At 38.8% G+C, this 251400-nt stretch overlaps 1 protein-coding gene across 5 annotated transcripts; it reads left to right on the top strand.

The window, feature by feature from the left end:
- The first annotated feature begins 8154 nt into the window (after window positions 1-8154).
- tub (TUB bipartite transcription factor) lies at window positions 8155-244239 on the top strand. 5 transcript variants are annotated; one of them, XM_039748506.1, is made up of 12 exons: window positions 8159-8688; window positions 140017-140068; window positions 144326-144488; window positions 178500-178634; window positions 202125-202292; window positions 219672-219793; window positions 225366-225557; window positions 228211-228323; window positions 230293-230407; window positions 235216-235314; window positions 235434-235605; window positions 241353-244239. In XM_039748506.1, exons 1-12 carry the CDS (start codon window positions 8630-8632, stop codon window positions 241484-241486), a joined length of 1524 nt encoding a protein of 507 aa, XP_039604440.1. In that variant the 5' UTR covers window positions 8159-8629; the 3' UTR covers window positions 241487-244239. The 5 variants fall into 5 exon arrangements, with proteins under 5 accessions (XP_039604459.1, XP_039604440.1, XP_039604465.1 ...); XM_039748496.1 differs by having other exon boundaries at window positions 8162-8688; window positions 178497-178634; XM_039748516.1 differs by lacking the exon at window positions 8159-8688 and adding an exon at window positions 115222-115447 and having other exon boundaries at window positions 178497-178634.
- Window positions 244240-251400: the final 7161 nt, after the last annotated feature.

Below are 251400 nucleotides of genomic sequence, written 5' to 3'. Positions count from 1 at the left end.
TTGTTAAGCTTACTGGCCTATAGTTGCTTGGATCTGCCCTGTCACCCTTTTTATATAATGGGATGATATTTGCCATTTTCCAGTCCTTTGGAATCTCTCCAGTGCACAGTGACTTCCTAAAAATATGTGTCAAGGGTTTATATATGTACTCACTAGCCTCCTTAAGAACACGAGGATAAATATTATCTGGGCCTGGTGATTTGTTTGATTTCATCTTATTTAATCTGAGCAGCACTTCTCCCTCTACAATTTCCAAATCCCTCAGTACCTCCTTAGTAGTTGTGTTTACCTCTGGCAGGTTATCCACTTGCTCACTTGTAAACACCTCAGAAAAATGTAAGTTTAGGGCATCTGCTATTTCATTGTCTGTATCTTTTAATTCCCTTTACTATTCCTGATGAACTTGACCTCCTCCTTAACTGTTCTTTTACTACTAAAATACTGAAAGAATCTCTTGGGGTCTTCTTTCGCCTTATCTGCTATATTCCTCTCCAACTGTCTTTTAGCCTCTCTGATATCCTTCTTAATGGTTGCCCTCATGTTCTCATACGCTACGGTTCTCTTTGCAGTCATTAGTCTTATATGCCTTATACAGCAGTTTTTCCTTTGCAACTTCTTTTTAAATCTTTATTAATCCATCGTGGAGATTTTTTAGTTTCCTATTACTTCCAAATTTAGGTATGTATCTGTCCTGCATTACATGTAAAACATTTTAAACCTGTTCCACTGCTCCTCGACTGTCTCCACATTTAAAAGCTTATCCCAGTCTATCCTACTTAGACTTTGTCGCATCTGCTCAAAATTAGCCCTACTAAAGTTCAACTTAACAATTTTAGTCTTTGCATCTGTACTCTTACAAAATACTGAGAATTGTATTACATTATGGTCACTTGACCCTAGTGGTTCAATCACCTCTACACCCTCAATTCTATCCTGATTATTACAGAATACTAAATCCAGATAGGCTTCACCCCTTGTTGGTGCTTTAACATGCTGTGTTAAAAACAGTCGCTGATTACTTCTAAAAACTCCTGCTCTTGTGCTCCTCCATCTGTAAGGTTATCCCAGTTAATATTTGGATAATTAAAGTCCCCCATGACTATAATATCCCCTGTAAACTTGCCTTTTGATATTACTAAAAGATGTGTGTTGAAATTACTGTCTGAATTGGGTGGTCTATAACACACTCCTAAAATGAGACCTTTTCCCTAATATTTTCCAGGCGAAGCCACATGTCCTCACTAAGATGGGGCTCATCATCCAACTGAAGATGACTTACATTTAATTCCTGTTTGGCATAAACAGCAACCCCGCCTCCTTTTCTGTTCTGTCTATCCTTCCTAAAAAATGTGTATCCCTCTATGTTACACTCATCCCCATCTTTGTTATTTAGCCAGGTTTCCGTTATTGCTATAATATCATAATTGTGCTCTGCTACATACAACTCCAACTCACTTACCTTATTTTTGATACTTCTAGCATTAAGGCAAGCTATTTTTAATGTGTTAATCCTTCTATCTTTACGTGTTTGCTTAAAATTTACATTACTATGCATTTTTATTTCTACACCATTGTTTGTTCTTCCATGTATAGATCTAAATCTGGCCTGTCCTAAACTCCCTGCCCCCATTCCCTAGTTTAAACAATCCTCGACTAGCCTACACATACGCCTCCCCAATACATTGGTGCCCCTCCGGTTCAGATGTAACCCGTCACGGCGAACAGGTCCCATCTGTTCCAAAAGGAGTCCCAATGCCCCATAAACCTATACCCTTCTACCCTGCACCAAGATTTGAGCCACGCGTTAAGCCTTCTAATCTCCTCAATCTTACCTGGACTGGCGCGTGGCACAGGCAGAACTTCGGAGAAGACTACCTTGTCAGTTCTGCTCCTCAGCTTGGTACCTAACTCTTTGAATTTGGATCGCAGAACTGACAGACTACCCTTATGTATGTCATTTGTTCCAACGTGGACAATGACAACTGGATCCACCCCGCTCTGGCCAAGAGCCTATCCACCCTTCCAGGAGGTCTCCCACCTGTGCTCCCGGAAGGCAACACACCGTCGAGACTCTCTCTCTCTGGAGCACACCTGCGCTTCAATCCCCTAATGATTGAGTCCCCAACTATCACTACCTCTCTTTTTGGGAACTGGTTTTGAGGTGGCCCGTTGGGGCTCCTCAACCCTGCCTACCACCTCAGAATTATCAGAGTCACCGTCCAGCTCCGCCAGGACATGATAACGGTTAGACACTTCTAATTCTGGGGTTGATGCCCCGACAGTGTGCACCCTTTTCCTTATGCCTTGCAGCCGTGCCCCACCTATTCCTACCTGTCTGGTCTGGAATCTCCTCCCGCGCCACCTTAGGGGTGCACACTATCTCTAAAGGACACCTGGGCCAAGTCCGCCAATTCTCTATTACAACGCAGGTCAGCCAACTCCTCCTCCAGTTCAGCGACCCTGAGCTCGAGGTGCTGGATCAGCTGGCATCTCTTGCAGATGTAGCCCTCATAGACAACTGGCTCTTCCAAACCATCATCTAAAAAGTCCAACATCCAACAGGACTTGCATTGCACTGGCCTCATTATTAAAATTTGATTTGGGATTACTAAGCTGCCTTAACTATATATTTTTTTTTTCTTAAAATTAAATTTCTTCTTCTTTCAGCTGCTCCTTAACTTAAATGGTAACACTAAGATCTGCTACAGATATTTTACACCTTTTCCCCTTAAGCTCCTGTACTGTTCTCCCTCTCAGCTGCCTGCTGTTTGCCTTTCTATGAGGTTAACTTTACTTTTCTCTGTCTCTTCTAGCTTTGCGCTCTTCTTACTTATAAGCTCTTCACTCGCACTGTTTGTATTCCCCCGTATTAATGAACCAATACGCTGTCGCCCACTTAACTGTTCTGCCTCTGGACGCTAAGGACTGTTTAATCTAAAATAAACAAATAAATAAAACTTTACTACCTTATTTGCTCCTACTGCTCCTTGTGCCTGATCGGTGTCTTAACGCAGGCCGCTTACCTGCGTACTACTGAGTTTCCACCTTTTACTGCTTTGAAGTCAGCCGCGGCCTTTTTCTTTTCCTTTAAACTAAGGAATCGCTGTTACGACGACGCGGTTATTTATTTACAAATGCCGATATCAGTTACTGCTGCTTTCTACCCTGCCGCCTCGATGCTAATTCAAATACAGATAACAAGAAAAGAACAAGTACAAATAACTTTTCCAAGCGCACTTCCAAACACCCAGCTACTTTTGCTCTTGTGCGGGCGAAAAAAGCAAAAAACCCTTCTAAAGGGAAAAAGCTTTAAAAATTCCCACACGGTTCCTTAGAGGCAACCAAAACCCAAGTTTTAAGAGCAAAATGTATTTTTTAATGTAAATCTCACACCACAGAACAAACCAACACTCTCAACAGACTCTAGCGTTTGCAAAGCACACGTCAGCACAAAGCACACGTGACTCTCAGCTCTGAGCACCCTCGAGGTGGTCTCACATTTAGCTCACGCCTTCACATTTAGCTCCAGTAATGCAAGTCCCAGGCCATGAAAGAAAAGAGAAAGATGATGCCCTGTACTGCTAGGCTGGCTGCACAAGACAAGATGAAAGGAGAGATCTGATTTATTTCAAACCAGTTACTTTATTATTTTTAATTTGTTCCTGCTCTTACTGACACAGCAGCAGACTAAATCAAGAACAGTGTGGCATCTAGATTGCATCTCTGCATCAAAATATCTGTATTTAGATGTTTTGAGAAACTGATTTTTTTAAGTTGAACAATATAGAATATAGTAAGTCACATCTTATTATCTTTTGCTCAGAAATGCCCTAAAATCAATTCATGTGTTGCACACATGAGTATTCTGTCTAAACATCCCATCATAATTGGACTGGAGAGTGTGCCGATAAACCAAACACACTTGAGTGCCACTTAAAGACAATGACACTGGCCTGGCTTCTTGTTTCAACAGTTGTTTTGCCCCAACCTGATTGGCTCAGTTACTCAAAGAAATTAAAAATTAAGTAGTTATATGATATTGGTGGGGGCAGGACAAATAATATTGGGAGCACTGACTTTAGCACAGCACTACCATTGTGCCTCCATATCCTTTGTTAAGAGGCATTTAGTGCTTTGTGTAATGTTTTTACTTTATTAAATTGGAATTCTTACTTTTCTTTTGGGATTTTTGTTCTTGTCTTGTCTGGACCCCTTGCTTATGGACCTTACTGCTTATGTTACATTCTTAATTTCTAATTACAGCTCATATACTATATATATATATATATATATATATATATATATATATATATATATATATATATATATATCAATCCATCCATTATCCAACCCACTATATCCTAACACAGGGTCACGGGGGTTTATAGTGTATATAGGGTGGTCCGGATCTAATTATGCAATTTTCATTAGGCTATAACTTATTAAGTTTATTACATAGGAAATCAACCAAAAAATCCCAGACCATCGAGAAGTGTGTGAACTGACTACATGAAGAATCGTCTTCACACTGCTTACCTTTTCACCATTTTAGCTCATTCATTGCATTTCAGCTGATTAAATATGAAGAAAAACTGTAAAAACTGAGGTGTTCTAAAACATTTGAATGGTAGTGTATATATTATGGCTTTCTTTGTTGATTTTTCTTTGCAATGTTCACTGTACCAAGGTCAGAGTACTGTAACAAGTTTACTTGTACAATACAACTTGCACAGTGTAGAACTACAGAAACACACTGCAAAAAAGAGCAATTTCTGATTAATTAAAATGAATAGCTCTTAACAGTACATGTCCAATAATATTCTTGAAATATGGCCAGTTGACAATGGAGCGGAGAAAAATAAAAACTTTAGTCAGCAACATCCCTGGAGAAAAGAAAGTATCTGAAGGACACAAAATTGCTTTTAATGCCAAGCAAAAAAACAGTCAAAGTTCTGGAAGCCCACCCCTTTCTAGGCATTCTACAGTAACAAATAGGTTTGTGCTGGGCACACTCCCAAAGTGAAGGCTCTCAAGCATCACAGTTGTATCCCCCATGAGCAGGGGAACAGCTTGCCAGTAAAGCAGTAACGCCACAGCAGGGTACCAAGAAGAGAAACAGAATAGAGAAGTGTAAGTGACTATTCAAAATTATTGCTTTTATTTAATTTTTTATACAAATAATTAAGAAAGAGAAATGCAGAAAGCACAGCAAATCCACTGCTCTAATCAGGGTGTGCTAGACTAAAATAGTCAGTCTTCAGACTGAATTTGAAAGATGAGCCCAAAATGGTATCTTTTGTTCAAGCAGACAGGTCACTTCACAGCTATGGGACCCTGTAAGTATAAGCTTTACCTCTTATTGTTGTTTCATTAATCCTTGAAACCTTTAGTAAGCTGGCTTCTTGAGCTTGAGGTCGTAATAGGCACACCTCTCTGCATGTAATGAAAAATCTAAACCAGCAAGTAGTGTCTAGCCTTGAGGTGGCCATCTGCCACCACATTGATAGATAGATAGATAGATAGATAGATAGATAGATACTTTATTAATCCCAAGGGGAAATTCACATAATCCAGCAGCAGTATAATGATACAAAGAAACAATATTAAATTAAATAGTAATAAAAATGAAAAAAAATGAAAAAAAAATTAAAATAAAATTAATGTTAGCATTTACTCCCCCGGGTGGAATTGAAGAGTCGCATAGTGTGGGGGAGGAACGATCTCTTTAGTCTGTCAGTGGAGCAGGACGGTGACAAAAGTCTGTCACTGAAGCTACTCCTCTGTCTGGAGATGACACTGTTAAGTGGATGCAGTGGATTATTCATGATTGACAGGAGTTTGCATTGAAAGCCTTCTCTAGTATCCCCCGGTGTCACTCCACTTTTGAACCTCCAGCCCTGAGCCATCTTAAATATGTCAGGCCTGTTTTGCAGATTCTGAGACTGATGCCCTCTAAATGCTCTCCTCTTGCTGATGGCTCATGGAAGAAACCTAACTCAACTGCGCATAAATGAATCAAGTAATTCAAACTCAGTTCATTGTCGTTAACTTCACACTGGCCAGATTAGCTACTCTAAACACAGTGGAAGGAATTAAGTTAATGTATTTTGTTTGAGTTACTCAAATTTATTTTAATTGATTAAAATAAAAATAAATTGTTTTGTTACACCAAATTATTGATTTTAAACTTAACAAAATTGCACACTCTCACGTTATGTGATAATTTCCTATGAATTAAATAAACAGAAAACACAAATATTTGTTTTTACAATTTTTTACACATTTTATTTGGCAATTCATGTGATCATTTGTTAGCCAGCCACAATCATATAATTATGAAGTAACATTGAAATGTAACAAGTTATACTGCACAGAACTTTAAGTGCCAAAGATCTATGAGATTATGAAGGTAGTTTTGGGTGCCTTAGTCTTTGATAATCTGGTAAATCTACTGCACATTCTACTTCCCATGAGCAAGCTTTTCTGCTTGTGACAACAGGAGGCGATGTACTATGCTACTTACTGTGTTGTAACTGGCTACTTGGTAATATCATTTAATAATGACTAACAATGCAACATATCTAAGTTGGGTTGAAATCTAATTAATCAACGTAGACCTCAGCGTTGCAGTGCACCATCTATTGAAATGTATCCATGTTATCTGACATTTGGTATGGGATCTGTTAAAGCTGTTTTAATGTTTGTTATGAGCCATCCTTTGGAATGACACATGAAATGCATTTTATTACTACAAATCTTTATGATGCACCATATGTTGGAATGACAAATACAGTGCACATGTCTCTGTTATATGACATTCGGTATTGGATTCAAAAAAGTAGTTTTAATGATTGTGATGCATGCGCAATTCAAGTTATTACTATAAATGTTTGTGGTGCACCATCTGTTGGAATGACAGAGACATAGTAAGTGGACAGACACATAGATACACTTATATCTTTATTAAGGTGGATGTGGTTGTGGTTTATGATCAGACAATTTGCCAGTTTAATTAAAATGTAAAAATAAAATTTCTGTAAACAAAGATTTGACTTTTGGATTATATTTAATTGATAGGTAATTTTCATGTAATTCCAGAGTGTGCAGTCATCATATTTACATTTTGCTAACATTCAGTGATTTGTTTAACAGAGCTGTTCTGTGTTTACAGCCATCCGTCTAAATAAGTCTGAGTAATTCAAATAAATTATGTTGACCCAATTTCTACCTAAATTGAACTACTCTGTACATTGATGTGGAATGTGTACATTTAATTGAATTTAAATCCCTCCAACAAATCATTTTTTTTAGTGGTATGGTGTTTGCCACTATTTCTCTGCATCCTCATCATGCATTCTCTTGGAAAAAAAAATAACAAAAAAGTGAAAAAATCTTGAGTCCATCATACAATGGCAGAGCCTCATGCCCCTAGAAATGCCAAAGGCATACAGATAAACTCAATATATTCCACAGTGGATTGTTAAATATACATTCAGTTCTTAACAGGGTCCTCACCTCTCCCAGCTAGATCCCCTGACACCACACAAGCATTGAATGAATAAAAACTTATGGTGGCAACAGAAATAGGAGCTGCTGTCTCGCAGCCCCAGCTAGCAGAACAGTTTCTAACGTGTACGGATTTTCATCTTCTCCGTGTGGATTTTCTCCAGGTGGGCTGGTTTCTTTCTACATGCATTGGTGGCTCCAAATCTGCTTATTGAGTATGGGTGTGGGGGTCTGTGTGAGAGTGTCTGTGGTCCTATAAAGCGTAAATCAGGTTAAACAAACTGACAACCCTCTCCATAGGTAACATGCATAGCCCATTTAACTGTTGAATCTCCACTATATTGGAAAATTGAGCTCAAGTCTTGTTTTTCTTTTGAACCTTTCTGTGATACAGCTAGGAGACAAATTTCATATCAAAATAAATAAATGGTCTGAGTCTGATTTCAAGGCTACAGATTCAGATATGTATCTCAGATTTAAAGAAGACAAAACTTCTTAAGACAAGATATTAGTTAGTAACTAACAACAACAGGTCCTTACAGCCACAACTCAGTTAATAGAAAAAGCCCCCAATAACACGCGTGGAAGTGTCAGATGGAGAGGGTACGAAGCCGCCGTGTCTTCACACTGGTGCAATGAGAGTGTCAAGGAAAAGAGGAGGTTTGGATGCTGATTAGATGCTGAGGTTAGGAAGAGGGGTGTTGTCGTAACTATGGAAACGAGAATAAATAATAATAAAAAGCCCGGCAGTGCGCAGCAGCAGGAAGGAGGCTGCTCGGTCCTTCTCCCTCGTCTCTCCTCTCCGTTACCACAGAGCGGAGACACGCCGAAATTTGGAAGTGGACTCCTAGCAACTAAGAGCTTTTCGCGTGCTTAAGGCTGTCATGATCTATCTGAAGGATCATTTTTTCCATCCTTATAAAATACAAGAAGACGTCTCGGCACAACCTGTTTCCTTTCTGCTGGCCGCCGACTTCGCTTAGACTGAAAAAGAGGAGGTGGGGGATTTGTGTAGCTGACTGGGCGACGGATGTGCACCTGAGGATACTGCAGACCCGAGACACAAATCGACGGCGTTTATTTTTCGTTTCTAGGAGGAGACTTGAGCGCCTTTTTTCTCGGGATGGACGGGGTGAGCAGCAACAGGACGATGTCTTACAGCAGATGGAGTTATTACGACAGGTAGGCGACCGCTCGTGTATGTCGCATTAGCCGCCGGTCAGCCGACGAGCTGCCCTTTGTAAGGAGGCTGCGCGGCTGCAGCGCAGCTTAGCCGTTCGGATATGAATGAGACGGAAGCCATCCAAGGATCCGCCGAGACCGCAGCTGCGAACTGGGGGTTATTTTACAATCCATCACAAATAAAATTAAACAAAATGTAAAATAAGGACAGAACAGGTGCTCAACCCTGCTACGCGTCCTGATGCACCGTCATACCAAAATAGCGTAAAATCTGAAAGGAACATACCAGAGGAGCTTTACTGATTTAAATGACTAATTCAACCCAATTCCCAAAACTCATTACAATTCTTTGAGGCAATTGCATTTTTAATTGTTTTAGCGATGTGTGTGAGCCCCTTGTTCAATGTAGCTATTTATATTGTAAGACAGCCTTTTCACACAAATGAAATTGAGATTTGGAATTGCTGCAAGAGGATGTCATCTGAAGTGCCGTCGGCAGCGCAGGACCCCTAACTACATCCCGCCCCGTGTAGCTTCTTTGTGGGATTTGCATGTTCTTCCCTGATTTCAGTCGTTACATCCATTTAGGCGCATGGGCAAGTCTTACCGTAGCCTACTGTCTAGCAATTATTAAGCGTTTAAACTGGTGGTGTTAAGGTGTTAAATGGTTAATACTAACAAATCTGCCGTTTATGGCACAGACTAAACGACTACGGTAATGGACGGATGAATGTATTAATGCAAAAAGATGTAAAGGTAAACTTTCCCGGGAATAAACAATTAATCAACTATAATTCGTATTATCAGTTCCTCTTTTTGGGTATGTAAGGCATTTCTTACAATTAACATTGCTATCAGTTGACTTAAATTGTTTTTTTTTTTTTGTTGTTGTTGTTAAGATCATTAATTATGGTATTAAAAACGTGCACATTGAAAGCGCGTCACGCGTGTCCGGTGCCTGTCCTACAAATGCGTACTTGAGGAGTTCAGCCTGTGAAGTACAGTAGCCTACGTACACCAAACGAAATCCTGCAGAGCAGCCGAAGTGTTTGACGTTACACTATAAGTGTCGTTTTGAGCATCAGACAATAAATGAGGGCTGGGTGAAATGAGTTACAAAAACTACCACTGTCCAACAAGGCAGTGGTTCCCAAACTGTGGGGCGGGCCCCCTAGGGGGGCGCAAAGTAACAAAAAGGGGAGCGGGAAGATGTGAAAAAAAGAAAAAAAATATGAAAAATACATCTATTGAAACCAAAACAACATTCTGATACTAGAAAAATAAATACAGAGTTAGATAAATGTCGATAAAAGTTAAGTAGGTATAATAAAATATGCATCTATGATATATTATTACTTAAAAAAGATCAAATTGGTATTAGTGGGCTCCTTAAAAAAAAATCAGGGGGGCGCGATTAAAACTGTTATGAAAACTCGGGTCGCAAATACTTAAAAGGTTGAGAAATGCTGCACCAAGAGTAAGAAAGGAAATCAATCAACAGAAAGAGGCATAGGTCATCCTAAGACCTTATGTGTGTCATAGTAACACAACATTGAGCATGTTCTTCAAACAGAATGTCATCCCATTGACCCACCTATGCTGCATCATCAGTATTTGACTAAAAAAATGTCAGTAAACTTTAGTGAAAACAGACAGAAAGCGGATGGTGCAACCTTACAGGAACAAAATGTATGAAACTGGACATTTTGGTGTTATTCTTACTGTTGTGGACTTGGCCTGGACACAGACAGGCAGACATGCTGTTTCAACCACCACATGTTTTATTTACAATATTTACAATAAATAAACTGGTCACACAGACCCAAACAGTGCACACCTTCACCCCAATACACAGTCCTGGCCACAAATGCCTCTCTTCGGGCCGCCTCCACACCTCCTCTGTGCTTCGTCTTGCCTCCTCCCGACTCCAGCCTTGAATGAATGGAGACGGCCTCTTTTATCCTGTCCCCGGATGAGCACCAGGTGTTCCCGGCATTCCTCGCTTGGCCACGCCCGGCAGCTCTCTGGGTGCCGTCCTAAATCTTCCCCCCAGCACTTCAGCCACACCAGGAAGCAAGGAAACAAGTCCCCAAGGCACTGGGGCGCCGCCTCCTGGCCGTGACCACGGGCCCCTATAGGGTGGGGCTTCCATGCCCTGTACCCGTGGCCCCCAAAGCAACCAGGAAGGCAGTCCCCACGTGGTCCCAGATGGGCGCACGCCCACTTACGGTCTTCCAAGGCATCCCGGCCGGGTCATCGCCCCTGGCATCCACGACACTGTATACCGAACTCCCCAAAGATGTGCTAAACTGCTGAGCATTGACTTGGTGTTGTAAATAACCTGATAGGTTTATTAACAATCTATCATTCATTAATCTTATTGGAAAGGCCAGCAAATACCTACTGAATGGTTTTTAATCAGCAGTTTAATGAGTGATAGCAATTTTCATGCATACTCATAATAAGAACCTTCATTGCCACGTTGTGGACACACAGATCTATTGAACATGCTTCTGTAGACTTGAGATTCTTTTACAAAGAATATGGTAATTAAAATCGCTATGCTTTCAAAGGTTTTTGTTTTTTGTTTTTTTTGGTGCCTGGCAAGGAGTTGTGATATTGTATGAGGAAGTCAAGAGTGGCAGTGAAGTACATAAGAGTAGTGCAAGATATGTATGAGGGAAGTGTGACAGTGGTGAGTCTGCTGTAAGGAGTGATAGATACACTCAAGGTGGAGGTGGGATTACATCAGGGATCAGCTCTGAGCCCTTTCTTGTTTGCAGTGGTGATGGACAGGTTGACAGATGAGATTAGACAGGAGTCCCCGTGGACTATGATGTTTGCGGATGACATTGTGATCTGTAGTGAGAGTAGGGAGCAGGTTGAGGAGACACTGAAGAGGAGAAGATATGCTCTGGAGAGGAGAGGAATGAAGGTCAGTAGGAACAAGACAGAAAACGTGTGTAAATGAGAGGGAGGTCAGTGGAATGTTGAGGATGCAGGGAGTAGAGCTGGCGAAGGTGGATGAGTTTAAATACTTGGGATCAACAGTACAGAGTAATGGGGAGTGTAGAAGAGAGGTGAAAAAGAGAGTGCAGACAGGTAGGAATGGGTGGAGAAGAGTGTCGGGGTAATTTGTGACAGACGGGTATCAGCAAGAGTGAAAAGGAAGGTCAATTTGCATTAAGCGTGACAAGGCTGGACAGGATTAAAAATGAGTACATTAGAGGGTCAGCTCAGGTAGGACAGTTTGAGACAAAGTCCAAGAGGTGAGATTGTGTTGGTTTGGACATGTGCAGAGGAGAGATGCTGGGTATATTGGGAAAAGAATGCTAAGGATAGAGCTGCCAGGGAAGAGGAAAAGTGGAAGGCTTAAGAGAAGGTTTATGGATGTGGTGAGAGTAGACATGGAGGTGGTGGGTGTGAGAGAGCAAGAAGTAGAGGACAGGAAGAGATAAAAAAAGGTGATCCACTGTGGCAACACCTAATGGGAGCAGCTGAAAGAAGAAAAGACTGTAGAAAGTGGCTGGAATGGCTGAAGTCTAGACTAAGCCTTGGTTAGTCTATAAAGTTATAATGTGCAGAAGCTATCAAAAAGGCAAATAAAATGTTAGATTATATCAGAAAAGCTATTGAATATAAATCAAGGGACATTATGCTCTTACTATGTAATACAATAATAAGACTGCATCTGAAGTATTGTGTGCTGTGTTGGTCATCAAACTACAAAAAAGACATAGCAGTACTTGAAGCTGTGCAGATGAGATCAACCAGGTGCATCCCAGGACTTAATGACATGTCGTACTGCGACAGACTCAGAGAATTAATCCTGTTTAGAAACTGTGTGAGGACCTAATCCAGGTCTTCAAAATCGTTCAAAGCATTGATAAAGTAGACCCAAGAGAATTCTTTTATCTTAACGGTGAATCATGTACTCGAGGACAACAGTTGAAATTAAGAAGAAGTACATTTAAGACTGAAGTCAGGAAACACTTCTTTACACAAAGAGTGGTGGGACTCTGGAACTACCAAGACATGGAACTGAAGCAGAAACCTAAACAACCTTCAAAAAGGATCTGGATGAGCTATTGGGACAGCTTAGCTGTCAGCTAAACACATGGACTGAATGGTCTCCTCTCGTTTGTGAGATTTCTTATCTTGTTATGTATAATGTTTGTGTAGCTAACTGTAAAATTTCAGATATTTCAAACAACTCACCTCTCAAGAGATAAAATTCAGTTCAGTTCAATTCAGTTTATTTTTTATTCTGCTGTTCACTGAGTGCTGTTACAAGGACTTAAGTAAGATGCAATTACAAACTTTACTGTTTACATAATGGGTTCATAAAGATACAAAGTAGTTTGAAACTGATTAACATAAATGGAGCCCATGCAACACTATCTGCCCATTAGTTAATTGTTGACAATTGACATCAGAGGAGATGAAAACACAAACTTCAGTAAGTGACATCTGTAGAGAAAATAAACTAAAAGCAAGAAGCTTTTCAAGTCTAACGGTTGGCAAGTTCAGCATGAGGTCTTAGTAACTTTCTCCTCTTTCCCACTTGTGATAGATGTTCATGGCTGCCCACACCTGATTCAGCTTGAAACATTGTTGTGGCCCAGAATTGCAGGTTTCATAAGAACATACGAAATTTAACAAACGACAGGAAGCCATTTAGTCCATCAAGCCTTTTTGTTTAGCTAATAGCTACGCTGTCCCAATATCTCATCCAGATGCTTCTTAAAGGTTGTCAAGGTTTTTGCTTCAACTGCCTGTCTCAGTTTCAGATGAATTGGAAGATGAATATGGAACATCCATTTCTTTGAAATCTGAACAATCCCTCTTATCCAAGGACTATAGCTCCCCATAAGAAAAGCAATAAAATGTTGTATTGTTCTCCTCACGGTGGTTCTGAGGTCTCATCTGTTGCATGGCTGCACTCGGGTTCCAATGATGGTGGGTGAGGCAACATACTCTAATCTGCGCAAGCTCCCAATCTCCTCCTCCTTCTCCTCACAGGAGTCATCATAAAAGGATTTAGTCAGCTGCCCGAGAAGAACATTAATTCCATGACATTCTTCTTCTCACCTAAGGTCAACCATTGATCCCACTGCTGAACAAGTAAGCCTCACTACTAAAGGAACATAACTTTCATTTGAGTGATTGCTAATGGTTATTGCTATTTCAGAATCAAGACAGCATATATTTTACCACATCTTCTCATTCGAAGCCATTGTATTTAGTAAAGGACAAAGGTCTGGGGAGCCTACTCCAAAGTTCTTGAAAGAGATTTGAACCTAAGATGGCTTATCCAAAGGAGCTAAGGAAAACTTTGTTCTTTAAGTGTTTTTACAGGTAGCATTTTATCACAGACTGAAAAAATAGAATTAAAATGGTAATGCAGCGATTTATACTTGATACATTTTAAATTTAAAAATAAGAAGACAAGCTTGTTCTGTGGCTGCTTCCAAATGTATAGTAGCTGGCATTAAATGCCTTGAAAGGAATGTGAACTTCTGCTGTAGTGCCATTCATCTGATAGATGAGGGGTTAGGAAGGCTATCCAGATGTGCTAAAGGAATCCATGAGGTTACTAATACTTACATTTCATGACCCTGAAATAACCAAAATGAATCTTTCAGTACTATCATTTATGTTAGTGTGCATGAGCTTTGGCATACTGTAAATCATGAAGCTAGTTAAAATAATGCCCCAAAACAGGGCCAGCAGCTGCCTGAACTGGGGGGAATGAAGGGTTCCCCTCAGCTGTTGTAATATCAAAAAGCGCGTGGTGTGTTTCTCTGTCTTTGTTCCCATGCCATGGAGACTCACTCTTGGCATTTGCCTATGATGCCTATGCCATGGGCTGGCTGTTTCCTAAACCTTCTATTAGTTTTCAGGTTCCAGTAGTTACTCGTCCAGTCAGGTAACAGTTATGCTGTAAGATGAGTCTCAGCTGGGCTGGTGCAACTGAAATAAGCGCTTTATCTAATTTAAACAAATGAAATAATACATAAGTAATTAATTTTCCCTCACACCAGTGATTCTTTCATTTTTCTTTTTCCATCTGCTGAATCTCTCAAAAATAGGTTGCTAACCGACTGACATTTTGAAGACTTACTACACCTGTGGTGTTGACACAGGAGGGGAATAAAACTGTACAGTGCTGACAGCAAAGTGGCAGGGTGGCATTAGGCATGGCAGGACAGCCTGAGGGTAGCGGAAAAAGCGTGGCAGGAGGCAGTGGCAAAGTTTTAACACCTACAGGGTCCTGATTATCCACTGCTAGTCCATAATCTGCAAGAAAAGATGTCTGAGAGAGCTAGTGGGAAAAAAGAAAACCCATTGGAGTAATAGGGACCTATAAAGTCAAGACGTCGACATTTTTAAATGGGGATGTCTCCATGTGAGTTAGAGGTTTGATGATTGCACTGACCTAGCAGAATTTATTTTTACCTGCGCTGTCAGATTCATGATAAACATATGTGAGACAGTACGTTCATGGCAGGTTTGTAAAATCTGAAGTGCCCTCCAGTTTATGATATGTGTGTTTAAAGTGTATAGGGAATAGTGGAGTGGCGTCCCATCCAGGCTTGGTTCCCAACTCGTGCCCAGTGTTGCTGGGAAGCCCTGAAGAGGATTTGGTGGATTCAGAAAATGGACACTGAGATGGTCAGATCTGCATTTTTAAAATAGGATTTAATTTATACAGAAAAAGTGAGTTGAAAAAAAAAAGAGAAATCTTATCTGCTATAAAAAGTTGGTAAACGTGGGTTGAAGTCAAAAGCCACATAAAAAAATTATTCCTGTATTATAAGCTCTATTAAAAAAATAAAACAATCTTAGTCATAATTTCTTATCAAGGTATATGACAATGATCTCTGTTTGTGTATCAGAATGAAATGAAAATAAAAACAGCTTATGAGATTGCACGATTTTGAATCATCATCGATTGAAACAGACAGCATCAATTATACTGCTTTATGTTTCTTTGTGCTATGTTGAGGTACTGGCACAGCAGTAGTGACAATAACAATAAACAAAAGTAAACTTGGGTGGCACAGTCCTGCGGTTGGTATCACTTCTGCCCCACTTATCAGTGTGCTGGCTCTGAATCCTATTGTCTGTGTGACACATTTTCCTCGTGTCCGTGCGCGTTTTCCTTCAGGTTTCACTTGCACATCTCCAATGTGTGGTTATGTGTGTAAGTGGGGCCTGTGATAGGCTGGTGTCCCATCCACAGTTGTTTAGGTGGATAGATAGCTTTATGTAGTGCTTTTCTAGACACACTAAGAACCACTTCACATCCCATCAATTTGCAATCCGCCTAAATAATGAAATAGCAGACATTTTGCACCAGTCCTCTCACCACACATCAACTATTATGTGGTGAAGAGGTGAGAGGCCAAAGAGGGACAGGAGATGAATAGGAGGTCAGGATGGAGGAGACCATAATTGGCAATTTAGCCAGGACATCAATTGTTCAACAAACTCTTTTCGAAGGATGCCCAGGGATCTTTTATGTCAACAGAGAGTCAAGACTTTGGTTTTATGTTTCATCTGAAGGAGGGCACCATTGTCACACCTCAGTGTCCCTGTCACTGCATTGCAGGCATTGGGATTAACCCCTCTTCCAACAGCAACCCAAGCTTTTCCTAGATGGTCCCCAAAATGATTAGCTTTAATTGGATTACCTGTTCTGAAGGGCAGGTGGTACAGCTGTTGGTTTCCTGCCTTGCAACCAGTGCTACGGGGAAAGGCTGTGCAAAGAATTAAGTGGGTATATTATGTTAAAGTAAAGTGCAGGGGGTATACAAAATAGGTAGAAGCTTTCTTTCTTTTAGCTTTCCAGTCACATACAGTCGGTGTCTTCAGCCTGCCCTTCTCTAACTGGGCTGTGGGTCAAGATTTAATGCCAGCATTCACATTCTTATAGTAGCAGAGGCATTTAGCTGTATTATAGCCCACTGTCACTCAACAGACTAATGCATCTCAGCTTTAGTGCCAACTGACATTGCTGCCCTGAGAGTTAATGTATGCCAACTAGTTTACAACATGTGTGCTTAGTAATGATTGTCTGGTAATTTTGGTTTAACTTGATCAGATATTGCAGAATTAGAGACATTTTAGTCACACCTTGTATTAAAATGGTGTAGTAAAAGTAAAATCATTTTACATCCACAACAAACATTGATCAGCAGAAAAAGACTCTTCATTGTCAAAGTTAAAACAGATCTTTGCAATTCTTAATTGGACTCTGACTCAGCCACTCCAGGATGTTAAACCATTTCTGTGTAACGTTGGCTTTATGCTTGGTGTCATCGTGCTGGAAAACTAATCTTCCGCCAAGGTATCTTGCAGACTGCATCAGGTTTTCTCCAGGATTTCTCCTGCATTTGTCTGCATTCATTTTACCCTCTACTCTCACACGCCTTTCAGGGCCTGCAGCAGAGAAGCAAACCCAAAGCTGCCACCACCAAGTGTTTTGATGATGTGCAATATTTGGCTTATGCCAAACATAGTGTTTAGATATCCAAAAAGTTCAATAAAACCTTAAACCCTTCTTCCAGCTGACTTGAGAGTCCTTTCTTACAAGCTGAGATGTCATGCACATGTTTGCTCTTTGCCACTCGGGCACTGTAGCTTGTAACTCCTTCAGAGTTATCCTAGCATCTTGGTGGCCTATCTCACTAGTCTTCTTTTTGCTTGACTGCTCAGTTTCTGTGTTTCTCTGGGCAGTTTTCCATATGTGCCATACTCTCCTTTTCTTAATGACTAATTTAGTTGGACTACAAGAGATATTCAGGGACTTAGATATTTTCTTGTCTCCATCCCTTGACTTGTCAATCACCTTTTCACAGAGTTTCTTTGAATTTCCTTTTGTCTTCATTGTGTAGGTTAAGCCACCTTATTGACTCCAGACACATGTTGGCCTTAGACTACAAGCAATTGAAACCCCTTTACTACTAACATGTGACCTCCATTTAACCAATTATGGGACTTCTAAAACCAACTGGCTGCAGCAGAGATGATTTAGGTGTGCTATGGTAATACTTATTAGATAATTTTTTTGTGTTTTATAATTGTAACTAGGGCGTTCGCCCCATGCTTGCTTTGTTCGCCAACCCCCCGGCCTGCGTTACGCAGCAGCCACTTTGCATCTCTACCGCTCGCGTTGTTAAGAGGGGGGCTGAACGCACCCCAAGGAGATGTGGTTGCTCCTCCGAAACCCCCTCTTAAACAGTGATACAATGGGGAAAAAATACAGTTGTTTTTTTACCTCCTCTTTACTCGGTCAGCTGCTGGCTTGCTGCTGCTGCCGTGCTGTGCCATGTGATCTGCATCTCATGCGGCACTTTGAACGTTTAAAAGCCTGTAGAGCAGCTGTCTTTGTCATCTACTCATCTAATCTGTCTTTTATTTACGGCCCCAGGCGTGGTTAAATGTCTTGGCACAAAGTCTCATCTCGCGGGACGTGAGTTCTTGATATTTTTTAGTTTATAATTTAAAAACGGAATAAGAATCTGAAAATCTAACAACATCACATTAAAGTTTCTTAAAGAATGATACCAAACATATATATGCAGGTTTTAAAATAAGCCCGATTTAAAGCGTTACATAAAAGTCACATAAAACTGTTGCCTTTTAGGCTTAGGATTTTATAAATAGAGAGTAGATTAATTTAGACCGCTTTGCAGAGAACTATATTTTCTTTGAAATTAAAAGATCTTTTTCTGTATATTAGTATGATCAGTATTAAATAAGCCAAATTAAATCCACTCCGATTCAATGTTGTACCACAATAAAATGTAAAAAGCTTTTATAGGCCCAGTGTTCATAACAGACTACATATTAGAAATGTATTAAGGTGTACAAGATACAACCATTGATATACTTGTGAAGACTGACATCCTTTATAAGCAACCAACTTCTTCTTCCAAGCTTTTAATTCTTGATCTTAAATAGCTTTGATTGACGTGTTTAGCAAACTATACATAAACACAGTGTCCTGGGAGGCAATTACATGAATGGGTATTTATTGATTTCTGTCAAAGCAGAAATTCATATTAGGAAATTTGAAATGCAGAATGAGAATATTGATCTTAAACAGTATGAATAGAAATAATGCTTTGAACTCAAATGTCCCATTGATTCTTGAGGGTACATTTCCATTTATTTCCTTCTCTTCAAGATACTGTATTCCCATATAAATATCTAAAACAATTTACCTCTAGTGGCATTTTAAAATTGTTTCTTTAGCTAAATATTAATTATGTACTGCATTATTTTGTCTAGGCTTAGGTATTTTTTGATACACAGTCAGGTCCATAAGTGTTTGGGCAGTGACTCATTCATAATGTTGGCTCTGTATGCCACCACAATGTATATGAAACAAAGCAATCAAGATATGATTGAAGTGTAGACTTTCAGCTTTAATTGAAGGGGTTTAACAAAAATATTGTATAAGCTGTTTAGAAAAGACAGACATTTTTATACATGGGCTCTCTATTCTCAGGATCTCAAAAGTATTTGGACAGACTAACAATCATAAATATGATCATTTTCAATATTTCATTGAAAGTCCTTTACAGTCAAAGATGGTCTGAAGTCTGGAACCCATGACCTTCTCCAAGTGATGAATTTTCACTTTAGTAATGCTTGGCCAGGCCTTTACTGCAGCTGTCTTCAGTTTCTGCTTGTTTGTAGGTCTTCAGGAAGTGAAATGCATGTCCATTTGGGTTGAGGTCAATTGATTGACTTGGCCTTTGAAGAACGTTTCACTGCTTTGCACTGAAAAACACTTCACTTGCTTTCACAGTATGTTTTGGCTCATTGTCCACCTATACTGTGAAGCATTGTCCTGTCAGTTTTCCAGCATTTGGTTGAATCTGAGCAGACAGTATAGACCTGTACACTTGAGAATTCATTCTTTTACTTTTGCCAGTAGTCATATCATCAATAAATACTAGTGACCTTCTTCCATCGGTAGTCAGGCATACTCATGCCATAACACTGCCTCTACTATATTTCAGATGATGTCGATATTCTTCTGATCATGAGCCATTTTTTCTCTTATCCATACTCTTCTCTTTCCAACATTTGACACATATTGAACTTAATTTCCTTTGTCCAAAGAAAATCGTTCCAGAACTGGACAGGCTGTTAAAAAATGTTTTCTGACAAAGTTTGATCTGCCCTTCCTATTCTTGAGGTTCACCAGTGATTTGCACCTTGTGGTAAACTCTCTGTCTTTACTTTCACGAGTCTTCTCTTGATAGTAGACTTTGGGAATAATAGGCCTACCTCCTGGAGAGTGTTCTTGGTTTGGCTAAATGTTGTGAAGGGGTTCTTCTTCACCAAGGACAGAATTCTGCAATCATCCAGCACGGATGTCTTCTGTGGACTTCCAGACCTTCTGCTGTTGCTGAGTTCACCAGTGTGTTCCTTCTTTTTGTTGTGACCACTCCTGGTGTTTCTGCTGTCTTTCTAAAGGGTTTATTTTGTTTTATCAGCCTAATGAGCACTTGTTTTTACTTGCATGGACAGCTCTTTGGACCTCATTTTGAGAGTTCACAGTGACAGCTTACAAATGCCAATTCCACAATTGGAATCAATTCCAGATATTGTACTGGTTTAATAGTAAATGAAATAATGAGGCAACTGCTCCATCCTGGCAATGGAACAGCTTGTCAGTCAAATGTCCAAATACTTTTGAACCCCAGGAAATGGGGGGCTATGCAGAAAAATGGCTGTCATTCCTAAAAGGCTCATAAAATATTTTTGGTAAATACCTTAAATTAAAGCTGAAAGTCTACAATTCAGTAACACAAAGATTGTTTTTATTTCAAATCCATTGTGATGGTTTACAGAGCCAGAAATATAAATATTGTGTCATATCCAAATGCTTATGGACCTGACAGTATTTTATTTTAGTAATTGTTAGATATGCTTATTAAGAGCATAGTAAATGCTGAAGATTTTTACACACACACAAGAAGAGACAAAAGTAAAACACAATTCGCTGGTAGCAGGCTTTATAGTTTGTATTTGTAACACGTTCATTCACATACTAGAAACGGATATAAACTCTCAACTTAAATAACAAGCATCACAAATCTTAAAGGGTTGCCTAAGTGCTTATATGACAGACCCAGAATCCTCGGTTCCAGTCTCCGCCTGGCCTCTGTGCTTTCTCTCTCTCGGTACCTCGATTTCCTCTCACTTTCTAATAACATGCAGGTAGTTTGATTTGCAACTGCAAATTGCTGTGAAGTGTGACAGTGTAGCTTGTGGAAAGAAATCTTAACACATTTTGGAAGTACATACTTTAATGGTTCTATAATGCTTACCAGAGGGCACAGGGAAAAAGTGGAAAAGCAGAATGATGACTGTCTTTAATAACAATGCCAGCCTTTCTAAGATGGTGTGCTTTAATAACACGTTTGATACAGAAAGCTGTGTACCAATAACAGACTTGGCTGACTTAATCGGTCTGATTTTGAAGCCACGTTGTGATACCTTTTATTATTACCACATTTTCAAAAGTAAGCCAGAGTTGGGACAAACCACCTTTTCTTTTCAACTGTCTGAAGTCATAAAGCTTCATCTGAGCCTTCTTCGAGGCTTCAATTACATGAGTGGCCCACATTATTAGCATTTTCTAAATGTTTCCACAGTTGCCATTGCAAATTGAGATGTGTCCTCCAGCCCACTTCCTAAGGTCAATAAGCAACCCCTTTGATTTGTTGGCATTGAGATAGACATTGTTAATTAAATAAGCACCACTTCAGCCCTTACCCTTTATGCCACTTCATCATCGTTTGTTATTAGGTAGTCATGCCATCCATAAACGGTGCCCATAGATAGAGATGGAGGTGTCCCTGGCAAATCAAAATAACAAGACACAAGACTGAGGTCCCCTGATAATGAAAATGTCAACACATGGAAACAGTAGTCACCAATGTCAATGAACAGAAATGTTAGACTCCTTAATTCACACACAGATCCTGTAGCTCAGTGACAAGACTAGGTGGCACTCAGTAGGGATACTTTGATTGTGTGAAACACAATGGAATCATAGCTACCATCTCAACTGATAAGAATTATCCTGTACCTAATGTGAGGCGGTTGCCATTAATCACTATTTACCCTCCTTCCTAGGGCACTTTCTTCCATGCTTCCCTTCTCTCACTGAGACAGCCTTAAGGTCCTTTCCATCACAGCTTATATGGTAACCCCCTTCATTGTTGTTTCATCAATTAGCCCTTGACATCTCAGATGGGGTTTGACAGTTGAAACAGCATCTTATGTCTGCCCCATCAGTTTCTCTGCTCTAGTTACCACTCATTTCTGTCCACCTCTCTTCCAAATTCTGCCATTGCTCATTCCTCTTAAGCCAAAACCACCAGATGACATCACCCCCTGCTGGCTGAAATTAGCAACCTGCAACCTGGACCACTAAACCTTACTCCAAAGTAATTTCCCTGAGAATCTCCTACAGCCCACTTCCACTGAGATGTTCCAGACACTCTATCCCTTCTGCTTGCACTCCCATATTTTACAAGCTTACACTTATGTGTTTCCTCAATCCTCTCCTTCCATGGCACTGTAAATTCCAGAAGGACCACCTGTGTCTTAGTGTTGGACCACAGAACTGTTTCATAGGATAATGCACTTATTATGGTTGCTGTACTAAAATATTTGGTTAAAGTAACAGTCACTTAAGCAAGTTCAAGTAACTTATCCATTTATTTCTGAACCCTGTCTTTCTAATAAAGAGCTACAGTTGCAGTAGACTATCCCATGGCAATCTGACCCTAAAGGATGCCAGACCATTACAGGACACATTCATGTAGTCATATTTTGTATTTGCAGTGGCATTACATTGCATTCTTTTTATTACAGTATTCTTACACATTGATTACTAAGTAACTAACTGTAGTGTAACTCAGCCCTGTTACTGTGTACCTAATGTGTCATCCAAGTAATGGTACAGGTAAATACACATTCAGGAATAAATAAGAATAAAAAAATATACTGTACAATACTGGCACAAGAAATATAATATATTCATACACAATATATACAATGTTCATCTACGTTTTAGTTAATTTTGTATTTACTCAGTGCTTATGACTAAATATGTCACACTTTTATAATATAATTCTCAGTTTAATTCAGTTGAGTAAAGGGTTGCTGGGGAAGGACGTCTATCTCCAAAGCATTAAGACATAAGAACATAAGACATCTGACAAACAAGACGAGAACTTTCAGCCTGTCCAACTCACCTGGTTAGCTAATAGCTCGGATGTCCTAATTTTTCTTTTTATAAAACACTAAGGCTTTTCCACATCGAATGCATAACTGAAGGCTTTGTTTCCGATTCCTGCAGTCCATTGTATGAAGACATCTTAAACGCACTTATGCTTAATTCCTCATGAAATCCTTGATTATTGATGACTGAAGAGCCCTTTGTAGGCCCTCACACACACACACACACTCACTGATGTCATGCAAATGTGGAGTTACCAATTAAATACGTCCACAACTTTATTTATTAATTTACTACATCAGCTTCTTCCAATTCAGAGTTTGCATCATTTGGCACAATTCAGGAACCAACACTGTATCAGGATGCCAGTCCATCACTGGGTACCTTCACCGACATGGCCACATTCATTAATAGAAAGCTAGTGTATCATTCTCGTTCAGTGAAACATGTCTCTGGGAGAACATGGGCAGAAGATGACAACTGGGATGGAGGTTCAAGGCAGCAGCATTAACTGGTAACGCACAATTAAAGTGATTTTATTCTTCTAATGCACTTCTTCCATTTTATTGACTCAAAACTCTGTACATTTTTACAAATTTGTTTGCAGTAAACTATGTGTGGTATTCAGAAAGAAATATATAGAAATGTGCAATATATGTGTATTTAATCTTACAGTTTTGGAGGTTCTTGCATTCTGGTGGCAATGTAAGCAAAAATAAAGCAGAATGCTCCAAGGTAAGTTTGCCTAACTCCATTGGCATTGTTAATTCAAATGAAAAAAGTAAAAATATGAAGAATGCATTTTAAAAAAAGTTGGAATTCAAATGCAGTTTACATCTCCATATCATAACAGACCCTGTCCCTTAGCAGTGGTGAGTACTGCTAGTTTTTCAAACAGCTCATCATTGATTTTTATTTTCCAATACAGAGGATTCATAAACACACACTGCAACTAATAAACCTTTTATTCTGTAGGTAATCGTGGAGATGGAATTACATGTTCAGTATTGTGTCTTTAAAATGAAGTGTTTACTACGGTAGAATACTAGGCCCCAGTAAGAAGCAGTTTTATTTGAATTGAAGGGGATTCAAAAGGAGCAATAGTAACATTTAATAGCAGCTTTCATTAATACATCATTAGCAAGAATCCATCATCATCAGGTCCTTCCATGAAAACCCTAAATCCAAAGAGGACTGTTTCATTTATGTTAGGTAGATTGCCCAGAGGGGACTGGGCAGTCTAATGGTCTGGAATCCCTACAGATTTAATTTTTTTCTCCAGCTTTTGGAGTTTTTTTTTTTTTTTTTCTGTCCACCCTGGCCATCAGACCTTACTTATTCTACGTTAATTAATGTTGACTTATGTTTATTTTTTATTGTGTCTTCTATTTTTGTATTCATTTTGTAAAGCACTTTGAGCTACATTTTTTTGTATGAATATGTGCTATATAAATAAATGTTGATTGATTGATTGATTGATTGAAAGCTAATTATTTAATATAGTAGATACAAATATAACAGTTTATTTTAACTTTCAGTAATACGTCCTCACATCTTTACAAATCCTTTATTCATTAGTTGTAGATATTTTTGCAGTAGCTAATTTAAATTTGAAAATATTCATCTATTGTAAAAGTGTGTAATGTGTATTAATGTAAGCATCCATCCATCCATCCATTATCCAACCCGCTATATTCATACTACAGGATTACGAGGGTCTGCTGGAGCCAATCACAGCCAACACAGGGCGCAAGGCAGGAAACAAACCCCGGGCAGGGCGCCAGCCCACCGCAGCTAATGTAAGCAATGGAAATTATTATAGTGTTACTAGGACAGTTTATTATCAGACAGTTTTGTCTATACACGAGAAATCATTTTATAGTATGTATGTGGATGCCAGAGATCCCAAAATAACTGCTCATGCACCATTTCATGTTGCTGTAAAAATATACTAAAATGTCACTACATCAAGAGTAATCATGTTTACTGTAAATACTGTTTTTCTACGAGTATTAGAGCACATTTGCTGTGTTGAGTTGGCTGCCCGATGAAATTGTAGGCATTTGGTGCATTCTTAAATACATACGAGGTGTCTTGTTGCCAGGCAACAGCCCACAGATGTAATAGCAACAACTATCACCCATCATTTAAAACAGGCTGCTCTTTATTTCGCTTTCCCCTTGAAACCCCGTAGCCTGCTAAAACACTGTCTGTGCTCTGCTGATGATGCTGGGGATTTTAGCACTCTGCTGTTGAGGCTTTATTTTCAATTTCCAACATTCACTTCCATATCAGTGTTATATGTTTACACTTCCATGTTGAATCTTGTTACAGCACAGTATACCGTATGGAATATTAGTAAAAGGAAATATTTAATAATCAAGAAAAATGCAGGATTATTGGAGCTTACTGATGAAAAGCAGTGCAGTTTAAAAAAGTAAAGTGGGGTTTTATATTGAGACTAATGGATGCAAAAGCAATTTCTTTGTGATGATGATGCTGTGTCACTTCTGTAAGTCAACAGCCTTCCATTTTATGAACCTGCTTGATGATAAAGTATGGTCACTGGAAGTTAATCTTGGCCTCAGGCACAAGACTAATCTTCATAGCATTTAATTATATTTTTATTTATTTTGCTTTGGCACCTTATAATGTATATAAAACGTCTACAGACCTCTGCCAAAATCAGAGATTTTGTGTAATTAAAAAAATGAAACTAAGATAAATCCTGTCAGAGTTTATTTCAGTTTTATTGCAAAATTGCAATCTATTCAAAGTTTAGTGAAAAAATAAGAAAGAAATCATAAAAAAAATCTTTACATTAGTGTGCATCTTTTAATAATCACGGATGTGGCTGTGTTCAGAATCAACCAAATCACAATAAGTCTCCAATAGTAGTTAGTATACATCTGGCATCACATAAAGTGACTCTGATTGAGCTCGGATGAAGTTTGGCTCTTGCTGTAGGATTATTCAGATGTCCTCTCGATTTCAACACACTCCAAAAGCCATGGTCCACAAAGAGCTTACAAAACATGAATGAGATCTCATCACTGAAAGGTATCAATCAGGCTAGGAGTACAAAAAATTATCCAAAGCATTAAATAGCCCATGGAGCCTAGTGAATACAGCCGACAACAGTGACTCTGTCAAAATCAGGACATCCATCCAAGATTGATGAGAAGACAAGGAGAAAACTGGTCAGAGACCTACAGCAACATTAGAGGAGGTGCAGTATTTCATACCATGTAATGATTGTCCCCTACATGTCACAACAATCAGTCATATTCTACATATGTCTGGGTTTTTGGGTAGGGTAGCAAGATGAAAGCCTATTCTCACAAAGAAAAACATCCAAGCCAAGCTAAACTTTGCCAAAAATTATACCTGGTCTCCCACAACTATGTGGACAAATGTATGGACCAAGATTGAACTGTTTTGCTGTAATTCCAAAAGGTATACTTTCGGACGTATGGAATTGTATCCATTATTGGCTGTAGAATTTCTAATATGTCCGATCGTTTAACTCTTTCGATTCTATGTTGCATCGCTTCTCTGTGATCATAAATATAAACCTGACCGAACTGTGGTTTCTTTGAAATTAAACTTGTAGTAGCTCTGTCATATCACCTGTGTCAATATATTCGGTCTCTTTTCGCTGTTCTGTTATTTCACCGAGTAATAATTTCCGTTTGTCAGTGTTAATGGGATTATTACTATCAGTTTTTTGAGACTTTCAAATTTTAGTACTTTCATAATCTCTAACCTGCTGTGCATGTGTATCGTGCCAGCGTTTTTTAACCTCTTTATGATGTCCTACTTTGTCTTCTACTCTTTGTCTTTTCTTCTTTTACTGTCTGTCTTTTATTTCTGTTCCCCTGCTTGGACCTGTTAGGTTTTCAATTCATCTCTTTGCACAAATTCTCTTCTTGCTGGATGTGAAATCTCTCTAAAAATGTCTTGTCTCGTCTCTCTAAGATTTTTTTTTATACAATAGAGAGACAACAGGGATGTACTGTACTAATTGCTTTCATAATTTTAAACATTTCAGTCATGTCCCCTTTAATCTCCATTTTTCTAATCTGAAAAGGTTCAACTCCTTTAGTCTCTCCTGATAGCTTATACCAATCAACCTCGTCGCTTCCCTCTTGACTTTCTCTAATGCTGTTATGTCATTTTTTCGGTAACAGAGTTTAAACCATAAAGGGGAATAGTTTATCAGGGGGTCCAGTTTTAAACAACCAGCTAATTAATCAGCGTGTCCCCTTAATTTCTAATTCATGTCTTGTGAATATGGGAGGAAAACTGGAGGACCTTGAGGAAATGCCATGGGGACATGGGTCATAATATCTAAACTGTACCTAGACAGTGAACGGGCTAAGGATTTGAACCCAGTTACTCACAAGGATTCCCTTGTTAAATATTCTGCCCTTTTACACGTGGTTTAGGCTGGGCATGAATTAGTATTAACTTGTACAACTGTGACATTTTGTTATTTAGATTATTCCACATACTGTATCCACTCCAGGAGAATTTGGAGCTTCCAGTTAACCTAATATGCAGAATTTGTAGTTGTATACACTTAAAATGAATGTGCCAAAGTGGATCTCCAGAATGATGCCATAGAAGAACCATTTTGGATTCTTAAAAGAACTATTTATATGAGGGTTCCAAAAAGAACCTTATTTATTTAGATCTGTCACAGGCTCGATAAGTAAACATGACTACAGTAGATGGTAACAGATTTATGAAATATCAATGGGTTCCTAATTTTAAAAGACACTTGCTATAGGTTTCCATGATCTGTCAGTATCCTGATAGGGCAGCTACTATACATTAAAGATTTCTTTTTGTTCACATATTAGGAACCTTTTCACAGCTCAGAGACCCAGTTTCATATGAAGAGAATCTTTCCCAGTCCAGAAGTTGACTTTATTATAATAAATATGTGCACAAAGTACCCTCCACTCCACAATACTCATAAACAATAATAATAAATCAATAATCACAATCCTCCACACTGAGATGCATTGTCACCTTGCCATCCGACTCAGCTCGCCCGTCTGGGATCTCCCTCAGTCTTTTATAGTCCTCGACCCAGGAGTGTTTCTCTCTCTCTGTCCATGTGACTGGCAACACTTTCGTGTTAGATAAAAACTCCTTTTCTTCAACCCAGATGTACGTCATTTCTTCTGTCCACGTGACTGGGACGTCCTTCCAGGCTGTAGGAAAAATAATCCTTGTTCCTCCCTGCAGCGTCCTCTAGTGGCCCCCATGGTATCCAGCAGGGCTGTGGATACAAACTCCATTGTCCAGGACTCCCTGCTGGCATTTGGGGCACCTCCATGCTGCAGGGAGGGCTTGCTTCATCTGGCGGCCTTGGGGGTATTTATTTTGTCAAACAGTGGTTCTGTGAGGATCCACACATCCCAGGAGAGTGCCAATAAACAAACTGTTATTTTTAATAGTGTAAAATTAAAGTGTAATACCTGGAAAATACTGCTGAAGGTACAGGGAGTATGTTCAGACTCCACATGCTGTCTTTTTACATGGCAAATGCTTATTTGCCTCACCATTCTGCCTTGATCCTTACTGTATTCATTTCAGTAGAAAAAATAAAAACTGAAAGTAAATGACATTCTGCTGTTTGTTCTCTTTTAAAGAGGAGTGGAGATCAGTCTCACTACAGACAGACACCAGAATACACAAGTTCCAAAGCACATGTTTTATTTTCTCTCCTCCAGCCTTTTCACAACACAGTGCACACTCACCTCCTTTAGATTCAGTCCCGTCTGTCTTTCTCTTTTTCCTTCTCCTGCCAAAGCCACTCCTCTCCCTCAAGTTCTGTCCTCTGCCTCCCAACTTCGACTCCTCGAATGGAGTGAGGCAGCCACTTTTATAATGCACCCGGATGGGTTCTCTTCCGGCAGCACTTCTTGGTGTGGCGGAAGTGCTGCAGTCCAAGGCCTTGGGATTGTTCCAGCACCCCCTGGCGGTGGCCATGGTCCGCAGAAGGACTGAGCTTCCTAGCTCCAATCCCATGGCCCTCATCAAAACCAGGGGGGCTGCCTTCTCGTGTCTCAGGGAAGGTATTTCCTCTCTCCTGGTCCTTCCAATCTCCAGGCGCCCTGGTGGGGCAAGGTCCCTGGTCATCTGCCACAAGAGTAAACCCATAATTCTCTGTTACCACAATTATCTTAGTAGCAATATTGTGTCATTGGTAGATAATGGTTATGCCAGGTAAAATATTATAAAAATCTGTTCTACAAGTAATGATATATTTTTTATAGCACAAGTCCTGGGTTTTCTACATTTAAAAATTAAACTATCAGTTCTATATTCAACAGGTCTAATTAGCACATGAGAACATTAACACAGTCTAGATGAGCACAGGAAATTCAGTCCAACAAAACTTACCAGTTCTGTCCAGTTAATTCTTTTAAAATAACATTATGTCAAGTTTTGAAGGTCACTAAAGTTATATTGTCTGCCACACTACTTGGGAGCTTATTTCATGGGTCTATGGCATTCTGTGTCAAAATGAAGTTATAAAAATAATAAAATATTCTCTAACCCACTTAATCCAGTTTAGGTCTCTGGGAGGCTAAAGACTCTTCCAGCTGCACTGAATGCAAGGTAGGGAATATCCATATACAGGTATAAGACCCTTGTGGGGTCCACTTATACTAACCCACACACACACCCCTACACATACTGTATGAGGACCAATCTCAGATTAACCAAACACTCATGTTTTTGTGGCTGTAGGAGAAACCCAGAACACCCTCCTTAAAAAAATCTGAGGTAGCCACAGGAAGAATGTGCAAACTCCACTCAGATAACATTCAAACACGGCTTTTGAATGCAGTATGCTGAATCCGACTCAGCGCACCACAATGACACCCAACCTGGATGCAGATTTCGGAAACTCTTTTATTCCGTGATCTACTAGGGTGTTGTAACGTTAGCCATTATGGATGTAGTGAGACGTTAAGCAGAATGATGCATTTTATTGGCTAACTAGAAAGATTACAATATGCAAGCTTTCGAGGCAACTCAGGCCCAGAGCTAGAAACGTGTTGAATTCTGTTTCTTGAAGGGATGCTGCTAAATGCTAAATTGTGTATTATTATGTTGTGTTCAGTTAGAGGTAATTATTAATCTTTGTACTAATCTTGATTGTTTGTATTTATGATAGCACTAGTTGTCAATTGTGTATTGTTCTTTTTTTGTATTTTTGTAACGATGTCTGATATATTTGGATTAACCTTTTGCAAACAAATTTCCCTGTGGGATAGTAAAGTCTCCCTGCCCATCTACCTGGAAACATGATCTGGAAAACACATAGTTATGTTTTGAAACAGGAAATTCTATATTATTAAATCATTATGTGTTTTCTTAAAACCTACAAATGTTCTACTGTACATTTTGTTGAAACATAATCACAATGAGCAGGTTTGTTTTTTGAAATACATCTTCTGTTTGTACGTCTTGTATTTGCTGTTACATTTAGCTTGTTGTATATTTTTGTTATTTGGATGTTCAACAAGAAATCCCCATTGGCTCAATTAGTAAAGCTAATCTTGCGTCTGAACTCAGGGTATTGTCATATGCCCTGGGGCATGGAATTGTGACGAACGGGGCACATCCGCGGCTTGCATTTAGGAGGGAAATGCTAACAGGGATACACTTTACCTCAAAGAAGTTAACGTGTCACAAGATGGGTGTTAGCCCTGAGCGGTTAGTTTAATTTCCTAGTTGTAAGGGTTTGTCTGTATGCCCTGGGTCAGTCAATAAGGGTTTCCACCAAATATATATAGGCATGCTTTTTGCTGTTGTAATGGGAATGAAGGACCAGCATGCATTGTAGAATGGGCTGCTGGCTTCCTCTCTGGGTTGCCAGGATACCCTTTGGTCTCCCATGAATTTGAGCCGGAATAAACAAATGTGTAATATGAATGAATGAATAAATAAATGATAGTTTAATAGGTGACTCTGAATTTGCCTGAAAATCAAATCTTTGTCTGCCATGAACAGAAAACAGGCTGGATGGAAAGGACCTTTTAAAAAATATGATCAATTAGCCTAAATGCAGGTGATTTGTAAGGCTGTGTGGGTATCTGCTGATATTAATTGTGTCTGGAAGCAGTCAGAGATAAGGGATTCAATAGGGCCAGGTAAAATGAATCATTATTAAGAATTAAGTGTGACAAATTAAGCATCGCACATATATATATATTTTTTTTAAGTTGATCACAATTTTTAATGTTTACAGTCTACTCCCCCTCATAAGGATTTTTTTTTCAAATAGTTAATACATATTGTGATGCATGTGGTGGAGAAAGCTGTGCTTTTGCTTTCTAGGAATGTGTTACTTACAAAGAAAACACATCTTCTTACAAACCTAAATTAGAAACATGCAGTATCAGCTGAAAGACATCTGCCTTAGGATACAAATCGTGTGTGTGTATCTTCTTATCTAATACGCTACCGTGGCTGTCCATTTGTCTGTTCAAGATTTTAAATCACCTGTAGCTTCGCAAACCGTTTCACCTATTGACCTGAAATTTGGTACACATATACTACGCGACCTCTACTGTCTGCTTTTGGGGAGATGATTTTTGTTACTATTTTTATTTTTATTTTATTTTATTTTATTGTAGGATCAATTCTCGGCAGCACACAACAGGGCTGTCGTGTGGTGCATGCGTACGGGCATCGTTCTCATCCCTACCACCATCGCCATCACTTCCCCTACCTGTTTATATCTTAAATCATTCGTGAGGCAGATTGAAGACTTAAGTGCCAGCTTAAGTGAAAAATTAAAGAAAATGGGTACTTTTCTATTGTCGATAGAAAAGTACCAAAACTTACTAAATAATTGCAATACAAAAACTGACTTAATCAGTTTTAACGCAAAAAGATGCCGATGGAAGAAGAGAAGAACCGGGCCGCTAGAGTGGAGAAAACAAGAGCTGCTCAGGAAGCAGCAAGCTCATCAACCTCTGAGCAAATGAATGCTAAACATACAGAGAAAGAGAATGAAAACTATAAGTCAAGTGTATTCACTGTACGTTATCGTGCAGTACGCCGTTACTGGTAACATTATAATAAAACTCTTTGTGCTTGTATCCCTAATCTAAGTTGCCTTTTCCCGTCTAAGGTAAAGGGAAACCATGTGTTCAGTGCAGATGGTGGTACGTTAAAAGAAACCTCTTGTTATATCTCTTGTTATACCTCTTGGTACGTTATGCTACTACCTCTTGTTATATCTTGTTGTAATATACTGCCCTAAAATGACTCTTGATGTTTGCTCTTTTCAAGACTCTTTGATGAATGGATATGGATTTGTACAACAAAAAGATCATACTGTGTGTGGGTTATGCTGTGAAAGTGTTGTGTGTTGTATGCCAAGTGTACAAAGACGTTTAGAAACAAACTACTTATTTTATTCAAATAATTAGAACCAAAAATAAAGCCACCGAATGTAGTGCAAAAAAAGGCGCTATATGGGCTCCTGACCCAACACAGATTCACACAAGAGGCACGTTAAAACAAATAGTTTTATTTTTCTTCACCTGTGGGGCACATCTTCCCTGTAATCCTCACATATACAACACAGTCCCAAGTATAAATAAAGCACCCACAACAAAGCAAAGCACGTTCTTAATCTTCCTCCACCACTCCTCTCAGGCAACCTCGTCTTCCTCCTCCTGACTCTGGCCATTGAGTGGTGGCTGCTGGCCCCTCTTATAGTTTATCTGGAAGTGCTCCAGGTGCTTGATTGCTTAGTTCCGGCCATACTTCCGGTTGTGGTGAAAACGCTGCCCATAAGGGCTCAGGAGTTCCAGCTGCAGCACTCCCTGGCTGTGCCTTCGGGACCCAACAGAGCTGCACCCAACTCCAATTCCCATGGAGCTCTGTGGGAAACCGAGGCACCGCTCCAACCCAGGGGGGCGGCCATCTAGCGTCCAGGGGGAGATATTGCATAGTCCATAGCTGCTCCCCTGAGCATGGACCCTGGCCGTCTGCCACAGTAGTTATAAAAAAATTTGACAAAACATTCTTTTCACATAAGATGCTATGTATTTTTTTTTAAATACTGAATGACCAATAATATAAGATCCAGTTATTATATGCTTCAAAAGTATATTTATAGCCCATTATAACCAGACCAATTTTGATACTATATATATATATATATATATATATATATATATATATATATATATATATATATATATATATATATATATAACAAAATTGGCAGAATTGCGTATGTCGGCACATAGAATGACATTGTAAGATAGGGTCAGCACAATACCGATGAAGGGTTGCCGACCCTTGGTGTATATATATATTGTAAAGAAAGGAGAAGACAATCATAAAGGTTTGGGGTTTCTGGCCCCGTATACTGTACAATAATCAAAAAAACAACCCAGTTCGTTGCCACGGTCAAGTACATCAAAAACTTTTCGTATCTGACCGCCCAAAGATGGCGGCTGAGGAGTATTTATGTAGGAGGGGCCGGAAGTAGAGGTATGCTGGGAAGGAACTGAAATGGATGATGGGATTGATGATGTCATAGATGGAGGAACAGAGGAAGGACGGAAGTAGCGTACTGCAGTCATTGGTGAATGTAGGCTCATGGCGGCGGTGCGTCTTTTTTTCTGTAGGAAACAAAGAAAGAAAGGTTAGTCCCCGCCACTCCCTGCTGGCATATGACTTTCTGATCTTATTTAGGTCTCTCCATGCCCCTACTCGCGTGCGTGACAATATATATATATATATATATATATATATATATATATATATATATATATATATATATATATATATATATATATATTGTGGCAGTAGGGGGAGCTAGTGCTCCCTTGAACCCTCAGGTACCACGTCAGACACCAGGTAAAAGTCCCAGACTCTTTATTTTTCTGTAGCACAGTGCACCAAGCACCTTCCTCTCTACTCATAAAATACACAACACAATTCTCGCCTCCTCGCCCCTCTACCTCCCAGCTCAGCTCGGTGTCTGGACTGGCCCATAGTCCTTTTATACACCCTGACCCGGAGGTGTACCTGCCCAATCAGACCACAGTTCCTTATTCCTTCCGGGTCAGGGTAAACAGTCCTTTTCTTCACCCCGGGAGCATGTCGTTCGTTCCTGTCACGTGACTGTCACGTACTCCTGGGTTATAGGGCACACAAGAGCCCACGAGCCCCCTACAGTGACTCCTGGTGGCCCCCAAGGTATCCAGCAGGGCTGTGTATAAATACTACATAGTCCATGAGGCCCTGCTGGAACTCGGGGCACGATCCTGCTGTCGGGAGAGCTCCTCCTGGCCCTGGGGTGAGGGCGGAGCACGGCCGGCAAGCCTCCACAATATATATATATATATATATATATACATATATATATATATATATATATATATATACATTATATATGTAAAAAGCCAAATTAACCCCCCTGGGGACTATCTATCAAGAGCAAAGTACCTAACGGTTGCAATATTAGATGCATGAATCCATTAGGTTAGCACTAGCGAGCACTGGTGTTGCACTATAATATCATTATACAAATATATTAATGCATTTCATCATGAACATGATATAATATATAAAACCTTGGTATTTCAAATGTTCAAAAAATTGTCAGGTCATGATTTTAATATGCCCTGTTTGTTGTCCGTTGTGACTGCAGGTGGCACAAGATGTAGGGGGTTTAAGAAACACTCGGTGATTAATGAATGGCTCTGGTAGAACATAGATTACAAAGGATTTAACGTGCTACTGTACTTATGATGAATTTTGGGGAACCTTCATAAATTAAGGACAATTGATCATAATCTCAAGTTTATAACATGCTTTCTAGTGTTATGATGCTTTCAGGAAATTCACTCTTGATCCATCGAAGCTGCATGAAGTACACAATCTACATGGTGTAAGGGCCCAAGAGGAAGGACAGGCAACCCAGCAGGATAGCAGGATGATTTCTTGCCTTGGCAGGAAGCTGCAGTTGAAAGACAGCGGGAGCTGAGACTTGACCTGGCCAGAACACCTTACATTCTTCATCCTGGTATGGAGAGAAGGGTGATAATAGTGGACTGGGTGAACGTGGCTGCTTCATTCCTACACATGGCAGGTGGCAGTGTTCCTCCAGACTAAACACAATTGAGACACCCACAGTCTGGCATGAGACATGAAGTCTAGGGGAGGGCTACCCTCGTTTCCATCTGTCCCGGACATCTTCTGGGTGACCAATCCAGGGATAATGGAAGCACTCCTGGGTTCAGTTTAAAAGGTGCTCGGGAGGCAGCGGGTGACGCTCAACTGGAGGTGGAATGAGGGGAAATCTGTTCATTGTGAAGTATTTTGCCATTATGCTTGTGTGGAAAAGTGTTGGTGCAAACCTTGTATTTGATCGTATAGTCATGTTGGGTAATAAGGTGTCTGTGGTTTTGGCTCTTCACAGTGGATAACAAGGTCAAACAACTAAATACCATGATAAGAGGTCATGCATGCAGTGTAAACTAATTTAATTAATTTTGTGATCTTGTTTTCATGATAAGCATTACTACAAAACAATACAAAAAAGTAAGAATAAACTATATCTGCCACTGTAAGCATGATGATAATGTGCAGCTCTGGTTAATAACTGCCACGCCACAGTGTACATAATGCAGAATTTACAACTATACCTGTTGAGAGCTCCACACCACAGACACAGTAAAGCACCACACGTTGATAGAATAAAATAAAGGATTTTTTATTCCTTTTCAAAGCACACCTCCAACTCTCCTTCCAATTACAAGCCACAAATACAATTGTAAACACGGTAAGCCAATGAGTCATTCCTTCGTCCATCCTTCAAGCTGAATGCTGCCTACTTCCTCCCAACTCTGACACTCGGAGCTATGCACGCAAAGTACTTCTGGTGACATTACATTGCCACTTGGAAGCACTTCTGGGTACAAGAAAGCCAGGGAGATCCTTCCCAGGCAGCGCCCTCTACCATCCCCCAGGGAACCCTACAGGACTGCACTTCTGGACTCCAACTCCCATGCTGCCCTGCGGGTATCCAGACTGGGACACTACATGAAGGATACTGCCACCTAGAATAGTGGGGGGTGAATTGCTCCCCTGCTGGTTCCTGACGTCTTTGCACATTGGAATCATAAGGCATCCCAGCCTGGTATTGCTCCCACTTATTCCATCCTTCTGTTATGGCATCCCAGCTGGGTAAGGAATTTGCCTCTATCCTGAGCAGGATGCCCACTCATCCTCTGGGACATCTATAGTACATAAAAACTGTGAGCCTAATGCCAAAGTGCAACTCCAAACCCAAACAAATCCACTACGTAGGAAGGCCACACACACAGGTATGACAAAAACATAAGTCTTACCTTTAAATTGCAAAAAATATAATAGAAGACCACTTTTCTCTGTGTACAAACTGCTCTCTGTCAGAAAGATGCAATACCTCAAATGCTTCTTTAGACTCATGCATATTTACTAGTATTGACTCCAGGCATGTATTATGGTCTGCTGCATAATCCTTACAGGTATACACAACCGGCTACACTGACACTGCATCTAAAAGTGACTCAATTCTGACTTTTACTTCATATCCAATTTTTTTGTTTGAGTTTTCAAATTTATTTTGCAGGCTATCATAATCCAATATGAGTTTGTACAGACATCTGAACTCTCAATGTGAATCACAAAAGAAATTTGCCAGACAGATGCAGCTTAATAGACCATATGGACACCAACTGCTTGCTGGCTGCTGCACTACTTGTGTTGTTTTTAGCGTTCTTCCATGTATTCATCAGCTCACGATGGCAAGGAAGAGAATTTATAAAGGAAAGATTATAGGTGCTGCCATGAGCACAATTATCATATGTCTGTCACTGCACTTTTTTTCCCTTAGCATGCTGAACTAACATTCTCATCTGTCTTGATTTTCACCTTAGAAATGGGATAGAACAAACAGTGGAGTCACATTAATTGGAGAAGGTACATCTTTTACAGTTCATTCCTGTTTGAGTGATCAAACGCAGGTCACATTCCAGATACATACTGTATGACTGTATCAGATTTAGTACAACACAAGAAAGGGGTGTACAGTACATCTGATCTGCAAAATTGACTTCTACGTGGTTTGTGCTGTTCAAACTTAAAGATTAGTTTTGTGTCACATACAGTATAAACTCCATGGACAGTGCTTCTTTATTGCTGTTCTTTCCTAAGATGTTCTCATTTAATTCAGTTGAGAAATGCTGTATATTGTCACACATAGACTATGCTAAACAAAGACCATTGAGGACATACTGTACATTTTCTCACCATATGATAACCGTTTTCTGTTCATCTCACAAAGAAATAGTTTGACTATAACTGCACTTGAAGATATTTGGCATGGATAAAGATGAGGGAAAAAGACTAACTCATTAAGACAAAGTTATGTAATTTAAAGAGATTCAGAGCCTCTTCTTCTTTCTTTACCTTGCTCTTAAGTACTTTTGTAGAGTCGAACTGCAGACTGTCACAGCTCTGCTCTGTTGACAAGATAATCAAATTACTTTCCATTAAATGTTTGTTGTGTTACAGCCAGGGTTTGTTTACTGGCTTGTATTTATTTGTTTTTTTTTTTTTTTGTAATTTTTTATTTTTTTATTTTTAATTTATTTTTTAAAATTTTATTTGAAGAAAATTCCATTCCATTCAATCAAGTCGAACAAAACAGAATGTGTGCTGTTTCTTTAAATGTACACACATTTCCTTTGTTCTGTGGGTGGGATGACACCACTCCTGAGACCTCTCTCTGGCTATTTAAGTCCAGCAGAAGAAGATCTCAAGCAGCGCTTCAGTGAAGTTGTTCAACGGAGTCTTTTGTAAGTATTATTTTATTTCTTTTGTAGTTACTGTTTGTTTAACTGTTTTCTGGTTTATATTTTCTTGGTTTATGTATTGGGACTTGGTTACCTGGGATTGCCTTTATAAGGCAACTCATTTTTGCTCATTTTGTTTTTTAATTTTCTGTTAATAAATTCTTCTTTGATAAAGACTCTTCGTTTTGAATTATCTTCTCAAGCTGGAGCTTTAATGGTTTTTCCCTCTTGTGAGGCATTTTGGATATTTTGGTCAGGTTGAGCCTGTGGGTAGTGTGGGCAAACTGGTCGAGGGGTGAGCCACTTCTGAGCCAGTGAAAGTTGTCATCTGCTTTAGCGTAATTTTTAAAGGCCTCAACACTCATTTGTCGTGTTTGTGACTTCAGTTCACACCAGCATCAATCATTTTACACACAGAGGTGGGTAGTAATGAGTTACATTTACTCCGTTACATTTACTTGAGTAACTTTTTTAAAAAATTGTACTTCTAAGAGTAGTTTTACTGCACCATACTTTTTACTTTTACTTGAGTACATTTGTGAAGAAGAAACGCTACTCTTACTCAGCTACATTGGGCAACACTCGACACGTTACTTTTTTCCATTTACACATTACACTATATTTTTGCCAGAGACAAGTCTCCAGTGGATCTACTGCATGACTGTTTCACCAATCAGACGTAGCAACAATAATCACATGACTACGTTTCACCAAGCGGACTTAGCAACAATAATCACACGACTCCATTTCACCAATCAGACATAGCCATGCAGCCACATGACTACACACAAACTTCCTGCATCTGCAGCCTGTGAGAGACTTTTTAGTCATGCAGGGCTCCTGTTCACTGCTAAACGGTCACAGCTTCACTGCAAGAACCTTGAGAGCCAATTCCTGCTGAAGCTTAACCATCACTTCACTGAGTGAAGAACAAGCACGTTTTAACCAAACATATACAGACAATCAAGGTAAAGTGAGACTTCTTGTACGTGCACAAGCTGCCTTGTGTTCTAATGTTATTTTCTATCAGCTGTGCTATTAGGAGGATAAGTGTGTGATGATGACGGTCCCCTACAGACTCCCTCTTCCCACATTGGAATCTGCTGAACCCACACCATTGATAGTTATGACCGAGATGAGCTGACATATGAGGATAATTCACTGATGAGGCTAGAGGATGGTGGAAAAAAGTGCTTTAATTAAAAACCAGTCAAAACAAAAGTAAAATAAACAAAGGTGTCAATGGTGCCGTGTTCTAAAAAACAGTACATATATAAATCCATAAAAATCATTGTGAAAAGTAAGGATAAAAAAATCAATAAATAAATCCGTTAAAAATCCAAGATTAAAATGCAGACTAACTCCTCCTGATCTCAGCCCACCTCCTTCTCATTCTCCTGGCTCACCCATTGCTTGCGCAGCCGGTGTAGACTCAGTAGCCACGAGCTCCTTTTGGCCGACCTCCATCTTGCCTGCCTCCAGGCATCACGGCCAGACCGTCCAAGGTCGGCTCTCCTCCCTCCTTCTTTCGCGTTAACGTTGTTGCACCTTGGAAGCCTAGGGAGGGCACCTGCCTTGCTCGCCACACTGCACCCGAATGTTCAGTGGTCAGACCTAGCCCCAAGAGCACCACAGCTAACACTATTTTAATGGGACCCTAGCTCGCACTTCTTCCTATGTACAGCTGGCCAGATCGTCGTCCCCAAGCCTGCCTTTCTTGTCTTTTAACCTCATGTCTTTTCTCCTTTTCTTTGATTCCCCCTTCTTTTTTTTTGTGCTGACCCGTATATATACACTCCCATCTCCATGGGCCTTAATCACATGCCGCAGGAAGCCAATGAAGCAATTGAGAAGGATCGCAGCCACACATGCAGGTGCGACTAGCTCCAACTGCCTCATTAACTCCCCGTAGTCATGAAATTGCGCCGACAGAGAGTGACACGGCTTTATGGATCTGAAACTGGCCCCGCTACACCACAAAGTGAATATGCAGTATTATACTGTCAGTGTTAAGTATATCTTGTCACTGTAAGTAGTTTGCACTGTTCAAACATACATGTTACCTACTGTAGCTATTGGCTTCAAAAGCTTTGTTGTGAAAGACTGAGATTTGGAACTTTGTGTTATTTGTGCATCTTTATTTTGTAAAGATGTTATTTATTTTTACTCATTTTTTTATTTTATTATTTGGAAATAGCAGATTTTGCACATTATTTTATATTTTTGTCTGTCTTATTACAACATTTGTAAAAAAATAAATTATTTATTATGATCAAACAGTTACTCAGTACTTGAGTAGTCTTTTCACCAAATACTTTTTTACTCTTACTTGAGTAATTTTTTTTGATGACTACTTTTTACTTCTACTTGAGTAATATTATTTTGAAGTAACGCTACTCTTATTTGAGTACAATTTTTGGCTTCTCTACCCACCTCTGGTTACACGACAGACCTAGTCAGCTTTTTTTAACATGCCAATGTTAAGACATATTGTACCTAATGCATTGTTCTCATTAACATCCTTATAATAAGGGTAATGGAAGGATTGTGGGATGGTTATCTTACTCAGGAATACTGATGACTGTTGAATACGAGGTGTGACAATTTAATTCCCGGAATGGCCACATAGTGTCACCCATGATGTAATTGTATTGAAATCACAAAAGTATTCATGTTTGAACATGTTTGAACTAATACATGCATAAATTGCAAGCTGACGGAGCCAGTTGTTATTTCGCTATTAGGAAGGTAATAGATATCTGCGTGTACACTTTGGCGTAAAAATTTGTGATTGAATTTTAGAGCAACATCCATCCATCCATCCATTTTCTAACCCGCTGAATCCGAATACAGGGTCACGGGGGTCTGCTGGAGCCAATCCCAGCCAACACAGGGCACAAGGCAGGAACCAATCCTTGGCAGGGTGCCAACCCACCGCAGTTAGAGCAACATATTAATATTAAATTTTGTTTGAAAATCAGCAAAAGCACTGCTGAAAGATTACAACTGTTGCAAGTGGAATAAGGCGAAGATGCTATGAAAAAGTCAAGTGTTTTTGAATGGCATAAGCGGTTCAAAGATGGGCAAGAAGATGTGACAGAGCATGCAATGGAAATCCCCGCGTTCACCGCACCCTAAAAAGAATGCATGTTGCGCTCACAGTTTAAGAGCGAGAATTTATTGAACAGGGACAAACAATCAACCAACAGTGCTATTTAGAGGTACTGAAGAGATTACGAGATTCTGTTCAAAGAAAAAGACCCAAATTGTGACCTGACAAGTGGATCATTCGTCATGACAATGCGCCAAGTCACACTGAGCTCACTGTAAGAGACTTTCTGGCCAAAAAAGTGATTACCCAATTAGATCATCCTGCCTATTCACCTGACTTAGCTCCCTGTAATTTCTGGCTATTTCCAAAAATTAAAAGCTGCACTGAAAAGATGAAGATTTTCTAATAATACTGATATCCAACAGAAAGTGAGACAGCTGCTCAATAGTATTCTGGAAAATGAGTTCCTGACCTGCTTCCAGAAATTGGAATGCCATTTAAGTCGGTGTATAGATGCACAAAGGGAAAAAGTTTGAAGGCGACAGCAGCCACTAGTGTACACTTCCACTTGTATATTTTTAAAGGTGCATTCCAGGAATTAAATTGTCACACCTCGTAGTTATGTCATGTAGTAGGTGTTGTAATACAGGGTCCAAAACATAGTGAAAAGGTTGTGTGAGGCCTCCTAAAAGTCCAGAAAACAGGGTGTTCACCAGCCTGCCTGCCTGCCCAGATATGGCCTCTGATCTGTACCCAGTTACCACCTATAGGCTTCTGCCTAAACAAATTCCAACAATGGGGAGGAAGCTGTAAAAGTTCAAAATACCAGATAGTCCCAATAAATATTAAAATGCCTTAATGGGGGTAGAGAGAAACCTATGCACCTCTGGCTTGTAGAGACAAGTCTCAGAAAGAACCTTTATATGCTGCTCAAAAAAATTAAAGGATCTAGTCAGTTAAGTAGCAGAGGGGGTTGTTAATCAGTTTCAGCTACTTTGGTGTTAATGAAATTAACAACAGGTGCACTAGAGGGGCAACAATGAGACAACCCCCAAAACAGGAATGGTTTAACAGGTGGAGGCCACTGACATTTTTCCCTTCTCATTTTTTCTGAATGTTTTTTTACTAGTTCTGCATTTGGCTATAGTCTGTGTCAATACTGATAGCATGAGGCGATACCCGGACCCTACAGAGGTTGCACAGGTAGTCCAACTTCTCTAGGATGGCACATCAATACGTGCCATTGCCAGAAGGTTTGCTGTGTCTCCCAACACAGTCTCAAGGCATGGAGGAGTTCATTCCAGGAGACAGGCAGTTACTCTAGGAGAGCTGGATAGGGCTGTAGAAGGTCCTTAACCCATCAGCATGACTGGTTTCTGCTCCTTTGGGCAAGGAGGAACAGGATGAGCACTGCCAGAGCCCTACAAAATGACTTATAGCAGGCCACCAAACAATCAGAAACAGACTTCGTATAGTGGGCCCAGTGCTCACTGCCCAGGACCATGGAGCTCGATTGGCATTTTCCATAGAATACCAGAATTGGCAGGTCCACCACTGGCACCCTGTGCTTTTCACAGATGAGAGCAGGTTCACGCTGAGCACATGTGACGGACGTGAAAGGGTCTGGAGAACATTATGCTGCATGTAACATTGTTCAGCATGACCGGTTTAGTGGTGGGTCAGTGATGGTCTGGGGAGGCATATCCATGGAGGGATGCACAGACATCTACAGGCTAGACAACAGCACCTTGACTGCCATTTGGTATCTGAATGAAATCCTTGGACCCACTGTCAGACCCTATGCTGGTGCAGTAGGTCCTGGGGTACTCCTGGCGCACGACAATGCCCGGCCTTATGTGGAGAGTGTATGCAGGCAGATCCAAGAGAATGAAGGAATTGATACCATTGACTGGCCCCCAGGCTCACCTGGCCTAAATCCATTAGAACACCTCTGGGTGTGACATTATGTTTCGGTCCATCTGATGCCACCAGGTTGCACCTCAGAGCTCAGTGATGTCCTGGTCCAGATCTGGGAGGAGATCCCCTAGGACACCAACCGTCGTCTCATTAGGAGCATGCCCCAACGTTGTCATGCATGCATACAAGCACGTGGGGGCCATACAAACTACTGAGTCCGATTTTGAGTTGCTTCAATGAAATTTTGGCAAAATGGACTAACCTGCCTCTTCATTTTTTCACATTGATTTTCGGGGTCTCTTTGAATTTAGACATCTATAGGTTGATAATTTTCATTTCCATCAAAGGATGTGGCATCCTTTTGTTCCTAACACATTACCCAGTCCATATCAGTATAGATATCCAGCATGATTTCTTTCCCATTGAGATCTGATATGTATTTCAAAGTGTTCCTTTAATTTTTTGAGCAGTTTATAATGAATATACATAGCAAAAGAAAACAGCACACTGAAAAATAACAAAAAGGCAAAAATAAAGCAAAAGAATTTGCCTTAAAAGGCCAACTAGAGTCAATCCACAATCAAAAAGCAAAACCCAAAGACAGAAACAAAATAATCAGAATCAGAAAATCAAAAACAACATTTACAGAAAATCCGCTCAAGGAACTCAGTGATCCCCTACTGGAACGTGGTTTCTGACTGTAATTTATAGGCAGAGAGACGATCCAGCAGCAGTGATGTCAGGGTGGCCCCACCTCCTGGGGCTCCACCCACAAAGTACTTTAGAGAAACTTTACATAATTAACAAGTAATAAACAAAACTAAGAGAAACAATAATAATTTAAACATAACAAAGATAACTATGAAACAGCAAATAAGTATAACCCAGGGAAAAAAAACCCTGGTGGTAACACAACAGTAGGAATGTTGCATAGGGCTGTAGGCTGCAGCCAGACCCTTCATGGAGTTTTCATTGTGTAAATCACATGACAGTGGTCTGTGATTTGATCTGTGGTCTGCTGATTGGCTTATCAGCAGGACTCCTGAATCGCAGTGTCCTGGCCAATCTGTCCCTGCTTTCAACCCTAAAATTACATTAAGCAGATTTAATAAATGGATAAATGGAGGCAAGTTGTGTTGTTGTCTTAGCTTTTGGTATACTTGAATGTACTCAATTTGTATTTTTTAAATTTACTTTAGTGTATGAGAACACTTCTTTTTAGAGCAAGTCAGAAAAAGGAGACACAGGCTTCTTCAATAGAAATAGCTACTTTACAGTCATTTGCACTTATGTGCTAATCATCCGAAGGCTGCTTTAAAAATATTAATATATCAAGCCACATTTCTTTTTAGACAGTCTAGTCATGTACTGTAAACACAAATTATTTTTAGAAAAAAAAGGTCATACAGCTCAGCTTGAGCATTTCTGAATCAATAAAGTCAATGTGTAATGTGCAAGCAAAAATGTACTAAATTAAAATAGGCATTCAGTAAAGAAAGAAATAAGCTGTAACTGGATTTAATCAAGACCAGTAGCCACAAAGAACTTCAAGACTAAGGGACATAGAAATTTATCAATTTAAATAATTACCAATATATGCTTTGAGCTTTAAACGGGTACAGCGAGCACACATTTAAATGTCTGTTTTTCTTACACTTCTATTATCTTCTCCTTCTTGGTGACCTTGGATGGCATTTATTATCACTGTTAGTTTGGCCATTTCACTTTTCCCAGACTTGGGACAGGACCTTAGAATTTCTAGACACAGTGTTTTCACTGGTGAGAGACCCACTGTCACGGTCAGCCAAATATAACACTGAGGGCTGGGTGGCCAATTGACGAGAATTTGGTTTGCCATTTAATTTATCAAAACCATTTATATTACAAGTTCAGACATCTAAGAATAAGTTCACGCTGTACAACATCTGCATGATCAGACCTTATCTGTCAGAGTATGCAGCACAACTTCTGGTCCAGGCTCTGGTCTTATTACATCTGGACTACTGCAACTCACTTCTGGCAGGAGTACCTGCATGTGCTATCAAGCTGCTGCAGATGATCTAGAATGCAGTGGCCCATCTATATTTAATCAACCGAGATGGACACATGTCACTTCTCTCTTCAGGACCCTACATTGACTCCCTGTAGCAGCACACATTGAGTTCAAATCTCTGATGCTTGCCTACAAAACAGTCAGAGGGTCAGCACCTGAGTATATGAAGAAACTGGTGAAGCGCTATACTCCTTCTCATTTCAATACATTTCAAAATGTATTTTGAGATATCTTGAAATGCACACAGTTATCTTGGGATATTTCAAAATATCTTTGAAATCTCTTGAAGTGTGGTTGAACATTGAATTTTATTGGCTTTTAAACTGGGACGATGGACACAAGTGATAGGAAGTCTTCTGTGATTTATTGTATGTGATCAGCAAACAGGCAAACAGAAGTAATCCTGGTGCTGGAGCATGTAATAGACACTGAAGAAATGGTCAGAATCTGTGATGTGTGGCAGAACATTGTGTGCAGTGTCCATAAATGTAGCCTGAAGTCTGCACAATGATTTCTTCACAGAAAGGTAAACATCTGTTCTTTTTTTCCCGCTTGATGCTGATACCTATTAATGACACAAATAAAGCCAGTGTCACACAGGGCAGCTTTATCTACGGCAAAAACCTTGAAGAGTCAGGGGATTCCTAAAATAGGTGGTAATAAGCTGTGATTAGTGTCAGAATTATTTGACTCTTTTTACTGTGTCTACATATACCATATATGGGGTGATAGGCGGCATGGTGGCACAATGGGTATCACAGCTGCCTTGCAAATAGAAGACCCGGGTTCGCTTCCCGGGCCCTCCCTGCATGGAGTGTGCATGTTCTCCCCATGCCTGTGTGGGTTTCCTCCCACAGTCCAAAGACATGCAGGTTAGGTGCATTGGTGATTCAAAATTTCCCTAGTGTGTGCTTGGTATGTGGGTGTGTGTGTGTGTGTGCCTTGTGGTGGGCTGGCGCCCTGCCTAGGGTTTGTTTCCTGCCTTGCACCCTGTGTTGGCTGGGATTGGCTCCAGCAAACCCCCCATGACCGTGTAGTTAGGATATAGCGGGTTGGATGATGGATGGATGGATGGATATATGGGGTGTGTATGTCTATGTGTGTATATATATATATATATATATATATCCATCCATTCATCCATCCATCCTCTTCCGCTTATCTGAGATCAGGTCGCGGGGGAAACAGCTTAAGCAGACATACCCAGACTTCCCTCTGCCATATCGAGGATCGGACCGCCAAGGTCCCCGCCTTCGGCCACCACCCAACTCACACTGCACCCGACCTCCTTGGCCCCTTCCATTGGTGGTGAGCCCATGGGAAGGGATATATATACTGTATATATATATTGTAAAAGGCACTATATAGCGCCCGACCCGGCACAGACTCACGCAGAGGCACGTGTAAAACAAATAGAGTTTTTATTTTTCTCTTCAGCTGTGGGGCACGTCTTCCCCGTGTCCCACAGGCCCAACACAGTCCCACAAGCACAAAACACAAACTCCAAACAACCCTTTCTGCCACCACCACTCTTCCCAGGCAACCTCGTCCTCTTCCTCCCGACTCTGGCCAAGAATGAAGGGAGGTTGGCCTGCTTTATAGCCCACCCGGAAGTGCTCCAGGTGCCTGACCAGCTGGTCTTAATTGCACCTCCGGGTGGGGCTGGTAAATCGTCCCTTGTGGCGGCTGGCTCTCCGCAGCACCCCCTAGCAGCCACCCCATCTCCCAACCGGGCTGTGGTGGACTCCATGTCCCATGGAGCCACGGGGGAGACTGAGGAAGGACCCACGGCCAGGGAGACTGCCCCCAGGCGCCCCGGGGAAGGTATTGCACTGTCCATGGTGGCTCCCCCGGGACGTATGCAGCAGAGGCGTTCCAGCCGGGCATGGGACCCGGCTGTCCGTCACAATAAATATATATACTGTATATGTTGTGATAAAAGGGGCTATATTGTGCCTGACCCAGTACAGACTGACCCAGAGGCACATTTAAAAGCACACAGACTTTATTTTTCTACAGCTGGAGATAATGGAAAAGGTGAAGAAACACGGCTAAAGCTTTAAGTCAATAATTGTGAAATGGAAAAAGTTTCTAACCACCAGGATTCTTCCTAGAGTTGGCTGTATGACCAAACTTAGTAACCAGGCAAAAAGAGACTTGGTCATAGAGGTGACCAAGAACCCAATGGTTAGTCTAACAGAGCTTCAGAAGTCCTCCGCTGAGATGGGAGAAACTGTCAGAAGAACAACCGTCTTAGCAGCCCTCCGTCAATTAGATGTTTATGGTAGAGTGTCTATATGGAAACCACTCTTGACTAAAAGGCATATGACAGCATTTAAAGGTCTCTGGGTATGTGAGAAAAAAGATTCTCTTGTCTGATGAGACATAAATTGAACTCTTTGGGCCAAACTTTAAGCACTATGTCTGGCAAAGACCACATGCTGTTTATCATCTGCCTGATATCAGCCCTGTGGTGAAGCATGGTGGTGGCAACATCATGCTTTGGGGGTGCTTCTCAGTGGCTGGGACAGGAAGGATGAATGCAGCCAAATGTAGAAAGGCAAGAAGAAAACCTTTATCAGGGTTCACGCGACCTCAGACTAGTGCAAAGGTGACCTGAAGCATACAGCAAAGACAATGCTGCAATGGCTTTGAGATAAGTCCTTGAGTGACCCAGCCAAAGGCCATACATGAACCTCATAAAACATCTGTGAAGAGACCTGAAGATGGCAATTTACAGAGGCTTCCCATCCAGTGTAACGTAACTTGAAGGGATCTGCCAGAAAGAATGGGATAAAAATGCCCAGATACAGGTCTGCAACGCTTGTAGAGCCTTACCTAAGAAGAATTAATGCTTTTATTGTAGTACCGAATTAAGGGTCTGAATACTTACATGCATGATATGTTTCAGTCCTTGGTTTAATTAAATTTGCAAATCTTTCTGAAAACAGGTTTTCATTTTTATATTATAGATTAATGAGTGTAGATTGATGGGCAAAAATGTCAACTTTATCCATTTAAAATTAAAGGTCCAACACATAAAAGTGTGTGGAATGTGAAGGGATCTGAATACTTTATAAATCCACTATATTTTACAGCTAAACACTCAGCTTTATGAAAAGAAAGTCATGTCAGGTTTGTGTAATGTGGTTAAGCTAAACATGCAGGGTCAACTTGGTACCATTCAACTTTTAATGGTCCAGTGGAAGGATCAGTACGGACCATTAAGGAACGATTGCAGAAGAAAAGTGTTGTCTGAACTAGGTTGTATCATTGTACTGAAAGATTTTTTTTTTAACCATTCATTTCCTGAAACACAACAATTTCAAAACAGGATTACGAAGTCGATGCCCACAGCTCTGGGTGAAGGGCAGGGTTCAAGCCTAGCAGAATATCAGTCTACAATCAAACTTGCATTAAGGGCTGTGTTCGCTCATACAGAGCTAGTTTTGCTTTGCCTATACACCTAGCCCACCTTTGGGATGTTGGAGGAAATCAGAGTGTCTTGTGTCATACGATTCACCTCATCCCAGTCTTAAACCATCATAGAGTACTTGAAGGCTCCACACACACACACACACACACACAGTAACCGGGCTGAGGTTTAAAGTGAGTGCTCTGGAGCTCGGAGGCTGAATTACTAAGCACTCCAGCATATATTTAAAAAGTAACCTTACAAGTCTTGTTTATTGTGGAAAGCACAATAGGTATGAAAAATGTTTACTATATGGCCCTGTCTCTGATATTTTATCCTAAATAAAGGTAATTGAGGGAAATGTTTTCTTTGGAACAATAAACAAAGGAAAGAATGTCTACATCCTTGGCACTTCCTCTTAAACACAGAAGTTTAGAGTGAAAGGGCAAGCATACTTATGACCAAATACTACACATGAAATGAATTTTTATATGATTTTCAATCAGTGAAGTGAATCAGTGATTTTCTTTTAGGGTGTTTTAGTCAAACTGTGTTACATGATTCCGTGCTTTAGTCTTTAGTCAAATTACATGGAAAGTACAAGCTGGATGACATCAATTTACACGCTTTCCTTTCTATCCTTTAACTTCACAATTATTTTTTGATTTTTCTAGTGTAATATAATATGGTCACATCTGAACTTCATTTATCATATTATGAAATAAGTGGAACCGAAGAGGTTGGTGTTCCAAAGGGAATATCCAAGTTTTAATAGCTTCATTTTAGTTTAATTCTGATATTCTGTATATGCATTTAGATATCATTATCATTCATGGTGGTTTGGAAATCCATACTAACCCCTACTTTCTCTGCTGTTCTTTTTCCGTATCACCTGATCGAAGAACTGTGATGTCCCTACATTGATGGATTAAAGGTCAGAAGTCCACATGACCATCATCATCAAGTTCTTCCATGTGAAGCCTGAATACAATGAGGACTGATTGAGGTCATTTATGTTAGGTAGAATGCCTAGATGGGGCTGGGTGGTCTCATGGCCTTGGAACCCCTGCAGGTTTTTTTTTTCAAGTTTTTTTTTTGTTTGTTTTTTCTGGCCAGCCTGACCATCGGACCTTACTTTTATTCTATGTTAATTAGTATTTCCTAATTTTATGTTTAGATTTTGTCTTTTATCTCTTTCTTCATCATGTAAGGCACTTTGAGCTACATCATTTGTATGAAAATGTGCTATATAAATAAATGTTGCTGTTGTTGTAGGTATAAAAACTGATGCATGCAACAACACACCATGAGTGACGAATACAACACTGAATAGAGCAGTGATCTTCAAGGTGGTCTCCTGAGCCTACAAGGGTGCGCCTGCAGTCTTCCGGTGATCCTGTGGTTATGCGTGAGAGTGGAGGGTTGGGTAGAGTCAGACAGAAGTTAGTGATCTTCCTTCAGGTCAATAAGGTTGTAGACAAAGACATAGCTTCCCTTGTTTCCTCCGACATCCCTTCTTGTGAAGGAATCACATCCTTAGCCCCTGTAGGCACAACTAAATGAATATATGGGTGACTTCGTAAGAGTAAATTTCGCACAAACATTAGGATGGTTTTCTGCACAAAGGGAACCACAGACACTTGGAATGTGTTACCAAGTAGTGTGGTAGATAGTAGGACTTTGTGGACTTTCACAATTAAAGACTTGATGTTACATTAGAAGAATTAAGTGGATAGGACTGGCGAGCTTTGTTGGTCTGAAAGGCCTGTTCTTGTCTAGATTATTCGAATGCTCTAATGTACATAAATATATTCCTGTGTAACTTAACAAGTGACATATAATTGGTAACTACTACTGCTTTAATAATATCAGTGAGCAAAATTTCTGAAAATCATAAGGCTGTAAGTAATAACAATGAATGGCATATTCTACAGGCCAATTTAAAAGAAAATGATCAGCAGGAGCAGATACATGCAGCGGCATGGCACAATCTAACAGGCTGACATAGCGAGGCTGTGACCTGTTAATATGGTGCCAACTTCTGCAGCAAAAGATGAGTGCTAAGAGATGGCGACAGACTCTTTGGAGAGCTATTAAAAGGATCTTTAATGTGACAAGTTATATCATAGGCTTCAATGTGTTTCTTGTAGTTGGTGCTCTGTGACATGTTTGCCATTTCATTGATGCCATCTGGTGGACATACGATTTAATGTGTGATGCATTAGTCACAAAATCTGAAATATGTGAATTATTCAGTACAACATTGTATACTTGTAGGAAGAAAAGATGCCTCCACAATGTAAAAATTTATTTAACTAGTCCAAATATATAGCAATAAATAAGAAGGTGACTTTTCCATTTTATTATTCTTTGGCTTTTGACGGAGTTTTTTTTTTTTTTAAGTAGTCAATCATTCTGAATGGCCTGAGTGTTACAGATGCTGATGTTTAACATTGAAATGCAAGGCAATATTTATAGCAATCATTTTTAAAAATCTTTTTAGTGTAGTGGTTTGAGAAAGTATTCAGATTGCTTCATTGTGCACATGTTATAGTAGGTTTACAACCCCAAATCAGAAAAAGTTGTGACTATGGAAAGTGCAAAAAAAAAACAAAAAACAATGCAGTGATTCTTAAATTTACTTAGATTTTTATTTCATTGCAGATAAGGGCTTGTTTATACTTCACAGTCAGAACGCATATGCACCCGCATCATGGCTGCCACGCGTTGCCAGCGTTCATTTGACGCATCCTCTGAGCAGGTCCTCAGAAATTAACGCGACGTGTGCTCGAGTTGCAGTACCAGCAAAAAGTCAGGGGGCGCAGTGTGCTAAAAGTTGGAAATTGACGTCAGAGTTTCTGGTTACTATCTACATGTGACACAAAACTGCTTTGAGGATCCTACAAGATCGGTGTACATGCTTTGATGTTTGATGAATGGTTCGAAGTGGTGAAACAAAATGCCGACATACAGATGCATTCGTGGTGCTTTTATATTCAAGCGTCGCATATTCTCGATCGTAATGACACGATTCATTTTAAAAGTCTCGTATACCATCTTTTGTGCCGTCTTTTTTTCCTGACCTGACGGTAGCGGCAAACAGCAATAGATCACCACACTGAGCACATTAAATGTATGATAACTCTCTGCACATTTAGAATCCTTAGATTTATACTTGATATCACTTTCATGATGAAATGCATTAAAGTATGTATGATGCATTTTACAGATAAATCCGTAATTTCGTTTAAATAATGAATACTTTTAATAATCACACACATGGGAGTGACATGGAGGCGGAGCATTTAGGCCCGTCGCGACAAGGCAGGCAAACCAAGCAATTGCTTGGGGCCCCGAGCTGGCCTGGGGCCCCAAGACAACGACTGGTTAAGAATAAAATGCAGCGACAAACTGTGTGAGCGCCCCATTGATAGTGAATGCAGTAAAGTGCAGTGACACTGTTATCGGGATCCCCCTCAAGGGGGCCCCCCTCGCTGACAGCAGCCAGCCAACCACGCGATCTCTGCTGCCGGCAAAATACAAAACGTCCTCGGCAGTCATGAAGCGGAATTATGCTTCAGGAAGCCAAAAAAGAAAGAAGAGAAAGGAAGAGGAGGATAAGAAAAAACAAGACAGTTGTAAGTGATAAATTACACACATAAAATAGCTCTACTTGTCTTGTACAAATGGTGCAATTTTGCAGCAGGTAGGCTAGCAGAAATATGTATGGCTATGCTGTGGTTCCTTTGCGTGCGTGCGTGCGGGGTGCCTCCATGTCCATTTTGCTTGGGGCCCCCAAATTCCTTCAAACGGCCCTGGGAGCGTTAGTGCTGCTGTCTTGCAGGGATTCACGTCGCTGGTATTCTCTGCCTGGAATTCTCATGTTTTCTTGCTAGGTTTCCACAGTGTGCTCCGATTTCCTTCCAAATATATGCAGATTTGGTGCCACGAAAATGACTCCAGTGTATGTGAGTACTTGTATTCACCTTGCGATGAGCTAATGCCCCGTCCAGGGATTGCTTCTGCCTCGTGCCCAATGCTTGCTGTAATAGACACATTCCTGGATTGATGGATTTAATCATTAAATATCTTTTTCAGAGCTATTGCAGTAAGGTGTCATCGGAATTTAATGGGCGTTCGAGGCAATTCACAACACAGCGAAGCCAAACCTGTTCTCACCGTGATGAATATCTCGCACTGCCACCTGCTGGATTCCTACAGTTTTCCGTAAAGTACGCGCGTAAGTTTAAACAGCACAACGCTTGCGTAGCAGGAGCGTCTGCTGGAGCATGTGTCGCATTGCGTGAAGTATAAAACCGGCCTAAGATATTTCATGTTTTGTCTGGTCATCCTCATTTCATTTGTTAATTTACAATGATTCCTGCGTTTCAGGCCTGCTACACATTCTAAAATAAGGGATGGCACAAATTTGGACCATTAGTGAGGTAAAATAATGAAAGGATGATGTGATTTCCAACAAGTGACTCTAGTCATGATTTGGCACAAAAGGCTGAGTCTTTAAGGAGCAAAGACGGGTAGAGGATCTCCATTATGTCAACATACAGCCGAGACAATCTAATGGAGCCTGAGAGGATCTGCCAGAAAGAAAGGATAAAATGCCAGGTGTGCAAAGCTTTTAGAGTACTGAATTAAGGGTCTGAATACTTATATGGATAAGAGGTTTCAGTTTATAGAATATGTGCAGTCCTTTCTTGAAAACATTTTTTCACTTTGTCATGGTTTATTGAATGTAGATTGATGGGTATAAATGGCACATTTATTTATCCATCCATCCATCCATTATCCAGCCTGCTATATCCTAACTACAGGGTCACGGGGGTGTGCTGGAGCAAATCCCAGCCAACATTGGGCACAAGGCAGGAAACAAACCCCGGGCAGGGCACCAGCCTACCGTAGGACACACACACACACAGACCAAGCACAAACTTGGGACAATTTAGGATACCCAATGCACCTAACCTGCATGTCTTTGGCCTGTGGGAGGAATCCGGAGAACCTGGAGGAAACACATTTATTCATTTAAAATGAGATCTATCACACAATAAAGTGTGCAGACAGTGAAGGAGTCTGAATACTTTTTATATATTAGCTGTAGAAATTTTCTGCAATGGGCTGCTGCTGTGTTCAGAATCGGTTTCTTTGTTGCGCTCAGTGTTTACAGAGTAGAGTCTTGTCAGTCAGTTACTTTGAATTAGATTAAGCAAGTTAAATGTGCTAGGTTATTTTGCACCCTAGGCCAGGCTTATTAGTGTGCCAACCGACTGTTCAGTAGCTGACTTGTGTGGCCGGGTTTTTCCCCCCTTATGATCTGTGCCCTAGGAAAATACCTAATTCCCCTTAATGGTGGCACCGGCCCTGGTTATGCCATGTTATTTTGTGTTGTCTTGTGTAGCTATCCTGCTGGAACCTCATGGCTAGCAGCATGTGAGGTGCAAATTCATATTACATTACAAGCTGTCACTATTGTCACTTTTCAATATACCACACAAACTTTAAAAGGCAGGTGATAATAATATTGTGAGTAATCTGCACAACAGAGTCTAAAAATTATTTCAGTAAATTGTCATATCAGTTGTATGGTTTCATATAGTAAATCAAACGTCCATTGTAGTGATCACATAAAATTCGGGTTACAGAACTAATTTCACAAACTTGTCATTGAAGATGATAAAATAAAATATCAGCAAAGCACATGACAGGTGGAAATGTATTCCATATCAACTGATTTACCCTATTAGGTTCATCAATAATGCAGAAAAATCAAATCTCCCACCAGTTACTAAAAATGAACACAACCAGCGGTTCTCTGTCAGGAAGTTATCATGAATTCAAGAACTTTCTAAAAAACTCAGTGATCCGTTCCAGCAGTGAATTTCACAAGTCAGGGCATTCATTTCTAGAAGCAGCTGCATCTGATTTCTTCCCTACAATCTGCTTTTGTTCAGCTTTACCATGTTTTCTTTGTGTAACTCCTTGTTTTTAAAATAAAAAGCTTATCTTGCCTGTATCAATGAAAAACAGAGGTATGGTTCTTTTTGAACTCACCTCTTTTTTCTTTTTTCATTCCTTTCCATTTTTAGTTCTGAACAGGGATTGATGATACTGCTTGAGTTTTAACAGTTTAAAGGGAATCAGCAGTGCCTTTTGTATTGTGCTTTTGACAAAATTCCACCTGGTTTCCTCATGTGCTCTGTAACTTCACCATGAAACTCATTGATCTGTTCATGATTATTTCATTATTAGATGTTAGTATCCCTGGCAGCCAGGTGGTGTAGTGGTTAACACTACTGCCTCACACCTACAAAATGCTCAGATCAAGTCCCAACTTCCTCCTGTGTCTGGCAACTTTGACATTCCTCCCATATCCCAAACACATGTATGTCATGTCAGAACATTAGAACAATCTAGACGAGAATAGGCCATTCAGCCCAGCACAGCTCGCCAGTCCTATCCACTTAATTCTTCTACAAAAACACCAGGTCTAGTTTTGAAAGTCCCTAAAGTCTTACTTTCTACCACACTACTTGGTAGCTTATTCCAAGTTTCTATCGTTCTTTGTATAAAGAAAAACTTCCTAATGTTTGCGTCAAATTTAACGTTAGCAAGTTTCCAACTGTGTCCCTGTGTTCTTAATGAACTAATTTTAAAATAACAGTCTTGATCCACTGTACTAATTCCCTTCATAATTTTAAACACTTCAATCATGTCACTTCTTAATCTTCTTTTGCTTAAACTGTATAGACTCCGCTCTTTTAATCTTTCTTCATAAATTATCCCCTGTAGCCCTGGAATCAGCCTAGTCACTCTTCTTTGGACCTTTTCTAGCGCTGCTATGTCCTTTTTGTAGCCTGGAGACCAAAACTGCACACAGTACTCAAGATGAGGCCTCACCAGTGCATTATAAAGGTTGAGCATAACCTCCTTGGACTTGTACTCCACAGATCGTGCTATATAACCTCACATTCTGTTTGCCTTCTTAATGGCTTCTGAACACTGTCTGGAAGTTGATAGCTTAGAGTCCACTATGACTCCTAAATCCTTCTCATAAGATGTACTTTTGATTTTCAGACCTCTCATTGTGTATTCAAACCTAACATTTTTACTTCCTATGTGTAGTACTTTACATTTACTGACATTAAATTTCATCTGCCACAAATCTGCCCAAGCCTGTATGTTATCCAAGTCCTTCTGTAATGATATAATGGATTCCAAATTATCTGCTAATCCACCTGTCTTGATATCATCTGCAAACTTAACCAGCTTGTTACTTATATTCCTATCTAAATCATTTATATATATTAAAAATAGCAGCAGCCCCCTCACTGACCCCTGTGGAACACCACTCTTAACATCGGCCAGTTCTGATGAGGTTCCTCGCACCATCACCCTCTGCTTCCTGTGTCTGAGCTAATTGTGCACCCATCTAAAAACAACACCCTGAACTCCCACTTCTTTTAACTTGATGCCCAACCTCTCATGTGGCACCTTACCAAATGCTTTCTGAAAGTCAAGATAAATAATATCATAAGCTCCACTTTGATTGTATCCTTTTGTTGCTTCCTCATAGAATTCCATCATTTTAGTAAAACACGACCTCCCTCTTCTGAACCCATGCTGACTGTTCAGTAAAACTGTAGCATTGCCACATAAATTTATTTGCTAGTTTGTCTGTTGTCTCTCTATGTGAATCCTGTCTCAGTCTGAGCACCTCTACAGTATTATGTAAGATGGGACGGTTGGATATATGTAAATAGGGAGGACTTTTGTGAGGTACGGGTCTTTTGCCGCAATTTCCGGGAGGGTACCATGGAAACAGATGCAGAAATACTGTTAAAAGGCAGAAAGAGAAGAAGAAAAACAGCACTAGCTTTATGGTGGAGGGAAAAGGCGTGACCTATCTGAAGCCAGGAAAATGATTGTTTCTTGTGAAGCACCAAAATCCTATACAGTTAGGTGGTGACCACCTTGAAGAAATCCTGATACACTGAAGGAAGTGGACTGGACAGTTGAAAGGATCAAGATCAGAGTAAGCAATTAATAATCTTTTATTCTGGGATAGCCTGACTGAATAATTGAAACTTTAGGAGATATTTTTTTTTATAAAGACACTAAACTGAGTGGACATTGTAGGATATATTGGGTCCATGATTTTTATGTTATTTGTATACTGTAGGTGTTGGAAGAGGGGGCGTGGGTAGTTTCAGAATCGGCACATTTGTGGGGAGTTTGTCATTAATTACATTTTTCACTGCACCGTTTCTCTGGGTCATTTTTGGATAATACAATTTTATTAGTTGATGTAATCTTTCAGCGCTGCTGGAAGGGGTCCGAAGGCAGTTTGGGGTTGACGTGCAATCAGTAATTAACATATCACTATAAACGTGGTGAATCATAGTGGTTACGACCGCTACAAAACTCCTGTACTTGCCATGTGCTGCTCAATCTTATCATTAATAATTCCTTCCATTAATGTATCAGTGATAGATGTTAAGCTTACTGGCCTATAGTTGCTTGGATCTGCCCAATCACCCTTTTTATACAACAGGATAACATTTGCCATTTTCCAGTCCTTCAGAATCTCCGACGTACTTAGTGACTTCTTAAAAATATGTGCCAAGGGTTTAAATCTGTACTCGTTAACCTCCTTAAGAATTCAAGGGTAAATACTATCTGGTCCTGGTGATTTATTTGATTTCATCTTATTTAACCTGAGCAGTACTTCTCCTACAATTTCTAAATCCTTCAGTACCTTCTTAGTAGTCCCATTTACCGCTGGAAGGTTATCCACTTCCTCACTTGTGAAGACCTCAGAAAAGGTTTAGAGCATCCACTATTTCACTATCTGTATTAGTGTCTGCTGAAAGTTATAGGAGTCTTTCTGCTTTTGAAAATGGAAGAGGAGGAGCGGCCACCTGGATTGGGATCCAAATGCAGTGGATTACACCTCAACACTGGAACAGAGTTCCTGCCACCAACCCCGAGTTTTCCCTGTACGTTGGTGAACCATTAATGACCTCTTGGGCACGGCCATCAGCAGTGTGTCATTTTGCAGAGAGAGTGTCGACCTTGTCGAGAGTTTTACTTACCTTGGCAGTGACATTCATGTCTCTGGTGACTCTCCCTATGAAGTCAGTAGACAGATTGGGAGAGCATGACGGGTCATGAGATCACTGTAAAGGGGTGTGTGGCTTTCCCGATATCTATGCAAAAGGACGAAGGTCCAAGTCTTTAGAGTCCTGGTGCTTCCAGTCTTGCTATATGGTCATAGACATGGATGTTATCCAGTGACCTGAGATGAAGACTGGATTCCTTCAGTATTGTGTCTCTCTGTAAAATCCTTGGGTACCGCTGGTTTGACTTTGTGTTTAATGAGCGGATCCTCATTGTTGGGGACCTGAGTGGCTGGATCAGGCCAAGGGGTCGCCCGTGTAACACCTGGCTGCGAAAGACTGAAGGTCATTTCTAGAGGTTGGGACTGGACTGCATGTTTGCCTGGTGGGTTGCCAACTGGGATCCTGAGCTGTTTCGTTATGTGGTATGTGCAGCAACATGCTGTACCAGTGCATGCTCCCCAACTTGACTTGACTTGACAAAGACTTTCAACATTTTTGACTCAAAGACCTCCACATTCTAAAAAACTTTAAAAGCATGAGCAGATCAGGTAACTTGTTTTTAGCTTCATGGTGTTAAATATCAAACTGACCAAAATGTGCGCAGCCATAGTATCCACTATAAAAAAATTGTATGCTTGAATTCAAGGTTGATGCATTTTAGGAATCATTTTAATTTTTGTAGAGCGATCCACATTGAGTGCAGGCACTGAGCACTCTGACTACATCTCTGGTAAAATGCAAATTTGCTTTTTCACAAACTATTAAAGTACAGAATTTGTACAAATAGAGACACAAATTTGTTTAAATACACAAGAAGACAAAGTACAGTAAAACCCCAAATAACTGAGGCAAACGTGAGTGTAAAACACTGCTTTTCTTGTTATTATAAAAGCTTTGCCGTGAATACTGAACTGAGCACTTTATACTATACTTTCAAGTAAGCAGTCATGGAGCTGGTGATTGTGGGAATGTGGATGTGACTCACTCACCCGTACCAAACTGCACCACTCGGCTGTAGTCAGTGTGTCACCACAGTTGACTGTGTACACATGCTCTACTTTTTTATTTACTTAGTCAGTCAGTTAGTCAGTCCCCCACCCACTATATCCTAAAACAGGGTCACGGGGGTCTGCTGGAGCCAATCCCAGCCAGCACTGGGCGCAAAGCAGGAACAAATCCCAGGCAAGGTGCCAGCCCACCGCAGGGCACACACACACCAAGCACAATTTAGGATCGCCAACGCACCTAACCTGCTTGTCTTTGGACTGTGGGAGGAAACCTACGCAGGCATGGGGAGAACATCCAAACTCCATGCAGGGAGGACCCGGGAAGCAAACCCGGGTCTCCTAACTGTGAGGCTGGAGCACTACCCATTGCGCCACCTTGCCGCCTTTTTACTTATTTTTACAAAGAGGACTACACAGAATACCCATGCAAGGTTTTTCATACAGACAGTCGTTTGGCATTTTTGTATATTGAAGACACTACATGTTTCAACATTTAGATGCTGAAGTGACTACGATAAACATTGTGGCAAAGAAGCAAGGAACATTACATTTACTAAGGTATGAAAGAGGCTTAAAATTAATACTGTGATGAGGACTCACTTGACCAGGACTCCAACTTGAGGCGCAGACTAGGGCTGCTCCATTTGTGACAGGGTGTCGGTAAAAACACAAAGATATTTCAGGAAGGCTTGCTTTGTACTTGTGACAAGAGGAGTGAAGATAAGACATGTCATCTTCAGAATTCTTTATTAAAGGCTTGTGCTGTGTTCAGTTATAACAAATTCAAAAATAAACAACTCGGCATCTTGCCATCTTATGCATTTAGTTACAAGAGTAAACAAGCAGTATTTGTAGCTCAGACAAAAAGAAATTAATGCCACTATACTTTCAGTCTTTTAATATAACTATGAATTACAAAATAAAACATTAACTTGTATTGTTTATACCGCATGTATCTCGACCTTAGTGTACTGATCCACACCATCCCACCTGCTGCACATCAGCCCACCAGAGCTGCTTCTGCAAATTTGATTAGCTCTTTCTTTCTTACAGATAAAAATTGGCCAACTTTTATCCAAGATAGCATCAATCCACATTTATCTTGGATAGCCGTGGTTCTACTGCACTTTGAAACTGAGCTTCTTTTAAAAAGAAAGCTGAGTAGAGTACAAAAGGCAAAATAGAATTGTCTGTAACACAAAGGAAACCAAAACAAACAAATCCCAATACAGATATTTAGAGGGGAAGTCAAAAAACACAGCAAATTAGTGAAAATCCAGAAAATTCACACAAAAAAAAAATAATAAAAGAAATACAGCAAAAGACACAAGTACTCACCAGCTACAGAGTGCATTCAAAATGAATTGCAAGAAACTGTGAGAGACCCTCTGGATCAATCAAAAAATAGAAACAAATGGGGTCAAAAACCAGAAAAGTCCAAAAAGTACTTATATTAATAAAATCCACTAAATACAACAAGACTTTTTCACAGTGCTGAAGAGCTGAATGGCAGTGCTGGGTTCCTTATAATGGCACTGTAGTAGGGGGCCCTGCCCCATAGGCTCAAACCTTAAGAAGCACTGGGTACTGTCAGCCACATGAGATTGGGCAGCATTTCATGGGTTTTGAGAACAACAAGATTATGGGGAAGACTCAGAGTGTTACACAACCGTTAATACGTCTTCTGCTTGCTTCCTTAGAGTGCAGGCGATACCTACAGAGAACAGCTGACAATGTCAATTTATCCTTGGGATTAATAAAGTATCTATCTATCTATCTATCTATCTATCTATCTATCTATCTATCTATCTATCTATCTATCTATCTATAATGTCAGTAGCCCTGGTCCTCCATATTTGTTCAGTCAGATAAACATTTGCACAGCCAGAAGTTGGCATTTAGATTTAGACCAACTTAAAACCAGGATGGAATGCCTCTAGTCTTTTGCTGTTTTGCAATGCCTTTATTCTTTTTTGCATGACAATAATAAAATAAAATTTTACAATAAAATCACTAAACAAAAAGGAAAAGGCATCTGAGACAGCGCCGAAACCCTGGCTATACCATAATAGTTATTAACATTTATTGAAACATTGTAAGAGCATTTTTAATATTAATCAGGAGATGTAGGCAGGAAAAGGAGCAAAACTAGTAATGGATCAAAAAAATAAGAAGGTTACTAAGACTTAAGAGAAAATAAAATCAATGACTAAACAGCAACACAAACCAGGAATCAAAGTAAACAAAAAGGAAAAAAAAAAGCTGAAATTCTAACAATATTTTGAGGATTTTTTCTCCTAATCATCACTAACGCAAAGTTGTATCCAACACTAGGAAACCTGCTGTAACTCGAGAGCACACACCATCACATGACTATTACATCATGTGACCAGCCAGTGGCTTAGCAACAGTAAACAACATGGCTGCAGCTTTACAAAAACATCATAACGTTACGGGGATCGTAGCAGAACACATTCCACCATACTTCTGATCTAATGTCACTTACAAAATGAAAGACAGTGGTGCAAAACATGTACAAATTACATAGTGTGAAATCATTTCCAGACTTCCAAAACACAGAATTGTTACAGTAAATGCAAAAAGGAAAAAGAAGGAAATACTTCATGTTTTATTTGGTTATTCTAGTTTTTACTCTGATTTTTTTTTTTATTTTATTAATTTTTCCCTTTTATTTTGCCACTTTAGTTTAGAAATCTTTTCTACTTTTTAGTCCTGAAAAAAAAAAATATATAGTTTACTGTAATGTAGTGCATAGGTTGCTTAAGGTATCTCGGTTACGAATTAGCAGTCACTACTTTTGTCTGTTCTTTGGTCTTCTAGATTGTGACAACTGACAGCCTGGCACAATGCCATAGGAACAGTTTATTCACAAGGTGCTGACTTATGGTCACAGTTACTTAAATAGTAGAGTATATTCTGTCTTATCCTTTGCTTTACCTTTCTAGAATAATTCGAATCATCTTTTGAGAAGTTAAAGCATCTTTTGCCGACATCATTTTGGTGCTACTTTTTTTTCCACATGTTGTGAACAGGTTTGTCTCCAATCCAAAGATGGCCACTGTCAGTTCTCAACCCTCACTAGTGCCAGTCAAGAATATGCCAGAGCCCTGTAAACCTCTGTAGAATATCATACAATATTGGTACAGAAAGCTTTCCAGTAAATCTTTCACCCAAGAGAGTGCACATGTGCGCCTAAGTTAAAAGGGCAGGATGTCGCTCTTAATTGCAGATATTTTTCTTTCCCCCAAAGTGAAACTATCTGACCTGATGCATTGTCCATCATCAGCACAGGGAGCAGCCATTTACTTGGTAATTGTAGACACTTTTGAGGCTAAATGTTTAATCTGATTAAAAAAAATGTCTTAAAGAACCTTACTGACCTAAGGCAGGGAGTTTGGAAGGATTATATGCTTTTCAGTTTCATACTCAATTATTACGCACTTTAATGCATTAAGCAGACATTTTAGCAAAAATGAGCTGTCACTTAAATCAGCATTTACAGAAATCTGGAGAAAGCACCATTAGTTGGTGACAGGTGTATAAATAATCCTAATGACACAAATCATGGTCTGTCTATCGATTATGATCGCACATCATTTGTGTTCAGTGGCACAGCGGTGCCATGGCCGGCTGCACTTCCTCACTGATCCAGCAAGATTACATTCTAGCCTGGTCTTTGTCTATGTAGAGTGGACATTATATTATTATAAGGTGATTACAATATCATGTTATAATTATTACTTTCAATATTATTATCAATAATATAATACTGATTATAATTAGTGATTATAATGTGATTACTATTAATAATTATAAAATGACTTGTATTAATGGTTGTGTGTGTCTGTGTGTGTGGCTTTGCCTTTTGGTAGTTTGATGCCCTGTTTGGGTCTTGCCTGGTGATCAACATTGTTGTGTTTGGCAGTGCTAGTCTGGGCTAGTGGAGCTGGTGTGAAGCAAAATCCTAAAAATCCTACGCAGTTGGGAGATATGTTTAAATGTTACATATTAATTGATTTGAGTTTTTCAGAAAAACATTTTATAAAGAGGAAGAATAGTTATTGTTAATTGTATTTTATGACTTATTGGCAAGTACATAAAAAAGCAATTACACGTTTAACGTCCAGTATCGCCTTGCTGATTCTTCTAAGAACACTGAAAACCAACTGTTACTTTAAAATAAGATCTGCTTCCAAAACAACGGGGCACAGATGGAAGTTGGTTAAGGCAAACATTTGCACAAATGTAACAATGTTTTTCTTCATGTGGAGAATCATAGATATAGTGCCCTCTGTAATGTTTGGGACAAAGACACAAGCAAATCCCCTTAAATGAAAGTCTGCAACTTTAATCACGTCTCAATTGTTTCATTTATAATTTTAAACTATGGAGCAGAGAGTTAAATCAAGGAAAAATGTGTCCTTTTTGCAAACATTATGCAGGTCACTGTATGTGAAATAAGGAATGAGGCAGTGTGCAAATGCTACAGAATTAACAATTTACTGTATGTTGTTGTTAAATGGCGTGTTTTTATCAAAATTATCATAAGTTGTTAATAAGATTCATAAAGACTAACATTCATGGCTAGGTTCTTCAGATTCATTTGTCACATTACTTTAAAAACTCCCTCATCTTGAATCCTACATACAAATGCTAGAAAAAACAAGTAACTGAGGCACTTCACCCTTTACCTCTCTTAAAAATGGAGCTGTAAGGTCCTTCCTTTCAGACTGCACATGTGTGGTTAGAGCTGAGAGATATGGATATAAACTGATGTTGTCATTATTTTGACTCAAAATGCAATATTCTGTATTTCTCATTATGTTCTCCAAATCCCTTATAGATCGGCGCTGATTAACACTGAGAACCAGCAGCAATATGTCTGCACAGTGTCTCACTGGGACTGGGACTGACGAGTCAGAAGTTTTCTTTCCTTTTAATTTTCTTCCTTTTTAATCATTCTGGTGATTTTTCAGGCCATTGTGTGTAATATGTATCTATTTGTTTAAAGAGCTTCTGTAGAAAGCCAACTTTCCTCCTGTGGACAAATAAAATTTCCTCATACTATATAATTCTAACTGACAATTATGTGCAATTCAAAGAACTTTACAATTAGTAAATACCTACACTTTGTTAATTTACTTATAGTTTTTGTTATATGTGAATTTGCACATTTTGAACATGCTGGAGTTTATGATAATTTATTTTATATGTATATTTGTGCCTTTTTTGTTTACTGCTCCAACCTTTCAATTTCCTTCAGGATTAGATAGTTTCTATCTATCTATCTATCTATCTATCTATCTATCTATCTATCTATCTATCTATCTATCTATCTATCTATCTATCTATCTATCTATCTATCTATCTGTCTGTTTGTCTGTCTGTCTGTCTGTCTGTCTGTCTAATTTTACCAGCTTTTTTAATGATAACAATTTGATGTATAGCTGTACCTCAAAGAAACAGCTCAAAATAAAAATTTTTTCCAAGCATTTTTGCTTTATACCTCCTCAGCTTATATTTGAGTTACCATTATATTTATTGCATCAGTGTCTGCTAGTCAGTAAACAAATATTTGATTCATTAACACACTAATCACTGATCATAGTATATGTGCACGTGTACTGTATATTATGCATGTACTGTTTTATGATTAACATTATAGAGATGTGAAGATTTGGGGGAAGTGGTTTAATGACAGCCTCATAGGTAGCACGAGAGTCAATGCTGTGGTGGGACAGGTAGAAGACTGGATGCAAAGAGTGGAAAATAGTGGCCTACCAGGGAAATACAAAGCTTGGTGTTACCAGAATGGTGTCTTGCCAAGGCTTCTATGGCACCTGCTTGTGTATAACACCCCCAATACGATAGTGGAGATGATGGAAAGAAGCATCAGTAGCCATTTGTGAAGTTGGCTTGGCATACCAAAAAGCTTCAGCTGTATTAATATCTACAGGTAAAAGACCACACTCCAGTTTCCAATGAGAGGTCTAGTTAAAGAGTTCCAGATAATTAAGGTGAGACAAGTGTTGATGTTCCTTGACTGTAAACACAACAACGTCAAGACACCAGGAACAGAGGTCCACAGGGGGTGGAAGTGGTCAGCTACAGCAGCAGTGAGTGAGAACATACTTGTTAATCTGGTCTAGGACTGTGAAGATGCTGGAGATGACAATACCATCGATAGAAAGCATGGAGAAGGCCTACGAGAGGAAAGTGTGCAAATGCCAGCCACTGGTAGATGACTGCAGTGATAAGGAGTGGAGTGGAAAGTGCCTGCTGTTGGAGGCTGGCGCAAGAGGTTTCCTAGGAGCACTGCAGTTGGCCTAGAGGAGGTGGAAGCTTTACAATGGCTGTGGCTAAGGAGAAAAGAGCAATGGTCAAGCCATCTGGCTCAAGGTGAGCATAATCAACCAAGCCAGTATACCCTTCAGAGGATGTTGTGACAAGCACCAGTGACAAAGGGAGTCACCTGGGGCCTCATGCATAATGGCATACATAGAATTCACATTATAACATGACGTAAGCACAAAAGCGGAAATGTGCTAACGCACAAAAAAATCCAGATGCATAAATCTGTGCGAATGCCAACTTCCACATTGTTCTGCTACATAAATCTCGATCAGCATGAAAAGTAACGCATGTGCACACGCGTGCTGTCCCGCCTCGTCTCCTTCTAGAATTACGCCGCTTTGAAGATGCAAATCAATATAAATAGCCCTTAAGCTCAGCGTTCTGTGAAAATATAATGTCAAAAGCACGGGGGGAAATAGAAGAAGTTCAGCGAATACCAAGTGAAGGGAAAGGAAAATGTACTATTTGTTGGTTTAAACAGTGGTATAATCAACAAAAGGAAGTTGATCGAGTGACATAGAATGTTGGAGAAACTTGAAAGCTCAAGTTCACAAAGTTGCACAGTGCCGGAAATAAAAAAGAAGTCACATATCAAAGTCACTGTGAAAAGGCGAGTCTCAGACCGTAGCCCACCGTCTGAGTGTCATATGAAAGCTTAATAGGGTACAGAGAAAAAAAAATAGGCACACAGTGGGGAAAAAAAGCACAAAATGTCAACTTTAATCTTGAAATTTCCACTTTAATCATGTAGTTTATTTTGTCATTAAAGTAGAACATCATAAATTTCATCTTTAAATCATTTAATTTACTAGTTTCTCAAATCCCATCTGAACTAAAGTAGCATGTTTAATGCATTGTTTTGTATTTGATCTTCTATGTACAGTAAACCCTCGTTTATCGCGGTTAATCCGTTCTTGACCCTACTGTGATAAATGAATTTCCGTGAAGTAGGATTCTTTATTTATAAATCTAATATTTTCGCAGTTAGAGCATAGAAAACCTGTTTTCCAGGCAGAGGAGTAGCTTCAGTGACAGACTTTTGTCACTGTCTTGCTCCACTGACAGACTGAGGAGATCGTTCCTCCCCAACACTATGCGACTCTTCAATTCCACCCGGGGGAGGGAGTAAATGCTAACATAATTTTTTTTTTTTTTTTCATTTTTCATTTTTATTACTATTTAATTTAATATTGTTTCTTTGTATCAGTATACTGCTGCTGGATTATGTGAATTTCCCCTTGGGATTAATAAAGTATCTATCTATCTATCTATTGTGGAGCCAACCCGGACACAGACAGGCGGACATGTTGTTAAAATACCACCACACGTTTATTCACAAACAATATTTACAATAATTGGTCACTCAGACCCAGTCCAATGGTCACTAAGACCCAGTCACGTGCACAATACCCCAAACACAGTCCTGGCCACACAATGCCTTGTCTTCGGGGTGCCTCCACACTTTCTTCTTGCCTTGTCCTGCTTCCACCCGACTCCAGCGCTGAATGAATGGAGACGGCCCCTTTTATATGGTTCCCGGATGAGCACCAGGTGTTCCCGGCATTCCTCCCTTGGCCACGCCCGGCAGCTCTCTGGGTGCCGTCCTAAATCTTCCCCCCAGCACTTCCTGGTGTGGCTGAAGTGCTGGGGAAACAAGTCCCCAAGGCATTGGGGCGCCTCCTGGCGGTGACCACGAGCCCCTACAGGGTGGAGCTTCCATGCCCTGTACCCGTGGCCCCCAAAGCAACCAGGAAGGCGACCCCCACGTGATCCAGGGTGGGCGCAGACCCACATCCGGTCCCTCATGGCGTCCCGGACAGGTCATGGCCCCTGGCATCCCTAACACTATCTATCTATCTATCTATTTAAATATGTTTTTTAACATTATTAGAGCCCTCTAGACATGAAATAACACCCTTTAGTGAAAAGTTTAAACTGTGCTCCATGACAAGACAGAAATGACAGTTCTTTCTCACAATTAATAGAATGCAAACATATCTTCCTCTTCAAAGGAGTGCACGTCAGGAGCAGAGAATGTCAGAGAGAGAGAGAGAGAGAGACAGAGAGAGAGAAAAGCAAACAATCAAAAATCAATGCATGCTGTTGGGCTTTTTAGTATGCAAAGCACCGCGATAAAGTGGCCGCAAGGAAGGGAGCAATGTGAAGGTAGTCTTTCAGCATTTTTTAGAGGAGCGTCCGTATCCTCTAGGCAAACGCCCTCTGTGCAAACAGCCCCTCTGCTCACACCCCCTCCGTCAGGAGCAGAGAATGTCAGAGAGAGTGAGAGAGACAGAGAAAAGCAAACAATCAAAAATCAATAGGTGCTGTTAGAGCTTTTAAGTATGCGAAGCACCGCGTGGGAAGCATATCTTATATTATTGATGAGCTTTATTTAATACGTAATATGTGCTCTGATTGGGTAGCTTCTCAACCATCCGCCAATAGCGTCCCTTGTATGAAATCAACTGGGCAAACCAACTGAGGAAGCATGTACCATAAATTAAAAGACCCATTGTCTGCAGAAATCCACGAACCAGCGAAAAATCTGTGATATATATTTAGATATGCTTACATTTAAAATCCGCGATGGAGTGAAGCCGCGAAAGTCGAAGTGCAATATAGCGAAGGATCACTGTACTCTATGTTTGTGAATCACTACGTGCTTCTGGGATTTCTCTTCCTCCGACAGGGCACAGAATACATTACATTCGTGATATTACAGCTCTCTGAATAATTAAAATACTGAGATGTATACTTGATATCATTTTCATGATGATAGGAGTTAAAGCATGTTATTAAATATGGGAACATAATGATTGTGCGCGACCTTCGACAAATTTATTGCAGCAGTATTGTCTCTTTAAAACTTACTAACCTCCAATTCCTGTCCTTACTTTTCTTTCTCCAAATACCCAATCACCACACAATCAGCTCTGTAATAGACGTTAAGTCATCTGTAAGCTTAGAACACCGATTCTTCAAAACGTTTAAGGAACATTGAAATATCTTCCTAGTACATGTTTAATTATTCTATCCTTCCAGTGTCACGCCAGTCCCAGCAAGCATACAGCGCGAGGCAGGAACAATCCATGAATGGAGCACCAGATCCTTGCTAGCACAGTGACCCCGTGTCCTCACATGTTTAATTATTAACAATATAGATTATTAAAATGAAGTTAAATTTTTATCTGTTTTAAATAATAAATATATTTTGCTGCATTTCATCTTAAAAATGATATTGTCATCATATGTAAATACACGCTTTATAAAGTGGCTCAGGTTGTGCAATATTATAACTGTAGTTCAAGTTTACAGTGACATGATTGTACTAATAAGTACAAACAGTTCTACAAAGAGCACTTGATGGACTGATTGAGTGTGTTTATAGTTCTTGGGATTAAACTGTTTCTGAACCACGAAGTCTGTACAGGAAAGGTTTTGAAGCGTTGGCTGAGGCAGCGTGTGCTTGATGCTGTTTACTGATAATTCTCCTTCCGATCAGTTGCTCCGAGTGGTGCAGTGTGAGTAATATGGAAAAAGATGATCCGCTGTGGCAACCCCTAATGGGAGCAGCTGAAAGAAAAGGTGCAGTGAGAGTAACAATGCTAAAGCAGCTATGGTATTTGGAATAGTTTGGCCATTCCATGGACCATTATATTGTTACAGGTTTATTACAATCAGATGCATTAAACTAATAAACAATATGCGGTTAATTTCAGTGTATTTATAAAGCTGTGTCAGGGATGTGGATCTAAAAAAGAAAAGGAAACCACACTGGAACAGTAGCACTGCTTTGATGCTAGGTCCCGCCAGTCTGCAAAATCGAGCGCAAAACTTCCGTACATCACGGTATGAGCTACCGTGGAAATGTGCGTGGCTTTACACCAAGTTTAGGTTTTATACGCAATATTTTATACGCAATATTTTTGTGCATACACACCGTTTATACATGAGGCCCCTGATGATGAGCTAGATATCAGCAGTACCATCCATCTGTATGTACATAAATGTATTAACTTGTGAATTTCCCCTTGGGATTAATAAAGTATCTATCTATCTATCTATCTATCTATCTATCTATCTATCTATCTATCTATCTATCTATCTATCTGTCTGTCTGTCTGTCTGTCTGTCTGTCTGTCTGTCTGTCTATCTTTCTATCTATATGTTGTATAGTTTCTCACACATGCTCATGGGAGCCAGCTGATGGGCTCACAAAGGGATAATTCCTTGCCATACCAGGGAGTGTCAGGATGCAATAATCCTCCCTCTTTTTCATCGTCACACCAACATTGGGAAATTTCGCCTATACTGCAGGACTTCACTTCCGGTTCCTGCCCCGATTACATCACTTCCCCTGCCTGCCTTTAAAATCACCATCTTTGCCTGTTATGTTTGTTCTATTGTTGGAATTAATAAAGTATCTATCTATCTATCTATCTATCTATCTATCTATCTATCTATCTATCTATCTATCTATCTATCTATCTATCTATCTATCTATCTATCTAACTTGAGTAGGTGGGGAGGCTTGCTTGTTGAGCTTTGAGGTGACCTGTGTTTTAACTGGAAGAGGAGGAGGAGGAGGACTGATGACAGGTTTATTAGAACTGTCATCTCCAAAATAAAAAACTTTGCCAGTAGCTTTTATGTTTTAGCAAAGGTCTAATTTAAGGCTTTGGTATGTTTTCAATGTTTTGATTGTTTCTGTTGTTTTGGAATTATTATTTTATATGTGTTTTTGTCATTTTGTAATTTTTGTATTTAATATTTTTTGCTTGTTATATACCGTAAATACAACCTCAAAGGACGGATCCACCATAACATTACTCTGAAGGACCACCCTCAGCCTGTATTTTCTTGCTGAGTGCTCAGGTCCTTAAGAAGTCATTAAGTGTAGTGGAGTAAGTATTGTGCAGATTTCTAGTTTTTATGGATTTTTTATTCTGTTTTGAGAATTTTATCTTTGTATTTCTGATTAGCTGATTGCTTTGAGTGGCTTTTTTAGGGAAACCTCTTTTTGTCTTATTTTTTCTCCTGTCTTTTTTTTGTGCCTCCTTTTTATTTAAATAATTTCACTAATTATGTAAAACCTTTTTATGTGTTTTGTTCTTCAAGCCAGAGGTTTATGAAAATCCTCTCCCCTTATGGGTATTTTTAAATGCTTAAAATGGCTTGAGCTCAGTTTTTGGGCATGTGCTGCCTTTGAAGTTTGGAGCTAGATTGTTTAGGGTGAAATTTGTTACTAAGGCCCAGACCTAGAGGGATCCTGTTCTGTTTTTTGTTTATTTTCAGGCCTGCTTACCTTTTCCGTTAGGTTGTTATTATGTGAAGTTCATCCATAGCTAACTGAAGTTGCACAGTTCAGCACAGTAGGGTATCTGCTTAAGGCCCCCACACACATTAGATATACTTTTTATTTGTCTAAGTTAACTTTAGTTTACTGTAATATTGTACTATACTGTATGATCCCATTCGCATGTTTCCTTTTTTAATCATTAACATCATAACAGGTTTCATGGGGCAGTGTTTACAGTATCTGCATATTGTACATATGTCATATTCCCTTCTTATATCAGTTATTGTTTTTTTTTTCATTCTTATAAAATTACAGCATTTAAATTGAAAAGGAAACACAAATGCTTGCAAAGGTTGATACTTTAAGTTTATACAGTCTTTAACTAACAGTGAAAATTTTCAGACCAAATCTGGCAATTTATAGCGACAGGTGGCCGATGTCTTTACCTGGCTGGGATCTCCAGGAGATGGAAGGATGGGGAAGGTTGCCTCTTTTGGGGACTGCCTTCCCAGGAATGCTAGATGGCAGCCATCCTGGGTAGCAGCCATGCCCTAGCTTCCCACAGGGCATCATAGGAGTTTGAATTCTGTAATTTAGCCCGATTAGGTGCCATGGGTACTTGTGGCAGAGTGAGAAACGCTTCTTATACCAGGAGTTTCCCACAATAAAAGAGGCTTTGTGTTTTAAACTTGTGCCCGGTGTCTTTTTGTGTTGGGTTTAGGGAGCTGGCATGGCCCCTGGTGTCCGCAAGTGGCGTAGTTTGCAGGATTTCTGGTCACCTGCTGGCAGGAACCTGCATTAATACATTTCTTGTCAACACACCCTAACACAACAGCGCTACTGCACAAGTGAGCCCGGCAGAAAACCCTTGCTGCTTCAAGATGGGGAAGTGAAAGAAAAGGCAGACCGACAACACACTTTGAAGCCACGCACCTGACATCATTGTCATTGGAGCCAAGACGAGGAGCTGCCGCACCTGTAGGGAGGAAGGACCTCTAGAAAATGCCTTCCAGGAAGAGGTGCGTGTCAGGGATGGGATTGAGATGTCTCAGGACTCTGTAAAGTGTGTCCTGTGCTTGTACCTCTTTGGGAAAGAATATCTGGAGATCCATCAGGGAGTGAACCATGAAAAGGATGGTGAGTCCGAAAGGTCTCCAAGCACCGAAGACCAGGTGTTTGCCAGAGAGGGACACATGACCTGCTCCAAGGAATTGTGGGATGGAGAAGGTTACCGGCAGCCTGTCGTCTGCCTAGGACACAACCTGATGGACTTGGACTTCAAGAAGGGGAAGGTGAGCGATGGTCAAGCCACCACAAATTAAGTTATGGAAAATTGTGAGGTGACTGAACAGTCCGCCAATAAATTAAAACAGGTGGATCACAGTCTTCAAAGGGCAAAACCCCAAAACTCCAACTACCACGAGCCTACATGAGACCTGACAGCGTATGTATAGGGGAGCTGCATGTTTGGCCAGCTCACAGATCGTGGATGGGCCTTATGAATGTTCCGATTCCAAACTAATCAATAACTTTGATGTGCGGGAGCTGGAGAGGGTGCTCCAGCCAGTCAGGGCTTTCTTATAGGCTATCAGAAGCATGAAAGTGATGATCAAGGAGCCAGCATAGATAGTTCCCCTCCTGGAGAATGTCAGCCCTCACGGGACAGAACGATGTGCCCCACAATGCTCAGCTGAGGGAGAGGCCGTGAGATGGATGGTCAGTGTCTTTACCCGGCCAGGATGCACACGAGATGTCCCAGACATTGGTCCTGCATTACACCCATTTCTTCCTGGGATAGATTACTGCCTCCCCTTGACACTGCTCTGGATGAACAAGATAAGAAAATGCATGGATGAACAGTCACAACAATAATAAAAAAAATCAATAAACACGCAACTGTCATAAAGCTAGTAACAAACATACAGTATCTAAAGCAAATTAACTATTTAGAACAGAATATGAATGATACCAGAATATATATACACCAAACAAAACTTTTTATACCTGTTCATTGTTCATTATTTCTTTTTCTAATTGCAGGAACAAGTTTATAAAAATGTCTTCCTGTCTGAAATGTACCACAATCATATGATATCGTTCTACGATCAGTACAGGTGAAGTTGTTTGATCATACGTGAGGAGAAGATTAAAAAGAGTACTTGTGTCTAGCTGAGCACTTTGAAGTGTAACTAGGTCAGAAAATAATATCAAGAGTCTCAGTAATGTAACATGTGAGAAATGGAAATTAAATCATCATTTTTCACTTTATGGGGTTGTGTTTGAATATTAAGTGACTTCAAAAAGCAGCTGGAAGCATACTTAAAGAAATAAAATAATTTGCTCCATCGCTACAGGACAGATAGATAGATAGATACTGTAGATAGAAACTTTGTTAATCCTGAAGGAAATTGAAAGATTGGAGCAGCAAACAAAAAAGGCATGATATATATATATAAAATAAATTATAAACTTAAACATGTTCAAAAGGTTCAGATTCACATATAACAAAAACTGTAAGTAAATTAACAAAGTGTAGGTATTTACTAATTGCAAAGTGATTTGAATTGTACATAATTGTCAGTTAGAATTAAACAGTGTGGGACATTAGCAATTGGCACAATTTATTGCATGTAACATCACTCTCAGGTCTGTCAGCTAGACTGGCTCAGTACCATTCAGCTCACTGGGAACAAGACCACCTCAGCCGTGGGTGACTCGTTATACAGCTTGATGGCTGAGGGTAGAAACGACCTCACATAGCACGTCTTTGAAGTCCGCATTTGTCTCTGTCTGTTATTGAAGGTGGTCCTTTGTTTAGCCAAGACCTCATACAGGTGGCGAGAGCCATTGCCCACTGTTCTACCACTTTCTCAAGTGAGTTCAGCCTAATTCCCAAGACATTTCTAAACCAATCCAATGCCTCCTGAAAGTGGTGCTCAAATTGAGGGCAGTGATTTTGAACTGCAACGATCAGAGGTTCTCTCATTAACCTGGTCTGACAGAGAGGAAGCTTCTGTTTACGATTAACCATCTACAGTCAAAAAGTCTCCTAACAAAATTCTGTTAGACTTGTAAAATATATATATATGTGTAGAAAGCCCATCCTTATTTTAAAAATATATATAACCTGATACAAAGGGAAACCTTTCTGCAGTGTCAGATTATAGATTGGCATTCAACGGCATCAATGTAGGGGTGGTAAACGTGAATGATATGTTTTTATAAGTCCTGTGTGCTCCCTGTTGTTCAGCCTTATGATGATAGTGTAGGAATTGATGTGTGCCTGAAGTAATTGGCAGCTATATTCATGGAAATATGAACTGCAAAATATGCATTTAAAGTAAACAGTGTGTCAAAAGAACTGCCATTAAGAGAGCTGATAATGAAGAGCCACAGGAATTACAAATTTCGGTACTTGAATGACCCAAATTTTGTTATGTTGCAGCCTTGTGGTAAAATCTTTTTAATTCATTTTTCCCCCACGTTAAGCAACACTCAATACCCCAGAATGACAAAGCAAACATGGGATTGTAGAAATTTTTGCAAATTTATTTAAAAAAAATTGAAATATCACATTAACACAAGTATTTAGACCCTTTACTCAGTACCTCATTGAAACACATTTGGCAGCCAATATAGCATGGAGTCTTCTTGGATTTGACGCTTCACACACTTGAATGTCTGAGCTTTCTTCCATTATTCTCTGCAGAACCAGTCAAGCTCCACCAGGCTGGATGGAGACCTGGCCATTTTTAGGTTTGTCCAGGCACCTCCCCCACAAATATAAAACATATGATAATTGATATCTACTGTACCCAAACATTATATTAATTCATAAGGAAAGTAATGAAATCCTCAGAATCCCCATATTCAAAAACACATAAAACAGCCCTGAATGTTAATAAGAAAAATGTCTAACGCCTGCAAAAAATGATCAAAGTTACATAATTATAATAATATCTTGCTTGTTATCAACTGTGAGAAGAGAAAGGAAAAAGACAGTAAACCCTAAAGAGCTTTAAAGGAAGTTAAGATAAATTATTTATTAAATTCAAATGAATGCACAAAGTCCCCAAGAAAATCAAACAGAAAATCCAAAATATGAATACTCCAAAAAAGAAACAGTAAGCTAGAACTTAACAGAAACACAGAGTTTACTTTTCCAAACAAAATAAAAATACACTTCTTTGCTACAAAGCATGGTGAGATGGATGTATTCAAAAGATACACATAAAATTCAGAGACATACGTAAAACTCCATTACCCAGGAATTTAAGAGGATTTTAAGAAGTCATCTAATCTCAGTTGGCAAGGAAGTGCCTGGTGCTGCCCTTTTATCCTGTTTCAGCAATGATGTCACAGATTGTGCACTTCCGGGTCATTTCCTTAGTGATGCTGTAAACAAAATGGTGGTACCCATGAAAAATAAATATATTAACTAAATTAATACTTTTTTTTTACCAAAAAGCACCAAAAATTTGAAACCTATAATAAGAATAAAAACACAACATTAACATATGAAAAACTGTCACAACAAAGTTATTCATAACAATCAATGACCTTAAAGAGGGTAGCTTCATCACCTGTGTACTGTAAGTGGGACTCCTGATCCCCCTGGGTTCAATTAGCACTGACAGATAATAACAGATAATTAGCCACACTGAAACAATTAATGAACATTAAGGGGTGAACCCTGGGGTCACTTTCTGCCAAGCATCTTAATGACATCCAAAGCCAGGGCTGTCCTACATTTGCTTGTGGAACACTATATAGTGCAAACTCCTGCTACTGGCCTGTGGTGTTGCCACATCCTGAAGTTTTCTAAACAGCTGACTGTCAAATCGGTCTGCAAGCTGACACCTCTGTTAGAGGTCTGATGTATATTGCACTGAAAATATGTCTTTAATGTGATCGTTATTACAAATGTAAATATAACAGCACTCTTGAATCATAAACTGAATGATATTGAGCATCACACCAAAAAAGATCCATGGCCTATGAATACAATGTTGACAGACAGAGCGTTCAAAATACTGTATCACAATGCACACAAACAATGTAATTAGTTAAAATAATCACTGATAATTACATTTAAGTGCAGTTAGTGACACTTTGCTAGTCATCTATTTGTGCCCCATCCTAATTTAAGTGTTTATTAAATAAATGAATAAATAAATAAATAAAACAGTTCTCTAATAGAGAGAAATCGTATGTCTCGTATTATGTCTGTGCACTGTTATTATTTATATCTGCTCATTGTAGTTAATCAGCAGTTAAATGGCATGACCATTTAGCAGATGTCATGGTGTACACAAGGTATTATGGACGGCAACCAGCTAAAAAAAAGGATTGATCCTCAATGAAAATGCTCTTTTCTAATAAATATAGGAATATCACCACAAACACCAGTGATATCTTATTATAAATATACCATAATTTGGCCCAAGAAGAAAAACTATACTCATGAGGGATTTTGAAAAGACTGCAGTGCAGACCCCCATTCCCAGAAGACTACCACAATGCACTGCTTCAATCAAACCAGCTGGATGCAGAATAAATAATTAATCAGCTTTTGACACCTCGGTGTTATGATAGTGTAGCACTGATAATTAGAGTCAATGGAGGCCATCTACTGCTGCAAGAAACAGACAGGCACTTATCCAACAAGCATTGTTAGAACTTATCTCTACATCTAGCGGTCACACATGCAACCCAAAGTGAGCTGTATGCAAAGAGATTCATTAATCTTCACATGCATTGTCCTTTCATTCTTACTTAATTGCTTTGAAGTACAATAAATCTTCATTAAAAAGGATTTATGGACATTTGTGACTCAAACTATGTGCAGATGGCAAGCAGGATGTCATAGTTTAAATAATATCAGAGGTCGCATAAAAGGATCTGTCCTTTGCAGACATGAGGAGGAAAAACCTTGCGCTACACATTCACTGCTCTTTACTGCACACATGTATGACTCGGAATTTTCTTGCCTTTTTCCTAGTCAAGTGCTCACCTCCATGGTGCAAGATAATGAATGCATTGGTTTACTCAATAAAATACTAGACCAGCAGGCTGACTTCAGTAGAGAAGATTAGACAGCAGCTGGTGATGTGCTTGCTTCCGAGAGGCAGAGAACAATGATCAGACAGCTAGCTCATCCTGTCAAGCTCTTCACTTTAGTGGATTCATACAAAGTAAAAACTGAAAGGGACAGCGGCTTCATACCAGAATGAGCCATGCTCAGCATTCCAAAGAGAGCTATCTAGGAGATGAAAAAGTGATTTGACAAAAGAATTTACATCTAATGAAGGCTTTGAGTGGTCTCATATGGCACCTGGGATTTGTATTTCATGACAATATGGAATTTAAATGTGTTCATCCATCCATCGTCCATCCCATTATATCCTAACTACAGAGTCACGGGGTCCACTGGAGCCAATCCCAGCCAACACAGGGTGCAAGGCAGGAAACAAACCCTGGGCAGGGCGCAAGTTAAATGTGTTCAGTTCATGTTTATTTTTAAAGTGGTTCAACTAAAAGGTTGATATAAAATATAAGTGGAAAATAAATTTTACAATGGCAACTGATTCCAAATCTGTTTATTATTTTATATATTTTTTGTTAACTGTCTATATTTTTTTTCTTTACATTCTGTAAAGTCTAGTCAAATAAATTCTATCTATCTATCTATCTATCTATCTATCTATCTATCTATCTATCTATCTATCTATCTATCTATCTATCTATCTATCTATCTATCTATTCATGGTTTCAGACTTTTTTAAATTAGTTTAATTTGTTTTATTTATGACATTGCAGTGTTTTTATTGATCAATTTGTCAAAATCAAAATTAAATACAGTGCTTCCGACTTGTAACATAATAATTAGAAAAGAAGAAAGCTTAAAACTGAATGGAGACAATTCTTCTTTTGACAAAACATGTTTGCTTAGTTAAAATCCAAATTGTCCCAGTACCTCTTCCAAACATTGTTCCTAAACTGTCAAAGTCTCCACTTCAACTGCATTGCTCATTAGTTCTCCAAATTGCCATGATGCCTTGCGAAAAGAAGTGTTTCCCGATTTATTTATTAACTATAAATCCATGAAATATTACTGTTGCAGCTTGAACATCTTGGGCTTAAAGGGGCTGCTCTTAACTGGTTCAGGTCATATCTAACTGGTAGACACTTTTCAGTGACTTTAAATTCCTCTTTTTCGTCTACTGCTCCTCTTAAATGTGGTGTTCCTCAGGGATCCATTTTGGGTCCTATCTTATTCTCTATATACCTTCATCCTATTGGAGCTATTTTCAGGAAATTTAACATTTCTTTTTACTGCTATGCTGATGATACACAGGTTTATATTCCTGTCTGCAACTCTGCAATGAATCAACTGCACAACTGTCTTTCTGAACTAAGATCCTGGATGGCTAATAATTTTCTTGATCTGAATCAAAATAAAATGGAGGTGCTTATAGTGGGTCCATCAGCTAAAGCCCAGATTGGTCTTGGACGTCTCGGCTCTTTCTCTATCTTTTGCAAACCTCAAGTCCGCAATCTTGGTGTTATCTTTGACAGTAACCTCTCTTGTGAGAAACAGATTAATTCTGTAGTCAAGAGTTGCTTTTTCCAGCTTCGTCTTTTAGGTAAGATCAAGCCTTTTTATCTTCTAGGGATCCTGAGAAAGCTACTCATGCGTTTATCTTCTCTCGCCTTGATTACTGCAACTCACTGTATTCTGGGATTAGCAAATCCCTGATACGCAGGTTACAGTTGGTCCAGAATGCTGCTGCTTGCTTTCTGTTTGGGGCAAAAAAGTCTGACTCTGTTTCTCCAATATTAGCTTCTTTACGCTGGCTACCTGTCAGTTTTCAAATTGATTTTAAAATCTTATTGCTAGTTTTTAAATTATTTACATGGGCATGCTGCTGCCTATTTATCTGAATTGTGTGTTTTACACCAGTCATCCAGAGTGCTTAGATCTTCTGGCCAGTTGTCTCTTGTTGTCCCTCGTACCAAGTGTAAAACTAAGGGGAACAGCTGGGACACCTCATCTGTGGAATTCTTTACCTCATCACATAAAGGAGTCGTCTACAATTGAACTGTTCAAAACAAGATTAAAGACTCATTTCTATTCACTTGCATTCTGTGACCTTCAGTAATACTGATGATTTCCTCATTGTGATTATGTAACATTAATTTTGTTTATTATTCATTTTATTTATGTTCATTTATTTTATTTCTATTAATGTTATTCAAGTAAATTGTATGTTTTTCTTTTATTCTATTATTGTAAAGCACTTTGGCCACAGCATTCCTATGTTGTTTTAAATGTGCTATATAAATAAATTTGACATTATAAAAATAAACTTCCCCATAAATTCCACTAGGTGTTCATGAATCTGCAGTAGTCAATATTTATAAATGACAAAAGACATATTCAACAGAAAGACAAAAAAGTCTCTGACATTTATGATGGCAAACGTTGGTGGAGATTCAGAAGATATATCCTATGGTTAAATGGTCAGGGAGGTGAGGAAAGTTAAGTTGCACACCAGGCACAGAAGTCAGAAAAAAAATACAATTCCCAAGGCTAAATGACCATCTAAATCCAAAAACAAACAAAAGAAAATCCTTCCCTTTACCACACTTCCCCAGGATTTTATTAGTAAATGTGACGAAGTGCTTCATTTATGCCTAAATATGATGTAACCTCCCTAAAAATTTGATGCAGTAGGTGTTATCTAGTTGTAACATCAAGCATCCTTTCAATCCAGAAAGTGGCTGCAGAGTACTTTGGCCAGGTGGCAGTGGTACAGAGCACCATCAAAGCATACTGGAAAGTGAAAAAGACAGAAGTAATGATTGGTAACTTGTAGGAGTGACTGATGCATTCAATGTGGAGGTGGGATTACATCAGGGAACGGCTCTGAGCCCTTTCTTATTTGCAATGGTGATGGGCAGGTTGACAGGAGTCCCCGTGGACTATGATGTTTACTGATCATATTGTGATCTGTAGCGATAGTAGGTAGCAGGTTGAGGAGACCCTGAAGAGATGGAGATCTGCTCTAGAGAAGAGTGGAATGAAGGCCACTAGGAACAAGACAGAATACATGTGTTGTAAAAAAGGGGGAGGTCAGTGGAATGGTGAGGATGCAGGAAGTAGAGTTGGAGAAGGTGGATGAGTTTAAATACTTGGGATCAACAGTACAGAGTAATGAGGATTGTGGAAGAGAGGTGAAAAAGAGTGCAGGCAGGGTGGATTGGGTGGAGAAGAGTGTCAGGAGTAATTTGTGTCAGATGGGTATCAGTAAGAGTGAAAGGGAAGGTCTACAGGACGGTAGTGAGACCAGCTATGTTATATGGTTTGGAGATGGTGGCACTGACCAGAAAGCAGGAGACAGAGCTGGAGGTGGCAGAGTTAAAGATGCTAAGATTTGCATTGGGTGTGACAAGGATGGATAGGATTAGAAATGAGGACATTAGGGGGTCAGCTTAAGTTGGACGGTTGGGAGGCAAAGTCAGAGAAGCGAGATGCTAGATATAATGAGAGAAGGAAGTTAAGGATAGAGCTGCCAGGTAAGAGGAAAAGAGGAAGGCCTAAAAGAAGGTTTATGGATGTGGTGAGAGAGGACATGCAGGTGATGGGTATAACAGAGCAAAATGCAGAGGCCAGAAAGATATGGAAGAAGATGATCCACTGTGGCAACCACTAACGGGAGCAGCCGAAAAGAGAAGAAGAATGATTGGTAACTGAAAAAGTTTAATTTGAATTACCACTATCTAATAATTTTACTCTTTGAAAAAATTAAGGCTTTTAATATGCAATGCTTCAGGATTTGCCTTAGCCTTACAGAATCAATGTGCTGTTAATAATTTACGAAACAGTCCAATAGTTTCCATAATCTTGCCTGACACTGGGGTAAGTCTTTTTTCTACAATTAATAAGATACACGTTGTCTTCTTTTGGTTGCATCTTTCCAGTCATCTTGTGCTTCACCCATTTGATGTGACTGACGCACAATACTTTGTAAAGGTTTATCAATAACATCTTTCTTTTCTCATGGTCCTACTAGAATAATCCCGATGAGTTCAGTGGTTTTATTAGTACTTCAAACACCCTGCACACATCTGATTTTTTATTTCAGACTGAAACGTTCAAATTATTTTACTCTTTGGGAGAACCTAACTGAAATATTTATTTATGTCATTTGCTATTTTCTGTTTTTCTGTCTGATATTTTTAATAATAGCCTTATACATTTATTTATGTTATTCCTTTTGTGCAATTATTTTGTTTATTTTTGTAATATATTTATTTTGTGCATTAATCAGGGTATCTCTGAACATTGGAACAATCTAGAAGAGAACAGGCCATTCAGCCCAAAAATATTTGTCAGTCCTATCAATTTAATTTTTCTAAAATAACATCAAGTCTAGTTTTGAAAATCCCTAAAAGTCCTACTGTCTTAGTAGCTTATTCCATGTGTCTGTGAGTCTCTGTGTAAAGAAAAACTTCCTAATGTTTGTGCAAAATTTATTCTTAACAAGTTTTCAACAATCTATTCTCTGGACTTTTTCTACCTCTGCTATGACCTTTTTGTAGCCTGCAGACCAAAGCTGTACGCAGTACTCCAGATGTGGTCTCACTAATGCTTTATAAAGCTACAGCATAACCTCCTTGGACTTGTACTCTACACATTGTGCAATAACCAAACATTCTGTTAGACTCTTTAATGGTTTCTGCACACTGCCTGGTAAATGATCACGTCAAGTCCACCATGACTTCTAAATCTTTATCATAAGGAGTACATTTGATTTTCAGGCTTCACAGTTTGTATTCAAACACAACATTTTTACTTCCTGCATGTAATTTTTTACATTTACTGACACTAAATTTCATCTGCCCCAAATTTGCCCAAGCCTGTACGCTGCCCAAGTCCCTCTGTAATGATTGAATGGATTCTGCATTATCTGCCGTCAGCTCTGTTGAGTATTTTTATACATAACTTTAAGCACAATAGAATGTGAATTTATTATAACAATGGCCCAACCTTTATACATGTAGTAGTTGTTTGGTGCAGCAGTTATGCTAATTATTCCTTTTCCAGTTCATTCTTTTTTGCGTCATTCTAGTTAATATTTTTGTTCCCTTAAAGATCTTTACAGCTAGAATGTTTGTCCGTTTTCCCTTGCACAGTCAGTCCACATAAGTAAAGGAAGCTTTTTTGATTAGTCACACAGAAACCTAAAACCTGGGTATTCACACCATAAATTCATTCATGGATTATAATTGGAGATTAACTTGTGAAGGTGAAGCTTTTTTCCTCCACTGTTTAAAGAATTTCAGAATAATAAGTCATTTAATATTAGTTCTCAGTTGATATCCTGATTCCCAGAATGTATTTAACATTACATATTGCACATTGTTTTCTTGGCAATGAGAGGGTCTTTGTCTGATGTAGCTTCTATTTTTTGTGATGTGAGAAACTCAGGGTGCTGGTAACCCAGAATGTTGTTATCAGATGATGATCTTTGCAATGTACGGTTTAGGTTGTGTTGTGGAGGAGTACGTCACCATCAAGTAATACTTCTTTTACCTGACTCAAACAGACTGTGATATAATTTGGTTTATTAAGGCCTATTATTGCAGTAGAGGATATCTATTTTTCAATCAAGTTTATTTTACTTATGACAGGGTGCTGTCCAAGTGTAATGTTTGATAGTCTGCTTGTTATTTTTGTACTTTTCTAACTATTTTCAGATTTTTGTTGAAAAGTGTAGGTGCAGATGTTGCTTTCTGTTTCTGCAGTACTTTAACTACCTACGTATTTGTCATTTTGTTGGTGAAATATTGTACAATAAATGCCTTTCTTGCTCTGCAGTGCTAGCTACCGCATTACCATGCAAGCAGCTCAACCAGCTTTAGCTACAACAGTGTTTAATGTCTTCTAAAACGACCTTCAGATTAGGAGCAGCACCTCAAAAATTGCAGATCAAAGCAGCTATACTAAGAACTGAAAACTAGCAAAGGCAAAAACTAGCACACACATTCTCTGTTTCTCTTTTATCATTTCATCCAGTAGTTTCTTTAAAGCTCAATCATCAGAAGCTAGGCCGGTATCAGCCCTACACAGAGAGCCAGTTTACCACTCTTTCCTCTCATGTACCCACATTTATTCACTCTTTGCTAAAGTTTTAAAGTTGCCACACAATCCAATATGCACCTTTTTAGAACATGAAAGTAGATCAGAGTACCTCAGAAAATCCATGTGGGTGTTTCAACTCCTCTCTCAAAGGTGGCCAAGTGTCTAAGGTGGTGTACATTATTTTGGCTCACGGAAAGAAAAGAAGAAAAATGCAGCATTCTGCTGGCAAAAAATTGTATTTACCCTGTTAATCAGAACATTCACATTTTCATGCGAGAGCTCATTTTCGGCTTCTGTTTTTCAGTGTGGGGTTATGTTTCATATGAGTAATTTAAAGCATATAGCATATATGGAGAGGTTTATGAAGGTGTTCTTAAAATTCAATACATATCTCTAGTGTTATAATGTTTTTACAGTAAATGTAATGTTTTAGTGCTTTATAAATTATACCGTTCTGCACCAAAATACTCCTGCACAAGAAAAATCTGTGTATTTTGTAGATATGGTTGTGTTGAATCTATTTCTGAAATTGGAAGTTCTCTACTACAAACTCTTTCTGCAAGATGTTGGATTCACTGAAAAATAAGACACTTGTTTTTTTGCAGTTTTTCATTCTCAGAATATTATTTGAAGTATATTTTGAACTAGAAAATGGCAATCATTCTCAATGTTAGTGGAGGTGGAAATTACTCAAAATCAAGTATTTATATTTGGAAAGTTAGAAAGATGCCTTTTTATTGTCCAAAAGAGAGAAAGTCGTTGTTTTAAATGTTTTTTTTTTACAGAAATATGCAAGGTTGGGTTGATCCATGCATTCTGTTGAAGAGAGAACAGTTTAGCAAAATGTTAAAGAATATACAATTTTCCTTGAAATAAAAAACATTTGCCATAATTTTCTTGGGAATACAAAATGGGGAAAACTATGAGAAACTAGGTGAGGATCTAAAACTTATCTCTTATCTCTTTATGCCTAGCACTTTCGATCAACATGTCTTTAAAAATCCATTTTCTACACTTTTATTTGGATTCTTTCAACAAGAATATAGAAGCGATCGCTGATGAACATTGGGAGATGATCCACCAGGACTTCCATGAAATGGAGAGATGCTATAGTGGAAAGTAGAGTGTGTCTAAAGTATTATAGAGGACATCTGTCGACCATTCCACTGTGAAACACCTTCAGAGCATTATAAACAATGTTCCCTCTAATTAAATATTACTAATTAGCGAATGTGAATAACAACAGTGCTGGTACTTTCCGTTTATGACTAATTTCTTAAGTCCCCCTTTGAATTACAAGTGGCGCTAAACAACACTACAAAAGCTGCGAAGCACCACCACATGAACGACAATTTCCCCCTTGATGTGATGAGCGATGGGAAACATCAACACATGAACGACGAGTGTGTGAGCAGTCCCCTGTGGAGTTTCAGGAGCACAACTGAGTAGCACTTCAGAACTGCTGTGCAGGAGAAAGAGTGATTGGCATGATAAGAGATGCGCAGCACCCTGAAAAAAGGTGTGTAGTCGCGTAGCTTAGAGGGAACATAGATCAGAAGAAAAAAACTATCAAGTGAACACTTTTTGTAAGTAATAATAATAATTAAAATAATTAAAGTTATAATTTATAAAACTTTCAAGATGTAGTAATTCATTTTAAAAACATTTTTTTTCTGAAAGTGTTTTTATTTTTTTATTTTAAACCTTCATCTCTCAAAAACTGGATGTGATAAAGCAGTTCTTTTGCCAGACTTAGATAAAATGATGATAAAATCTTTTTTTTTTTTTTTTTTTTATTTATTAATTTTATTACAATCAATACATAGCAATCAAGTTTTACAAAAAAAAAAAAAAAGAATTATGCTAAGAACAGATCGATCCCCACCCTTGAGAGAGAGAGCAAGCCAAACGGTGTAAAATTTAAGGCTTTTAAAAATACCTAAATCAACAAATTCTCTGTGCTTTATAAATCATTTCAAAATATTACTGATTAGATCCTGCCATGTTTTGCAAAAAGTCTGCACAGATCCTCTAACTGAGTATTTGATTTTTTCCAATTTTAAATAATATAACACATCAGTTTCCCACTGACTTAAAAGAGGAGAGTTTGGGTTCTTCCAGTTTATCAGAATAAGTCTGCGTGCCAACAGTGTAGTGAATGCAATCACAGTTTGTTTGTCTTTCTCCACTTTAAGACCCTCTGGAAGAACCCCAAACACAGCTGTTAATGGGTTAGGAGGGATTGTGAGTCCAAGACTGTCTGAGAGGTAATTAAAAATTTTTGTCCAGAATAATGTTAATTTGGAGCAGGCCCAGAACATGTGACCTAGTGAGGCTGGGGCTTTTGCAGCGTTCACAGGTTGGATCATGCCCTGGAAACATTTTGAGAGTTTTAGTCGAGACAGATGTGCTCGATATATAATTTTGAGTTGTATAATTGTATGCTTTGCATATGGAGCTTGAGTGAATTCTCTGCATTGCTACTTTCCACTCCTTTTCTGATATATTAATTGAGAGGTCATTTTCCCAGTGTCCTCTTGGATCTTTGAAAGGAAGGGATTGTAAAAGGATTTTATATATTGTAGAGATGGAGTCTAACTCCTTGAAATTGAGCAATCATTTTCCAGCGTGGATGAGGGTGCAAGATGAGGAAAATCTGGAAGGTTCTGTTTAACAAAGTTCCTGATTTGAAGATAGTGAAAGAAATTTGTAGCTGGAATGTTAAATTTGGAATGTAATTGTTCATAGGATGCAAAGACGTTGTCTATATAAAGATCTCTAAGCAAGTTAATTCCAAATTTTTCCAGATATTAAAACTGCATATGTTTGTGAGGGTTGAAAGAGGTGGTTCTTTTGCAGGGTGCCACAGAAAGAAGCTTCTCCGTCTTAAAATGCTTTCTACATTGGTTCCAGATTCTAAGTGAGTGGAGCACAATTGGGTTATTAGTGTATTGCCGATAACGTGTGTTTATTGGAGCACAAAGCAAGGAATACAAAGAAGTACTGCAGGATTTTACTTCTATTGCGGTCCATGCCTGTGTATGTTCTTCTATTTGTGTCCAGGTTCTTATCGACTGTATATTTGCGCCCAGTAATAAAACTGGAAGTTAGGTAGAGCCATGCCGCTTCTGCCTTTTGTCTTTGTAGGTCGCTCTTTTGATGCGTGGATGTTTAGAATTCCAAATAAATGAGGTTATTGTTGAATCTAATTGCTTAAAGAACGATTTATTAATGTATATTGGTATGTTTTGAAATAAAAAGGAGCTTAGGAAGAATATTCATCTTAACAGTGTTAATTCTTCCAGCTAGTGTGAGATGAAGGGTTGACCATCTATGCAAGTCTTGTTTAATTTTTTCCATACAGACACGAAATTTTGTTGATAAAGAGCTTTATGTTTACTTGTGATGTTTACCCGAGGTATTTAAACTGTTCTGCAATGATAAAAGGAAGGGTGTCTAATCTAATATTATATGCTTGCGAATTCACCGGAAAGAGTACACTTTTATTCAGATTAATTCTGAGACCAGAGAGCTTTTGAAATTCTGTGAGTGCTGCTAAGACTGCAGGCACAGAATTTTCTGGGTCCGATATATACAGTACCATGTCATCTGCATATAATGAGATTTTCTGTTCCAGTCCTTCTCTGCTAATCCCCTTTATCTGATCAGTATTTCGACAATGTATTGCCAGTGGTTCAATGGCAATTGCAAACAGCAGTGGTGACAAAGGGCATCCTTGTCTTGTGCCACGTTCTAGTTTAAAGTAGTCTGAGCAAATGTTATTGATGCAAACTGAAGCTTCTGGGTTAGTATACAGTAATTTAATCCATGCACAAATGTTCGGGCCAAACCCAAACTTCTCCAAAATAGTAAAAGGTATTTCCATTCAATCATGTCGAATGCTTTTCTGCATCCAATGATAATAATATTTCTGGGGTGTTTGATTTAGTTGGTGAGTATATTACATTAAACAGGCGTCGAAGATTTGAAGATAAGTGTCGGCCCCTAATAAATCCAGTTTGGTCTTGTGATATTACTGAGGGGAGCACTTTCTCCATCCTTCTAGCTATGATTTTAGAGAGTATTTTAACGTCGTTATTCAGAAGTGAAATTGGTCTGTATGATGCACATTGTAATAAGTCCTTATTTTGTTTTGGAAGACAGTGATTAGTGCTTGGCGAAAGGTTTGTGGAAGAGATTGGTTATCTCTGGCTTCTGTAAATGTTGCTAATAGGAGGGAGCTAGCTGAGCGGAGAATTTCTTGTAAACCTCTGCAGGGTAGCCATCAGGGCCTGCTGCTTTTCCACCTTGGAGTGACTTTATAGCATCCAGTAATTCTGATAATGACAGAGGTTTATCGAGCTCCTCCACACTAATAGCGTCAATTTGTGGTATCTGTAATTTATCCAGAAATGCATTAGATTGTATATTGTCTTCTTTAAACTCAGTAGTATATAGGGATTTATAGTAGTCTCTAAAAGTGTACATTATATTTTTGTGTTCGATGATTTTATCTCCGTTCGTGTTAGTAATTACGAGATTGCTATGCATATCTTGCTTGTGAATTTGTTGCGCTAAAAGCTTATTAGCTTTCTCCATGTTCATAATAATGATGTCTGGATTTGTAAATTAGTTGTTCGGTTTCTTTAGTTGTCAAGAGGTTTAATTCTGAATGTAGAGCCTGCCTCCTCTTATGTAGAGTCTCGCTTGGTAGTCTGGCATGTTCTTCATCTATTTTAGTAATTTCGCTTTTATCTCTGCTACTTTCTTCGCGGATTTATTTCTGTGGGAAAGATATGAGATAATCTGTCCTCTTAAGAAGGCCTTAAGAGTTTCCCAGAGTATTCCTGCAGAGATCTCAGGGGATGTATTTGTCTCTAGAAAGAATTCAATTTGTTTGGATATAAATTCAGTACAATTCTCGTCAGCTAATAGAAGCGGATTGAGACGCCATCTGGGGTGAGTGTATGGGGCTTAGTAATTTCAGCTCCAAGATCATCGGAGCATGGTCTGAAATAACAATAGCATCGTATTTACAAGATTTAATCTTAGGCAAGAAGTTATTATCTATAAAGAAGTAATCAATCCTTGAGTAGCAATGATGTACTGGTGAGTAGAAAGAATATGTTCTTGAATTTGGGTTTAAAAACCTCCAGGGATCTGATAAGTTGTGATCAGTTATAAACTTTGTAATTATCTTTGCGGTGTTAGTTGCCGTTCCCCCTGTGGAGGAAGTCTTATCTAAAAGTGGATTTAGAACACAATTAAAGTCCCCAGCCATTATAAGTTTATGAGTGTTCAGATTGGGAATGGATGCAAATAAATTTTGTATAAATTCCTTATCATCAACATTAGGTGCATAAACATTTATCAAAATCATTTTACAGTTAGATAAGTCTCCCATGACCATCACATATCTCCCTTCAGGATCCAATACTACATCTGATGCTACAAATGGTACTGTTCTATGTATGAGAATTCCCACCCCTCTAGTTTTCTTTGTAAAACTAGAATGGAACATTTGGCCAGTCCAGTCTTTTGCAGCCGGAACTGATCCTTACTTAGTAAGTGGGTTTCCTGTAAAAATACTATTTTAGCATTTAGACCTGTTAGGTGAGAAAGTACTTTCTTTCTCTTTAATTCGTGATTCAGGCCTTTAACATTCCAGCTTACGAAGTTAACTGTCCCATCATGGAGACACTGATTCTGAGTTTTTGGTGTCATATTATAGTCTTAACTGGAAGTGAAATAGTTTAGGTCTTAATTTCCTATTCCCCCAAGAGTTGTTGCCATGCAGCTTATTATTACGTTGATAGTTATAATTATAAAGATTGAGATGATAGATTAGATATAGATCAAGCCTGCTCTCTTTCTCTTCCCCTTAACCCCCACCCTCCCTTTTTGCCTCCCCAGGTGAGGCTAAAACCCACTTCATGCAGTCCCAGTCCTCTGATATACCCAGAGACAGAGCACGTCCAAAGCACATCAAGCCCCCATGCAGTGGCGCTTTAAGGTTAAAAGATAGAGATATCTGTTACCAATATAGAACAGATAAAAAAAAGAAAAGAATTTTGCACTTAATATATATACATATATATATATACACATATACATACATATATACATATATATATATACATACACATACACATATACATATAATCTTCATCAATTTTAGTGCATTAAGATGATATCCCCAGATAATAAACCCAGGTGATGGTGTTAAAGATGTGTCCAAAACAAGCATAACAAGTCTTAATGCAGTAATAGCAATAACAGCAAACCAAGGGTATGATATTGAACAGTCTCATTTAGGGTACACATGAAATAATTAGAAAAGAAAAAAAAGAGGAGGAAAACGTAATTAAGCACAATAAAACATAAACATTTAGCCCTAGTAATACTAAGTAATGATAAGTAATAAGTAAGTAATAATAATATAAGAATATGAGAATATATGCTGATAAAAACCCGTATTTTAAAACAAATAGATCAGACAGTAGATTATTAATCCTAGCTTTATCATTTACCGCCATGACTCACAATTATGTATCAGAATAGTCCCGGATCAGCTTTCTTAACTCATTTTCTGCCTCCTCCTTGCTAGCGAAAACATAGAAATGACCCTGCCATTCCACTTTCAGTTTTGCCGGATACAGGAGGCCGATTTGACATTGGCTTGCCGTAGCTGTTTAATATTATAGAAGGCGCGCTTTGATAGCTGTTGCTGGAGAGAAGTCAGGGAAGACGCGAATGTGGCAATCTTCATATATAATATCTTCCCCTTTTTTTTTCCTGAGGAGTTCCATCACCTCTAACTTAAATGATAATCGTCAAAACGAACTATAAAAGATCTTGGTCGGGTCTGACGGTGTTTGATCCGCAGACGCTGTAAGCGCTGCTATCTCAGATTCTGCTTTAAAGTCGCCCGATTATTTTAGAAAAAGTTCAGTTGCGAATTTCACGGGTTTAAACTTTCTCGATTCTCCGCAGCCTTCAATTCTGACATTATACCTTCTATTCCCATCTTCTAAAGCAGCCAGTCTGTCTCCAAGTTTTTCTCCGAGTTTTTACATTCAACTGACATTTACTGCTCTTTCCTCGGCACTGGCAGCTAGATGTTCGGCTATTTCGATCCGATTCGTGAATGTCTCACTAAGATGCTCCAATCGATCAGCAAGCGTGCTCAGTTTAACTGAGTTTTTCTCAATGCGCTCTTCAATTTTACCCAGCACCTGTCGGTTCAAGTTGTACCTCTTGGCGCAGCCTTTCATTTGCCTGTTGGATTTCCTGTTTTAATTCCTGTTTCAGTCTCTCAAGTGCCTTTGCCGTTGCTTTCTCATTAGCCTTCTCGCTTTTCTTTATATCTTGCCTTAGCTCAGCGAGCAACACTTTCAGTTCAGATAGCTGAAATGTGCCTTCTTGTGCCGTAGATGAAGCAGCAGACTCTGCTGAAGCCGGTGTCCCGCTGCTCCAGTCGCGTAACTGAAGCGCGGACCTCCCGGCCTTTTCCAGTTTCAGGTAATCCTCTCCAATCGGCGAGCTATCCACATCTGCACTCACGATCGCACCTTCGCTCCCCTTTTCGCTCTCAGCCGGCGACGATGTAGCGGACCGTGGTCCCGAGGAGTCTGTACTTTCGCCCATCTGATCCAGGTCTGTCTCTGAGAGGCCGTATCTCGAACTAGGGCTTGCTGATCGCAGCTTGGATGTAGCTTTCGTCTTCGATTCTTTCGGACCCCCCTTCTTGTTGGCCATGTTTATATGTGTTTACATATACTGTAGCGGTCCCTCTCGGGTTGAATAAATACAGGATATCTCTGAATAATAAGCAAATAATATGAAAAATAGCACCACTGCTAGCGGAGCTCCACTTCAGACGTCCATCTCTCGCATCGGACGAGACCCGACACGATAAAATCTTTAAAGAAAAAAAGAATACTTAAGTACCTAATTATCAATGCTTTATCATACTATAAAATCAACTGCCTTTGCTTGCTCTCATTGCTGTGCCAAATGTTTCATTATTAGAGAGGTTTTTGGGAACGGTTTTCCTTTGAACATAAATCCTCTGTTATCAAATACGCATACTCTTTTTTCCTGTAAATTAGAGTTTCTCAACCCTTTTTGGCGTTCCGCCTTTACCCATGTAAGTGTCTTCTTGGCCTGTTGGTGGTTCCAGCACAATCACCAGGGTGCGGGGAGGTTCCCCTTGGTGATTCTAGTGTGATCTTTTGGGGTGGGGAGCAAGTGTGATTGCTGAAAGCATGTAAACCATCTTCACGACCCACTACAAAACATTAGAGAATACAATGGGCACAGATCAAAAAGTGGGTTGCATTCCATAGTTCTTACACTTACCAACCTTTAGGGATATAAAGCTCACAGTTACAAGGCATTTACAACCTGAACTATAGTCCACTACTTTAAGAATTCATCCAGGTATGACTGTTTCTGTAGCTACTCTATTGGGAGTGTTCTCTCTATCTCATCTTGACTGAACTAGCTGAGAAAACAACTCAGATTCTCGATAATAAAGCAACACATAAAAGCAGGAAGGTAGGTTTAATAAATTTAATTTTAAATGTATATTATTTTTAGTACCATAAACAAGAGCAAACAGAATGGTGTAATCAATACCATACAACCTGAATTGTTATGTAGGTCTGACAAAGATCAATTCAGTATTTCTGTCGATTCCAGGTAGCTCTTAATCTTGTTACACTAAGTTGTTTCCCTTTTCTCTGGGAAAAGTCTGCTTTCTGGTCAGCTCTCCATCACCTCCTCTTTTCTTAGCCAGCTTACTTCACTAGTGGCCCTGCCCAAGTCACATTTTGTCAAGGCTCATAAATCTAAAACTTATCTCTTATCTCCTCAGCGTTCTTCCTAGATGGGTGAGAGGTGCTACAGTTTTCGTTGTCTCTGATATTTGGGGGTCACAATGAGTCAAAACTGGAACATGTAGCAAATTTATGTTGCTTCGTATTCAGATACATCGTCTCCAACCCCCAAGCCACAAATGGCCCACCCCAGAGCAGCATTTAAGAGAGGTTTTATCAGTGACAGCATTCCTATAAGTCACATGATTATGGTGAAGTGGCTTATAAAACACAACTGTTTTTATCAGTGAAACACCCCTTCCTAAAAACTCTGGGCTTACAATGCCTTAGAGTCATTTTACACTTGTCACGTAGAATATACAGTATGTGCTTACGTTCAAAAAACTTTTTTCTTTTAAATATCCCTTTCAAACACATCTTCTGCAGACATCAGTGGAGTTTTGTCTGTGGCAAAACCTTTACAGGGATTTAGAACCATTTGAAACTGGGTGTATTTGATCATTTTAATTCCTAGAGCATACAGTACTTCAATATTATTGAAAACAGTATTTCAACATAGTGAAGGTTCCCAGTGGAGATCTCATTATGCAAAGTGTTAAAACTAGAAAAAGGATGATGGAAGGTGTGACAAAGTAATGTAAAAAGAAGAGAGCTTTTCTTATTAGCCAATGTAAAACATATGACATAATGTGTGTGTGTTTTTTTTCCTGGACATTTTGTTACATTATAGGGGTTTTGAAGGTTACTGAATCTTATTTTAACACCTTTCCGTGATGCCGTTTTGTTTTAAAAGGGGGCTCAGTTTGTGTACTTTTGCTAGGCATGTTGCTATGTGCAAGTTGCTAGCCCTGGAACTCCCGTATTCCACCTGTATATGGATTAAAGACTTCCTGATAGACCGCACACAAAGGGGTTAGGGTGGACCCTCACATCTCCTTGGCCATCAGCATCAGCATCGGCTCTCCTCAAGGCTGTGTGCTGAGCCCCCTGCTCTTCATGCTGTGCACACATGACTGCACCCCTGCCCACCACAGCAACACCATCATCATATTTGCAGATGACACCACTGTGGTGGGGCTCATCTCTGGGGAGGATGAGTCCGCCTACAGGGATGAAGTGGAACGGCTTACAGCATGGTGCACTGACAACAACCTGCACACAATTAAGACCAATGAGCTTGTTGTGGACTTCAGGAAAAAGAAAATGGACATCAAACCACTCTACATCAGAGAGGACTGTGTGGAGAGGGTGTCAGACTTCCGCTTCCTGGGAGTCCGCATCATGGAAGAGCTGTCCTGGGGTGTGAACACAGCAGAGATGGCGAAGAAGGCTCAGCAGAGACTATTTCCTGAGAGTCCTCAGGAAAAATAATTTCTTCCAAAAACTGCTGGTGTCCTTCTGTTGCTGCTGTATCGAGAGTATCCCGTGCTAATTGCCTCTGCATGTGGTTGTTCAGCTGCACAACAGCACAGAGGAAAATACTTCAGCAGATCGTAAAGACTGTTCAGCTGATCATCGGCTGGTCTTTACCCTCTCTGAATGAACAGCACAGCTCTCGCTGCCTCAGGAAAGCGGAAAACATCTTAAAAGACTCCTCACACCCCGCTCATGACATGTTCCAACTGTTGCCATCAGGCAAAAGATATAGGAGCATCTAAACAAAGACTAATTGACTGAATAGTTTCTACCCTGTTGCTATTAGGGCACTGAATGCCACCTAATCACCTCCAATGTAGCAGTGCAATAAAAGATATCTTGTGCAAATCATGTGCAAACTTATGTTGAATGTTTGTGTTCTACCTTATTTCTTCTTATCCTTTCCTATCCTTTTGTAATTATATTTATTTATATTTTGACACTGCAGGGACTGCACCGAATTTCATTGCATTTGTTACAATAGCAATAAAGATATTCTGATTCTGATGCAAGACAACAAGAGGTCATGACTTATGATGTCATAGGTTAGAGGGTATGAAGGTTAGCTCAAAGACTTCCTGGTTATCCAAGTTTTGGATAAACATCTTTAGTGGTGAGTGTATTTTGTTTGTTAATCTTCAAGCGTGATTCATATCTGTGTCACATTGCACAACCTTTCCAACAATTTACAGTCATAGCCTTCATTTACATGATCTTAGCAAGTTGAATGTTTTCAGCTGCCCATTCCAGTAATTCCAGTAACTTAGTCTAACATACTCAGTGATTCTCTTCCAGTTATTCCACAACTTGTTCTGATATAATGAAAATTTTGTCTTTAGTCGTAGTGGAGGCCTCTGTGTGCATGAAAGCTGACAACCAATGAATGCTCATCCAGAAGTTCAATACATAGAATGCAGTGAACAGGAATAAGGAACAAAGTGTTTTGGAACTTGCAAAAAGAAGAAAAGCTCATCTGTCGGATGTCTTGTGTTTTAAGTACCATGACTGAACAGAAAAAAGAAAAGAAAAATGGCAAAGTGATCTCACTGTACCTATTAACTCTTTGTACAGAGTTGTCTCCATCAGGAAGCACGTTATTGACTGCCAGAAAAAGGGGCCAGCACAGTTATACTGGATGGTCAGCACGCAATCTCAAAATGTCACATGCCCAGTGATGTTCAGTTGTTTAAATTGACATGGTCCTAGGGCTGACTGATGTTTTTTTCCTGGTTTCTAACTTTGCAGTGCTTTAAACTTCGATTCATCTCTTGATTCTTTTTCATTAAAAATATAACTTCTTTTTGTTGCAAAATTCGTAATAAGATGTGTATAGATCCTGCACTATTCAAGCCTATTAAAGATATTACCCAATGTCTGCATACCCTAATTAATACAAGAAAGAAAATTACAAAGGAGTCCACCGTACAGCAGCACATGATTTTTCAGAAAATATTTTGAACCATTTAAAACTATCACGATGCTGAATTTTGATCAACCATGTTAACACAATTTTGGAGCCCATATTGTCATAAATTGTGTTTATTGGAACTTTCTTAATATTGATTTAGTTTTTCTTAATGTTATAAAAATGTGTTATTATTTTTGTGATATTTATTTTGTTTATTATGCCATTTTGTTCATTAGTTGCACTGTATAGCCATATTGTTTATGGCAATGAAGGACATTAGTGTGACGTTTGACATTATGTGGGCATTGATTGATGTCATTACATCACTGCTGTAAAATATGCCACCATGATAGCTCAGGTGTCCAAGTTTTAGAATCTATAACAAATTATGATTTTCTAGTGTGCTCAGATATTTTGTTTTTTTCAAATCAGTTTTCTCATGTTCATTTTACTATTTGACTTTAGCCTGCTTTGATTTTTTTTAACACTTCATCTTTTGGTAAAGTGTGCCACTTTAGCCTAAAGCAATCTTTTTTAACCACTCCAAGCAAAATACTTATACATTTAAATTGAAAAGATCCATTTTTAGTGTTTGTAAATGGACAGCCCCTTGGATTATAAGGATCTGCTGGACAATTTTTAATTGGAAGCCAGGATGTTGGAGGAGGAGAGCAGAATTAAGACATATGACCAAAGATATCTTTTTTAGGTTCCCCTTTCATAAATGAGGATTTTATTGCTCAAGTTTAGGTCTCCTACCATTCCAAATAATTTGTGATATTAGCTTTTGCAAGAGAGACCAGTATTAGGGAGGTGAAAAAAGAGAGATCATGGAGTCAATGAAACCAAACCAGAGGACCACAATCATTTTACCACTGTATGTCAGATCTGTAGAGAAATAGATCATTTTGTCCAGGAGACTCAGATTGTCTTTACTCGATTAATGTTCTTGTAATAATTGACAGTTGTTATTTTGTACAGATGTCCACATGGCGGTATGTAAACTGCTCAGTGATGGTGGAGAGATGGTGGAGAGTCTATATTTTGACGCTGCCAAAGTGAGGAGGGCAGATTTTGTCTAGTTGACCTTGTTATGAGATTTATTTTCAAATGAAAAGAACAGATTCTGCATTTTTCAGAGATCAATAGGAAAATATCCTACAAATAGCAAGATGTCATCAGAATATGGCGGTCGAAATGACAAATTTTAAATTTAATTGGGTAAAATAATGGGAACTTTTACATTAAGAATATGAAGTAGGCATCTGACATCATCAAACAGGTGTTATGTTTAAGCCAATGTTCCTCCCTTGAGTTATATTTACAGTATATTTCTTTTTTATTTTTCATTCATTTTTCAGTACTGTTCATTTGTTACGTTAGTGTCTATTAATATTGTACTGGCCAATTAGTGTCTAATAGTTATGCTTAATGCATTATTGTTTTTGTTATGTTCAATAATATATAATGGCTGTCTTTTTAAATGTCATTATATTTCCTTTGATTTTGGGAGTGGAAGCCCTAAGGAGGTGGGGCCACCTTATCCATCACTGTTAGGGACCACCTCAGACCATAAAAGAAGACTGGGGAATGAGCCCCTTCTGGTTCATTTGAATGCATTCTGGTGATGTTTGATTGTATTGCAGGATAAGTTCTGTATTTTTCAAGTCAAAGTTGTTTCTTCACAATTACGTTGTATATTAATTTGCCACATAAAACTGTGTCTTATGTTCTTTCAGCTTACAATAGGGCTTAAGTGCACCAAAGGTTAATGAAATAGCCTTTAAACTTACCAAATATGTCCATTTTGAACCAGCAAAAGTTTTGAATTAAGAAAACTTCCCTTCCACGTTAATGAGGCATCCTTGTGATAACAAAAATACACTACAACAACAACATTTATTTATATAGCACATTTTCATACAAAAAATGTAGTTCAAAGTGCTTTACATGTTAAAGAATAGAAGAATAAAAGACACAGTAAGAAAATAAAATAAGTCAACATTAATTAACATAGAGTAAGTAAGGTGTAAGTAAGTAAGTGGACAGAAAAAACAAAAAAAAAAAACTCCAGATGGCTTGAGAAAAAATAAAATCTGTAGGGATTCCAGACCATGAGACCACCCAGTCCCCTCTGGGCATTCTACCTAACATAAATGAAACAGTCCTCTTTGTATTTAGGGCTCTCACAGAAGGACTTGATGATGATGGTCACGTAGACTTCTGGCTTTTAGTCCATCAATGTTGGAGCATCATGATGCTTTGAGTAGATGGTGGTGGCGCAGTCTGCCACCACAAAGAAACCGGAAAAAGAAACAGAAGAGAGAGTAGAGGTCAGTACGGATTTTAGAGCCACCATGAATAGTTATTATGAAGAATTGAACATACAGAGTATCAGGATTAAGTTAAAGTGAAGTTAGGAGAAGGCCATGTTAAAGTAATGTGTTTTCAGCAGTGTTTTAAAGTGCTCTACTGTATTAGCCTGGCAAATTCCTATTGGCAGGCTATTCCAGATTTTAGGTGCATAACAGCAGAAGGCCGCCTCACCACTTCTTTTAAGTTTAGCTTTTGGAATTCTAAGGAGACACTCATTTGAGGATCTGAGGTTACGATTTGGAATATAAGGTGTCAGACATTCCGATATATAAGATGGAGCGAGATTATTTAAGGCTTTATACCTGTAAACAATAAGTAGAATTTTAAAGTCAATTCTGAAAGACACAGGTAACCAGTGTAGTGACATCAAAACTGGAGAAATGTGTTTGGATTTTCTTTTCCTAGTTAGGATTCTAGCGGCTGCATTCTGCACTCAGCATCTTTCAGTGATATAAGAGGTCTAACTTTTGCTATGTTTCTTAAGTGAAAAAATGCTGTCCTAGTGGTCTGATGAATATGTGATTTAAAATTCAGGTTACAGTCAACAGTTACCCCTAAGTTTTTTAATTCCGTTTTAGCTTTTAATCCTAATGCATCAAGTTTATTTCTGATAACCTCATTGAATCCATTATTGCCAATCCCTAAAATTTCAGTTTTCTCTTTATTTAGCTTGAGAAAATTACTATTCATTCATTCAGAAATACCAGAAAGACATTGTGTTAGTGAATCGAGAGAGTCGGTGTCATCAGGTGCTATTGATAAGTACAGGTGTGTGTCATCAGCATAGCTGTGGTAACTCACGTTGTAACCTGAGATAATCTGACCTAACGGAAGCATGTAGATTGAGAAGAGCAGCGGACCCAGGATAGAGCCTTGTGGAACACCATATAGAATATCATGTGTCTTTAAGTTAGAATTACCACAATTCACAAAGAATTTTCTCCCTGCCAGGTAGGATTCAAACCAATTTAAGACCCTGCCAGAGAGGCCCACCCATTGACTAAGGTGATTTGTAAGAATATTGTGATCAATGGTGTCAAATGCGGCACTCAGATCGAGGAGGATGAGAACAGATAAACGTCCTCTGTCTGCATTAACCGCAAGTCATTTACTACTTTAACAAGTGCAGTTTCTGTGCTGTGATTTGTTCTAAAACCTGACTGAAATGTATCAAGAATAGCATGTTTATTGAGGTGGTCATTTAACTACATAATGAATGCCTTCTCTAGAATTTTACTTAAGAAGGGAAGGTTAGAGATGGGTCTGAAATTTTCAAAAGCAGAGGGGTCGAGATTATTTTTCTTGAGTAGGGGTATGTCAAGAATATTGTCAATTAGCATGGCTGAAACTTCCTTGAAAAACCTGGTTGGTATTGGGTCAAGGATGCAGGTGGAGGGTTTCAGTTGAGAGATTATTCTATGTAAATCAGGTAAATCTATCCTGGTGAAAGAATTAAATTTGTTTATAACGGAGTACTGGGGCTTAGGAGGTTCCGTAGTGTTGGAGAGATGTACTATGTTATTTCTAATATCATTAATTTTTTGATTGAAAAGCACAGCAATGTTCTCACAGGTTTCACTGGAAGTATTTTGGGGGCATTCCTTTGTGTTACCTGGGTTTAACAGACGATCAATTGTAGAAAATAAAACTCTGGGATTACTAGCATTGTTATTTAAAATCTTAGAGAAATAGCAGTGCCTCTCAAGACAGACTGTGTTATTGTATTCTGTTATTTTAACCTTCAATATCTCATAATGTATAGTTAGTTTAGTTTTTCTCTATTTACGCTCAGCTCTACGACATGTTCTTTTTAAATCAGACACTCTTTGAGTCTTCCATGGAATAACAATGCTAGAAGATTTTTTAACTGTCTTTTCAGGTGCAACTCTGTCAACAGCAGCTCTTACTTTAGAATTAAAGTTTTCCACCTTACTATTTGCATTATCCTCGCTATTATAGTTGGCATTATAAATGAACTGATTGCTTGGAATGTAAGTTTTAAAGCTGCTGATGAGTCAAAGAAGCGTTTTTTAACAATATGCTTTTCATGAATGTTTTCTAACATTTTTTCTATATTAAATAGTAGAAGAAAGTGGTCTGATAGACCAATATCAATGATCTGCTTCACATCAACTTTTAGTCCTTTGGTAATTACTAAGTCTAACGTATGACCTGCTTTATGTGTAGGCTGATTAACGAGCTGTCTCAAATCAAAAGAGTCCAGGAGGTTCATGAATTCCTTTACTTTTAGGTCATGCTGATTATCGATATGAAAGTTAAAGTCGCTGACTATTAAGAGTGTGTCATAGTTCGTAATTAAAATTGACATTAAGTCTGAGAATTCCTCAAAGAAAGACGCATTATATTTAGGAGGTCTATACACGGATAAAACTAGAACGTGAGAATCTCCATGAATAACAACGGTGAGATACTCAAAGGACTTAAATTTACCAAAACTAACATCTTTACACTTTAACCGGCTCGAGTAAATGTTTGCCAAGGCACCGCCCTTCTTTTCCTGGCGGTCTGCACGAGTTAAACTGTAATCCGGAGGTGCAGATTCGATTAAAACAGCCGCGCCGTCTGAGTTAAGCCACGTTTCACTTAGTGCAATAAAATGAATGTTTCTCTCACTAATAAGATCGTTGATAAAAGTTTTGTTAGTTAAAGCTCTAACATTTAATAGTGCCATATTTAATGTTTTGGAGGGGCAGAGCTGAATTCTATGCGCGTTATTGGTATTTGGAACAGAAACTTAGTTATTTTTGTTAGCGCCGCTCTGTGTGTATTTTTTATGTAATCTACAATCTGTTTTTATAGTTTTAATGCATTGTTCATCTAAGGTAGTAATTGCAATTAAATTATTGGTGTTTATGCCGCACTGCCTAGATTTTTTACATGCATTAAGATTGGTTATTAGATTATTAATGTTGTGCAGTTTTACGGAAGAGAAACAATTATTTTATCACACATTCTTGGAACTAACTTTCTCGATTCAAGAATACATTTTCTGATCGCTTGTCCAATACAGTCTCCTTATGATACTCCAAGCAGCCCTCAACACCAATTGCTACTCAGCTTATAATCCTACTTTACATCTGCTGTTCTGTTTCTGCCACAACCTGTAACAGTAGACAGATGTTGCTCATATAATATAATGGCAAACTGGCGCTGCTAAAGTGGCCCGAGTGTGTGTGTGTTCACCTTGCTGACCTGTCCAGAGACTGTTCCTAGCTTGTGCCTGATTATTTCTGGCATAACCTCTATCTGCCCTGGATAAGCAGAATAAGAAGATGTATGCATGCTTTATCAATACAGTGGCAGCAGGCGATCTTTGTGACATAAAGATCCCATATAATGAAAGAATAAAAGTGATCATAAGTGTGCCTTTTTCAATTATTATTTTTTAGTTGTCTACAAAACAGACATAGCAATTCACTTCTGTGCATCAGCATTCTATAATGCTAAAAATGATGTTTGGCAATGGCTTTCTGAAGTGAATCCACACCGTAGAAGGTAGACGAGGTAGTTGGTGGCATGAAGTGCACAGCTGGTATCCTTTTAAAATGGCTAAATCTCACAACAATGGTTTGTTTTTTTTGCTTTATACCAGGGTTTCTCATCCTTTAAGTACTTGCGACCTGAGTTTTCATAACAGTTTTAATCGCGCCCCCCTAACATTTTTTTGAAATGTAGATGCATATTTTATTATACCTACTTAACTTTTATCGACATTTACCTAACTCTATATTTATTGTTCTAGTATCAGAATGTAGTTTAAGAATGGGCATATTCAGTAAGCTTTAAGGGTTTTTATTCATCTATGACCGGGTTTCTTAAACTGTGGGTCACAAGTTACCATTGTATTTGGTAAATTTAGAAATTGGTTGTGGATGGTTTGCAAAGAGGGTAGAGGTGGGCTGCCTCGGGTTGACTAAGCAATTGACATTCTTCCAACCATCCATCCATCCATCCTCGATTACCACTTAAAAAAGCAAAGCTGGGTCATGACAAAAAAAGTTTAAGAATCTCTATCCAATGCCTCATGTACCCTTAAGGCATATTGCAACCTGCTAGAACAGAGGAGGTATTTTTAAAATATACCGAAAATGCTGCACTATGTGTCAAATTAATATATACTATTATTGTAAATAGACAACTTCAACTATGAAAAATACCAAACTTATCCTTTAGTGTAATATTTTGGTAATTTTGATTACTGGCTTTTGACTTTTACTGCTGGGGTTATTGGATTCTTCTTGCAGATTGTGTGATTGGTTTAGGATTAGCTGTTGTTCTTTTGAGCCTTTTCTTGAATTCTACTTTTTTTGTAAATAAATATCCTCTTTCATAAAGTTCTTGTGGGAACTGTCTCTTTGGTTTTGATCATTGGTTCTCCCTCTGGTGAGACATATTTAAAGATATTTTTGAAATTAAAAAACCTGTCCTCCATTTTAAGGCCTAGACAGGCCACAAGCCTTCCTTTTGCTTAGACAGTCAAGCTGACTGGGAGTGAGCCTTATTTGGCAGACCAATAGGGAGTTAAGCTGCTTATTGGCTCTGTTTTGGCAGCCACATACAATTTTGCCATACTTGTGAGTGTGAAACACAACAGTAGTTTTGTATGAAACCAGTTTGGTCAAGATTTATCAATGTGTGTATGTTGGCTCTGGGTCAGAATTTTAGAAATCAATGTTTACATTCAAATGTATTAATGAACATATTTGGTTGTCTTTATTTTATCTAAGTAAACATTCAGCTACTGCAGTGTTTAAATCTGGTTTTTAGACCTTAAACAATGAGGAGTGATCAATTTGAAAAAGATAGTGATTCCAAAAGGTTCAGTTGAAATTTGGAGGGAAACCACTGAGTCCTGGTGACATTCCAGTATTAATTCCCCCAGGAGCTCATTTTTATCTCAAACAATGTAATCAGGGCTAACAAGGTATCATCTTCCCCAGATTCATAGGCCAGTTTGAGTTTGTGTGGAAAAGCATCTATATAACTAGAAAGAATACAAATTTGCTCAGAAAATAAATTTGTAAAAAAAAAAAGACTAAATTCATTATTTACCTGTTTAACACTAGAGTCCATGAAGCCTACAAAAAAACTCGTAATCCTGGCCCACCTTATATCCCTCCACCATAAATGCCCCTACGGTGACACTTCAGTACGTGAGCAATAGTATGTGAATGCAGTTAGACTCCTTTTTTTGGGCACATACACCGTTAGATCTAAACACTAGCCTGGAGAGTCACTAGAGTACTGAAGAGTCTTTAGCTGTAAGTAGAAGCTGCCATCGCACTTTTAGTGGCTTTACATATATAGGTATACTTTGTCAGCATGCCCATGTTGATCAAACACAGGAAGCTCTGCAGTCTACTTGTGACTGTACACTGCAGGAATATAGGTAAATAAATCAAATTAAACAGGTAAATAACATTTGATGTGGCTTTTATATAAGTAACATATAAATGTTTTTTTTTTATGTAAAGATCATCACAAAACATAATCACAAACAGAACTTTGCATGATACCTTGGCAAGCTTGGCATACCTTGATTATCCTCATCTGAGTTCACCTCTATTATAGCACGTTTTTATTTGAAAACACTAGTATCAGATCGGGGGTAGTATGAATATGACTGAGAGAATAAAACTGAATAAAAAAGAAAAAAACGCTAAACAAGTTCCATAAATTTACACCGGCTGTTGCAGACTCAAATCAAATGTATGTTTTTATTGTATAATAGTAACAATAAAAGCAGGTGACTACTCAAAATGTTAATTCTGGGAAGCGGCCAGGATCGAACCCGCAACCTCTTGATTATGAGTCAGCAGTTCTTACTGCTGTACCACCAAATCGGTCATGTCAACGATCTACTGTAACCTGGTTTCTTTTTCTTCGGTTATAGTCTTGAATAAAAGCGCACTTGTTTTGTTATATATGTACCCTTTATGAAAGTGTCTATTTGATATTTGGACTTCAGACATTATACACTTCATGTCTACATTTTGTCGTTAGTACTAAAACATGAAAGAAGTTTGTCTTTTAGGTACAGTATGTGTTCAACATTTCTTTTCATCCTACAATTAACATAGATCATTGTAGACACGGAACACAAATGAAATGCATGTGTTCCAAATAACTATATATTATTTACCCACTACAACTACAGGTACCTCACTCCTAGATAAACAAGGCTTGAGCTGGGAGAGCTTTTCGCTCGAGATGAGCTCCGGCGGTGGGGGAAATGGGACGGCAGTCTGCTTGCTGCTTGTGCTGATCAACACATTTACAAAACAAAAGACGCAGGTGGTAGAGGTGCGAATGGATTTATGGTGGACTGGGATTACAAGTTTTTTAGTAGGCTTCAGGGATTCTAGTGTTAAAAGTATGTCCTGATTTGGTTTAAAACATTCTAACAAATGATTCATTCCTACTTAATCAGAAAGCAAGGAATTTACCAAGTATTGCCCCTAGAGAATAAACACACGTCTCATTTAAAATTCTGCCTGTCTAAACAATAACTGGTTCAGTTCAGCCATCGCTGCAGTTTTATGAATATTCCAATCCTGATTGACTGCCTGGGGTCATGCTTTCTCAAGCAATGCTAGCATTAATTTCAGTTCTTTGATCTTAATAGTTCTAGCTTGTGAATAACTGCAAAGAAAATGCCTTCTTTCTTCTAAAGCTTTTAATCGCCTCCTAGTGCACAGAGCTAAAAAGAACATAATAGCACAAGTTAAAGTAGCTATTAAAATACATGGTAAGAATATAACATCAATTATGGACTATGCCTTGTTTCTATTATGATAAAAAGAATATTCTTTCACTGACAGATTGGTGAAGTCAAAGCTGTCTATTAACTGAGGTCCTCAGAATTTGTGTAGTGTCAGTATTCAAGTAACGCACCTCAACAGGTTAATATGATGTTAGTCATTCAGAATGCATTAGCAGCAGCTCTCTTGTGGTAACAGAATAACAGAGCACCTCTAAGAGAGCCACAGAGCCATTTTAAGTGTCTTGTACAGTGTCAGCTTTATCTTATCTTTATGAATTTGCAGGCACTGCCGCTTTTGCATCTGTAATCAACATTTTCAACTAACTGCACACTAGAAATAAAATTATTTTAACAGCTTGTGAAAATGTGTTGTACTTGAAAATAAATGCAATAATTTACTTTTCCAAATCTTTCACTCTGAAAAAAAAAATCTTACCTTAGCTGCAAAAGCATTTCAGCTTTCTTGATCCTTAAGACAATTAAACACTTATTCGTTGTTTGAACAAAATCATTGACAAATGTTTCAGATATTCAAATTTAGTCCCCTAATTTTATTGCTGCTTGATCATCATACACTTGCATGGGTGTATGAGCTTAACCTTGACATACAGTGCATCCGGAAAGTATTCACAGCGCATCACTTTTTCCACATTTTGTTATGTTACAGCCTTATTCCAAAATGGATTAAATTATTTTTTTCCCTCAGAATTCTACATACAACACCCTATAATGACAACGTGAAAAAAGTTTACTTGAGGTTTCTGCAAATTTATTAAAAAAAAAAAAACTGAGAAATCACATGTACATATATATTCACAGCCTTTGCTCAATACTTTGTCGATGCACCTTCGGCAGCAATTACAGCCTCAAGTCTTTTTGAATATGATGCTACAAGCTTGGCACACCTATCCTTGGCCAGTTTCGCCCATTCCTCTTTGCAGCACCTCTCAAGCTCCATCAGGTTGGATGGGAAGCGTTGGTGCACAGCCATTTTAAGATCTCTCCAGAGATGTTCAATCGGATTTAAGTCTGGGCTCTGGCTGGGCCACTCAAGGACATTCACAGAGTTGTCCTGAAGCCACTCCTTTGATATCTTGGCTGTGTGCTTAGGGTTGTTGTCCTGCTGAAAGATGAACCATCGCCCCAGTCTGAGGTCAAGAGCGCTCTGGAGCAGGTTTTCATCCAGGATGTCTCTGTACATTGCCACAGTCATCTTTCCCTTTATCCTGACTAGTTCCCCAGTTCCTGCCGCTGAAAAACATCCCCACAGCATGATGCTGCCACCACCATGCTTCACTGTAGGGATGGTATTGGCCTGGTGATGAGCGGTACCTGGTTTTCTCCAAACGTGACGCCTGGCATTCACACCAAAGAGTTCAATCTTTGTCTCATCAGACCAGAGAATTTTGTTTCTCATGGTCTGAGAGTCCTTCAGGTGCCTTTTGGCAAACTCCAGGCGGGTTGCCATGTGCCTTTTACTAAGAAGTGGCTTGCGTCTGGCCACTCTGCAATACAGGCCTGATTGGTGGATTGCTGCAGAGATAGTTGTCCTTCTGTAAAGTTCTCCTCTCTACACAGAGGACCTCTGGAGCTCTGACAGAGTGACCATCGGGTTCTTGGTCACCTCCCTGACTAAGGCCCTTCTCCCCCGATCATTCAGTTTGGATGGCCGGCCAGCTCTAGGAAGTAGGATTGGGCGGTAATACGGTAATATGGTATCCCACGGGATCTAAAAACAGCAACGGTATCAGTTTCAATACCGTTATACCGTCATAAAAACAATGCACTTATATAGGAGACAAGGATTAAATATTAAATATAATTTATTTAATGCCTAAAAATGCGTATGTGTGGTTGTCATCATGTGACAGCGTGGAGGAGAAAGAGAGAGGTGAGGAAAGATGGCGAGTCGCGCACCAAGTGACCTGGTCTTGAAAAAGAACACAACTTCTGCAGTTTGGCAGTATTTCGGGTTTCGACCGAACGAGGAGGGAGAGGCGGTAAATACGGACGAGGCAATTTGCAAATTGTGCAACAAAAAGGTGACCACGAAAGATGGAAATACCTCAAACCTAAGGTCGCATATACGAAACCACCATCCACTCACTGCTGTGAAGATGGACCCGAGTTCTTTTCATTGCATCACATAAATAAATTATATTGAAAAGTAGGCTATATTAAAATAGAAAACCATTTTTTAAATTGTAATTTTTTTCCTGTATTTTTTATCAAATAAATGCAGGCTTGATGCGCATAAGGGACTTATTTAGCCTAAAATAAATGTGCATGCAAATTTGACCAAATGGAATAATATACATTAATGGAATTATTTATTTATGCATTCATTCGTTTATTTAGTCCTATTTATTCATTCATTCATTTATTTATGCCTATTTATTCATTCATTCGTTTAATTAGACAATTCATTGATTCATTCGTTAAACGAATGAATGAATAAATATGCCTAAATAAACGAATTTCGTTTATTTATGCCTATTCATTCATTCATTCGTTTATTTATGCCTATTTATTCATTCATTTGTTTATTTAGGCCTATTCATTCATTTAATCGTTTATTCATCATTCATTAATTAATTCATCCATCCATCCGTCGGCAGGACTGCGCAACTCGCTGGGGCTCCAAACTGGCAATGGTGGAGCGCATCCTCGAGCAGGCCCAAGCGATCAGACACGTCCTGTCTGATGACAGAAGGAGCAGCCTGTCCCTGACCTGGCAGAACATGGACGTCTTGAAAGCTGTTCACGAAGCACTGAAACCAGTCGGTGACTTCATTGATATTTTGTCAGGAGAAAATTATGTGACCAGTTCCTGTATCCTCCCCATACTACAGCTCTGCAGGGACAATGTGTTGGCTGCGTCAGAAAATGACCTCCAGCTAACAAAGTCAATCAAAACTGGAATTCTAACAAAGCTGGAGGCCAAGTATGAATCCAATTCAGTGCTTAAAATATTGCGAAAATGCACTTTCCTCAACCCTCGTTACCATGGAGGATATGAGACGGATGACAACGCATTGGCTGAGGCCAAGGCTGAATTACAGGCTGAGATTGTGAGCTTAGAGGCAGCAGGTCCAGTGGCCATCAGAGTGGAAGAGGGAGAGGTGCAACCTGCACCCTCACGAAAAAAGATGACTCTGGGAAGTATGCTGCAAAAAAAATCTGATGCAATGGCAGGTCCCGTCGGCATCGGCACCGTAGAGGACCGAGTCGGAGCTGAAATAACAGCCTACTGTTTGGAGCCAGTTACTCAAGGAGATGAGGACCCACTTCTCTAGTGGAAAAATGCTGCCGGCATTTTCCCCAGATGTCGCTAGTGGCACTAAAGTACCTGTGCGTCTGTGCCACAAGCACACCATCGGAGCGGGTTTTCAGCACCACAGGTAAAGTTGTCGGTCCACAACGTGCCCTGTTAAATTTGGACAAAGTAAACATGCTTGTTTTTCTAGCGAAAAATCTTGACTAGATTGATGCCACTTGCCATTCGTTCCTATTCGCACTGTGTTTATTTTTATTTATTTAATTGATTCAGGTATTTTTATTTGGTTTACGTTAAAAACAATATTGGAAAGAAGACTGGAAAGAAGTTTAGGACTATTGCTTTGCAATACTTTTTATAATATGTATTATGTTTATGTTAATTCAACTCTGGTTGACTGTTGTGGGTCTATTTGCACTTTTTTATAAGCTGCTCTTCTTTGTTATTAAAAGTTGTTCAGGCGGTGTGATTTAATTTAATTGATTTGTGTGCGTGTTTCTGCGCGAAAACTGTCCTGGATGTTTATGTTAATTTAATTCTGTTTGACTGTTGTTTTTGTATTTTTTTATAAACTGCTATTTGTTGCTAATAAAAGTTTTTAATATTGTTCTGCATGTTATATTGTTATTGTTTCAGTATTAGTGTTTGATATTCAGTTTCTGAACGGTTTAGGCACAAGCCAACAGTTTGGTGACGCTGTCTAAGCCTTACGTCACAATTTTTTTATTATTCATGGTAATACCGTATACCGAGGTAAAATAGGGAGGAGGTTTGACGGTATCAAAATTTGGATGTCGCCCAACCTTACTAGGAAGAGTCCTGGGGCCTCATGTATAAACAGGGCGTACCACAGAAATGTTGCGTAAGAACTTTTCCACGTTCAAACCGCGATGTATAAAACCTGCATTTGGCGTAAAGCCACGCACTTTTCCACGGTACCTCATACCTTGTTGTACGCAAGTTCTCCGCTCGGTTTTGTAGACTGGTGGCACCCAGCGTCAAAGCAGTGCTACTGTTCTTGTGTGGTTACACCTTATTTTCCTGACCCGGCTTTATAAATACACTGAAACTAACCGCATATTCTTTATTATTGTAACGCATCTGATTGTAATTAACTTGTAAGACTATAATAGTCCAGGGAACAGCCATAGTATTCCAAATACCATAACTGCTTTAGCGTTGTTACTCTCACTTCTCCTTCTTCTTCTTCTTTCAGCTCCTCCCGTTAGGAGTTGCCACAGCGGATAATCTTTTTCCATATTACTCTCACTGCACCACTCGGAGTATTTATATCACTGTATCTGAGTGTGAATCACAACAGCAGCTGATCGGAAAGAGAATTATCGGTATACAGCTTCAAGGACACACTGTCTCAGCAAAACGTTTTAAAGCCTTTCCTGTACAGACCTCGCAGTTCAGAAACAGTTTCATCCCAAGAACTTTAAATGCACTCAATCAATTGCTCCTTGTAGAACTGTTTGTACTTATAAGTACAATCACCCCACTGTAAACTTGAACCATAGTTATAATATCGCACAACCTGAGCCACTTTATAAAGCGTGTTTTTACATATGATGACGATATCATTTTTAAGGTGAAATGCAGCAAAATATGTTTATTAAATTATACAGATAAAACTTTAACTTCATTTAAATAATCTATATTCTTCACTGGGAGTGTTGTGAAGGATAGAATAAATAAATATGTACTACGAAGATATTTAAATGTTCCTTAAACGTTTTGAAGAATCGGCGCTAAGCTTACAGATGGCTTAACTTCTATTACAGAGCTGATTGTGTGGCGATCGGTTACTTGGGGAAAGAAAAGCAAGGACTGCAGTGGCGGCTACGCCAATTTATATTGAATATAAAACAGAAAGAGAAAATAACAACACAGCTAAAAACGCAGCGTCAAATTTCGGCAAAAGTTAAATGCTTGTGTCATGAACACGAGGCGGCTATGCAGTGTCTGCAACATACGTGTCATCCACCGTGCATAAGCTACCTTACTGACATTGGCGGCGAAGGAGCCACCGATTCTTCCTCTGCCCAGTGCCACCACAAGCCTAGAGCCGCCTCTGAGTACTGCTGCAATAAATTATTTCATCGAAGAAAAACCCATGTTTAATAACGTGCTTTAACTCCTATCATCGTAAAAATGATATCACGTATACATCTCAGTATTTTAGTTATTCAGAGAGCTGTAATATCACGAATGTAATGGATTCTGTGTCCAGTTGGATGAAGAGCCGGTTTAAGAAGCAAGTAGTGATTCACACACATAGAGCACATAGAAGATTAAATACAAAACAAAGCATTTAACGTGCTACTTTAATTACAATGTGATTTGAGAAACTGGTTAATTAAACGATTTTAAGATGAAGTTTATGATGTTCTACTTTAATGACAAAATAAACTACGTGATTAAAGTGGAAATGTCGAGATTGAAGTTGACAGTTCGTGTTTTTTCCCCACTATGTGCCTTTTTTTCTCTGTACCCTAATAAGCTTTCATATGACACTCAGACAGTGGGCTACAACTCGGCTTTTCACGCTGACTTTGATATGTGACTTCTTTTTATTTCCGGCACTGTGCGATTTTGTGAACGTGAGCTTTCAAGTTTCTCCAACACGCTATGTCACTCGATCAACTTCCTTTTGTTGATTATAACACGGTTTATTTGAACAAATACAGTAGTATGTTTTTCCTTTGCCTCCACTTGGTATTCGCTGAAATTCTTATATTTTCCCCCGTGCTTTTCCCATTGTCTTTTCACAGAAGGCTGAGCTTAAGGGCGATTTATATTCATTTGCATATTCAAAGAGGTGTAATTCTGGGAGGAGTTGGGGCATTACATAAAGCGCGTGCACGAGCGGCTACTTTTCACGCTGATCGGGATTTATGTAGCGGAAGAACGTGGAAGTTGGAGTAGTACAGATTCCTGCATCTGGATTTTTCTGTGCGTAAGCACATTTCGGCTTTTGTGCTTACGCCATGTTATAGTGCGAGTTCTACGCCTGGCATTATACATGAGGCCCCTGGTGGTTTCGAACTTCTTCCACTTACAGATTATGGAGACCACTGTACTCATTGGGACCTTCAAAGCAGCAGAAATTTTTCTGTAACCTTCCTCAGATTTGTGCCTCGAGACAATTCCTTTGACTTCATGCTTGGTTTGTGCTCTCACATGAACTGTCAACTGTGGGGCATTATACAGTATAAACAGGTGTGTGCCTTTTCAAATCATGTCCAATCAACTGAATTTACCACAGGTGGACTCCAATTAAGCTGCAGAAACATCTCATGGATGATCAGGGGAAACAGGATGCACCTGAGCTCAATTTTGAGCTTCATGGCAAAAGCTGTGAATACTTATGTACATGTGCTTTCTAAATTTTTTTATTTTTAATAAATTTGCAAAAATCTCAAGCAAACTTTTTTCATGTTGTCATTATGGGGTGTTGTGTGTAGAATTCTGAGGAAAAAAATGAATTTAATCCATTTTGGAATAAGGCTGTAACATAACAAAATGTGAAAAAAGTGATGCTCTGTGAATACTTTCCGGATGCACTGTATGAACAATTATTGTCAGTTGTGGCACAAATTCGTATGATTTAAAAATGCAATGCCAGTGGTAGTCCAAGAATGGGTGGAATTTGATGTGCAGAACAGTGTAAAATCCAAAAATCAGTGTTGAAAAATAAAGCAAGGAAGAAAGACTATGAGAGGTGCAAAAACAAGTCATTTCAAGAGATTAAAGGAGTGCCAGTGAGTGAAACTACACAGCTGAGCTGAACTTTGAGATCTGAACTAAGAGGCTGAAGCTTAACCAAGTGCAGACAAAGCTTACAAAAAGTGGAGTAAATAAGGAAGAAACAACATTTAAACATGAAAATATAGCATAGCCAATCTGAGTCCTCTGGCGCAATGGATATATTTATAAAGATTATTGTAAGTAATGTCAAAATATTGCCAAAATGATTTGACTCACCCAAGATTTCAAAATGTTTACATTTCTGCTTTTAGTTTCACTGCTTGGCAATTTGTTCCATGAGTTTATGTTTCTCTCTGTATATTTTTTAACATTTGTAGAAAATACAGTCATCTATGCCCCTGTGCACTTGCTGAAGATCTGATTTTGATGTAGCAATTGGTTTATTTCTTACTCTAATTTTAAAGCTACACTCCCTAGGTTGGTTTCTTAAGCTGCATCAGTCCTAATATTCAACTCACACCAACAAATCCCTGTTTCTTATCTTGAATTTCCAATTTTAGATCTAGTGTGTCTGTTTGTTTTAGATTTGACTCTTTGGCAGCTGTTACACTGATACTGACAATCCTGCGCCATCAGATCTTATATTTAATTGACTCCAATGTACCATATATTTATTTCATTGTTACTTTATGCTGGAACATTTGTAGATTTATGATATAATCTAAGAGGTTCTGTGAGAATTATATTGCATTCAGTTTTTTTCTCACATTCTAAACTGCTTTCTCTTTTTTTTTATACTGTTTGGACTTCTGGGAATACAATAAAAACTGAATGACAGAGATTGAGGTGTACGGACAACAGCACTGAACTTTAAGATATAAGGTTTTCAGCTTAATCCCCCCATTAGTCACTCAACATGTCAGCTGCAGTTGTAAAAAATGTGTATAAACAATTGAATTGTATCCTTAATCATGTCAGCTAAGTACACAATAATTACTTAATTAATAAGAATAGTATTCTTAAACTCACTTAATCCGATGTAAGGACACACTGGACCAGAGCCTGTCCCACCAGTACAACTGACTGCCAGAGCAGAACTCCTACCTAAAGACAATGCTTATTAAAAAAGTACTCACCTCCTTGGATGTTTCCACATTTTGTTATTATACATTATGTAAAACATTGAATTATATTGGATTTAATTTGGCTTTTTGACATCAATCGACAAAAAAAGACTTGTAGACAAAAAAGACGAATCTCTGCAAATTGGTCTAAATGAATGCAAATCTAAAACACAAAACTCTTGATTGCAAAATTATTGCCCTCCTTCAAGTCAGTGTTTAGTAGATGCACCTTTGTCAGCCATGACAGCCTTGAGTCTGTGTGCACAGGTTTCTCTCTATCATGTGTCTTTTTTCTCTTTGCCAGTTAGGTTTGGGGGATTGGAGCCCCCTGAGAAGCAATGCAGTAGAATTGACAAGCTGTGTCCCCTGATAACACCTGCAATGCAGTTTAATAACAGATGTGCCCACACAGTTAAAACTGGTGCACTACTGCCAGGAGCACCAGCAGGAGAGAAGGATTTATAGGTTGGGAACCCCTGGCTTGAGATTTTCAATCACTTATTCATGGAGTTGCTTGGAGTGTTCATTTGTCTCCATTATGTAGGTTAGGCCATGATACTGAGTCATTAAAAGTTGGACCTTCCAGATCAGGTGCATTTAGACTACAATCAAAAATTTTTACTCTATCATCATTTTCATTTCCTTTCTAATTTTCCTTATGAAAGTTGCACAGAGCTATGCTGACCAAACCTCCCTATTAGCAACTGTATTATTATTATTACATGTATTTATATATAAAATGAAATCATTTATCAGGTCTTTTCTGAAGGAATATTAACTTAATCTTATGGTCTAGCATAACAGAGAGTGGCCATTGTTTAATCTATATCTATTTCTATATATATATTGTGCCGGACTACCAGCTGCTCAACCTGGCCAGGACACAAAAGAAGAGAAGGATGGGGAAAGCAGCTACTGTGGGACACTGCCTCCCCAAAGATGCCAAATGGTGAGTTCCCTGCAGCCTAGTGGTGCCCCGGATTCCCTCAGGACATCATGGAACCTGTAGTTCAGCATCAGAGCCCTACTTGGTACCGTGGGTGCCTCAAGGAGACACTGCAGGAAGATCTGGGGATTTTTATTTTCCATATAGCCCGGAAATATTTGTAAGTCATGGGGTTGGAAGCCGCAAAGTACTTCCAGGCTGAAAAAAACCTCAAGTTCTCCATCTGACCCAGAAGTACTGGCAAGTCACGGTGACAGAAGAAGGGAAGCACCTAATAGGTCAAGGACTATATAAAGAATTGTTGGGAACCCATCAAACAAGCTGGAGTTGGAGTTTTGGAGGAGAGAATTGTGATCATTGTGTTTATTGATTTATTTGTGTATGTTGGCTGTGGTGCTTAGAACAATATTAATAAGAAGAATAAGAATTAAAACTGTTCTTAGTACTTTTATCTGGCATCCTGATCATGTGTCTGTCGGGTTGGAGGAGCAACAGCAACTCCTAATGTTACAATATTTATTTATATAAACAGCATTGTACTGTGACTCGGGTGGCTGCCTGTTGAATGGTTGGACGATTCACTACCTGTCTTTGGCCGCACCGTGTTCGTTCTCGGTGGGCGGGTGCTACAGGCAGCATACAGTAGTGGAGGTGACTGTGTGGTGGCCGCCACAATTCATTCTCAATAGCAAGCCTGCTTGTACTGTTACGCACATAGCAGGAAGTTGTCTTTCGTCAGTACACCAGACGTGCCAATGAGGGGTGCCTTCCTGCTGTGATAGCGTGTACAGTGCTGTGCAGAAGAGTTCATCTTAACCTTTTATCTTCACCCTTCAACAATCTCTGAAACACAAATCTGATGCAAGTTCTGGTGATACAGTAAAGAAGAGAAAAACCATCAACCTTGGAAAATAAAGTAGAAAAAATAAAAAGGTCAGAGAGAGGTGAAACTCCATCATTCATTGGCAGAGCACTTGGTTATAGTCGGTCAACAACAGCATTTATTGAAATAATGTACCTGTTCCGACTTACAGACAAATTCAACTTAAGTACAAACCTACAGTCCCTATCTTGTACATAACCCGGGGACTGCCTGTATATATATTTTTATATATGTAGATATTTATATATAGAATAAGTCAAAGTTATGTTAAAATTTGAATGGTGGAAACAAGTTATTCACAAAACATACTTAATATGTGCAATATGATTTACAGGAATATCTGAACCTGTTCACCATCAGTGATCACTATTCATCACATGCACCATACAGTATGTGGCACATAAATTGGCCACAAAAATTGTATATAAGTATATAAATAGCAGTACCATTAGAGTTAACATAATTTTGACTCACCCTGTATATACAGTATGTACAGTATAGTGATGAAAACCGGGATGTCAGAGAGCCCTCAACATGAACACACAATTACAGTCCCGGGTTCAAATAAAGGTTGGTTTATTCACTAAAATCTTTTTCAAATTTGCAAAATCACAAAAACATTTCAATTCACCACTACAATTTCTCTCACCACCGTACTGCCCTCTTCCAGTCAAGCGTTGCCTCTCTTCCTCCCAGCTCTGACTCACTTGGCCAAGGGAGTGCGGTCCCTTTTATTAAAGACCCAGGAATACTTCTGGTGCCAGGGCCATTGCCCGATGGAAGCACTTCCAGGTCATATGGAAGTCCATCACAGCAGGGAGGTTGACTCCCTGTAGCGCCCTCTTGCGGCACCAAGTGACCACCAGCAGAGCTGCTCTACAGAACTACATTTCTCTGTATGCCCTGCTGGCTTTCCTCTGGGCACCGATATCCGGGACTACTGCCCTCTAGTGTGCTGAGGGAGTAGAAAGCCCCCAGTGATATTTATTCCTTTCAATGGGCTGTCTGTCGTTCCCTTCTGGTTCTCCCTTCTGGATCCAGCCCATGTGGCATCTACAATATATATATATATAGGGTGGCCCACGAAAAAGTAGCTCGCTTCCCTGGCGAAAAAAGGCGCCCTTCCACAAAGAAAGAAACTTGAAATGCAAAAATCTTTACTCACTCTTTACAGAAGTGCTGAAAACGATTCATTGTGGAATGGAATACATGTTGTTCAGCTCGTACTCACACGTTTGCACTACCTCTAAACAGCTTTCGTGATGAGGGTAGTCAATCAGCGCGCCACTCTGGCAGGAAGGCGGGCTACTTTTTATATATATATATGTTTCTTTTTATATATATATATATACACACACATACAATGCCACAAGATTACCCGCAAACTCCTGGGGATAGAGTCTTGATCTTCATCTTAATCGAAAGCTTATGACCCAATATGTTCTAGAAATTCAAGACATTTGGGGTAAGGGTAGCCTGGTGGGCACTTTTCTTTTGACAGAAAAGTTTACTGTAATTAAAGCATGGTCCCTATTAGCCCATTTATTTATAATACCCCAGGACACAGTACATGTGTGTTCAGAGTTCATAATCAAGTGTAAGTTTGCATTTTATTTTAAGACCACAGGTCCACATGTTTCACTAGTTTAATAATAAAATCTCTTTGGCCTATATTTTTAATATACTAGCAAAATATGGGAATCCAAATGTCTAGGCTAACAACAGCCATTTGTTATACCACTTTTCATTTAAATGAATTTAAAACTGGAGTGCTTATTATTTAAACAAACACATACTGGCAGAATCAAAATAAGCCCATCATCCTTCTGTTTTCCCTGGTGCTGATGATCTGCACACTTAGAATAAATAATTTAAAGCATGATAAAAGAAAGTGAATTTCCTTTTCATCCTGTGTTCACTACACACATCTTGAAAACCCAAAAACGCTTCATGAACATCAAAAGGTTGTTGACAAAAGATGCCTGCTGCTAGTTGTTTTTTTACCGTGTATACACTTGGCTCTTACTGAGCAGATGTTTCTTAGAGAAAGAGAGAGGGGCGGCAGGGAGAGAGACAGAGAGAGAGAGAGAAGAGAGAGAGCGAGACAGGGAGAGGGAGAGAGAAAGGAAAAACGTGTTTTCTGTGTTTTTGACTGAGGAATATTTCAGCGGGGTTGTAGGTGTGGTTTAATGACTTTTGTTCCTGGCACATCTTGCTGGCCTGCTGCTTAGGACTGAGAGTAAAATTCAAAAAAATTTGGAAACTGTTTCTTCTAAAACAGATGATGATCAGGCAGTGGCAGATTACTGCATGGGGTCCACTGAAGGGATCGTCGGGGTCTCCAGCCTACTTTACTGACTCTTGGACATTTCTTCTTGTGAGATATGTGCGCTAAACATTACTCTGACTGGATCCCTTACAGGTAATATATTTAGTAGCTTTGCACCAGTAACTCTTGTTAAATTGTGTACCTCAGTCTATTAAATGTATGTGTATATGAAATGCATACATTGTATGTACAAGTATATACATTCACAATATACACAATATACTAAACACAAGTATATGTTTAAATCTTTAAATAAGCTATCAATGAGAGGAAAGAACAAATTTTTAAGCTGCAGTATTTTTATATTGTAAAAAATAATTTGAAATACTCAAGTGCATTGTTGGTCTAAAATACTATATTGATTGCAATAAACAAGAAAGGATATTTTCTTTATTAGCACAGTGTTAGTGCTTTGTTAATGTAATATGAAGTTGTACTATATACAATGATCCAAAATGGTACAAAGTAACAAATTTGCACATTTACAAATATTTTCTATTGTTTATCATGCACACATTTTAAAGCTATATAGTAATTCAGCCACTTGTTGTGACTTATATAAAGTCATAGGACACTTTCTCATAAAGTCTGCTCCAGACAAGATAGTTAAGCAGCTTGTTGTTTTTATGCATTCAAGGAACATGTAACAAAAGAAATAAAAAATCAGACTAGTAATTTTGTGCAGGCCATATTGTGTTTATCTGTTCAGTTTTAAACATTATTTAACAGATGACAAAATTAATTAAAAATGATGACATGCATTAATCTCAAAGCCTTTAAATAAATTAATAGTGAGTCAAACAATATTTACATTATAGAGAATGCAGTGAAAAAATTTAAATACCCTTTAAAATGGTGCTTGTTCTTGTTCTTCCACAAGAGCTGAGCAAGAGAGCTATTTCCGTATTATTGTCTTAAGAAAATGAATTCACTGAACAGAGGGGGATTCAGAGTACAGTGGCCTATTAAGACCTGCAGCTGCCTGACATGACAGCAGCCGTAATTTCTTGTCCTGATGATTGCCACCCTTTTGCTGTTGTTTGAAGTTTAGGGTTCCCTCATTTCTTGGTGTCTTTTGTGCATTACTTTAGAATGCATGGTTCTGTGGTTGATGTGTGGCTATGGATTAAACATAACAGCCACTAAGACATGCTTTTGATATGTTAACATAATGAGGAGGCATTTACAGGTAAAGCTTTTCTTCTTACATTTAGAATGTAGGTGTGTGCCAGTTTTTATGCCCTTGTGTCTGTGTCATTTGGAAAAAGAAAAGCCTGCCCTCGCTTTGAAGTGTTTAATAATGTCCATTTACTTTACAAAAGAAAATGTGCCCCATATATGTGTGACTTCTTCAGAGATGCAGTTGCTGCTGCTGCTGCTGCTGCTGCTGCCATGGAGAATTTGGATTGCCATGACAGCACTGCTGCCCTGCTTTTTATTGGTTTGTGGTTGCTATGAGATACCAAGCCTGCCTTCCACATATTTCACAATGGGGCTGTTTTATTGTAGCTCATCTTACCTATCATGTCATACCAGTGCTTACATTAAATGTGAATGATTGTAATTATCATTAACTGTTATTCATCAGGAGGCTTACTTTCAAGATTGGAGCAGAGAGATTTGGGGAGGGGGTGTAGGAAGCAATTTATGGTTTAAAAGAACAGACATTATTAACTGATAAGTGATTACTAAGATCTAATGCCTTTTGCATTTTAAAAGATAATGTTTGAAAGGATTAAAACTGTTATCTTAGGTAAGCTCACTGATGGATGCCATGGTTAAAATGTAGCACTTTATTAGAAGTTAACTACTGAAAAATCCTAAGAACACTCGTCCTTGGGATACAGAATTGCTTAGCATATTAAAACGAACAATCTAATTTTGCATGAATCCGTTAATAAATATGTGAGGCCAGAATTCTATTCTTTTCAAAAAATACAGTACAGGACAGTGTATAGTTTAATTAATTATCAAAAGAGTCTATAAAGTATTTAAAACACAATATTTAGTTATTTTCATTTAGACATGAGTACTACTATTAAACCCCTGAATATTTTTCTGATGCAAACATAGTTGAGCATTGGAAAATATCACAGCCCCATGTTTGATAATACAGTATAAAAAAGCAATGTTACCACAATTTGTATATCCCCCCATATAATAAATTGATATTGTCACAAAACAGTCATTTTCATTAATTGCTGCCTAAAAAATACATATTCAACTCCAAGCATACTTTAAGGATTAAGGCTGAATCATTTCTGTAGTTTATTTATTAATCCTCCACTGAATTAGATGGTTATTGTTGTTAGCATACATTTTGTAATTTAGCGACTGAAATGTTTTGTACAGCTCTCTGAGGACTGAGTAAACACAAAGTAATGACAAAGACAGTTGTTGCATTGCTAATAAAATATAACAGATGCAGTTTTCATTAAAAAATTGAGATTACATTTCCATAAAAAGCTGGAAATCTGTTAACAGTTTCTCAGTTTTTTTGGGCTACATGCCTCATAGTGCCGTAGGTTGGCATTGCCTGACTAGTCTTTCCATTCATTCGATTCATTTAGACCTTTAATGACCTCTTGGGCACAGCCATCAGCATTGTGTCTGTCTGCGCAGAGAAGGTCGACCTCGTTGAGAGGTTTACTTACCTTGGCAGTGTCTCTGGTGACTCTTTCCTATGAAGTCAGTAGATGAATTGGGAGAGCATGAGGGGTCATGAGGTCGCTGGAAAGGGGTATGTGGCGCTCCTGATATCTATGCAAAAGGACAAAGATCCAAGTCGTTGGATTCCTGGTGCTTTCTGTCTTGCTTATATGGTTGTGAGACATGGACGCTATCCAGTGACCTGAGATGAAGACTGGACTCCTTCAGTACTGTGTCTCTTCAGAGAATCCTTGGGTACTGCTGGTTTGACTTTGTATTAAATGAGCAGTTGCTTACAGAGTCCCAAATGAGGCACACTACCTGCATTGTGTGGAAGTGTCGTGTACAGCACTACGACCATGTGATGCGATGCCCCCTAGGGTGATCCAGCTCACAGGATCCTTATTGTTGAGGACCCAAGTGGCTGGACCAGGCCAAGGAGACAATCACGTAACATCTGGCTGCAACAGATAGATGGCCATTTCTGGAGGGTGGAACTGGATCGCGTGTCTGCCTTGGGGGTTGCCAACCGGCACCCCAAGCTGTTTCGTTGTGTGGTATGTGCGACAACGCGCTGTAACAGTGCATACTCCTCAACCTAACCTAACCTGACCTGATCTTCACACAGGTTATTCTGAAGTACACACACAAGACAACTTCCTTCTTCTTTCTTTTCTTTTGTCTTCTTCCACTCCTTCAGTTGAGCTTTGTCCTCTGCCTCCTGATTCTGACTAAATGAAGCAAGGCATCTGAGCCCTTTTATGCCAGACCCAGGAGTACTTCTGGTGTTACAGCACTGCATCTTGGAAGGACTTTCGGGTCAGATGAAGGTTTCTTAAAGTAGGGGTGGTCTATCCCTTCAGCTTCCCCTAGCGACACTTATGGAACCCAGCAGTGCTGTCTCAAGTGACTACAATTCCCTGCCTTCCCTGTTGGTACTCTTGCAGACACTGTATTGTATCAAGAGAGCGATTAGTCTATGTGGGTGGCCTCCCCCTTGTCCTTCCATTACACTGGCCTCCCAGTCAGGTAAGGAACCTTGAACCATCCTGGCTGGAATGCCAGGCCATGCTTGCTGTCCATGACACTGAGTAAACCCATTACATTTCACTTAGAGTCCATTAGATTACTTTAGATGGCTGGGTGTTAATTGTGCCTAATTTAATAAAATCAAATGATTAATCATTGTCAAAAAGATGGGCAACAAGAGTAAGGGTCAAGAAGTACTCCAATGAAATGGTGAAAGATGTAATTCTATTCCCAGTGAAAATGTTATTCCTTGGTAGAGCAGTCTATCCACTGCTAATGGGTAAAATTATTGAGATGTGGTTAGTTATTCCGTTTCAATTTTTTAAAAATCAAATTCCTGATAAAATCAGTTAGTATTGTACCTTCACAACCTTCAAGAAGTATCTGGATGAGATATTGGGGCAACAGATGGGCAAACAAGCCTGGTGGACTGAATGGTCTTCTCTTATTTGTGAAAATTCTTATGTTCTTATGGGATCACCAAGCATCACATCTTTTTTATTGTCATCCTTTGTGATAGCCAGATATTATATGTTTGTCATTTTTCTTCTTTTTGATGTACAGCTTGCCAAACAGCTTAGGCAAGTTGTGGATGCTGTTCAGAAGCAGCAGAGTAACAAGCACTGCAGCAGAAAATGAAGCCAGCAGCAGCTCCACCACTGGCCTAGCTACTAGTAGAGCTAGTTTTCCCAGTTTATTAAGAGCTAGTCTTGTTGCTAATAATTCAGTGAAGGGTAAGAGAAAATATTTACTTATTTGAAATCATGTAAAATAGTTTAAATCACTGCGGTAGGCTGGTGCCCTGCCCAGGGTTTGTTTCCTGCCTTGTGCCCTGTGTTGGCTGAGGTTGGCTCCAGCAGACCCCCATGACCCTGTGTTAAGATATAGCAGGTTGGATAATGGATGGATGGATAGTTTAGATCAGGTAAAATGAGTAAATGTTTTACTCTTAATAAAAAGTACATTATAATCTATATTTATAAAAGTCAATGTATGTGTGCTTGTGTATGTATGTATGTTCCAGCATTACTTCCGAACAGCTGGAGCAATTTTCATGAAACTTGGTACACATGTTTCTTATTGGTCGACTAAAAATACTGAAGCGTGAAATCAACCCTAACCCACCCCCTTCTGGGTAGGGTGGGGGGTGATCTTGCGGTTATGTATGAATGTTATCATCCAGTTGACACTCAGAACAACCAGCAGAACTGGAAGTGACTATCAGCATTCTTTATATTTACTTTTGAAATTAAATAGAAGAAAATGGGTTACACAATAGTGTGAAAAGGCAGACACAAGATAGGAAATGTTGGTGTAAGAACTGTTGCTGATTGGTATTTTGATTTGATTTTAGTTTGGGCACAATTAATGCATGATAATGGAAACAAACATAATGTGGTCAATTGCATATCATATTGAAAATTTGCTAATCATTTGATTGATTTCTATTTACATTACATTAACTTATTTGGCTGAAGCCTTTATCCAAGGTGACTTACAACATTTATGATAAAACCAGTAATGACACACTGCATGGTATCGTGCACTGAATACACTTGACTTGAGCATTCCTAGTTTTCATACTCTCTCTGTACGTTTAGCATTTATTTTCTCAACCTCATGCGCTTGCTACTTCCTGAGCAGCTCTTCTTTTCTCCACCCTAGCGGCCCACTTTCCCTTCTTTCGTTGGCATCTTTTCATGTTAAAACTGATTAAGACAGTGTTTGTGTTTTAGTTACTTAGTACATTTTCTTTAATTTTTCACTTAAGATGGCACTTACTGTAAGTCTTCAATCTGCCTCAAGAATGATTTAAGATATAAAGAGGTAGGGGAAGTGACGGCAAAGGTGGTAGAGATGAGAATGGTGCCCGTACACATGTGCCACAAGGCTGCCCTGCTGCCTGCTGCCGAGAGTTGATTCTACAATAAAATAAAATAAAAATAAAAAGAGGAATAACCTTGGAGATAGACATCACGTAGTATATGTGTACCAAATTTCAGGTCAATAGTTCAAACAGTTTGTGAGCTACAGGTGATTTAAAATCTTGGACAGACAAACAAACAGCTATGGTTACGTATTACTTAAGAAGATGTTACATTTCTTTTGGTTTTCCAGCTGGAGCACTGGCAGGTCAAGTGACTTGCTCAGGGTCACCCAGCATCAGTAACAGAATTTGAACCCACAACCTCAGAGTCTGAAGTCCAAAGACTTAACCACTACACCACACTGTCTGCCTATTTAATTGTGACATGAAAAACTCCTGACAAAATGAAACGCACAACAGGAATGCCGTAGATATTGCTTTTCAGCGTGTTTTACATGTTGATTACATTTGCTGTAGTTTTGCCACAGTTAATACTCTGCAGATCTCACTGATGCCATTCAGAAGATGTTTGTGTTCTGTGCTGGACTGGCATCTCATCCAGGATTCATTATGAATTTGCAGCTGTTTCTGTCAGGGTATTGTTAAGCTCTCCATGTATTAGATAAAGGGGACTCAGAAAATCAATAGTTAGATGGACTTCTTCACTTCAGGGAAATTACTCTCAGCAGACGTGAAGTCATTTATCACTTTAGCACTCTATTCCCACAATTTCTTGTTAGTAGTGTCTGACACATCACAACTGAACCTGCTGAAGAATATATTCTTTTTTTTCTCACTCTCTACTGCATTTGTCAGTATTTCAATTTGTGCCTCTGTGAAAATCTTATTCTGCTGCTGTAAGTTTCTTGATTTTAAAGTCTGCCCTTATATAATATTTGGGGAACAATGCATTACAATAAGTATAGAACAGTTTCATAATCATCTTGTTTGAAAGCTGTAACCAGTATGTGGCGCCACCAAGCCTGAAACCCAAGTTGCGGGTTCAAATAATGGATGTTTAATCCACCAAGCACTCTATACAAATAAGCACAGCCAATAATCACGCAAAATTATGAAACACTTTTCTCTTCAGCCTCCAGTTGAGTGTTGCCCGCTGCCACCCAACTTTGACTCCACGAGGTAAAGCAGCAGTCTCCTTTTATACTGGACCCAGAATGACTTCCGGCCATCTGACCTTACTTTATTCTTTGTTACTTAGTACTGCCTAATCTTATTTTTGTTTCACATAAACGTTTCTTTCTTTGAGCTACACTCTTTGTATGAAAATGTGCTATATAAATGAATGTTGTTGTTGTTGTTGTTGTTGTGACTTGGCATGATTTATGGGGAGCACTTTCAGGTGATTTAAGAACCAGAGGTGTATTTTTTATACGTGGATTGCTCGTTTAGCCAGATGTACTTGTTGACAATTTGGCATGATCCTGGATCTGTCAGTTTTTCGAAACTCTTGCTGGATGTGTTGTCATAGCAGCACATCCAAATCCTCAAACCTGCTCGGAGCAGGTTTGTTCTGTGTAAACAAGATTTAGCTCACACACTTAATCAGTTTCCTTGCATGGAATTCATTCAGTCATGGCTTCACTGTTCATGAATGAGCGATCAATTGATATCGGTGCACAAATTATAAGAAGAGAATTTCATATAGAGAGGGTTTTGAGTGATCGGCAAGCTCTTTTATTGCTCCCGGAGGAAATCCTTTTTGAAAGATACCGCTTTAGCCGAGGGGGAATATTGTACCTCAAAGATTTATTAGCACCTTATATTTGAAGTCGAACTCGGCGAAGTTAGGCTCTCACAACCACACAGACAGTATGCATTGCTTTGAGTTTTTTTGCAAGCGCCACTTTTTTTATATACTGTAGGCGATGCGAAAAATCTATCTAAAAGTCCAGTTTACCAGGCAATTCGTAAAGTCTGTTTGTCTCTGAAATACAGTATTTCCTTCGGGTTTTCATAGTGTTTCCTGGACACCTGCATGTGCAGACAATAAAAGAAACATTTCATGCCATTGCAGGTACACAGGCAAAAACACCCACAGTTCCATAAAGAATCTCACAATCAGCCTAACATTCTCATTACCCAGGATTTCCAAATGTGATTGGGGCACATGGGACTGATCAGAGTGGAGTTTGAACAAACATTATTTGGAAGATGTACCTCTCCTCCTGATGAATAATCAGACACAGTGTCTTCATCAAATATTTGACCTTCGTCAACATCTCGGTCAGACACAAGTTCAAGGGATATGACATTCCTTGCAACTGACTCAACAAAAAAAAAATGCCCTCAGAAACAGGGCGATGGGCATTTTGCTGGAGAGCCAACTCTTCTGCAGGGGTTAGGTCTGGACCGTGTGGACCTCCACCTGTTTTTGGCTTGTCTGCCTTCTTATTAGCTTTAAAATTAATGTTTTTTATATTATATATGATTCTTTATGTCAACAGTTCTTTAAATAGTTATATACCAATATTGACCAGTTTGAAGTATATTCTTGTACTTCCCTTTAACCTGTTCCTATGTTCTCCTTGTGCTCACATTTGATCTGAAATTATGACATATTAAATAATAATTAATCTGACACATAGGAAATGAAACGCTTCATTCAGTAAGTAAAATGCACACTACTTAGCGTTTAATTTGTCAGCCACTTTTTGCCAGCCATCTTTTCTGGTTTGGGCTGCTTTTGCAGTGTTACCCTTTGTGCATATTAAATCTTGAAATTCTTCATATCCTTCGAATAAAAGGTCCTGCTCCGCTTGTGTGAAAAAAAATGCTCCCGTTCTTTTGTCATTTTGTTACAGCTTATCAAAGACTTGCTGATCATGTTTCCTAGACTCAATATATGTGGTCTTTTCAATCAGTGCGGGTACGCACATTCATCTGGGATGATTAGATCCAGCTGGACTAATCTACTACACGGCTGTGTTCGAAAAACTGACTTATCCCGGATGAGCTTCACCGGCATTAACTCATCCAAGATGAGGCATCTGATCTCGGATGATTTAAGTGACGTACGGAAAATACCCCCCAGGGCAGTCCTTTCCCAACAGTGCCCTCTTGCGGTACCTAAGGACCCCAGCAGGATTGCACTTCTGGACTCCAGTTCCCATGAACCCTTGTAGTTGTCTAAGTTGTGATGCCACCAGTGGACTACTGCCACCCAAAGTAAGGGGGATGGAACTGCTCCAGGCCTCCAGCTTCTACTTCTCTATTCACTGGCACCTTCTGTTTTGGTAGAAGGTCATGTCATTGTCCAGCCAGGGGCATCCACAAAGCATTTGGTAATTGTTAACATATGCACATTGATGCAATCAAATCAAACTTCATTCTAAATTTACTAACTCTGATCTCATTTGTACCACAGGAGATATGCAAGTAAGAATTTATTTGTAATATGATTCTTGACTTGATTTGATAGTAAAAATCCTTGAACCTTCTATAAAGATTTTGTGCACTTAACAAGACCTGATAAGTGAAACTATAGAAAGTATATATTATAAATCTGATGATTACGTATGAAGCCTGACTTTTTGCCAGCATTTCTCATATGCAATGCATTCAGCCTTCAACATTCAAAAAATGAAATGGCCAGGATAAGGTCTATTAGATGCTGGAGTTACTTTTGAGGTTGAAAACAAAAATGTTAAGGTGGAAAGGTCAACAAGTTAATCAAGAGTCAAACAATAACCAAAGGAACTGCCTGGAATTGTGAGCTTTTGTTTGTCTGCTCATAAATATAAGTCAACCCTGTTTTAAATTTAGGATTACTAAGGAAACGCAGACAGGCTTAAGTCAGCAACCAGAGACTGAAGAAACCATCATACCAAGCCAAGAGGCGAAACAAATTTCAAAATCTATTTACTTTCAAATGTTGGTTCTATTATAAAATGGAGTGATTTCCTTAATTATTTTCAAACATCTTCTTTTTCAGGAACTAATATCATAGTTAATATGCACCCTCTTTGTGTTAATACAGTCACTATGACCACTGGTGTAGTGCAAAATTCATGAACCGTAATTTTGCCATTTAAGCGCACACTCTACAAAGCAAGTACATGTCAAACTCTGCTAGAATAAACTCAGTTTACATTTTTTGGTCCTGGCCAATTTTGTATTGAACTAATGTTACAGTAAATTCTGTTTTATCTGCAAAATTCATTACAACAACGTAATTTTTTTTTTTTTTTTAATTTTTATTAAATTTATTACAATCCATACAAAGCAATCAAGATTTTACAAAAAGAAAAACTGAGTTAAGAACAGATCGATCCCCACCCCTGAGAGAGAGAGCAAGCCAAATAACGTTAAATTTAAGGCTTGTAAACATACCTAATTTAAAAAAAAAAAAAAATTCTCTGTGCTTTATGAACTTATTTTAAAATATTACTGATTAGATCCTGCCATGTTTTGAAAAAAGTCTGTACAGATCCTCTAACTGAGTATTTGATTTTTTCCAATTTCAAATAATATAACACATCGGTTTCCCACTGACTTAAAAGAGGAGAGTTTGGATTCTTCCAGTTTATCAGAATGAGTCTGCGTGCCAACAGTGTAGTGAATGCAATTACAATTTGTTTGTCTTTCTCCACTTTAAACCCCTCTGGAAGAGCCCCAAACACAGCTGTTAATGGGTTAGGAGGGATTGTGAGTCCAAGGCTGTCAACAACGTAATTTTTCAAAAGCAGCAAAACACTCGTATCATACTTGGCCAAGATATCGCTGAATAGCCAGTTAAATTGCACATTTATGGCACTTGGTTGTCACACTCTTGCAGCTGCCTAGCTTGAGAAGGGTTTCTGCAGACCTGAGGCATTGTGGGCATATCTAAGGGTAGGATCACTGTCAATCAAATTTTACTTCAGCTGTACTTGCAGAGCTCTGAAGGTTTGCCACAGCTAGACTCTGTTGCTTATTTCCAGGTTTCTCGAGATATGGTTTGACTTTACTGAGCACACTGATCAGACTGAGGATTCATTTTTGGCTCTTCCTTCGGCAAAAGTTCTGAACTACTTAATTTGAAATGACAACGCCTCATGTTAAGAATCGATTGGCTTTATGGTGAGAAATAAAACACAGAAATAACAGAGAAAGAACAGACAGACTACACACTCTGCATACTCATACAACACACTGCATATCCAGTAATGGTGTAGCCAAGTGTTTGCTTGTCAACATATTTACATGTTCTGTCCACAAAAGGATTTGGTACTTTTTTGAAATAGGAAAATCATACTGTTGAATTCTTTTCCACAAACTGAAAACTAGCATACATAAGCATTCATTACATTTACATTACATTTATTCATTTGGCTCACACCTTTATCCAAGGCTACTTACAGCATTTATGATACAATAGGTTACATTTCTTTTGGTTCTCCAATTGGAGCCCAGGCAGGTCAAGTGACATGTCCACGGTCACACAGTGTCAGTAGTGGGATCTGAATCCAAAGCCTTAACCAGTACACCACACTGCCTGCTGTAGTGGCTTTTTCAAATTTAACGTGATCCTCCTTAAAAGGTGGTGAAAATGAAGGTGTGGCATAAATCTCGTGAATAATATATTCCTTATATTGATATCCTTTCTTTTTTCAATTTAATGTGGCTACGTTTAAGGGAGTAAATGATACTGGACTCATTTTAGTACTTCTTTGATGGAGTGTGCTGAATATCTTGAATGGGAAAAGTTCAAACCGCAATAAAAAAGTGCAATAAAAGGAATTAAAAACAACAACAAGTTGTCATCATTTTAATACAGACTATGATCTTCAAAGCCATTAGATAGTTCAGATTGCACAAGTGCACACACACCGGAGGGTACAGGGAACACTGCAGGGCCAATTGGTCAGCTTCTCAGCTGGAAACAGGCTTGAAGCACCTGGCACGAAGGCGGTTTCACATATTACAAGAAGCAATAGATTAATAATTACTTTGAGCATATGACAGAAAATTTTAATAAACCTCCTAAGAAGGTAAAGCAGGCTGTGCCCCACTGATCCTTAATACAAAAAGGCCACTACAATCTTCAGAAAAATAAGTAAATAAAATAAAACACAGTATAAAATAATAATTAAAATTATTATGTACTTTCAGCAGTGTGTTCCACAAATACTCCTACCCATTATAGCCTTCTTTCCTTAATTCTCAATGGAATTACAGACCTTAGGCTTTCACGGTAAATAGCAGCGGCCACAGGCAATTCACCGGCTGGTGTTATGATTTTGTTATTTTTAAACATACGTAATTTATTTTTGCATACAGTATATTTTGTAATTCTCTTTTCATTTCATGAAAAATTAGCATCATGGTATTTTAAACTCACATTGCCAATTTATAATTTTGCTTTTATTTTTGGCCATCACCTTCTGTGTGTTTTTTGGATGGTGTTGTTGGCAATGACATGCTGCTATTACCATGTGGTGAATGCTATTTAAGATGGCCACACACTATTAACCACATTTAAGTTTCTGGAATAACAAAAACTACTTCTTATATATCAGCTCTCAGAAAAATCTTATATGCTTTTAGGGCTTCTTGTGTGCTTATTTGGACTTTTCTTCTGTTTAACATGTTGTGATCTGGTGATGAGTTTCATTTTTGTCTATCAACCCCTGCTTTGCTTTCAACACTCTCTCTCTCTCTTTTCTGTGTTTCTGGTCTACCACTTCCACCTTGTAATAAAAAACCTTGGACTATCCTTGTTCTACCGGCCAAGGAAATAAGCAAGGAAAAATAGGACGACAAGGAGAAAACAAGACAAAAACAATGGTCGTCAGAGAGAGTCATGAGAAGTCGAAATATACCAAACCACAGATCCATTTACATAAACCAAAACATTGAAATTCAAGGAGACAAGCAATAATTTCTAAAAATTCAGACTAATTACCTCCTGAAAGTTTAATTGTTAGTATCCAGAATCTTAATATGACAAAGCTGATATCACACGCTAAAATTTGTAGTCTTCACATGGTATCGATGGGGATGGGAAACTAAACATTGTGCTATGCAAAATGACAGCACCCATAAGAAAACAATATAATGGTGTGTCAAGATGCTCAAATTTGTTGGTGCATGATCATTATATCACTATAAAGATAGATTCTGCATTTAAATAAAAAGAAAAAACACAGAAGAAAACAGCAACAAAACATGTCATGACAGTCTGAACTATGAGTGACCTTGAGATGAAGACATTTTTGGGAAAGTGAAACAAACCCAGAAGGATGTGAAGGTGTTGCAGAATGAGACTGGCAATGTAATGGCTTTGTACAAAATATTGTTTTTGAAATTTAGTTATAGCAATAGCACATTGTTCTGAATGAGCCATTTTTTTTGCTATTTTTTGCACTTCCAGAAGTACGGGTGGCTGAATCAAATTCACTTATCCATCCATTTTAGGAACTCTAAATAAAACGTATGAACTCGACAGTTTCAACACCTTAAACAAAGTTAAAGGATTTAGATGAAAATGGTGTACTGCATCTATAGTGTCTCCTTTTAGTTTTATGTTCATTATATTCCCTCATTCCTTTACTCTTTGTTGTGTCTTAATTCTGCAGGGTCTTTTTCTTCTCCATTAAGGCTGCAGTTACCTGAGAGGACCATTAAAGACTCTTCTTTTCTGTGACATTAGGTAGCATAGCTGTTGTGTTATTGGCCTTTCATTTGACACATATATTTTTCTTGTCCTTTGAGACATTTTTGTATTTGGGTGTTAGAGGGTTTTGACTTTTTCTGTCATGTTTTGGATTAAATCTTTTGTTCTTCATCCACATCTTATAAAGTAATTCCTAGTTTTGTTTATGTTTGGCTTTGTCTCCTTAATTTTGCCTAGACTTTGTCTTATTTTGTAAATTGACATTATTTTGTCTCTTTGTAAATTGTTATTTTTTTAGATTATTGTTGTGGCTTGGTTTGATATAATTGATGTATTACAGGGAAAGCGCTGCTTTACGGTAATTTAATTGTTTTTCTAAAAATAAATTCTAATAGGCTTAACTGGATGTTTTCTTTGAGACTGTTTTTTTTTTAGTATTGCTCTTTCCTTTTGAGAAATAATCATAACAGTAATAAGATAGGGTAAGATAACTCAGAGAAATATTGTTATGATGCTATTAAAAACTAAAGAAAATAATATGAAGCGATACAACTGTAGTTGGCTAGCAATGATAAAGGAGTAAAGGTGCAATAAGCATAATCAAGAATGGGTCATGACTATACTTTCCCCTCAGCTTAGGCACAGCACCTCCATTAGGAAGCCTACTATTGAGAGGATTAAAATAAAGAGGATAACAAGCTCTTTACAAAACATTTTGGGACAGAATTAGCTTTGTGAAATTGAACTGGTATTTTTCTAATATGGAATATAAATAGTAACTTAAATTGCCAAGTAATAAAGTATATCTTTGAAAGCACATGAACTCTGATCTCTTGCATAGCCATTGCTGCTTGCTCTTCTCTTTATTTACTCTGCTAGTTCTGATGATCATCAAGGCCTGTGCATGTTCTACAAAGACTGATTTTTTTTGCAGAAACCTTGTCCATCTCTTGGGCTCTTTCATTATATGACATTGCTGATTTTCTAAAGTTGCAACCACTTCAAATTTGAATTTTTCTTGCAAGCTGTCTTATGAAAGTCTTGTTTTTGAGTGACTAGCACTGCTTGAAAGGTGTTGACAATACAATTATCAGCAACGGGTTTGTTATTGTCATTGTCAATGTAAGATGTAGGTCCCTGTTTGGTTGGGTAAGCTTAGATGCAGAAAATGTAGCTTAATGGCTATGGAATTAAACTTTAAAATGCTGCAGGCTCAAATACTACATCTGACTTCCTCAGGGACAAGCAGTGCACAGAAGTACTCATACTGAATATACTGTAACTGGAAAGTAGTGTACCATCGTAAGCTTTGTGGCTAATCTTGAAGGATTTTGAATGGTATTCAATCAGCCTTAAAATTTAAACTAGAGGTAAACATTAAGCAATAATATTTAGATTGCACAATTACATTGAACTGTTGTTACAACTAAGAATGATTTTGCCTGAGTCATGCTACATATTTCTTACCATATAGTAATTATATATTTTTCTTATAGTCATTTATTTCAGAATTATCACTGTGAAATAATTGAACATCTTTATCCAACTTAACCTTAATCAGGCTTGCAAGAAGCTTTGGTACTGACTCTGAACTTCAAAAAATGAACGTGAAATGTCTTTAATATACTTACTACAACATAAAGTTCATAGAAGCTAGAAATTCATAGAAGTGACAGTCCAACTGGAACCATGACAAAAATGAATTTAAGAAGGAGCACACTCTCATTGTTTAAAATGTTCTGTTCTAGAGAAATTGTAAGGTTTATGCTAACAAAAAACAGACCAATATTTACTTTTGTTCATCCTTAGTGATGAGAGAATTCTGCAGAGTTTTCTATGCCATGAGTTTGGCAAAATCAGAGAAATGTTCTGGAACTTTGCAATACTCTGTGAAATGCATCAAAGTCAGTGGCAAAGGAGGAACTGAATTAGTTTTGAGTTGATTATAATTGTCCAATGGTCTTTAAAACATCCCCTAGATCAGGAAATCGACTGCCAACTATGCTGGACCAAGTATTGTGGCCAAAAATGAGAAACGAGGTATAAGACAGCAGTGCTAACAACTGCCTCACCTTGCCTCAAATAACAAAAGATGTAGACAGAATGGTAACCACATACAAAATACAAATAAGTAAAAAGAAATATCTGCCATTTCATTCACAAAGTTCCAGCCTTGGGGCACAAATTGTCTGTGCCACATTGCAGCAGCATAGGACTGGCTCATTCCACTGTTTGAAGTGTTATAAATAGCAATAAATGTGTTGTTATTATTTCGCTGGGTCACAAGTGTTTTCTAACTCAAAGAGGGCTTGTTTAAGGCTTGTTCTGACGTGTAGCTACAAAATTCAGCCAGCATACAAAATCAGCTATATGTACTGTATATACAGTGGGAACGGAAAGTATTCATTGAATATTTCCAGGAAATGCACCTTGTGGCTGGCTTTGGTGAACAATTTTTCCCAGCTCCCCATGATGCTTTTAGGCCAGTGTGACATCACAGTACTGTAGCAGCCATATGCAGGACTTTCACATACGTGTACTGCAAGTGTACCCCACCATACATTTTATATCACTGCCTGATCTGCTTCATACATACGTGATGTCACTACCCCTTCCATACTCCATTCAGATTTACACCATGCTTATGCAGTGGGTACGGAAAGTATTCAGACCCCCTTCAATTTTTCACTCTTTGTTATATTGCAGCCATTTGCTAAAATCATTTAAATTAATTTTTTTCCTCATTGATGTACACACAGCACCCCATATTGACAGACACAAAAAAGAATTTTTGAAATTGTTGCAGATTTATTAAAAATGAAAAACTGAAATATCACATGGTCCTAAGTATTCAGACCCTTTGCTCAATATTTAGTAGAAGCACCCTTTTGAGCTAATACAGCCATGAGTCTTCTTGGGAAAGATGCAACAAGTTTTTCACACCTGGATTTTGGGGATCCTCTGCCATTCCTCCTTGCAGATCCTCTCCAGTTCCGTCAGGTTGGATGGTAAACGTTGGTGGGCAGCCATTTTTAGGTCTCTCCAGAGATGCTCAATTGGGTTTAAGTCAGGGCTCTGGCTGGGCCATTCAAGAACAGTCACAGAGTTGTTGTGAAGCCACTCCTTTGTTATTTTAGCTGTGTGCTTAGGGTCATTTTCTTGTTGAAAGGTAAACCTTCAGCCCAGTCTGAGGTCCTTAGCACTCTGGAGAAGGTTTTTGTCCAGGATATCCCTGTACTTGGCCGCATTCATCTTTCCCTCGATTGCAACCACACATACCGCTTAGAATTAAGGCCAAAAAGTTCTATCTTGGTCTCATCAGACCAGAGAATCTTATTTCTCACCATCTCAGAGTCCTTCAGGTGTCTTTTAGCAAACTGTGTCTTGCCTCTCCTCAGTGTGTGGAGACAACCAGGCACTGCTCATCACTTGTCCAATACAGTCCCCACAGTGAAGCATGGCGGTGGCAGCATCATGCTGTGGGGGTGTTTTTCAGCTGCAGGGACAGGATGACTGGTTGCAATCAAGGGAAAGATGAATGCGGCCAAGTACAGGGATATCCTGGACAAAAACCTTCTCCAGAGTGCTAAGGACCTCAGAGTGAGACGAAGGTTTACCTTTCAACAAGACAATGACCCTAAGCACACAGCTAAAATAATGAAGGAGTGGCTTCACAACAACTCTGTGACTGTTCTTGAATGGCCCAGCCAGAGCCCTGACTTAAAACCAATTGAGCATCTCTGGAGAGACCTAAAAATGGCTGTCCACCAACGTTTACCATCCAACCTGACGGAACTGGAGAGGATCTGCAAGGAGGAATGGCAGAGGATCCCCAAATCCTGGTGTGAAAAACTTGTTGCATCTTTCCCAAAAAGACTCATGGCTGTATTAGCTCAAAAGGGTGCTTCTACTAAATACTGAGCAAAGGGTCTGAATACTTAGGACCATGTGATATTTCAGTTTTTGATTTTTAATAAATCTGCAACAATTTCAAAAATTCTTTTTGTCTGTCAATATGGGGTGCTGTGTGTACATTAATGAGGAAAAAAATTAATTTAAATGATTTTAGCAAATGGCTGCAATATAACAAAGAGTGAAAAATTGAAGGGGGTCTGAATACTTTCCGTACCCACTGCATAAGCATGGTGTAAATCTGAATGGAGTACGGAAGGGGTAGTGACATCACATATGTATGAAGCAGATCAGGCAGTGATATAAAATGTAAGGTGAGGTACACATATGTGAAAGTCCTGCATATGGCTGCTACAGTAGTGTGATGTCACACTGGCCTAAAAGCATCATGGGGAGCTGGGAAAAATTATTCACCAAAGCCAGCCACAAGGTGCATTTCCTGGAAATATTCAATGAAGAAGGTCACTGGTAGACACGGCATATTTTTTACGAAAAACTTGTTGAATTTCATCAGTCAACACTATTCGTCATAAATAATGCACCAGATGCAATTGCAAACTATTTTCTTCCAAATGAATATACATTAAAATCAAGTAACTTTGAGCAACCTTGATGAGGAATTAACCCATAAGAAAGAAAAATAAAGTGAATAAATTCACATTCAAACCTTGATTCCCTAACAACATGTTCTCAAATCTGATTTTATTTAACTGATACATGTATTGCTCTGTATGTTTTAGTTAGATGGTAGGAAGTACAAAAATTTCCACAGATCAGATTTAATGCATAGCAGAATGGGGTGCATGATGCACTATGAATAATGTGGAAAAACACCTTTAATCAGTGCAGCCGGTAACCGGCAAGGTCAAATATATGCATGATGCAATTTACCGTAGAGTTATCATGAGGCTGTGATGATATTTATATATTTATATTAAAATGATATCAAATAATACAAATGCAGTTTAAGAGCAATGGGTCCAAATCCCAGCCTGGGCAATGTTTGCATGTAGTTTGCATTCTACCTGTGTTTGCAAAGATTTTCCTGCAGGACTATTAATGCATAAAGAAATAGAGAGCCATGGATTACTAACCATACTGAAGCTTTTTTTTTGAAAAACAACATCCCCTCTGGGAAAATGGGGAGAGCAAAAGTGGGTTTTACACTTAAAGGATTAAAATGTCCATTAAGTAAAATAAAATGATCCCAAATGAGTCTGTAATGAATTAAAAGCTTTGGCAGGATTGGATGCTAAGAAAAGATTGATCTGTTTAGCACATAAACACCAATTGGTCTTTGCTAATGAACTGAATGGCTATTTTCTTCAAGATGTGAAACGTGTGATTTCAGTTTACAAAATAAGCAAGATGCTGGAGAAAATTTTCTGTGATGGACCTCAATTTAGTTGAGGGATCATAAGACATTTTGTAAAATAACAGACAACAGAGACATAAGGGGTTGCAGCTGCAGAAAAATATTAAACAACAGAGCCTGTATTTCATCTAAATCAGTGTCTTTGCGACACATCATGGTCGTGATAGCAGGTGGGGGATCAAATGTGATTGTTAGAGTAGCGACCCACATCCATTAGAAACAATAGCAACTCATGACCCATTGGTTGAGAAACACTGATCTAAATCGATATTCCTCACTTACACTGTATTCCAAAAAGGAATCTTCTGAGCAATAAATTTGAGATTGGAAGAGACAGGGCTAAGAGTAGGTTGGAGGTGATCTCAGTGGAATTCTTCCAGGTCAAAGTCCTTCCAGTTGCAGGGGAAAGGGATAAAAAAAATCCATTGTGTAATGTATCTCAATATCTTTCCCCTTCTAAATCAAACCTTGTAAGGCTTCTGATAGCCCTAGCATATAAGAGTAACGGGACATCTCTAAAAGTCCAGCTTCAGCCAGCGTTTGCAATGATTTGGGCCAGGTTTTGTTTTCTTTTTTCTGCCCCAGGGAAACAAATACCTTCTTGATACCTAGAAAATATTTTTGAAAACAACATTCCATGAAATTGAACAGCTAGAGGAAGAATCCCAGTGCCACATTGAAAGATGAGTATTGTGTTTGAGGCTGATACTGATTTTTTATTTCAGGCAGCATAAACAAGAATTTATTCAGAGAATGATAAGCAAGAGGAGATGAGATTGGATCCCCACATTCTTTAAAAAAAGATTTAAGATGTAGATAAAAGAAAAAGGAAAATGAAGGAATAGAAAAGATATACTGTATTTCAGAAAGAAGAATGTTCGAATGATGGATTCGTCGTATATCACTTTGTAAGCTCAGGTCTAAAAATGAATGGAAACAAATGCAATGTGCAGGGCCAGGTTGTGAAAAACAGAAGAGAATGTGAGTCAGTCTAGAAAATGGCCAAGATGCCTTTTCACCTTCTGCCATATTCTAGTGCATAGCTGATTAGTGGACCCATACTTGAAGACTGAAACCTAAGTTTAACACTAGATAAGGGAAGAGGATGCTGGGAAGAGAACTCAGTGATCTCCAATTTGACTCCAAGCTGAAACTTCATTGCCACACCGGATGCAGTGTGCAAGCTCAATGTCATAGCTCAAGGTTCAATAAGGAAATTCCACCCTCTCCTTTCAGTGTGGAGAGTTTAATAGTAGGTCCTTTTTTGATCCACAGAAAAGTAGATAAAAGTGAGCTTATATTAAAGAAATCTTCCCAATCTTTTTAAATTTACACATTAACAATTTTTTTTGAGGATGTCACTATCACCATCCATAAACTGGATCTAATTATCCTCACTACTGTACAAAATGCTCTCCAATGTTTTCTGACAATATCTGGCTTTCTTGGGGAGTGCTCCAGTGGATATCCACCATATCCTTCACTTATTTAATTCCTGTGAATTCTTGTCTGGCAATAAAATTAATTGATCCAAATGCACTCTTGTTACCTGACTTTGAATGTACCATTCAGCATAAAACCTCCATCTAATATGAAGTCTGTGTAACCTGCCAGCTAATCCAATATTTTTATTAAATCTCTTTTGTTTTTCACCTGTTCTCTCTCTGTTCTTCCCTTGCTTCCTTAAAACGGAAGTCACATTTGCTTAAGATTGGTCATCTTATTTTGAATGTGTGAATTGAAAAGCATTTGGACTCCACCTGAGCTGGCACTCCCACACTCCTCCTTTCAAATATGGGGCTGTTTGAGTCAGCGGATATTTCGTCTCCTTTCTTTCCTAGGCCTGTCAGGGCATCGGCCATCTTGGAGTCGAATCAATTTGATGATTTGGAGCATGGGACATTCTCGGGGCTGCAGTCCGGGCTCTATCCCCTCCTTCTTCTTTCTTGTTTTGCATCCAGCTGAGGTTAGTTTTTAAGACATGTGGTATCCCACCATCTTCTTCTTTTCCCCTTTTCAAATTATCTTGTTCCCTGTCTGCATCCTATTTGCTGGTGTACGTAAAGTTATCAGCAAGCATTTACCCGCATAAATACTTTGGGAAATGTGACCACCTATCCTCTCCCCATTGACCAGGAATGCTATTTTTTTTACATATCTCCTTTTCCTCTGAAATTCTTAATTTGCAACTTACTACATTTGAGCGTGTGCATCTGTATATTTTGTATCTTATGCTAAGAGTTTATCCAATGACTCCTACTGTCACTTCTGATCACTAAATGCTCCTGGTACTTTTCTCCATACGTTTTGGTACTGCCCCCTCTCTTCCCTACTGGTTTCTGAACCCCTTTCCTCAACTCTCGTTTTTTGATATTTCTTTTTCACTTCATAACTTTACATTTCTGCACTTCTCTACTCTCCATCTTCCTCTTTATACTGTAGCAGAAACTTTTCTGACTGGGCAATAATGCACCCAGGTGCACAATGGCCTCAAATTGGAAATATTGTATTTGTGGTGTGTGTGTCTCTCCCTTCTACTCTGTGGAAATCCTCCTTATTGTAACCTGTTTTTTCTGTACTTTTCTGCATTGTGGATTATGAGTAACTTGTTTCCAGTATTACTAAGTGGCCATCTGCTACTCAACTTGTGGGCAGCTGCGTTTTAGGCGATTGGTAATTCTTTAAACTATTTTGCTCAGGGCAAAACCCAACCTGCAAGCTTTGCTATCTAGGTTCATCTTCCCTAAGCTATACATTTGGAAATGCACAAAAAATGTTTTGGTTCAAAATCTTTACATACCATACATACTCGCATACAAGTTTGGTCTTGAAACCCAAAAAATTGATCATAACCCCGACTTATATGCCTGTTCAAAAATGTGACACTTATTACTATTTTTTTTACATTTTCTTGGTTCCTCCAATCTCGCTCCAGTTTCTCAGATGCATCGAATTTTGTTGTTGCAGTGCAGTTACCAATTTCTTTCACTACTTCAACAACTTTTAATTTAAAAACAGCTTCATATTTTTCTTCTGATCGAACACTCCATTGTAGATAAGGGATTCTCTTACGATAAAGGTGTATGAGGGTGTGAGACACAAAAAGCTCAAAACAGTGCAAACGCCTCTTAATTTGGCTATGACTGTGTGGTCACGCAGGCACAATACATAGAAAACACAGGCAGTGTGCTCCATGGTTACTCTCTCAGGTGGGCATTAGCATAGCATAATCTCTTGGACTAATAATGTGAGTTTTCTGCATTCGACTTATACGACTGACATTGTAAATACCGGAAATTATACAGTAAAATCAAGCCCCAACTTATCTGTGGGAGAACTTAGACGCTAGTGAACAGCCTTAGGTGCTACAATCACTCCTAATTCATTAACGGCAATATTTGGTTTTCCTGTCCTCTCAAAACCCAAAGATGCTATCATGGTAAATACAAAATCTAAGTGTAAAATAAAAAGCAATTCTCAAATAAAAATGGAAATAGAAAAAGAAAGTGTCACTAAGTATTACAGGTTTCAAAAATCAAAAAAGCAGGCTAATAAAACAGAGCTCCCCTTTTAAGCCACTGACTCCATCTGTGTAACGTGAACAGCACCCGCCACCAATAGACAAGTTAGTAAAACTCTCAAGTCATGTCGACAACACAGTCATGCGCCAGTTTAAAGACAACTGAGTTAAGGCAATTTGTACTTAATGGATGAAGACCATAGGAAAACAATAGGATAATGTTCTAGAAATTGTCAAAACCAGCTGGAGTAATACATCTTTTATTATTATTATTTCTCAGTGTTTCATATATTTCTGAGGACTTCTGAAGGTTTGTTTTGATCGGTACAGCTCCACTTGGGCTAATTCTTATGCATTTGGCCCACACTGCCTCACTGACACGAGTGTTTCGCAGCCTTTATGGTTCTGTAACCTAGTTTTACTTTTTTAAAATTACTGACAACTTACTAGCAGCTATTGCAAACTGCCCCCTTGGTGAAAATAGGACAACTGGGGGTCCTTCTTGGTAAAATAAACTGACTTAGAAACAGTAAAACATACTGCACAGGACTACTGATCACCATATTTGCATTCTTCCTATTTGCATCCTTATACTTTTCTCAGATCCAGCATTGTACTTTTTAATTCTATCAATGCTTGTGCTCACCAAGTTTTTTGTAAGCTAGTTTATTTTCATATTTATATGTTTATGATGTGCAAATGACGATTTGTAGTGGTGAGCTAGCACAGCGGCCTGTGAGTGGCTTCCCTTTGAGAGGGGCCTTTTCCTTAGCAAGAAGCTGAGTGGGCCTGGGCTTGAGTTGTATAGAGAAGAGAGAGGACTGTAACACAAACATTTTACAGCATTTAAAAATATGCAAAGGTTTATGTTGGCATGACGGCTCTTGACATTTTCATATTTCATCTCACTTAGATATGGCACTGCCTGGAACATAAGAAGTGTTTGCAATGCTAAGAGTCTTACTGACATGGCTATCCATGACTGTATAAGCACTTCAGTAGCTATGGGGAGTAACTATTTTAGACTCTCATATACCTCTGAACAACCTGGTCTCTTAAAACATTCATTACTTCTTAAATAATCATTTGTGTAGTATCTTGGAAAATCAGCAAACACAAATATAAATTAAAATAAATATAGAAGGCAGAAAGATTCACATGTACAGTAAAGAAATAATGAACGGAAGGAAATTCTGCAAGAAGTCACACACAGAGACATTTACGTTGACTCCAAATTTGATTTCAATGGCAAAAGTGCAGCAAATGTTTGCTTATATTGAATTCCACTATATGCAGAATCTGCCATCAAGTTAGAAAGTTTTATATCTGCCTCTCTAAAGACCTAAACACAGATAGTTTATTAAAACAGGCAAAGGAACAGGAAATAAAATCATAATTTAAAATCATTTGCACAAGGCTCACTATGCATTCACATTTACTTTTAGCTCAGCTGTGTACTTTCTCCTTTTTTACATTTTACTTTATTACATTAATGATCATAATAAATACATCCTAATTTGTATAAGGCCATGCTCACAAATTTTAAAATCTTGTAACATTAAAAGGAACACTCCACCCAAAAATGATATATATTTTTTATATTTTACTTGCCACGTGTAGTTTGTAGTGCTGTAGTTTTCATAGAAACTTTGTTATGTTGTTTTTCTAATAGAATGGAAACCAATAGTGACAAATGCTGAATAAGCAAACAAATATGAGAAATGTCCATGAAGAAAATTCACGCTATTTATGTCTACTAATCCACACATCAAGTCATTCAGTCATATTCTCACTACATGCAAAGTGCATGCCTTTTTTGCTAAAATATTGTTAAATATATAACACTGTGAAATGAAAGTAGTGGAATAACAGAAGGCCCCTTCACACAGGGTTGGACTTAAGAGCAAAAAAATGTCTCACCCGCCACTACAAACTATGTAGGTTAAATCCAACATGAGAGATAGCAGAAACTAGTGAACTTTATAAACAGTAAATATATTCTGTTTTCTGTCATGTTACATATTCAATCTTTAGGTTATATGGCATGATGTGTAGAGTACAAGTCCAAGAAGGTGTTGCTCAAGCTTTATAAAACACTGGTGAGGCCTCATCTGGAGTACTGTGTGCAGTTTTTGTCTCCAGGCTACAAAAAGGACATAGCAGGCCTGGAAAAGGTCCAGAGAAGAGCGACTAGGCTGATTCCAGGGCTACAAGGGATGAGTTATGAGGAAAGCTAAAAGGAGTTCAGTTTAAGTAAATGGAGATTAAGAGAAGACATGACTGAAGTGTTTAAAATTATCAAGGCAATTAGTACAGTTGATCAAGACTGTTACTTTAAAATGAGTTCAACAACAACACGAGGACACAGTAGGGCACCTGTGTAAATTTTGCACAAACATTAGGAACCACAGACCCTTGGAATAAGTTACCAAGTACTTTGATAGACATTAGGACTTTAGAGACTTTTATAATTAGACTTGATGTTGTTTTGGAAGAATTAAGTGGATAGGACTGGCAAGTCTTGTTGAGCTGAATGGCCTGCTCTCGTCTAGATTGTTCTAATGTCCTCTTAAATATTTGATCATATCATGTCACTCCAAGTTTTACCTTAATCTTTTTAAGTGCCTCACTTCAAGTTATGCTAATAACAATTGTTATCATTCCTCAAATGAGCAATCATGTTTTGTGTTTGCAGTGCTCTTGATGAAGAAGGAAGCAACCTCCGGCAACAAAAGCTTGAAAGGCAGGTAAGATGGAAAACAGCTTTTTATTTTTAAAATGTTGATGAAGTTGCAGTTTTAAAATGTAGTTCTTGGGTCTCGACTTTCTGCATTTTATGATCTGTTTTCATTTTAGGGTCCTTTACAATCATATTTATCGATAAAACACAAACATGATGAGTTTGTAGTGATTACTGTTACTGCCTCACAGATCCAAAAACCTGATTTTTGAATCATAACCTAGTCACTGTCTGTCGAGTTTGCCTGTTAAATTGATGTCTGCTTGGTTCTTCCATCAGTACTTTGGTTTTCCTCCCACATTAAAATAACATACTGTACTGTGAATGTCTGATGATAGTTTCCCAGTGTGGCAAGAGAAACTCGGCTCATTATTCTGCCTTATTCCTCTGATTCAACTAGATGTATATTATGTTGTAATGGCTATAGTTTGTGGGATATGGCCAAGAATTGAAAATGAAATATTGAACAAAAGTCATGTATATTTTGAAATAATTCGTAGAAATTTTTCATATTTTAAGTTCTTTGAATTAAGTCAGTTAGTCAGTCAGTCATTCTCCAACCCGCTATATCCTAACACAGGGTCACGGGGGTCTTCTGGAGCCAATCTCAGGCAGCACAGGGTGCAAGGCAGGAACAAACCCCGGGCAGGGTGCCACCCCACTGCAGTCTTTAAATTAAACATACGTTAAAACTCTATAAGCAGTGGCATTTTTAGTCTAGCATTTCAGGCTGGTCTGATTTGTGATGTACAGTATGTGTAAGTGGGTGTGCAACCATCTGGGGGTCATTTAATCTTCATTGATTTACTATTATGTGATTAAATTGAGTATGACATCATCTGTGAAGACTCCAGCTCTGATATGGCTAACCTGCTTGGCCTCCTGGGAGCTTCACTCCCATGAATCTCAGGGAGACTTTTATTATTCAAGAGGGAAATTTATAAACCATACATATCCAAAACATAATATTCCATCAAATGTAGCAGTTTTAAGGACCGAAATGTTGATACTACAACATTCCCAAGTAATCCTAACCAGTACTGTGCAAAGGTCTTAGGTACTTTGGAGATTTAATAACAATATTTATCATAGATGGTTATATTATGTCTTCTATAGGTAGATTAGTGTGTCAATAGAAAATAGCACATTTTTGAGTTCCAAACATTTCTTTTGCAAAAAGTGAAGCAATACAATAAGATATCTCAATGGCCTTAAAGAATGACACTAGCATAGTAATAGAACACTCTCCAGTTAGAAAATGCGAGATCCTTTTAGACATACAGTACATCTCACTACTTTATTAATAAACAGGTGCTAATGATCAACAATGTAATGTGTAGGTTGAACCAAAGTGATTAAAGAATAAGTTTGGTATTACTGAAGTCAAAGTTGTTTCTTTATAATCATTTAATCATTATATACAGTATGTTACTTTGCCATATACAATTCTAAAAAGCCCATTCTTGTGTTTTACAATGTAAATAAAGCATGCTGAGGTCCTGAGGTGAAAACAAAAATATTAAAGCTTGTCAAATATGTCACTTTGCAGCAGTAAAGGTTTTGATTTAAGAAAATGTGCCGTCTATGTTTATGATGTGCACTTGCAAAATGGAGTAAACTGCAAATAATACATTTTATCACAGATTCTGCATAATATTGTCCTGAGGTAAGGATATGTTCCCTGTTCGCTTGTCTATGTGCAGTGTCTGTCTTGAGTAGAGTTTTGATCGAGCCCCCAACAACACCAAATTTCCAATGCTTTGTCGGCACTATTCTGTTTCTTCAGCTGTTATGTTCAACCATGGCTAGTAACAACAGACAAATACATGTTCAAATCTTATCATTATTTTTTTCCTAAACGGCACCTATTTTTTTCGTCTATTAAAATCTGTTCTGTTATTTTACATATCCTGAGGATGGAGATTCATGCCAATTGGCAACATGATGGTGAACAGAGCACATGAGTTTCATTGTACTTTGTACAACTAACAACAAATCTGAACTATATTAATTAGACTGCTTTGCATTTTGTATTAAAGCCTTCAACTTTTGAAAGTGCCATGCCACCTGCACATCAATACTAAGTTCACAGGACCAATCAACACTCACCATTATGCACTTTCTGTGGTGGCACTTATTTAAAAAAAATACTAACAAGTGAAAAAGGGAAAGAGTGTGATAGAGCCAAACCACGATGAAAGTGATGAAAGCTCCACACACGAATGGTGAAATTTATAGGGTTTGCTGAGGATATGGCAGTACCTGAGAACAATGTTTTTGAGTAAGTAAACTCACTGACACTCATTGATAATATTCAGTCCATAAGCACATGAGGAGATCATGCAGACTCCATGCAGACCCTAGCTCTGTGAGGTAGAAATGACAGCTCTGCACTACCACTCTTCTTATCCTAAAACATCTTTACTAAGTTTTCTAAAGTTCAATGTGATTAAAACTAAATGTATACCTATAGTATCTATTTAGTTCTTGATTATATGCTATGCGCATGGTCAATCTTTCTCTCACTAGACCACAAAACATAATTATGCATGATGATACTGGAATGAAGCAGACAAAACCTTTGCAATATAACACAGTAGGCTTCCATGCAGTAAAATATGGTGAGCAATCATAAGTGTATCTTTTCTCAGTGATTATTGTCTAGTTGTTCTACAGAAAAATTCTGGGTGACAACATTCAATAATGTCAATAACAGCATTTGGAGATGACTATTCAAGATGAAAAGTATATGCTGGAGGAAACTGACCCCTAATGCAGATGCATAAATAAAATAGCAAAGTTAAGGATTGCAAACTCTATAGTTAGACAAGTAAACGGAGTGTAGAAAACAAGAACTGCAACAAGCTTACTTCCCTCTAAACAGATGATGTCCATTATCAGTGAAAAACTGGCAGAAACAACTTGGACTCTGATACACCCATCAACAGACTTATCAGAAGTGGTCTTCATGGAAGAGCAGAAACGAAAAGGCCATTCCTTCGAAGTGAAAATAAAGCCAGTTTGTCTGCTGTAGGGCTGGAGAATGATATGTGGAAGAATGTCTTCAGGAAGCAGTAAAGTTTGGTGGGGGTTCTCCACAGGTTGAGCTGCATTTCTGCAAATGATTTGTTCAAAAGTGATGGCTCCCCCATTGCTGAGAAGAACAGAAAGATCCTTATCCATCATGCAATGCTATCAAAGAATAATGTAGTCAGCCCCAGCTTTATTCTGCTGCATGACAATGATTCCCTCGATTTTTGCACAATACTACATACATATGTAGTGAATAATTGATACAAAAATAGACTTAAGAAGAGTTCACAACTCAACCAGGAAAACCATGTTTATTTGTTAAAAGAAAGATGGAAAACAAAATAAGCAAAAGAAAGTTGTGATAGGTTTTCTCTTTTGGGGTATGTGCACACTGTTAGATCACACACACATCTCCTAAGAGTGTTGGTCCTCCAGATGATGCTTACTTCCTGTCAATGTCCCTTTTTAAGAAGAAGAGTATATGTTGTACTCTGAAAGAGTCAGAGAATTAAACCTTTTTAACTTCAAGCAGAGAAGACTGTGTGGAAACCTAACCTAGGTTTTGTTCAAATTCCCTAAGGTACCGACAAAATAGATCCCACAAAATTCTTTCAACTTAACAGTGAATCACGTACTCATGAACACCAGTGGAAATGAACAGTAAGTGCAATTTGGATAGATGTAATAAAGCAATTTTTATGGCAAGAGATGTTGGGAATCTGGAATGAACTATTGAGCCACATAGTCAATAGAGTAACTTGGAAAACATTTAAGAAGTATCTGAATGAGACAATTTGGCTACTAGCTAAACAAATGAGCTTCATTGACTGAATAGTCTCCTCTCACTTGTTGATTTGCTGATGTTTCCTACAGTATGTAATCTATACTCTTTCCATTCAATGTTGATCCTACAATAAATATTGTCTACATGTTTTTAATTTTTCTTATCCCTTGATACTACTCATATACTTTAGGATATTTTCAATGTTATGGTAAATACTATTTGGTTTGCTAATTCAGGAATTACATAAAATTATTCATATTGGAAAAATAATATACTGTTACATTAATCTGTAAATATTTAAAGTTATTTAAATAGAATAAAGTAATTAAGCATTCCAGATGCACATACAAGTGTTTCAAGAATTTTATGGTGTTACACTTGTAAGGTCTGAGAAGTAGTAAATAGTAAGTCCATCCTGGTTGCATAATTGCCATCTATTCTTTCCAGCGAGCATTGTTAGAACAGAAGCAAAAAAAGAAGAGACAGGAACCACTGATGGTGCAGTCAAGTGTGGATAGTCGATCCCGAACCCGGAGAACAAAGCAATCTGAAGAACAAGCTCCTCTTGTGGAGTCTTATCTGAGCAGTAATAACAGCACAATATATCATGGTAAGTTCTAGGTTGATATACTAAGTATGTGCATGAAGATTTCCTGTATGAATTTAAACCACACTGCAGAAATATAAATTACAATATCCATGCTACTTTGATGATTTAACATATTTATACACTATGCAACACATTTTTTCAACTGGTTCTTACAGTAATAAATGTGAAGTACATAGAATTCATTGATTGTTTGCCCAAACTACATTTTTATTATATTTTTTATTATAGTAGTGACTTTTGTTGATTGTGTTCAATAAAATATTAAGAAATAATTTGTACATTTGTTAATGCAGTTCATATTTTACATATTTTTGTATTGTTTTTTACAAATAATATATTTGGATAAGGTAAAAATATGTTACTTTTACAAATAAAGTATATTTATTTGTTAGTAGTTTTTACTTAAGTTAAATATTTTGAAAGCTAAATAACATATGGATCACATTTACACTACAACAAATTATTAATTTATCTATTATTGAAATTAGTAGTGTACATTTTTTTATTGTTCCTTATTAGCCAACCTTTGTTAACACTAGAATTACCAGAGCCTACGAAAAAACTCATAAATCCGCCCCACCTTAAATTGCTTCTTAAAACCGTTCTTGCCTCTCTGCCAGCGTCTTTTGTTAATCTAAATGATAAAAAAAAGCTGCAAGTAGCCAGCTATTCCATCCCCCCACCGACTTGGAGCGTGCACAAACTTCTCCCAGCTCATGCTCTTCGTTGTTTGAAACACATGCATTTCATGTCTGTTCCGTTTCTACAGTAATCTGTGTAAACACATTGTTAAAACAGAAACTTTTTTATATTCTAGTAGTAGCTGACAAAATGTAGGCATAAACTATATAATGTATGAAGCCTGAAGTCCAAATATCAAAGAAATATTTTCACAGAAGGTACAAATCTAACACAACAATTGTGTTGATGGAATAGCCGGCTGATTGCAGCTTTTCTTTTATCAACACATTTAGATTAACAAAAGACACTGGCGGAGAAGTGAGAACGGTTTTAAGAAGCGATTTAATGTGGGACGGATTTACGAGTTTTTATCGTAGGCTCTGGTAATTCTAGTGTTAATTCAGTCCAGTTGGGAACAACATCAGACTTTATTTTACTGTATGTGTGGGGTCCTAATTGTTACTGGGTTAAGTAGTTATGTATGTCTCACTAGATGGAGTCTAACATAGGGTCCTGGGTCAAAAGATAGATTAGTTCCTGCGCTGCTAGTGTCTCCAAAGGAGGTGGAAGTGACCTGGGAAGTAAAGAGCCTGTGAGCTTGCAGAAAGCATAAGGAGGATAAGTGGGTAAGGTTTGTTAGAGACATTAATGTGTCTAGGAAGGCCACTTGAAGTACAGATTATTTGTTTTCTACTACTCCTTTATACTTTGTATTTGCTCCTTATTTGATGCCTTTGTTTTATAATAAAAACCACTATGTGGGTAACCTTTTGGAGTCTTTGGTTCTATTTCAGTTTGAGGATAGCTCAGATTTTCAGACATGTTTGTATTTTTTAATGTTTAGCTGTAAACACCAATATTTGCTATAATTTCCGGCTCAGTAATACTTAAAGACTATACTCCACAGGTCCGTAAAACACAAGATAGTCCCCACTAGCATAAAGTTTGTGAAGCTCACAAAATTCAAAAATGAGCCTTTCTGGCCTGTGCAGGCTCAATGGGAGAGGAAAAACTTTAAAGTTGGTCAGAATTAAAGAGTTTATATACAAAAATACTTAAAAACAAAACTAAACTAAAAGGAAAGTCCTGCCTACAAGAAAACCAAACTACAACAGAATTAGGTCCAAACACAAAAAAAAAGAAAAGAAATGAGAGCAAAGTTTAAAAGCAGAGAAAATCAAACCAAAATCACTTCCCAAATCAGGAATCTGAAATGAACCAAACAACATAAACGAAGGATAGCTAATGCCTCGGGACTTGCCATGATCTGAGATGTATTTTAATTTTGTGCAGTCAATTCTTGAACATTAAGCATATCCAAGACATTGGTTTGGGTGTTTGGGAGGCTAATAAACACAAGTGTTTCATTTTTTTTATTTAGAAATGTTCTTAATGTTGTCTAAAAAATAAATATGTTTTAAAGCTATGCCATTTTGATTGTAATATGAGTTTAGCATTTGTGCATTGTTTGGTCAGGTTACCAAGCAGTTGCTAGGAAAGATCAGCCAGGATTGTGCAGCATATGACGTCGCCAGGTCAAGGGTAAAAGGGTCAGTATCATGCACTTCCTGGTTGGCCCAAGTCTGTTCTGACTAAGTATGAAAAATCTGCCATTCTCATTAGTGAATTTGATATTTGACAATTAATTTTTTTTTTTATTAATCATGACTTTCATGTCATTTTTTCCTTAGGTAACATGAAATTGTGATTTTTTTATTAAATTATTTTCTTCCTGGTATTGACCTTTGCCTGCTAAAATAACCTTGATCCATCTCCTGTTTCCATTCTTATTTAATTATTGTGACTGGCCAGTGGAGTCAGCACATCACGACTGCTGCAGTCTCTAGATCGGGGTGCCCACACTTTTTCGGTTTGCGAGCTACTTTTAAAATGACCAGGTCAAAATGATCTACCTACATTAAAAATTATATATATATATATATATATATATATATATATATATATATATATATATATATATATATATATATATATTGAGTATCAGAGGTGGGTAGTAACGAGTTACATTTACTCCGTTATATTTACTTGAGTAACTTTTTAAAAAAAATTTAGTTCTAAGAGTAGTTTTACTGCACCATATTTTTTATTTTTACTTAAGTACATTTATGAGGAAGAAACGCTACTCTTACTCCGCTACATTGGGGAACACTCAAATCGTTACTTTTTTTCCACTAGATAAAGTCTGACAGGCAATTTTCAATCTGCTCTGTGTAGCGAATGCTGTCAAGTTGCGCACACACCTTCCATTGCGTCTCCAGCTCTGACGCGAAGTTTTGGATCTTCCCCAAATCAAGGCGCAGCAGCTTTGAGGACAGATGTTACATTTTTTGTTTGAAAGCATTAACTGAGCTAATCATGTTGACCATGGTTTTCTGTTTTCCTTGCAGCTGTAAATTAAGCTCATTCAACTTGTTGGTAAGATCGGAAAAAAAATGCCAAGTCTAGCGGCCATTGATCATTATTAAGTTGCTTGTATTCTGCATGTTTAATGACCAGGAAAAACTCCTTTTTCTCCGACCAGGGTTCTTGAAATCTCAGCAGAAATTTCTCTCTAGCCAGCTGCCTCAATGAAGGCATCTTTTATCATCTGTCCATCTTGGAAGGATTTCTTATGCTTAGTGATCGAGTGACTCACCCGGAACTATGCTTCAGTGTGTCTGCCTTTGCTTTTGAAATCAGCCGAGTGAAAAATGATGGTTGTCCAATTAACTGTGATTTTAGTTCCCTCTCCTTTCTCTTTCTCAGATCATTTTTTCGGAAGGGAGTCAGTTTCGTAGTTTTTATGAACAGTTCGAAAGTGCCTTTCCACATTTTCCTTCTTTGGAATAGCAATGATAGATTGACAGATCAGACAAACGTACTTCAATTGTGACTTTGTGAGAGAAAAAAATCCTCTTCCAATTCCACATCCAGCCCATAACCAGCAGTTTTTTTTAAAATCCCTTCTTTAGTCGATATAAATTGGAAGGCTAACTAGATCACTTAGATAGCCGGAGTTTTGCAGTAGCTCGCGTGTTTGATCATACATGAGGGATGACCGGTGTGTTAGAAGAAAAGAGATCTCAGACTGGCCGCCGTGTATGTCAATCAAGTGGCAAATGCCATAGGGAGGATATATGATAGACTAACATTTAAAAACAAAAAATTGAATGCAACACAATCTACCTGCACTACCTTTCCGATCTACCAGTCGATCTCGAATGACGCATTGTGCACCCCTGCTCTAGATTATGTTATAGGGCTGAGGGAGGTCCCTCAGCTGCATGGTCCCCACCCCATTAGGTTCAGCACACAGAGCACATAGCATGTCACTAATGCAATCATCATAACACAATGATACAATGTGAATAAACAAGACAAATCTCACAAAAAATAATAGCATGCAATAAAGAAGGAAATAAAAAAAATTCCAAAAGGATACTCATAAAAGAAGAAAACAAAAATATGCAAAAATGAAAAAAAGAAACTTTGGCTGTTAATATTTCCTGACTTTAAACATTTTAGACTGAATAAAAATTAAAGGCATTCAGGTTAACATTTTCCTTTAAATAAGCAACTAATTGTTTATGCATATAAATCATTATTAAAATTACCTAATCCAGAAAATAATAATAATATAATCTTTTAAAATATATATTCACAAGATGAAGGCAACATGCTGAACCAGAAAACAAAACTGTACCTTATAATGAACATTATATTAATTAGGTGTATTGTCATGGGTTTTATAGGACTTGCCAAGACTGTTACTAGGTTTGTAAGATTATCACACATACAGATCCTATAGACAAAGTCTCAGGTGAAAACCTAATTGTCAGTCACCACGCAATATTCTACTTAGAACCCCTTCACATTCACACATATATATCCTTAAGTAGATAATAGAGAATATGTCTTACAATAGACTAGGAGTTTTTACTTATGTAAATATCCTTAAATAGACAATGGAGCCTTAATATAATTCACAATATTCTATAGGAGTCTCTACTTAAGAACTTACTATTAACGGCACTGACATACATATGGGTGTCATCGTGACACAATTAAATGTGCAACTATTTTGGATATGCCACTTACCAACAAAATAATATGCCCTGCTTTTACAGCAGTTGTCTTTTCTTTCGAGGAGCAACCTCTTATCCTTGTTAAACCCTATGGGCAGGTAATATGGCTGACTCCCATACAACTATCTTAATTTTCAGTTTATCATTTCACTCTAGATATAAAGACAAAGTATGGAAAGTTAAAGGCAACCTGGTATTTATTAAAGAACAATAATACCAGTAGAGGAAAGTATAAAAGAGAATATACATAGCAACCCTAACCCTAACCCTAAGTTTGGATATATATAGGCTTTAAAAAGAGTACAAATGTCAAAGGTTAGCTTTCGACTATGCAATAGAAGTTATTCATGAGATGCTTCCCGCGGATAATCATATGAAAACGGTTGCACATCTTTCGCTCTCCTCCACTTCCTAGCGTCGCTGTTTTTGCTGTTTCTTTGATCCGTCAGATAAGTCATATTTATTTTAAAATTCCACATGGGGTTTTGTGACATGTGTCTTTACACACACCTGATTTACTGGCTGTCGATAGGATGTATGAGTTTTCTCAGAGTTTTTGATCTTGTTTATGCATGTCCGTATCCCAAGCAATAAAATATTCAACAAAAGACTCTGTCTTTTCCCAAGCTGTAAACTAGTTTGGCAATTCCTAGTCCCATGGTGTCCATCTGTTCACAGTTTATACAGCCGGCGCATCATCCTGGTCTTCTGCTTTCTTTACACAGATATTTTTAAACTGAGGTACAAATCAGGAAGAGGAGATGCTTTGATGTTAATCACCTCCTTAAGTGTTAAGTTTATCCTGTCCATCTGAGCAAAACATTTGTTTGTGGAGGGCAAAAAATAAAATAAATTATAAAGTTTTAAATCCAGGATACTACATTAGAGAAGAACCCTAAACAAGACATTCTGTTATTACCATTTCAAATGTAGTGATGTGGGATATGAGTATTGCATTCTTGTATTAAAACAAAAAATGGACCAATTAATTTTCATCAACATAAACAAATGTATTAAAAGTCAAAGAAATCCACTAAAAGCACAATATTCTGTATTTCAAGTATGTTTGCTACAACTAGGGCAAGAGTACCGCCATGATGGTTTAGGACAGAGTAATATTTTCTTGGAAATAGTAGGAAAGACTTGCACTGGCAATAAGAGCACAAATCCTCATGCCAGTGTGGGTCAACACGGAGGGCTAGAGGCTCAGATGCACATGGTGCCCTGAAAGTAAAGCTTCAGGGTCTCTAGTGTGATACAGAAAAAGTTGCTTGGAAGGAGTTCCCCTGAATTCTACGTTGTAGACAATTACGTAGATAGGAGAGATACATGTATTCCTTGACTTTTAGAGGGAATTTAACAATTGATTCCGCCTCAAAACCTCCATGCCAACAGGTGGCAGTACAAATGTCTAATCTGACATTACAGGAAGGTTTTTTGGTCCCAACAGGTTATGTTTATCTATACTAATAAATCTATACTGCCTCATCGCTAATTCTGCAACTTCCCGTGTAGGTGAAAGGCTGAAATTTGGCAGGCTCATTCCTTACAGCTTACTTACAAAAGTTAGGCAGGTTTCATTTCGAAGTTCTACGCATAACGGTCATAACTGGAACCTACTTTCGTCCATATATATGGCCATAGCCTGCAACTCGGTCGCTGTGTGAGGCGGAGTTGCGTCCTGCATCATCACGCCTCCCATGTAATTGAGTGCCTGTCCATGTAAGGTAAATATTCGTGGGTGAAGGACTGTGCTTAGCATATTCATAAGTGCAGCTACTGCGGAAACCCTCTGACGCTGAACAAGCCTTTGTACACATATCAATAGGAAAGCAAGGTGTAAAGCTTAAGTTTAAATTATGTTCATAGACACGCTGCCGCTAAATATTCGCAGACAAATCCACAACTTAATACTGGGAATGCCTGTTAAACATCTTAGATTTACGAGTAACGATTTGGGTAGTAAACACTTCGATGAATGAAACCTGTTCAAAAAACGCATTACACAATTGAGAAGGCAGCAAAAGAATATGAAGCGAGTGACGCATACAAGCATATTTATAAGTGCAGCTACTGCGGAAACAAGGCACGGTGTAAACCTAAAGTTTAAATTAAGTTCATAGACAGGCTGCCGCTGGCGTTTGTCATGCCTACGACGAATACGATATTCGCGAGATACAAGTTTAATGAGAAGATGCAGGGCATAAATGAGACTTTTGATCACTTTGTAACAGAGTTACAATCGCTGTAACGGAGTTAAAATTGCTGGTGAAGGACTGTGCTTATGTAAACGAATAGGAAAGCAGGGTGTAAAGCTTAACTTTAAATTAGGTTCATAGAACACTGCCGCTGGCATTTGTCATGCCTAAGACGAATACGATATTTGCGAGATACAAGTTTAATGAGAGGACGCAGGGTATAAATGAGACTTTTCAGTACTTTGTAGCAGAGTTAAAGTTGCTGGTGAAGGACTGTGCTTATGCAAACGAAGATGAGATGGTCAAGGATAGAATAGTGTTTGGCGCAAACTCAGCAAAAGTGCGAGAGAAACTTTTAAGTACCAGGTTTGAGCTAACATTAAATAAAGCTGTGGACATCGCAAGATCGCACGAGATAGCACAAGCACAGCTGAGAAGCTTCAATGCATGTATTCCGAGCAGCTCACGTGAACTGACTTTGCAGGAGTGGGAAGGGTTAAATTAAGTTCATAGACACGCTACCGCTAAATATTCACAGGCAAATCCACAACTTAAAACCGGGAATGCCTGTTAAATATCTTAGATTCACAAGTACCGATTTGGGTAGTGAACACTTTGATGAATAAAACCTGTTATCTTTACAATTGTTGACAAACACGGAATATAACTTGAACACAACACATCCTCCAAATACAAACCTGATTGAAAGAAATAATGATAATCAAATTCTTGATGACAGCAACACTCATAACAGTGACAAAACAATTACATTGACAATCATGTTACGTTATTTTTAAAATGTTTCCTTTTCTTTTTCATAACTTCTTTAACACACTACTTCTCTGCTGTGAAGCACAGGTATTTTGCTAGTTTTTAATATATGCAATGTGCTATGTGCACACATTGCACACATTTACATGTAGAACTGGGGTCTTTTTAAGAGACTTTTCAACTGTAGACATATTATTGTAATCCAAAACTCACTCTCTGTTAGACCAGAATAACAAGTGTACCGGTGCTCTTTGCAGTTTAAATTTATCACCCATACTTTGAGCGTTATCTTCATAAAGTGTTGGATTAGTTTAGAAATGTGACTCTCACTGAGCTGTCTAATTGTTCCAACCCAGTTTTAAGCAAAATCCACTTATATTTGTCTGCACAAAAGTAGAGGAAGGTCTCTTGTTTTTGGCGTCACTAGCTTCACGGCTTAAGGCCCGGGTCTTATCCAATGTACCAAACCAATCTGTCATGGATCAGTCCAGCAGCAGAAGCACGCCTTAGATATACTAAAAAAGTCTAAAGGGAGAATTGGTGTGCTAAGTAAGGGTAAGCAGTTTTTTTTCCCCTTGCAGCGTCCTTGCTAATACTGTACTTTGTATTCTTCTGCTCAATTTGCAACATGAAATCTCCTGGTCTCCTTTTCTACTACAGTAATGCTGGAATCTCAGGGTATTCTTTAGAATCCCAGCATGTTGGATATCCATATTTTTCAAATAGGACCAGATTAGTGGCTACTTGTATTAGGATATGTAAATGAAGCAACACCATAGCATTTGATTCTCCACTTTTAAAAATATTATTGAACTATTTTTTCGGCACACTATTTTTGTGTCATCCAGAATGTTGCAGGTGTTGGATGTGAGGAACTGGGGGTGCTGCATCCCAGCTTGCAATTTGCATTATGATAGCACAGTGAGCTGCTATTTGCTTGCACTTCAGAGAGAATGTTGCCTATAGAAACCCCCCAGTACCTTTTAAGAGAAGTGAAATGGCAGCTGAAAACTGTCCAGAGGAAAAGTGCTTATCTGTGAGGGCACTAAATAGACTAAGCACCTTACAGGCACAGTCTGAGCCATCTTTTACGCTGTCAGGCCTGATATGACAGTTGACCTTTTTATATCATACTTGGGTTGCTCCTTTTGTTGTTACTCTCCTGTGTAAACATTCTACAAAAACGAATATCTCCTGCAGGGAGATATTTGATACAACAGCTCTATGCTGGCTGTCATACAACAAGTACCTAAAATATACCAAGGTGTTTAATCTCAGGTGTACTTTTGTAACTCCTCATACTGTATGTTGGTGTAGAGAATAATGACTGGATGTCTCTGGAGGTCAAAGCAACACATCTTTACTATAAACAGGGAGCAAACAAGCATCGTCCTGACTAATTGCACCCTGTCCTCAGGTGCATTTCCACCTCCGTCTACACATCAGAATTATGTCTGTTTAACTCAGCAGGTTAAAGAAATTTTTGGCTTTGGGGATTGCTAATGTCTTTTCCTAAAACTGTTCATCAAGCCTAAAAAACCATCTGTTCTGTTAATTATGCTTAGGTATTGTGTGCTCGATCAACAGGGTGTTTTTTACAAATTTGTATTCAGAGATATTTCTATTCTTTGTTAAAAAATGTTGTTTTATTGTATTCTTTAACTGATATACTACCTGAAACTCCTTACTTGTTCACATAGATGTTACGCCTCCTTATAAAATTGATCATCTGTGTAATTGAGCTTCTTGGTTCTGTCATAAGGTGCATCAGAAAACAAGTTGGTGGTGGACTTCAGAACTTCAAAACTCCAGGGGCCTCATGCATAACACCGTGCGTAGAATTCGCACTATAACATGACGTAAGCACAAAAGCCAGATGCAGGAATCTGTGCGTGCTCCAACTTCCACGTTCTTACACTCCATAAATCCCGGTCAACGTTAAAAGTAATGCACGTGCGTGCTGTCCCGCCCAAATTCCTCCTAGATTTACGCCTCTTTGAATATGCAATATAATAGCCCTTAAGCTCAGCGTTCTGTGAAAGGACAATGGGAAAAGCACGGGGGAAAATATAAGAATTTCAGAGAATACCAAGTGGAGCAAAGGAAAAACTTACTATTTTTTGATTTAAACAGTGGTATAATCAACAAAAGGAAGTTGATCAAGTGACATACCGCAGGGGTATCGAACTCCAGTCCTGGAGGGCCGCAGTGGCTGCAGGTTTTCATTCTTCCCATCTTCTTAATTAGTGCTGATTACTTCTTTTAATTAACTTGACTCATGCCCCTAATCATTTATTTCTTTTTCCTTAATTATCAGCCAAACAATAATGAGACACAAAACAAGCTGCCATATGACCAGCTCACCTGTGCCCATCACAAAATATCTGAAAATAAAGAAAGGTGTTGGTCTCAGTAAGGCTGATTTCCGAGGTCACCAAAACCTTATGACAGTGTTCTTAGAAAAAGCAGAAAAACGACAGTTTTGGGAATGTGTGCTATGGCAGAATGAGAGTAGCAACAAGCCATGGAATTAAATAATGAGTTTAATTAACAGCAAGAATTGGCTTCTTATTAAGAAAGTGATTGCAGTGAAATTGGTTGGAGTTTGAAGACCCAATTTAGCTGGTCATCTGTCGGCTCATTTCACATCTCATTTCTGATTAGCTTCCATTTAATGAAGAAACAAATCAATTCAGAGGACTGAATCCTTTAAACAGGGTTTATTAAAATGAAGAGAAAAGGAGTTAATTAGCAGTGAAAACTGGTCACCGATTAGGAAAGAATTAGAAAGAAAACCTGCAGCCACTGTGGCCCTCCAGGCCTGGAGTTCGACACCCCTGACATAACGTGTTGGAGAAACTCGAAAGCTCACGTTCACAAAGTCGCACAGTGCCCGAAATAAAAAAAGAAGTCACATATCAAAGTCTCCGTGAAAAGGCGAATCATAGCCCAGTCTCTTGAGTGTCATATGAAAGCTTAATAGGGTACAGAGAAAAAAAAAATAGGCACACAGTGGGAAAAAAGCACGAAATGTCAATTTAATCTCGAAATTTCCACTTTAATCACGTAGTTTATTTTGTCATTAAAGTAGACTATCATAAACTTCATCTTAAAATCATTTAATTTACTAGTTTCCCAAATCCTATCGTAACTAAATTAGCACGTTAAATGCTTTGTTTTGCATTTGATCTTCTATGTACTCTATGTGTGTAAATCACTATGTGCTTCCGTTCTTTCTCTTTCTCCAACGGGACACAGAATCCATTACATTCATGATATTACAGCTCTCTGAATAATTAAAATACTGAGATGTAAACGTGATATAATTTTCATGATGATTGGAATGAAAGCATGTTATTAAACATGGGAACACAGCGCAGTGATTGTTCATGTCTCACACAAGATGCTGCTGCGCCATGCGCGACCTTTGATGAAATAATTTATTGTAGCAGTACTGTCTCTTTCAAACATACTAACCTGCAATTCCTGTCCTTACTTTTCTTTCCCCAAATACCCAATTGCCACACAATCAGCTCTGTAATAGACGTTAAGCCATCGGTAAGCTTACAACGACGATTCTTCAAAACCCTTGCTAGCGCTGCGGCACCATGTCCTCACATGTTTAATTATTAACAATACAGATTATTTAAATGAAGTTAAAGTTTTATCTGTATAATATAATCAACATATTTTGCTGCATTTCATCTTAAAAATAATATTGTCATTATATGTAAATACGCGCATAATAAGTTGGTGCAGGTTGTGCAATATTATAACTGTAGTGCAAGTTTACAGTGGGGTAATTGTACTTATAACTACAAACAGTTCTACAAGGAGCAATTGATTGAGTGCGTTTATAGTTCTTGGGATGAAACTGTTTCTGAACCGCAAGGTCCGTACAGGAAAGGCTTTGAAACATTTTGCCGTGGCTGAGGAAGCCTGTGCTTGATGCTGTATACCGATAATTCTCTTTCCGATCAGCTGCTGCTGTGATTCACACTCAGATACAGTGATATGAATACTCCGAGTGGTGCAGTGAGAATAATATGGAAAAGATGATCCGCTGTGGCAGCTCCTAACGGGAGCAGCTGAAAGAAGAAAAAGAAGAAGAAGAAGATGGTGCAGTGAGAGTAACAACGCTAAAGCAGTTATGGTATTTGGAATACTATGGCTATTCCCTGGGCCATTGTATTGTTACCTGTAATCTACAATCAGATGCATTACACTAATAAACAATATGCGGTTAATTTCAGTGTATTTATAAAGCCACGTCAGAAATGTGGTTCTAAGAAATAAAGGGTAACCACACAGGAACAGTAACACTGCTTTGACGCTGGGTGCCGCCAGTCTGCAAAACCGAGTGGAGAACTTGCGTACGACAGGGTATGAGGTACCGTGGAAAAGTGCATGGCTTTACACCAAGTATAGGTTTTATACATTGCAATTTGAACAAGGAAATGTTCTTACGCAACATTTCTGTGCATACGCACCGTTTATACATGAGGCCCAAGATATTCAAATGTTCATACCTTAGATTAGTCATCAAAAGAAGTGTGCCCTGCTGCTCTGGATGTTCTATCAGTCCATAGTTGCCAAAGTACTGTTTTGAGCTATAGGGAGTGCTTTGAAAACAAAGTTTTCAGGTTGAAGGGATTTTTGATAATGATCATTAGAAATAGAAATCATGGAGGATGGGTAGTGCCAATGAGTCTTTCTGCAGTCCTGGAAACTTTTTTGTAGTTTGTTCTTGTCCTGCTTGGTGGTGAACTCAAACCTGACTATAATGGATGTACAAAGAACAGACTCAGAGAGAACAGTGTAGAACTGAATTAACAGTTCTTGTTTCTTTCTGTCCAAGAAGTACATCCTCTGATACACATTTTCCCTGATGTGAAGTATGTTAGTATAGTAACAGTAGATTAGTTTAAGTCACAGGAAATGATTGTTTGTTGGAATTTAAAGGAATCCACCATTGGCACGGTTCTGTTTAGTAAAGTGTACAGTACATGTGTATGGAAAGCTCTCTAGAATTCCACTGTGTTGAGTGTGTTAAGCTTCAGGTGATTGCTGTCACACCAGATGGCAATTTTCTCCATTTCCTGGCTGTAAGCAGACTGATCGTCATTCTTGATAAGACCAATGGCTATTGTATCACCTGCAAATTTCTGGATTTTAATAAAGGGTGGAGATTCAGTTGTTGGTGTAAAGGAAGAAAAACCATGGCAAAAGAGTGCAACAGTGCAGCACAGCGGTGCTGTCTGTGTGTATTTACCGTGTTTACCAACCCTTATCTGCTGCCTTCTGTCCATCATGATCCATTGACCGGTAGCAGCTTAGAGTGGCAGAGGTTGTACTGATGACACATACACTTTCTGGCCGTCTGATTTGTAACCATTTGATGCCAGTTCACAGCAGGTATTTTCTTTTTTCAAATACAATTGCCATGATCCACACCTAGATACTTGTTAGACCTTCTCCTGAAAAAGAATTTTGATCTTGTAGCTTTGTTGAAACAAGAGTTCTTTTCTGAAAGTAGCTGGCTTTTTTGATGGTGACTTCACTGGTCCAGTCCAAACTGTATGATTGTATTTCATCAGTGGACATTTTGACAATTCTAACCCTAATTACACAACCCTAACCCTAACCTAAATTACTACTATTGAGAATGTACATGAGCAATAGTGGTAACAAAAATAATTCTCTAACAGCGAAAAAATGCCAAACCCACGAGGAAAATTCTTGCCATTTTCATCATATCTGCAACTTTTTTCTCCTTTGCAGAAGCATGGCTAAATTTAGTCTGGTTCAGAACCTGAAAATAGGGGCTTTGTTTACCTGCAAGCATTTTGGACGTGTTCTTCTGCTGTTAAAATCCCCTGGCCTGGTTATGTGGTGGGAAAGATCCTGGTTTGGATCAGATTAAAGAGTTGGCGTGAATGAGTGCAGATGGTGTTACATTTGACCTCAGATGAGTGGTATGAAGTACAATTGGTGCACAAGGCCACTGAGAGTGTGTGAGCATGGAAGGAGTCATGGAATATCTGGGCAGTGTTGGAGGGTAGCAAAGGTTTCAGTGGTAGAATAACCCCTAGGGAGTAAAACTCCTTACCTTCCGCAACCAAAATATTAAAAAAATCGCAAAATGGGAAACACAATTAATTTTAGGAACAATTTTACAAACCTGTATGTGAAACAAAGCTCAGCTAGTGAGCAGAACCGAGGCTACACAGAAGAGCAGTGATGATAAATAGTCACCTTGAAATTATGAAAGTTTAGTCAGTTCTTATGTTACCATTTTATATGGTATAGTTATCTTTCTATTTTGCATTCTTTTTTTTTAATTGATGATGGAGAAGTAATATCAAAGGCCTTCTTGTAATTAAATGGTAAATGGTAAATGGCCTGTATTTGATATAGCGCCTAACTAGAGTTCAAGAACCCCCCTAGGCGCTTTACAACACAACAGTCATTCACCCATTCACACGCTGGTGATGATAAGCTACTATGTAGCCACAGCTGCCCTGGGGCACACTGACAGAAGTGAGGCTGCCGAACACTGGCACCACCAATCCTTCCGACCACCACCAGCAGGCAAGGTAGGTTAAGTGTCTTGCCCAAGGACACAACAGCTGCATTCTCATGCCGGGAGCCAGGATCGAACCTGCGACCCTCCGATTGCTGGACCACCCACTCTACCGACTGAGCTACTTTTCAGACTGTACTGTAAATTTTCTTTATCTTTTTTGTTTGACTTCTATTACTTTATTACAAGAATTTGATCATTAGATCTTTATGTTGATCTCTTGCAACACTTCTAATCTGGTTGTAAGACAATAGCAAACCAATGTGTTAAAATAATTGGATTGTTAGTCACCTCACTAAAAGGTCCTGCAATAGCTTGTGTAGAGTTTTAAAGCTTTTGATCCATGAATTTTGAACGTGTCTGGGTCTATGTGTATCCCAAATATGGAAATCATTGATCATTAATTGGTGTTGCATGTCTTGCTACCCTTCGATATCTTTGGTGAGAAGCCCTTTAAATGAAATCTTCACAGTGTTCAGGCTGTTGCTTGGGGCTTCATTTTGAGGGGACTAATTTTGTGTTTGTTTGGTTTCATCAGTATCCATATAATACACTGGTCATCCCGCAATCACAATCAAACGCGTGAGCTACTGCAAAACTCCGGGGATCTAAGTGATCTAGTTAGCCTTCCAATTTATATTGACTAAAGAAAGGATTAAAAAAAGAAAAATTGTTGGTTATGGGTTGGATGTGGAATTGGATTTTTTTCTCTCACAATGTCACAATCGAAGTGCGTTTGTCTGATCTGTCAATCTATCATTATTATTCCAAAGAAGTAAAATGTGGAAGGCACTTTCAAACTGTTCATAAAATCTACGAAACTGACTTTCTTACAGAAAAGTGATCTGAGAAAGAGAAAGGAGAGGGAACTAAAATCTCAGTTAATTGGACAGCCATCTGAATCGAGATATCCTTGCATGATTTTTGATCTTGTTTTCTAGCCTCATTTTCCATTGCAGGTCCACTGATGGCATCAATTTCCTTTTTCTAGGGGCTTTAGGCTGAAGTTTTCCAGCCGTCACTTCATCTGTAGTTTTTGCTATGGACCTGTGTTCTTCCTTATTTTTGCTAAGGTTTCATCATCAGCTCTTAGCTCTTCAGTGTTCTGATTATCAAGCTTGAAAATGTTGGTGCCTTTACTCTTTATTATGTAGTTCTCATAGTTTAAGCCTGGTTTTCAATTCTGTTTGGCTGTTAATTCAGACCTTTATTGTTTTTGGGTTTCAATATGTTCTGGTGTTTCTTATTCAGACCCTGACAATGTTTGTTTCTGGTCTGACTCAGGATTATTGAGATGGGAATTCTTACTGCTGTTTGAAGTGTTTTGCTTTTTAATTATTTGGTATTGCCTTCTAAATTTGTTTTCAGCCATGTCTTGAAACAAAGTCAAATTGCATGTTCAACAGACTTGATGAGTCTTAAATCTTTGTGTCCTTCATATTGTTGAAGGTTACATAATGATAGGTCCATAACCCTTTTTTTGTGCTCAGATCTGGTTGCAGGTCTTGGTGTTGGTTCAGGTAGGCCTCAGTGAAACTGAATATCTGTAACTTCACTTTCCTGATTGTTTTGTTGTGCTGATGCAATAACAAGCTTTTGAAAACCAACAACTAACTACTTGATATTCCATGTGACTAGCCACTTGGTATGTCTTCTTGTTAATTGTACTTTGCTTGTTTTGTTTTTTGCTTTCTCTATTAGCTAGCTATATAGAATATAGCCAGGCAACACAAACATTGAAGTTGTGATATAGATGTGCATAACCCGCACCACATGGACACAGAGCTCAGACATTAATTACCCGATTGCTGTTATTATTGAATACATGTTATGTTGAAATAATAAAGATAGCTTGTCAGTCTGGAAGTTCCTGTTAGTCTCTCACAGGACTTAATTCCCAGGATCCCTTGTGGAAGTTATGTTTCCCTCTTACAGTCTGATCTGTTGGCGTCACTAAATTGTCCCACTGTGACTGTGTGCATGACTGTGTTCATAAGTGTCCTGCTACTTCTTCAGCTCCTTGACCAGGATTAACAGATTTCAAAATGCCTGAAGAAAAACATAAAATTAACAATTAACAAGCACTGGAAAACAGTCAATGAAGGCAATAGTGAGTGCAAACGAAAAAATCATATTTTCATTTGAGTCATTATTCTGCGTTCTCCTGAAAGGAAAACAAATATTTTAATACATTTCATTCTTCTACTTCTTTTTTCGGCTGCTCCTGTTAGGAGTCACCACAGCGGATCATCTTCTTCCAAACATTTCTATCCTCTGCATCTTGTTGTGTTACACCCATCACCTGCATGTCCTCTCTCACCACATCCATAAACCTTCTCTTAGGCCTTCCTCTTTTCCTCTTACCTCTATCCTTAGCATCCTTCTCCCAATATACTCAGCATCTCTCCTCTGAACATGTCCAAACCAATGTAATCTCGCCTTTCTGAGTTTGTCTCCCAACCATCCAACTTGAGCCGACCCTCTAATGTACTCATTTCTGATCCTATCCATCCTCGTCACACCCAATGCAAATTTTAGCATCTTTAACTCTGCTACCTCCAGCTCTGTCTCCTGCTTTCTGGTCAGTGCCACCGTCTCCAACCCATATAACATAGCTGGTCTCACTACCGTCCTATAGACCTTCCCTATCACTCTTGCTAATTTCCATCTGTCACAAATCACTCCTGACACTCTTCTCCACCCATTCCACCCTGCCTGCACTCTCTTTTTCACTTCTCTTCCACAGTCCCCATTACTCTGTACTGTTGATCCCAAGTATTTAAACTCATCCACCTTCGCCAACTCTACTCCCTGCATCCTCACCATTCCACTGACCTCCCTCTCATTTACATACATGTATTCTGTCTTGTTCGTAATGACCTTCATTCCTCTCCTCTCTAGAGCATATCTCCACCTCACCAGGGTCTCTTCAAGCTGCTCCCTACTTTCGCTACAGATCACAATGTCATTAGCAAACATCATAGTCCACGGGGACTCCTGTCTAATCTTGTCTGTCAACCTGTCCATCACCATTGCAAATAAGAAAGGGCTCAGAGCCAAACCATGATGTAATCCGACCTCCACCTTGAATGCATCTGTTACTCCTACCGCAAACCTCACCACAGTCACATTTCCCTCGTACATATCCTGTGCAACTCTTACATACTTCTCTGCCACTCCCGACTTCCTCATACAATACCACAACTCCTTTCGAGTCACCCTGTCATATGCTTTCGCCAGGACCACAAAGACACAATGCAACTCCTTCTGGCCTTCTCTAAACTAATCCATCAACATCCTCAGAGCAAACATTGCATCTGTGGTGCTCTTTCTTGGCATGAAACCATACTTGTTAACCTAGCTTCCACTACTCTTTCCCATAACTTCATGCTGTAGCTCATCAATTTTATCCCCCTGTAGTTACTACAGTCCTCCACATCCCCCTTATTCTTAAATATCATCACCAGTACACTTCTTCTCCACTCCTCAGGCATCCTCTCACTTTCCAAGATTCCATTAAACAATTTGGTTAAAAACTCCACTGCCATTTCTCCTAAACACCTCCGTGCTTCAACAGGCATGTCATCTGGACCAATGGCTTTTCCATTCTTCCTCCACTTCATAGCTGTCCTTACATCCTCCTTGCTAATCCGTTGCACTTTCTGATTCACTATCTCCATATCATCCAACCTCTTCTCTCTCTCGTTATCTTCATTCATTGGCCTCTCAAAGTACTCTTTCCATCTGCTCAACACACTCTCCTTGCTTGTGAGTATGTTTCCATCTTTATCCTATATTACCCTAACCTGCTGCACATTTTTCCCAGCTTGGTCCCTTTGTCTAGCCAATTGGTACAGGTCCTTTTCTCCCTCCTTAGTGTCCAACCTCTCAAACAACTCATCATACGCCTTTTCTTTAGCCTTCGCTACCTCTCTCTTCACCTTGCACCTTATCTTCTTGTACTCTTGTCTACTTTCTGCATCTCTCTGACTATCCCACTTCTTCTTTGCCATCCTCTCACATTGTATACTCTTCTGTACTTCCCCATTCCACCATTAGGTTTTCTTTTCCTCCTTCCTCTGTACAGATGTCCTGCCAAGCACCCTTCTTGCTGTCACCCTTACTACATCTGCTGTAGTTTCCCAGCAGTCTGGTAACTCTTCACTACCATCCAGTGCCTGTCTCACCTTCTCCCTAAACTCAACCTTGCAGTCTTTAATTTTCAAATTCCACCATTTGATCCTTGGCTCTGCCCTCATTCTCTTCTTGATCTCCAACATCATCCTACATAGCACCATCCTATGCTGCTTAACTACACTTTCCCCTGCCACTACTTTGCAGTCTTTAATCTCCTTCAGATTGACACTTCTGCATAGGATGTATTCTACCTGTGTGCATCTTCTTCCACTCTTGTATGTCACCCTATGTTCCTCCCTCTTTTTAAAATATGTATTCACCACAGCCATGTCCATCCTTTTGGCAAAATCCACTATCCTCTGACCTACTTCGTTCCTCTCCTTGACACCATACCTACCCATCACCTCTTCGTCTCCTCTGTTCCCTTCACCAACATGTCCATTGAAATCTGCTCCAATCACCACTTTCTGTCCCTTGGGTACACTGTTCATCACTTCATCTGACTCACTCCAAAAATCTTCTTTCACATCCATTGCACACCCAACTTGCGGGGCATATGCACTATCTATACTGCCTTCCTATTTTCTAGTTTTTAAATTTACAAACACTTACTATTAAGAGTTTTATTCTCCAAAAATGTATTACAGTATATTGAGCTTAGTGCTAAGCTCTTATGGTATTTAAAACAGATAAGAAAACTTTTCTTCCTGACAGTAGGCATGTGTTTAAACAATCTACTGTTCTCAGATGCTCTGCACAACTTTGGTGTTTTTCTCACCCGTTTCTTTTTAAGAAGTAGTAGATAAAAGTAGTAGATAATTTGTATCTGTCTAAATGGCAAAACTAGCAATCAGCTTAATTTAGCCTTCAGTCAGCCTTTACTAACTGAAACTTCGCTTCTATGGTCACCAGTAAGAAAAACAAGATTCTTAAAATTTTTAGGAATTTAATTTTAGAAAGTTAAGTGTAAAGTTAACAAAATTAGTTTAACAATCCATAATCAAAATCCAAATAACAGAGGCAATATCCATAGCCAGGCAATTAAGAATAAGAGAATTTACAAAATTTTTAAGTTGAAAATCCAATATCCAGAAGCAACCCAAGCAAGCATAAGCCAATGCCTTTGTACTGACATTGAGTGTTCCACCAGTTTATATAGAGTTGGGGACAATTGCATGGATTCAGCACATGGAGACCCCACCCCCCTTAGGCTCGAAGCACAAAGGACAAATAATATAACAGCTATTAACTTAATAAAAATAAATAACTCAGGCCTGCAAAATGAAACTAATAAAAACATTTTAATTGTGAATAGTCATTTAATTTGCATTAATGAACACAATAAAAACTGTAAATTGAAAGTTTCTATCACGTGACATTTTGTACAATATTGAAAAGAAATTTAATTAACAAATGACATAATTTCTGCATGTATACAGTATTGTTCTCAGTCAATTTAACATGATAATGTTTAGTCAATTTTTAACATTTATTACAACATAAGAACCATTAAGACAAGAACAGGCTATTCAGCCCAACAAAGCCACAATTTGGAAAGTCCCTAAAGTCCTGCTGTCAACCACACTACTTGGTAGCTTATTCCAAATGTCTAGAATTCTCTGTGTAAAGAAAAACTTCCTAATGTTTGTGCAAAACTTACTCCTAACAAGTTTTCCAACTGTGTCCCCATATTCTTGATGAACTAATTTTAAAGTCACAGCCTCGATATACTGTACTAATTCCCTTCATTCCCTTTGCTCAGAGGAGACTGGGCGGTCTCATGGCCTGGAATCCCTGCAGATTTAATTTTATTCTCTGGCCGTCTGGAGTTTTTTTTTTGTTTTTTCTGTCCCCCCTGGCTATTGGACCTTACTCTTATTCTATGTTAATTAATGTTGACTTGTTTTATTTTCTTACTGTGTCTCTTATTTTTCTATTCTTCATTATGTACAGCACTTTGAGCTACATTCTTTTGTATGAAAATGTGCTATATAAATAAATGTTGTTGTTGTTGTTCATAATTTCAAACACCAGTCATGGCACCTCTTAATCTTCTTTTGCTTAAACTGTATAGGCTCAGCTCTTTTAATCTTTCCTCATAATTCATCCCCTATAGCCCTGGAATCAGCCTAGTGGCTCTTCTCTGGACCTTTTCTATCGCTGCTATGCCCTTTTTGTAGCCTGGAGACCAAACTGCACACAGTACTGCAGATGAGGCCTCACCAGTGCATTATAAAGCTTCAGCATAATCTCCTTGGACTTGTACTCCACACATCGTGCTATATAAACTAAAGATGAAATATGCAACATGAAAGAAAACACATACTCATTGTGCCATATAATCAAACATTCTGTTAGCCTTCTTATTGGCTTCTGAACATTGTCTGGTAGTTGACAGTGACAAGTCCACACCGACTACTACTAAATCTTCCTCATTAGGTGTACTTTCCATTTTCAGACCTCCCATTTTTACTTCCTACATGTAATACTTGATTATTTACTGGCAATAAGTTTCATCTGCCACAAACCTGCTTAAGCCCCTCTGTAATGAGTCAATGGATTCCAGGTTATCTGCCAATCCACCTATCTTGGTATCATCTGCAAACTTAAACAGCTTGTTACTTACATTCCTGTCCACATTATTTATAATTACATTTTTCTTGTTGAACAAAATTCATAATTTTTTACCCTGTTTTTTTGGGGATAATCATAATGCAAACACGGCCCCAATAAAATTCTGATATTTTATTAATTGTTATAAAATTTTTATAAAAAAAACTATAATTGACTTTTAAAGAATTTATTTCATGAAAAATGTTGTGTGATGGAAGAAAATAATTTTCATTTTTAAATTCACTGCCCAAAATTATATAAAAAATCACATGCATTAATAAAAAAAAATTCCAATGTATACAAAACACTTGTTAAAGTATAATAAAAAAACAAAAACAGGGGAAAACAGAAATATTTTTAAAAACATAAATTACAAAAGAAGCCAGGCATGAGATTCAGGCTACATCCTAACAACTGTGGTACTGTCGCCTGCCCTTCTACTAAATTTACAGCATAAGCGTCCTTTAGATGGGAGTTATTTGCTGGTAGTGTGACTGATATGAGACGGTTATCTACACCTGATTATATGTTATTACCATAGTGGTCAGGAGGAATATTAGAATCAGACACACCAATAAACTGTGCACATGGTGCTGTATTTTATTTTAAATATTACTAAGGAGTGTTTGTTGCATGCTTATGGTGTTATTTCACTCTTCAGAATTCCCAGTGTTCCTGAGTAAAGTTCCTAAGATTCTTTGTAAAGAGTCCATTTCAAAAGATGAAGGATAGTTCCCAACTAGTGCAGCCTTATTATTGGACTCATGAGCTATTTTGACACAGGCAGAGCCAGGATGACTTTAACTTTCTTGCTGCAGCGATTGATATATTAGCTGCGTAATCACACTGTATTCCTTTTTGTTTGTTTTTCCTTATTTGAAAACTACTTGCAGTTTTTCTTATAGGGCTATTCAAGTCTTGGCTACTTCTAAGCCTTGACATTATGTGCAATTGTTCAGTGGATTCCCCCATTATAGCCACCACTGTGCTCTAGGAAGCACAAGAAGATTTTATAAAATAGATTAGGAGGAAGAGCATAAATAAAACCAGTACAATAAAATCTAAGCAGAAGTAAAGGTAAAAGCGAGGTGAAGCATATTAGAGCAAGGCTCAAAATCAGACAGTATAATGTGAACGATGTAAAGAGGCCAAAGTCAGAACACAAAATGTTGTTTTCTGTGTACAAACCTGGATAAAGAAAGTGCTTTGATAGTTGATCCTTTAACTCATTGCATGATTAGCATCAAATTTGTGACTTTTGTGACTCCACTTCTAACAACCGACATGGCTATCTAGCGATGGGTGGACCAAAACAGTGACTCCCTTTATAAAATAGTGTCAAAGATGTTTAAAAACTACTAAAAAACTTGAGTAACACAATCAATGAAAATTCTGATGCAAGAATCAAAATCGTGGGCTAAGAAAACCCCAATAGAAAGCATTAAATAAGTGAAAACCCCAAAGTAAAATGTATAAAAATTATCAGACAAATAACGACAGCTAGTTGGGATCTAATCAATGGTTTAAGCCCTGGGACCTCCTCTCCACTAATTCTCCAGTGAGTGTCCATGGAAATTATGATAAAAATGTAAGATCTTTGGTTTAGTTGAAGAAACTTACTTCCCATCTCATTGGTCCATATGGAAACGGTCAGTAAGTGGGCCTAGTCAGTTATTAACTGGCATCCTATATTTTCTTTTAATCATTTTTGGATGTGGTACAGAAATGTATGTGAATGATTAGGAATCTGCTAAATACACCAGCTCTAGCACTTAAAAATAATAAAAGAAGGTCTGGAGGAAGAGGGAGATCATTATAAAAAACACTATGGATTACTGCTCCAAAGTACAGCTAAAGATAAGCAAGATACTTTTTGACACCCAAAAGCCTCTTTAAAATATGAGTCTTTCTTGGATAACCGACAGTATTATATTTGTTAGGATTCAGGGTCAAAAATCTTGTAGGGTCAGCTGCATTGTACTGTGAGGATGGGATGATCCCATGCTGATCTGTTCCTACCATATTTACAGTAACAAGACTAACTTTGGGGATTAGTGCCATTGCAGTGAGCCCCAGAGCTGTGGACTAGCAGTGGATCAAGACTAAGACTATGTGCAGTGCAGTGTGCAGAAGGGGAACAAAGTTGCATACTAACTTAGACCACCCTATGCACAGGTTTAACAGACTTAGTATGGTGGGTAGTGTTACAAAATGTATTGCGTATGCACCAGACAGACTGTTACGGACATGAAAAGGCACTTAAATACCATTATGAAAAATGGAAAACTTATTTTATATTTATACTAGCTGATTACCCAGTGGCTTCGCTCACTGAGTGCAAGGGAAAAACATGTAGTATATAAATTATTAAACAGTAAAATATTAACATGTAAGAAGATACATTGAGCAGTACTGGAGTGCTTTTGGGTAAAGTACATTTTAAAGGCGCTATAATACAACAGGTAAGTAGCACTAACAGCAGCATATGGGATCATCTCTTGGTAGCAGATCCCTTGTGAAAGGCGCTACACTACCGCTGTGGTATAGAAATCACATTTTCTATGCGATCCTGCAAATTTCTGCCTGACAACCTTGCACTACATGCCTGTGATTTAATAGAAAAATTATTCTGAGAAATGTGGACACTGCCCTTCTGTGCTTAACGGGCAGAAGGTCCAAACAATTCCCAAGTCCAAAACTTAACATGAAGAGGTCCGCACATCTTCTTAGATGTAAACCCTCCATCTTCTTAAAAGGATTCATCACAAAAGCAACCTTGAATGTTGCGGGGTTTTAGTGACCTGGAGTCACCCTAAGGGGACAGTAAGTAGTCGTGCAGCGCAATTTACAAAGAGAGTTTTGCTTCGATGGCACCGATCACACTCATTTGAAAGATTTCCACTCTCCCAGGAGACGACGGGGCACTCGAAGTGTCACAAACAGTGCAAGAAGAGAGGACGCCACCCAAAACTATGAAGCTTGACCCGGCGGAGCTGCCTGACATTCTGCACCTCCGAGCGTCCACTTTGTTCTCACGACCCTTCGCCACTGAAGCCGGTGTCGTCTTCACATTGTTTACAGCTCGGCACACTTAAAAAGTAGAAAGATGCAAAGCTGTTTTCCTCATCTCTTCTACTATCAAGTACTGCCAATTAAAAATAAAGTTATAATGTGGCAGCTTCTGCAGCAGTCACGTGGACGAATAAATAAAACTTCTCTGTCAGAACGCGCCTGGCGGCAGACGGCTCAGCACTGGAGTCCAGAGAGTAGGACTGGGAGAGGGCGGCGCGAGGCGCACTTCTATGAGATAGATCGGCATATTTGTGTTTACTTCTTTTCAATATCAGTAAAATAACTCTCACACAAATAATAACAATTCGTAAAGACGATATAAAAATGGCGTCCACAAACTAAGTGATTAGTTCCTGTATTTTAATATGTTCTGTGGTAATACATAATTTCCATTTCGCGTGTTCATATGTAACTTCCGTTTCAATCGCGAAAAGAATTTTATATATATAGATTTAGACTGAAGTATACTGTGATACTGAATCAAATATATTTACATCAATGCCACAGAAATATAGACAAGCGATGCACGGAAATTGTTAATATGCATAATATAAGAATTCTGATATCCCTGGATATTGTAATGATGCATTCACCTACATTTTGAAAATGTTTTATACGGATTACTGGACAAACATTTTTTTTGCTTTATTTGTGGCACACTTTGGCACAGTAGAAACAGAATGACATCTGAGAACATTAAGATTCTGTTACACAACTTCTTATGCACAATTGCAGTATTTTAAATTCATGTTCAGTTTAAGTAATGCCAAAGAAGACATTTTTTCCTGACTTACTAATGCAACATTTACATAAAGAAATCATGATTGCATATTTGAGTGACAAGTGGGACCTTCTGTAAATTATATGTGTGCCACATATGATTGATGAGCAGACAGCTTAATAATTCAGTCCATTTTTTGCAAATATTATTAAATTGTTTGTTTGTAGTACTAGGGTGTTGTACCATGTTAGCTACATATATATTTTTTTATCAGAACATGCTTGACATTCTGTTTTATACATTAAAATAAACATTTTCTATAATTTGTTTTAAGAATACATTTGTCAGCTTGGCTTTAAACTACAAATATGATTGTAATTTCAGTTCCTGGATTTTTTTTAATTAAACCTGTAAACCACATTAATATAATAATATAAAATAAATAAAGATATTTACTTATTTATGGAAGGTGGATATGGAGTTGTGAATAAAGCTTATGGAGAACTGCTCTCAGGAACATTACATCAAAACCATTCTTTCTAGGTTTCTGTCGTTTCTCTTTCCTGTGTTCCTTCTTCCACCTGGCGAAGGAGACAATTCTTTTCAGTTTCTTTCATGCTGTATTCCTTCAGAGTGTCATGGAGATATCTTTGCATGTCTGACATGACATCTCTCACAATATGTATAGTATAGAGCTTGTGCTCTGCTGTGAAGTTTGCACTGTGATGTGAGATTCTTTGTGACTATTGTCAAGCCTCTAACTAGGTATTTTATACACTTTGGTGACTGTTGGTTATTAGGAAAAGCTAGGTGTGTAATGACAAGTATCAGTTCTTCTGTATTATGTATGTAATTGGGAAATGAGTTACAGCAAGATAAGATTAAGACCCCACACAGGCCCTAGGGTGTCACACGCATATACTTTATTCACAAGTAAAAATAAAATGAGCCGGGAAGGTCTCCAGGAGATTTGTGTGCATGGTCACTAATATAAATATTGACAGAGTTTCTTTGCAGCCTTTGTTGATTTTCACAAAGCGTTCAACTCAGTTGATCGAGCTGCCCTGTGGGACATCCTGAGGGTTCGCAGGATCCTCTCGAGGTTGCTGGATATCATGGCTGGCCTGTACACTGGTACTGTGAGTGCTGTGCAGAGTGGAGGCAGAACCTCTGCGTTTTTCCCAGTTGATTCTGGGGTTCGTCAGGGGTGTGTTCTTGCTCCTACTCTGTTCAATGCTTGTATGGACTGGGTGTTGGGAAAGGTCGTGGAGTCCAACGGCTGTGGGGCATCTGTTGGTGAAGAAAGATTCACAGATCTTCACTTTGCTGACGATGCTGTGATCTTCGTGGAATCAATGGAGGCCACTGATTGTGGCGATCTAGAGACTGAGTAAGGAGTCTGAGTGTCTGAGCTTGCGAGTGTCTTGATAAAAAACAAGATCCAGGCCTTTAATGTCCTCTTGGGCACAGTCATCAGCAGTGTGTCTGTTTGCGGAGAGAATGTTGACCTCGTCAAGAGGTTTACTTACCTTGACAGTGACATTCATGTCTCTTGTGAGTCTTCCTATGAAGTCAGTAGACAGATTGGGAGAGCATGGGGGGTCATGAGGTCGCTGGAAAGGGTTGTGTGGCGCTCCCAATATCTATGAAAAAGGACGAAGGTCCAAGTCTTTAGAGTCCTGGTGCTTCCTAGTTTGCTATATGGTTGCGAGACATGGATGCTATCCAGTGACCTGAGATAAAGACTGAACTCCTTTGGTACTGTGTCTTTCAGGAAAATCCTTGGGTACCGTTGGTATGACTTTGTGTCGAATGAGCGGTTGCTCACGGAGGCACATTACATGCATTGTGAGGGAGCATCAGTTACGGCACTACAGTCTTGTGGCATGTTTCCCCGAGGATGAACCGGCTCGTAAGATCCTCATTGTTGGAGACCATTGTTGGACCAGGCCAAGGGGTTACCCACGTAACACCTGGCTGCAACAGATAGAGGATCATTTCCGAAGGGTGGGACTGGATCGCGTGTCTGCCTGGGGGTTGCAAACCGGGATCCCGAGTTGTTTCGTCGTAAATTGGGTGCAGCAACGCAGTGTACCAGTTCATGCTCCCCAACTTGACTTGACTTGGTCACTAATATATTACCAATTCCCCTTGCAGATTTGAGCTCAAAATTACTTGTACATTATATCAAGCAGAGGGATGGTCCCACATGGAGATTTAAACAAGCATATTATACAAGTGCAGTATAGCAGTCATATGTATATTACATGGGGAGGTAATATAATTTACAATTAACCACATACAGGTGTGGAAATACACAAGAGCAGAATAGGAGCAGAAAAATTCTGGCATTACTTTTGTCTTGCTTATGCCAAAGCCCTTCGGTGACCAGATCCCCAGGACATGCTCTACCAGGTTCGTCCTGATGGTAGATTTTCTCGTGAGGTACAGAGAGACAGTTATGCTTCACATATGATTCTATTAACCTAATAAGGATAATAATAGATCTAATTTCATCTTTCCCAAATGTATCTCTCTCGTTGTCATTCATTTTCATAGGGCCTTTTCATCCTTCCAGGTTTTTAGAGGGTGTGCTTTTATCCTCACAGGAGAAAGACCAGACCAATATGGTAAACTTCCAGTGTATGACCTGACCCCACTGGTCACTTAGTGATAATCACATTTGTTAGATACTGCTGCCAATAATATTCCTAACACAAATCTAGTCAACACACCGAAGACTGCACTATGCTAGCTCCAAAAGACCTGACTACATATTTTCTTTATAATCAACGTCACCAATGAATGACAAATGCAAGGATTGCAGGCATGATAAAGTTCTAAGGTGTGACTCTGTGGCTGTCATGAATGATGTGGCGGTGATGATATCAACCAAGTTATGACTGCGAAGAGAGCTGTCAACAGGAAGTGTTTATGAATTGACGTTTTCATCGAACATAATGTCCATATTATGAAAGATATTAAAATACAAGGCTCTGACAATTGAAATTAAAAGCAGATGAAGCACAGCAACATGACAATATTCCAGAGCTACTGGGTTCAACTTCCAGTTCATCTTCCACCTTGAGGTATTCCCTGTGTATGAGAACTGAGAGAAGCAGGAAATAATCAATATTTAACAAACTATCAGGATTAGAAGTTTAATAAATTAATATTTTATAATGGGTGTTATAGTTGACACTGAAGTCCAACAGCTTCAGGGAGCTGGTGACATGATCTGGCCTTTCTTTTTATATTTTTACAGTTTTTCCTTGAGCTGTAAAAATAGAGACATTGTTCTAATTGTTACAATTATTTTTCATTAGGTTAAAAACAAATATCATGCTCCTGTGTTAGGGTGTTGTTGAGTTCTCCTGTGTTTTCTGCTTTTTTGCTATTTCTGTGACCCTTTGCTCTGTCTTTTTGAACACTCTTTTGATTTGGCATTGGGTCTTTTTTCGCTTTTGAGTTTAACATTCAGAAGGCATTGCTTTCTGTGCCTTTGTGTTCATTGTTTTTGCTAATGGTGCTTTTTGTAAACCAGATCTTTTTACTTATAAAGATGTTGCCCTTTGTGTGATTAGTCAGGTTTTGATTCCTAACTACCCGATGTTGACCTTAGCCAGATTTTTGACCTAACTATACCTTCTGATTCCAATTTCTAATTAGAATGGCTGCCACCCCATGCAGTCAGTGCTCGTATGTTTAATTCCTGCTGTGGTCTGCATATTCCCCCAACATGTATGTTTTCTTCAGATAAACCTCACTCTTCTTCCATTTGTGTTTTGTTACATCGTTATAATACATTATACTTGCACATTATTTTTCCTTAAAATCAATTTTACTGAAGAAAAGGTGAAAATCTGAACAAAGAAAATAATTTCTAAACCTGCTTATTTCTATAGGATGTTAGGAGAGTGTCAGGCAAATGATAAAGTCAACCCTAGACTGACTGCGTACCCACACACACACTCTTATTCACACTTACCCTATTTAAAATCACTCATTAATCAAATTTGTACATCTCTAAGTTTAAACTGGAGAAACCCCACCTGAATCTTGAACAACATGTATACTGTACACAAACAGTAACGGGGCAAGGATTTGAACCCAAGTCTCTGGAGATGTGAGATAGGAGCACCAAACACTACACCATTGGCATCTGAGGTTTGACTGAAGTGTACGCAAAAATTCAAACAATGATTAGCTTCCTCCTAGCCATATTACTGCCATTCCTTAGACAATAATAGTTCATTTTAACATCTGAATGTATGATAATAGCTTAACTTGTTAAGTTTATGTAAATCTACATTTATTTTAAATTGCAGGACCAATTCAAGGGAAAGTGTTCATTATTCTTTAATGTATCTCTGCTTCTGCTATTAAGCTCTGATTACAATGACCATATTTTCTTGATTTTCACATGCACTGATAAAAATAATTTTTATAAAACATAAGAAAGTGCAGTTTCATCTACTATTATCTAAAAAGAGCCACTTCAGTTAATAAAATGCAGAGCAGACAAGTAATTGCAGTTTTATGAAAGATTTCCTGTCTTCATTCATTTCTCTTCTATTAAAGACCACAGCTTAGTAAGAACATTTTCACTAGATTTTCTCGTTTACTACAGTATTAATTTAGAAATTATTTTCAGTTGGTTTCATGTAATTCACTTAACTGATGCCTGTAAATATTTTCTACCATTCTGTGGAAAGGCTTCCTTCATACTCTTAGTAGATGTTTCACACATTTGTCAAAGTTCATCCTTTCATTTCCTCTTTTCAGTCTAGAAAAACAAAATCTTTCTGCTGGAATAAATCTAACTAGCGAGTCATATATAGATATTAGTGCCATTCAGTGAGCCCGTGTCCAGAGGGGATCCCTGCAAATATCTGACACCCTGTCTACTGCATAGGGATGAGAACGGGTTGATTCCTCATATCCAGCATTCTGATCCTAATTAGCAACACGAACAGAACTTTGCATTACAAAGCACAAAGTGTCAAGTACAAAACAAAGGAGGTTGTACTTGCATTATATAACACCCTGATGATGAGACTTCATCTGTAAATAGATAAGCAGGTTGGAGGATTAGCATTTTTTAAACATTAATACGACCTACAATATACATTTTTGCTAATTGCAAGGGCTGACTTATAGGGCTATACAGTATATAAAGCAAGTATTACACAGCCTCAGCTTTAACAAACTGTTTATTTGCATTACTATTGACCCCATCATTATATAAGTCTTTAGTAAATATATGCCAGCAATCACTTCAGCTGGGAGAAGCAACTGATGACTCCAAAGCTGCAAATTTGTCCCCAATCCACAAGATGGGTGACAAAATGAATTTCAGTATTTATTGATCAGTAAGCCATGCTCCCATCTCTCCAGTGTAAGAAACTATAATTAAATGTAAAAGAGAATGTCAATAGGCTAAATAACACATGGCATGGGTTCATGATGGCAGTATCTTGCCAAACTAATCGTAGGCTTTTTTGAGCAGAAAACTGGAGTAATAGCATATAACATAATTTACTCAGATATCCAAAGAGCCGTTGACACAGCTCTGTACTGAAGACATTACTGCAGCACAGTTAACTTACAAAGCCGGATTTAAAGTTAATTAATTGGACTGCATCAAAACGTACAGATAAGAAGAGAATGCTAAGCATGGCGTGCGATTATCAGTGGAATCCATCAGGGATTTCTGCATGGACCATTACTTATTCTAATGTATACTTACAAATAATATTCATCCTAATATAAATCAAAACAGAAGGAACAGTAAACACACAGGAGGCAGGAAACATAAATCCCTGAACAATCTTCAAAACTCTTCATCTTCTTGTAAATGCAGTATTGTGGACAGATGTTAAGTGGTATTTGCAGGCAAAAGCAACATCTATTTATATAAGTCTCTGTATGTGTGTGTGTGTGTGTGTGTGTATGTATGTTCCAGCAACACTCCCGAACAGCTGAAGTGATTTTCATGAAACTTGGCACACATGTTTCTCATTGGTCAACTAAAAATACTGTAGGGTGAAATAAACCCTAACCCACAGAGTGGTGGGTGATCTTGCAGTCTTGTATTCCTGTTATCATCCAGTTGATACTGGGAACAACCACCAGAGGGCATAATGGGGGTGAATGCCAGCATTCTTTATGTTTGAGTGCCTCCGCGTGCCCCTGTTGCTTTTGACATTAAATAGAGTTGGCCAGTTCCGAGTGTCAGCTGGATGATAACATACATGCAAGACCGCAAGACAAGCACATTCATTTGTTCATTTATTTTTACTTTTAAAGTTGTGTTTTTTTTATTATTTTTTTCTCAAACAATTAAATAAAAAAAACACTTTATTATCCTCCTGGGCAACTTTGGGTATTTCAGCTAGTTAACCATAAAAACACAATGGCCAATATAAATAGACATTAGAGACTTACATTGAAGCAACATTAACATAGGCTAGGAAGAGCAATATGAAGAGGCAACTGAAAAGGCACATAGAACAACAACATTTATTTATATAGCACATTTTCATACAAAAAGTAGCTCAAAGTGCTAACCTAGAATACTAGGTTATATTGTTAAAAAAAAAAACAACAACTTTGAACAAAAATCAAGGGACGTCATATTAATACTTTATAACAGGGGTTCTCCAACTCGATCCTGGGGACCCCTGGTGGCTGCAGATTTTTGTTCAAAACCAACTTCCATTTTTCATTGGTCTCTTTCCCAGTTTGTGTGTTTTGGAGTCAATGTAGAAATTACAAGCTAAGTTTGGTAGATTTTTATAAAATGTAATAAGCAGTTATATGGCAAATATGTGTTTTTTTTAAGTCATTAACAGTATTTTCAACCTAATTTTCATTCTGCTTTTCCAGGTGTTCTGGTTATTTAATTGATTATGTACTAATTAGTGGACCTGACACTGAAGTCGTTGCTGCTTTCATCATCCTGGATGTTTGCTGTGCTGGTTGTTAATTGTCACTATTAGGGTTAAATGAAGGGAGCAAACTACACAGGAAAAGGAGAAAATAATAGGAAAACAACAAAAGAGAGTTAAGCGTTTATAGCTTTAGAAAAAAACAGAAATATTTTTAAATGCCTAATAAATGTAAAGACGATACTGTTGTGTTTTTCTGAATGCAGAATAAGAGAAGAGTAAAAAAGACCAGCTAATAAAATGAGATCAGTTGTTATCGACTATTATCACCGATTGTGAATCTGTTTGAAAAAAACCTGCAGCCACAGTGGGTCCCCAGGATCGAGTTTGGGAAGAACTGCTTTATAATGTGCTAGTTATACCTTATCTGTAGTGCTGTGTGGACTTTCTGGGTGTAAAAGATCAAAAAGGAGAACAGAGAAGAGCAACCAGATGTATCTGAGAACTACTGGACATTCTGGTAGTAGAATAAGGAGAATTAAACCTCTTCATTCTTGAGGCAGCATGGGGATCTGGAATTCTCGAAAACACTGATACTGCTGTTCCAATAGAATTATTTGAGTGAAATGCCGAGTTATTCACTCATCTAACATCTAATTCAAAACACTGGGAAGTGTATTCATGGTGGAATTAATAATAAGTTTGGTATTTTTCAAGTCAAAGTTATTTCTTCACAAATTTGCTACAGTATATATACACATTTGCCACACAAATTTGTGTTCTAAAGTTAATCTCTTTCTTTAAATTAAAAAAAAGCATCTTGCCTGTGCTGCCACTTTACTTTGTAGTCTATGGGGCACTGAGAAAAAGTGTAAAAATGTATCCAAAAAGTCCATTTTTCAAGACAAGAAAGTTGTTGAACATTGATCCACTTCTTGTGATTACACACACGTTGAAAAAGAATTTTTAAACAAAAGCACCAATATTATGAGATTCAGCCATTTTGAAAGAACATCAGACGTGCGCCATAGCTCAGACTTTCTGTTTAACAACCTTTACTCCACCAGGACGTGGTTGCCTCCCGACAGAACAAATAAAGGCAAACTTTTCATGCCACGTGGTTGGTTTTGTTTTAATTGACCTCATTTATGTTAGAATTTGCATAAACAGAGAAAATGTATTCTTACCACAAGAACAATAGTCTTGGAAATATGTGATATAATTATTATTTCCTTATCCCTTTTGTTGTCACCAACATGCATCAGAAACATGGAAGGCACAAATCAATGCTCAACAACTGTCTTGGTTTGAAAAATTGAGGCATTTGGTAAATGTTTAAGATTTTCCTCTGTGCCCCTTACCCTCCATTATAAAATGCCTGAGTGGGCAAGATATTTTTTTAAATATGTAAAAAGTGCTTAACCTTAGAGCACAACTTTGCATGGCAATGAAAGAAACAAATTTGACTTGAAAAATACAGAACTTATCCTTTAATTTTATTATGAATTAACTTCTCCATGTTTTGCACTAGATGTCCTTGAGTACCTGCCTCAATGTTTAATAGAAGTAACAACTTTGACTGAACTTATCCTTTAAGAAAGCATTTCATGGCAGTCTGGAACACACTCCCACGTAACGTTGTTAAAGCAGATATTTTAACTTTTTAAGAATGGCCTTCAGCTAATCAATGAGGGAGGCTTGATGGACGCCATGGTGTCTTAACACTTGTGAAACATATGATGTGCCTAATTTTATTAATTTGATTTGACAATATGTTTGGGTATATCACATTTTAAAGGTTGTAGAATCAGTAAAATAGGTAGATAAAAAGAAGAGTTTGTTTCTGTTTATTTTGATTTGATCGTACGGCATTCTCTCTAAAATAATTTCTCAAGCTTCACCAGTTGCAAAATTTGCTTCGTGGGGCAGACAAGCAGCATGAGATCTCATTTTCCAAATGTGACCCTAGTAAATTAGTTGGCAAGGTGCCTTGTCATGGGTCATTAGAGCTGTAGAATATTGTATTGGTAAATGGACGAACTAGTAATGACATTAAAACTTACCTCCTGCAAAATGTAATTGTGTTATTAATTGTTGCAAAAAAAAGCAAAAAAAACAAATCTCACAGTACAGTATTTTCAGATTTACAGTTTATGTATTGATATGCTTATGTTCTACAAGCTGTTGCTGCTGTCTGGTGTTATGTTCTCTTTTTTGTGCCACTTCCAATGTTTCTGTCCTCTTTTCCTCTTCTCAGCAGTGCAGGAGGCTGACCAGAGTGATGCCAAGCTGGTATCTGATACACAGGCGCCAAAACCAGCTAAAAAAGCAAAGGCAACTGCTTCTGTTCCCCAAATGAGTAGTGCCAAAAAGGAGAAAAAGGGGAAACAAAAAGGTTAGACGCATGTTCTGTAGTATCAGCCTGACATGACATCAAAAGCTACTGGCATAAAGCATGACATATTTCATCAAACCCAATCCATAGTGCAAAACAAGCATGAAAAGTACTTCATTCATAGTTTCCATCTAAGACCCAGTTCTTCTACAGTATATATTATTCATCCTTTGCAAAGATTATCATTTAATTGGCATCTGTAATCCTCATTTTTCTTTCTTAGCCAGTATTTTAAAAAGCTGATTGTGTAAAATGGAAAAGTTACATGGGTGGCACAGTGGATAGAATCAGACCTTGGACTACAGGTGCTTACTGTGTGAAATTTGCTTGTTCTTTCTATGTGCAAGTGTAATGTCTCTAGGGTTAAAGTTTCATTATGAAGTCCAAAGACCTGTAGTTAGGCTGACATTTGGCTCAACATGGGTACATTGTAACTTGGTGGGTACACAACTGGGTTTAGGGGTTTGCTGACATGGGCTGCTTGTATTTCTCTTTTGAAAAGTGGGGTGTGGATCAAATGGATGGCTGGATAAAAATTCAAAATGATCATATTTCACCCTGGTAATCTGGTTGGTACGTTGGAGCAACTGAAATCATAATAAATATGTCTAGAAATAACAACTAGAATGCTGCTCATGCAGTGGATTCAGAAAGTATTCAGACCTTTTAAATTTTTGCACACTTTATGTTGTAGATTTATTTTTAAATGGATACATCAATTTACACTCTATAACCCATAATCACAAAGTGAAAATATGTTTTCAGGAAGGTCTGTAGTACTAGGATGTTGTACTGTGTTAGCCATTATGGATGTAATGTGAAGTCAAGCAAAATGACACCTTCTATGTTTAACTAAAAAGACTACAATATGCAAGCTTTTGAAGCAGCTCAGGCCCCATCTTCAGTCAAGATCTTTCAAGCTGCCTCAAAAGCTTGTATATTGTAATCTTTTTAACTTGCCAGGAAGCTTTGCAAATGTAATAAAAATAAAAAATTGAAATCACTTATTTATATTAGTATTCAGACTATTTGCTGAGAGACTCCAAATTATGGCCAGGTGAATCCTGTTTGCTTAAATTGTTTTTGAGATGTGGCTAGAACATTATTGGAGCCCACTTGTGGCAAGTTGAATTGATTGGACATTGCTGAGAAAGGCACACACCTGTAAGGGCGCACAATTTACTCAGCATGTCAGGACAAGAGATAATGTCCAAAGAACTCTCTATAGACCTCCGCAATCAAATTGTAATGAGGTGTACATAGATCAAGGCAAGGGGATAAAAACTGTTTCTAAAGCTCCAAGTTTTCCCAAGAGCACAGTGGCCTCAATAATTGTGAAATGAAAGAACTTCGGAACCACCAGGCCTCTTCCTAGAGTTGGCTTTCTGGACAAACTTAATAATTGGGTGAGAAATGCATTGGTCGGGAAAGTGCTCAAGAACCCAGTGGTCACTTTAACAGAACTTCATAGGTCCTCTGCTGAGATGGGAGAACCTGTTGGATGGACAACTATCTAAAGAGCAATCCATCAATCAGGCATGTATGGTATAGTCAGGTCAGGTCAGTTTGGGGAGCATGCACTGGTACAGCAAATTGCCGCTCCTACCACATGATGAAACAGCTGAGGATCCTGGTTGGCAACCCCCCCAGGCAGACACGCGGTCCCTCTGGAAATGACCCAGTGTCTGCTGCAGCCAGGTGTTATGTGGGCAACCTCTTGGCCTGGTCCAGCCACTTGGGTCCTCAACAATGAGGATCTTGTAAGCCAGATCACCCTCATGGAATTGCGCCAGACATTTGAGACTCCATGAGCAACCACTCATTCAGCACAAAGTCAAACCAGCGGTACCCAAGGATTCCCCCAAAGAGACGCAGTACCAAAGGAGTCCAGTCTTCATCTCAGGTCACTGGATAGCATCCATGTCTCACAACCATATAGCAAGACAGGAAGCACCAGGACTCAAAGACTTGGACCTTCATCCTTTTACATAGATATCGGGAGCGCCACACACCCCTTTCCAGTGACCTCATGACACCCCCATGCTCTCCCAATCTGTCTACTGACTTAATAGGAAGAGTCACCAGAGACATGAAAGTCAGTGCCAAGGTAAGTAAACCTTTAGAGAAGATCGACACTTTCTCCTCAGACAGACACACTGATGATGACTGTTCCTAAAAGGTCTTTAAGGGCCTAAATCTTGTTTTTTATCCAGGACACCCAGATGGAAACCATACTTAAGAAAAAGTTTACCAAATGGCATTTAAATGTCTGTGAGAGCACAATGAAAAGGATTCTCTGCTCTGATGAGACAAAAATTGAACTTTTTGAGAACTCCAAGCAAAATGTCTAGTGAAGACCAGACACTGTTCATCACCTGCCTAATACCATCCCTATGGTGAACAATAGTGGTGGTAATATCATAATAATGGGGTGTTTCTTGGTGCTAGGGACAGGGAGGCTGGTCAGAATTGAGGGATAGAGAAATGCAGCCAAATACAGACATAAACCCCATAAAACATCTGTGGAGAGGCCTGAAGATGGCAGTTTACAGAAACACCATCCAATCTAATGTAGCATGAGAGGATCTGCCAGAAAGAATGGGATAAACTGTCCAAACCCAGGTGAAGAAAGCTTGTAGAGGCTTACCCTAGAAGACCTAAAGCTGTAATTGCTGCCCATGGGGCTTCTACAAAGTACTCAATTATTTTCAATACTCGATTTTCAATAACTTTTCAAACGTTTCTGAAGACATGTTTTACTTTGACATTATTTGCTATTTAGGGTAGATTAATGGGCCAAAATGGCAAATGTATCCATGTGAAATTAAAAATACAACAGAATGAAGTGTGCAGAAAGTGAAGGGGTCTGAATACTTTTGGAATCCACTGTAGTTAAGGAGTTTTGCTAGGTGAACAATTTCAGCAGTGTTCATTGAATACTCGACTATGTCACAGGAGAATAAACCCAGGTGTAGCAAATCCCCACAACTGCTACAATGCTCCGTTATCTGTGATGTTTTTTTCACAAACAGAAGCCAAAAAATGTGTTAATCATCACATGAATTTACTTTAATTATTCATATATGTCAGGATGACACCACCTTTGCCTGGTCAGTGTCAGTTTACAGGTAACAGAGGGCGAGGGACTCAGATGTCACTTTGTGTGTGTGTGAAAGAAAATAAGTCAGACAGCAGCAATGTTTGAATGCTGCAATTTAAAAATTTTTGCACAATATACTTAAATCACAGACATATATTAGATAATATGCTGTAACAAGCTCTGGGTGCAGACCTTGGAGGAACATGCTTCTCAGGTGGCAGTAGACTATGATCCGATTGGGCACGAATACCTGAAGAAGCCGGTTTTAAAGTAGGTTGTGGGGTGGTGCAGACACAGCACTTAGAAGACCACTTCAATTAGATGCTTCTCAGCTGGGATGTGTCTGTGCCAATGAGCCTCAAATTTGGACCATGTAGTTGGGCTGACTCTCAAAGCATATGATAGGGTGCCTCAAGAGGAGTTGTGGTATTGTATGAGGAAGTTGGGAGTGGCAGAGACGTATGTAAGAGTTGTACAAGATATGTACGAGGGAAGTGTGACAGTGGTGAGGTCTGCGGTAGGAATGATGAGTGCATTCAAGGTAGAGGTGGGATTATATCAGGGATCGGCTCTGAGCCCTTTTATAATTGCAATGGTGATGAACAGGTTGACAGATGAGATTAGACAGGAATTCCTGTGGACTATGATGTTTACTGATGACATTGTGATCTGTAGCGATAGTAGGGAGCAGGTTGAGGAGACCCTGCAGAGGTGGAGATAACAACAACAACAACAACATTTATTTATATAGCACATTTTCATACAAATAGTAGCTCAAAGTGCTTTACATATTAAAGAATAGAAAAATGAAAGACACAATTATAAAACAAAATAAATCAACATTAACATCGAATAAGAGTAAGGTTCAATGGCCAGGGGACAGAAAAACAAAAACTCCAGACGGCTGGAGAAAAAATAAAATCTGTAGGGATTCCAGACCATGAGACCGCCCAGTCCCCTCTGGGCATTCTACCTAACATAAATGAAACAGTCCTCTTTGGATTTAGGGTTCTCACGGAAGGGCTTGATGATGATGATGGTCACGTAGACTTCTGCCTTTTAATCCGTCCATCATTGTTGGAGCATCATGAAGCTTTGAGTAGGTGGTGGTGGCGCAGGCCACCACCACAAAGAAACCGGAAAAAGAAACAGAAAAGAGAGTAGGGGTCAGTACCGATTTTAGAGCCACCATGAATAGTTATTATGATGAATTGAACATACAGAGTATCAGGATTAAGTTAAATTAAGATTAAAATGAAGTTATAAAAAGGCCATGTTAAAGTAATGTGTTTTCAGCAGTGTTTTAAACTGCTCTACTGTATCAGCCTGGCAAATTCCTATTGGCAGGCTATTCCAGATTTTAGGTGCATAGCAGCAGAAGGCCGCCTCACCACTTCTTTTAAGTTTTGTTCTTGGAATTCTAAGGAGACACTCATTTGAGGATCTGAGGTTACGATTTGGAATATAAGGTGTCAGACATTCCGATATATAAGATGGGGCGAGATTATTTAAGGCTTTATAAACCATAAGCAGAATTTTAAAGTCAATTCTGAATGACACAGGTAACCAGTGTAGTGACATCAAAACTGGAGAAATGTGTTCTGATTTTCTTTTCCTAGTTAGGATTCTAGCAGCTGCATTCTGCACTAGTTGCAAACGATTTATATCTTTTTTGGGTAGTCCTGAGAGGAGTGCGTTACAGTAATCTAGTCGACTGAAAACAAACGCGTGAACTAATTTCTCAGCATCTTTCAGTGATATAAGCATTCTAACTTTACTTATGTTTCTTAAGTGAAAAAATGCTGTCCTAATGATCTGATTAATATGTGATTTAAAATTCAGATTACAGTCAACAATCACCCCTAAGCTTTTTCCCTCCGTCTTGACTTTTAATCCTAATGTATCCAGTTTATTTCTAATAGCCTCATTGTATCCATTATTGCTGATCACTAAAATTTCAGTTTTCTTTATTTAACTTGAGAAAATTACTATTCATCCATTCTGAGATACTAGTCAGACATTGTGTTAGTGAATCAATAGAATCAGGGTCATCAGGTGCTATTGATAAGTACAGCTGTGTGTCATCAGCATAGCTGTGGTAGCTCACGTTGTGCCCTGAGATAATCTGACCTAACGGAAGCATGTAGATTGAGAATAACAGCGGACCCAGGATCGGATATCATGTGTCTTCGAGTTGTAATTCCCACAACTAACAAAAAATTTTCTCCCTGTCAGGTAGGATTCAAACCAATTTAAGACACTGCCAGAGAGGCCCACCCATTGACTAAGGCGATTTCTAAGAATGTTGTGATCAATGGTGTCAAATGCAGCACTCAGATCTAAGAGGATGAGAACAGATAAATGGCCTCTGTCTGCATTTACCCGCAAGTCATTTACTACTTTAACGAGTGCAGTTTCTGTGCTGTGATTTGTTCTAAAACCTGACTGAAATTTATCAAGAATAGCATGTTTATTTAGGTGGTCATTTAACTGCATAATGACTGCCTTCTCCAGAACTTTACTTAAGAAAGGCAGGTTAGAGATGGGTCTAAAATTTTCAAGAGCTGAGGGTCAAGATTATGTTTCTTAAGTAGGGGTTTAACTACAGCAGTCTTAAGACAGTCTGGGAAGACCCCAGTATCTAGTGACGAATTTACTATGTCAAGAACATTATCAATTAGCACGCCTGATACTTCTTTGAAAAACCTTGTTGGTATCGGGTCAAGGACGCAGGTGGAGGGTTTTAATTGAGAGATTATTTTTTTAAATCAGGTAAATCTATCCTAGTGAAAGAGTTTAATTTGTTTATAACAGGATGCTGGGGTTTAGGAGGATCCTTAGTGTTGGGGAGATATACTATGTTATTTCTAATATCATTAATTTTTGATTGAAAATACAGCGACAGCCTCACAGGTTTCACTGGAAGCACTTAGGAGGCATTCCTTTGAGCTACCTGGGTTTAGTAGGCGATCAATTGTTGAAAATAAGACTCTGGGATTACTAGCATTGTTATTTATAATCTTGAGAAATAGCAGCGTCTCTCAAGACGGACAGTGTTATTGTATTCTGTTATTTTGACTTTTAATATTTCGTGGTGGATAGTAAGTTTAGTCTTCCTCCATTGACGCTCAGCTCTACGGCATGTTCTCTTTAAATCAGACACTCTTTGGGTCTTCCATGGTATAACAATGCTAGAAGATTTTTTCACTGTCTTTTCAGGTGCAACTATGTCAACAGCAGCTCTCACTTTAGAATTAAATCTTTCCACCTTACTATTTACATTATCCTCGCTATTATAGCTGGCACTATAAACGGACTGATTGCTTAAAATGTTTGTAAGTTTTAAAGCTGCTGCGAATCAAAGAAGCGTTTTTAACAATATGCTTCTCATGAGTGTTTTTATCATTATTTCTATATTAAAAGTAGAAGAAAATGGTCTGATAGACCAATATCAATGATCTGTTTTATATCAACTTTCAGTCCTTTAGTAATCACTAAGTCTAATGTATGACCTGCTTTATGTGTAGGCTGATTTATGAGTTGTCTCAAATCAAAAGAATCCAGGAGGTTCATAAATTCTTTTACTTTTAGATCACACTGATTATCTATATGAAAATTAAAGTCGCCAACTATTAGGAGTGTGTCATAGTTAGTAATTAAAATTGACATTAAGTCAGAGAATTCCTCAAAAACGAGCTTATATTTAGGAGGTCTATACACGGATAGTACTAGAACTTGAGAATCTCCATGAATAACAACGGCGAGATACTCAAAGGACTTGAACTTACCAAAACTGACATCTTTACATTTTAATCGCTCGAGTAAATGTTAGCCAATCCGCCCCCCCTTTTTCCCTGGCGGTTTGCATGAGTAAAACTGTAATCCGGAGGCGCAGATTCGATTAAAACTGCGCGGCATCTGAACTAAGCCATGTTTCATTTAGTGCAATAAGATCTATTTTTTTATCACTAATAAGATCGTTGATAAAAAACGTTTTGTTAGTTAAAGCTCTAACATTCAATAGTGCCATATTTAATGTTTCGGAGGTGCAGAGATGAGTACTATGTGCGTTATTGTTATTTGGAATAGGAACTAAATTATTATTATTAGCGCCGCTCTGTGTGTATTTTTGTTTAATCTGTGATCTGTTTTATAGTTTTAATACATTGTTCCTCTAAAATAGTGATTTTAATTAGATTATTGGAGTTTATGCCGTATTTCCTAGGTTTTCTACGTGCATTGAGATTGCTTATTACAGTATTAATGGTGTGCACTTTAACGGAAGACTCTATTAAACATTCATCATGTCCTGGCACCACAGTATTATTTCGGAAGGGGTTAAGAGCAGAGATAGATAGTCAAGAAAAACGAATTACCTTCGATATGTTTTCGGAGAGGACCCGGGCGCCGAAACTGTTCGGATGCAGGCCATCACGCTTGAAGAGACGCGCCTTTCCAAAAGAGATTCCAATTGTTGATGAAACCGACATCCTTCTTCTTGCAGAAACCCTGTAGCCAGTTGTTCAACCCTAGCAGACGACTGTAGTACTCGTTGGATCGTCTGACGAGAGGTAGTGGACCCGAAACGAAGATCTTTGCCGATGGGGTCCTCTCCTTCGTGTCTTTAATCAAAGAACGCATTTTAATTACAAAAAAAAGTCACAAAACACAATCCTAGTTTGTTTTCCAATGAATTGCACGTAAGAAAAAAAAATCAAATATGATATAAAAATCACAGGTAGTATGCAGGTACTTTTTCTTTTAAATAATTCCCACTTTTTTGTCTTTTGTTCCGATAGCATTTCTGCCTTTTACTTGTATTTCCCCACGCTGGTTACAATCCGATTTTTAGTCAGTATAGAAAAATGAATAATACAAAATAGCTGCCGTATCAGTATTGCAGATGATCGCTAGATTTTGCATGATCCACACGTTCCGCCGCAGAGAATTGGAGACGTCTAACGGCTTCTTTGATGAGGTTTCCAGACAAAATCAGTTCTTGGAGGAGTTGGTGGGGGTCGCCGTCATCGTCCATCACTTCCCCCTTCTTTCGGTTCCAGCTCCGCAGGCTGCTCCATTCTGAGTCGGCGTCCGCGTGGATACTATACGGGCTAACTCTGCTCCTTACAGCTCGGGTCCGAAGTCGCAAACAGCAAGCAGCTCTGGCACTGCCCTGCTTCGCTCCACCGCCGCTGCTACAGTGATGTTGATGAATGCAGGGCACTCTTCTCTGGCTACTGCCGTTCGTAGCATTATTGTGTAGCTGCAGTGCCTCGCCGATTTTCGTGACCAGAGCGCTGTATGATATGCTGTAGAGAGGAGAGGAATGAAGGTCAGTAGGAAAAAGACAGAATACTTGTGTGTAAATAAGAGGGAGGTTAGTGGAATTGTGAGGATGCAGGGAGTAGAGTTGGTGAAGGTGGATGAGTTTAAATACTTGAGATCAACAGTACCGAGTAACACGGATTGTGGAAGAGAGGTGAAGAAGATAGTGTGGGCAGGGTGAAATGATAATTTGTGACTATTATCAGCAAGAGTGAAAGGGAAGGTCTACAGGACAGTACTGAGAACCAGCTATGTTATATGGGTTGGAGATGGTGGCACTGACCAGTCAGCAGGAGACAGAGCTGGAGGTGGCAGAGTCAAAGATGCTAAGACTTGCATTGGGTGTGACGAGGATAGACAGGATTAGAAATGAGTACATTAGAGGGTCAGCTCAAGTTGGAAGGTTGGAAGACAGAGAGGTGAGATTGCATTGGTTTGGACATGTGCAGAGGATAGATGCTGGATATATTGGGAGTAAAATGTTAATGATAGAGCTGCCAGGTAAGAGGAAAAGAGGAAGGCCTAAGAGAAGGTTTATGGATGTGGTGAAAGAGGACATGCAGGTGATGGGTGTGACAGAACAAGGTGTAGAGGACAGGAAGATATGAAAGAAGATGTTCCATTGTGGCGACCCCTAACGGGAGCAGCCGAAAGAAGAAGAAGAGAGCCAGGGTTATACGGGTTGCCTCTGATCCCGGTGAGGCAGAGCTGGGCAGCGTTCATAAATGAACAAAGAGACAAGCAGTCGGGAGCATGTGGCACATCTGAATACCTGAGAGGTGGACAGATACAGCACTGAAGATACCAGTGGTCCTTTTTAGGGTCAGTCACCAGCAATCGGTGTTAGAGGTAAATTCCACTCCTCCATCTCTCACTCCCCCTGGTTGTTACAGTACAATCAGTGCTGGTGCTAGGTTATTTTGCATCCTAGGCCAAGCTTATTATTGTGCCAACCGATTGTTCAGTAGCTAACCTGTGCAGCTGGGTTTTTTCCTCCCTTATAATCTGCACCCTAGGCAAATGTCTGTTTCGCCTTAATGGCGGCACTGGCCTTGAGTACAATGTTATAGATGAAGAAAAACAGTGTAATTTGTTCTAAGCTCTGACCTTTAAAAAATCGCGAGCAGGTCATAGACATTTTATAGTGCCCACAAGTCTTATGACTGATTCATTGTCATCTGTATCATTCTACCTTATGTGCGGTTATGATTATATTTGATATGTTTAACCATACAGTATTCAGGTTCATGGGTAATGTCATGCTTAGATAAGAGAAATTTTGATGGATTTACAGTTCATCTTTACCTGAGAGAGCTGCTTAATCAACATTTCCTGCATTATTAACTCCATTTTGCTCACTGTCACCCATAAATTCCTAGCTTAGCATACAGATGGGAAAGGAGCTTTTGTCTTTGTATTGGTTGCATTACAGAGGATTCAATGAGCCAATGAGGGAAGACAAAGGTGAACAGGTACACAGCTGAAGGAACAAATCCAAGGAATCAAAAAAGAAACACACTAGTGAATTCTGAGGGAGAAATATATCCTCAGCTCAATTGAACTGAACTTTTATTGTCATTTATCTGCATAGATAGTTCATGGTTGAATGAAATTTTGTTTTTTTACAGTCCCCGGTGCATAGGATAAACAACCTGCATTTGAAAAACACCATAACATTACAAAAACCAGTGCAGCAACACAATGTAACAAACAAAAGACGCAGGACTATAAAGATCAAACAATGCTTAATATCCATAGTAAGGTGCAGAGTGTAAAGTTATGGTACATAATTGGGGGAAGGTAATAGGGATGTGGTACTGGGTGACATGTAGGAGATGGGGGAAAGAAGCAGTTAACAGACCTGGCTGTGCTGATTCTAATGCTGTGATATCTTCTCCCTGATGGCAGGGGGTCAAACAGTATGTGTGACTGGTGAGAGACGTCTTTCACAATGGCAGAGGCTCTACACAGACGGTGTGTTTGAAAAATGTCCTCATCGAGGAGAAGGAGACCCCTTTGATCCTCTCAGCTGTCCTCACTACATGCTGCAGAGTCTTTTTGCCAATGGGCTTTGCTCTTCCCAAACTACACAGTGATACAATTTGTTAGGACGCTCTCCGCAGTTCCTCTATAAAAGGTGGTAAGAATGGGTTGTGGCAAGCCGATTTACTTCAGTCTCCACAGAAATGAAGACTTTGTTGTGCCTTCTTGACAGCAGAGTTGGTGTTGATAGTTCAGGATAGTGATGAAGCACAGAGAAACCTGTGGCAGATAAAGAAAATGCTACTGCAGTGTCCTCTCAGTAGCAAGGAGAAAGACCACAACCCTGGGAAAGATCTTTCACTGGAGACAGACAGAAAGGCTATATCCAAGAACAGAAGGAGGGTACCCAGTCAAGGATGCAGTGGTCATGCTATCCCTTTTTGAAAGAGCAGAGATGAACCATAGGTAAACAAATGTAAAACACAAAATAACTGATCACTGGTGCAGCCAATTGGTTGTAGGCATCACATAATCAGTTAAAAGGAGCTCACCTGTCTGAAGTCAAGGGGCTTCAGATGATTGTAGTATAAATGCACTTTGCTGGAAGATCCAATATGTGGTGAGTCAATGTGGCTGAACCTACACAATGAAAACAAAAAAGAACACTCCAAGGAACTCCACAAAAAGGCAACTGAAAATCACAAGTCAGGAGATGGAAACAAGAAGACATCCAAGTCAGTGAATACAGTATCTCTTGGAGTCCAGTTAAGTGAGTCATTAAGAAGTGGAGAGTATGGCACAGCTTTAAATCTGCCTGTTGCCCGAGTGCTTCACCAGTTGCAGCTTTATGTGGAGAATGGCAAAGAAAATGCCACTGTTAAAAAAAAAAAAAAACGCTCATGACATTCCGGTGGAAGGCATATGGGAGACTGCAGTCCGTTTTAAAGAAGGTTCTGTGGTATGATAAGCCAAAACTGATGTTTTGTTCATGTTTGATATCTGCACATTCTCAAAAAAGCACCATCTCCACTGTGAAGCACAATGCTGGCAGCATAATTTTGTGGAAATTGTTCTCTGCAGGGCGGCACGGTGGCGCAGTGGTAGCGCTGCTGCCTCGCAGTTAGGAGACCCGGTTCGCTTCCCGGGTCCTCCCTGCGTGGAGTTTGCATGTTCTCCCCGTGTCTGCGTGGGTTTCCTCCGGGCACTCCGGTTTCCTCCCACAATCCAAAGACATGCGGGTTAGGTCGATTGGCGACTCTGAATTGGCCCTAGTGTGTGCTTGGTGTGTTTGGGTGTGTTTGTGTGTGTCCTGCGGTGGGTTGGCACCCTGCCCAGGATTGGTTCCTGCCTTGTGCCCTGTGTTGGCTGGGATTGGCTCCAGCAGACCCCCGTGACCCTGTATTCGGATTCAGCGGGTTAGACGATGGATGGATGGATGGATGGTTCTCTGCAGCAGGCCTTTGAAGGTGTAAAGGGGAATATTAATGCAACAAAATGCAGGTAACTCCTATAGGAAAACCTAATGCAGTCTGCAAGAAACCTGCACCTTGGGAGAAGATTTGTCTTCTAGTAAGATGCCAATAAGCATAAAGCCAAAGGTACACAGAAATGACTTAAAAACTACAATGTCCTAGAGTGATCAGAGTCCAGAGTTCAGTCCATTTAAGAATTTGTGGCTGCACTTAATAAAGGCTGTTCACTCACAATCCTCATGCAAACTAATGGACCTTCAGCACATTTACAAAGAATGGAGAAAAATGTCAGTGTCCAGATGTGCAACGACAATAGAGACCTGTCTGTCATGGCTGCCAGAGGTGCACTGATTTGAATACTTATGCACTCAATTATTTTGTGTTTTATACTTGTAATTAATTGAGATACACTTTAGGGAAATCTGTTTTCACTTTGACATTAAAGAGTCTTTTTCTGGTGATAAGTGTCAAAATGTCACATTAAATCCACTGTGATACAAAGTTGTATAGCAATAAAATGTGAAAACGCCTGAAGGGGAGATCTGGGCTAGGAGAATTTCAGACTGGAATTGAGATGCAACTGCTATCACTGAGGTGAAGAGCTCACTTCTAACCATAACCAAGAACCTTCAGGAGCAGGATTTCTCTGTGTTGCCTGGCCAGCTCCATGCTCCTTCTTCCTGTTTTGGGAGCCTCTGGAAACCAACACCATTGATAACGCAACTGAACGAGCTGACAGATGGGGACAAAACACTCCAAGCAATATGATGGTACAAAGTGCTTTTATTAAATAAATCTATACTAATAAAAGGCAAAGCCCTCACTGACTGACTGACTGACTGACTCACTCACTCACTCACTGACTCATTCATCACTAATTCTCCAACTTCCCGTGTAGGTAGAAGGCTGAAATTTGGCAGGCTCTTTCCTTACAGCTTACTTACAAAAGTTGGGCAGGTTTCATTTCGAAATTCTACGCGTAATGGTCACAACTGGAACCTATTTTCGTCTATATACTGTAATAGACTGCAGCTCGATGGCCGTGGGAGTCGGAGTTGTGTCTCACATCATCACGCCTCCCACGTAATTGAGTGCCTGCCCATATAAGGTAAATATTCACGGGTGAAGGACTGTGCTTAGCATATTCATAAGTAAAAATATCTGAATCACAAACTGATGTTAATTATATTTTGTCCATGAATACTTATTAAATAATTCCAAATAGTCTGTCCGCTTCCTTTCATAGCTTTTCCAATGGTTGTGCTGCTTCCAGGCATGTATTTTCGTATTAAAGCATTTAACCAATCACATTTCAGCCATCATTTGTTGCCAGGCAGAGAGGCCTTCACAATCCGTTGTGCAGGCACTCTAACACAGAATAAATGTCGATTAACCTGTTGCTTCAACCAATCAGATTTTGAGTTAGTGTCAGTAGGGCCCTCTAGCAGGCGAACGGCAACGTCACCGTATTCAGACCCACTGATTGGATAGAAGCCGATATGAGGAACTCTACGAGGCCACTGAACGCACGCAAGCGCTCCGAGCGAAAGATCCTCGCGAAAGATCCTCGCACACACTATGGCCAACTCCATGGCAGGATTCTGGACAATATTATTTGCCAGACACAGACCAGATTTCAAGACTACGAAAACCTGATGTTTGTCACGCTCCTCGAGCCCCAGAAGTTTCAGGAATGCAAGAAAAATTTCCCGCATGCAGCCTTCTCCAGTTTAATACAAGAGCCACAGGGCGGTTTTTGATCTTTCTCGGCTAAAAACAGAACTGACTGTAATGTATGTCATGGACGATTTTGCAGGAAAATCTCCCACTGATCTCCTTGACTTCCTTCGTCAGAAAAATCTGAATGAGAGCATGGGGCAGCTGTTCACATTGGTATATTTGGCAGTGACCATTCCCGTGTACACTGCTTCTGTCGAGCGGACATTTTCAGCCCTAAAGCGAATTCAAACTTATGCCAGAAATACAACAGGACAGGTTTGACTTTCAGCATTAGCTTCGATGGCGATAGAAATTGACTTTTTGATGGAACTGAAATGCACGGATAATCCGTACGAAAGAGTAATTGAACTGTTTTTGAGGAAAGAGAGGAGGATGGATTTTGTTTACAAATAATCTGAATTTTCGGTGAGTAAAATGTTGCGATTTTCCTAAATAATATTACAAGTTTATGAGTTATTATTGATGTTTTTTATGTGTGTCGCGGCTGTGGCTGCAGTAGAAAGGAACTTGCTCACCCCTGGATTGTCTATTCAATAAAGGCATTTATTGTGGCTACAGGAGTTATCTTATATAAATATATATATATATATATATACCCCGATCTACATCCTGTCAACTAAACGAACCACACGTTACATCACACATATATTATATATACACACATACATACATATATATCAGCACTTCCAGATTCATTTTACATTCGCAACCCCAGTGATGGACAATCCCGATTTCGTACCCTCTTGGTTTGAGAAGAAGTATGAAAAAATATGAGGTTAACGCAGAAAAACAGATCACCAATTGAAGCTTTATGAATAATGAATACTTTATTAGCCATTAATAATTGTTTTGGTAAAGCCATACTCAGTGTAATCCTCCTTCCATTTTCTAATTTTTTCGCGACTAGCCATGATTAAGTGAACGGTAAAAAAGTAAGAGCGAAGCGATGGTGACTTATTGAGGCAGGCAGGTGTGAGCACAATAGCATGAGGGCTCGATATAGTGCACATCAAGTCGATCTAAAATGCGCGATCAGATTCGAAAAAATATATCTTTCCAAGTTCTATTTGGATATAAGTAGGTTCTATTTAGTCGACAGAAATATCTTTGGTAGGAATGGAAGTTGAATTTAGTCTTTAAATTTCTATGCTGAAGAAAAATTTATGCAATGATGACTAAATTTAACTTACATTCCTACCAAACATATTTCTGTCAACTAAATAAAAATTACTTATATTTAAAATTTAAATAGAACTTGAACACATTCGATAGTTCATAATACCCACACAGCACTAAGTGCACGTGAGTCATCCGTTTTAACAAGCAGCGTATTGCACTGATACGAAATAGCCTGCCCCTTTAATTATTTAGGAATGGATAGATAAATTAAGATTTTGTACAAATAATGTTTTTCATTTTTCTTTCTCGATGGATTCTGGCACCCCCAGCAACAGCTGTTTGCACCTCAAAGGGTATATATATATGTGTGTGTATATGTATTCAGGGTATATATGTAGACATGTATATATGTATATATATATATATATATTTATATATGTGGATGTATGTGTGTATATATATATATATATATATATATATATGTGTGTGTGTTTATATATATGTATATATGTATATGTTGTGAACTGGGACCCGGACACAGGCAGACGGACAACATAGTTCACCCAACACACGTTTATTTTCACAATATTTACACTGCACGAACCCCAGTGCCTCTTGCACCGATTCCCCAAAGTCCAGGCCTCTCCGTCACTGTGCCTTTCTCTTGGCCGCCTCCCGTCCTCTCTTCAGCTCTGTCCTCTTCCACCTGGATGGGCTTCAGCTGCTTCCCGGCACTCTCCTTTGGACACACCCCTGTGTGGCGGAAGTGCTGGCTGTGCACCCAGAAGCCGTCCGGGTGTCTCCTGTTCTCTTCCCCCCAGCACTTCCTGGTGTGGTGGAAGTGCTGGGCTCTAGGGTTCCTCAGGCACCTGGGCGCCGCCTGGCGGTGGCCACGGGCCCCAACAGGGTTGGACTTCCAAGCCCTCTACCCGTGGCCCCCAATACAACCAGGGCAATCGCCCCCTTGCGGTCTGGAGGAGGCACAAGCCCTCCTCTGGTCCTCCGGCTGGGGACCACACGGGATATTCCGGCACCGGGGCGCCGCCTGCCGGTGGCCACGGGTCCCTACAGGGCTGGGCTTCCAAGCCCTGTACCCGAGGCCCCCAACATAACCAGGACGGATGCCCCCTCGCGGTCTGGAGGAGGCACAAGCCCTCCTCTGGCCCTCCTGGGCGTCCCGGCTGGGGACCACAATGTGTATATGTACAGTATATATATAATGACAGCAACACTCATAACAGTGACAAAACGATTACATTGACAATCATGTTACGTTATTTTCAAAATGTTTCCTTTTCTTTTTCATTACTTCTTTAACACACTACTTCTCTGCTGCGAAGCGTGGCTATTTTGCTAGTAATAAATAAAATCAAAACAGTTTGTGTCCAAAAGTGCAAATCTCAAAATTCATAAATAATTCATAAAAATGATCCAAATGTGTAAAAACCAGGCTAAAAATGAAAATAAAAAACATCAGGCACTGGGTCACACTCTTACCACGTCTTCCAGATCACCCATTGCTCGTTCAGCTGGAGAGACCTCAGCAGCCACAGTCCTCTCAATATCAACCCCCATCTTAGCTGCCTCCATTGGCTTCTGCCAGACTACTCAGGGTCGGTTGTCCTCTTGTCAACCTTCACGCCCACACAGTCTTCCCTCGGATCCCTGGAGAGGCCACCCCCTTGATCGCACCCACTCCTCAGCACAATCGGTGGGTTCTATCTGTCCCTAGAGCGCCAATCCTTCACTCCATTGCAGGACCCCTGACCGCGCTGCCTTCTCTCTTTCACTAGCTGGCTGGCTCGTCCTCTTTCTCTGCCCCAGTGCTGCACTCTTGCTCTACATGCCTTTCTTTTTCTTTTTCTCTTTCTCTGTTCCTTTTTTCCCTCTTTTGTTTCTTTCTCCTCTCTTGTTCCTGTGCTGGCCCTTACTTATACGGCTCTGTGGGTGCAGCGCCTCAATCATGCACCGCGGGAAGCCAATGAAACAATTGAGAACTATAGCAACTTCACATGCAGGTGCGTCTCACCCCAATTACTTCATCAACTCCCTGCGGTTGCGCAAGCACGCCCACGAAGACTGACACGGTCAAACGGATTATTTATCAAAAACTGGCCATTCGTTCAGAGCCACAAGCCCATTATATCACATGTCATTATAAAGTACAGTAGATGCAGGACCTAAGGTTCCATGGCATCATATACTTTACAATTAATTTCAGGGTTACTTAGTGGGATCTGGGTGGTTATCAGTTTGAGAAGTCATGTGGTTCCATAGGTGTCTCTTCTGCATACAGTACTGTATATTCATTGCTGGACTCCAACAGCCTCAGCTTGTGTGACCTTGCTGAGTGATGTTAGATTGGGGAGCACACGTATCTGGATGAGGATGCAGCTTATATTGTGCTTCAGCACAGTGTGTATCAGGGAGTTTATCAGAATGTGTGTGAAATAGACTCCATATTGAGTACTTATCACAGTTTATTAACACCCCTTTTGAAGTCTGCATTCACTGACGCCAGGCTTATGATATCATGAAATGAAAAAAAGCATATTAGTGATCTGAGTCAATAAAACATGAGTCTTAATTTTTTATCTCTACTGTGTATATATTGTAAAATTGTGTAAGTAAATGCATTAGGATCAGAAAATGGGATGAATTTCTGACCACAGAAATTAATAAAAGTCAGAAAGAAGTTAACAAGTGTGCTTTTAAATAAGAGAATCTGATGACCTGGAATGTCAAATACGTAACTAAATTCGGTGACCAAAAGAATTGAATATCCTTTTTTTAATCTTTTTTTTTTTTTAAATAATTCAAAATTTTGATATAAAGAATATAGTATAGCCATGTATAACGTTTTTCATTCTCTACATTTCTAATATAATATTGATATGTGGATAACACTACCATTAATAAGCAAGGGTAATGTTCATAGGAAAAATATCAATGTTTAAAAGATTGTGGAAGTATGATGAGAATGCCATCATTGCTTACTGGTTAGCACTGCCCCTTCACAGCTCCACGGATCTAAGGTTTGATACTCAGGTCCGTATCGGTCTATGTGGAACTGAAATGTTCACTCCTTGTTCTAGGATGCTTGTACTGTTACTGTCCACATCCCTATGACTTGAAAGTTGGGATTGTTCATAACTCCTGAATTGGCTCAATGAAATTTGTGAAATTCCTTTTTTTTTTTTAAAGTAGTTTAGGAAATATGAATTCTGTTCCAGAATCATAAATGGATAACTACAATCTGCTTTACTAATATGTTTAACAACTGTTCTACTTGATATAGTACGTACTGCATCTCTGAGCACATTCAGTGATCTCTCATTCTTTTTCTGACAGTTCCAGACAATGCATAAGATGAGTTAAGCACATCACAAAACGAAACATGTCAGGGTGCAAGTGTCAATGGCACTCTTTTCCTTAAAAGGAAGCTTGAATTGTTATTCCTCTTAAGCCCTCCTCCCTACCTCACCGTCCTTCTATATGAGAAAGAGAGAGAGGTTGGGAGTATGCACTGATATGGCACATCACCGCACCCACCACACGAGGAACCACCTCAGGATGCCAAATTAGGAAACGAGTGCAGTAGTGCTATGGATGATTCTTCAGCACCACACTACAGTAGTTCAAACGGAGGAACTGTGTGAGGTTTTTTTACGGTGGCTGGAGGGCCAATCCCACCACCAACCCTTGAGTTTTCCCTGCAAGTTGGAGGACGTGCTTGCAGGGCTGAATGCAGGTTAACGTGATACTCAGGACAAAGCAATGACAGGTTAAGGGCCTTACCCAAGGGCCCAATGGAGTGGAATCACTTCTGGCATTTATGGGATTTGAACTTGCAACCTTCCCATTGCCGGTGTAGATTTCTAGCCTCCACATCTTCTATATGAAGGCTCTTTAAAAGGTTTGATTGGTCGTTGGCCTCATACTGCTGTCCATAATGCTAGCGTGTGAATTAGTGTGAAGTTGCAAACAAAGCTGCACATCTATCAGTTTGTACTAAAGAGGAATATGGTGTAATATTTGTGGAACAAATGTGTTAAAACAGCTGAAATTCAGACTCATTTATAGGCTCAAGTGTGCCTTACCAAAGTGTGTAAAACTGGTCAGACAGGAGAGGTGGATGCCGACTATTTAGACTACTAACCAACAAATGAGAAATAGGAAGATGCTAGGGCCATCACTCCTACCAACAAAAGAGTGAAACTGACTGCTAAGATGGCTAGGATTGCAATTCATTATACACTTGAGTTAATCAGTCATCCCTTGGTCATCTTCAGGTTGTCCAGGCTTCTAACAGGCACACAAAGATATAGTCATATCACACCAATGTTAGCTTCTCTTCACTGGCTTCATGTTCACTACAGGACTGAGTGTAAAGTTTTACTGTTTGTGTTCAAGACCCTGAATTACTTAGCCCCGTTTTATCTTACTGACCTCTTACACTGTTACTCTCCTTCTCAATCACTGAGGTCCTCTGTCCAGAAGTTACTGGTTATGTTGAGATCTGGACTAAAGCTCAGAAGGGACTGCGCTTTTTGCAGTAGCTGCCCCTCAGCTTGGGAATAGTCTACTTTTTTATATTATATCAGCACCAACTTTGGTCACCCTTAAAAGCCTAGTTTTGCTTTGGCTTTTTAAACTTGCATGAGAGTGCTGGTTTTTAATTGATTTATTTATTTTGCTGTATTTATTTACTGTATCTATATATTTATTGGTGTTTTTATAGAAGCCTTACAACCTCTGTTGTTTCAAATGTGCTCTATAAATAAAGTTGGCTTGACTTGACTCGACTAAAATTGCATTAAAACATTTGTCTGTTTTCAGGTGATAATCTCATCTTATTTTACCTCATTTTTTGAAACCATTGTTCCTAGTGAGATTAGCTGTGGTAGCAGACCAAGCAGGTCAGCCCAGACGTCCCTATCCTGAGTTACTAATTCTACCTCTTTCTGGGGAATTCCCAGCCATTCCCAAACCAGCTGAATTTGTGAATTTGTTCCTGCCTCTCAACTAAGATTTACATCTAAAATTTTGGCTTTGGCTCTATTTACTATTTTTGGTTTCTGACATTCTCACTTCAATTCTCTCCTTATGATTTTTGTCTCGTGCCTTAGGCTGTGTTACTATATCTTGTCTAGTTTTGACCTTGGCTAGTTATTTATTACAATCCATCTTCTAAATCTATTTTTATTCAAAACTGCTGCTCTGTGTACAATCTGGATTACAAGGGCCCTCAGAAGCAGTTACTTTACAGCGTGAGCTAATAGAAGAATCTTTTATTCTCAGCCCCACAGAGACTGCATGTAAGTACTGCAAGCGGAGTCTGGGGAAGTTCTATGTCATCTTTTAATGGATTTAACCTAATCTCAGAATTTCAGGAACAACTTCTTTTCAAATGTAGGGAATAACTGGCACCCAAAACCCCATTTTCTTACAGTACTTCCCCAAGATATCACAGTAAATGTTGCAATAACGTTTCCATAGCCTGACTGGACATGCACACTGCTCCACGTGAATCTATGGTTCAACTTTGGTTGGATATTCCTGTCCAGCACACCCACACTGCAAAAGGGTCTGATTGTTTGGGCATCAGGACACAGCCCCTTCCCTCTTTCGAATATGAGAAGTACTACTTTCTCTATCCTTTCAGTCACTGGCCCTGTTCAACACTGATAAGACACTTTGACTGAGGAAGCCCAATAATGATACCCAGCATCTTGAGCATTTCTGGCCCATTTCTTCTTCACAGCTGAATTCTTTATATTGTGAAGTTTTACAGCTACCTTGATGACCTGAACCATCTCACAAGTTGACAGAGCAAAAAGTAAGAAAGAGTTCTTAAATGAGTTATTCATTCGATTAATTGTTTTCCTCTGTGAGTTTGTGCGCATGCTAGGGAGTATTTCAGTGGAGTTTTTACATTACCATCTGAGACAAATCAAAGGCTACCATGACTGTCTGGTCCTGGAGTCTTCTACATTGTGAGACAAGTCAAGAGCATTAAAAACACAATATTAATCTTGTAGCATTTGATCTGCAGTAAAATGTAGAATGTAACACAATTTGGATTGGATTAAATTGGATTTAGTTTAATACCATTCAAACCATACAACAAGGAGTGCATAGCTGAACGAAATTGCATTTCTCAAGGCTCAATGTACAAACACAAACTTAGAGACAAGCACATGTTATACAGGTGCAGGTCATAAAATTAGAATATCATGACAAAGTTGATTTATTTCAGTAATTCTATTCAAAAAGTGAAACTTGCATATCAGATTCATTCATTACACACGGACTGGTGTATTTCAAATGTTTATTTCTTTTAATTTTGATGATTATAACTGACAACTAATGAAAGTCCCAAATTCAGTATCTCGGAAAATTAGAATATTGTGAAAAGGTTCAATATTGAAGACACCTGGTGCCACACTCTAATCAGCTAATTAACTCAAAACACCTGCAAAAGCCTTTAAATGGTCTCTCAGTCTAGTTCTGTAGGCTACACAATCATGGGGAAGACTGCTGACTTGACAGCTGTCCAAAAGACGACCATTGACACCTTGCACAAGGAGGGCAAGGCACAAAAGGTCATTGCTAAAGAGGCTGGCTGTTCACAGAGCTGCGTGTCCAAGCACATTAATAGAGAGGTGAAGGGAAGGACAAGATGTGGTAGAAAAAAGTGTACAAGCAATAGGGATAACCGCACCCTGGAGAGGATTGTGAAACAAAACCCATTCAAAACTGTGGGGGAGATTCACAAAGACTGGACTGGAGCTGGAAGTGCTTCAAGAACCACCACGCACAGACGTATGCAAGACATGGGTTTCAGCTGTCGAATTCCTTGTGTCAAGCCACTCTTGAACAAGAGACAGCGTCAGAAGCGTCTCGACTGGACTAAAGACAAAAAGGACTGGACTGCTGCTGAGTTATGTTCGCTGATGAAAGTAAATTTTGCATTTCCTTTGGAAATCAAGGTCCCAGAGTCTGGAGGAAGAGAGGAGAGGCACAGAATCCACGTTGCTTGAGGTCCAGTGTAAAGTTTCCACAGTCAGTGATGGTTTGGGGTGCCATGTCATCTGCTGGTGTTGGTCCATTGTGTTTTCTGAGGTCCAAAGTCAACGCAGCCGTCTACCAAGAAGTTTTAGAGCACGTCATGCTTCCTGCTGCTGACGAACTTTATGGAGATGCAGATTTCATTTTCCAACAAGACCTGGCACCTGCACAAAGTGCCAAAACTACCAGTACCTGGTTTAAGGACCATGGTATCCCTGTTCTTGATTGGCCAGCAAACTCGCCTGACCTTAACCAAGAAGACTTGTGAAGAGGAAGATGCAATACACCAGACCCAACAATTCAGAAGAGCTGAAGGCCACTATCAGAGCAACATGGGCTCTCATAACAGCTGAGCAGTGCCACAGACTGATCGACTCCATGCCACGCCGCATTGCTGCAGTAATCCAGGCCAAAGGAGCCCCAACTAAATATTGAGTGCTGTACATGCTCATACTTTTCGTGTTCATATCTTTCAGTTGGCCAACATTTCTAAAAATCCTTTTTTTGCATTAGTCTTAATTTATATTCTAATTTTCCGAGATACTGAATTTGGGACTTTCATTAGTTGTCAGTTATAATCATCAAAATTAAAAGAAATAAACATTTAAAATACATCAGTTTGTGTGTAATGAATTAATCTAATATACAAGTTTCACTTTTTGAATGGAATTACTGAAATAAATCAACTTTGTCGTGATATTCACATTTTATGACCGGCACCTGTACAACAGACAGACATAATAGACAGCGTAAATAGACAGAATATATGTATAATCTGACAGATATATTGGTGAACAGCTGTAAAGTGTTCAAGTGGCGAAAAACATTAATATAACGAACAGACATAGCAGCATTTAGGAGGTTTTGAATATACTGTATGTTTTTAAACAGTCTATGTATGTGTGTTCAGGAGTTTAACAGTACCAACAGGTCAGCATGCTGTTTGTTGTTAGTGGGAGTTGAGTAGTTTGATGGCCTGTCTTGCACTGTATACTGAAATAGTGGGGCAAAAGTTTTAACAGTCCATCTCTGACAATCTTAGTAGCACTCCTAAGGCAGCAAGACAACAACAGATCATGTACAGACGGGATGGTGGTTCCATTGATTTCTTCTGCTGTCTTCACCACTCTCTAGAGGGACTTCTGATTTGAAGCTGTGCAGCTTCCATACCAGACTGTGAGGCTGCTGTCTTTAGCCCCTCTGTAGAATGTTGTGAGGACAGGAGTGGGAGGTTTGCTCTCCTCATCTATCACAGAAATAGAAGGAACTGCTGTGCATTCTTGACAAAGGAGGTGGTGTTTGTATTCCATGTCAGGTATTCCTTGATGTGCACCCCTAGAACATCAGTGCTTCCTTGTGACTCCACAGTGATGCTTTGGATTATAAATGGAGTATGTGTCATGTGTTTCCTATTGAAGTCAACAATCATCTCCTTTGTCTTATAGATATTCAGTTAAAGTTCATTTGCTTTTTCAGGACAATAAATATGAGTTTGATCACCGTCATCTTTTTTTTTTTTACTATACAGTATAATTATTAGTTTGCATATTAGTTGGTTCATATCAAAGTCCTTAGCTATTGTGCTGCGCTGTCCTTTTCGTTTTAAACATGCTAGATAAACATTAGAATTACTTTAAAATTAATTTCATTACTAATAGCTTTTATTTTGTACTTTGTTAGGAATTGATGGCCCAGCTGCCTTCCAAGACGATGTTCAGGACTTAGGAGGCCAGGTACAAATTCTAACAGTGGGACAATCAAACACAGATGGTGGGAATAATGGAGAGCCAGTTGGTAACAGCCAGGAACAGTCAAAGCAAGACCTTCGTGTTACAATGCAAAAAAAAGGTCAGTAAGATGTTTTTAAATACCAATTTGCTCTTCTTTTCTCTTATTATTTATTTTTCATTTTATCATATTTAAGAGAACAAAATCTGTAAAGTAACGCACAATTTAGCCAATGATACATGCAAAACAGAAGAGCTGCAGAATTTAGTTAGAAAAGGAAATTGCAGGGGTCTGACTGAGAAGTCCAAAAAAAACAAATGACCAAGACTCAAAATGTGCGATAAAAATTGAGAGGGCTGGGATACAAAAAACAATAAATACAAACAAATAGAATTCTTCAGTTGTTGTCAAAACACAGACCCAGAATCCGTTAACTAGAAATATTTCAAAACAACAAAGGAATTAAAATGTTCTGATTTTGGTTGAATCCAACCAACTACAACCAGAAAGTTCACAATGTATATGATGTTTATACTCTTGACGCAGATATGTTATGCACCACACACTTGTGGAGCTACCTTGCCGATGCGTACTCCTCAAAATGGTGGTGCTCATAAGAAAAACAAAATGGCATTGTGGGAGAGCTCTACTTATTTTCAACATTACTAAAAATGTACCAAGCACCAAAATAGATGTGGCCAAATTCCTTGATACCTGAAACCCCAATAACAAGGTCTAATTGATAAAATCCAAGTAACTATGGTATATCTTTATTGTTTTTGTTGATTAATCTGTGGAAATCACCTTGAGTTGCATGTAAAGGAATGATAAGTTGCTGTATACAGTAAATAGTTATTACCATTATTAATTAATTTTTAGAAGTAAAGGAGAATTTCATTGAAAGAATAAGAAAAAAGACTCTGGTCATGACAACAGTCGCATGAGACAAACATTGGTACCAACATTGTAGTCCAAAAAAAGAAAAAAAATCCATCTCTCTATTGTAAAAAAAAACTTGCGACGAGACTTTACTCGGGGATGAGACGTGATCTTTTGAAGACAGAGAGAGAGACAGAGACACTTTCACTTCCCGCGAGACTGTCAAGTCACATCATACTTACAACCTTTAGACGCAAGTCCCGTGATACACATACAGAGCAGGTTAGAGATAATGGAAGTAGGAAAAAATGAGAGTAAAGATCGCATTAGCAGAAACTAACTGAAAATGTTACTCGGGGAAATAATAGAACAGCGAAAAGAGATTGAATATTCAGGTGCCGTACAGGCTTTTAAACATTCGCAGCTCTGCACGAAATGCAGATCACACGGCACATACTGTAGCAGCAGCAAGCCAACAGCTTCTCGAGCAAAGAGGAGGTGAAAAAAACACCTGTTACTTGTATCCCAATGTATCACCATTTAAGAGGGGTTTCGGAGGAGTGGTCGCATCTCCTTGGGGTGCGCTCAGTCCCCCTCTTCACAACGGCCCCTACCGCATGAGGGCAGCAGCAGCACACCAGCAGCTGCTCGAGAAAAGAGGAGTTAAAAAAAAGGATTTGTTTACCATTGTTATCACCGTTTAAGAGGGGTTTCGGAGAGGCGGCCAGTGGAAGGGAGGGAAAGGAGTTGACGAGCTAAGCGACTCCCACTCACTTCTGGGAAAAAGTGTCATTTTTCAGATAAATTAAAACAACAGCAAAGATCAAACTAATACCTATATAGGAATAAACTTAATGAATTTATGCTAAATTTTAAGAACTTTTTCCTCAGAGAGAGAGAATTTCATTTTTCTAATTCAGTCTTATACAGTATACTAGCAAAATACCCGCGCTTCGCAGCGGAGAAGTAGTGTGTTAAAGAAGCAATGAAAAAGAAAAGGAAACATTTTGAAAATAACATAACATGATTGTCAATGTAATTGTTTTGTCACTGTTGTGAGTGATGAGTATTGCTGTCATATATATTTACACACACACACAAACATATATACAGTGGTGTGAAAAACTATTTGCCCCCTTCCTGATTTCTTATTCTTTTGCATGTTTGTCACACAAAATGTTTCTGATCATCAAACACATTTAACCATTAGTCAAATATAACACAAGTAAACACAAAATGCAGTTTTTAAATGATGGTTTTTATTATTTAGGGAGAAAAAAAATCCAAACCTACATGGCCCTGTGTGAAAAAGTAATTGCCCCCTTGTTAAAAACTAACCTAACTGTGGTGTATCACACCTGAGTTCAATTTCGTAGCCACCCCAGGCCAGATTCCTGCCACACCTGTTTCAATCAAGAAATCACTTAAATAGGAGCTGCCTGACACAGAGAAGTAGACCAAAAGCACCTCAAAAGCTAGACATCATGCCAAGATCCAAAGAAATTCAGGAACAAATGAGAACAGAAGTAATGGAGATCTATCAGTCTGATAAAGGTTATAAAGCCATTTCTAAAGCTTTGGGACTCCAGCGAACCACAGTGAGAGCCATTATCCACAAATGGCAAAAACATGGAACAGTGGTGAACCTTCCCAGGAGTGGCCGGCCGACCAAAATGACCCCAAGAGCGCAGAGACGACTCATCCGAGAGGTCACAAAAGACCCCAGGACAACGTCTAAAGAACTGCAGGCCTCACTTGCCTCAATTAAGGTCAGTGTTCACGACTCCACCATAAGAAAGAGACTGGGCAAAAACGGCCTGCATGGCAGATTTCCAAGACGCAAACTACTGTTAAGCAAAAAGAACATTAGGGCTCGTCTCAATTTTGCTAAGAAACATCTCAATGATTGCCAAGACAATTGGGAAAATACCTTGTGGACTGATGAGACAAAAGTTTAACTTTTTGGAAGGCAAATGTCCCGTTACATCTGGCGTAAAAGGAACACAGCATTTCAGAAAAAGAACATCATACCAACAGTAAAATATGGTGGTGGTAGTGTGATGGTCTGGGGTTGTTTTGCTGCTTCAGGACCTGGAAGGCTTGCTGTGATAGATGGAACCATGAATTCTACTGTCTACCAAAAATCCTGAAGGAGAATGTCCGCCATCTGTTCGTCAACTCAAGCTGAAGCGATCTTGGGTGCTGCAACAGGACAATGACCCAAAACACACCAGCAAATCCACCTCTGAATGGCTGAAGAAAAACAAAATGAAGACTTTGGAGTGGCCTAGTCAAAGTCCTGACCTGAATCCAATTGAGATGCTATGGCATGACCTTAAAAAGGCGCTTCATGCTAGAAAACCCTCAAATAAAGCTGAATTACAGCAATTCTGCAAAGATGAGTGGGCCAAAATTCCTCCAGAGCTGTAAAAGACTCATTGCAAGTTATTGCAAATGCTTGATTGCAGTTATTGCTGCTAAGCGTGGCCCAACCAGTTATTAGGTTCAGGGGCAATTACTTTTCACACAGGGCCATGTAGGTTTGGATTTTTTCTCCCTAAATAATAAAAACCATCATTTAAAAACTGCATTTTGTGTTTACTTGTGTTATATTTGACTAATGGTTAAATGTGTTTGATGATCAGAAACATTTTGTGTGACAAACATGCAAAAGAATAAGAAATCAGGAAGGGGGCAAATAGTTTTTCACACCACTGTATATACATATCTATACATATACACATATATATACACACACACATATACATACATATATATCTACATATATACATATACATACACACATACACACACATATATACACACACAGCTATTTCGTATCAGTGCAATACGCTGCTTGTTAAAACGGATAACTCCCGCTCTTACGTGCAAGTCTGCGTGGATATTATGAACTATCGTATTTGTTCAAGTTCTATTTAAATTTTAAATAGAAGGAATTTTTATTTAGTCGACAGAAATATCTTTGGTAGGAATGGTAAAAACAGACAGGAATATTATTCGTGAATAAATCAACTCAAACCTTAAACAACTTATAATATTTTGCTCTCCATAAAAATATATCCTGTCTAAATTATACAAGTTAGAAATAAAGTAAACTTTAAAAGAACAAACATTCAAATTTCTTTACTCTTATGTAATTTTATATAAAAAATAAACTTAGATTTTAAATATCCCAAAAGATTTTGCTCTCCATAAAAATATATCCTGTCAAAATTATACAAATTCAAATATGAACATGCTGCATAACAAAACCTGGAAATATAAATAAAATGTGTTCCTTTCAGCAATAACAAATCAAATCATTCAGTTGTCTTTGCTCATATGTCATTTTAGAGCTGGACGCCTGGCATCTTTTTGGCAACAAGTTCGTTTCTGTTTGGTGTGAGGTTCTGTGTTGTGGAGATTCTCAGGATGGATTGCAGGTGCTCATCAGTGAGGCGACTCCTGTGTGCTGTTTTGTTAGTCTTTATCACTGAGAAGAGCTTCTCACACAGATATGTGCTACCAAACATGCACAAGGTTCCGCCGCATGTAGACGGACTTTTTTTGTTCTTCAAAGTCACCAAAGCGCCGTGCAAACTCAGTGCGCTCAGTTTATCAGCAAAGTGCGATTTGGGAACACCGTAGTGACGACTTGGTTTAACATTACTTGGCAACAGGGAAAGTGGGGCAAAGTTGCACTGGTGCATTTGTGTCTCCCATAAAAGCAGCTTCACTTGAAATCACTTTGTGATTGTGCACGGTAAAACGTCCGCTGAAGTGTCAGATTCTTATTTAATTCTTCTGCTTTCTGTATCTTCTGCATTGCATTCAGGTCTTTCAGGTTACCCTGATGTTTTGTCTCATAGTGCCGTCTTAGATTAAATTCTGTAATTACAGCCACATTAGCTCCACAAATGAGACACACGGGTTCAGTAAACATATACTCAGCCTCCCATCGGTTTTAAAGGCTCTATTTTCAGAATCAACTTTTCTCTTCAGCATCGTGTGAGCTAGCTTCGCAATAACTTGCAGCATCATAAGCTAGACTTGATTAACGCGTAAGTGTTGCAAGGCAGCTGAAGCGCTGCATTATGGGATCTGTAGTTTATTGTGTTACCAGCGCTTCATATACCGGGCCATTAATAACAATAATACAGTATATAAAATGATCTCGGGCCGGATATAATTACACCGGGCGGATGTGGCCCGGCCCTTGAGTTTGACACATATGGACTAAATAGAACTTGAAAAGATATATTTTTAAATGTGATCGCAATTCAGATAGAGTTGACGCAAGACTACAGCCTGCATGCCTCAATAAGTCATCCTCCCTCGCTCTTACTTTTTACCGTTCATCTAATGAATACACTGAGTATGGCTTTACCAAAACAATCATTGATGGCGAATAAAGTATCCATTATTCGAGTATGTAGATCGGTTATATATATATACATATATATATACCCGTATCGCAGCGAGAAGTAGTGTGTTAAAAAGCTAGAAAAGAAAAGGGAACATTTTAAAAATAACGTAACATGACTGTCAATATACAGTATTTGTTTTGTGAGTGTTACTGAGTGTTGCTGTCATCAAGGATTTGATTATCATTATTTCTTTCAATCAGGTTCGTATTTGTAGGATGTGTTGTGTTCAAGTTACATTCCGTGTTTGTCAATCGTTGTAAAGATGACAGGTTTCATTCATCGATTCGTTTCTTACTGCATCAATAAACAGCTCGTCTTCTTCTTTATCTGAGACCTGACACACTGCATGCACGGGTTTTTTACACTGTCTTCCTTTAGCGGGACATTGACTTTTTCCACCGTGTGCTTTGTTTCCGCAGTAGCTGGATTTATGAATATGCTTGTATGTATCAGACGCTTCATATTTTTGCTGCCTTTTCAATTGTGTAATTCGGTTTTGTTCAGCTCTTTGGAACTGTTGCTTTTATCTGTGCACTGCGTCAGTTCACGTGAGCCTCGGTGTACATGCATCGAAGTTTCCCAGCTGTGCTGGTGCCATCTCGTGCTATGTCCATGGCTGTATTTAATGTTACCTTAGTCCTGGCACTTAAAACTTTCTCTCGCAGTTTCGCTGAGTTTGTGTCAAACACCACCCTGACCATCTCATCTTCCTCTCCATAAGCACAGTCCTTCACCCGTGAATATTTAGTGGGAGTTTGCTATTGGATTGCCGCTGACGGACGGCCTTATATGGGCAGGCACTAAATTACAAACGCCAGCGGCAGCCTGTCTATGAACTTAATTTAAAGTGTAGGTTTACATCGTGCTTTGTTTCCGAAGTAGCAGAACTCATGAATATGGTTGTATATGTCACTCGCCGCTTCTTATTGTTTCGCTGCCTTCTAAATTATATAATGCATGTTTTCTTCAGCGCTTTTTGGAGGTCTTCCTGGTTTTCTATGTACTACGTGATTACGTGAAGGCGTGATGATGTCACACGAAACTCCGCCCCCACGGCGTTCAAGCTCATCTCCATTACAGTAAATGGAGAAAAACAGCTTCCAGTTATGACCATTACGCGTAGAATTTCGATATAAAACCTGCCCAACTTTTGTAAGGAAGCTGTAAGGAATGAACCTGCCAAATTTCAGCCTTCCACCCACACGGGAAGTTGGAGAATTAGTGATGAGTCAGTGAGTGAGCGAGTGAGTGAGTGAGTGAGTGAGTGAGGGCTTTGCCTTTTATTAGTATAGATAAACGTCTACATGTGGAAGTGTGTCTGTCTGTCTGTCCAGCCCAAAAGTGCAAGGCTACTACAGCATGAAGCTCAGAGAGCCAGCAAGGCAGCCCCAAGTTAACGAGTCGGAAAAAGAAAGTGATTCTGTTGCCAAAGTAAAACCATAGAGAAATGAGAGAAACTCTTATTAAAGTGTGACAAGCACTTCGGCAAAACAGTATCCTTTTTACTTTTCCTCCAGCTGCTAATACACAGGCAATGCGAACACGTCAGCACAATGAAACCTAGGAGAGAGATGCCCAGAGTAGTTCCTTTCAATTACCTGACATCTCTATATTTCATTTTTTTTTTTTATCTGAGGATTTCAATAGTTTCTAGGACCCTAGGCTTTTTACAGCATGGGCTTACACAGCTAGTATAATATAAGACATTACTTTCCATTAAGTTGTGAGTCAAAATGAGTCTTTGTGCATGGAAAGTAGTACAGGATACTACAGATAATGGTGTTTTTAACATTTTATATATCTTCATATATAAAATATATACATACTAGCCATGTGCGCCCAACTACGTTGCACATGTTAAAGTTGTCTGTGAAGGGCTCCCTGTTTAAACGCGGCTGCCAGTCGTGAACTGGGCCCTTCGTCGCACAGCATTATGATTTTTTATAAGGGAAACAAAATTACAAAAGAAAACCCTTGGATATTGATTCGATAGGAATGGCCTACTCGGAATCACTGTCCGAATCGTAATTATGTGGTGGTGTAGGAGCATTTCTGCTTCTGTCCGTTCACAGTCCGTCTCGTTTTCAGGACGCTGTCGTTTCCTCTCACGATCTATTCTCAACCTTTCTCCAATCTCACAGGTTGCTTTGTGGCAATCCAAAGAGTAAGGCAATATACACGGAGCAATGGTTATAAAAGGGGGACACATAGGTATCCAGGCTCTTTTAAAGCATAAATAGGGATCACTTCACTGACATGTGAGCAAGCCATGGTACAACTGTGAGACGCGCAGCACTCGCCAGCTACAACGTAACAATAATAATTTCAGGAACATGCTGTTACGTTGTTATTCATTTTACCCACTGTCTTTCTTTCATTCATATGTTATGTAGGCATGTACCTTTTATCTTCGGCAATCTCATTCTCTAACCAGGCATCAGGAGCTAACCAGCGTAACACTGTCCACCACCCCTTTCGTTATTCCGGCACATTGTTGACATCCGTGAGTAACAACAGCGTACTAAACTGGAAGGTGGTCTACGCATGCGTGGAATTCGCGGACAAACAAAGATCAAGATCTAAATGAAGATCTCTTTAGTTAATTTAAAGCACAACAATTTGTTTAGTTTGAATGTCTGTGTTTTGAGGTGTGACTGGCGTACTACAGTCTTCAGTAGTATAAGTCTGGAGGAGATTCTTAATGGAATGCCTATGTTTTAGCTGTCTCTCTACTGCCATCTAGTGCTTCTTCTTCTAATTCATTCGCAGACAAACAAAGATCAAGATCCAAATGAAGATTATATATAGAGATATATAAGATATATTACATATCTTCTTATATTTTTCATTCATTACAGGGTCGCTGAACTTGAGCAGGAGGTAGCTAGCCTTACATTGTAATGGAGAATCATGGTAATTTGCTTTAGAGAGTGAGAGAGAATATGTAGGCAGGAATGAGATGGCCCACTGAGCTCACCTTTAAATCTGCCTCCCAAAAAGGGGAGTAGTGATATTAGGATACATCAGTATGGAGTATGTGAGTCGGCTTCCGCTCAGAGATGAGGTGGATCAATTTGTCATTGTCCAGAGAGGAGCACAAGACATGGATTAGGGCAAGCTACCATTTCTCAAAAACAAATTTAAAGTGCGAGGTTAATAGCTGTTCGAATTTCTCAGAAGTTCCACCACCCCATCCTTACTCTGGGTATATTTTAGGAAAACAGAAAGCTTAATCCATGGCCTAAATGTTGGTGTAGAACAGAAAATACAGGAGGCATTGAAGTTCCTTTCAAAATACATGGTGCCTGTACCACCAGGACAGGTTCAATATGAATGAAATGGATCTGGTTATACAGTGGTGTGAAAAACTATTTGCCCCCTTCCTGATTTCTTATTCTTTTGCCTGTTTGTCACACAAAATATTTCTGATCATCAAACACATTTAACCATTAGTCAAATATAACACAAGTAAACACAAAATGCAGTTTTTAAATGATGGTTTTATTTTTAGGGAGAAAAAAAATCCAAACCTACATGGCCCTGTGTGAAAAAGTAATTGCCCCCTTGTTAAAAAATAACCTAACTGTGGTGTATCACACCTGAGTTCAATTTCCATAGCCACCCCCAGGCCTGATTACTGCCACACCTGTTTCAATCAAGAAATCACTTAAATAGGAGCTGCCTGACACAGAGAAGTAGACCAAAAGCACCTCAAAAGCTAGACATCATGCCAAGATCCCAAGAAATTCAGGAACAAATGAGAACAGAAGTAATTGAGATCTATCAGTCTGGTTAAGGTTATAAAGCCATTTCTAAAGCTTTGGGACTCCAGCGAACCACAGTGAGAGCCATTATCGACAAATGGCAAAAACATGGAACAATGGTGAACCTTCCCAGGAGTGGCCGGCCGACCAAAATTACCCCAAGAGCGCAGAGACGACTCATCCGAGAGGTCACAAAAGACCCCAGGACAACGTCTAAAGAACTGCAGGCCTCACTTGCCTCAATTAAGGTCAGTGTTCACGACTCCACCATAAGAAAGAGACTGGGCAAAACGGCCTGCATGGCAGATTTCCAAGACGCAAACCACTGTTAAGCAAAAAGAACATTAGGGCTCGTCTCAATTTTGCTAAGAAACATCTCAATGATTGCCAAGACTTTTGGGAGAATACCTTGTGGACTGATGAGACAAAAGTTGAACTTTTTGGAAGACAAATGTCCCGTTACATCTGGCGTAAAAGGAACACAGCATTTCAGAAAAAGAATATCATACCAACAGTAAAATATGGTGGTGGTAGTGTGATGGTCTGGGGTGGTTTTGCTGCTTCAGGACCTGGAAGGCTTGCTGTGATAGATGGAACCATGAATTCTACTGTCTACCAAAAATCCTGAAGGAGAATGTCCGGCCATCTGTTCGTCAACTCAAGCTGAAGCGATCTCGGTGCTGCAACAGGACAATGACCCAAAACACACCAGCAAATCCACCTCTGAATGGCTGAAGAAAAACAAAATGAAGACTTTGGAGTGGCCTAGTCAAAGTCCTGACCTGAATCTAATTGAGATGCTATGGCATGACCTTAAAAAGGCGGTTCATGCTAGAAACCCCTCAAATAAAGCTGAATTACAACAATTCTGCAAAGATGAGTGGGCCAAAATTCCTCCAGAGTGCTGTAAAAGACTCATTGCAAGTTATCGCAAACGCTTGATTGCAGTTATTGCTGCTAAGGGTGGCCCAACCAGTTATTAGGTTCAGGGGGCAATTACTTTTTCACACAGGGCCATGTAGGTTTGGATTTTTTCTCCCTAAATAATAAAACCATCATTTAAAAACTGCATTTTGTGTTTACTTGCGTTATATTTGACTAATGGTTAAATGTGTTTGATGATCAGAAACATTTTGTGTGACAAACATGCAAAAGAATAAGAAATCAGGAAGGGGGCAAATAGTTTTTCACACCACTGTATCTTGAAGGTGTACAGCAAGGTTAGTTGGGAACTGTTTAAACTGTAGAATGTGAGGAAGGGGTTTACAGTAGGACAGGCTAGGTTAAAAATTCATCTAGTAAAAATATGAAACACAAATTTGAAATTATTAGCATACACAAAATATGCCAAAATAAAATTGACAATGAGATAAAAGTTGTTTGTTTTAGTACTAGAAGATTTAGAAATATAACAAGAAGGCTTATTTATAAGTGCACAGAAGTGCCAGGATACAGCAGTACTAGAAACATGGGTAGTTTCTATAGATGGGCATGAATACTGCATAATAAAAATGTGATTTTATAAATGGTGTGGGGAGTAGGCATTTATGCAGAAGAGAATTTAAATGTTTGCTATAAATGGATGACAAACCGTTTTTCATATTTCGATATGAAAAAAACCATCAAGGATATGGGCACAACTTTGGGAATTTTATATGCTCTTCTAGCACTGATATAAATCTCTGTATACAACTCTTTCATAAAATCAGAAAAGGAAGCTTACACGGTAGTACTGTGTGGGGTACAGCCCGGACACGGACCGATAGACATGATGTTTTTAGCACCACACACATTTATTTACACTATAATATTTACAAAGGTGAGCACAACCCATTGCCGCAGCACCAATCACCCCTTTAAGTCCAGGCCTTCACTCTATGCCTTTCACTGTCTCTGGTCCGCCTCCACTCCTCTCCTCCGAGCTCTGTCCTCTTCCACCCGACTCCAGCCATCATATGGAGGGAGGCGGCCCCTTTTAACCACACCCGGACGAGCTCCAAGTGCTTCCTGATGAGCCTCTGCCGACACTCCCCTGTGTGGCGGAAGCACCGGCTGTGTACCCGGAAGCACTCCGGGTGTCTCTGATCCTCTTCCCCCCAGCACTTCTGGGTGTGGCGGAAGTGCTGAGGTCCAGGGCTCTCTAGGCATTGGGGCGCCCCCTGGCGGTGACCACGGGCCCCTACATGGTTGAGCTTCCAAGCTGTCTACCCGTGGTCCCCAAAGCAACCAGGGCGGTCGCCCCCTCGTGGTATGGAGGACGCGCAAGCCCTCCTCCGGTCCTCCTGAGCGTCCCGGCTGGGTAGTAGCCCCATGCACTCGCCTCATACCATAGAAATGTGGGTCTGTTATTACAAAGTATTAACTTGGAAAGCCTACAAAGTCAGTTGTTTTAACACAGTATGTTAAAGCATCAGTAAATGGACAGAGGAACGCAGTAAAGACAATATCCCCCTCTACAGTATGTGTCTGTCTTTGTTTCTGTCTGGTTGGTATGTCTCTGTCATTCCAAAAGATGGTGCATCACAAATATTAACACTGCTTTTACGAATTCCTTACTAAAAGACATACAACACAGACATGCATATTGTATAATGCACTCCAAACATTAACCCTGAAATTACATTAATTAATTTCAACCTGTCTTACGGTGGGAAGCATGATTAATTCTGTTATAATCACAATGCCATTCTGCTACTCTAGTGACCATATCAATCAATGTGTAGAAAAATAAATCAAACAACAAAAATAATAATTTCCCAGATCTTAGCCCTTGCTGTCTCATGGATCTAGCCTTCAGGTTTCAAATCTTCCACCCACTTGCTGTTTATTTGGACTTTACACATTCTCATCTTATATGCGTGGGTTTTCCTTCAGGTACTCTGTTTTTCTTCCTTCATCCCAAAGACAGGCAAGCAGAAGTAATTGCTGATATAAACTGGCCTTCAGTCTGTGTGGGTGTTCGTATGAATAGGCCCGGCAGTGAAGTGAGTGAAGTGCATTGATTCCAGTATTAAGTTAAATCCTTTGGAGACCCCTGTGACCTTCAATGGAATAAGCAAGTTTGAAATTATTGATTTATGTTATTTAACAGATTTACTCATTCTTGATAATGTGTTGCAGTTTATATTGAGATCTCCTAGTTTATATTTACTATATAAAAGTGACCCACTGTAGTTACAACACCTTCATACCAACATCAAAGTGATTTAGAGGCTCAGAACTTACAGGATCTACAGCTCATCTCTAAAATTGTTACATTCCTATTCCAATTAAAGTTTTTTTCCAGTACATAAATGGTTGAATGATCATGTTTTTTATACTGTATATATAGTGGAAAGACTCAAACACAAAGAAAAAGATTTGGGGATCCATCCTGTATATTGTAAATTTCAGGATAGAGTAGATAGATCAAAAAATGCGGTGAGTGTTTAAGTAAAAAAAAAAATTATTACAGTACAAGCCACAAATGTCATTAATCCCCTTCAAAATGCTCCCCCTCGCTTCGAACACACTTATCCCACCATTGTTGCCTCTTTCTGAAGCAGTTCTACAAGTTCTCCTTCGTGAGTATGTTTAGTTGCGCTGTAGTGGCTGCCTCAGTTTCCTGAATCGATTCAAAACATTTAGCTTTCATTGTCATTTTAACTTTGAGGAAGAGCCAGAAGTCACATGGTGCCAAATCCAGTGAGTAAGGTGGATGAGGACACATCGTAATGCTTTTATTTGACAGATATTTCCGTACCAGAAGTGATGTGTGACAGAGAGCATTATCCTGATGGAGAATGAAACCGTTTGCCTATTTCTCTGGTCATTTTCTACATACATCGTTTCTTAAACACTTTAATAAGCCTTTATAATATTCTGAATTCACTGTAGTATTCCTGGGTACAAACTCAGCTCGCACAATTCCATCAAGGTCAAAAAACACAATCATCATCACCTAGATGTTGGATCTTGAATGATGCGCAGGATATCGAAGCAGCCATGACACCGCAACTAAAAACATTTGTGAAAGAGGACTTTCAGAACTGCTTCAGAAAGTGGCAAGAATGATGGGATAAGTGTGTTTGAAATGAGGGGGAGTATTTTGAGGGGGATTAATGGCAATGTATCTTTAATGATAATCATTTATTTTCTTTAAATGTTCAGTGTATTTTTGGATCATACCTCAAATTCATATATATATGCACCCTAACCATGGGTTCAGTAGTGATTTTATGTTTCGCAAGGCAAATCAAGCCTGGCAGGGCAGAAAAAGCATCAGTGTTCAGTCATTGTTTTTTGTGAGTCAGTCAAATCGTCACCAATGACAACATCTGTCTGAGAGAGAGCAGCCATGGAAGCGCAAAATCCCTGTGGGTCACACCACTCCATCAAGAGATTAACAAGCAAAATCTGGAATGGTTTGTGCCAGCCCAGTATTCTGACCTTGTAATTCACTGGCCCCATACATTCCTCAATAACGGCAGGTCCCTGCCATTTCACTAGGAACTTGTTCGAGTCAGAAGGAATCAGAACCAAAATGCGATCACCAGGTTTCAGTTCACAGAGCTTACGGGCAGTGGCGTAGCTAGGGGCGGGCGGGGGGGCGGTCTTCCCCGGGCGGCACATTTTGAGGCCGCCATTATTGGCCAAAAGGGTCAGTACAATTCGTGCTTAAGCAGCAGGGTTCGGAGAAATATCAATCATGAATGAAAAAACTAAAATTCTCTGATTTTTACCCACAAATGCTTCAAAAATAATTTTCAGACTATCCTTCTGTGATGGCATCAGATACAGCAGTTGAAATTTATGAGGCAATAACAAAAATAAACATAAACATTACACTGATAATAATTTCTAGGAAGATAAGCAACTAATTTACAATTTATAATTTCGTCATTAATCCGAATGCGTTCTTGCTCTGCACAGAAAACATTCCCACCTATCACTTGTACACTACACTGGTTCTGGTTTTCACTGCGTAATTATATTAAACTAATAATTTGCACACAGCTTATTAGTGTGTCTATACTATATTCTTGTCTAGTTAATGCTTATAAATAATTATATGTGAAAAATTATTGCTGTTTCTCTATATATATGAATAAATCTATACAAAATGTATCTTAATTTTTCTCTATACGTTATTTTAATTTTCTAATTAAATAGGTTAACATATTCAAATATGTAGGAGGGTGGCAAATTGAAGCCCCGCCCTGAGCAGCAGGAACTCTAGCTACGCCACTGCTTACAGGGTCTATCATATACTGTAAACGTTTCTGGGTTCCTTGTTCACATTCCTGATGCTCCACAGAGCGAGTAGAAATCTTGTCTTGCAACAAAATTACCCGATCCGCAAACCTCGGCCTGTGAGCTTTCATCCAGATCCCTGTCCATTCCTCATGAACAACATCCAAGATGCCTTGAGGCCCTTATATTTTAAAGGAAGCAGCACTGTCTCAATAGTCCTTAACATCCCAATGTACACAGCGTATGTTCACAGTCTCAGTGCCACACAGGGGCGTACTGCTGAGGCAGTCATGTCTGACAACACAAAGGTCACTACCTGAGTCCAACAAGGCAGGGATCTTGCGGCCCGCCAGCATCAATGAGATCATTAAGCTGTCCTTTTTTGGTGAACAAGGAGGAACCTGGGAGCAACCCACCTCGGCTAAGCCAACTTCCAAGAACTGAGCAGGGGAGAGGCGACATTCTCTTGCAAGGTGGCCAACCTGATCACACCGGAAAATCTGCGCTCGGCACCACTGCCGACATATCCACTGCGGCATCTATGACCAGGAGCCTCACCAGATGTGGTCACATCAGTAACAATGGTAGTCCAGGATAGCCTTTCCAAGGAAACTGGATGTTCAGGGCCCTGAGCCCGCTGTTCAGGGCAATGATGTCTCTGGGGAATATCTTGGGCAGGTTGAGAGTGTGCCCCGGGTGGAGCAAATGTACCACTGTGTGTCCAAGAAACCTGGGAGCCTTCCAATCGTTTTGCCAAGGTGGTGAATGAGTCAACATTGTGATAAAGAAATTCACACCGGAGCACTTCAGGAATAACTGCCAGTACCACATCAAAGGCCACTTTTTCCACAATCCGCTCAATCGGGTTCCCCTCAAACTAGCTGTGAATGAGATGAATTAAATCCTGCAACTGAGGATGAACAGGACGATCCAGGTTCAATTTCCATTGGCGAAGCGCAGAACCCTTAGTCAGGAAGCTTGTAGTTGTACGTAGAATAACTTGTTGCTTCAAGAAATCATAAACTCCAAACTTATCAAGAGGGACATTTCATAATGTAAGCAGGGCATCCCCAGACAAATACTTAATGGGATGACGATGGCAGCCCAGGTTCGTCTATCCCAGCGCATCAAAGTTCCCGAGTGTTCAAAAGCTAGCAGGAACATCTCGGTAAATCTGTAGGACCCATCTTCACCAGCAGATCCATAGGAGCAACAGCGGGAATAGGAGGCAGAACATCTGGGTCTGGAGGAAACAGAAAATTTTGAGCTCGGAGAAACACATCATCCTGAGGATCCATCTGTGCAACCACTTCTGGTACCACTTGTCACGCTTGGGTCACAAAGTTGCACAGATTCATTCAGGGTTTTCAAGAAACAGAAACTTTATTCGAATACAGCATAATAAAGCAGAGGATGTCTTGGGGAAGACAGACAAGGCAGTGAGACAAAAGGACAGCTGCAGTACAGGCTTTTAAATGTTCGAAGCATCGCACAAGATGCAGATCATGTAGCATGGTAGCAGCAACAAGCCTGCAGCTCATCTAGCAAAGAGGAGGTAGAAAACTTTATTTGCTTCCCATTGAATCAACATTTAAGAGGGAGTTTCAGGGGAGGGACCATGTTCCTTGGGGATGCGTTCAGCCTGTTCACAACATATATAATGAAATTATATATAGAAATTAAATTGAAATTTGTAAACCTGAATACTGGTGGTACAAGCATTAAGTTTACAATGGCCATTTTGCTCTGTGTCAGAGGGTCACATTTTTTTGTAGGAAGCTTGTAATAATATTGCTGAGTAGTGGACCCTGGAGAAAACAGCAGTCATTCACCCACTCCTTAGGTAACCAGTTTAGATGTCACTGGGAATTTCCATGATTGCAAATAACATGCCCTTGTATATGTGTACACATATGAAATGTAATGAACCTTAAGGTACATTTGTGTTTTTATTTATCTGTATATCCATAACAGCATTAATTTTAGTTAAATAAAGTATGTTTCCTGCTATCAAAATAATTTTGCAAATTAATAACACAAAGCATCAATGTTTTGTTTACATTTGGCTGGCGATGGCTTTATAGCCTATGGGGTTTACCATATGCCTTTTCCTATGTATACCACCAGAGTAATTTTTTGTCATTTTAAACATAGTTGGAGATAACCTTCACTATAACATGTTTTTCATTTATCATAATTGCAAAAGTAAGCTATAATTTTATTTACTTTGATTTTCATTACCTTCTATGAAGACATTGTGGTGTAGTAGCTAAAGCGTCTAAACCACAAGGTTGTAGATTTAGTTCCTACCTCTGCCTCCCTTTATGACCCTGAGCAAGTCATTTAGTCTCTCCATGATCAAACACTAAAAAACAATGAACACAGGAAATTTGACAAATGAGAGGAGACCATTCAGTCCATCAAACTCTTTTGTTTAGCTAATAGCTTAGCTGTCCCAATATCTAATCCAGATTCTTCTTAAATGTTATCAAGGTTTCTGCTTTAACTCCATGTCTTGGTAGAGTGGTCCAAATTCTCCAAACTCCTTGAGTAAAGAAATTGTCATAAATGCACATCCCTTTAATTTCAACCAGTGTCCCCTAGTACACAATTCACCATTTACTTGAATTAATTCCATCTGGATTTACTTTATCAATGCATTTGAGAATTTTGAAAACTTGGATTAGGTCCCCATACAGTCTCCTCTGCTCAAGACTTAACAGTTTAATTCTCCGAGTCTGCCAGAGAAGCACATGTCCTTAAGTCCTGGGATGGCCTTGGTTGCTCTCCCCTGCACAGCTTCAAGTCCTGCTATGTCTTTCTTGTAGTGTGGTGACCAGAACTGCACACGATACTCCAGATTTTGTCTCACTGTTGCATTATATAGTCTGAGCATAACAACTCTCATCTTAAATTTAAAAATGTATTCAATGATGTATTGTAATTTACTCTTCTTATCAAATGTAATGACTGGGAACACTATAGTCAAATTAACATCAGAATTTCTTCCAGAATGTCCAAAAAATACATGATGCTTAATGTCTGATCAAAATTCCATTTTTCTTACTGAACTAAAGGGCACCCTCTTTTTGAAGTGGTTGATTATAGTGCTCTACAGAAAACAACATAAAGTTTTAGACATCAACCTCCGATTTCATTTGCCTAATTTGTGCTGTTTCTTTTTTTAAATGAAAAAGGTATTTCCAGCAGTATGAACTTTGATGAGGAGGAGGATGAAGAAGAGGAAGATAGCTCTAGCTCTTCCCAGCTGAACAGTAATACTCGACCAGGTTCTGCTACAAGCAAAAAATCAAACAAGGTATATGATATCACTATGTTAATTGGAGCAAAATTTGAGCTTTTAACCATTTTCTTATCAATGGCATGTATACTATACTATACAGATAGCTGAAAAGAAAAAATGAAAACACATCAGTAAATGGGGATACAAATTAGAAGGCGCTACAGCACAGTTGTGCTCATTGAAATTCAAGTCACAAATGAAAATGGCAGGCAGACCCACTTACCTCATTATTTTATCCATTATGGCTCAAAGAGGAGACCTTGTTTACTTTGGAAATGGGCTGATATTAAATGAGGGACAGAAAGGAGGTGATTTTGCCATAAAAATTAGAGGGAAAGACATCAGGTAAGGGTCTGTTTTATGTGCATCATGTCAACTGATTAAGAGACAAAAGAGGAAAATGAGAAATTGGAGATCATGGACAAAAACTAAAAAAAAAATCACATTTAGAGATTGAATTTATTCCTGTGCTCTAAAAGCTGTAACTACAATGTGTATTTTTCTCAAGTTCATAAAAATTCAAACCAGTGATCAGATTCCAGAAAGAAGAGGAGCCCGCTAAATTGTTTTCTAATTAAATAATGGACTGTAATGAAAAAAATGGGCTCTCCAGCTGTCTGACAGAGAGAAATAAACAACAGTTCCAGTACTTCTTATTCCTCAATCTATGTTCTGATCTATTTGGTCCCATTTTAGTGTTGGAAAGGAATGGAGCCTATCCTGGCAGCATGGGGAGCACACTCATGCACCCATGCTTGCCAGTTTGTGGTTACCAGTCAACCTAACAGGTGCTCTCTGTCTTGAAGGTGTTAGGGGACCCAGAATTGGAAACCATTTCACCTGTTACCTTTTTGGTAGAAATACCCTAAACAAAATAAGTCCAGTTCTGTATGTATTTGGTGTTTTAAAAAGGATTACTGCCTTTATATACAATGCTAGCTACACTGAAGAAAGTTCATAGAATAAATTGAAAAAATATTCTATATCTCTTGCCTTTTACCTCCTTTCCTCAATATTCATTTGACTGGCACTCCCTCTCTCTAAAGTGTTCCCATAAAGCCTGCTTTTCAGACTTCTGGTCCACTTTTACACTTCCCATCTTTGTAGGCGACCAAAGCATGCCATGTTCTTTACTCCTCTTTGTGTGTTTCATTCATATATATTGTAGAAGCTGGCCCAGACACAGACAGGCGGACACCGATGTTTCACCATCCAACACACGTTTAATCATTCTATACAATATTTACAGTGCACACAACCCAGTACCCCGTACCAATCACCCTTAAAGTCCAGGCCTCTCAATAATGCCTTTCACTCTTCTGGCGCCTCCACTCCTCTCCTCCTAGCTCTGTCCTTCTTCCACCCGACTCTAGCCATTGAATGGAAGGAGGCGGCCCCTTTTATATTCACCCGGATGAGCTCCAGGTGCCTCCCAACGAACTCCTGCCGGCACTCCCTGGTATGGCGGAAGCACCGGCTGTGCACCCAGAAACACTCCGGGTGTCTCTGATCCTCTTCCCCCCAGCACTTCCGGGTGTAGTGGAAGTGCTGAGGGCCAGGGCTCCTCAGGCATCTGGGCGCCCCCTGGCAGTGACCATGGGCCCCTATATAGACCAAGACATCATAAAGGTTTGGGGCAGCCACTCATATATACTGTGTTCCCGGCTGCAAAACGTTTTAAGTGCATGATGTGCATAGAACAAAGTCCAAAATAGAACTGATTCTCATAGACCAAAATGAAGGCTTTAAAGGCCCATACAGAAAATGAGGTCAGCAAAAGGGCCGGAATCGGAAGTGATGTCTTCTGGACCGGATGTGACATCAGCAAAGGGGCTGGCACCAGAGGTCACGCCAGCAAAGGGGCCGGCATCGGAAGTGGTATCTTCTGGTTCGGAAGTGATGTCAGCAAAGGGGTCGTCACCAAAAGTGATGTCTTCTGAGGTGCCAGAACCTTGCAGGATTTTCTGGAAAAGGTCTGTAGGGAACTGAGAAAGACAGCCAATGCACTCCGCCACCCCCTGGTCAGATGTTTTATTACAATTACTCAAGCCCTTTAGCTGCCTCCTACTCGCACATGTGTGACAAATATATATAGTCACAAAAAGCAGACACAAGAGTCATAAAAAGTTTGGGGCAACCACCCATATAATGTCCCCTGGCTGCAAATGGGTAAATTGCTTGCACTGATTTGCTCAGAACGGAGTCCAAATCAGAACTGATTAGGTTAGTCAAATATGGCGGGTTTGAAGGCCAGAAAAGGAAGTGAAGTCATTGAGGGCAGAAGCAAAAGGGTCCTCTTCCACAGGTTCTTCACGGGAAGTGACGTCATCCAAGGGTCCGGAAGTGATGTCATCAGGGCCAGGCAGCATTTCCTGTAAACGGTCTGCAGGAAAGTGAGAAAAAAGGTTGGTGCACTCCGCCATCCCCTGGTCTGCCGTGGAATTACTCTCATTTAGACCCTTTAGCTGCCTCCAATGCACACGTGTGTGACTATATATATATATACAGTAATCCCTCCTCGATCGCGGGGGTTGCGTTCCAGACCCCCCCGCGATAGGTGAAAATCCGCGAAGTAGAAACCATATGTTTGTATGGTTATTTTTATATATTTTAAGCCCTTATAAACTCTCCCACACTGTTTATAAATATTCCCCGCAGAGTTATACAGCATAATCCCGTTGTATTCTCTTAGATATTACGTAAGATTCACTGAAATTATGTATATAAACACACTGTTTATATACAGTAAAACCTAAATATTATTTTAAAGATATTGAGTGTCTCCGATATCACATGTTACAGCCATTACGATAGACATGCCACCAGCAATAAATACGTACAATGCAAGAAAAATAGTATACAGTAAATGTGTGTGTACAGTGACACTAAACGTACGTACATGTACTAAGTACTGTAAGTAGAAAATTAATTAAGGTTACTCACCAACAATAAGTCCGATAACAATGAGTTTTATTTTACTGCACAACAAAGGAGAGCGTTCCAGCCCCTAAAGGAGCCACTTCAGGCGATTGTGTAGCACTGCCGTTGTTCTTCTTCTGGCAGTCTTCAATCCAAATCCCTAAAGCAGATTCCATCCAGACTACTGCCTTATTACATCCACTTACAACTCGTTTTGCACCCTGGTTAAAAGGACACTGTGGCTGTAGATCTTATATTCCTTTCCTACTTTTTAAATAAAAAGAATCATAGCCTTCAACAAATCCAAAACGTTTACCTTTTCGGCAATCGTTAACATCTTCCGTTTGCGCTTGGGCACGGCCCCTGAAGCAGTAGCAGATCGTTTTGGAGCCATAACGAAGGGCTTGAATATGCACAAAGATAAACACAAAAGAGCACAACTCTTTACACAGCGAAACACGTTGATGCTGAATGAGCGAGACGAGACTTCCTGGTTAACACCGCATTCAGCAGGCAGGAACTTAACTGCGTGCTCTGATTGGTTAGCTTCTCAGTCATCTGCCAATAGCGTCCCTTGTATGAAATCAACTGAGCAAACCAACTGAGGAAGCATGTGCAGGAAGTAAAAAAGACACATTGTCTGCAGAGCCCGCGAAGCAGCGAAAAATCCGTGTTATATATTTAGTTACGCTTTCATATAAAATCCGCGATAGAGCGAAACCGCGAAAGTCAAAGCGCGATATAGCGAGGATTACTGTATATATATATATATATATATATATACACACTATATATATAATAAAGATAACATGAAAACAAAGAAAAGAAAATAGATGGCTTGAGGATTTATATATGCAAGAACCAGGATAAGTGTAATGAGATGATGTGATTAGATATATACCCTTTGTAATAGTGCCTATTCTTAATTGCTATAAATCCTCAGGCCATCTGTTTTCTTTTCGTTGTTTTTGTTTCAACTTTATTAATTTACTACTTGTGTTTTCTGGTTTCAACCAGGAAATTTCCTAAAATAATCTTCTTCTTCTTCTTCTTCTTCTTTGGTCCCTAGCAAACAGCTGGACTAGGGTGACCTTGGAGCTGGCATGCTGTTGTGGGTGCCACTGGGTCCCAGTTTTCTTTCATGATGCATTTCTATTCCTGTCAGTCAAGTGCAATATTCTTAGCTTCAACTGATGTTGATTCAGTGATTTTTAAGTTCTGCTTGATCCAAGTCTGTTTCGGTGCTCCTTACTGCACCTTCCACTGTGATGGCCGTGGCCACCATAGCAGACTGTGTGGAAGCCTGCTGTCAGCCATCCTGCATATGTGTCTGAACCATTACTGTCTGAGTTTCTGCTTCAGTTGTGGGCTGCCGCTCTCATTGAATTCGGATTGGTGTCTTTTTGAATGTGGTCACTGAGTGTGACACCCAGAATTTGATGCATTTGGAAAACTACAGGTTTATTGATGTTGGATTGAGGAATCAACCAAGTCTCTAATCCATAAAGCAAATTATGCAATGTGATCACTTCTTAGTGCTTAGCACACTGACAGTTTGATGTATTTTACACTACTTTCATTTCTACCAGAATGATTTGGAAAGATAATTTTAAAATGAATATCGGAAAGAATATCCAATGTGTAACTGTATGCTGTGTATTTAATTTTTTTAGAATGATACGAAAAATGTAAATCATCATCATCACTACCAGTTAGGGTTTGCCTACTTTAGCCAACCAACACCCAAATCTTTTCCTTCCACTCTCTACAGTCCTTGGCATCCCTTGAGGTCAGACCCATACTTTTCACATCATCCCACACCATCTCAAACCACATCTTCTTTGGCCTACCACTGGGCCTAATCTCTTCCAAGTTGTTGCATCTCTTCATACGGTCATGTGCCAGCTTTCTCATGCCCAAACTGCCTTAGTGTTTTTCTCCTCAGTACTGAAACTACTAAAATACTAAACTTATGAAACAAAAGACAATAATAATCAAAAAATGAACTCATGCAAATTGTCTTAATGTTTATACAAACTTCCAATACTTTTATATTGTAAGGATATTGCATTACTTTTACATTTAACTCTTTTTTTAATCTTGTTTATGTAGGGGTAATCTCATACTACTTTAAGATATGTGTAACTTACTAATATCATGTAATCTCTGGTTCAGATAAATGCCTTTCATGGTGATAGTACTGCCCAAATACACTATGATTTTTTAGAAGAAAAATATTATTGGGAAGTAATGGAGAAACTGGGGTGAGGTTTGGTACCAAAAGGAAAGAAAAAATCATTATCAAGGATATACAGGAATTCATAAACAAAGAAATCAGAATTCAAGGTACCAAAACATGAAGTAAATTTTAAGTCTGGACACAAAAGAGATTTGCAGCCTTAAAAGTCCTTCAAGGCTTGTTAACCTTCAGTCCAAGACTAGGATGTAGGAAAACAAGATGTGCGCACCACCATCTTACACAAGGGCAGAGTAGATCACATGACCTACAACAGGAGTAGAAACAACATGTAGAGATAGTAACACAATATAATACAGTCACCCCCCATAAATTCACCAAATTGAATGAACAAATATTTTTGTGACAAGCTAAATCATCTTACTTGGGTAGACTCTTAACTTCTTTTCTATCTTCTTGCCTGATATTTAGGAGGTGGCATCTGCAAACACACCACCTGCAAGTGAGCCAGTGGTAGATGTGGATGATCTTGAAGAATTTGCTCTTAGACCAGCACTTCAGGGAGTCACCATTAAGTGCAGAATCACTCGAGACAAGAAAGGGATGGACCGTGGAATGTATCCCACTTACTACCTCCATTTAGAAAGAGAAGATGGAAAAAAGGTGACATCCAGAAGACAAAAATAATATGTTATAGGCATTCTGAAGGTGAAACTGAAAAATAGTTGAGCTTCCAGAAAACAACAAAAGAGAAGAAAGATGCTTTTGAAACTATTTCAACTTTTATTCCTAAATGCACATATTTATTCTTAGTATATCCCATCTATTAATCTGAACTTAATTATTATTGACATTATCTATTATAACAAAAAAGAAAATACAAAAGCGCGTTGTGACTATAGTCAGATGTTCCGGCCTACTAGTCTGTCACTCACAGACGCTGGTTCGACAAGGAACCACAACCTCCGGTGTTTCTGAATACTGTGTACTGCATGATGCAGAAGAGTGTGGCATGCAGAAAATGGTGTCAGTCCTCCAGTCAGATGTCTTCATATCTGAGAAGAACAGAAGGCATTACTGATACTGACACGTTGCATGTCAGAGTAATATTATAATCATTTCCAGAGCCCTGAAGCACATGTGTCTGACTCTATTTTGAAAATGTAAAGTTCTACAGTTAGCAACATTAACACTTCATACCATTTAGATTTCCAGTTCAGATGCCTATTAAGGTTTTATAAGTAAACACACACCTTTTCTAATTTTATTATGAAACAATCAGCATCATCCTTGTTTTTCACCCTTCTAAATAATTAACTCAAATTCGTTTGAAATAATCATGAACTTTAATCTTAAAAAGACCTCGGTGGAGCCCTCTTTCACATTGTTGGGCCTAATGCAATATTATGAATTACTCCTGCTGATGCAGCCAATGCTACAAAAATGGTTTATTAACCCTGGCATGGCCGTCACAATTTGCAGAACAAATAGACACAAATCAAATGACGCTGGAGAGCTGGGCTTGATTCTTATCAACTGATCTCTAATGGCTTTTCCATACTATGAAACCCCACTATTGCTGCATAGGCTGACAAATTCAACAAAACATGTTGGAGCTGTTCTGCACCAAAGACAAGGATGTTTGCCGTAAGTCACAGGTGCTTTTTGTGATATTGTGGGGATCCTATTTGAATGTCTGCCATTGGAGGTATACTAGACACAGCTCACGGAGGGAGACCCAGGATGTCTTGCAGGCACTATATACATCAGTTGGCCTAGAGATGTTTCTGAATGCATTGAGAATTATCCATTGAGAAATATCCAAATGAACCAGTTTTGTCATGTATTTAAAAAACTCCATTCACAATTTACCTGAACTCTAAACAGCTGTTTAATTCCTAAATTGTGGATCAAAACTAAAAAGCACAAAAGCTGTTTGTTTTCTGAAATTGTGATACTTTTTTTTTAATAAAGAGATGGGTAACAAGAAACTGTTAACATCGGTGTAAAGATAACATTTTGCCAATTAATTAGACTATCATTTAACTTTTACAGAGTAGTTAAATGGACCAAAGGGACTAAATGGTAATTAATGTTAAAGTACACATTAACCATGTTGCTTGTACCTGATAGAGGACAACATCTCACAGGATTTTTGTGAGCTTAAGAATTGCCATGAGACTGATAATGTTTTGCCAGAGAATAGTTAAAAGGAACGAGCAAGAAGTCAGAAGACAGACAGACAGTAGAATACATAGTGACTGAAACAAAAAGGGCAAACCGAAAGCCGTATAGAACCGATCGACAACCGACTGTTCGATTTTCAAACCAAATTCGCCACTAAATAAAGAATAAAGGTGTGTTTTATCCTCCATGGGATACTGCATACTGCCAGCTTGGCTTCACCCCTGCGGTCATGAAAAAGATTCCACCAGCCAGTGAACACAAAGCAGTGAGGAGCTTCTTTGTAACCGCGAGTCAAAGATGGACACTGTGAAGCACCAGTGGCGGTTCCGAATATTCACGGTTACGTGATACATAAATGCCGAAAAAGTAAGCATACAACAAAAATTAAAGTAAAAATATAAATTAAAACAAAACCTAGTGGTCTTAAAATTATTCTTTCTCATGTGTCTAATAACTCCTTTTAGAAGATCGTTACTCATAGGCTTTGGCATTTCTCACCTGGCTATTTTCAGAGTTTTGCTCCATGGTTGCTCAATGCAGTAATTAAAACTGCAGCCTCCAGTTAACTTATTTATGGACTATTTTGTTAGAGCACAATATCATCAAACCACAGCAGGACATATTAACATTTTCAGCCTATACAATGTTTCTGAGTTTAGCAGTGAAAATAACACGTCTGCACTTAAAAGAGTTCATCTAAAATACTCAAAACCTCAACAATAAAAGGTGACCAACATATGTGCAAACTCCTTTCATTTCTTTAATCTTAACTCCTACAAATATATTTCTAAATTATAATTGTAAGAGTTTTTTTTTATTTGGCATTGTACTTTTATATTGTCAATAAATGACAAAAACATTCAAATTTAAGTAATTAGATTACTTGTTACAATATGACAAATTGTAAAAAAGGCCAAGAAAGTGAATAGTATTTATAGTCACTGTAAATGGGACAAGAGAGAAAAGAGCTAGAATATAATCTAATGAGAGCTGAAAAAAAATAATTACATTTTTAAGTATTTTTATGAGCATTAAAATTAGCACACTTCAGTGTAAAGTGTGATAAAGCTAAAAATGTCAAAACCTTTATTAGTCGGAGTGGTGCTAATTGTAAAACTCCATTTTTCAGGTGTTTTTACTAGCAGGGAGAAAAAGGAAGAAGAGTAAGACCTCTAATTACCTCATCTCTATAGACCCCACAGATTTGTCTCGGGGAGGAGAGAGTTTCATTGGGAAGCTCAGGTCAGTAAAACATTTTTTTATATCTTCCTATGTACAGATATGGACAAATGTGATATGTATAAATGCAAAATGTATCACAATGCATTTACTAATAACTGTAAAAATGCCATGTCGTTTTCTAACCTGCTTAATCCGGACCAAGGCAGTTTTGCGGCAGGAGCCTATCTCAGCCAGCATAGGGTGCAAGGTAGGAACAAACCATGGACAAGGTGGCCATCCATTGCAGGGCAAACACACACACCCACCCACAAACACCCACACACCAAACACTAGGGCCAATTTAGCAGCACCAATTTACCAAACCTGCGTGTCTTTGGGCAGTGGGAGAAAACTGGAGCATCCAGAGGAAACCCATAAAGACTGGAGAGATCATGCAGACTCCAAGCAGAAACGACCCGGGTGGGATGTGAACCCTGGTGCCCTTACTAAATGGCAGCAGCATTACCACTGAAGCCTTGTAATAATGATCAAAACATCACTTTTAATATTATAAAAGTTATAACTAAGTCTAGGCTATTTAAGTCCAATTCCTGTTGTTCTCCCCATGTCTGCGTGGGTTTCCTCCCACAGTCCAAAGACATGCAGGTTAGGTGCATTGGCGATCGTAAATTATCCCTAGTGTGTGCTGTGTGTGTGTGTGTGTGTGTGTGTGCCCTGTGGTCGGCTGGCACCCTGCCTGGGGATTTGTTCCTGCCTTGCACCCTGTGCTGGCTGGAATTGGCTCCAGAAGACCCTCGTGACCCTGTGTCAGGATATAGTGGGTTGGAGAATGAGAACCCTGAATATAATGAGGACTGATCATTTATGTTAGATACTGTAGAATACCTTGAGGGGGCTGGGTGGTCTCATGACCTCCGAACCCCTTCAGATTTTATATTTTTCTCCAGTCATCTGGAGTTTTTTTTCTGTCCTCCCTGGCCATCGGAGCTTACTTTTATTCTATGTTAATTAGTGTTCTCTTATTTGAATACTTACTTTGTCTTTTTTCTCTTTCTTCATCATGTAAAGCACTTTGAGCTACATTATTTGTATGAAAATGTGCTATATAAATAAGTTTTGTTGTTGTTGACTTACCAGACCCTTTTTAATAAAAGACCCAAAATATGTTTTTTTCCCTTCAATTGTAAACAATGTAACCTGCTTTTAAAGATAATTAATTGTGACGTTATACTTATTAAGCTCATTTTAAAGACTTTCTTCCTGCTGCGTTCTTTCTTTCCATTCTTTTTCTTAGTATATGTGGCCCCCTTTGAAAGGTTTTTTTTTTTTTTTTGAGGAAGCACTTCCTGAATGCACAACCAATTTATTCTTTGTTTTTTTAGACTGCTTATTTTCACACAGAAAACAATGGATACATGGAATAAAATTACCAGGCAGCATATTAAATATTAGTCCTTTTATGCCTTTTAAATCTTCTTTCAACAATATTTTGGAAGTGCTAATTGAATAGGAAGCGATGAGCTATTTTGAACTAAATGACTTCTTCCTGTTCCCGTGCTTTTCCTATCCTATTATTTAGAATTTGTAAAAACTCTTAATAAACACTCATTTAAATGAACTAAAGTAATGCGTTCCTTGTTTATCTCATATTGATCCTGTTGTTTTCAACCATCCATCCATTTTCTAACCCGCTGAATCCGAATACAGGGTCACGGGGGTCTGCTGGAGCCAATCCCAGCCAACACAGGGCACAAGGCAGGAACCAATCCTGGGCAGGGTGCCAACCCACCGCAGCCTGTTGTTTTCAGTTAGTTATAAAAGTGGGAGTTGAATATCACTGCGATGCACTAATGCCCTGTCCCAGGACTGTACCTGCCTTGTGTTCTGTGCTTGGTGGGATTATCTCCAGCCTCCCTGTGATCCTGCTTAGAATATAGCGGGTTTAGAAAATGAATGAACGAATAAATAAGTTCAATATTTGATGTTTCAGACCGCAAAATGTCCTGCAGCATTTCTTTTTAATTTATAGATCAAATCTTATGGGGACAAAATTTACTGTATATGACAATGGTGTGAATCCTGGCAAATCAACATCCAGTTTAGAATCTAACAATCTGCGCCAGGAGCTGGCAGCTATCTGTTACGTAAGTATATTGTGACACCACACTCCTCATCAGAGGACTACATTTTTAGTAATTATCATTGTAAAGTCTGATTTGGTTAGAAATGATGATACGAATTATATAAGATACAGACTTCATTCTCAATCTGATTTCAATCACCATTCAGACCAAAACTGCTCTTTGCAGAAGTGCAATCTAATTATTTAGAAGCAGTGAAAGGATACTTAAATCTTATTGTGTCATATATTTCAATAAATAAAGCACACGTTTAGTTTATTTTTATTATTTCCACCTGGAAATAGGAACATTATAGCAACTTGCAGTAACAACTTGGCCTGAAGTGAATTGTTGAATATATAATGCCTACAAATGCTGATTAACTTCACGCTTGCCAGGCTCTTTAGAAGCCCCCAATGCCCTCTCCTAATGCTAGAAGTGATGAGAATGCTGCGAAAAGTGAACTTTCTCCAAATCCTCCTTCACTCTTAATGGTTTTGTGGCACAATTCTGTATTTAGACCAACAGTGGACTCTGTATTTCCTTTGAATGTACAGCATCACAGGCACATAGTTCTACTTAAAATATTTATGGCTCATCTTTGCATCATTTTGACACATTACTGGAACCATAAATACTTAATGCTATCCATTAGTTGACAAATATTTATATTTCTGTCATTGTAGAATAATGTAATTTCTTATTATTGCAGTTTTGTCTCTTGACAAAGTGCTGCTAAGCTAATGAGAAATATCACTACTGTAGACAGCAAATTGCATAATAAATATCAGCTTGGGTTATTGTTTAAATTAATCTATAAAATAATTAATAAAAATGCAGATTTAGCAAAAGTTTACTCTACTTACTGCTACTTTATATCTTACAATGTAAAACATAAGAGAAGAACTGTACTGTACTGCACTTACATAACCTTAGGGCTTGAGACTGCAGGTTTTTGTTCCAGATAGTTTTAAAATCAGTGAGCCATTTAACTTCTAGCTGTCTCATTGTTCAATTAGCTGCTCTTTTATTCTTATTCTGCATTCAGAAAAGCACAGTAGGATAACTTTAACTGCATAACTCTTTTCTCTCATTTTCCAATTAATTCACCTTTTTTCTGTGAAGTTTGCTCACTTGTATTCTAATAATAACAATTAGCAACCAGCAGGGAAGACACCCAGGCAAATGACAATGAATGCTGGAAGGCTACAGCTACTTTACTGTCATATCCACTAAGATGTACATCAGCGTTTCTCAACCTTTAAGTATTTGCAACCTGAGTTTTCATAACAGTTTTAATCGCACCCCCCCAACATTTTTTTGAAATGTAGATGCATATTTTATTATACCTACTTAACTTTTATCGACATTTATCTAACTCTATATTTATTGTTCTAGTATCAGAATGTAGTTTAAGTTAACTTTTTTTGGTTTCAACAGATGTTTTTTTCATATTTTTGATTCTTGTTTTCTTTTTTTCACTTCTTCGCGCCCCCGTAGGTTGAGAACCACTGATGTACATTAGTAAATAACAGCTTAAATACTCAGAACCCTTTGAAAAATGCAATGAAAATATAATACAATACAATACAATTTATTTTTCCAAAAATCACACAAGGAGTGCCGCAATGTGCTTTAACAGGCCCTGTCTCTTGACAGCCCCCCAGCCTTGACTCTTTAAAAAGACAAGGAAAAAACTCCCAAAAAAAACCTTGTAGGGAAAAAATGGAAGAAACCTCAGGAAAGGCAGTTCAAAGAGAGACCCCTTTCAAGGTAGGTTGGGCGTGCAGGGGGTCAATACAATACAATACACAGAAGAGAACAAATCCTCAATACAGTATAAAAATAAAACATTTTGAATTATGGAGCAGAATTTAACAGTAGATAATATCACATAATAAAATTTGGATTTGTTTAGAGTCCTGGAGACCTCATTCATGAAGCTGCCTCTCCCATTTGGCCATTCCACAACTGAAATAGCGCTAATCCGATAAAAGGACCCCTCTTTCCCACGATTTCTGTGATACTACATCAGGGATGACTTTACCTTAGGCAGGCAAAACAACTTGGCAGATGGGCCGTGGCATCGAATGCTACATTTGAGTACTGAGAACAGAAACAGAATAGGTGAGGGTTACTAACAAATTATAACTATCATGTTACTTATGTTTTAGTGCTAATGACTAACAACAGAGATGCAGTTTGTATAATTAATCAGCAGCTCTAGTCAGGGTGTGCTAAACTGAAGTAGTGAGTCTTCAGCCGGGATTTAAAAGCTGAGACCGAAGGGGCATCTCTTATAGTAGCAGGCAGACCATCACAAACCAAGACATTTAAAAAACTCTAAATTATCCCCATGTAGCATACAGTACATACAGTAAATGCTTTCTACATTTCTTTAAAAGTCTAACAAACCCAATTTTATCATTTATGGTTTGATACCAAAACATAAAAACTGGGAATTAACAGCTTGCACAATTAAGATAGGAGACCAGCTAAAACAAGAAGGTACTGTAGTTTAGATAGAAGTGTTCAACCACTGCGGTCCAGCAGGACTGAACTGAGAATCGTAGACATGTGGATCATACATTTTTCATTTAAAAACACAGATATTCGTCTCCATTTTTGCCTTTTGTCCACCACTGACGAAAAGCAAATACTTTTGAAAGCATGTCAGTGTGGACAGGTGAAAAACAAAGATTTGCGAAAACTGGTTTGTGCTTATTATGTAACTCTTCGCTGATTCAATCCTGCTTATTATAAAGTCCCGTTCCCTGATCAGTCATACTTCATGGAAAACAAACATATTCCCATACAGCAGGCATAGAAGAGCTGTTTTCCATAGCTCTTGTTGTGTTTCTTACCTGTATGCAAGTTAATTGTGTTTAGTGCGATTTTTAGAAATTGTAGTCAAATGATAACTCAAATTGCATGATAGTGTCCCCGGTTGTATATTTCCTCAAACTGAACAAGCATATTCAGTCCGAATGACATTCCATGATGTGGGTGCTCATGCCACACAAGGCACACTCAACTGTGGTCACAAAATTGAAAAAATTAGCTCATGAGAGAGTTTACACAGCCAGACAGCCAACTGAAATTTCCGACATGACAGAATTTTTTCAGATCTTGCAACAATCCAATTATGGGAGGGAACTGGGAATTACAACTACTCCCATACTTAAGCATGAGACAATGGCCAATGAAGCTGAAATTCCAGCCAACTCAAAAAAATCAGTCGACAACTGAAAATCAAGCTTAAAATTATGTCAAAATCACACACTGTATGCCCAGTTTAAGACTACGAACTTTTGCGCATGCCCACTGTTGGCGGATGATGATGTCATATGCATTTTATAATGAATGAAAAGACATTCATAAATAATGTGAAAATACTAGTGTGGGAGAAGATAGTTTTAATTTAAAAATATATTTTTAAACGAAAAGAAAGTAATATGGATATAGCCTTAGACAGTTTCTAAAACAGCATGACTTTGATTTGTGGTTCTGCCTATACACGTTTACTTTTTGAATTGTGCAAATGCTGTAAAGATAGACTTTGCCACTCTGTGACTGCGAAATGGAAAAGTAGCTTCAGGAAAGAGATGCATATACTGTACGTACTGTAAATATGCATTTTTTTCATGTTTTCATGCTGTTCTGCATTCTATTGCATGTACATGATAGATCATGGCTCACCAACCCCGGTCCTGGAGGACCACCGTGGCTGTAGGTTTTCATTTTAACCCTTTTTTTAATGAGTGCCCTGTTTGTGCTGCTAATTAACTTCTTGTGAATTAATTTTAATTGATTTACTTTTTTAAGATTTGTTCCCCTGAATTTTTTCATCGTTCCTCTGAATTGCTTCATTTCTTTCCTTAAATAGCACCCAAACAGAAATGAAATGTGACGTGAGTGAGCCAACTGAAGACCAACTAAGTCAGCGCCTCAAATGGCAACCAATTTCACTCCAAGCAGTTGCCTAATGAGCTGCCAATTCTTGTTGTTAATTAAACCCGTTCTTTAATTCCGTGGCTTGTTGCTGCACTCGTGGTGCATTAGCAGACATTTCTGAAATTGTTGATTTTCTCTTTCTAAGAGCACTGTTAAAATGTTTTGGGGACCTGAGCAGATCAACATTCCAGAGACCTTCATTGTTCTTTATTTTCTGATATTGTATGATGGACACCAGTTGTTTTGGCTCATTTTGTATCTCATTAATGTTTTGGCTGCTAATTAATGAAAAAGAAACAATTAAGGGGTCTGAGCCATAAAGAGCAAGTCAGTTAAAATGAGTTCAAAAGAAGTTAATTAGCAGCAAAAGCAGGTCACTCATTAAGAAAAGAGTTAGAATGAAAACCAGCAGCCATGGTGGTCCTCCAGGACCAGAGTTGGTGACCCCTGTGCTAGATAACTCACTCTTTTTGATGAATCTACCAAATATTTTCCCCTACATAAATGTTGATCATCATTTAGTTTCCAGCCACCACACTTGATCCCCTTTGTATTAGTCTGTACAACTTTTTACATGGAATTAGTACCTACAAAGTATCAACAGGCAGAGTTAGATAGTCAGGGCAACTGTTTCTTTCTGTTTCTGTTCTCTGTGTTCATGTCGCCACACTCACCCACACTAAGCCACACATCTTACAACTGTGAGATGAACCTAGAACAGTCTGAGCATAACGCACACTGACACAGGGAGGAATTTCAAACACTACACAGGCAGTGACCAGGCCAGGATTTGAACCCAGCCTTGTGGTGCTGTGAGACAGCTGTGCTAAGAATCCCGGAGAAAAAAATATTGTTAACTATGGTCATCTTTATTACAGGAGACAAATGTTTTAGGATTCAAAGGACCTCGTAAAATGAGTGTTATTATACCAGGCATGAACATGGATCATGAAAGAGTTTCAATTAGACCAAGAAATGTAAGTATTGTATGAAATTCTTATTTAAGAGCATCTCGCTAAATGCTTTAAAAACATATATGTTTAGGTTTTTGTATGTTTTGCATTCATTCAGTGGTGAACGATTGTTTTCTATAAAGGAACATGAATCACTGATTGCAAGATGGCAGAACAAAAACACAGAGAGTATCATTGAGCTTCACAACAAAACTCCAGTTTGGAACGATGATACCCAGTCCTACGTTCTCAATTTCCATGGAAGAGTGACTCAGGCATCTGTCAAAAATTTCCAGATCATCCATGATAATGACCGTGAGTTCTAAATGTGCTAGACGCCTCTGAATTGGCACACTCGTAACATTTTAAAAAGTGGATGTATAGCTCTCTGTGCCTTCACATCATTCTGTAGCTTTTTTTTTTTGCATTTTCTGGCCATTTTATTTAATTTTCTAACATGTGTTGGGGTAACGTATTGTCATTTACAGATAATAAATAAATAATGTTTATTCAGTAACTCTGATATAATTAAGTAATAAGTAAGTAATTTTGATGTGTGAGAAATAAATATAAATAAGCAGAACAGTGTGGGAAAATACAGCTTCTGATTGCTGGTGCATTTTAGAACTCCAGCTTTTAGGTCCTATTAGTTATAGCAGCACAGTGGGTAGTGCAGTAAACTAAGGAGAATTCCTGTTTATCCTCACAATCCAAAGACGTGGAGCCTCTCAGTCAACTCAATATGATGAATAAGCATCACCTGCAGTTAATGTGATTTTGATAAGGGTCCTGTCAGCATACCTTTTTGTTTCCTGCATTATGTTGCAAAGAACTTATCAGAATAAGATGATGTTAAAGTAGTGTCTCTCATGGTCAGAAATATTGGCTCCTATTTTTTTAGATAATGCTCAATTCTTCCTCAAAAGGTACACATTACAAAATGAATGGTGTTAACTTGTATATTTCATTTATTTGCATTGAAATAACACAATGAACCTAGGGAAATAAGCCAAATTTATTCTTACCTGATTTCACACAATTTTACAATACCCTTTGTATGGTTCTGTGTGAATAATGTTAGATTTGTTTTTTCCCCCTAAGGTTTATGTATTCTTTCATTGTAAATACATTTAATTCATATGTTAACACCAATCATTTTGTAATGTTATGTATTTTGTATATGAACTTGAGCATTATCTGAAAACATGCAGCAGTGCTATAGCTCTAAATAAATGATTTGAATAGGAATATAAATAACAAGCTGGTTAAGTCTGCAGATGATACCAAGCTGAGTGGAATGGTAGATAGTCTAGAAACAGATGAATTATTACAGAGGAATTTGGACAGAATATAGGTGTGTGCAGATTTACTGCATTTTTTATTGATTTTAATTAGAAACAGATAACATTCCATACAATCAAGAGAAATGTAACAAATCAAAGCAAAATTTGACCCTCACCCAAAAAAAAGAGAGGAGCCAGCAACTGCAACTACTGTATAAAAGGAGCAAGAAAAGAAGGGTATCCTTTACAACGAAATGGAAGCTTATTCTAAAATGTTATTGATTAGATCCTGCCATATTTTTAAAAAGTTTTGAACATATCCTCTAAGTGACAATTTGATTTTTTCTTATTTCAAGAAGTAAAGAACATCAGTTACCCACTGACTTAACAGTGGTGGGGTGGGATTCTTCCATTTGAGCAAAATAAGTCTACGTACCAGTAGTGTAGTAAAGGAAATTACTGTTTGTTTGTCCCTCAGCACTTTAAAACTGTCTGGGAGTCCATGAAATACAGCTGCTAATGGATTAGGAGGGATTGTGACATCAATGCTGTCTGATAGGCATGCAAAGATATTTGTCCGAAATGTTAATTTGGTGCACACTTAGAAAATGTGGCCTAGTGAGGCTGGGGCTAGATTGCAGCGTTCACAGGTTGAATCTTGCCCTGGAATCATTTTGGACAATTTTACTGAGATAAATGCCCTAAATTAAAGATTTTAAGTTGAATGACTGAATGACTTGCACCTATAGAGTTTGAGTGTATTCCGTGCATGGCTGCCTTCCACTCCTTTTCTAAAATATTGAGTGACAGATCCTTTCCCCAATGTACTCTAGGGTCTTTGAAAGGAAGGGATTTTCAAATATATTTATAAATCTGAGTCTTCAAGACTAATCAATAATTCTTCTGGAATAGAGCAAGGTGGAAGGTGAGGTAAATTGGACAGGTTCTGTTCAGCAAAGTTTGTAGCTTGGAAGTAGTGGAGGAATTATATTGATTAGAAGTTATGTTTGAAGTGTAATTGTTCGTAGGTTGAAAAGACTTTATCTGTGTACAAGTCTCTAAGTGTTTTAATCCTGGACATTTTCCAGACATTGAATAGTGTATATGTTTGAGAGGGTGGAAGAAGGTGAGTGTTATGTAGAAGTGCAATGGATAAATGTTTTTCTCTCTCAAAGTGCTTCATACATTGGTTCCACATACTGAAAGAATGAAGGATAATTGGATTTTCAGTGTAATGATGGTAGTTTGTATTAAGTATGGCACAGGGCAGGGAATATAAAGAAGTTCTGCAAGATTTTATTCCTATTGCAGACCAGGCTTTATGGATATTCATAAATTTGTGTCAATGCCCAGGTCTTTAGATCTTTGTATATTTGCCGCCCATCAATAAAACTGAAAGTTGGGTAGTGCCATGCCCCTTTCTGCTTTATGTTGTTGTAGAGTCACCCTTTGGATGCATGAATGTTTTGAATTCTAAATAAATGAAATTATGATTGAATCTAATTTCTTAAAAAATTATTTGTTAATGTATACGTGGATGCTTTGAAATAGCAAGAGTAGTTTGTGAAGGATGGTCATCTTAATAATGTTGAGTCTCTCTTCTAACAGAAGTTGGACCATCTAGTCACACCTTGTTTCATTTTTTCCAAGCACACAGAAAAATTTTGTTGAAAATGATCTTTATATTTACTTGTAATATTGATCCCTAGGTATTTAAACTGATCTGCTATGATAAATGGGATGGTGTCCAGATATTATGTGCTAGAGAATTCACTAGAAAGAGCATGATTTTATTCAAGTTGATTTTAAGTCCAGATCTCTTTTGAAAATCTGCTAATTCTTTTAGAACTGCTGACTCAAAATTTTGTGGGTCCAGTATATACAGTACCATATCATCTGCATATAGTGATATTTTATGTTCACGTCCTTCTCCAAAAATCCCCTTTATCTCTGATGCATTTTGAAAGAATATAGCCAACGGTTCAGTGGAAATTGTAAAGAGCAAAGGTTGATAAGGGGAATCCTTGTTGAGTACCAACTTTTAGTTTGATATTATCTGAAATGATGTTGTTAATACGAATTGAGGCTTCTGGACTAGTATAAAGTAATCTGATCCATGCACATATGTTCAGGCCAAACCCAGATTTGTGCAATGTGGAGAATAGTCACATTCAACCATATCAAATGCTTTTTCGGCATCTAAAGATGATAAGATCTCTGGGATGTTGGATAAAATGAGTGAAAATATTATATTAAATGAATGTCGAAGGTTAGAGGTTAAGTGTCTGCCTTTAATAAATCTTGTTTGGTGTTGTGATATTACAGAAGCAAGCACTTTCTCAGTCCTTCCAGCTAGAATTTTGGAGAGTATCTTAACATTGTTATTCAGAAGAGAGATTGGTCTGTATGATGCACATTGAAGCTGGTGCTTTTTTTCTTAGGAAAGATGGTAATTAAGCTTAGCAAAAAGTTTGAGGTAGAATTTTTTTGTCTTTATATTCTATAAACGTTGCTAATAACAGTGGAGCAAACTGATTTGAGAATTTTTTATAAAATTCCACTGGATAACCTTCAGGACTGGCTGCTTTCCCACTTTGAAGTGAGTTTATAGCATCTAGTAATCCAGTTCCACAGCACTAAGAGTTATCTAGTTGTGGTATCTCTAATTAATCAAGAAACTCATTAGATGGTGTCTTATGTTCTTTAAACTGAGTAGAATATAAGGACTTATAAATGAGTCCGTTATATTTTTAAGGTCAATGATTTCATCTCCGTGTATGATGTTAATTGCTGTTATTGTATTACGGACTTCCTCCTTGTGGATTTGTTGGGCTAAGATCTTATTGGCCTTTATTCCATGTTCATAATAATGATGTTGCGATTTAAAGATAAGCTGTTCCATTCCTTCAGTAGTCTAGAGGTTAAATTGTGGTTGCAAAACCTGTCTTTTCCTATAGAGTGCCTCATTTGGAGACCTGGTATATTCTAGATCTGTTCTGGTAATTTCGTTGTTTAAGTCAGACGCCATCTTGGTTTCCAGTTTTTTTTTTTTTACCTCAAAAATACACTGCATTTCAAATTTAATGTTAGGTAAATGTAAGTTCTTACATGTACAAATTATAAATCCTAGATTTAAATACACAATGGGAGGTCTGTAAACTTTAAAGCATACCTTATGAAAAGGACTTAGGAATCGTACTGGTGTTGTCACTATCAACATTCAGACAGGAAAAGAAACCATTGAGAATGTTAAGTTTGTTAACATGATACTATGTAGAGTACAAGTCAAAGAAGGTGATGCTCAAGCTTTATGATGCACAGGTGAGGCCTCATCTGAAGTACTGTGTGAAATTTTGGTCTCCAGGCTACAAAAAGGACATAGCAGTGCTAGAAAAAGTCCAGAGAAGAGCAACTGGACTGATTACAGGGCTACAGGGAATGTGTTTTGAGGAAAGATTAAAAAAGCTGAGCCTTTTCAGTTTAACTTTTTCAGGGCTAATTATTTTTTTCATTTTCTCCCAGGTCTGAATATTTTTCCCCAAAATCTCAGTTTTCGAAAAAGCATACAAAGGAAGCACTAAATGCATTTAACATTAATCATCAGCTTTCTAAGATCGACTGTAACATGGCTTACATACTTACTATATACCTTAAAGCCTTTCACTTTTGATTTCCAGATCACTTGCATCAAAATCAGAGTTTGATCAATCAGTCAGATTCAGCAATAATATACAAAAAGCAAAAAAAAAAATAATAAAGCCCACATCGTATTTTGCTTTGCACATTCGCTTTGCTCTTTTGCCCGCCGTCAATGCCATTCTAGACGTTGTTAACTCTACGCTCCTCACACACACAGGGATTCGATGTCAAGTCAATAAGTCTAACAGTCCTCCTGGCAAAGAGGGTCTCCCCGTAACGTGATGGTGTGTTTTGTCGACGTCCACAGCTGTTTATTACCCTCTACCCCTGGATATTAACTAAAGTCAACATCCAACCTTGACCCCTGCTGTCGACAAAAGTCGACATTAGCCCTAAAAGAGTTAAGCAAGCTCAGATTAAGAGTTGACATGATTGAAGTTTTTAATATTATGAAGGAGTTAATACAATGGATCCAGGCTATTACTTTTAAATGAATTCAAAATTAAAGAAGAAACAAGGAGACACAGTTGGAAACTTAAGGGTAAATTTCATACCAGCTTTAGAAAGCTTTTCTTCACATAGAAATCTGTAGATCTAGAAATCAGCAAATAATGTGGCAGTAGGGCTTTAGGGATCTTCAAAACTCAACCTATTTTGCAAAAATTAGGTGTTAAAGAATCGTCAAGCTTTGTTGGACTGAATAGGCTGTACTTGGTAAATTTCTTCTAATGCTCTTATATTCTAAAGGTGCATTGCCCATGGCAAATTCCTACTCTGTGTCGAGTCATGACAGAATGGACGGAATTTGTTTGATATGAACAACTCAGCAGAGTTCTTTAGATGATCATAATCTCCCTGCATCTCCCAATATTAAAAGTGCTACAGACCAGCTGCTGTATTATTCAATAATACTGTATGTCTCAAATGACCATCTTGAAGCTGTTTCAAACTGTTTAAGTCTACCCACTGAAAATATTTGTTGCCTGACACAAAGGACTTCCAGAATATTCAAATTGTGATAAGTCTCTCAACTTAGCTTGTATTTGAAGCCACTGTTTTTATTGTTGGCTGTTCTTATTAGCGACACGTCACAAATGAATTGAATGAATTACTAATAAACTTCTTTGTTTTATTTTTCAGCTGATTATATAGTAATGCAGTTTGGTCGAGTGGCAGAAGATGTTTTCACAATGGACTACAATTACCCAATGTGTGCCCTTCAGGCCTTTGCCATTGCCCTTTCCAGCTTTGACAGTAAATTGGCCTGTGAATAAGTACCACAAGCTTTTCATCAAGCAAGTTTTATTTACATGAATGAAGACGGCAGCCTCACTTTTTCAGAAATCTGTTGCGACCTTACTTTCAAAGACTGTAAGGTAGAAAAATGTGTCTAAAACATGGCAACCTAGAGTCTAACATGGAAAAGTGACGCATTAAAAGCGGTTATGATTGGTAACATTTATACAGAAAATGTGAGAGTTAAAGTCTGTTACGACATTCCATAAATTCAAAGATCGTTCTTTTATTTTTTTATTACAATGTATGTCGACATTTTTCATATTCTTCATATTTGGTAAACTCTACTAATGAAACGTATTCTAACATTTGGAAATTAATATTAAGTTACTTCCCAGCGACCAGTGATTTGCTAAATATTATGAAATTCAGAGTAACCGCTTTTCTTTCCGTGTTTATGGGATCAGAAACATTCTATTTTTAAATGGAAACTAAATTGAAATTGAAAAAATAAGAAAAATCTTAATTATGGTGTGGACTGACAATTAACCTCATCTTAATAATGTTTTAATAAAGATTGTATTTATTTTTATTTCAAAGATGGAATAGGAAGAGTTAAAACATTACATGCCTTTTATCTTAAGCTCAGCGATGCTAATGTTAAGCCATCACCACCGAGAACTGATTCATGTCTTGTCATATATTTTAAATGTGTCTACCTGGAATATTTTATAGCTGAATGCCTCTGGTCCTGTCCAAAACTGAGACCTAAAGAATCGCAACAGTAGTAAAAAAACAGAGACTTTGTATTAACAATTTAGGAGGGTTTTAAAAGCAGCCATCCTAATCAAGCCAGGCATTGTAAATAGCTTGCTGAGCAGTACATCTACCTTAGGCTTCCATTCTCTCAATATGGGTCTTTTCTTATCCATGCCCAGGTAATTGAGACTTACATCCTAAAGAAGAGTCTGAATACCTCTGGCAGTAGCCAACCGTTTATATACACATTTACAAAAATAAAAGCCCTGATCATGTTGTACCCTGACAACCCTTGGAATTGATCCACGGCTACAAAATACAGAGTCACAAAATCATGAACCATTTTTGGTAGCCTAGTTCACCCTCTTTTTTTAGCAGGTCCTAATGTAGTCTTCATGGCGTAAAATAGCAGAGCTTCCTGGAGATGTACCTGCTAATGTACCATGGAGTTGCTCAAGATTAAATGGGCACAAGTCTCCTTGCCTCCAAATAGGAAAGCCAGTCTTTTTATTCAAAGCTCCTGTATCCTGAGATTCCCTCTGACTACTCTCTGTATTACCCAACTATATCGTACAGACCTGCAGGCCTTTCACAGTAGATACCGCTGATCCTTTTCTGGTCAGAGACGCAAACACAAAGGGAAGTGCAGTATGCTTTCTGGTTGTTCTTTATGTCCAGGCAACTGAAACCCTAGAGATGTTACAGCAGGCGCCTGGTAATCAAGCAGCTAACTGTAGTGTTATGTTTGTCTGGCACCACCAGTTCACACTCTTTCAAATGATGACCTAAGGAGTCAGCCAGTAATGATGAGGACTTAGAAAATATCAGGAAGGTGCAGCAAATTGCATATGAAAATCATGAGACTGTTGATAGAATTACAATGCAATTATTAGACAATTTCTGAATGTTTGATCAGTTTGGTCACCTGCTGTAACGGCTGTGGTGTTTACGACACTGACTTAACAAGAGGCGGCCAAGAAACAACCAGATACTTGACACTGTAGATAGTGCTGTTATGCCATCGTATGTAACACACATGGGCTGATGCTACGTGGTGGCCACTCTGAGAAGTCACTTACTGAGTGTACCTCTGCAGTACGAGGGTGTTGTACCGTGTTAGCCATTATGATTGTAGTGACAAGTCAAGCAAAATGACACCTTTTATTGGCCAACTAAAAAGATTACAATATGCAAGCTTTCGAGGCAACTCAGGCACCTTCTTCAGGCAAGATGTACCTCATAAACATCACGTCAGTTAATTAACACATAAAAAAGATCAGTTTAGTACAATGGATCTTCATTTTGTAATATTTACATATTGAAGCTACCTAAACCAATTTATTGCAACACTGTATTGCTATATACAAGAATATCATGGCAGTTAAGCGCTGTTTAGTTCACAGCATGATGGTCAGCGTGGATGGATTTATAGTTTAAGATTACAATATGTGTTGTTTTGTAAAGACAAAGAAGAAATTTATCAAACAACTGTAAAACAATTTTGGATCTTTTCTGAATATGTGCCAATGAAGCTAAACAGTACCTCTGACATGTTTGCAATTAAGGTACACGCTATGTATTATTGTAACTGCTGACTTATAAAACATTCCTCCTTGTCTGCTTTTCTCATCGGCTGATACTCACCACATAACTGGACAAAGCAGATCTGACAATGTAATTATAAAGACTGAAAGAGACTGTATTTTTAATGAAATGGACCAAGAAAAGAAACATACAGTAGTCAAAAGTTACAAGTTCGTAAGCCAAAAGTCAGTCCGATCTTTCACCAAGCCCAAAACTAAATGCATAAATACAAGGACTAAAACTAAAACACATGCAAGTTATTTAGAGATGTATCCTCAGTGTCAGATAGAGATGCTCAGGATGGTCATTGCTGACCTTTTATTCCATCTCATAACTGAAGTCACGTGGAGTACATTTATACTGCACAACAGAGTTCAAAAATGAAAAACAAAGATGGCATCAGAAACATTGCCCAATTATTTTAATAATATGAAATACATCCATCCATACATCCATTATCCAACCCGCTATATGCTAGCTACAGGGTCACGTGGGTCTGCTGGAGCCAATCCCAGCCAACACAGGGCGCAAGGCAGGAAACAAACCCCAAGCAGGGCACCAGATGTGAAATGCACCTCAAGTGAAAACTAATGTTAGATTTAATTTCTGAATAATTCAAAACCCCCAAGGAAGGGAAAATGAACAGAAAAGGCATGAAGTTAAGTAATGAAAAATTTAAAATAAATCGGGATCAAAACAGTTATATTATGATGTTCGCCATACTTATGTGCTGTAAATAATTGAATTAATCAACCTTTATCTCCTCACCACCGCACATATTGTAAGTGGCATGTAGAATGAGAGTAAAGTCTACCTTTCTCCTTTTTTTCCCTTCTGCTCTTTTTCATTCTGTGGTTTTCTTCAGCGTTTTCTCTTCTCTATTCTCACAATTAAGTTCACACTACAGATTTTTTAAACAAAACAAACTCCTTCCACGCTAGCACTTTCACACTGTTTATGTAAGTATCTCTGTCCACATTATAATGATGGAAAACACATATGACATAGCTATTTTCCTGCACTGGCGATGCACACATCACCAGAAAAAATATTTGAAATGATGATAACACTGCTGGCCACGGGATTTATGGCAAAACTGTAGTGACCAGTAATTTATTTGCCTTTTGCGCATGTAAAGAGCATTCAAACTGTGCAAAGCGCAACTTGAAAGCTTAGTGGTAAACAACACTACATGAGCCATGGAAGTAACTCCTTGGTGTCCACTATGTTGCAATATGGTTTTCTTCCATGAAGGGTGACTGATCATGGAATGAGATCCAGTCATGGAAGAGTAACATAATAAGCACAAACCAGTTTTCACAAGCCCACACTGCGATGCCATGCTAGTGTTTTCAGGCGTCTCTGGCTTTTAAAAGTATTTGTTGTGGTAATAAGCAGAACCCAATCAGAGGAGGGACCACTGTATCCAGCAGTGGGCGCTCTTAATCCCCTGAGATGCATTTCTTGATTCAGAATGGACTAGAACCAATACCATACCTTTTGTACCAATGGTGGAAAACAATTACAAGGGAGAAATATGGTACAGAAAGAGATACATGTACTTAACTTGCTTTAAAAGATAACATTCATTCCCAGAATATAATGCGTAATCCTGTATACATACATATTGAGGCCAGAGAGAAGCAAAGGGACATCTCAGCCAAGTGGGAGAATGCTGACACACAAATGTCCCATCCAGCAGCGAGGAATGTTGAAGGCATAGTGAGACGTTTCTGACATCATGCTGGATCCTTGTCATTATAAACACTCTCATAATTACATATTCATAGAATTCATGTCAGAAATAGAACTGGCTGGTTATTACTACCTTCACCTGTTCTCATCATTTATCACAGACTCTGGTTTTATTAACCATATTGGTCAAGCTGAAATCAGCACTTTTTAAAATATCCTGCCTGTGTGTCCTTCACATGTTTTCTGCCTGTCTCCCTAACCTGACTTACAGCTCTCATTTGTCCATCTCTCTGGCACTCTGTCTCTCAGCTGAACTGCATGGCTTTGTGAAATAAATTTCAGAAATTACATTGGCACAAATAGCCTTCTTGCTACCGCCACCTGAACATGAGCATGAACAAATTGGAGTGCGATCAGAGATTACGTTTTCAAAAGTTTACGCTTTTACCCATCCACATTGCAATGCCAAGCTGGTAATTTCAAAAGTGTGTGGTTCTGGAGAGAGTTTTCAAAAGTTTCCATTTTCCGAGTTGAAAACACCATTATAGTGTGGACAAAAGGTGAAAGTTTTCACTTTTTGTTCACACTATAGTGGCGTTTTTAACCTGGAAAATGGAAATCGTTGAAAACTCTCTCCAGAAGCCAGACGCTTCTACTTGTTTAATTCTTGAACTCCAAGTAAAGGTGAAAAACATTGTATTCACATAGGTTTCAAATAGATAATATTGCTTTTTATTTTTACTGCAAGGGACACTATATTAAATATTAGATGAAATTTGAACAGAAACATCCATCCATTATCCAACCCGCTATATCCTAACTACATGGTCACGGGGGTCCGCTGTAGCCAATCCCAGCCAACACATGGCGCAAGGCAGGAAACAAACCCCAGGCAGGGCGCCAGTCTACCGCAGGGCATTACAGAAACATTTTTAACCAATGCTGTTAACGCCAGCTGAAACGAAACTTCTCTTTTTACCTGAAGCCCATTGCTGCTTGATTTTGCCGTGAACACTCAATACGTACCTACTGTGTGGCAACTACAAGGGAAAAAATGAACACTTAACATAAAATAAAATAATTCTAATTTCAGCAGCTTCACTGGTAATATGAAGAAATTGAATGTTTTACATACTGCTATCTGTAGCTGAGGTTCAATAAATTGCTAATATTGTGTGCTGCAGCTTTACGATTTACTCCTTCTCCTTTATTCTTATATTCTTTCAATGTTTCTTTGACATTTGATGCATATGACCATGAAACCTAAAACACATCTCAGGATGTACGAGGTATACAGTCTGCTGTTTCAGATTGGAGTTAATTTAAAATCTCTTTTAAGTATGCAGAGAGCACACCCAACCATCACTGCATCCTCGACTAACAAGCACATTTAAAGAATCTGACCAGACATTACCTGACAACCTGCAATCATCACGCCACCCACTCTTTGCCAGTTAGGTGGACTGCTTTTAGCCCTTCGTGGATGGACAGTGGGTTATGGCTTATATGTCACCCTTTTCATAACACAGGGGGAGGTGATATGTTGTGAAGGACCTTTCATTCTTTTTATTTTATTGGGTTTATTAGTGTGTTTTCTAATGGTAATTCATGTCTTTTGTCAATATAAATTAGGTAGAAATGCAAAACTTCCATTGATGTTTGTCATCCAATCATTACCTCTTGTCTGTTTTCATCCAGTTCCTTTTAACCTGCGTACCTTTTTGTACTGCCTATGTAATTACTTCTTCCTGTGCTTTCAGGCTTTGTTTAATTACTTGCATTGTAATATTGTTTGCTTTGTAAAGGCGTTATTAAAAAATAAATATTGATATTGTCTCTTGCTTTCTCTCTCTTTCTCTTGCTGTCTCTCTCTAGGTTTAACTTTCTACTTCCCCACATCTTATAATCTAATTTTAGCATATGCCATTATTCTCTTAAAAAGTCCCATGGTATGAAAGCATTATACTGGCCTGACTGTACACGCTCAAGCATATCCTGACCATCTTATCTTATCTATAAACGTCTACGCGTAGAAATGTGTGTCTCTATCCGGCCCGGTAAGTGAGAGGTGGAGTCAGACTAAGGGTTCCATCTCCGAGTATACACAAGCGTGGCCAGCACGTCGGCAAATCAAAACCTCCGAAGAAAGAGTCACTCGCTTAGCGGCTAATACAGGAGTGAGGCGAGCACATCGGGAAACGGTATCCCTTTTACTTTTCCACCCGCCGCTAATACACAAGCGAGGCAAATTTAAACCTCCAAAGAAACTTTCAATTACCTGACATCTCAACATTTCAATATTTTTTTCTGACGATTTCAATAATTTCTGGGTTTCTAGGACCCCGTGCTGTAAAAACCTTACACAGTTAGTTAAATATAAGGATCCACTTATAGCTGCCATGCCTGCTCATTATTCTACTACTAGTCAAAAAAATGGCAAAATTCTTTTTACAGCAGTTATTGTGCATCTACTTTCTCGCTGTAATTCTCCTTTTATTGCTTTTTCAGAAGTTTCTTGTGATTTTCTAAAATGTTTCTAATCTAAAATGAATATCATTCATCCGCAATTTAGAGCTGCACAACTGCCTTCCCTTTCATTCCTGGACATGTCCTGCCTCACCTGTCACAACGTATTGTTCAGATTTCTTCTCCAGTTCATGGTATTTCGATATCAGAGGTGGTCCGTAAATCTATTTCATCTATATATCAACTTGACCCAATTCCCACTGTTTTAGTCAAAGCTTGCTGACCTCCCTTTGTTTTGTCGTTTGACTGCTGTTATTAATTCTTCCTTTTTCTCTGGTGAAGTCCCTGTTTATCCTAAAATTTCTGCTATCACCCTGTTAGCAAGAAGGCAGGAAGAAATCCCAACGATTTTAACAATTATTTCCAATCTTCCCTTTCTTGGCAGAGTTTTAGAACATGTTGTTGCTTCCCAACTACAGGAACATTTGAACAAAGGCTGGCCTACTGTAATGCCTTCCTGTCTTGTATCCCGGCTAAACTTGTAAAGGGTCAGCAGTTGGTTCAGAACTCTACTGTACGCTTGTTGAGTAAAGCGCATAATCACATGACACCTTCTCTATACAAACGTCGTTGGCTCCCAGTTTAGTGCCATATCGACTTTAAGATTCTTGTCCTCACCAAGCATTCCACGATCTGACTGCCACCCATTTAAAATAACTTAGTAAAGATTACACACCACCCTGCTCACTGTGCTCTTCTACTTCTGGCATTTTTGTTGCCCCTTCAGACCACCCATCTACCATGAGAGGTCAGGCTTTCAGTTATGCTGCTCCTTGACTCTGGAACTCTCGCCCTCATTAAATCAGAACTCTCGATTCTCTGTTGTTTCTTTAAAAAACACCTTAAAAAAGCCACCTTTTCAGAATTTCTTTCTCAGTGCCATACATTTTATCCTGTTAAATTTTTCTGATTGCATGTAATAGATGTTTTATTTATTTATTTAATTGCACTGTTTTATGGTTTTATTTTTTAATGTATTCCTGAGTGTCTAGAAAGGTGGAATTAAATAAAATGTACAAATATATTATTATTATTATTACTGTATATTACCCGTTTTTCTAAGGAGCAGTACACAAAACTAAATGAAGCAATGAATGCCAGCAAGACAAAGTCACACGAGTATACAGCTATCACTGTGATGAGTGTCCACGTGTATGTTCACTTGTGACGTCATGTTAGCCTTCTAATTCAAGCGCGAGTGTTGCATGTTTGAATCATTTGAACTTTGCTTTCAAGGAAAAGGCTAAAAAAAAAAATTAAAGTTGCAATAAAATTTTAAGATCTTGTAGTAAAATTTCATGCTCTTAGTACTGATAATTATTATTGCCATATTGCCACCCCCTGAGTGAATCTGGTTCATGTCACCCTACAGTTTAGTTCTCAGCTGGCAGAAGCAGACTTGACTTTGGGGCCAAGACCACATGAAGAACTCATGGAGAACTCATTTAACCAGAGTGGCTGAAAGGGTTGTGCTGTAATCTGAACACCCGGAGTTCAAGGCTTGTTTTTGCCATTTCAGGGAGGATGTATGGCTGACAGGGAGGCATTGCCCTGAGGGAATTCCTAAGCAGATACACCCCGTGGTTGTGAGTCTAAGAGCCCATGCTGATTGCATTGTTAATTTGCCAATGCTCTACTAATGTCTGTATGTCTTGGAGGGTTGTAGCAATGTTTGGAAAAAAAAAATTTTTTAAGGAAAAAAATACTTTGAATATTAGGAAACATGTACTGTACTAGTATTTATTTTTTTTGTTTTGCTGCAGTTAAACTTTAAGTATTTATACCAGTTTATGTGTCAGAATACTGGACTGAATTGGCACCTCTGTATAACATACATTTTCAAACCATTTACTTCAATCCAGGGTGTCCTAATAACAGCCACACTCACACACTGAGGCCAATTACTGTGGGGATTGGGGGGACAAAAACAAGCTAAGACAGACACATGGAGAACAAGCAAACTTCATACAGACAATGGCTAAGAGTGAGATTCCAACCCAGGACGGAGGCAGCAGTACAGGCACAGAGTCACATTACAATCCCTGCCTTTGCATAACTGGTAAGAGCTATCTTTAATATGCTCTTCATATTATTTAAAGTTGTAAAACGATAAATGTTTCCACTCATATGTGTGTAACGAACATGTTTTAAACAAAAAATCAATTATAAGATTTCCAAAAACAAATCATTCTTCATGTTACAAATTGCATCCATCCATCCATCCATTATCCAACCCGCTATATCCTAACTACAGGGTCACAGGGGGTCTGCTGGAGTCAATCCCAGCCAACAAAGGGTGAAAGGCAGGAAACAAACCCCAGGCAGGGCACCAGCCCACCGCAGAAATTGCATCCATGATAAGATCATTGCAAAGTATAACCATCAAATAATGTCAGTGTATTTATAGCACATTGGGCCCAAAGGTATTGTTGTATATAAACAATGAGTATGATGACAATATATAGTTTCCATGTTCTCTTGGTCTCTCCAGACACAACTAAAAAAAACAGCGGTCTCTGTAAACAACCCCCTGATCGCCTCCCTTGGGATTCGCCACCTCTGCTTACATTTTCCTTTAGTTACCTTATAATAATAATAATAATACATTTTATTTATATAGCACCTTTCCCATGCTCAAGGCACTTCACAGAGTCATATAAAGAAATAACAGGTACAGTATATGCAACATTGGATACAAATGTTTCCTGAATAGAACATTAAAACAAATAGATCCCGGATAAACAAAGACCTTAAATAAAATAAAAGACCAGAGTAAAATACTAAATCCAATACTAAAAGAAAGCCTAGCAAATAACATCATTTGTGACATAACAGACACACACACACAAATTATACTGTGCCTCTGGACAAAAGGGTAAACTGAAAGAGAGGGCAAAATGTTGGATTAAGTTAAACACCTTCCCAAACAGATGAGTTTTAAGTTGTTTTTGTAAAATAATAAATGGAGTCAGCTGATCTAATTCATTTCGGGAGGTCATTCTAATGTCTGGGTATACAGCTAAAGGCCCTGCCACCCACAGAGTGTAGGTTAGTATGGAGCAGGACAAGACTGCCAGAATCAGAGAACCTTAGTGGGAGAACAGGAGTATAGTATAGTGATGGAGAAGGTCACTGATGTAGTCCAGTGTGAGGCCATTTAAAGGTTTGCAGGTTACTTATAGAATTTTATATTCAATCCTTTAAGACACAGGGAGCCAGTGAAGGTGATGCAGGATGGGTATGATGTGCTGATCCATGGTAGGACTCTTGCAGCAGAGTTTTGAATCAGCTGGAGTTGTATAGAGATATACATATAAGATCTACATATGTAAGATATCAAAAAAGTATTCACACAAACCCACCATCTATTCGGCTCTTTTTTTTCTGC

Source organism: Polypterus senegalus, chromosome 1 (genome assembly GCF_016835505.1).
Source record: "Polypterus senegalus isolate Bchr_013 chromosome 1, ASM1683550v1, whole genome shotgun sequence".
In the NCBI taxonomy this organism is placed as follows: Eukaryota; Metazoa; Chordata; class Cladistia; order Polypteriformes; family Polypteridae; genus Polypterus; species Polypterus senegalus.
This window is presented reverse-complemented; position numbering and strand designations above follow the sequence as displayed.

Bases quoted from the DNA above. Each gene is read 5' to 3' on its own strand.
- tub (XM_039748496.1), top strand. From the start codon at position 8,630: ATGGACGGGGTGAGCAGCAACAGGACGATGTCTTACAGCAGATGGAGT. The intron at 144,489-178,496 runs GTAAGTTCTAGG...TCCTCTTCTCAG, and splicing joins TAACAGCACAATATATCATG to CAGTGCAGGAGGCTGACCAG. The intron at 225,558-228,210 runs GTGACATCCAGA...TCCATTTTTCAG, and splicing joins AAAGAGAAGATGGAAAAAAG to GTGTTTTTACTAGCAGGGAG.